Source organism: Grampus griseus (assembly GCF_964374135.1).
Source record: "Grampus griseus genome assembly, chromosome: 4".
NCBI lineage: Eukaryota > Metazoa > Chordata > Mammalia > Artiodactyla > Delphinidae > Grampus > Grampus griseus.
In genome coordinates, this window is record NC_138997.1 from 99,566,884 (window position 1) to 99,855,241 (window position 288,358).

Here is a 288,358-nt window from a genome sequence, read left to right on the forward strand (position 1 = left end):
TCCATCTTTTTCCACCTATTAGTAACACTCTTGTTCGTTCCCTCCTTTTTACATATATTCCATTCTGTCTTTATCCTGTCTTACAGTATACTCTGTACTTAACACATTTTAAGAATTCTATCCAACATAAGTTTCATATATCCTTTTTGGTTTTCCTGTCCTTTAGAACAGAATTGAATATTCTCATAATACAGCAAACATTATAAACATATATGAAGCATTTTGCTTAAAATATAAAAAAAAAAGAATTGTTCAATAATGGGTGGGGTAAATATGTTGTATATAATGGAATACTGGCTGTTTAAAATGGGAATGTAGATTGTTACTGGCAAAAGGAAAATAAGATTGAGTGAATAGGGTTCAAAAACATTATTACAGTATCTCATTTATTTTAAAATACATATATGTACTTAACATTTTCTAGGTGTTTTCAGAGAGATGTCTAGAAGAATCTTCAAAATATTAACAGCAATTTTCTTTGAGTGTGGGACTTGGGGTGATTTTTGCTTTCTTCTTATACCCATTTTTTGTATTATTACAGGTGAGATTGAGGAGAGGGGTAACTAAAAGAAGCTTATATGTTTATAATCTAAAGAAAAAACAAATTGATTGTAGTTTTAAAAAGTTTCGGATTGCCAGCACTGTGCTCTGGGAAGAACAGCCTTTGAAGTTGGATAGACTCAGATCCATTTACTAGCTGTGTAAAATTGGGTGTTTAGCCTCCCTTAGCTTCAATTTTCTAGTCTGTAGAATGAGAATAATAAGTGCCTTAGTGGGGGTGAGAACATGTGCAAAGAGCATGGCATAATTCCAAGCCCACATTAGTGGGCTAATAAATGCCCTGTATTAGACAAAGCACATAGTCCTCTTCTGCTCTCTATTTCACTCCTGATAGTGTGAAAAGACCTACTAGTCACGGTGCTAGAAAACCCCAGCAAACTGCAAAGGACTCTTTGCAAGACAGGCCAGCTTGTGGTACCTTGATTATAGTAACTGCAGTCCAGCAAAGCCTGATAAGGGAATCTGCTTTCCACACTGTCTGCCACTATAAAGTTGCAAGTATAATATATCCAACTGGAAAATGTTTTGGCCCCCAGACTTAAAAAGATCATAATTAAATAACTAAAACTTGGAGTTAGAAAGCAGTATCACTAAACTTTAGTGTGTATAAGATCATCAAGAGCAGTGGTTCTCAATCCTGTTCACGCCCAATATCACCTTTTCTATAATGTTCATGGTATTATCTTGAAATTCATAGATAATTTTTTAAATTAGTGAACACATTTTAAAACTCAGTATAATTTCTTGACAGTAATAGAAAGGAGAGATAAAAGGAAAGCAATTATAATTAAATCATTTCAGTATGGAAATGCTCTGGCTTGATTAACTTTATGACATAATGTAGTACTCAGACACTTGCACATATTGGCAGACTCACCATGAACGTGGCAGTTACAATACAAGTGTGTTGTATCAGCAACCAAATATGAGCCACAAAGCCACTGATGATGTGATTTTCCACAGAGGAGAACAACTTTTGATAAAGTTCTGAATCAAAAAGGCTAATTTTCTTCTAGTTTACAAAGTGGTTGAATTCCTGTAAAACGTATTATATATTAAGACCCTGCAGAAAATACTCTAAATTTGGAATTAAGTAGGACGCTCGTTTAAAATGTGGATTCTGGATCCTCACCTCCAGAGATTTTGACTCATGGAATCTAAGATAGGAACAAGAGTCTACATCAACATCCTGGCAGTGATTCTGATTCAGGCATTCTGTTTTCTAATTGAATTGGGGGAGGGGGTAGTTGTCCTGGAGAGGGAACCTAAGAGGATAAACTAGGAACCAAAACCCAGGTTGGCTATGTCTATGAAGTATAATGTATTGGGGTGAAAGTAAGGAATTTAGAATAAGAATATCTCCGTTTCAGACACAACTCTGCTACTTGTAATTGCCTTGCTTGGTACAAGTTTTCTGTATTTCCTCATCTATAAAAATGGGTAGTGTGGAGGGATGGGATCGTGGTTTCTGAGACCCCTTGAGGTTTGCTTGTTTTTTTTTCAAGATTATTAAAACTTCTGATATAAAGCAGTTTGTAAAATGAAATATATTAACCATGCAAATTGCTTATTATTTTGATGCTGTTTTCACACTTTAGGAAATTCTGATCAGGATGTTGTCACTTTCCCCAAAGCCCACTGTTTGAAACCAGAAAAAGCAAGTCACAAAGAAATTTGGCCCGCTAACCCCTCCACTCACCAAACAAACGAAAACCACACAAGCTCGTAATCCAAAGACTTGACAGGATTCTGGCTCCGGGTGGCCGGTGGCCAGGTGTGTGGTTGAGTCGCTTCACTTTCCCTGGGATCGGTTTGCTCAGACTTTCAGCTCCATTTGTTACTCACCCACTCCTTCATTCCTCTTTGCTTCCTCCTTTCCCACACCTGTCACCATCCTTTCTACCCCTGTCTTTGACTTTTTTCTCTGCTTTCTTACACTACACATTCCCTCACTACGTACTCTGCGCTTTCTCGTCCCAGATTTCGGTCACCAGCTCCTCGGCAGGCCTTTTGGCTTCTTCCCTTTGGTAATCTCCTGCAATTCTCCCGCAACGTCCGGGGTCCTTCTTCAAATGGGGGAAGGGGGGCTCCCACCCTCAGCCCAGGCAGGGGCCCAAAACGTATGCCCGGGTCCCCGCACCTCCTTGCGTCCCCGCGACTCGCTTTCCCCTCCCCGCCCCTCTCTCGGCACCCCGCCCCTCCCCCTCAGCCCTCAGCGCCCAGCTCCGAGGCTCCGGAGTCGCTGGCTGAGTGCACCCGTCAAGGTGCCCGGTCTCTCGCCATCCATTCGCCAGCAGCACGTCGCCAGGGTCCCTTCCCCACACCAAACGCCCCAGCTGCCCGAGGCTGAGGCCGGCTCTTCTTTCTCCTTGGCCTGGGATGCCCACCACGGGCGGGGTCCGTCGCCACTGAGTCCGGAGCCCGGCGCCACCCACGTGTCCCAGAGCGCCGCGCCTGGCCGGCGCAAACCTCTCCAAGGCCACTGGCTTCTCGTCGCTGAAGCTGATTGCAGGCGAAACCCGCACGGGCCCGGGAGCTGCGCGCGGGTCACGAGCGGCACGTGCGGTTTCTCGGCGTTTCGCCGCAGGGTGCGGGTGCCCGCAGAGCCAGCAAGCGAGCGAGGGCCGGAGGAGGAAGGGTGGGCGCGCGGGAGCCACGCGGTGGCGCGGGCGGCGGGACTGCAGTGCCACCTCTCCCGAGAAAGCCCACACACTCACACGCCCGCGCGCGCAAGCACCTACACACCGTGGGCATCGAGAAGCCGAGCCATCGAGAGGCTTTGAGTGCCTGACGCGTTTCAGCGATGGCTTCTGCCCTCAACAGCAAAATTCACGCTCCCGGGACTTGCCCGGGCTCCAAAGCCGATGCCGGAGGTGGCGCCGACTGGAGAATGGACTGTGATCCCGAGATGCACGTGAAAATGTGCAAGAAGATCGCCCAGCTCACCAAGGTAACGTGAGGCGCTGCAGGCCGGCCAGCTGCGCGTCCGGGGCGCCCCGGGCCGGGGAGGGAGTGCGGACGCGCCCGAGGGAGGCCCAGGCAGAATCCGAGCTGAAACTTTGCCTCGGAGGCCAACCCGGAAGGGAAGCGGTCCTAAATCTTGGTGACCTTATGGAGACACCATCCTAAAGCAGCTGAGAGAAAGGATCCTTGCCAAGGAAACTCCTACAACCTCCACGCTGAGCAGGTGGCCTGTGCTCCCAGGGTGGGAATGTGAATCGAGTTGAATCAGTGCTGTGGGGTGTGTGTGTGTGTGTGTGTGTGTGTGTGTGTGTGTGTGTGTGTTTCCTTGCGGGCTCTGCTCAAGTGATAGTGCCTGGAATGTTGTGATTTCATTCATCGCCGTACTTTACAGGCGGGGAGGAGGTCATGTGGGCTATTTAAACATTTGATTCATTTGTTGAGCGCCAGCAGCTTGCGTGTCACCGTAGTAAACCTGGAAGGCAGCCCAGGGGACTTACTATCAAACTGGGTACAGAGCATAAATGGGGAAGTGAACGATTCACCATTTAATTACTGGATTACAAAGGACCTCGGGAGGTCAGCCCCTCCATCTCCCTACCTCATCCCAGAGCCCTGATTGAACCTCCAGGAACTGTGATGTCTTCCTTATGAAGACCAGCAAGAAGATGGACACCCTGTCCTTTGTTAGCCCCCTGCAGCTTCCCAATTAGGAGCTCCTTGTGGTAGGTTCCCCTCCTGTGCCTGTTGTGTAGACGGAAAACAACATCCCTCTCTGTCTTTTATACAAGGTCCCGAGTGCTTGAATTTAGCTAGTTGCCTTGGGGTTTCCTTTCGATCTCATAATAATTACTCCTGATAACATGCCTGCTAGTGGAACGTCCGGTCCAGGTTCTGAGTATGGGACATACTCTCTTCCCCAACTATCTTCCTCCCACTTCCCACACCCACTTTTTTGTGGGATCACAGGCATTTTCCTCCCTGACTATTTTGCCAGAAGGAAGAGAGCACAGAGACCTGGAATTGGACACCAGCTGCCTTCTCCTATCCCTCCCATTAACTTCTCCACATTTTTTGCAAATGAGCCTGTATCCAAACAGTGATCTCTCTCTCTCTTTTTTTTTTTTTTTGCGGTACGCAGGCCTCTCACTGCTGTGGCCTCTCCCGTTGTGGAGCACAGGCCCCGGACGCGCAGGCTCCGCGGCCATGGCTCACAGGCCCAGCCGCTCTGCAGCATGTGGGATCTTCCCGGACCGGGGCACGAACCCGCGTCCCCGGCATCGGCAAGCGGACTCTCAACCACTGTGCCACCAGGGAAGCCCAAACAGTGATCTCTTTAGTCAAGGATGGAAACGGGGGAATGGAGATACTCCTTGGAGGCCTTGGCATGTGCTGCTTGGCACCACTGATCTAATCTGGAGTCATTCAAATAGTGACATCGACCCAAAAAGGTATTGATTTGAGGCGCTGGGCACAGTATAAGGCATCTTCATCTTCAAAGAACCTAAAATATTTTTGGAGAAATAAGGTTGGAGAGAAACCTAAAAGACACTGCTCTGTAATCAGTTGCTAAATTGGATGTTTCAAGTTGTGAGTGCTATAGAAGTAGAAACAAAGGATAAGTCATTATGGATAAGAACATTTAGGAGAGACTTTATGGAAGAGATGAACCCTGAACTCGGTTTGAATTTATGAAGTGCCTACTGTGTGCCAGGTGCTGTGCTCAATATTGATGGCATAAAACTGAGTAAGATAGGAACCCTGCCCTTGTGATGAGACAAATGCATAAACAGATCATTTCAATATAATGTGGTAATGGTAGTCATTCTGCCCATTAATATTGATATTTTGGCACAATTATTATGTGCCAAGCACTGAAGGATACGGCAGTGAAGAAAGCAGCCATGATCCCTAGTGCATAGTAGGCAGTGTTTCTCAAAGTATATTCTGCATTAGAAATCACAGTTGATTCTTATTATGTAGGGCCCCTCTTTACCATTTTTCATGCTAATTGTTTAAATTAGGCATTTTTAATATTGATATTGATATGCCACCTTTCTTTTGGCTACCTTTTATATGTGATATTTTCCATCTCTTTATATTTAATCTTTCTGTAAGTTTTATTTTAGTTGTATCTCTGATAGGTGAATTTAATCCATGTGCGTTTACTGTGATAACTAACATATTGGGACTTATTCTTCCATCATATTTTGTGTTTTTCATTTACCATCCTGGATTAGTTAAATGATCTATATTCCCTCATTTTCCACTGCTGGTTTGAGCGCTTCTGGCATTATTCCTATTCTTCTCAGCCTTGTCTTTTATTTTTCCACATACTTTTTTTTTCTTTTTTTTTTTTTTTTTGCGGTATGCGGGCCTCTCACTGTTGTGGCCTCTCCTGTTGCGCAGCACAGGCTCCGGACGCGCAGGCTCAGTGGCCATGGCTCACGGGCCCAGCCGCTCCACAGCATGTGGGATCTTCCCGGACTGGGGCACGAATCCGTGTCCCCTGCATCAGCAGGCGGACTCTCAACCACTACGTCACCAGGGAAGCCCCTCCACATACGTATTTAACTATAGTTTTTCTAACAAAGTTATCACATAATTCTCCCTACAAAAGAGCTTTGCATACTTTACCCATTTAACAGCCCTCCCCTTTCCCATCTTGTCATTGTTGTCTAAAGTTTTTTACCTTTTAAAATTTACAATCGTTTTTATACTTGAGTTCATTAAATTTACTGACATTTCACCAATTCTTCTACTCCCTATTTTTTTCTTGAATCCACAGCCTTCTCTTTCGGTTCACTTTTCTTCTAGCTGAAGTTCATCATTTAATAGTTCTTTCCGTAGGGGTCTTGGTGGGGTAAGAAATTCTTTGTATATTTGAAAATGTCTGTATTTTGCCCTCACTGTTGGATGGTTGTTTACTTGGGTATAAAATTCTAGTGATGGGACTTCCCTGGTGGTGCAGTGGTTAAGAATCCGCCTGCCAATGCAGGGGACATGGGGTCAATCCCTGGTCCGAGAAGATCCCCCCACATGCTGTGGAGCAACTAAACCCGTGCCCCTCAACTACTGAGCCTGTGCTCTAGAGACTGCGCATGCCACAACTACTGAAGCCCGCACACCTAGAGCCCGTGCTCTGCAAGAGAAGCCACCACAATGAGAAGCACATGCACCCCAATGAAGAGTAGCCCCCGCTTGCTGCAACTAGAGAAAGCCCACGCACAGCAACGAAGGCCCAACACACCCCAAAATAAATAAATAAAATAAATAAATTTAAAAAAATTTCTAGTGAACAGCTGTTTTCTCATAGCACAGTGTTGATAGTGTTCTATTGTCTTCAGATACTAATTGCTGCTGGTAAAAATCCTACTGCCAATCAAATTTTCATTCCTTTGTAGATAATCTGCCTTTTCTATTGGTAGCATTTGTGTATGTGTATTTTGACGTTTAGCAGTTTCATTAGAACTCTCTAGTTGGTAGTGAATGTACTTTCTATTGAAGACTCAGGTGCTCTCTTTAATTCTGGAAAATTATCAATGATTTTGTGTTCAGATATTGTTTCTCTGTCATTGCCTCCATTCAGTTTTCTGCAACTGCCATTAGGTGAGTTAAGGTCGCCTCTCCATCCATATCCTAAAATGTTATTAAAGATCTTTTTGTCTCTATTGTATCCTGGTGAATTCCTTAATCCTGTCTTCCTATTTCCCAATCCTCTAAATAATATGTCCAATCCAGAGTTTTTCCCATCTTTTAAGTTTTATTTATTTATTTATTTATTTATTTATTTATTTTTATTTTTTTAGTTTTATTTATTTTTAACATTTATTTATTTATTTATTTTTGTCTGTGTTGGGTCTTCGTTGCTGCACGCGGGCTTTCTCTAGTTCTGGAGAACTGGGGCTACTCTCTGTTGCGGTGTGCGAGCTTCTCATTGTGGTGGCTTCTCTTGTTGCAGAGCACGGGCTCTAGGGGAATGGGCTTCAGTAGTTGTGGCATGCAGACTCAGTAGTTGTGGCTCGTGGGCTCTAGAGCACAGGCTCAGTAGTTGTGGCGCACGGGCTTAGTTGCTCTGAGGCATGTGGGATCTTCCCGGACCAGGGATCGAACATTTGTCCCCTGCATTGGCAGGCAGATTCTTAACCACTGCGCCACCAGGGAAGCCCCATCTATTAAGTTTTAGAATTACATTTTTCATTTCTAAGATTTCTGTTCTTGCTTCCTTTCCGTCTGATTTTGATAACGTCTTAATTTTTATAGCTTTATTGAAGTATAATTTACATACCATAAAATTCATCTAAACATACAATTCACCATCTTTTAGTAAATTTACAGAGTTGCTGCTCCATAACCATAATCCAGTTTTAGGACATTTCTATCACCATCCTTTGTATCCATTTGTAGTCAGTCCCTGTTCCTACCCCAATGCCAGGCAACCACTGATCTACTTTCTGTCTTCATAAATTTATCCTTTCCATTTATATCAGTGAAACGATACAACATGTATTTCCATCTGGCTTTTTTCACTTAGTTGCTAAATCTCAGCATCATGTTTTTGAGGTTCATCAATTGTTGTAGCATATGTCATTCATTCATTCCCTTTTATTACTCAGTAGTATCCCATTGTATGGATACACCATTTTCTGATGATCACATTCCCCAGTTAATAGGCACTTGGATTGTTTCCACCCTGGGGCTATTATGAATCGCGCTGCTACAGACATTACATTCCTGCGCACACATTTTTGTTACTCTTGGGTAACAAAATTACTCTTGGGAATGGGATTGTTGGGTTGTATAGTAAATTTATGTTTGACTTTCTAAGAAACTGCCAGATGACTTTCCGAAGTGACTGTACCATCTTACATTTTCCAGCCTACTTTTCCAGGAGGATCAAGTACCACCCCAGGCACCCAGTTCTCAAATACAGTGAAGTGTACGTCTCCCTTTCCTCCTCTGTGCACTCACTTCCCTCTGATATTTCCTCTCCTGAAATGACTTCATCTCTATACGTTGAATTCTACTTATCTTTTAAGTCTCACTTCCCCCAAGAAAAATCTTTGAAAAAAATCTCACTTTTGTAATTAATCATGTATTCATTAATCACTAATTGTATACTCGTTATTTCTTTCTTATTAATCTGTTTTTCCAGAAGTTTGTACAATGTCTGCCACATAGTAGACCCTCAGTAAGCTTGTTAAATTTAAAGTTTCTGCCTACGGATTTGGTTAATATTTCTTTCATCATGCTTATCCATCTGATATTATAGTTGATTTGTATATAGTATGTCCCTTAAGATAATAAGCTCCTTAATTTATTCACAATCCTTTGCACCTGGTAAACACTCATTATGTGGGGTTTTGGGGGGGGGTTGTTTTTTATATTTATTTTTGGCTGCGTTGGGTCTTCGTTGCTGCACACAGGCTTTCTCTAGTTGCGGTGAGTGGGGACTACTCTTCGTTGTGGTGCGCGGGCTTCTCATTGCTGTGGCTTTTCTTGTTGCAGAGCATGGGCTCTAGGCACGTGGGCTCAGTAGTTGTGGCTCGTGGCCTCTAGAGCGCAGGCTCAGTAGCTGTGGCGCACAGGTTTAGTTGCTCTGCGCCATGTGGGATCTTCCCAGACCAGGGCTCGAGCCCATGTCCCCTGCATTGGCAGGCAGATTCTCAACCACTGCGCCACCAGGGGCGCCCTCATTATGTGTTAGTGTAGCAAATAAATATTCATTTACACGGTGGTCCAAAGTCCAGGATGCACATTAAAATCACCTGGAGAGATTTTAAAAACACACCAGTGAGACGATAACTAAATGCAATGTCTGATCCTAGACTGGGTTGTATCCTGGAGGTAAAAATGCTACAAGGAGATGATTGGGTCAGTTGACAAATTGAATATGATGATAGAGAAAATTAAAGTATTCGTATCAATGTTAAAGCTCCTGGCGTTGACAAGTATACCATGGCTGTGCAAGAAAAATATCCTATTCTAAGAAAATGCACCTTGAACTTATTTTTAAGGAGGTGAGTGTGATGTCTTACTCTCAAAGAATTTTATTTTATAAATAAAATAGAGGAAATAAAAATAGAGAGCAAATGATAAAACAAATGGGACAGAATGTTAAGAATAGGTAAATGGTATGTGATGTTCTTTGTACTATTCTTTTTCTGGCAGTTTTTTTCCTAAGTTTGAAATTATTTCTAAATAAAAGTTAGAAACAAACAAAAGGAATACAATACCCGGGCTCCATCTCAGAAGGAGAGAGAGAGGTGACAGGCACTGCTATTTTCTGAAGCCCCTTAAGATCTCTAATGTTCACACATTGTTGAGAACCACCAGTTTAGAACAACTAAAGGTTTAAACAGTAGAGTGGGCACAGAGGAGTTAATTGGGAGAACAGGAGGTTCCAAATCCATTTCCCCTTAAAGTCTGTGAGATGCTTTGGTCTTGAAAGCATCAGGCATGTTTGCCCAGCCCTGTCCCTGGGCCCGTTCAGCCAGTCCCTGCTTTTGCACCTGCCCAGAAATCTCCAGCTGATTTTTCCTTTTGTAGGTCTCTCCACATCCTCATATCCAGAAGCGTTAGCATCCCTCATACCCAGAGATTCCCCAATTCCCATTTTCAAGGTGGGGTGGCATGTCTTGCTCCCCAAATACAAGTTTAGCCAAGACCCTTTTATATTAGAACATGAAAATGAGGGGGAAAGCACGTGTTCCCTCTCCATAAAGCCTCCCTTGAACTGAAGGCTGACTCTTGGGAGCCCAGCCCACAAGCATGACTCCATATACCCGTGGGACAACCCCTCATCTGGAGCAGTTTGAGGAAAAGTACCCAGGAGGCAATGAGAGTCCTCTTAGTGCCAGAAGCTGCCAAGCTGAAAGTATAAGAAGTAAGATAACCCCGACAGACCCTCTCCGTCACCCTTCCTAAATGACGTCTGCCAGGATCTCGGAAGACCCTATAAGGGCTACGGTGGAATCAAGTGCCTGCAACTTCTGCACATTAGTAATGTCTTATGATTCCCTAGTATTTGTGTCCTTTGCACAGCCTTTGACATACTTACTCATACTCTGTGTGCACAGCAGTTCTGCATGGCAAGGAGACGAGCACCATCTCTAATTGAGAGAATTAATATCTGAGACCCAAGAAAGTGCCAGTATTCTTGCCTGACGTCACATTAGGATGTAGTGACAGAACCAGGGCATCCAGAACCCAGTGTTAGGTGTGTGTGTGAGGGTGATGCTTCTTCCCTGGTCATCCTTGTGTTTCCGTAACCTCTCTCAATCATCTTTAGTGCTCTTTCCCAGGTGAGGGGAAATGTAGATCTAAGCAGTGAGGCTGAGGGCCGGAGCTGGGTCTGCAGAGCTCTTTCCTCTTTCTCCCTTGTTTCTTATGGAGTGATCTGCCCATAGAAGCACACATTCTTCTCTGTCAGCCGTGCCGTCGATTTTACAGGGGTAGGTGCGGTTCTGGGAGGAAGAAATGCCCTGGCCCAGTATTGTGACTAGGTGGGTAAATATCAGGAATGCAGCCTGCCCGTGGGTATGTCACATTCTTTAATATTATATCGGTAATGTGTTATTTTTGGTCTCAAAACAGCCTCACGCCTTGGTCTTGTATTTCAATTAGTTCGTTGGAGAAGAAGGATTTTGTTTATTGGGCTTTCCTAAAGACCCACCACACAGATCTTAGGATGAATTCCGTTTTGAGGAATTTGGTAAAGCGTTATAGTAAAAACGAATTCTGTCACTGGGAGAGCATCCTCACCTGAGAGCAGGGGACCTCTGAGTTGCACTGTAGCACTTATTTGTAGATCCTTCCTTCCTTCCTTCCGTGGGAGGTTCTGGAGTTCAGAGTCACCACTCCCAGCACAGTAGCACAACCAGACCAAGCGAACTGTGTCTCCCCACGTTCCAGAACCTTACTGAGGTCTATGGAGACACATTAGCGGGGACAGTCATATTGGATGTTGAGGGGAGAGAGTGGATTGTTTAGGGATGGGGTAGGGGGACTGCTGGTATGGAGAATAGACCCTGAGTATAAAATCAGAAATATTAAGGAAAAGAATTATAATTTCTACTCCAGGTTATCTTTTAAATGAATTTAAACTTGATTTATCTCTAGAGGGGTGCTTCTTACTCTTATTTATATTAATAAATATAAAAGAAAATTAAATGTGAATAAAAATGAGGTCACCTGGAGACCTAACAATTTGGGGGTTACTCTTGGAACGCTCTTACTCGTGATCCCTGGATGGCTGATATCAGCTAAAATGCTACCTCTTCAGAGAGACTTTTCTGACTTTCCAATCCAAAGGGGCCAACCTGCTTTATCTGTAATTGAGAAAAATAGTCCTTTCTTCCTTGGTGATTTGTTGTGAGGGTTCACTAACTTAAGGAATGTAAGTGGAGCATCTCACCCGGCGGAGGGACTATAGTAAGCCTGATAGATGTTGCTTTCCCTTCTCTTGCTCAGCTAGAAGAATTGCAGAGGGGCAGGACCACTGCCCAGTTGTCAAAAACGGCAACTAGGAACAAAGCCAGGCCTTCTCTGGACTGGGAGGCCAGGGCAGTGTCCCGGGCAGTAGGAGTGACGCTTACTGCCACACGAGTCCCCAGCAGCAGGCTGCCACTTGAGCCCTGTGTTCTTATGGCTTGAAGTTGTGGAAGTTTCATTGCACCCACTGACTCCCTTAGTTTCTCTGAAAATACCCTCCTGCCTGCAGGAGGCTGCGTAGGGACAGATGTTTAAACAGTTCCATACCAGTTTGCTTTAGGATTCTAGATTTGAAAACTGCAGATCTGTTTTAACAGGCCCTCTCTGTTGGAATCTTTTAGTTTAACAAAGTGACGCATAGGGTGTACAGACAGCTATCTCACAGAAATCTTTTTGCCATCAAACAGGATGAAGTACACCTTAAATTGGGTGTCTTTGAACCCTACTAAGATGCCTCTACTTTTGCGTAACCATTCTGATCTCTGCACTTCCCCCCGGCCTTGCTCCAATCCTTTCTCCACACAGCAGCCAGAGTGATACTAAAATTGAATCATGCCCTCCTACACTACTGTAGAATGTTGCAGCTGCTTTGGAAAACAGTCTGGTGATTCCTCAAGTAATTAACAGAGAGTTATCATATGAGCCAGAAATTCCATGCCTAGGTATAAACCCAAGAGAAATTAACTTGTACACAGTATTCAGAGCAACATTATTCATAATAGCCAAAAAGCCGGAAATAAATGAAATGTCCATCAACCGAAGACTGGATAAATAAAATATGGTACAAAGTACAATGGGGGTAGTGACTGAGGGGTGCAAGGTTTCTCTCTGAGTCATGAGAATATTCTTCAGTTGACTCTAGTGATAGTGACACAACTCTGTGAATATACTGAAAGCCATTGAATTGTACAGTTTAAATGGGTGAATTATATGGTCTCAAGAATTATATCTCAGTTAAGCTGTTAACATTAAGAGAAACGAAGACAAACTGAATTTTCTCCTGTTTGAATCCAGTTCTGAAGCAAGTCCTGATGACTTTACCCCATAACGCAATGAGTCAGTCCACCTCCCTTCTGCATTTCTGCCTCCGCCCTAGTCCAAGCCTCCTTCCCCTCTGGCCCCCAACCCCTGCTGCGGTCTCCTCGTGGTCTACCCTTGCCCCCGCTCACAGCGGCAAGAATTATCTTATACAGTATAAACCAGAGCATGCCATTCTTCCGTTTAGAACCCACAAATGGCTTCTCATTTCACTTGGAATAAAATGGGTTCACCTAAAGTAAATTCTTTAATATGGTCCCTTGAGGTGGCTGCTGTCTACTTCTCAGCATCATCTCCTTGGCCACACTGGCCTTCTTTCAGGCTTTCAGATGGGCCAGGCTTTTGCCACCTGGAGCCTTTGTCCTCGTGGTTTCTTCAGCCTGCTCCTGGCTTGGTTCAGATGTCTTCAGGGAGGGCCTCCTTGCTCACCTAGACCATGAGATCTCCTCAGCTGCATCTGCTGTTTCCATTTTTCTCCTCTATCTGTTAATCTATTTATGGCCTCCTCTTCCCCACTAAGGAAGTTCCTTGAGGGCAGAAATTTCTGTCTGCTCTGTTCTCTCCTATACCCCCTGGTGCCTAGAACAGTGCCTGGTTAGTGATCAGTGCCCAGCAAGTGTTCGTGGATGGACTAAATGAACAAAACCCTTCCTGGACCTCCCGCGGCTCCTAGGATAAAATAGCACATTTCAAACACAGCCTAGGTACAGTCGTCTTATGGGAGAGTGGGAAGGCTCCTTTCTCAAGGCCAGAACTCAGGAGGTGCTAGCATCTAATTTCTAGTTTTCTGAGCACAGTGGAGAACTGGCATATCTGACAAATAAGTGGACATCCCCCATGCCCTCCCAGGCCAACATCTGACTTAGTCACTCCCAGCACCTGACCACAGACACAGGGTTGGACCAAACTTGGTGCCTCCATGTGGTCAGATCCACATTCCTTCAGAACACTAGAATTACGAGATAGAATAAAAACAACGGTGACCAATCATACACAGAAATCACAACCATTTTAGAAAAATCAAGAATACAGAGAAGCAAAAAGAAAAAGATTTTAAAGTATCCCCAAACCCATAATAACTACAGTGATACAATAACTAATACCATTTTTTGCAGAGCCTACTATCTGATTTCTCATACAAATATAGACATGTGATTTTTAAAAAGAGTTATATCACACATAACTATTGTGTTAGCTGGGTTTTTTCCCCTTCACGGTAAATCTAGAACCCTTCAACACAATTTTTAATGGTTGTGTCAATAGTCCATTGCATAAATGTTGCATAATTTAACTTCTTTCATTTATGACACACTTACTGAGTGCCTTTTATGTGCCAGGTAAAATCCCTTATCTCATGGACCTTACAGAGAGAAGTAGAAAGGAGCTCTCAAATACAATAGAAGCCCTCCTAGTCAATGTCATGTGAGCATTTTGAATAATTGAAAATGAAAACTATAAAAGAAAAAAAACCTAACATACATAACTTTTTAAACTTAAAACAGGTGTCAGCACTGAGTTCCAGTGGGCAGGTGCAAACAGTTGTTAATTAAGAAAGGGAGGGGATGCAAGACAAGGGAGGAACAGTCAAGAGAAACAATAGGACAGCCTTGGGGCAGGGTCCTGGTTCCCATCAAGGGATACACACAACAATATCTTGGAGCTGTTTTGCAGAAACTGAAACCTCCACAAGGTGGGAGAAGTTAACTGTGTGCTGCCCACAAGCAAGTAGACCCAAGACTTTTTGGAGCCAGAAGGTTGATGATATTGACTCCCACTTACCTCACCACCAACCGATCAGAAGAATGTCCACCAGCTGATCATGCCCTCTTTGAACCATTACTATAACACTTCTCCCAACCCTACAGGTTGGGACACACATTTCTGAGGGCATTAGCTTGCTGTGGCCCCTTTTGCCTGGCAAAGCAATGAAACTATTATTTTCTACTTTACCCAAAATTTAAAAAAAAAGGGTCAGCAAACCATGTCCCAGGCCAAATCAGTCCGCTGCCCATTTTTATATGGCTTGTGAGTCAAGGATGGTTTTTACATTTTGAAAAAAAATACAAAATAAGACCAATATTTGGTGACACATGAAAAGTACATGAAATTCAAATTTAGTGTCCAAAATAAAGTTTTATTGGGACACAGCCATGCACGTTCACTTAGAGATTGTCTCAGGTAGCTTTTGTGCTAAAATGGCAGATTTGAAACATTGTGACAGAGACTGACTAAAGCCTAAAATAATTACTGCCTGGCCCTTTACAGAAAAAAAGTGTGAGGATCTCTAATTAAAACATGTGGGTGGGGCTTCCCTGGTGGCACAGTGGTTGAGAGTCCGCCTGCCGATGCAGGGGACACGGGTTCGTGCCCCGGTCCAGGAAGATCCCACATGCCGTGGAGCGGCTGTGCCCGTGCGCCTTGACCGCTGAGCCTGCGCGTCCGGAGCCTGTGCTCTGCAACGGGAGAGGCCACAACAGTGAGAGGCCCGCGGACCGCAAAAAAAAAAACAAAAAACCAAAAACATGTGGGTGAACACTCATTCACTAATCATTTCATGTGAGGCTCAGTTTCAATTCTTTGGGACGGCCTGCTGATTGATATTTACCTTATTTGTCTTGCATAAACTACAGCTATAGTTAGAGTGACCTTTTAATTAATCATCCAAACTGAGACACTTCTGAGAATTAAAGGGGGCACTAAACCTATTTATTTAAAAAAATTAAATAGGTTTCAGGTGTACAGCATTATAATTCAACATCTGTGTACACTACCAAGTGATCACACCACAAGTGTAGTTGCCATCCATCACCATACAGTTGACCCCCTTCACCCTTTCACCCGCCCCCAACCCTCTTCCCCCTGGTAACCACTAATCTCTTCTCTGTGCCTATGAGTTTGCTTTTGTTTGTTTTTGTTTTTTTAGATTCCGCATGTGGGTGAAATCATACAGTATTTGTTTTTCTCCATCTGACTTATTTCACTTAACATAATACCTTCAAGGTCCATCCATGTTGTCCCAAGTGGCAGGATTTCATTCTTTATTATGGCTGAATAGTATTCCACTGTGTGTGTGTGTGTGTGTGTGTGTGTGTGTGTGTGTATCCATCTTCTTTATCCATTCATTCATTTATGGACACTTAGGTTGTTTCTGTATCTTGGCTATTGTAAACAATGCTGCAGTGAACATCGGGGTGCATATATCTTTTCAGATTAATGTTTTCATGTTCTTCAGGTAAATACCCAGAAGTGGAATAGCTGGGTCATGTGGTAGTTCTGTTCTTAATTTTTTGAGGAATCTCATACTGTTTTCCACAGTGGCTGCACCAGTTTACAGTCCCACCAACAGTGGGTTCCCTTTTCTCCACATCCTCACCAATATTTATTTCTTGTCTAGTCAATAATAGCCATTCTAACAGGTGTGAGATGATATCTCATTGTGATTTTGATTTCCCTAGTAATTAGCGATGGCGAACATCTTTCCATGTGCCTGTTGGCTACCTGTATGTCTTCCTTGGAAAAATGTCTATTCAGAGCCTCTGCTCATTTTTAAAATCAGGTTTTTTTTGGTTGTTGAGTTATATGAGTTCTTTATGTATTTTGGATATTAATCCCGTATCAGATATATGATTTGCAATTATCTTCTCCCATTCAGTAGGTTGCCTTTTCATTTTGATGTTGGTTTCCTTTGCTGTGCAGAAGCTCTTTAGTGTGATGTAGTTCCATTTGCTTATTTTTGGCTTTTGTTTCCCTTGCCTTTAGAGTCACATCCACAAAAACATCACTAAGGTCCATGTTAATGAGGTTATCGCCTATGTTTTCTTCTAGGAATTTTATGGTTGCAGGTCTTACATTCAAGGCTTTAATCTATTTTGACTTAATTTTTGTGTATGGTGTAAGATAATATCTAGTCTCATTCTTTTGCATGTGGCTGTCCAGTTTCCCCAACACCATTTATTGAAGAGACTGTCCTTTTTCAACTATGTATTCTTTGCTCCTTTGTTGTAAATTAATTGTCTATATATGTATGGATTTATTTATGGGCTCTCAATTCTGTTCCATTGATCTGTATGTCTGTTTTTGTGACAGTACCATATGTTTTGATTACTATAGCTTTGTAGTATAGTTTGAAATCAGGGAGTGTGTTACCTCCAGCTTTGTTCTTCTTTCTCAAGTTTGTTTTGCTATTTGGGATCTTCTGTGCTTCCGTACAAATTTTAGAATTATTTGTTGTAGCTCTGTGCAATATGCCATTGGAATTTTGACAGGGATTGCATTGAATCTGTAGTTTGCTTTGGATAGATTGGACATTTTAACGATGTTAATTCTTTCAATCCATGAACATGGAATATCTTTCCATTTATTTGTCTTCAATTTCTTTTCTCAATGTCTTATAGTTTTCAGTGTACAAGTCTTTCACCTCTGTGGTTAAATTTATCCCTAGGTATTTTATTCTCTTTGATGCAACTGTGAATGGGATCATTTTCTTAATTTCTGTTTCTGTTAGTTCATTATTAGTGTACAGAAAAGCTATAGATTTCTGTATATTGACTTTGTATCCTGAGACTGTACTGAATTCATTTATTCTAACAGTTCTAACAGTTCTATACTGAATTCATTTATTCTAAAACTGTTCTAACAGTTTTTTGATGGAGTCTTTAGGGTTTTCTATAGGTAACATCGTGTCATCTGCAAATAATGACAGTTTTTTTCCTCCCTTTCTTATTTGGATGCCTTTTATTCCTTTTTCTTTCCTAGTTGCTAATGGCTACGTTGAATAAAAGTGGCAAGAGTGGGCATCCTTGTCTTGTTCCTGATCGTAGAGGAAAAACTGAAAGCTTTCCACCATTGATAAAGTTCTGTTGGTTTAAACCACAAGTTTGTAGTGACTTGTTATAGTAGCCATGGGAATTGGGTCCATTGGCTAACTTTCACAATATCCTCTTCATCATTACCAAAGACTTCTTCCTTCTCAGACCTTTGTGAGGTTCTTGCCTCTGATAATTGTCAGAATCAACTAGTGAGCATTTTTAACAAAAATTGAGACCAGTGCATTAAAACCTTTGCGTGGGGCTCAGGCAATTATGCGTTTTAAAAGCTCCACTGGTGACTGTGACTTTAGCCTGACTCTAAAATCACTGCAACGGGTCCTTGGCCTTTGGTCTATATAATATGTCCAGGTCTGTTGCCTGGCCCTGGACTTGCTCTGTCTGGTAGCAGAGAGACTGTGTGTTTGTCTTATTTCTTCTGCTTCTCTAGGAGCTCTTTAGGCCAGTGCTGTTCAAATGTTAGTATTAAACACAAATGGCTAGGCCCACCTGCAACATTTCTTATTCATTTGATCATGGGTGAGGCCTGAGAATTTGCATTTTAAACAAGCTCAGGTGATGTTGTGGACTACAGTTTGAGAAAGCCTTTAGGATCATCAGGGCTCTCTCTTTTGCCTTCCTCATATTTGAACTTCCAGAAGCTTCTAGCATAGTGTCCTGCTCTCAATAATAATAATAGGGGCTGAATTACTTAGAACTGTGAAAGCCTTGATGACAAGGACCTTGCATTATACCTTTTAAATATATCTTTAGCACCTCCATTAATGCCAGGACACAGGGGGTGACAGTAGGAGACATATTAAACGGTGGGTGCACCAGCAAATCTCCCATCTATAAGGGATGTTAATGCATCTCTGGGTGCCATCACATCACAAGAAATGCAGAAGGATGCCAAAATGGCAAAAAAAAAGACCCTGAAGAGAGGTATTGTGCACACCTCAGTGGCTGTTTCCAGTTTAGGTGTGACTTGGAAGAGGTTGTGAAATAATGAGGAGTACAATAAAATGCTTTGTGAAGGAGGACACCACTGGTTAACCTCAAGGCTTCAGTTTTGCTGAGTAAATATGCAGGTTTGGGGCTAGAGCTGAATTGCTCCAGACAGTAAAAGAAAGATTAATCTCCCCTCAGCAGTTCTGCTCCATCCTTTTCCTCATGTTGCATTCAGTCTCTTAAATAGGCATTGACCAATTGCAGGTTTGAAGGAATGATAGATGTTAACCTGCTAGTTTACCCACGTGTCTTGGTCTAGCTTTGCAGTCTGCTGATGATTTTGTTATGATTAGGATTACAGAAGCATTTGTGGGTAGAGTAAGGATCATGCAGATAGGATGTGGTGGGTGGGTTGCGTGAGGAGTGATAGCTTCATATTTTGAAGACAAAGTTTATTTAGATCATAGTTTTGGTTAAGCCAAACTAATTTCAAGGAAGTGAAAAAGAAGCTGTCACTGGTTTTCATCTATTTTCTTCCCAGGGTGCTCTGCCCAGGGTGCTCTGCCCTTGAGAAGCATACCCCTCAAACATCTGCTTTTCCTTGCACTTGCAAGCTCATTAATGGCCGTTTCCCAGAGAGAGACCCAGAAATAGCCAATTCCATTAAAAGGCTTATCATTAAGTACAATACAGCTCTTTATGTGGGAGGATGGCCTCTGAATAAGAGTCCATTAGGGCTGTGGGCTAGAAAAATGGGTCAGCTTTTTTTTAAGGGAGAAATTAATTCAGCAAGCAAGAGCCAGAAATACTGTGACATTCATCCTGTACAGCTTTTCCTCTTAACGCTGCCAAAGTGCGTCTGTCCAGACCTGCTATTCCTGTCCTCAGGCCCCTGGAGCAGGGCCCATTTGTCCTGAGGAAGCCAGTGAATTGTATGGTGACAGCCTAAATAAACATGAGCAAGGAGATCAGAACTGAGTATAGGGGGTGTGTGTGTGTGCATGTGTGTGTGCGCGCGTGCGCATGTGAGCACACACACCCTGAATATAATCTAAACCAAGAAAACAAAAGTTAATCAGTAACTTATTCGCTGACCTCTTTCCCCTTTGCTAGGTCCTAATGTCAGTTTCATGAGAGATGGCTCATAGCCAAGTCCATGTGGTGCTGTCCCCAGAGAAGAGCTGAAAAAAAGAAGCTTGTTTCCAGTATAGGAGGCAAATGCTTGAAAGGACAGTCCAGTGTCCAGTCTCCTCCTGCTAACTTAGGCAAGCTGATTCACAGGGCGTGGTGGGCCCTTGGTAGCTGCGGTCAACAGGCGGAGGAAGAACTAGAGCTGAACAAGTGGGAGCTGGGGAATAAGCATCCTGTTGAGAGTAGCCAGGGACACAGTGTCCAAGAAGTACAGAAAACACAGGAGTGAATCAGGCACATATCTGCAGTGGGAGAGCTGGTCAGCTGTGTGGGCCAGGACAGTGAAGGATTCCAGAAGGTGGATGATTCAGAATTCAGAAGAGCTGCGAGTCAGAAGTGGATGTTCTGCCCAAATTCAGCAGGATGCCCTGCTAGTAGGTTATGGACATGAAGACTCAACTCTACAGAAGGAGGGAATTGGCAGAGTGGCAGGTTCTTGGCAAACAACATAGAAAATTTAACAAACTTGTAAGACATTCAAGGAGGAGATGTCTTGTAGGACATTTGTCGTCTAGTTGTGCTAGATTGGATTTTGCATTATTGTTCAGTAAATATTCACTCACTCTTATTGCCCTCCCCTACCCAAAGAGCAGAGAGTCTGTCCTCATCCCATCCATGATGGGCTTCTTGAGATTTGCTTTGGTCTGTGGAATGTTAGAGAGTGTGAACACAGGCAGAGGCCTTAAATATGCTCGTGCAATTTGGTGATCACCATGAGAAAAGCATGTGCTGATTGGCCTCTGCCCCTACAGCCTAGTGCTAGTAAGCAGACCCGAATCCAGCTCACAGCCTCAAGCCAAGCCCAGACAATACAAGACCTGAAATGCAGGGCAGATCCACTCAGCCAAGCCCAACCACGGTTACCCTACATGAGAATAAATGCTTCTTGTTGTAAGTCATTGAGTTTTGGGGGTAGTTTGTTATGCAGCATTATTGTGGGCAGTCCCTGACTAAGACAGAAGGGCTAGAACTCAGAAAAGATATCTCAACTAGAGATGCAGTTTTAGGAATTATCAACTCCTAGGGGTTAGTCCATTTATTTGTTTATTTACTCATTCACTCAGCAAATATTTGGTATGAGCTGATTCTAGGCTGGGTACTTATTCATTGATATGGAGGAGATTGTCCAAGATCCTCATGGAAATAGGTCTCTTGGCATCTTTCCCAGGGAGAATTTGCCACGTAAGAAAATGCTGTCAAAAACAGAACATTGGGGATTGCTAGCCCATGAAAGAGAGTCTGAGAAAGAGCCTTCTGAGAGGTACCAGGAGACACAGGTGAGGGTGGTGTTTCATCTGGGAGAAGAAGCCTTCAAGAGGGAGCATTGACTGGTGGTTGGTGCAAAGAGGGAAGATGGGTTGAGGCCTAAAAAAATGTCATTATGAATAGTCATTGGTGGCCTGGGTGTCTTTAGAGTGATGGGCCAGGGTTGGGAGAGCCTGGTGCTGAGAGCCATGTGTCGGCTTCTGTATTAGTCAGCTTGGGCTGACATAGCAAAATGCCAAAGATCCCATGACTTAAACATCAGAAATTTATCTTCTCACAGCTCTGGAGGCTTGAAGTTCAAGATCAAGGTGCCGATAGTGTTGGTTTTTGGTGAGGGGTCTCTTCCTGGCTTGTAGACAGCATCCTCTCACTCTGTCCCCACATGGCCTTTCCTCTGCACACATGTGGAAGGAAAGAGATCTATGGTGTCTCTTCCTCTTTTTATAAAACACCAGTCCTATCAGATTAGGATACCACCCTTATGACCTAATTTAACCTTAATTACCTCCTTAATTGCCCTCTCTCCAAATACAGTCATATTGAGGGTTAGGGCTTCAACACAGGAATTTGGGAGGGAACACAATTTAGTCCATAACAGCATCAGGAGACTTGGTTCTGTTTCCAGCCTTACCACTGCCTAGGCCACCCCTTGAACTTTCCCCAGGACTCCCTATCATGATCTAAAAGGCATAGCAGCCACCATACCTACCTGCCTCAAGGTTGCTGCAAGGAGAAAGTGAAATAAATTCCTTGTATCTCTGGGGCAAGTCAGGGGTACAGTCAAGGTTTACTTAGTTGCAAAAGGGATCCTGGATAACCACCCCTACCAAATTCTATCCTCCCTTTCCCTGTGGGTCCTGGATGGGCATCTGTTTTCGTGTTGGCTTTTCATGCCTCTTCGCTGCTGCTGCTGGTTGCCTTCTCCATCTGTCCTCCTTGGGAAGAGAGGCTCCTCAGAATTTGTATATGAATTCTTTATGAACTGAGCATGTCATGAAATTCTGAGATGTTTACAGGGCACAATGTGATGCAGGGAAAGAGCCCTAGCTATACAGTCAGCCAGGCCTGGATTCACATCACCGGCCTGCCACAGACTGTCTGGAGCCTTAGAAAGTTATCTAACAGGTTCCTTAGATTCCTCACCTGACGAATATTGGAAGGAGTGCCCACCTTGGTGTGTAGAGATGGCAACTAAATGACATAGTAAATGGATGAAAAACACACCAGCGAATGGATGAAAATTTTCATGGCTTAACTTTAAGAACCTAGATGCCTGGTATCCAACTTTGAGCTGCTTTCTGAGCTATGATGCTGTGCAGTGTGACACCCCTCCCAACGATGCAGGCTAGTCCTACCCCTGTAGAGATGGTCCTTGGGAAAGTAAAGGTGTCCAGGCAGTGTCCACCACTTGGCAATGTCTGCAGAGGCAGGACAGCACATCAGGGCAGTGAGCTGATCCCTAAAGAGAATGAGTCCAGTGGAAGCAAGGATGTGGAGCTAGAGGAGACTGGGAGAAACAAAAGCCAGTCCCATGAAAACCCAAAAGGTTGATGGTGCTGAATGTTTACTGGAGGTTCAAGTCACATTTCCTTTGAATCTCAAGGACAGGAAAGGATGCAAGCAACCTGTGTCCATCAACAGATGAGTCGATAAAGAAGATGTGGTATATATGTGTGGTATATATATATGTGGTACACACACACACACACACACACACACACACACACGGAATATTACTCGGCCATAAAAAAGGATGAAATTCTGCCATTTGCAACAGTATGGATGGACCTAGAGGGTATTATGCTTAGTGAAATAAGTCAGACAGAGATAGTCAAATACTTTATGTTATCACTTATTTGTGGAATCTAAAAAATAAAACAAACAAATGAATAAAACAAAACAGAAGCAGACTCACAGATATAGAGAACAAACTAGTATTATCAGTGGGGAGAGGGAAGAGAGGAAGGGCAAGATAGCAGTAGGGGATTAAAAGACACAAACTACTATATATAAAATAAATAAACTACAAGGATAGATTGTACAGCACAGGGAATATAGCCAATATCTTATAATAAATTTAAATGGAGTATAATCTATTAAAATACACTATTTGTATACCCAGAACTAATATAATATTGTAAATCAACTATACTTCAATAAAAAAAGGATAGGATAGGGCTTCCCTGGTGGCGCAGTGGTTGAGAGTCCGCCTGCCGATGCAGGGGACACGGGTTCGTGCCCCAGTCCGGGAAGATCCCACATGCCGTGGAGTGGCTGGGCCCATGAGCCATGGCCGCTGAGCCTGTGCATCGGGAGCCTGTGCTCCACAACGGGAGAGGCCACAACAGTGAGAGGCCTGCGTACCGCAAAAAAAAAAAAAAAAAAAAAAAAAAAAAAAAGGATAGGATAGGATGCCCAAGCTGATGTGAGGCTTATATTGCCTCTGAGGAAAGATAGACTGAGTTTAGTCACAGCTTCAGAAGTTTGCTCTGTCAATCACCTCCAATGCCTTGGTGGTTGTGGTACTTAACAGTTCATAGTGCTGCAGAAGATCTGTGTCATCTGCACATTTCAAGTATATTTACCCCAGAAGGTGTTAGAACTCAGTTGAATTCATTCATTCCTTCCCATATTTCCAATGTGTCTAAAACTATCTCCTCTCTATAACACAGAACAGCATTGACCAATTTCATGGCAACGTTTTTGAAGGTAGAGCTTGGTGTGGAACCTTGGCAGTTTTATGAAATATTTCACACATATAAAAATGCATAATACCTATATGGAAGGTACAAAGAATAATGATAAAATAAGCACATGTATTTACTATTCAGCTAAAGCAACAAGACATTATCAATTACTGTGTCCCTCCCTAACTGTATTTCTTCTCCTCCCCAGAGGTAACCACTGACCAAACTTTTGTATTTGTCAATTCTCTTGCTTCTCTTTAGGGTTTGCTACATTTCTCTAAACACTAGTAAACAATATTTGGGTTTTCTCTTTTATAAGATTTTTATATAAATGGTATATTCTTCTGGAACTTGTATTATTACTTAATATTGAGAGTTTCATTTTTAAAAAGGATAAACTGAGTTTAAATGCATTGTTGTTACACCTGGGGGAGTTCTGAATAGGCCAAAAGAGGCTGAGCCACTTTTTCTCCACCTTTTTCCAACTACCTTTTATTCCCCTTTGTATTAGGCTTACTTGACTTTTTTACTCCGTTAAATCAGGTAAACCATCTGAGCGGAGAGAAAATGAAGTCCAGCAGCGCCACCAGCATGCAGCGTAGGGAGCCACAGAAAGGAGGAGGGTGTCCTTGTGATCCCTGAGCTGTGCACCGCTGTCGCTCAGGCACCTCCTCCCACTAAATGCCATTTAACGGCCCCCGAGAATCTTATTTATCACCCCTTTCGCTTCCCTGTGGGAGTACCCTCACTTATGCAATAAAAATGACAAGTCACCCTCTGCAGATGCTTTCAACAGGCACTAGAGGTCAAAGCCGTCTCTTCCTCTTGCCTTGGAAAACATGGTACCTGTCACATTTCTGAAACAGATACAAAAACAAAAAAACCCAGCCTTCGAAATTATCTTCACAACAGACAGCTCCTTGGCCACAGAGAGGCAGCTTTCTGGCTTGTTGGTTCTAGGATGCACGCGCCCATACTGAAACCAATTATGGGCTATATGAAATTTCAGTCAAATATACTGCAGTCGCCGATACTGAATAAATGATCACTAATGGCTAAACTGACGCTAAGATCATCATGAGATAGTGCTGCTTCAAAAAGTATATAGCCTAAGTCCCTTTTTTTTTATATCATGGCCTTCCTCTTTTATTTTTTTTAATTTTTGCTTTATTTATTTACTTATTTATTTTTGGCTGCATTGGGTCTTCATTGCTGCCCACGGGCTTTCTCTAGTTGTGGACAACACGGGCTACTCTTCATTGCGGTCCCCGGGCTTCTCATTGCGGTGGCTTCTTGTTGCGGAGCGCAGGCTCTAGGCACGCACAGGCTTCAGCAGTTGTGGCTCACGGGTTCCAGGCTCAGTAGTTGTGGCTCAAGGGCTCAGTTGCTCTGCGGCATGTGGGATCTTCCCGGACCAGGGCTCGAACCCGTGTCCCCTGCATTGAGAGGCGGATTCTTAACCACTGGAGCTAGCGATGACCTGGAGATGATTTAGTCATTCTCCCAGTTCACACACTAGAGACTAGGGAAGCTAAGGGGCTTCTCCGAGGTCACACAGCTGGTTAGTAGCAGGGGAGGGTTAGTTGGAGGGAGATCATTAGTTTTGGTTTTGGTGTGTTGAGTTTGGAGGTCCTGTGAGACATCCCAGTCAGGTGTCAAGGAAATAGTTGGATATTTTTGATGGTCCTTTAGGAGAGAGGTCAGGGTTTGAGTTATAGATTTGAGGGTGGACAATGTTGAACATTTCACTCACACATATTTCAACCCTGATTCTGATGTGTGCTGCAGAGGCTGGAAAGCTTAGAATTATATTTCTCAGAATTCCTTACTGCTGGATTTCTTGATGTGATTCTGGCGATACCAATCATGTGCTCCCCAACAAGACATTTATTGTCATTTTATATAAATTTTGCCATGAAAATTTCAAGTATTGATATATACAACATTTCAGTGTACTGTTTCCCTGTTGCCCAGTTTCAAAAATGACTAACATATGTTAACTTTGCCTCCTTTGGACCCATATCTACTCCCTACTTCTGTATTATTTTAAAGCAATCTCAGAAGTATTTCATCCATAAATATTTAAGTGTCTATCTTTGGAAGATAAGTATTCTTTTTTTATAGCATATCCTTAATACCATTATCACACTGAAAAAATTAACAGTAAATCCTCAGTATCACAAAATATCTGTTCTGTTCACATTTCACCCATGTTTTCTTCTAGTAGTTGTATTGTTTCATAGTGTTGTCTGATAAAATTTTTACAATTTTCTTTTCAAATCGGGATTCAAATAAGGATTTATATATTGCAGCTCAACTGGTTGATATGTCTTTTAGGTTTCTCTTTTTTTTTTTTTTTTTTTGCGGTATGCGGGCCTCTCACTGTTGTGGCCTCTCCCGTTGCGGAGCACAGGCTCCGGACGCGCAGGCTCAGCGGCCATGGCTCACGGGCCCAGCCGCTCTGCGGCACGTGGGATCTTCCCGGACCGGGGCACGAACCTGTGTCCCCTGCATCGGCAGGCGGACTCTCAACCACTGCGCCACCAGGGAAGCCCATCTCATTGTAGTTTTGATTTGCATTTCTCTAATGATGAGTGATGTTGAGCATCCTTTCATGTGTTTGTTGGCAATCTGTATGTCTTCTTTGAAGAAATGTATATTAGGTCTTCTGCCCATATTTGGATTGGGTTGTTTTGGTTTTTTCATATTGAGCTGCATGAGCTGCTTGTCAGTTTTTAAAGGCCTCCAGGGAGTGACAGCCAAAACGCTCTCTGGGCAGCCAATCCCAGCATTTAATAACCTCCTCTGAATTACATGATTGTATAAATTATTGACAGCAAGAGAGCGGGCTTTAGTAAGTGGGAAAATTGCCTTATTTTTAAAATAATGCTGCGTTCCATTTAAATACATTTATGAACTTTTTACGTGAGTAAAATATACATAGAGAGCAGTTTTAAAATCCTGTTTTAATAAAACTTGGTCCTAAAATTTCAAGCTGACTTATTTATTCCTAAAACATTTTTGAATTCCATTTTGTGCTAGGACCTGGGTTAGGAATAACCTGATGGGACCCCTGGTAGATTAGGAGACAGATTCTGATGGGTGTGACATAACGGAGGGGTGAAGAGGAACCCACAGGAGGGACCCCAGTGGAGTGGGTGGGGAAGGATGAAACGTCAGGGTAGGGATCAAACAGGTGTGAGAGGAAACAGCACCAAAAGCCCAGCTACCAAAGTTGAAAGGACATTTTGGTTTTGCTGACTGAAGGACGAGCAAGCAAATTAAAACCCTGTGAGCAAATTAGGCATAGCTGCTCCCTTCAAGGGCAAATCGCTGAGGTTAAGAGAGGAACTCAGGAGTCGGTCACACTACCTGCCAGTGGAAAAAACGTGCATTGCTTTCATTTTCACTGTCCTTTTAATTTTAACAAGTGCAGCTATCTCGGATTCGGTATAGGCCAAAGCTTTTTTGCAGTGATACTAGATTTATGAGTGCGGTCCTATATCAGTTTGGGAATTCATCTGCAATTCTCATTTACATGCCTGACTTGTAGAAAGTGTCTTTCTTTCTTTTTATTTTTATAACATTTACACGTTTTATGTCGTAGACAGTTGGGATACCCTGGGCATCCTCTTGAGGTCTAATTTTGGGGATGTCTGTGAAATGGAGCCACACTTAAAATGTGAATGTGGCCTGCTGAGATCTCCAGAGGTTCCTTTCCACTTTAAGAATGTGGCTCTCTGTGAGCAAAACAAAACCCAAAAACAGTTGTCGTTATTCATTTGTTCATCTATCTAGTTACCCACTGCCCCTCCATTCCCCTGTCCCATTCACTCACTCACCCACCCTCCCATCCATATTCTTCATCACTTTCTCACCCATGCAGCTTCTGCCTAGCCCCTCCTCCATCTGTCTGCCCTTCTCCCCACTTTCCTATCCATTTACTCACCCATCCATCCATGTCAGACATGGGTTCGAAATCTCTCTTGAAACTCCACTTCCCAAACCCTTGTTCTTTCTCTTGTACTGCGATGCTCTCCTTCCAGCAAGGTACGGTGGCACTAGTTCCATCAGCCTCTAGCTCCCCCAGTTACTGGTATTGGACACCTCCAGGCTCAGTTCTGCCCACTCTGAGCTAGGGAACACAGAGCCAGTCATTGTGTGTCAAGAGTTTCTGTTACTTTCCATGGTGGCCTTGGAAGTCATCAACTTCCCTGAGCTCCTGGCCTCTGAGGAACAGCTTCCATCCCACTATTCTTCTACCTTTCTGGACCTGCTTACCTGGTTCTGTAGGGTCAGAATCAGCTCTCCAGACTCCCTGATTTCACCACATCTCTTAGGTACTGTATTTGGGGCTCCCAGATAGCCAGTTAGGATGCAATTGTGGAAGACACAACAGTCTTAAAAGTTTAGAGGTATGTTATCTCACATAACAAGAAGTCAGGAGGTAGAGCCTCTCCGTGGCTGGTAATTCAGTGTCTCAAGGATGTCACCACAGGCCACGTGCTTGCCATCTTCTCCGTCCTCTGCATATCAACGCTTTCCTCCTTCAGAGTTTCTCAGTGGCTGTCGCAGTTCCAGGCAACACACAAAGACAAGACAACATCTCCTGAAGAGGAAGGGCATTTTCTCCTTTGTGCTTCTTTTTATTTATAAGGAAATCTTTCCCAGAGGTCCTTCAGATGTCTCCTTGGGTCCCCTTGGCCAGGACTGAGTTCCACACGCAAATCAAAGTGAGTCATTGATAAAGGAGACAATACTGTAAGGCCTGGTTTAGACCAGGCATAATTCACCCTCTGAGCCCATGGGAGGGGTCAGCTGAACAAAATTGGGGTTTTCTTGCCAAGGAAGAAAGCAGGAAAGGGTGTTGGGTAGGCACTATCGGGTCTGAGATACTGAAGATCAAAAGTTTAACACTGGAACGGAAACGTGGACTAACAGAGCTCTGTGTTTCTCATTAGTCAGGGGCTATTTTCTTCCCAGGGGACATTGGGTTCTCAGTTAGGGGCTATTCCTCACCCCCTGGAGGACATTAGGCAACATCTGAAGCCAATTTTGGTTGTCACAGTGGAGTAGAGGAGAGCTGCTGGCATCTAGTGGGTCAAGGCCAGGGGTGCTGCGATGTCAAAAGTGCCGAGGTTGAGAAACCTTCCATTAAAAATATGAGAAGATGAAGCATGATGAAAGAATAAAGCTGCATTTATTTTTGTTTGTTTGTTTTTGTTTAATTAATTAATTTATTTTTGGCTGCATTGGGTCTCATTGCTGCGCATGGGCTTTCACTAGTTGGGGCGAGCAGGGGCTACTCTTCATTGCGGTGCGTGGACTTCTCATTGCGGTGGCTTCTCTTGTTGCGGAGCACGAGCTCTAGGCGCACGGGCTTCAGTAATTGTGGCTCGCAGGCTCAGTAGTTGTGCCACAGGGGCTTAGTTGCTCCACAGCATGTGAGATCTTCCCGGACCAGGGATCGAACCTGTGTCCCCTGCATTGGCAGGCAGATTCTTAACCACTGCACCACCAGGGAAGTCCCTAAAGCTGCATTTATGAACGTTAATTAAAATGATTTAGCCCACTTTTTACACATCTGTGATACTTATTTGTAATGTCTTAGTGGCATCTCTGGGAATTGAGGTTCAAGGGATTAAAACAGGACCATGGGAAGTAAGTCAACAATTTTTGCCAACAAACTTGTAAAGGTTAAAGAAGAGGAAACACACGATAGTGAGGGTATGGTGATGCAGACATTTGTTTAGCCTGGTGGCAGTATGAAATGGTCCCACTGTTCTCAAAAGCAGCTTGACAATGTGTTGATAACTCTTAAAAATGTTCTTATTCTTTCATCCTCAAATTCTGCTTCTGAGAATTCATTCTAAGGGGAAAATCCAAAGTATGAAAAAAAGCTTTAATGCAAATCTTTATTCTAAGCACCATTATTCATAAGAAACATTGAAAATGACTTAAATTTCCAGCAATAGGTGTATATAGCAATAAAATATAGAGGTACGTGATGGAATTTTATGTCCACATTAAGCATGATGTTTAGGAAGAAAAAAATCGCTCATAATGGTAAATGCAAAAATGAAGAAATGAAATTGATTACATACCAGGATCATAGTTATGAAAATAAATAACTTAAAGCATATACATATAAAAGCAACCTGGCAGGAAACACATGAGAATGTTAGCGAGACTATTTCTTTGTACCAGTGGGGATACAGGTGATTTTTATTCTTCTTTTGACTTCTTTAAGGTAATGCAACCATGTTTATTTTAGCTTATTATGTTCAAGGCAACAAATGCTGAATCTATAGGTTGTACTAACAATTCAATATTTAGATCTGTTTCTGTTGTGGGTTCTTTTTTTTCCGATCCCTTCTGTCTTCCTTTTTCCTTTCCTCTCAAGGACTCCTGAACTGGGGTACCTTGACAATAAGAGACTTAAAGATGCACTTCAGAGCACCCTTAAACCTCTGAAATTGTAGGATATATGTACTCCTTTTTTCTTTTTTTAAAAAAGGTTATTTTAATTGGGAGTAATTTTTTTTAAGATGTTGGGGGTGGGAGTTTATTAATTTATTTATTTTTGCTGGGTTGGGTCTTCGTTTCTGTGCAAGGGCTTTCTCTAGTTGTGGCAAGCGGAGGCCACTCTTCATCGCGGTGCGCGGGCCTCTCCCTATCGCATCCTCTGTTGTTGCGGAGCACAGGCTCAGTAGTTGTGGCTCACAGGCCTAGTTGCTCTGCGGCATGTGGGATCCTCCCAGACCAGGGCTCGAACCCGTGTCCCCTGCATTAGCAGGCAGATTCTCAACCACTGCACCACCAGGGAAGCCCCAGGAGTAATTTTTAAATAATTTTTCTTTTGATTTATTTTTACCTAGATCATGTACTATTTTGATAACAAAAAATAAAATGATTTTTAAAAAATTATACAGGGGATTGAAGTGTAAGGGACAAAACCATATGTCAAACCCAAGGACAACTATGGATCAGCTCTAGGGACTATAAGGGGACCAAAGGATCCTCACTTCTGAACAGGGATCAGGGGGCTCAGATGCCCTCACTGATAGTTGAGTCCTTTGCATCAGGTGAACCTTGAGAGACAGTGGGGGGTTTCCAAATTAGATGCTCGCTCCTGGGGCTGTGAGACGCCCCAGAATACAGCACACACCTCAGGGAGCCAGAGCAGAGGTCCCGCAGCTTCACAGAGAGCCTCTGATCAAGTGCCATTCTAAGTTCTGGCACGTGTTACACCATGGAAGAAAAAACAAATAGCATTTACTACTTCTGACTCTTTCTTAACTTTCTGTTGACATTGTGTTTTATCTAGGTAAGAGGGCTGTTCCCTAAACTTCTGAAGTGATGTTCTCTGTCAATATCACAGATGTTGAAAATAAAGTCCAAGGTGGTAACTGAGTTAAAGCAGAAGGTCCATATTCCCTCCCGTAGTCTTCTCTTCCACTGCTGACCAAATCCAGGACTCCTCGGCTCCCCTGCCTAATGTGACCTAAACATACTGGGAGTGCCTTCACCATGTTATTGGCTGGGGGACAAATTCCTTCTTATTTTTTATGACCTGCTGCAAGAGATCATCACCTATGAGAAATCATCTTGGACCACCCTGCCCCCCACCATGCAGAGTTAATGACTCTGTATAGCTTCACACAGCATACTATAGGTTCTCAGTAAATAATTATTGTAAAACTTAAGAAAAATACAAATTTACTTTATCGTAGGTTCTCATTTCTCAGAGTTACTCCATGACCTACCAGCATCAGTAACTAAGGAGTTTGATGAAAAGGCAGATTCCCAGGGGCTACCACCCTCCTCTTGAGTGAAGCTGTTTTGGGGTTGGGTCCAGGAATCTGCCTTTTATAAGGTACCCCCAGGGGCCTCTTCTGCACACTGAAGTATAAGAACGATTGGTTAAGACAAAACGATGCTTCAAGCCATGTGTAGAGTTTTCAACCAGTTCCTGAAATGTTTATAGCCATTTGAAACTTTGCCCAGAATTATTTTCCTTGTTTGTTAAGATATTACCAAAAGACTGGGATAAAAATCAAAAAGAGCAATGATCATAGGCCCCAAATAGTTGTAGATTAGAGATCTAGATGGTCAGCCCTCTTTCTCTTCTTTCATCAAACAGGTGTAACCTTGTAGAATCTCCCAAATAGGTGGAATTTTAGAGCTAGAAGGGACCCCAGAAATCCAGTCTAAGTTACAGATGAGAAATAGAGTTTTGACATGTGTGTCCGTTTGGATCTTCCAAAAAATGAACAGCAAGACAAATTTAGATGTGCAAGAGATTTATGGGGAGAAGAGTCTGAAGAGTAATGGGAGAAGGAACAGGAGTAGACAGGCAGCACCTACTGACCATGCTTCAGGTCTGACACCTGTGAGAGGCAAGAGGGAAGAACTGGGTAGAAAAACCTACAGACTACAGTCCCGCTAAGAAAGAGTCTTGGGCAGGCCGATGAAGAGCTCCTGAGCAGAGAGGGAACATTAGAGGAGTCTTGTGTTGGATAGAAATAGCCCAGCCTTGTTCCTCCCCCTGGGCTTGGTTGTTGGCTAGAGGCAGCTTGGGGGGATCATTGCCTTGGCAGGACTGTGATTGTGAATCTCAGGGTATCAACTGGCTATACTCCTCACCTCAGGTTCTCTGGAAAAGAGACCTGAACAGCCGACCCCACCACATGCTCCATATCACAGTTAGTACAGAACAAGGACTAAACTTTCATCCAGAATTCTTTCTGGATTTTTCTACAGAGCATCATTCCTTTAACTTCTTGATGCATCCCACACCCCCAGCTGTTGTAGGTTTGAACTTAATCTTGTGGATTCTAGAACTAGACCTCATGAGGGGTGGAGAAGGCAAGACTAACTGTCAAGTAAGAAAAGGAAAGGGAGAGATGCAGAGGGGATTTAAGGTCTTTGTGGGTAAGACTGAGACAGCTGAGTATGGTCATAGTTGGTCTATTTGTCTATCCAGCAAGCTTTCCATTTCCCTCCTTTGGAGAACTCTTCCCCCTTTCCACATGGTTCTCAGAGGGCTCTCAATCTTGGTGCTCTACTTCCCATCCCATCCAGGAGTACTTGACCTAGGCTGGGGGAATCCTTTGGATTGATATTCAGTCATTAGGGGAGAGAAATTCTCTTTTTGCTGGAATAACAAAACTGTGATTGCAGGAGCTAGGGCAGCTGATGGTGGTGGTCTTTCTTGTTCTGTGGGGGGAGGAGCTCTGCCGAATTGAGACAATCAGAAGTCAGCAGAGATGAGAGGTGAGTAGAGAGAGTGTGAGTCATGCGTGCTCTGAGGCCTTGCCTGGCTCCTATACCTCTTCCTTCCATTCTCGGAGGTCCTTCCCAGACACATGGGAAGTGTGTTCCCTTTTGCCTGGTACTTACCTAGTGTACCTGGTACACTAGGCAGATTCTAACATAGCCCCAAATTCCCAGCCCCTGGTGTATATACACCTTCTTTTAGTTATTCAATCAAACACCAATCTAGATTTCTCTGGAAGGGATTTTGTAGTTGTAATTAAGGTTCCAAGTAATCTGATCACATGAGCCCCGAAAGCCCAATCAGAGATTGCAGATGGAGAAATCAGAGAGACTTGAAGTGTGAGAAAAACTCAGTGAGGGAGATGGGGGAGCCATGTACTAAGGAACGCAGGTGACCTCTAGGAGCTGAGAGCAGTCCCAGATGACAGTCTTAAGATCACAAGGAACTGAATTATGCCAACAGCCTGAATTAGATGGGAGACACATTTCTCCCCAAATCCGCCAGATGAGAACTCAGCAGGCAACGCCTCAATTTCATTCAGCCCTTGAGCAAGAACCTAGCCACGCCATACTGGTCAGTTTGTGGTAATTTCTTTATCAACAGTAGAAAATAAGCGTACTTGGATTTGCTTTGCTTACACCTGAAGAAGTCCCGACTGAACGCTGGGGAGAACGTGGACCCCCTTCAGCCAGTGGAGACTCTACAGACTGTTGTTCTTCACTCTGCTTTCCTTGGGTATAAATCTGCTCGCAGTGGCAGCTGTTGTTGACTAGTGTGATGGAAGAATCCAAAAATACATTTTGGTGGGGACAGAGGGAGCACGAAATGGCTCTTGGGTCTGAAGTGGGCTTGGGAGGAAGATCACCGAAGGAGTGAAGTGGGGGGGGGGCTTCCCTGGTGGCGCAGTGGTTGAGAGTCCGCCTGTCGATGCAGGGGACACGGGTTCGTGCCCTGGTCCGGGAAGATCCCACATGCCGCGGAGCGGCTGGGCCCGTGAGCCATGTCCGCTGAGCCTGCGCATCCGGAGCCTGTGCTCCACAACGGGAGAGGCCACAACAGTGAGAGACCCGCGTACGTCAGAAGAAAAAAAAAAAAAAGAAAAGAGGGGGGAAAAGGCTGGTGGGACCCAGAAGAGACACGTGTCCTGATGAATCTCCCTGCTTCCACCATTCTCAACAGCAGCCAGAGTGATCTTTATAAAATGTGGATCAGATCACACTCTGAGCTCTCCAGGGCTTCCCCTTTCACACAGGGTAAAAACCAAAATTCTTCAAGGAGACACGGGTCCTCCACGACCTGGTCCTGTCACCTCTCCTGCCTGCTCCTTGCCCACACCGCTCACTCTGCCCCAGCCACGCTGGCCTCCTTGCTGCTCCATAGCCCAACGCACATTCTTGTGCCTCTAGGACTCTGCTCTTAAACCTCTGCTGGGAGGGCTCTTCCCTGATACCCTTCATTCTTCACTCTTTCATGTCCATCTGCTCTTCACTCAAATGTTACTTTCTCAGTGAAGCCTTCCTTCACTGCCTTGTGTAAAATTTTAACTCCATCCCCCCCCCAAATATTCCTTCCTTGCTTTATTCTTTTCTTTTTTTTAGCATTTATCACGTCCTAAAAGATTGTTAATTTCACATGTTTGTTGTCTGACTCTCTCACTAAAAAGTCAGCTTCATGCACACAAGGATTTGAGTCTGTTTTGAGCATGCTGGACCCCCTGTACTGAGTACCGTGCCTGGTATATTTGCTAAATGATTGACCGAAAAGGGGATGTGTGCATAAGGAGAGATATATTTTACTTCGTAAGGGTGATTTCTTTCCCCTTAAAAGAAATTGGTGGTGAGTAATGTGATCCAGCAATCCCACTCCTGGACATATATCCAGAAAAGATGAAAACTTTAATTCTAAAAGATACAGGCACCCCAATATTCATAGCAGCACTATTTACAATAGCCAAGACATGGAAGCAACCTAAGTGTCCATCAACAGATGAATGGATAAAGAAGATACGGTGTATATAAACCATGGAATATTACTCAGTCATGAAAAAAGAATGAAATAATGCCATTTGCAGCAACATGAATGGACCTAGAGATTGTCATACTAAGTGAAGTAAGTCAGACAGAAAAAGACAAAAACCATATGATATCACTTATATGTGGAATCTAAAATATAACACATATGAACTTATTTACAAAACAAAAACTGACTCACAGATGTAGGAAACAAACTTACAGTTACTGAAGGGGAAGGTGTGGGAGGGATAACTTGGGAGTATGGGATTAACAGATACATACTGCTATATATCAAATAAATAATCAACAAGGATTTACAGTATAGCAGGGAACTATATTCAATGTCTTATAATAAACTATAATGGAATAGAATTTTAAAAGAATATAGATATATACATATGTATAACCAAGTCACTTTGCTGTACACCTGAAACTAACATAGTATTGTAAATCAACTATACTTCAATTTAAAAAAAACAAAGAAATTGGTGGTGGGTATATTTTTAAGAAAACTAGTGAGTTGGCCATTTATTCCCTTTAGCTACAAAAGTCCAGGACAGCGGACCATATGGTTTTGCAGTTTGCTTTGCATATGGAGCTGACAGTAAAGACTGCTGTGATAAAAAAGAAATATTGCCAGCCTGACCTCAGGACTCTTCCAAAAGCAAGATTATGTGTGTTATTTCAAGAAGTGAGGGGTATAAACAACAGCTCAACTGGATCTTAAAAGCTACAGTGAAAAATCCCTAGCAACTCCCAAAATAATCCCTGAACTATAAATAGCTACATATATTTTATGTATATATGCATAATATTCATTTTTATTGTGTTGGTGGTGTGGGCCATTTAATACAAACCCATTTGTTTATGATTCATCAGACACTTCTCATGAGCACAGATTTTGTGCCAGATACAATGCAAGGTACAGGAGATATAAAAGTGAGCAAAATAAATGGGCTTTTAATTACTTGGGATTAGGTTCAGCTACATATAACAGAAAAACCCAAACAAATGAGAAGTGTATTACTCCCTTACATAAAAGAGGACCGGAAGTATACAATCACAGGTTGGGATGGAAGATTCATGCTGTAGGGAGCCAGGCTTTTGTATCTTTCTGCTCTGCCTTGCCGGCTGCAAAGCTTCATTCTTGATGTCTCCTCATGGTCCAAGATGACTGCTAGAGCTCCAGCCATGACAACTCCATGACAACCCCATCAGAAGGATGGGGTTCTATCATTAGCCAGCCAAGGATACCTACTCGTCCCTTTGGCCAGGGGTGAGAGTCTCTCACAGGTGGTGGGTGGGATATTACATTTTCTGGGAAAATAAAGTAGTCACCACCCTGTATCCTGCCATCATGTCATCTTCCATCACTTCATGGTTGTTTTATATATTTGTTACTAAATTGTAAGTTTCCTGGGGCAGGGACCATGGCTTCTATATCTTCACATCCCTCCACCCCAGCACGGTGATGGATGAAGGGAAGGGCTTCTATAAATGGAAGTTGTTGAATTGAAGGTGAATATGAGTCAGATAAGAGAGTAACAAATTCTGTAGATAACACCTGAGGAGAGAAAGTGGGACTTCCTGGGAGTCTCATGGGTTCCAACTTTAGGCTCTTCTGAGACCCATTTTCTCTCTCATGAAGGACTTTGAGATTCAGTGAAAGGAACACTGAAAATCAAGAGATAAAGGCCCCATTGTGGCTCTTCCACACAAGCTGTGCGATGGTGTAGAAATCAGTAGACTCCTGGGGCCAAAGTTGCCTTATTTATGAAATGAAAAAATGGTCTTTGTGGTATCTTGCTTATAATCTTAAAATTCTAAGAATATAGTCGTCTTTCTTTCTGACATTTTACTGGCTCATTTTGCATCTCTGTTCAACATTTGAGCAATGTCACAATCTGGTCTCATTTTTAAAGGTCATTGTATTTATCTGGCACAGCTTAGAAATTCTATGGTAACCTTTTCAATTTAAACCAAAGACTCAATTTAGAGAAAAAGAACATTGGACTGAAAATCAGGGGATAAGCTGTAGTTTCCATTCTGCCCTAATGGGATGAAGGATATTGGCAAAATTTCTTAAAGTCTCTGAGCCTTGGCATCCTCATTTGTATATAACATAGCTGGTATAGATTTGGTAAAAGGCAAGATTGTAACTTTCTAAGGTACTGGCACAGGGGAAGCAACCTGTCTCTCTTTTTTCCTGTTAGTAATAGAACCATCTATATTCTAGCTAAGCACAAGGCAGCCCAGCCAGAGACTGCATCTCCCTGACTCCTTTTTGGCTCTGAGATTAAGTGTAGGCCTATGGGTGCTGACAGAAGTGATATATACATCTTCCAGTTCATCCCCAACCTAAGCACAAGCTGCGCACCCTGGACCTCTTCTATGATGGTAATAGTAACAACCATAGCAATGACCTTGGGCCCAGTAAATGGAACACTCTAGTGAGGCAAGGGATGAAGGGGCCTTAAAGTAGAGTAATCACAAGGAAGGTGGTTTGGAAGAAATGATTCCAGACATTTTTAGGAAGTACAGAGAGCAGGCGTGCCCTCAACTCTATGAAAGCCAAATGCTCTTTCTATTGTCGCACGTTCATTCCCAGGAGAAGTTTATTCGAGGTTGAGTTGAAGAGCTTATTTCTGAAAGCAGAGAGTGGCTGCAACCAACATGGCCTGTGGCTTGCAGCTCCCTGTCACCCGTATCGAAGCTTCAGGCAGCACCTTGCACACCTCGTTACACCCACAGCAGCAACAAGACTACCTTAAACTCCTCCACTTTTTCTGCTATTAAGTTCACATGATTTTGTTTGTATCTGTAGTTATAGATTTTGATGCTCCTACCTGGAGTACTTCTCTGTTAAAGTATTTCCTGTGAGAGGTATTAAGATTTCTTTGTATTGAGTTTTTAAAGGATTTTTTGTATTGATTTTGTTCACAAAGGAAGTATTGCAACACATATGCATAAATATTGACCAGGTTGGCTAACCAAGGGAGCTAGCCCTAGTCTTTGTGTTCCAAGAAGCTGTAAGCAAGTCATTGGAGCTTCAAAATATGGTCCCTCATCTTTTTTTGTTTGTTTTTGTTTTTTGGTTTGGGGTTTGTTTTTTTGTTTTTTTTTTTTGTGGTACGCAGGCCTGTCACTGTTGTGGCCTCTCACTGTTGTAACCTCTACCGTTGCGGAGCACAGGCTCCGGACACGCAGGCTCAGCAGCCATGGCTCACGGGCCCAGCCGCTCCGCGGCATGTGGGATCTTCCCAGACCGGGGCACGAACCCGTGTCCCCTGCATCGTCAGGCAGACTCTCAACCACTGCGCCACCAGGGAAGCCCCGGTTTGGGTTTTTTTTTAAAGCTTTTAAAAAAAAATTTTTATTGGAGTATAGTTGATTTACAATGTTGTGCTAGTTTAAGGTGTACAGCAAAGTGAATCAGTTATACATATACATATATCCACTCATCTTATGCAGAGGGTGATACTCCCTGGAAGGCAGGCGGGCCTGTATCTGTGAGTGTCGGCCTCCGCTAGTGAGAGGAGGGGCTCTCAGTAAGAGCCTTCTGAAGAGACTGCCCTTACCTTTCAGCTAAGTCTCAGTCTAAACAAGTTTGGGAGACAGTTGAGCTTCAATTACTCAGAAGCTTATGCCTCACAGCTCAGTGCCATGTGCAGCTAGGTGTCTAGCAATGGCTGTCTGATGGGTAATGATGAGATTTTCTTTAAAAAAATGAGTATCTTGGCCTCCATTCCAAGCCCATTTGCTTGCAGGAGCCCAGCCTTGTTTGGGACCTGTTTTAACCCATTTCCATAAAGAAAGGAACAGCAATCACAAGACCTCTGCTCTTCCCAGGAGTTTCAGCACCCAAATTCAGGACTTCCTTCTTAAGGTTTAGCTAGTCCTCTGTTCTGACTTGGTGCCAGGAGAGTTGGAGCTGCCTCATGTGCAGGGACACGAGTCAAGCAGTGACCTTGACCTATCCATGTTCTGGCATCCCAGGATGCTATGCTTCTGAGGTGGGGTAGCATGGACACCCCCCGCCCCGCTTCAGTCATGCCAGCTGGAGAATCCACTGGACTCTTCCGTCTCCCCTACCCCACACCTAGTGAGTCTCTGCCCTGCCACTCTTGCTAATTGGCCACTCTTGAACCCACACCCCTTCCCATTTCCCCTGCTCTGACTCCAGCTCACCCCGAGCTCATCCCCCTGCCTCCCACAGTTTTCTCCCTGCCCCATCGCATCTGGACTCCACACTGAAGTCAGGGCAGTGGTCCCCAAACTTATGAAATGGAGAATGTCTTAATCAAGATTCTCCAGAGGGACAGGGCCAATAGGATATATATGTAGAAAGAGATTCCTTATGAGAAAGTGTCTCATGTGACTATGGAGCAGAAAGGTCCCACAGTGTACCATCTGCAAGTTGGAGACCCATGGGAGCTGGTGGTCTGAGTCTAAAGGCCTGAGAACCAGGAGAACCAATGGTGTAAATCCTAATCTGAGGGCAAGAGAAGACTGACATCCCATCTCAAGCTGTCAGAGAGTGAATTCTCCCTGACCCAGGCTTTTGTTCTATCCAGACCCCCACTGGATATCGGATGAGGCCCACCCACACTGGGGAGGGCAATCTGCCTTACTCAGTTGACAGATTCAAATGTTAATCTCATCCAGAAACACAGACACACCCAGAATAATATTAACCAGATATCTGGGCCCCATGTGGCCCGTCAAGTTGCCATGTAAAATTAAACATTATGGAGAGTTTTATTCCCTGTAATTTCAGAGAGGTAGAGTCTTGTAAGAAAAGCTTCCTGCGTGGCATAGAAGCCACAGTTCCTCAAAGTATGCATCATATGCTTTTAGAGCCTGAAGCCCTAGGCAGCCGAGTGTTAAAAAAATGTAGGTCCTGGCCTCTCCCCAGCCGTACCACATCAGGATCTCAGGGCAAGGTATGGGAGTCTGCATGATCACCATGTGCTATGTAAACAGGATAAACTCTAAACTCCTTAACATGGATGCTGGACCCTTGAGTGTCTGACCCCTGCCCACCTGTCCAGTGCTGGGTCATGCTGTCCTCCCCGTCTTGCCAATGCCCCTCACCAGGCTCTGGCCAGGAGGACTCCCCTTGCATGTCCCCTCCCAGTCCCCCCTATTTCATGCCTTTGTGCTACTTCTTGCTCCTGGCACTCCCCCTACCTGTATTTTCTTCTCCTTTCTCTTCACCTGGATGACATTTGCTCATCTTTTCATACCCAACTCAAGTATCCTCTGCACTCTGATGCCTCTCTGCTTGGATAAAGAGATTTTTCATTCATTCAACAAATAGTTACAGAGTCCTTTCCACACGTCAGGCACTGTTCTGGGATCTAGTAGTGGACGCAACAGACAAAAGAACCTACCCGCGTATAACTCATACTCTAGAGAGGAAGACCAATAAGCAAATCGAAAAAAAAACAACATGTAAAATATATGATATGTCAGATAAAGGTGACATGAAGAAAAATAAAGCAGGAAAAAGTATGAGGAGAGCAATGATTTGGGGGGTAATCAGCGCGGGTCTCACTGATAAGGTGGCAAATGAGGAGAAACCCAAAGGAGAATGGTCCTCCCAGAAGAGGCAACAATATACACGGAGATGCAGTGAGAGAGTGAGTGTGCTTGGCATGATTGAGGCACGGCAAGGATGTCCATGTGGTTGGAGTGGAGGGAGTGAGAAAGAGAAGAAGATGAGGTGAGCTCAGAAAGGGCCTGGGGAGCCAGAATATGTAACCCCCTTCTGGTTGCCGTAGGCTCTGACATTTTCTGCGTGGTTAGTCATCAGAAGGTTTTGAGCAGTGGGGAGACATGATTTGACTGACTTTTTTTTTTTTTTGACTGACTTTTAACAGACTTTAGATGGCAAGGTAGAAACAAGGGTTGAGGCCATTGTAATGGTCCAAGTGAGAGGTGCTCATGACTCAGATTAAGGGCAGGATGGGATGGTGAGAAGGGGCGAGATTCAGGATTGGCTGATGGAGTGGATTTAGGATGTCAGAGACAGATTTGAGGCAGAGACGGCTCTAAACTTTTTTTAACTGTCTTTTTTTAATGTGATAAAATATAAATGACATAAAATTTACCATTTTTAAGTGTACAGTTCAATGACATTAAGTACATTCACACTGTTGTGCAACTGTCACCACCATCTGTCTCTAGAACTTTTTCATCTTCCCAAACTAAAACTCTCTACTCGTGAAACATTGACTCCCCAGAACCCCCTCCCCCCAGCCCCTGGCAACCACCATTCTACTTTCTATCTCTGTGAATTTTGCTACTCTAGGTACCTCATACAAGTGGAATCATACACCACATTTGTCCATTTGTGACCGGTTTATTTCACTTAGCTTAAGATCTTCAAGGTTCATCCATGTTGTTGCATGTGTCCAAATTTTTTTCTTTTTAAGGCTGAGTAATACATCATTGTAAGTATATACCACATTTTGTTTATCCATTTATCTATCAATGGACACTTGGGTTGTTTCTACCTTTTGGCTAGTGTAAATAATGCTGTGAACATGGGTGTACAAATATCTATTCAAGTTCCCACTTTCAATTATTGGAATTGAAATTCCAGAAGTGGAATTGCTGGATCACATGGTAATTCTATGTTTAATTTTTTGAGGAGCCACCATACCATTTTCCATAGCAGCTGAACCATTTTACATTCCCACTAGCAGTGCACAAGGGTTGCAATTTCTCTATATCCTCATCAACACTTATTTTTTGTTTTTTGATGATCATCATCCTAATGGGCATGAAGTGGTACCTCATTGCAGTTTTTTTTTTAATTTTTAAAAATTTTATATTTTATATTGGAGTATAGTTGATTAGCAATGTTGTGTTAGTTTCAGGTGTACAACAAAGTGATTCTCATTGCAGTTTTGATTTGCATTTCCCAAATAATTAGTGATGTTCAGCATCTTTTCATGTATTTATTGATAGCCTCTAAAATTTGACGTAAGCAGCTGGAAGAAGGGGGTTGCTATGGAGCGAGATGGGGAATAATGTGGGAAGAGCAGGTTTTGAAGGAAAAATCCCCAGAATTAAATTTGAGGTGCATGTTAGATAGAGGAGATATTGGTAAGCAACAGGACATGAATCTGACATTCAGGTGACAGGTCCAGCCTGGACACATAAGTTGGACAGTCATTAGCAAAAAAAAAGCATACATAAAATCATGAAATTGAATGAGATCCCAAGAAAGTGTTTGTAGAGATGCAAAAGTCCAAGGCCCAAGTTCTGAGGCCCTTCTATTTGAAGGATGAGAGGTGAGGAAGAACTAGCCAATCAGATGAGAAGGAGTGGTCAGTGGTCAGTAGGAGGGAAGCCAAGTGAAGGCAAAGTTTCAAGGAGAAGGAAGTGATTTCTTATGTCAAATGCTGCTGAAAAGTTAAACAGATAGATTGAGAATTTTCTGTTGCTTTAGCAACTTGGAGGTCATTAGTGAAACAGTGACTGTTGATTTGGTGGATTAGTGAGGTTGAAAGCCTGACTGGAGAGGGTTCAGGAGAGAAGTGGAGGTGAGGAATTAGTGACAATGGGTATAAACAAAGTATTTGAGGAGTTTGCTATAAAGACATGCAGAAAAGTGGGAGATGTGGGATCAAAAGAAAGATTTTTGTTAATGATAAAAATTATAATACACTTATATGTTGATGGGAGTGATCCATTAATGATGATGCAGGAAGGAAGGGAGAGAATTACTGGAGCAATGTGATCCTTCCCTGTGACCCTTGTGCCTTTCTCTAGAAGATTTCTAGCAAAGCACCTCAAATACCACTAAATGTACTAATTGGCTTACTTGTCTCTCTCTCTTTTCATGTGTTAGTCAGGTTTTCTTGTGATAATGCTGTGTAACAAACAACCCTAAAAATCTCAGCAGCCTACAAGAGCAGTGCTTTATCTCCTGCTTAGGTTGGCTGCTGTACAGCTGCTCTCTACTGGGCTTGGCTGAGCCAAGCTCACTCCAGCCTTTGGGTTGGGGTCCAGCCTGTTCCACATGTCTCTCATTTTGGAACCCATGGCTACCCTAAATGTACTCTTCTAGAAGCAGAGCAAGCCAAAACACATAAACACACTTAAAGCCTCTGTTTGCAACAAGTTCACTCTCATTCCATTGGCCAAAGCAAGTCACAGGCAAGCCCAAAAGGAAAGAAAAGTAAATGCTGTCCACAGACTGGAAGGGCTATAGCAAGGAAGGAAAAAATGGAAAAACAGGACAATCTACCACGTTCTGCTAACCTATAAACCCCTCAACAGAATGATCTTATTTGTTCTGTTTTTCTAGTGCCTAGCACCATGCCGAGCGTGTAGTAGATGCTATAAAAATATTGAATGAAAGAATATCACCAGGTTTTTTCTAAACAAGCTAATTGTTCTATTTCTTTTAATTTTTAGATCCAAAAGGATTTGGGTTTCAATCCTAGCATCTGCACTTTTTAACATTATTTTATTTATTTTATTATTTATTTTTAACATTGTCGTTTGGCAATAATAGTAAAAATAATAGCAGTCAGAATTTCTCGAGTGTTTACTCGGTGCTAGGAATGCTGCTAACGGTTTTAGGTTCTGTATGTCATTTTAATCTCCAAACAAATCTATGAGGTAGGCATTGATCTCCCCATGTTACAGAATCAGAGAGGTTCAATAACTCCCTCAAGCTAGAGAGAGGTGGAGCTACAATGTGAACCCAGGTCCAGCGGATCCAAATCCTCCTTTTAAGCACCATGCTCTATCCCTCCTAGATGTTAAATTAACCCCACCCAATGTCAAACAGGAAGAAGCATGAGAATGTCCACTTTGTAAAATTGTTAGATTTATTGACAAATAATATGTATATCACCTGGCCCAGAGAAGTTATACTCTGGGCACTCAATAAATATTATTTCCTGTTTTCCTTTTCCATTTCACTTCTGACTCCTGCTGCCAGACTGGATGGAAACTTTCGTTACGATCTGATGCTCAGAAACCATTCATTATAGCTCTGTTAAACCTACAATACTCGACCTCTAAGACCTTAACAGGCCCGCTGCAGAAATTTTCTCTGAACTCACACCATTAGCAGTGAATTTCTAAAACCCTTGGGAAGACATTGCAACTTGCTCAGTATTTCTCTTGGCTCCTGAATTATTCATGTCCCTTGATGGATTCTGAAGTTGGCCTCCTCCTGAGGGAGAAGATTCACAAATAAGGCTTGGGTCAGTCACTTTGAAGTTTCAGTTGAGTAGGTGGTGACTGAAAGAAATCAAGCAGGTGGCAGCGGAAAGGTTGCCAAGTGACCTGTGAGTCATCAGGCCCAGAAGAAGGGTGGGTATGCTCAAGATCTGCTCAACAATTTCAGACTCTGAGGGTGGGGTAGGGTGGGGAGGTAGAGCAGATTGTGTCTCCAAAAAACAAGCAACGTTCCTTTTTGAGGGCATAGTGTGAGAAAAGAGAAGACAAAAACATTTAATAAGTACCTACTATGTGCCAACAACTAAAAGATGTAATCCTATTTGAGCCTCAAAAAAAACAGGTCTGGGTTATCTCTCTTTTACAGGCAAGAAACTGAGGCTTCAAGAAGTGAAATAACTTAAGCAATTTTTAAAAGATCAGAGTTGAGAAGTATATGTATCAAACAGAGCTAGTTTGTCTGTGAATGACAGAAAACCCAGTGCAATCCTGTTGGAATCACTGCAGGGCTGGCATGGTCTTCCACTGTGTCAGAGACCCCGGTTCCTCTTATCTTATTGTCCTGCCAACCTTAGCCTGTGGCATCCCCTTCATGGTTCAAGATGAACGCTTGAAAATAGAAGATTCATCTCGGAAGAAATAATGACACATCTGCTTATATCCAACTAGGCAAAACTTGGTCACTTAGCTGCTCCAAGTTAGAAGGGAGGCTGAGGAATGTGGCAGTGTGCCCACGGACAAGTTAAGGTTCTATTTCTAAGGACAAAGGAGAGAAACAGAACTTGGGTCCACCAGCAATCTCTCTTACCAGGAAGTTAAATCTAGGTCTCTCTCACTCCAGAGGACCCCTACTCCACCAGTTCTACTATACTGCCTTCTCTAAGAGGAGTGCCATTGCCACAGAAGTCTCCATCAGGCTTAAAGTGCCCTGTGGACAACCATAATAGGAACAGCCAGGTCCCATAGGTGCTTACGGTGGGTGAGCCAGGCATTATGTGATGTGCCGTATAGCACTGTCTCATTTAATCCTTCAGTAACCTCATGAAGCAGGAACTTTATTCTCCCCATTGTACAGATGAGGAGACTGAGGCCCAGTGAGATTATATGGCATGCCCAAGGTCACACAGAGCAGATAGCATCTGCTATATGTTGTATGGCATCCATGCAATGGCAAAGAGGATCTGCACTCAGGCAGTGTAGACTCCAAAGCCTAGTCTTTTACTTGTTATGCTTGTCTCTTTCATGTGTGTTCCCACTTCAGGGCCTCTACGCCTGCAGGTCTCTCTTCTGGAATCCTATTCGTTCAGTCTCTTGCCACCCCTTACAAAGTTCTCGTTCAGTCTAACAGGAAACACACTAGAGTCTGGATCAGGCCAGCCATTGTGCTAAGTGCTTGGGGAACTAAAGAATATATCAGCTGAGGTCCCTATGCTTATGAAGCTCACATTTTACTTTGACATCCAGCATCTAAATGTCCATACTATGATATGAAAGGACCGTAACAACCAAGTGGTTCACAGTGCACTGGAGGACAGATAAATGGGATAAGTTTCTAGTATCTGGAGGGAGCTAAAGGACACTTTACATAGGAGGTGAAATTCTTTATGCTTTCCCCCAATTGTTCCAAGTAAAACTCATTTATCTTGAGTTATACCATTTCTTCTGTTTCTTTTCCTTTCTACTAAATCTTCTTATCTGCCTTTCTCTAGTGCCCTCCATGTTACTTTGATCCTGTTTGCCCATCTAGTCATCTGCCTACTCTATCCCTATTCCCTTCACCAGTGGTTTTGGGGAAGAATGGCACATGTTCTTAATCTCCCCTTCCCCACCCTCCATTCTTCTTTAACCACACCAGTCTGCTTCTGCCCCCAATACTATACCAAGAATGATCAAATGCTCTGGCTTTTTCCCAGCCTGCAGTTAAAAGTCCAAGTCCTTTTCTCTGGACAGAAGGTAATATTCATTATGCAGTTATTGGGTATCTGGTGTCTCTATGCAATATCTCATGTAGCCCTCAATGTAGCCTTAGGAGGTTGGTGCTATTGTTAATCCGATTTTACTGTTAGGAAACTGAGCTCCAGACAGGTTGAATCACCTGACCCAGGTCACCAGCTAAGAGACAGTGAAGCTAGGACCTCAGCTGAGTTTGGCTGGTTCTGGAGTCCAAGCCCTTAATCATTACTCCTTCAAAAAAAACAGGAGAGGGGCTTCCCTGGTGGCACAGTGGTTGAGAGTCCACCTGCTGATGCAGGAGACATGGGTTCTTGCCCCGGTCCAGGAAGATCCCACATGCCGCGGAGCGGCTGGGCCCGTGAGCCATGGCCGCTGAGCCTGCGCGTCCGGAGCCTGTGCTCCACAACGGGAGAGGCCACAGCAGAGAGAGGCCCGCATACCGCAAAAAAAAAAAAAAACAGGAGATAACTATGCTAGGAGAGTAGCAGTGGGCCAGGATTTAGGGTCATAGCCCTGAGAAACATGGTAGAAAATTGAAATAGCCCTTGTGGAAAAAAAGAATAGGGAATTACTACAATAACTCAATTAAATGGTATCCGCATGGAGAGCACAGATGAGGTTGGAAATCTTAAGTACCAGTTAGTAGTATTTGACAAGAGCTGAGGTGGATGGGTTGATCTGGAGGCTAAAGATGAGGTGCGCAGGTGATTTGAAGATGTCAATAAGAAGGTAGTTGACATGATTGGTTGTGGCTTTAAAGGAGAGAAATTAAGGTAAAAAGAGACTATTGGGCTAGGGGAAGAAGGAGGGCAAGCTCAGAGATCAAGGTTGTGGGAATGAGGAAGTGGAGAGAGTGGAAAAAGATGAGACTGACTTGAGAATAGGCAAGATGACCCAACAGAGTAGTGCCAGGAGTGCCCTTGCCATGGGCACAGCTGTGAACATTCACAAATGACTCCATGTTGTTCAGGGAAATGAGTTTGATGCTTTTGAACTGAAGAATTCTAATACAAATTCTTCATATCAGTTTTATGATGGAAAATGGCATCTCTCCCCACCTACGGTTGGGAGAGGAGACACCTCTTTCATCTCTTTCCTAAGATTCTATACTAACTGTGAAGATTAGTTTTTTAAGACCAAGCTCTGGAATTTCATTTGTTGCATTCATAAGCAAAAATTGGACCTCAAGATTACCAGGAGGAATGGAAAAAAAGAGTAAGGAAAATTTTATTTAATAACACCGAAGCAAACATATTGATGATCTTCCACAGAGAAACAACTTAATGTCTATCAGCAGGTAATGGAGAAATAATTCATAGCACATCCATATGATATGGCATAGGAAGTAGCCAAAAATAAAAATGAGGGATCTCTTTATATATAGAAATGGCATAATCTCCAAGATATCTATGAAATAAAAAAAATGGTGCATATGAATGTATATGTGTATAAAAAAGGATGGTGACTAAAATATGATATGAATAATAACGTATCATACTTTCCAGGTTATGTCTACATACCCTTGGAGTAACCTTCTATGGAAGGTCAGGAGACGGTGGGTCTGGCACCTCTAGAAAGCCAAAAGTTCTGAAACCAGATCTCAGCCTAAGAGAACAGTTTGGGCAGGTCTTTGGTGGGGATTGTTTGGGGACTTTAATTGCAAGACACCACGAATAAAAGTGTACATGCCAAAGTGCCTTGAGGCTCGAGCCTAGTGTGAGACCCTCTCTGCTACCTCCAGCCTGAAATCTGGTCTTGTGTTAATTCAAGGGTGTGCCCATGGGGAGCATTTTCACAGACAGGGCAGACTCACATGAGTGAATGCTGGAAAAAGCTGAAGTCCTTTAGACCCTGATCCAGGTGACATGGTTCTCACTCAAATGGGTACAATGTTTGGGTTCTTTCTTCATTAAGTGCTTTAGTGGCATCAGAATATACTGGATCTCCATCGAAGTTTTCTGTTGTACAGGTATAGTGAATATAGGAACCGCAGTTCCCAAGATCACCACCACCACCACTCACTTATTTTATCCTCAATGGAATAACCAATGCCAAATTTCACGGAATAAACTTTACAAGGATGTTTTGTTCTTCACCGTGAGAAAACCCCATTTACGTTAAGATTTGATCTGCCACAGCTTGACTCCACTGAAAATAAAAGTCAATCTTTTTTTATCAGTTGGGGTGTCAGGTTGCAGAAAAGTTAACATAGCACACCTGAGACTGCTTATCCTTAGAATGGTCTGTTTGCAAAATTGACCCTTGGCTGGCATCTGGGAACGTGGATTTCCAGAGGGTTCCCATCACCCACACTAATAAGAACATCTCAGCAGGCCTTAACTGTTCATGCAAACAATGTGATTTATGTGAGCAGTTTCCTTCTGGGAGTCTGGAATTCTGGTAATGCCGAGAAGAAGTTGTCTACCCGACTGGCCCCCAATAAAAACCTTGCTACCTCTTCAATGAGCTCCTTTGGTAGGCAGTATTTCACATGTGTTGTCACACCCCCTTGCTGGGGAAATTAAGCAAGTCCTGTGTGACTCCACTGGCGGAGGATTCTTGCAAGCTTTCACCTCATTTCCTCCAGACTCCCCGCTGACCTCCACCACTGCCAAGCTCGTTTTTCCGCTTGCTGATTTTGCTTTGTATCCTTTCTCTATAATTAATCATAGCCGTGAGTATGACTATATGCTGAGTCCTGTGAGTTCTCTCAGGGTGATCATGGCTGCGGTAACAAATAAATGTCAAGACTTCAGAGGCTCAACACGATAGTTTATTTCTTGTTCGTGTAGAGATCAAGGCCAGTGCTTCTGGTGGGCAGGTGGCCTTCTACTCAGTCACTGAGGACCCAGGCACCTTCCATCTTGCACTCCACAGTAAGTTTGCAGTTGGAAAAAGAGACGGGAAAGGACATGCCTCCTTCTTAACCCTCCCCTTAACCCTAACCCCAGCGTTGGCCCTGAGATGACGCACATCCACCTCTGGCCACATTCCATTGGCAATCACTAGTCATATGGTCCCATCTAGATGCAAGGGGACTAGGAAACGTGGTCTCTGCTTGGTGGCTGTTCCTCTGCAGCAACTCTGTGGAAAGAAAGCATGAATCTTTGATGACCAGCAATAGTACCGTAATAGATACTTATTATGAACCTGTCGTGTGCTCAACTTCATACCAAGTGCTATGATACAACACAAAGAAGTCATATTGTTCTTACCCACATGAAGGTTGACATGTAAAAGGGAACGGGTCACCCCCCAAGGATGAGGAGACAAGGCTCCCTTTTTCTGGGAAGTTGTCTTTTCTACTAGACCCTCCCTCTGTATTTTTCTAGTAAGTGGTGCTGATCCCTCACATAGCACTTAGTGCGTTGAAACTGACCATATTCTTGTCAGATTCTCCTGACCAATTATAATATTTTTGAGGTCACAATGTCAGTTGCCTTATTTATTTATTTTTTTATTTTTTTTTTTTGCGGTATGCGGGCCTCACTGCTGCGGCCTCTCCCGCTGCGGAGCACAGGCTCCGGACGCGCAGGCTCCGTGGCCATGGCTCACGGGCCCAGCCGCTCCGCGGCACGTGGGATCCTCCCGGACCGGGGCACGAACCCGTGTCCCCTGCATCGGCAGGCGGACTCTCAACCACTGCGCCACCAGGGAAGCCCTCAGTTGCCTTATTGATCAGCACATATTCCTAGTGCTCAGCACAGAACATGGTACATCTGAGATATTCAGTAAATGCGTAAATGAATGAATGTTCAAGAGGGACGGTGAGATACAGTGCAGTACCATGCTGTGAGCACAGGTTATTCAAATCTTCTTATCCCTTGTGACCTTGAAAAAGTTGCTTAATTTCTCTGAACCTCAATGTTTCATTCTTAGAATGGGGAGAAAAATACCAACTTTGCAGGGCTGCCATGAGGATTTTCTGAGATTCTGAATGTGTATTCAGCACCTAGCCCTGAAGTTATGGAGAACAGTTTTTCACCATGGAGTACGATGTTAGCTGTGGGTTTTTCATAGATGCCCTTTATTGGGTTGAGGGAGTTCCCTTCTCTTTCTAGTTTGGTCAGTGTTTTTGTTATGAAGAGGTATTGGATTTTGTCAAATGGTTTTCCTGTGTCTGTTGAAACAATCTTGTGGGTTTTGTCCTTTATGTTATTCACATGGTGTGTCACATTGATTTTTTTTCTTTACTATTTTCGGTTTTCTGTTTATTCTCTCTTTTTTTTAATTGAGGCATAGTTGCTTTACAATGTTCTGTTAGCTTCTGCTGTACAGTGAAGTGAATCAGCTATATGTATCCCTATATCCCCTCCCTCTTGGACTCCCTCCTTCTCTGCCCGCCCCCCGCCCCCATCCCACCCATCTAGGTCGTCACAGAGCACAGAGCTGAGCTCCCTGTGCTATACGGCAGGTTCCCACTAGCTCTCCATTTTGCACATAGTAGTGTCTATATGTCAATCCCATTCTAAGATGTTAAATCAACTTTGCACTCTTGGGATAAAAACCACTTGGCCATGGTGTGGAATCCTTTTTTTACATTGCTGGATTCTATTTTCTAGTGTTTTGTTGTATTTTGTTTTGGTTTGGTTTTGAGGGGCTCTTTTTGCGGCCCAGATTGTTTCAGACCCTTCACTGGATTCCCATGGTGCTTCCCAGAGGTCCCAATGGAACTCCTTACCGGTTTCTCCTGAGGACAGTTTCTAATCACTTCCACTCAAATCCTCTTCTCAGGTGCAGCTCGTGGGGATCAGCCTACGTCACGGCAGGGTCACGGCCCTCTCCGGTCACGTGGCCCCTCAATCACACCCACGCCCCTCCCACTAACCCGGCTCCGCGAATTCTCCCGCAGGTGATCTATACCCTCAACACCCGCCAGGACGAGGCCGAGGCGGGCATGGAGGCGCTGCGTGAGGCCCACCAGGAGGAGCTGCGGAAGGCGGTGGCCGAGACGGAGGCCAGGCTCCTGCAGGCGCAGGGCCGCGCGGGCGAGGAGGCCCTGAGGCAGCGCGTCCAGGCCCTGGAGAGCGCCCTGGAGCTGCAGAAGCGGCTGACGCAGGAGGCGCTGGCCCGGTCGGCCGCGTGCAGGCTGGAGACCCAGGAGAGGGAGCTGAGGGTGGAGGCCGAGCACGCCGAGCGGGTGCTCACCCTCTCCAAGGAGATGCTGGAGCTCAAGGCCGACTACGAGAAGAGGCTCCGGCACATGAGCGGCCACGAGGCGCCCGGGTGGGGCGGGCTCGCCCAGGAGGGTCCCAAGCCCCAGGCCGAGCCGGGCTGCGGCCCCGAAATGCGGGAGGTCCTGCTGGAAGTGGAGCGGCTGCGAGCGGAGAACCAGCAGCTGAGCAAGGACTATGCTCGGAAGGCTGAGGAGCTGCAGGCCACGTACGAGCGGGAGAACGAGGCCGTCCAGCAGGCCATGCAGCAGTCGGTGAGCGAGGCCCTGTGGCAGTGGCAGGAGAAGGAGACCGACCTCCGGAAGAACTTCCAGGCCCAGGAGGCGGCCCTGCAGGCCCAGGTCCGGAAGCTAGAAGGGGATCTGGAGCACAGGGGCCGCAAGATAAGTGACCTGAAGAAGTACGCCCAGAAGCTGAAGGACCGCATTCAGGTAAAGCAGGGACTCTTCCTACCTTCCAAATGGGAGACTAAGCATGGCCCCTAGTGTCGAACACCTACCGTGTGTCACGCACTGTGCGAAGCCCTTGACTTCTGCCAGAGCAAGCATTATTACCTCCATGGAGTTCAACCACATTCATTCAGCAAGTGTGTGTGCAACACCTACCATGTGCCAGGCCGGGGCTGTGGGCAGGAGACACACGGTGAGCCAGCCTTGATCCCTGTCCTCTGAGAGCTGAGAGACTTACAATTTAGAGATGAGAAGATAAAACCGAAATTGAGAAGCTTAAGGATGGCCCTAGCTGGGCACACAGCTACAAAGTGTTTGAACTCAATTCAGCCTAATTCTAAACCCCCCACTCACTCCGTAACAACTTGCTGTCCTAACATCCTTGGGGCTTTGTATTTGTGGAAAGCCAGACCATTGACAAGTCAGTTACATGAGGCCCACAGACTCACAGAGCCCCATCTCTAAAAGTAACAGCAGCTAGTATCCTTCATACTCCCTGAGCATTTTTTTTTCCGTCCCAGACACTTTATCTCATTTGATCCTCACTACAGAAAGGTTAAATAACTTGCCAGAAGTCACACAGCCAATCAGAGGATGAGTAGGGATTTGATGAACCCTGAGCCACTGAATTCCAGAGATTAAAGGCATATGCTGTGCACTTACCCACTTTTCAGATCTGATGTACATAGGATGTCTTGACCCAGCACTGTAACAAGAGAAATGAGACCCTGTCTGTCTGTTTAGGACCTGGATGTGCAGCTCAAGGAGGCTCGACAGGAGAATTCAGAGTTAAAAAGCACTGCAGAAAAACTTGGGGAGAAGCTGGCTGTTGCCAAAGACAGACTAATGTTGCAGGAGTGTCATGTGACACAGAAAAGCGGTGAGATGCCCGGAACGATTTCCTTACACAGCAAAGGTTGGCCTGACGCTGCTTGCAGCCTTGAGACGTTGAGGGAGCAGAGTGGAGGGCAGGGCTATTTGATCCGACCTGCCTGGTGGGCAAGTCCCATCCATGCAGGACACAAGTGAGCCGACATCCAGAGCTGCCGCAGGTCAGGTATTTAAAAGGCATGATGCAAAAGGATGTCTGGCCCCCCAGAAAGTTCTCCACCAGATCCACCTTAGTGCCTGAACTTCTCAGCTCTGGCTTTTCCCTAGACTTAGACAACGCTTTATACTCTAACATCATTCACACAGTGATGTTATTGGGTGTTCCCAATAATGTTGTGAGTTAGGTATCGTCAGTATCCCATGTCACAGATGAAGACATGAGGCTGAGAAAGTTAACGTGGCTAGCTCAAGGCCAGCCAGCTGCCTGGTGATAGAGGTGGTGTTTGAGTCTCAGATTATCTGACTCCAAAGTGCTTTCCACTGAGCTCCCTCATCAGAAAGTGTTTGAGTATGTACAGTGTCATCAGCTTGACACTGGGAGATATAACAAAGGCACAAAACATAGGCTCTGCCTCTAGGGAGTTTATGGGACTGCTACTTTACAGCCCACAGCATGCCTTGCTATCATGGGTGCGGCCCAGGCAGCAGTGAGGTGTCTGGGAAAGAAGAAATCACCTCGGGCTGGAAAGTACGAGTTGGAACCAGAGGGTATAGAGGGTTTACAGCAGTGGTCTCAGAAGTAGGGCATATGGGAAGAAACTGAGCAATTGTAACTATATTTATTTTTTGTCTTATACTTGAAATCTCTTTATTTAAATCCTTTGAATGTACATATATCCAGGAACGTCCTCAATTTCTTTTTAAACTATGGAAAGCACAATCAAAAAAATTTGAAGATGACTAGTTTAAGAAGGGAGAGCCGGACAACTGTTTGAACTCAAGATGCTACTTGGGCAAAGGTGACAATCACCACTTGGACCCTGCTTGAGGCCAGAAGGCCATGGAGCAGGGATTACATAGGGGAGTCAAGGGCAAAATAGTTGAATAGCAGAATGGCAACCCAACTGCAGAGGCCTCAGGCATGAGGCCAAGGCCAAGGGCATTCCCAGTGATGTTGACACTGTACTTGCAGATGACATGAAGACTGAGAGGGTTTCAGAGAATAAAGTCCTAGGGAAAGAGAATGATTTGGAAGCCTGCAGTCTCCATCCTCAGCAGGATCAGAACTTTCCCAAGGAGTGTCCATGCACGAAAGGAGGCACAGATACACAGGTACTCTCTGACCCAGTCCTGGGGATGGAGCAGTCACAGGGGGACTCTGCTGGAATGAGCTTCAGATGGAGGCCAGCCCCAAACCATGACAGGTCCACTTGGAAGCAACAGGTCCCATAGTTTCAGGGGTGCATGCATGGGTGTGAAGTTCCAGCCAACGTCCTGCCAACTGCATGTCATTGCATGTCAAGCCAGGAGACTGAGAATGTAGCAGAATTCCCCCAACTCCTTATCATTAGCTCCTGGGAAACTGGAAGCTTGCTTAAGATTCCTGCTATATGTTCCCAGTCAAAACAAACAAAACATTTTTTAGAAACCGCCATAGTATGGGCTGGAATATCTGATCCTATGACAATAGATACACTACTACAAAAAGCCCTTTTCCGATGGTGGATAAAGTGAAGTCTCTTACAGATATCAAATGTGATTTTATAAACTTTATTGTACCTTGTGATACATGCTTTGAAATCAGTAATCAACATTGTAGAAGTTACACAAAAGAGAAATGGTGATCTCCTCCTCTCCCCACCCTGGCAGTTTTACAAGCCCTTTTTCTTTTTATAGACCAAGAAAGAGGCATGTATTGAGACAGAATGTATGAAGCAAAAATATGAAGAAGACCTCCGTAAAATCAAAGATCAGACAGAAGAGGAGAAGAAACATCTCAAAGACCAGCTGGTGAAGCGCCTAGAAGACTTGGTGAAGAAGCACATGGTGGAAATCCAATTAGTTCGCTCATCAGTGGAAGCTGAGAGGCAGAGGCTACAGAAGGTGAGATCCCCTTTCAGAGATACCATTCCGTTTGTTTTTCCTTGCCTCTACCTCCCTCCTTTCCTCTTCTGTTTCTTCTTTCCTTCCTCAAACATTTACTGAGCTCCTGTTGTATATAGATCTCAGCTAGTTCTCTGATCAGAGGGAGTTCAGAGTCTTCAGGAGGAGACAGGGCACCCCAGGGCTGTGAGACAATAGGGCCTAGAGTTGTTGACATGGGGTGGAATTGTGTCATATGAGTGTTTAACTTAGGGAAATTCAAATCCTCTAATCTGCAAAAACAGAGAGAAATAACATGAAGTGAACACGCAGGCCTGGCAGACTGCCTGGATTCAAATCCCAGCTCTGCCACCCTCTAGCTCTGTGACCACAGAAAGTTATTTAACCTGAACTCCTCACAGGGAAACTCTGCGGGGGCCCCAAGTTACTCATTTATAAAACAGATGGTGATAATAGCACCTCACAGAGTAGCTGCGAGGATTGCATGAGGTAATCCATGTGTGAAAAATCGAAGCACATCATAGTGCCTGAGGCGTAAGAGGCACTAGGTAGATGAAGGTAATTAATTAACCAGTGGGAGAGAAGTTTCTCAGCCTCTGAGTACTGTTCCAACTTCCCACCAAAGGGGGCGTTTTCTGCTGAGAGGGAATGCAAAGCATCATCCCTCGTGTTTGCTGAGGAAAGCAAATAACATGTATATGAATGCTTTAGGAAAAGAGTGAAGTGTATCAGTATTATTGTGAGCATAGGTGGTGCTTTAATTATTATAAGAAGGCTTCTTTCTAATCTAAGAACTTGCATTATCACTATGAGTTTTCACTGAAAAATAATCATATATCACTGAGGAATACAATGTGTGGTGGTGAAGAGTAGTAGATACTCAATAAATATGGGTTGGATAAGTAAATGAACTTAAGAAAGTCTAGTCCTGGGTCCAAGTCCTGACTCTTTCACTGGCTTTACTACCACGGACAGGTCACTTAATCTTTCTGAAACCTGATTTTGAAAATAAGGATAAATACTTTGGGGGCTTGTTATGTGAATTAAATATGGTAGTTTTTAAAATTATTTATTTATTTACTTTGGGCTTCGTTGCGTCTTCATTGCTGCACGCGGGCTTTCTCTAGTTGCAGTGAGCAGGGGCTACTCTTCATTGTGGTGCACGGGCCTCTCATTGCGGTGGCTCCTCTTGTTGCGGAGCACGGGCTCTAGGCGCACGGGCTTCAGTAGTCGTGGCCCTCAGGCTCTAGAGTGCAGGCTCAGAAATTGTGGCGCACAGGCTTAGTTGCTCCGTGGCACGTGGGATCTTCCTGGACCAAGGCTCGAACCCGTGTCCCCTGCATTGGCTGGCGGATTCTTAACCACTGGGCCACCAGGGAAGCCCCTAAATATGGTTTTATATATAAACTCTTATCTCAGTGTACAACATGTAGCAAAAGTTTGATAAACGGTGGCTGTGATTAGTTACCATGTGCATTAGATGACATCATGTGTGATAATATTATTTAGTGTCCACTATACTTTATAAAGCACTTTATTCTTATGGACACATTTAATCCTCCCAACAGGATTACAAAATGAGTGTTCATATCCCCATTTCAGAGATGAGAAAACTGAGGCTCAAAGATGTTATATATCCACTCACACAGACAGTGAGTGGTACAGCTACATTAAAACCTGACAGCCTGACTCCAGAGGCCATGGTTTCCCATCCCTGCACAGAGAGGGAAGCAACTGTATTGAAAGCACTTTCCTCCCCATGAGCAGTGACAGGTTGCACAAATCCAATCCTCATTGGAGGAAAGCTGAAGTCACTTTCCATCGTGAGCCACAATCAATGGGAGGGACAGTAGCTCTCCCAGAGCTACAGGTTGCCCCGGTAACCTGTCAGCCAAGCCTGACTCTGAGTGTAGAAATCCCACTTCAGCTTTAATCAGAGGCATGGTTCCATTTGGGAAATGAATCATGTAGAAATAAATTGCATTTCCTCCTGGTTTTTTATTTTCTTTTTAAAAATTATGGTCATTTCTACAAACTGAGGATATAAGTTATATAAATTAGGCCATGCAGACTACAGGAAGGTAAAAACTTGAAGAGGTCCCAGATCTGGTGTTCATGGACTAAAAATAGATGCCAGTTTCCCCTCTAGAGTTAAGAGCACACTGTTCCTTTGGGCCCTTGAGTATAAGTATGTTGTGTATCGTGAATGCTACCTTAACCTGAAAAAGACACCACAGGAGATGGGCTGGAGTTCACCCAGACAGTTTATCTGCCTTTCCTGTCTGTAAGATTAGATGATATTACGACTTAATCTTCACAGACAGAGCAGAGTACGTGTCCTATAATTAGCACTTGCCCACGTTGATTCCTAGGAGAGTGTGGAAAGATTTATTGAGTCCTCACTGAGCTGTTCTAGACACTGCTGCGTTCTACACCTCATTTGTATCACTTAGGATTCTGGGTGGCAAGCATCACAAACCCACCCTGGGCGGTTTAGGTAAGAAAGGAATTTAGTAAAGGGTAATGAAAAGCTTTCTGGAAAACCGGGGAACTGGGCTTGGCAAACTACTCAGTGATGAAGACACCCTTGCTGCCATGTCTGAGCCCAGACCTTCTGTTTACACAGCTGACACCACCAACACTGGGCCCTGGATGTTGCCTGCAGAACTGCAGTGTCCAATATGGTAGCCTCTTGACACATGTGGTTATTTACATTTAAATCAATTACAATTAAATAATATTTTAAATTCAGTTCCTCAGTGGAACTTGCCACATTTCAAGAGCTCAATTGCCATATATGGCTAGTGGCTCCCAGATTGGATAGCACAGTGTTGAGGGATTTCTACACATTAGCTACATTATATTTTAGAACATTTCTATCGTCACGGAAAGTTCCGTCAGTCAGATCTGCTGTAGAATGGCTGCCCCTGCTGCCCCTGGGAAGTTCAGTTGCCAGATCCTTTATGACTCCAGCTTGTACGTATCGATGGCTTCCAATTCAAAATCCAGGGTGGGTGTGTCTGATTGGTCACATGACTTGATCACATGCCTCAATCACATGCCCATGCCCTCATCACAAGGGAGTCTGGGAAGGTAGGTCTGACATTTTCTGGTTCTGTGGTGGAAAGATGGCTCTGATGTATCAGATGGAGAATTTCCCAAACATTCAGAGAAGGATCAGAGGCTGGGCAGCCAAAAGGAACAACAGCTCTCCACTCCATGATTTAATTCTTACCTCAGCCCCGTAGGCAGGGCTTGTTTTCCCATTTCACAGATGAGGAACCTGGGAAATGAAGTCACTTGAGTATCACATGACTTGGGTGTGAGTCAGGGCTGCCTTGACTCCAAAACCACTAACTTTTGCCCTCTGTCTATGTAGCAGAACAGAATAAACATTGCCCTGGGCCTTGGAGAGCAGCCTTCAGGTCTTCACCCTGCCAATATCCATTTATGGTTTATTTATCATTCATTGAATGCATGCTTGGTGTTTTGAGCAATGCAGGGATACACGAATCAGCCATGCCTACAGGGAGCTCACAGTCTGGAAGGAGGAACAAGACATGCACTGAAACCATCTGTCAAGTCTGGGTGTAAGAAGTGCTGTGCTGGGGAAGCAGCCACGTTGTCACCTTAAATAAGTCACCCCAAACCATTCTAGGCCTCTGCTTTCTAATTTCAGTAATAATGTGAATGTGAATGATTTTGTCTAATTCTTTTCAACTTTTTATTTCTATCAACTCCAAAAATACTCTTCATTATTTAGAAATAGGTTGCTTAATTTCCAAAGATTTGGAACCTTTCCAGATGTCTCTTTGTTATTGATTTCTAATTTAGTTCTCTTGTGATCAAAGAACAGATTCTGTTCTTTCCTTTTCAATTAGCTCATATTATTGTATGGCCCAGGGATGGTCTATCTTGACGAATGGTCCAGGTGCCCTTGAAAAGAATATGGATCTGCTGCTCTTGAGTGGAGTGTTTCATAAATGATAATTAGGTTAAGTTGGTTGATAGTGTTGTTCAAGTATCTTATTTCCTTACTAATTTCTTCTGTATTTGTTCTGTTGATTATTGAGAGAGGAGTATTGAAATATCAAATTTAAGTCAGTTTTTATATTTTCCCTTTTAGTCCTGTCAGTTTTTGCTTTAGATAAATTCAAACTTATTTATGAGGTACATACACATTTAGGCCTATTATGTCTTCTCAATGAATTGGCCCCTTACTCATTATGGAATATTCCTTGTCCTGAAGTCTACTTTGATAAAAACACAGACATTCTATCATTTTTGTGGTTAGTGTTACAGTCTATTTTAATCCATTCCTTTACTTTTAACCTACCTGTGTCTTTCTAGTCAAAGTGCGTTTGTATTGGGTTGGCCAAAAAGTTCGTTCGGGATCCATAAGCTGTTACAAAACCTGAACGAACTTTTTGGCCAACCCAAATAGGCTAGCTGGATTTTCTGTTTTATTCAGCTTGGCAGTCTGATTTTTGAGGGTCATTTAGACCATTTACATTCAATGTAATTATCATTAAGTCTACCATATTGCTGAGTTTTTTTTTTTTCTTTTTGTCACATCTTTTTTTCTTTTTGCCTGTTTTCCTGTTTATTTTTGATTGCTTGAATATATAGCTTTTGGTATTCCCTTTTTTTTTTTTTTTTTGTGGTACGCCGGCCTCTCACTGTTGTGGCCTCTCCCGCTGCGGAGCACAGGCTCTGGACGCGCAGGCTCAGCGGCCATGGCTCACGAGCCCAGCCGCTCCGCGGCATGTGGGATCCTCCCGGACTGGGGCACGAACCCGCGTCCCCTGCATCGGCAGGCAGACCCTCAACCACTGCGCCACCAGGGAAGCCCTGGTATTCCGTTTTTTATCTCCACTAGTGACTTGTTAGATATTCTTCTTTTGGGGAGAGGATGGTGTGCCATGGTTGCTGTAGGATTTATAACATGCGACTTTATCATTGTCTGCCATCGAATAATATGATGTTACTTCATACATATTGTGTTGCTGTAAGGTTTGTATGGAGAAGCAATACATATATACTTCACTGTACAAACCTTACAGCAACACACTATTTTTATTTAGCCTTTCCTAACCTTTGTGAAGTTGTTGTCATATGTTTTACTTTACATATGTTATAAACTCTACATCGCTTTTCTATTTCCTTAAATAGTCAATTATCTCTTAGAGAGAATTTTTAAATGAGAAAACTAAAGTCTTTTATATTTTCTAATTTACCGTTGCTACCTTCTTCGTTCCTTTGGCATATTCAAGTGCCCCATCTGGTATCATTTTCTTTTGGCCTGAAGAACTTCCTTTAATGTTTCTTGTAGTGTCAGTCTGCTCACAGCAAATTCTCTCAGTGTTTATATGTCTGAAAATGTCTTTATTTTGCCTTCATTTTTGAAGGTTATTTTGCTGGATATAGAATTCTAGGTTAACAGTTTGTTTTCTTTCAGCACTTTAAAGATGCTGTTCAACTTTTTAAAATTTTTGGTTTGTATTTTCCTCAGATGAAAAGTTGGTAGCCACTCTCATCTGTTCTCCCCTGTGCATAGTGTATCTTTTTGTTTTCTGATTGCTTTTAAGACTTTTTTCTTTATCATATCACAATTTGATTATGATATGTCATGGTGTGATATTCTTTGTGTTTTTCTGTTTGGGGTTCTGTTTGGACGTCTTGGGTCTGTAGGTTATAGTTTTTTTCTGTATTCAAATTTTTAAATTGAAGTGTAGTTTATTTGCAATGTTTTGCTGTGGGTTATAGTTTTTATACAGTATGGAAATTTTAAGATCATTATCTCTTCTGCCTTCCCCTTCTGAGTGACATTTCAGGCTTTGTACTGGTTTACTCTTTCAGCTACACCAGGAACTTTACTATAAATACATACCGAAGAGTGATTTTTCTTCTTGAAAAAAGTTAACGTGTTTTCCTTTAAAATGCCAACTGAAATCTCTGCTTGGTGATTTCCTGTGGCTGCTTATTTGTTGTTCCCGTCACAGTGGCTCCCTTATGTGTCTTTTCTTAAACTGCCAGTAATTGTGGACAATCTAGACAAGAAAGCAGAAAAAGGGTGGGAGTCCTGCTTTTGCCTCTTACCAGCCATTGGATTTGCTTCATGTGAAATGGATGCAATAAAGCCTTTTTCCATAAGTATTATGAGAGTTAAATGAGAACAGAGCTTATGAAAGTACTCTGTGAATCCTGTAAATTCATAGCCCATGGAGCCTTCTTCCAGGGGTGGGATGCAGCAATTTATATATCTGAAAGCACTCATCTCCTTCTTTTTCCTCACGTTCTTGTCTTTGTAGTTGTTTTTTCTCTTTCCACGAGTTAGGAGGAGAATGTTATCGCTTCCTGTTGAAATCCTCAAGGTCACTTGAGGAAATTTTGGGGGAAATTTTTTCCCTCTAGGTCCATTTGTCAAGGCAACAGCTGAAGCTGTGATTGATTACATATACCCTAGGACGTTAGGCAGTGCAAGGTTAGAAATAGCCACTGCTTTATGCTAAGCACCTTTCTTGCAGGGGGTTTCCACTGTTACAGTGAACATGCCTTGGCAGAGTTAGCGAGTGTCTGCACCAATAAGCAGGTTAAACAAAACTTCTGTTCAATAAAAGATTCTGTGAATGAGGGACTAAATAATGAAGTAAAAAGAAATCAGAATCTTTGCTGAGGGGACGGCCTTATTTCTGATGGTTGCTTAAGTTATCTCAACTTGTTTTAAACAAAAAGTTTATCTATCATCTTCAGAAAATGAACTCTCCAAAGCAACAAGTCCTGCAAAAGGAGATGGTGGATTTACTGAAGACACTATACGTTGACCTAAGTGTCCACATCATGCAACCCTTACAATCCAATCACAGCCCTCTTTTCTTCTCTTTTAAATGACTGACCCCAGGGACAATGCGAAGCGCCACCCCAGGGCCACTGGCCTGGCCTGGGGCTGGCCCCATAGAAAGTGTAAAGATGTCATCCAGATGATCAGTAGCAGCATCTTTTTAGATGATCAGGTTAGAAATCCAGGAGTCAGAAATCCAGAAATCCATAATTTCTCTGTCATCCCTCACATTCGATCAGCCATGAAGTCCATTCATTCTGCAGTTGACCCTTGAACAACGTGGGAGTTAATCCAAGTATAACTTATAGTAGGCCCTTCGTATCTGCAGTTCCTCCACATCCACAGGTTCAACCAACCACAGACTGTGTAGTCCTGTAGTACTTACTGCTGAAAAATGTCCACGTATAACTGGACCCATGCAGGCAGGGAAGAAGCACAGCCAAGGGGTCATCCTTTGCAGAGTCTGGATCTTGACTCTTCTGCTTACGGGCTGCATGACCTTGGGCAAGTTATTTAACCTCTTCAAGCTTCATTTCTTCATCTGTATAATGAGCTTTAACAATACTACCTAGCTCATAGGGTTTTCATAAGGATCAACGAGATGATCTGTGAAAAGCGCCCAGAAAATGGCACACACTCAGTAAACGTCAACTGCTAGTTAGACCATAAAGGTCTGTAATCAGTTATCACCATCCAGCATGGTATCTACTGCGTTATAGCTGTTGACTTTGCTGCCTGTCTCTTTCACGCAAATGTGAGCTCCTGGTGAGTAAGCATATTGTCTGTTTTTATACCCAGCTTCAAGAACAGTGCCAAGCACATGGTAGGTCTCAATAAATATTTGTTGAACAAATAAATGACTTAATATCTACCTAAAATTCAGCTACGAGGAACAGAATATTTCATCCACTGCTCTAGACACTTGAAAAATTTCCGCAGATATTAAGCTAGATCAGAAAGCGTAAGCATCTGTAAGAATAGTACTACTTAGCATTTATCGATCCCTTACTATGTACCTAGAACTGTGCTAAGCATGTAAGTAATGCATTGAATCACAGAGAGGTTAGGAAATGTGCCCAAGATCACACAGTTAAAATGCAGCTGCACCACTCACATGGGCTCCAGAATGTTCTTTTATCTGGATCTGCTTTGTGTGAGACTGTGAGACTGTGGGGAGGGACCATGGAGGAAGCAGCCGTGTGAATCCCATCATTTTGACTAAAGTAAGGATGCTGTTGAGAAGGCCAAAGAAGACATTTCATTCTGCTTTTGATATTTCCCTGCAACTGAGGGTGTAGTTGGCTTTTTGATTTATAGAACCATGAGAATTTTGTCAGTAATGAGCATTCTGTTTTCTTATTTGACACTACAAAACTTGAAGCCAGGGGTTTACTCTGCCCCCACCTCCCCACCCCCAGTATATATTCGACTTTGTGGTGTGAATTTAGCACCTGTTTTCTTTGGACTTTCTCATGTATTTCTAATTTATGTTTTCTTTTTTTTTTTTTTTTTTTGCGGTACGCGGGCCTCTCACTGTTGTGGCCTCTCCCGTTGTGGAGCACAGGCTCTGGACACGCAGGCTCAGCAGCCATGGCTCACGGGCCCAGCCGCTCCGCGGCATGTGGGATCTTCCCGGACTGGGGCATGAACCCATGTCCCCTGCATCAGCAGGCGGACTCTCAACCACTGCGCCACCAGGGAAGCCCTAATTTATGTTTTCTTATAGTAGTTTATGACTCTTGTGAGTTTCTTTGAACCCCTTTGGGAATAAGGCAGGGTGTGTCCTGTCCATGTTTTCGTGGCTTGTGTGGTTAACTCTTCCATTCATCATTTAGGAAGTAGAAGCACAGTTGGAGGAAGTGAAGAAGAAATCAGAAAATGAAATAAAGCATCTGCAAGAAGAGAAAGAGGCCCTAAGTGTGAAGCTCCAGAATTCACTGCTTGAGGTAAGTCCCGAATAAAAGCTGTTCTTGGAATGATAGTTCTGGGCTCCAGGAATTTTTGATGAACTGAGATGCTAGGAATCTTGGGAAGCTTCCCTGACCTCCTTACATTTAGCATCCTTGGAAGGAAGAACAAGACTTCATCCTGACAGGAAGGCTGTCTCAGGGGCATGAATTCAGCTGCAGATAACAGAGAGCCTGATTTATAGAGGCTTAACAAAGAGGCACTTAATGTCACACATAAAAGAGGGAGGCAGGAGGCTGCTGGTGTTGATTCTGTGGCTAAATGATATCAGGCCTGGAAAATCTGCAAACATCTTGGTCCTGCCCTCTCCCCACCCCCGGCTGTGTTATCAGTGTCCTGGGCATTAGATACTTCTGCCTTCCTGGGCTCTTTTCTTTATCAAAAAGAATTTAAAATTATAATTTGTAACTGCACTGTCATAAAGGTGAATATGGCCAGGCTGCAGTTTTTTCTTCTGATTCTGAAAGAAATGAAAATATGTTCATGGCCCCTAAATGCATCATAGGTTCCTAGCACTGCACGTAGGAGAAGTTGGCTCAGATTCCCCTTGGCTGTGAGAACGACTGTCACTGTACCAGTTGTCATGCCCCAAGTTAAAGCAGGAAAGAAGGAGGGGCAGGGATGACCAGGCCTGCACATTTCATCAGGAAAACAAAAGCATACGCAGAAACCCCCAGCTGACTCCTACTCCCATTGGTAATATCTGTGCCACGTGGCCAGCCTGGGAAAGCAAGGATTTAGCCGTCAGGCCTCCCTGGTGGAGGCAGGCAAGGAGAGCAGGGTAAGGAATGGATGTAAACCAACTGAACAGTGGAGTTTTCTTCTTGGGCCCACTCGTCCAAACCACCCAGGGACCAAGTTCAAAGTTTAAAGGCGCTGTGGACAGTGTTACTATGGAGAAGAACTTGCCGCTGACGGACCCCTATTCATCCTTCAGTGCCCTTAACACTGTGCTGGAATTCCCTGGGCAGAGTTTATTGCTGTAAGTTCTCTGCGGTAGTACCTACCTCATACTAATTGTTAGGAGAATTAAAAGAGTTAATACTGTAAAATGCTTAGGTCTGTGCCTGGCACAGAGCAAACACACCATTAATGATGCTCTTATATATTGTACATGTGTCTACTGAATGTTGTTGTGATTGTAAACATGCATCTGTCTGCTCCATAAGGTGACAGCTCCTTGAAGGCAGGGACGATATTTTATGATCTTACCATCTTGCTCTCAGTCTGTCCCATCTCCCCACTTTACACCTGAGGAGCTGCCTGAGGAGCATTAGTTTTAGCCACATCTGAGGTTCCTTTATGGTTATTGACCTTGTTCTTCTCAAAGTCTAGAGCAGGGAAACCAGACCGTTTAATTGACACTCTACAATTAGTTGGTTAATAATAATCATAATTAAGGCTTTATAATTTAATAGCAGCTTTTAGCCACTCTTCTCTCATATTATCTGTATAATTCTTAAATATTGTTCCTTTTCTTTACCAACTAACTTTGTAAAAACGAAATAGGGTGGCCTTCCAGGAATGGTATGAAAACTAATGGAAACCATGCTACAGCCCTGGTATAGTTATGTGGATGTGAATAATTTAAAGAGAAGTGTGGAATATTGTAAACCTGCCAGGCTCATCTTCTTCTGGAGAGACGAAGCAACTAGCTAATTAGAAATGGCCTCTCTAGAAGCGTGTCTGGGATTTGTCTAGTGGGGCACAGTCCCCAGAACTGATTGACCCAAGGGAATGGGTCCCAGATTAATGACCACAGCCGGGTGATAGGACTTTGTTTCATTGCTGAATGTTTCTATTCTTCTGTTTTAGGTTTTAAGGCTGGAAGAATTTATCCAGCAGAATAATGTACGTCCCCCGAGAGGCAATGAACGGCCCCAAGAATTGGACTGCCAGCAAGGCAACATTTTAGAGACCCAGGTAACCTCTAGCTTTTTCTGCTTTAATTAAGGATATTTTTCTTCTTCTTTTCAGCACTTTGGTGTCCCCAGTGACACATGCTGGCATTAATGGGCTCTTTTATTTCCCCCCTTAGAGCTGCCAAAATGCCTGAAATAAAAAATCATTATAAAATCAATTTGCAAAAACCACGACGAAAATAGAGTTCTGAGTAATTATCCACGTGGTTTGAAAAAGAACAGGGCTTGTCAGATGACTCTTCTCTCCCTCTCTGGTTGCAGCCTGGCTGGCAGATCAAGGGGCACTGGACTAGAGTGGGGTCTTTGGTTCTGCCCAGCAAGAAGCATAACAGTAATCATAACTCCTCCTCGAGTGCATGTTGAGAAGCTTGGGTTGTTTCACCATGAAACTCGGCTCTCATCCGACCCTCCTGGGTCTAGACCGTGATCCCTCCATGAGCTTAGTTCTAGAGAGAAGTACAGACCCCTCCTACATAGAGTTGCAGGAGGAACCTTGATGAGTATCAATTTCACTTGATTCAACTCAACATGCACGTTATTCTTTCATTCTGCAGTCATCTGTGAAATACATAACAAGTGCCAGCCTCTGAGCTACATGCTACACGGGAGAAAAATATATAAACAAATAGCTTTAACGCAATGTGGACATTTAGTAATAGAATTAAACATCGGGTGCTGTGTTTTCTATTAGGCAACTGTTATGTACTTTACAGGTATAGTTTAAGTTAATTTATTTATTTATTTTATACAGCAGGTTCTTATTAGTTTTTTATTTTATACATATTGGTGTATATATGTTGTCAATCCCAATCTCCTGATTCATCCTACCACCATCACCCCCGCCCCACCACTTTCCCTCATTGGTGTCCATACATTTGTTCTCTACATCTGTGTCTCTATTTCTGCCCTGCAAACCAGTTCACCTATACCATTTTTCTAGGTTCCACATATATGCGTTAATATACAATATTTGTTTTTCTCCTTCTGACTTACTTCACTCTGTATGACAGTCTCTAGGTCCATCCACGTCTCTACAAATGACCCAGTTTTGTTCCTTTTTATGGCTAATGTTTCCACTGTATATATGTACTAACAACTTCTTTATCCATTCCTCTGTTGATGGGCATTTAGGTTGCTTCCATGACCTGGCTATCATAAATAGAGCTGCAATGAACATTGGGGTGCATGTGTCTTTTTGAATTACGGTTTTCTCTGGGTATATGCCCAGTAGTGGGATTGCTGTGTCATATGGTAATTCTATTTTTAGTTTTTTAAGGAACCTCCATACTGTTCTCCATAGTGTCTGTATCAATTTACATTCCCACCAACAGTGCAAGAGGGTTCCCTTTTCTCCACACCCTCTCCAGCATCTGTTGTTTGCAGATTTTCTGATGATGCCCATTCTAACTGGTGTGAGGTGATACCTCATGGTAGTTTTGATTTACATTTCTCTAATAATTAGTGATGATGAGCAGCTTTTCGTGTGCCTCTTGGCCATCTGTATGTCTTCTTTGGAGAAATGTCTATTTAGGTCTTCTGCCCATTTTTGGATTGGGTTGTTTGTTTTTTTAATATTGAGCTGCATGAGCTGTTTATATATTTTGGAGATTAATCCTTTGTCCATTGATTTGTTTGCAAATATTTTCTCCCATTCTGAGGGTTATCTTTTCGTCTTGTTTATAATTTCCTTTGCTGTGCAAAAGCTTTGAAGTTTCATTAGGTCCCATTTGTTTATTTTTGTTTTTATTTCCATTACTGTGGGAGGTGGGTCAAAAAAGATCTTGCTGTGATTTATGTCACAGAGTGTTCTTCCTATGTTTTTCTGTAAGCGTTTTATAGCGTCTGGTCTTACATTTAGGCCTTTGATCTATTTTGAGTTTATTTTTGTGTATGGTGTTAGGGAGTGTTCTAATTTCATTCTTCTACATGTAGCTGTCCAGTTTTCCCAGCACCATTTATTGAAGAGACTTTCTTTTCTCCATTGAATATCCTTGCTTCCTTTGTCATAGATTAGTTGACCATAGGTGCGTGGGTTTATCTCTGGACTTTCTATCTTGTTTCATTGATCTATATTTCTGTTTTCATGCCAGTACCATATTGTCTGGTTTACTGTAGCTTTGTAGTATACTCTGAAGTCAGGGAGTCTGATTCCTCCAGCTCCGTTTTTTTCCCCTCAAGATTGCATTGGCTATTCAGGGTCTTTTGTGTCTCCATACAAATTTTAAGATTTTTTGTTCTGCTTCTGTAAAAACTGCCATTGGTAATTTGATAGTGATTGCATTGAATCTTTAGATTGCTTTGGGTAGTATAGTCATTTTCACAATATTGATTCTTCCAGTCCAAGAACATGGTATATCTCTCCATCTGTTTGTGTCATCTTTGGTTTCTTTCATCAGTGTCTTATACTTTTCTGAGTACAGGTTTTTTACCTCCTTAGGTAGGTTTATTCCTAAGTATTTTATTCTTTTTATTGCAGTGGTGAATGGGATTGTTTCCTTAATTTCTCTTTCTGATCTTTCATTGTTAGTGTATAGGAATGCAAGAGATTTCTGTACATTAATTTTGTATCCTGAAACTTTACCAAATTCATTGATAAGCTCTCGTAGTTTTCTGGTGGCATCTTTAGGATTATCTTTATATAATATCATGTCATCTGCAAACAGTGACAGTTTTACTTCTTCTTTTCCAATTTGGATTCCTTTTATTTCTTTTTCTTCTGTGATTGCTGTGGCTAGGACTTCCAAAACTATGTTGAATAATAGTGGCGAGAGTGGACATCCTTGTTTTGTTCCTGATCTTAGAGGAAATGCTTTCAGTTTTTCACCATTGAGAATGATGTTTGCTATGGGTTTGCTGTATATGGCCTTTATTATGTTGAGGTAGGTTCCCTCTGTGTCCACTTTCTGGAGAGTTTTTATGATAAATGGGTGTTGAATTTAGTCAAAGGCTTTTTCTGCAGCTATTGAGATGATCATATGGTTTTTATTCTTCTATTTGTTAATATGGTGTATCACATTGATTGATTTGCGTATATTGAAGAATCCTTGCATCCCTGGGATAAATCGCACTTGATCATGGTGTATGATCCTTTTAATGTGTTGTTGGATTCTGTGTGCTAGTATTTTCTTGAGGATTTTTGCATCTATATTAATCAGTAATATTGGTCTGTAATTTTCTTTTTTTGTAGTATCTTTTTCCGGTTTTGATATCAGGGTGATGGTGGCCTCATAGAATGAGTTTGGAAGTGTTCCTTCCTTTGCAGTTTTTTGGAAGAGTTTGAGAAGGATGGCTGTTAGCTCTTCTCTAAATGTCTGAGAGAATTCACCTGTGAAGCCATCTGGTCCTGGACTTTTGTTTGTTGGAAGATTTTTAATCACAGTTTCAATTTCATTACTTGTGGTTGGTCTGTTCATATTTTCTGTTTCTTCCTGGTTCAATCTTGGAAGGTTATACCTTTCCAAGAATTTGTCTATTTCTTCCAGGTTGTCCATTTTATTGGCATAGAGTTGCTTGTAGTAGTCTCTTATGATGCTTTGTATTTCTGTGCTGTCCATTGTAACTTCTCCTTTTTCATTTCTAATTTTATTGATTTGAGTCCTCTCCCTCTTTTTCTTGATGAGTCTGGCTAAAGGTTTATCAATTTTGTTTATCTTCTCAAAGAACCAGCTTTTCGTTTTATTGATCTTTGCTATTATTTTCTTTGTTTCTATTTCATTTATTTCTGCTCTGATCTTTATGATTTCTTTCCTTCTGCTAACTTTGGGTTTTGTTTTTTCTTCTTTCTCTAGTTCCTTTAGGTGTAAGTTTAGATTGTTTATTTGAGATTTTTCTTGTTTCTTGAGGTAGGATTGTATTGCTATAAATTTCCCTCTTAAACTGCTTTTGCTGCATCCCATAGGTTTTGGATCGTCGTGTTTTTGTTGTCATTTGTCTCTAGGTATTTTTTGATTTCCTCTTTGATTTCTTTGGTGATCTCTTGGTTATTTAGTAATGTATTGTTTAGCCTCTGTGTGTGTGTGTTTTTTTTATGTTTCTTTCCCCCTGTAATTGATTTCTAATCTCATAGCATTGTGCTCGGAAAAGATGCTTGATATGATTTCAGTTTTCTTAAATTTACCAAGGCTTGATTTGTTGACCCAAGATGTGATCTATCGTGGAGAATGTTCTGTGTGCACTTGAGAAGAAAGTGTAATCTGCTGGTTTTGGATGGAATGTCCCATATATATCAGTTAAATATATCTGGTCTATTGTGTCATTTAAAGTTTGTGTTTTCTTATTAATTTTCTGTCTGGATGATCTGTCCATTGGTGTAAGTGAGGTGTTAAAGTCCCCCACTATTATTGTGTTACTGTCTATTTCCTCTTTTATAGCTGTTGGCATTTGCCTTATGTATTGAGATGCTCCTATGTTGGGTGTATATATATTTAGAATTGTTACATCTTCTTCTTGGATTGATCCCTTGGTCATTATGTGGTGTCCTTGCTTGTCTCTTGTAACATTCTTTATTTTAAAGTCATTTTATCTGATATGAGTATTGCTACTCCAGCTTTCTTTAGAGTTCCATTTGCATGGAATATCTTTTTCCATCCCCTCACTTTCAGTCTGTATGTGTCCCTAGGTCTGAAGTGGGTCTCTTGTAGATAGCATATATTTGGGTCTTGTTTTTATATCCATTCAGCAAGCCTGTGTCTTTTGGTTGGAGCATTTAATCCATTCACATTTAAGGTAATTATCGATATGTATGTTCCTATTACCATTCTTAATTGTTTTCAGTTTGTTTTTGTAGGTCCTTTGCTTCTCTTGTGTTTCCCGCCTAGAGAAGGTCCTTTAGCATTTGTTGTAGAGCTGGTTTGGTGGTGCTGAATTCTCTTAGCTTTTGCTTGTCTCTAAAGCTTTTGATTTCTCCATCAAATCTGAATGAGATCCTTGCCAGGTAGAGTAATCTTGGTTGTAGTTTCTTCCCTTTCATCACTTTAAATATATTGTGCCACTCCCTTCTGGCTTGTAGAGTTTTTGCTAAGAAATCAGCTGTTAACCTTATGGGAGTTCCCTTGTATGTTATTTGTCATCTTTCCATTGTTGCTTTTAATAATTTTTCTTTGTCTTTAATTCTTGTCAGTTAGATTACTATGTGTCTCTCCTTGGGTTTATCCTGCCTGGGACTCTCTGTGCTTCCTGGACTTAGGTGGCTATTTCCTTTCCCATGTTAGGGAAGTTTTTGACTATAATCTCTTCAAATATTTTGTCAGGTCCCTTCTCTCTCTCTTCTCCTTCTGGGATCCCTATAATGTGAATGTTGGTGCGTTTAATGTTCTCCCAGAGGTCTCTTAGGCTGTCTTCATTTCTTTTCATCCTTTTTTCTTTATTCTGTTCTGTGGCAGTGAATTCCACCATTCTGTCTTCCAGATCACCTATCCGTTCTTCTGCCTCAGTTATTCTGCTATTGATTCCTTCTAGTGTATTTTTCATTGCATTTATTGTATTGTTCATCTCTGTTTATTTAATTCTTCTAGGTATTTGTTCTTTAATTCTTCTAGGTCTTTGTTAAACATTTCTTGTATCTTCTCGATCTTTGCCTCCATTCTTTTTCCAAGGTCCTGGACCATCTTCACTATCATTATTCTGAATTCTTTTTCTGGAAGGTTGCCTATCTCCACTTCATTTAATTGTTTTTCTGGGGTTTTATCTTGTTCCTTCATCTGGTACATAGTCCTCTGCCTTTTCATTTTATCTGTCTTTCTGTGAACATGGTTTTCGTTCCACAGGCTGCTGGATTGTAGTTCTTCTTGCTTCTGCTGTCTGCCCTCTGGTGGATGAGGTTATCTAAGAGGCTTGTGCAAGTTTCCTGCTGGGAGGGACTGGTGGTGGGTAGAACTGGGTGTTGCTCTGGTGGGTAGAGCTCAGTAAAACTTTAATCCGCTTGTCTGTTGACAAGTGGAGCTGAGTTCCCTCCCTGTTGGTTGTTTGGCCTGAGGGGACCCAGCACTGGAGCCTACCCGGGCTCTTTGGTGGGGCCAATGGTGGACTCTGGGAGGGCTCATGCCAATCAGTACTTCCCAGAACTTCTGCTGCCAGTGTCCTTGTCCCTGCGGTGAGCCACAGCCACCTCCCGCCTCTGCAGGAGACTCTCCAACACTAGCAGGTAGGTTTGGTTCAGTCTCCTATGGGGTCACTGCTCCTTCCCCCTGGGTCCTGATGCACACACTACTTTGTGTGTACCCTCCAAGAGTGGAGTCTCTCTTTCCCCCAGTCCTGTCCAAGTCCTGAAATCAAATCCTATTAGCCTTCAAAGTCTGATTCTCGGGGAATTCCTCCTCCCATTGCCAGACCCCCAGGTTGGGGAGCCTGACGTGGGGCTCAGAACCTTCACTCCAGTGGGTGGACTTCTGTGGTATAATTGTTCTCCAGTTTGTGAGTCACCCACCCAGCGGTTATGGGATTTGATTTTATTGTGATGGCGCCCTTCCTACTGTCTCACTGCAGCTTCTCCTTTGTCTTTGGATGTGGAGTATCTTTTTTGGTGAGTTCCAGTATCTTACTGTTGATGATTGTTCAGCAGTTAGTTGTGATTCCGGTGCTCTTGCAAGAGGGAGAGAGCACACGTCCTTCTGCTCCGCCATCTTGAACCAATCTCCTAGTCTGTTCTTTTAAACTGAGTTTTCTTTTCAAAAAGATAACCTACCTACAAAGCGCAGAATTCATAAGGTGCATAAAGGTATACAGTGAAAAGCGTGCCCCCTCCCCCAGTTCCCTGTCTTATCTTGTTTTACCCCTTCTTGTATCTCCTTTCATATGGTGCATATGCAGGCATCATTATGAATATATTATTTTCTTCTGAAAATGTTAGAATTCTCTCCTTCACTCTGCTTTTTTCTAAACTTAAATTTTTATAGCTTGGTGATTGTAACACAGCAGTACACTTCCATATCAACTTCATTTTTTTTTTAAAAAGAGCAACTGTCTAGTGTTCCCTTGAACAGAAAAACTGTAATACATGTACCTTTTCCCTTATGATGAATTTTTTGGTTTGTTTCTAATTTTTCACTATAGATAATACTTAAATGGATAACACTGTAGAGGGATACAGTGTAGCATAGTGGTTAAGCGAGCTGTCCCCTGAACCTGACGCCTGGTTTCTTACTGGCTAAAGAATCTTGGACAATTGATTTAAAGTCTCTTTGCTTGAGCTTCTTCGCCTGTAAAATGGGTCTGATGATAGTACCTACCTCCCAGGGTTTTTGTGAGGACTAAAGGAATTAATATATAAGCAGTGATGAAAACAGCACCCAGCACGTGTAAATGCTCAGTAGGTGCTAACTCTTACCATCGTAGCATTTGCTGGGTCCAGCGGTATGAGTGGCTTTAACTTTGATAGATTTGCTGCATTGCCTTCCATCAAGGTTGTCAGTGTACCCCCACGGCAGCACGTGCAAGTGCCTGTTTCCCCACAACCTTGCCAACACAGCAGGTTACACAACTTTCTGAACTTGATCAATCAGAGAACATTTGTAATTTAATTCAGATATTTTTGGCAAGCCAACTCTATATCAGCCAAGCGAGTCAAACCTTTGCTGAGGCCCTGGAGGTGCAAAGTCCAGGCTCACGCAGAAGGTGTGTGAGCAGCACACTGCAGTGTGGTGAACCCTGTACCCACGTGGGACGCGACAAAAGTTGTTCTTTGCTGTTTTGCCAAAGCATTTCAGTGAGCCAAGAGAGATATAAATAATAAGGCCAACTGAGGGCAGACTTTTCACTCCACCCACAGGATATGAAGAGGGAGGATTGCCAACCCTGGGTATGGCTCTGTCCCCATCATAGACAGCTGAGACTCCACTGAGCCGTTTGTCCTGGTCTCTGATGTCTAGTCTCCTTGATTCTCTTAGGTTCACAATGTTCTTCATTGGTTTTCAGAAAGCCATGTCAGTCTTGGTAATTCTAAAGGAAACTTTTTTTCTGGAAGTTTCTGATGCCTGGGTCACAGTGAACCGGGGGCAGAGAAGGGGCAAAGTTTTCATAGATCCCTGCCTGCACCATCTCCAGAAGAAAAAGGAGAGTCATTTGTGGTCATTATCAGTCAAGTCATTTCGCCTCAACAAGTATTTATGAGTGCTATCACTGTGCAAGGCACAGGGCTGGATGCCGGGGTGAGTGAGGCCCAGTCCTGGTCCTTGGAGAGCTCCATTTCAAATGCAGGAAGTAAATATTATGTAATTATCTCTCTGAGATCAGTTTCCTCACTACTCCTAGTGGCAAACATAGATCAAGTACCAATAATGTAGTGCAGTACACAGTCCCACAACAACCCTATGAGGCAAGTGTTATTTATTTATTTATTTTTTAATTTGGCCCGTGCCGGGTCTTAGTTGTGGCACGTGGGATCTTTGCATGCGGGATCTTCGTTGCGGCATGCGAACTCTTAGTTGCGGCATGTGGGATCTAGTTCCCTGATCAGGGATCAAACCCGGGCCCCCTGCACTGGGAGTGCAGAGTCTTAGCCACTGGTCCACCAGGGAAGTCCCAAGGCAAGTGTTATTATTATCCTTGCTTTACAGATAGGGAGACTGAGGCCCAAAGAGCAGCACCAGGGCCCAAACCACGATTCCATACCGCTTCTCATTAGTAACGTGGCAGTGATAGTCCCTGCCCTCCACCCCTCCAGAGACTTGTAATGAACAGAAGCAAGCACATGAAGGCACTTTTCAAAACTGTTATAGAGTCTATAAATGTAAGGTGACTTTGTAGTATCTATTACAGTCCCCTGTAATCATTTCAGCAAAACCCCATTGCATTAGGTGTTCTATTTTAAGATGTACGTAATGCTACCTTTGAAAGATTGTCAAATGAACTTGAGAATGACTTTCAATATTTCCTTCCAGGAGATTTCCTGGGCATGGGTATTCCTTTAAAATAGAAACAATCTAGGTGAGGTTCATTGCCTAGAAGATGAAAGATGAAGACCTAATGTGAACGTGGGTTTAAAATAACCAGCCATTTGCTTGGGGGGAGTTGGGAGGAGGCTTTTGCCGTGGATGGTTGGAGGAGAAGCAGAGTTATTTATTTTTCTGTGCACACTTTAACAATGGAGAGAGCCCTGGGCAGAACCTGAGAAATGCCTGATGGGGAACCCAAGAGTGTGAATTAGGGGCAATTAACTCAGGATACACCGAGAGTGGCTCAGGGTTGGTCCTGGGAGGAACTCACTGGGACCGCAAGCAGACAAACAGAAAAGGGAGGTTGGAGAGTCCGCTCCATTTGGAATTCAGAGAAATGAGTATTGGCGGGCTTGAAAGTGCTCTTTCAGCCAACTGTTCATTTCCATGGTCAAGTCCGTTTGAGGAATATTCAGATGGCATCCCAGCTCCTTTTGAATGATGCACTTTGACCCAAGACACCAAGTACAGAAGGAGGGTGGGTGAAGGAAGGGGATGTTTTTGCCATTTATATGGTCTGTTGGTCCCCTCTGCTGAACCATTAGTTTGTTGAAATCAAGAACTGTATCTCATTAATCTTTATCCTTCCAGCACTTAACATACCTGAATGAGGCAGCTGTTTACACTTCCTTGTACATTAACTGATCCATGACATGACAACTGAATGAATGGGACTGAGGGTGCCATTCTGAGTTAGATTAGGAACACCTTCAAAAATTAACCTTGGCCAGAGGATGATTTAGAAGAACACTGGGGTCCTTCAGTTACTTGCGGGGAGGGGGAGGATTCATCTCCCTTTTGGGAGGAAGGATGCTCTTGTCTCTGGTGTCATGGGGGCTGGAAACAACTGAACAGAAACAGAAAAGATTACCGAGTTTACCTCCCTGTTGATTTGGGAAACAGCCTTCATCTCTCAGGTTGATTTTGAGTGTCTCTTTTTAGATACTTCTCAGCAGCACTTTTGTACCACCCAGTTTGAACTCACCCAGTTAGGCCCTGACACTGGCAGCTGGCGATCATGCTAACGGCATAGCCAAGTGCCAGTGCAGTCACGTGGAATGACACGAATGGTAGTGGGACGACCCAGGAGTCCAGTCCTGTGCTGTTCTCCAGTGGCTGTGTGACCTGAGACAAGTCGCTAGACTTCTCTGATTTTAGATCCTGCTCTCTAACACAAGGATGGGGGTGTCTTTCCTGCCCACCTCACTGAGTTGCAGGCATCCATGAGTTAATGTATGGAAATGGATGAATGCTATGTAGTGGGGGGCTGGTGTAGCCATCCGAGTGCATCATCAGCCTTTTTAAGCATTTTCCATCCTCTCCTGTTTCTGGACTTCTGCCCAGGATATATCAGTGGTCGATAAGGTAGCCCAGAAATTATATCCTGCACATTCTCTTTCATGGTCTTCACAGTGGCTCAGAGTACATTTGAACTTCTTTTTCATCTCCATAATAACTGTCGTGAGATATTTGCCAATTATTCATGTTGCTTTAAGTTCCTTCTCCCTCTTTCCTTGATCAGTCTTACTACACGTTTGATGTGTCTTTTCAAAAAGCCAGCTTTCAGATATGTTGGTCAGATCTGTCTTTTTCTACGTCATTAATTTTGTCTTTCACACCTCTTTCCTTCTACTTACTTCAGGTTTATGTTATCCTTTATCTAACTTCTTAAATGTTCTCTAATAAATACATTTAAGGCTATGAATTTCCCTCTAAGTACATATCTTTAGCTGTATCCCAGAGTTTTGAAGTTTGTCTCATTTTTAAACCTACTTTCTTATTGTTTTCTAATTTTATTGCATTGTCATTAGATAATATGGTCTGTAGAATGTCAACACTCTGAACTATGTTGAGATTTGCTTTGTAGCCTGCTGTGGGGTCAGTTTTTTTTAATGTTTCCTATGTGAGAGCAAAGAAGTAGTCTCAGTTTGGTTGTTAAAGTTTATATATTTAAATTCTAGTTCTGTGATATATTCACTGTATGACCTAGGGCAAGGTACATGTCCTCTCCGGCTTCAGTTTCATCACCTTTAAAATGGAATGATTCACACCTCAGAGAGTTGAGGGCCTGGTGCACACTAAGCATCATATACACATCAGCAGTGATTACTATTCTTTTTTAGCTATTAGGCTTAGCTTCTTAATCTTGTTCAAATCTTGCATATCCTAGCTCATTTTGTGTACCTGATGTATGAGTCTCTGAGAGGCATGCATTAAAATCTCCCACTATAAATTTGCTTATTTCTCCCTGCATTTCTGTACATTTTGCCTTATGTTTTCAGTCTCTGTTGTTAGGTGTCTACAATTTCATTATTAGAGCTTTTTAGTGAATGATTCCTTTTACCAGGGTAGAGATGTTCATGTTGAATTGAGCCAATTCTTTTTTTTTTTTTGCTGTACATGGGCCTCTCACTGTTGTGGCCTTTCCCGTTGTGGAGCACAGGCTCCGGACGCACAGGCTCAGCGGCCATGGCTCACGGGCCCAGCTGCTCCGCGGCATGTGGGGTCTTCCCGGACCGGGGCACGAACCTGCGTCCCCTGCATCGGCAGGCGGACCCTCAACCATTGCGCCACCAGGGAAGCCCAAGCCAATTCCTATTTATTGTGATTACTGGTACCATTTAGATTGTTTTGGCCACATATTTTGTGCTTTCTTTTTACTAAAATTTCCTTGTAACCTTCCATTTTCCTTTTGAAACCTGGACCTAATTAACTTTGGTCATCATGTATGTATTTATAGTGTAGTATTATGCTATTCTGATTTTTTGTTGTTCCATATTTACTGTGCAATTTTCCCCACATTATACAGAACATGTGTTTATAACAGTTGTCTCACAAAGCTCTTTTGCTTAGATTATGATCTTTGCTTCTGGGCTTTATAAGAATTGGAGAGCTCCAAGATAATTCAATGCCCAAAATACCTGAAAGTACAAGGCAAAGGTGGTCCTTTTAGCCTCAGGTCCACGTGGAGGTTGTAAGCTGGTCAGTGACATCATTTTTGAAAGTGCACAACAATGAACCAGACTCACTGGGTCCTGCACCTAGAGCATGTCAACCAGTTAGACTTCAGTGTCCAGTTACAAACACTGAAGAGAGAGGATTCAGGCAATGGAAAATGGCCATGCTGAATGTTCTTAGTTACTGGCTGTAGGACTTATAACAATTTGAAAACTATATCTGGGATTACTTTTACCCTCATTTATCTTCCAGGATGGGAGAGAGAGAACACTTCTATAACTAATACAAAGCAGAAAAACGTTTGTCTGTTTCATTTATTGCTGTGTCCTGGAACAGTGCCTGGAACGTAGTAAATGACCACTAAATATTGTGAACAAATTATGGTACCAAAATAATTGTTATGGGAACTTTGAGAAGAAAGAGGGTAATTGCAGCAAAAGAGATTGTGAAGGCTTCATGGAGGAAGTGACAGTTGAGTAGAGCTTTGAAGGATAAATGGGGTCTGGAGATTAAAGAGTGTGCATCAGTTAGGGTTTGACCAGAGGAACAAATTACTAGAAATGATATAGAATATGGAATTCCTTTTGGGAAATAACCTGACATAATTGTGGGAGCCAGCTAAATACTTTATGTTCAACTGTTGCTCCGGAATCTGGTGTGGGGCTTAAAGTGGACCTGAAGCAGGGCAGGCAGCCAGAAGGAAAGAAGGACAGATGTAGAATGGGGAAGACCAAGGGCGAATGCAACCCTGGAACTGAGCTGGAACAGTGTCAGTTTCTGAGGCTGACGAAGCTCCAGCTTTGGTGATACGTGTGACCTGTGGGAGAGTCTGGCATCCTTCATCGTAGAGTCAAACATGCCCTTGGCCCAGGACACGGAGAAGCCTAGGGATGGTCCAGCAGGAGGCAGAAGAGCTGAGAGCTCCCAAACTGCCCGGTCCACCAAGCTGAGCCAGCAGATTGGTGACGGTGCGCGTGAGCTCCAGCCACCCCTGGCGCTCTGCATCAGGCATCCAGAGGCTTAGAAAGATAAAGCCTGCTGCTTTGTGCTCATCTTCCAGACCTTGCACAAAGTCAGCTGGCCCAGAGTATGCAGGGAAGGGAATCCTGGGAAATGTAGCTCTGACTTAACTACGTTGGCTCAGAACACATCACCCGCAAAGGGAAGACAAGGGCTTAGGTAGAATGGCTGTGGAGGCAGAATGGCCCCTTAGCCTCTAACAAGCTGTGCTGCTGGGCACTCTGGACAGGTCCTCCGAGCAGGGGTGGACAGTCACTTCCCAAATGCCCCGCCACCCTGATTCTTCGGAGGGGTCCAACATGGGATCAAGATTTTGTCCTACTTAGAGACACCACAAAGTTCTCAGAACTTAAGAATTATGAAGGCACTAAGGGCTCCTGAGCAGAGCTGGAAGACACCCAAAGTTTGGGCCACAGCCATCCCTACACCCACACCTTCCAGCCGCGTGCCTTGCAGATTTCTCACGAGAAGTGCAGTTAGTCCCAGCTGTTGCCCCCAGGGGACGTGATGGGAGCGTGGGGTGAGTGTGGGAGAAAATGGTCCTCCTGCTGTCCTAGAGTGGCCCATGAGTTATTTGGGTTTATTTATGTCATGTTTACCGAGCGTAACCACGTGCCACACACTGTCCTCAGAACCAGGAAAACAATGGTGAAACAGAGCAGAGTCCCTGCCCTCATGGGGCTTACCTTCCAGTGAGGGAACCAGAATAAAAAAGTAGACAATTAACGTCACCGGAAAACAAACAGTGAGGTCGTACAGCAAGGTGGGAAAAAGAAAGTGAGAGGGGGTGTTATTTTAGAGAAAGGTAGTCAGAGAATAATCCTGGGGAATGTTATTTTGAGTACTTACTGTGTAGCTAATACTGTTCCAAGGATGTTACATTCGTTTACATTTACATGCATTTAATCCTCACGACAACCTAAGTAATTTTCCGAAAGTTACATCATCAATAAGAAGAACTGGGATTTAAACATAGGCAGTCTGCTGCCAGAGCCCAAGCTTTAAACAAGGGAAAGATTCTTGGTGGTGGTGACTGAAGTGAGGAAGCACATAAATATCACAGGGTAGAGCATTGCAGGCAGCGGAAACAACCAGTGCAAAGGCCCTGTAGCAGGTGCGTGCTTGTCGTTTGGAGGAAGTGAGACCAAGTGTTCAGTTCTGGACGTGTGACAGTTTTGAGAAGCTTATTAAGCATCCAAGAGATATCTGGAGGGCAGTTGGATATACAAGTCCAGACTTTAGGGGGAAACTTGGAAATAGAGATAAATTTGTTTGTCATCAGTATCCATGGAATTAGATGAGACACTAGGGAGTGAGAGAGAAAAGAGAAGTCCAAGGACTGAGGTCTAGGGCAGGGGAGGAGGAGGTTTTAGCAGAGGAGACCGAAAAGGAGCAGCTGCAAGAGAGGCGGAAACCCAGGAGAGGGGGCTGCATGGAGGAGGGAGTGATCAGATATTTCCAATTCTGCAGAGAGGTCCCGTTAGCTGAGGCCCGAGGAGTGACCATTGGATTTGGCAACATGGAGGTCATCATTGGCCTTGACACTGGTGGCCTTTCATAGACATTAGAGTACACGGAAGGCAACCAAAGCAGTTTCATTCTGTGTCAAGTGGGGAGGGGAGCCCAAGGCCCCATCTTCCAGCCTCAGCTTTGTCCCTCTCACCCCCGAGGGCATCTCCCAGGGTTGGAGCACAGTTTGAAAACCACAGATGTCACCAACCCCTTTGTTTTACAGCTGATGAAGCTCAGGTCCAGAAAAAACAGACAAGACAGGCTCAAGGCCAGGCACATAGTTAGCAGGAAGCCCAGGTTGCAATTTATTATTATTTAATGAGATTTCTCAACAAAGAAATCTGTCCTAGCCTGTCTTACCCTGTTTTCCATGGACAGCGGTTACTGTAACAAGTAGAAGAATCAAAATAAGAAAGTCTTCACCTTTCTATCTCTGCAGAAAGGGGAAATGATAACAGACAAATTCAACCTCATAGAAAATTCCGAAGCCTCATTATTACCTCATGGTTTCCATATTGTCCTCCCACCATACCCCATTTCTCGAAGCTTCTGGGCAAGTTCCATGTTTTCTGATCCTGTGTGATAGGATGTAGCAGACTGCCACCTGTAAAATGCGTATAATAATAATACCAGTTGCTCCCACTTACAGACCAGTGGCTGTTGCTGGCACTGTTCTCAGGTCCCCACAGCAGGGTCAGATTCCCCAATGGCATTTCATTTCCACTCCTCACTGGTGGGAACCGTGGACAAGCTACTTCCTCGCTCCGCGGTTTAATTTCGTCAGCTGCTTGACATGCTTGGTAGACTGGAAACAGGACACAGGGATAAGGGCTGACACTGCTCCTAAGCAAGGCAGGGGGCTCAGCACTGAATCATCACAGGCCTGCGAGCTGGGCACTGCCACTGGATTGCAGGGGGCTCTTTCTCCTCCACCCTCTGGTTTGATAAACCACAAGTTGACTCAGAGAACTGTACTTCGTCTCATCTTGCAACTGTTTTTGCCTTAGGATCCATGCTTGAGGCCGAATGAACCCTCTCAGACTCTGCGCAGAGGAGAAGAGTTTCAAGATAAGTTAGCAGCTGAAGAAGGAACCAACAGCGATGAAGAGGAAAGGTACAGGCGGACAGGCAGGCTTCTGAGGGCTCCAGTGAATGAGGACTCAGACTTGGAAGGATTCATTCGTTCATTCATTCTGTCCTCACGTGTTTATCACCGCCCCCTGCATGATGCTTAGGGAGGGAACAGACATGTCTTGTATGCCTCCAGCACAGCTATGGACTTTACCTGAATTACCTTATTTAATTGTCACAACAACCCAGAGGGACCCTTTTGTATATTAAGAACCTGAAACTCAAAAGGGTTAATAAACTGCCCCAAATTCAGACAGACCTGGACTGGCCCCAAACCTCTGCTCCCTATTCTTCCAAGTGTTCTTAACTAAGGAAGGGAGATGAGGGAGCTTAGTCACTGAGTGGAAATCTCCCACCTTTATCAGCTATATTAGTCAGCTTTTGCTGTTGTAACCAACATTCCCCAAATATCGGTGGTTTTAGCTCATAGGTCAGCTATCTTTATTCTTGGCTCTGCCAAGCTCTGCTATTTTTATGAGCTTGGCTCCTGACTGAGAGTCAGCTGTTATTGCTCTGCCCCAAACCATGGGTAGAGTTTAAGTCTGCTCAGATGCCTTCCCATGCTGGGACCGAGACTGACGGATTAGCCCCTCCAGGGCATGTTGTTGTCATGGTAAAGGGAGGAAACTCAAAAAAGCTGATGGAAACGGAAACATGCAGTGCCTCTTAAAGCCTACACTCAGAACTGCATTCTCTCATTTTTACCCACATTCTGTCGGCCAAAGAAAGTCACATGACCAAAACTAATATCCCTAGGCAGAGGAGAATATGCTTGCCACATGTCTTAGTTAGCTTGGGCTGCTATAACAAAATACCATACAATAGAAGAAGTTTATTTCTCACAGTTCTGGAGGCTGGGGAGCCCAAGATCAAGGTGCTGGTCCATTCAGTTCCTGGTGAGAACTCTCTTCCTGGTTTGCACATGACCATCTTCTTCTTGTGTCCTCACATGGTGAAGAGAAAGGCGGCAGACAGTGTGGGAGGAGGTCTCTCTTGTGTCTCTTCTTATAAGGACACTAATCTCACCATGAGGGCTCCGCTGGCCTGACCTAGTTACCTCCCATGGCCTTATTTCCAAATACCACCAATGGTGATTGGAGCTTCAACATGTAAATTTGGGGAGACACAATTCAATCCATAGCATCACACAAGGCAGAGGAAGGGGAGTGAATATTTGCTGAACAATAATGATCTGTCACACCACCTCACAAGATTCTGATACAGTGGGTCTGGGTACATCCCAGCCCTATGTCTTTTGAGAAAGCTTCCCAGGTGATTCTGAGGCCACCACAGTTATAATCCACTGCCCCACACTAATCAACGGCTGTGTGGGGTCCTGACAGATGACATGGAAGCCATGCTACCATCTGGCAGCTCTTCAAGTAGTTGGTTGCCATAGTCCATTTGGACTGCTTAACAGTGGCTTATGAGCAACAGAAATTTATTTCTATGGTTCTGGAGGCTGGAAAGTCGAAGGTCAAGGTGATGGCAGGTTCTGTGTCTGGTGAGGGCTCACTTTCTAGCTTATAGAAGGCATCTTTTCACTGTGTCTTCACAAGGTGGAAGGGCAAGGGAGTTTTCTAGGGTCTGTTTTATAAAGGCACTAATCCCATTCATGGAGGTTTCACCCTCATGACCTAATCACTTTCCAAAGCCCTCATTTCTTTTTTTTTCTTTTTTCTTTTTTTTAAATGGGTATTCACATTTATTTATTTATTTATTGAATTTTATTTCTTTTTTATACAGCAGGTTCTTATTAGTTATCCATTTTATACATATTAGTGTATACATGTCAATCCCAATCTCCCAATTCATCCCACCACCACCCCCCACCACCACTTTCCTGCTTTGGTGTCCATAAATTGTACCATTTTTCTAGGTTCCACATATATGCATTAATATACCATATTTGTTTTTCTCTTTCTGACTTCATTCTGTATGACAGTCTCTACAAATGACTCAATATCGTTCCTTTTTGTGGCTGAGTAATATTCCATTGTATATATGTACCACATCTTCTTTATCCACTCATCTGTCTGGACACTTAGGTTGCTTCCATGTCCTGGCTATTGTAAATAGTGCTGCAATGAACATTGGGGTGCATGTGTCTTTTTGAATTATGTTTTTTTCTGGGTGTGTGCCCAGTAGTGGGATTGCTGGGTCATATGGTAGTTCTGTTTTTCGTTTTTTAAGGAACCTCCATACTGTTCTCCATAGTGGCTGTATCACTTTACATTCCCACCAACAGTGTAGGAGGGTTCCCTTTTCTCCACACCCTCTCCAGCATTTATTGTTTGTAGATTTTCTGATGATGCCCATTCTGACTGGTGTGAGGTGATACCTCATGGTAGTTTTGATTTGCATTTCTCTAATAATTAGTGATGTTGAGCAGCTTTTCATGTGCTTTCTGCCCATCTGTATGTCTTCTTTGGAGAAATGTCTCTTTAGGTCTTCTGCCCATTTTTGGATTGAGTTGTTTGTTGTTTGTTTTTTTAATATTGAGCTGCATGAGCTGTTTATATATTTTGGAGATTAATCCTTTGTCCGTTGATTCATTTGCAAATATTTTCTCCCATTCTGAGGATTGTCTTTTCGTCTTGTTTGTAGTTTCCTTTGTTTTGCAAAAGCTTTTAAGTTTCATTAGGTCCCATTTGTTTATTTTTGTTTTTATTTCCATTATTCCTTTGTCATAGATTAGTTGACCATAGGTGCGTGGGTTTATCTCTGGGCTTTCTATCCTGTTCCATTGATCTATATTTCTGTTTTTGTGCCAGTACCATATTGTCTTGATTACTGTAGCTTTGTAGTATAGTCTGAAGTCAGGGAATCTGATTCCTCCAGCTCTGTTCTTTTCCCTCAAGACCGTTTTGGCTATTCGGGATCTTTTGTGTATCCATACAAATTTTAAGATTTTTTTTGTTCTAGGTCTGTAAAGAATCCAAAGGCCTCATTTCTTAATACCATTATATTGGGCAATAGGCTTCAAAATATGAATTTTGAGGGGACAGAAACACATAGCACTGAGGAAGCAGAGCCTACACTCCTAAATCATATCAATGGCAGTGTCGGGTACCCTGTAGTCCAGTGAACTCTTCAGCTAATAATACTTCCACAGGTCCCTCCAGATTCTGTCTCAGGATCTATGAGGTGTAGAACCATAGAAGTTAAAGAGCACAGGCTCTGGAGTCAGGCCTCCAGACTAAATCCTGGTACTGTCACTTACCACTGGCATCCACAAATCTTGTCCTGTTTAAAACTCACAATTCCAAAGGGAAAGAAATAAACTTTACTGTGAAAATACTGGCAGGAATTTGAAAGAGTTTTCTAAGGGGCCCAGCTTGGGGCACATGTGCATCTCTGAGCCAGTCTTTCTGGCCAAGGAGATGCCTGGCTCTGATTGGCCAGGTATGTGTCACATGCCCTTCCCTGGGGCCAGCTAATGATGAGGGCAGAGTTAGCTGCACCCAAACCCTGTGGACTAAACAGGACCACCATGGAAAGAGGAAAGGCTTCCCCAAGGAGAAGATGCTGGGCAGAGCAACAGCAGTGGTGGTCACAACAGACTTGTCTTTTTCTCCCGCATAGCTATATTGATAAAGGGGTTCCTCAACTATAGAACAAAATGAGGAGGTGTGGGGTCTGTAAGCTTCTTCCACAGTGGTTTTAGTGGGAGTGTAAGGACTAAGCAGTGATGAGAAAGGAATAGAAAGATCCAAGGTTAGAGGCTGCAGGACAGAACAAACGCATTGGCTCCTTTAAGGGGTGAGGCTGCGTATTCAGTAGTTAACCCCTTGAAGGATGCTTGTCAGGAAACTTTTGGCATGGTGGCTGTAAGAGGGAGGTGGCTTTTCCAGTGGCTGTTGATTTAAGGTGGGGGGTAGCAGGTCACAATCAACTTCAAAGGGAGCATGGGGAGTCAGGAGAGTTAGCTATGGCTTGCTTTATGAGAGATGGTAGGATAAGATCAGGTTTTTAGGATATGAGGGAATTTGGGGCAATAAAATGGAGTAAGAGAGGGGAATTCCCATTAGTGGTGTTCCAGGGAATAATGATGATGATGAAAATAACAAATATTTACTGAATGTTGGATTAACCCATTTCATCTTCATTAGGTAGACACCATTATTGAAGTACTTCATTTTATTTTATTTTTTAAAATATTTATTTATTTATTTATGCCTGCATTGGGTCTTTGCTGCTGCGCGTGGGCTTTCTCTAGCTGTGGCAAGCTGGGGCTACTCTTCATTGTGATGCGCGGGCTTCTCATTGCAGTGGCTTCTCTTGTTGCAGAGCACGGGCTCTAGGCTCATGGGCTTCAGTAGTTGTGGCACGTGGGCTCAGTAGTTGTGGCTTACGGGCTCTAGAGCGCAGGCTCAGTAGTTGTGGCACACGGGCTTAGTTGCTCCATGGCATGTGGGATCTTCCCAGACCAAGGCTCGAACCCATGTCCCCTGCATTGGCAGGCAGATTCTTAGCCACTGCACCACCCGCAAAGTCCCTGAAGTACTTCATTTTACAGATGAGGGAAACTGAAGAACAGAGAGGTTAAGTAACTTGCCCATCTACTTACACTGCCAGTAGATGGTAGGATCCAGATGATAGTTTCTCTGGCTCCAGAACTCACGCTTTTAACTACATCTCAACTTAGGGCAGCTGTTCTTATGTGCCACATGAAGTTCCACAGTTTTTCTACTTTTCCAAGGTCACTCTCTCCTTTAATACTCAATAATAAGGACTGAAACTTCCACTTCCAGGCATGACAGGGTAACTGGTATTAGACTTTCCCTCTTTCTGTAAACAACTATAAACTGAGCAAAATATATGAGACAGCTCTTTTGAGTAATAGGACAATATGCAGAGAAGGACCATGTCCTTCAGAAGGGAAACATGAGTTGAATCCCATAATCACCCCACATTTGCTCCTGTCTCTCTCCCTGGGGACAGTGCCAACCACAGTGCAGAGAACTGGAGGCAAGCTGAGCTGAGCAGGCAGATGTCAGGGCTCAGGGCTGCCAAAGCAGCTAGACTTTGTAAGGTAGGATACCAGAAGAGAGGATCCTATGTGGGGGGGATAGAGGGCAGAAATCTATGAGAGTTTTCTATAGGTCCTTGCCAGGGGCTTGAGTGAGCATGTACAAGATGAGACTCCATGAGGCCTAGGAGTGTGCTGCTGCCATGGTGCTGAGGAAAATGAAGATACCAGAGATTCAATGCTAGCAGACATTGGAGTCTCAGCTCAGCCAGAATAAAAAAGCCTTTCTGAGCTCTCTGAGCATTTAGTTGAGACCTCAGAAAAGTAACACTTTAGGAGTAAGAAACATACCCTATAGGGTAAGGGCCACACCCTAGAACAAAGGACAATGTTGAAATATACCTGCTCTAACAAAAGACAAATCCAAGCATAAAAGGATCAGAAAGAGCCTTCAGTAATTTAACTGGCTGTCATAACAAAACTAAACACTTTTGAAAGGAATTCATAATACAGACTCCCTACATTGTATTATCCACAATATTGAGCATTTGATGAAAACATTATGAGACGTGGAAGGAAGCAGAACAGTGCGACCTGTAATCAAGAAAAAGACCAGCCAATAAAGCCGAAAATGACCTAGATATTGGAATTAGCAGACAAGGACTTGAAAGCAGTTGTATGAGCTATGTTCAGGGACATAAAGGAAAAGATTGTTATAATGAGTGAACAAATAGGGAATTTCAGCAGAGAAATGAAAACCTTGAAACTAACGGAAATTCTAAAACTGTAAAGTACAATATCCATAATGGAAACCTCATTGGATAGGCTTAACAGCAAATTAAAACCGTGAAAGAAAAGTTAGTGGCTTGAAGACAGATCAGTAGAAACTGTCTTGTTCAGAGAATTAGGGGAAAAAAAGATTTTTCAAAAATGAAGAGATTCTTCCTGACTCGTGGGACAATATGAAATGGTCTAATATGCATGTATTTGGAGCCCAAGAGAAAAAAGGGAAAGAAAATGGAGGAGGAAAAAATATTTGGAAAAATAATGACTGAAAATTCCCCTAAACTGGTGTGGGACATCAATTCACATACTCAAGAAGCTCAGTGAACTCCCCACAGAATAAATCCAAAGATAACAATGCCTGAGTACACCACAGAAAATCTGCTGAAAAAAAATATATCCCCCCCCAAATCTTAAAGCAATCAGCTTTTTAAAAAGACAAATTACAGGGCTTCCCTGGTGGCGCAGTGGTTGAAAGTCCGCCTGCCAATACAGGGGACACGGGTTCGTGCCCCGGTCCAGGAAGATCCCACATGCTGCAGAGCGGCTAGGCCTGTGAGCCATGGCCGTTGAGCCTGCGCGTCCGGAGCCTGTGCTCCGCAATGGGAGAGGCCACAATAGTGAGAGGCCCGCGTAACGACAAAAAAAAAAGAAAAAAAAGACAAATTACATACAGGGGACAGGTGACTTTTCATAAATACTAATGACAATTGACTTCTCGTCAGCTTTCCAGTCTTATTTTCTTCTGAAAGCCAGAAAACTATGGAACAATATCATTAAAGTACTAAAAGGAAAAAAAAAACCTGTCAAGTCCAAATTTTAAATCCAGTGAAAACATCCTTCAAAAATGAGACTGAAATAGAACATTTTCAGGTATATAAAAGCTAAGAGAATTTTTCACCAGCTAAGCTGCAGTATGATAAACGGCAATGGAATTTATTAAAGCTGAAAGGAAATTACACCAACTTTAAACATGGATCTACAGGAGAAAACGAAGAGCATCAGAAATGGTAAATGTATAGGTAAATATAAAAAACTACTGTTTTTCCTTAATTTCTTTAAAAGACATCTAACAGCTTAATAATAATATAAAAAAACATTGTATTACGGAATTCATAATGCATGTAGTTGAGTAATATATGACCACACTAGCACAAAGAACAGGGATTAATGGAATTATTGTTATAAGGGACTTATATAAAGAGGTGAAATATTAACTCTAAGTAGTCTGTGATAAGTTAAGGATAGAATTTGTAATCCATAGAGCAACATTAAACATGAATACAAAGAAGAGCTAAAATAAATCCAATAAAAGAACTAAAATGGAATCCTAAAAAATATTTGTCAGGTAAGAAGATAGAAAAAGAAGAATGGAGAAACAATAAGAAAAAGGATTGGACAAATAGAAAACAAATAGGAAGATATAGATTTAAACCCAACCATTTCAATAATTACTATGTAAATGAAACAAAGACATCAGTAAAAAGAAAGAGATTGCCAGAGAGGATAAAAAGATAAGACATTACTATATGCTGTCTGCAAGAGAGATATTTAAGCATAAAGACACTGTTATTGGCTGAATTGTGCCCCGCCCCCCAAATTCATATGTTGAGGCCCTAACCCCCAATATGTTAGAATGTGAATGTATTTAGAGATAGGGCTTTAAATAGATGATTGAGTTAAATGGGGTCATTAGATTGGCCCTCACCCAATATGTCCTTATAAGAAGAGGAGATTAGCACACTGGTAATGCCAACAGAGGGACAATCACATGGGGACACAAGGTGAAGGAAGATAGCTGTCTGCAAGCTTCAGAAGAATAGAAGCCTTAGAAGAAGGCTTAGTGAAACCAAACCTGCTGACACCTTGATCGTGGACTTCAAGCCTTCAGAAGTATGAGGAAATGAGTTTCTGCTTTTTAAGCAACCCAGTCTGTGGTATTTTGCATGGCAGCCCTAATACAGGCACAGATAGGTTTGAAAGTAAAAGGGTAGGAATAGACATACCATGCAAATATGAAACATAAGGAAGCTAATGTGGCTATATTCATATCACAGTAGACTTCAGAACAGGGAGTATTACCAGGGATTAAAATGGGATATTTCATAAGGGTAAAGGGGTCAATTCACCTGGAGGACATAACAATCCTGAATCTGTATTACCTAATAACAAAGCTTTAAAAATAATGAAGCAAATACTGAGAGAACTAAAGGGAGAAATTCTCAATCACATTTGGAGATTTTGACACCCTTTTCTGAGTATTTGATTGAATGATTAAACTAATATCAGCAAGGACATAGAAGATTTGAACTACACTTTTAACTAACTTAATCTAATTGATACCTATAGACAATATGCTGAACAACTACAGAATAAACTTTTGTCAAGGCACCTAAAACATTCACCAATATAGACAAACTAATATTCTTCATGAATGCAAAATCCTCAACAAAATGTTTGAAAATAAAATCAAGCAATATATAAAAAGAATAATACATCATGACCAAGTAGAATTTATCCCAGGAATGCGTGGTTGGTTTAACATTTGAATGGTAATCATGTAATTCATCACATTAAAAAATAAAGGGAAAAAAGAATCACATCGGGACTTCCCTGGTGGCGCAGTGGTTAAGAATCCACCTCCCAGTGCAGGGGACACAGGTTCGAGTTCTGGTCCAGGAAGATCCCACATGCTACGGAGCAACTAAGTCCTTGCGCCACAACTACTGAGCCTGTGCTCTAGAGCCCGTGAGCCACAACTGCTGAGCCCGAGTGCCACAACTACTGAAGCCCGCATGCCTAGAGCCCGTGCTCTGCAACAAGAGAAGCCACCCAATGAGAAGCCCATGAACCGCAACGAAGAGTAGGCCCTGCTCGCCGCAACTAGAGAAAAGCCCACGCACAGCAGCAAAGACCCAAGGCAGCCAAAAATAAAAATAAGTAGTTTTTTAAAAATTATTAAAAAAAAAGAATCATATCAATAGACGTACAAAAGCATTCGACAAAATTTAACATCCTTTCGTGATAAAAACTCTTCAGTCCATGAATAGAAGAGAATTTCTTCAACCTGAAAAAGATCATCTACGATAAACTATGTAAACATGCATAATGGTGAAATGTTGAACACGTTCCTCCTAAAATTTGAAACAAGGCAAAAATTCTGCTTTCACTACTTAACATTGTCATGAAGGTCCTAGCCAGTCCTATAAAGCAAGAAAAAGCTACAAATTAGAAAGGAAGAATAAAAGTATATTTATTTATAGACAGAATGATCATGATTGAAATATTCAATGTTGTTAAGATCTTAATTTACTCTGAATTGAGCTATAGACTCAGTTCAATCCCATATAAAATCCCAATAGCCCTATTTGTAGGAATAAATAAGCTGTTCTGAATATTGATATGGAAAAGCAAAGGACCTAGATAAAAGAAGAATCTTGAAGAACATAGCTGGAGGACTCAGGCTTTCCTGATTTTAAGACATTATGAAGACATTATGAAGAGTAATAAAGACTATATGGTAGCAGTATATAGATAGACAAATAGATCAATGAAAAACAATGAAGGTTCTGGAAATAGACCTACACAAATATGTTAGATTAATTTTTCTTAAAGGTGCTGAGGCAATTTAATAGGGAGAGGAAAAGTTTTTCAACGAATGGTGTTGGAACTGGATAAACATATGAGAAGAAATAAATTTCAACCTCTACCTCACCCCATGCATAAAAATTAATTTGAGATGTTCCTTAGATCTAAACATAAAGTTAAAACTATAATACATAGGAAAATATCTTTGAAAATTTGGGGTAGGAAATGATTTCTTAGGACATGAAAATACTAATCATCAAAAACAATTGATAAATTGGTCTTCATCAAAATTAAAATGTATGCTCATTAAAAAAATGCCAGTGAGAAAATGAATAGACAAGCCACAGACCTATAAATCAACAATAAAAAGACAAGCATATTTTTTAAATGGACAAAATGTTTGAATAGACACTTCCATAAAAAAGATATATGAATGGCCCATAAGCACATGAATATGTGCTCAACATCATTAGTCATTAGTGAAGTGCAACTTAAAACCAAAAGGAAATACCATTTCCCACCTACCAGAATGGCTAAAATTAAAAGACTGACAGCACAAAATGTTGGCAATGATGTAGTGATTGGAACTCTCATGCATTGCTCCTGGGAGTGTGAAATGGTACAACCACTTTGGAAAACCATTTGATAGTTTCCTAAAAAATTAAGCATATACCTACGAGCAATTCCAATTCTAGGTATTTAAGCAAAAGAAATGGGAACATATATCCACAAAAATATTTGTACAAGGATGTTTCTAACAGCTTTATTCATAATAATCCAGAAGTGAAAACAGCTGAAATGTTGTTTATCAGTAGGAAAATGGATACACAAATCATGGTGTATTCATGTAATGAAATACTACTCAGCAGCCAAAAGTATGAACTACTGACGTTTGCAACAATGTGGTTGAATTCCAGAGACATTATGTAGTACCAGGTGATTCTGTTTGTATGATGCTTAAGATCAGGCAAAACTAATCTATGGTGATGGAAATCAAAGCGTTGGCTGCCTGTGGATGGTGGATTGACTGGAAGAGGGTGCAGGGAAGTTTTTGGGTAATGAAAATGTTCTATATTTTGATTGGGGTGTTGCTTTTATGGTTGTGTGTATTTGTCAAAACTCATTGAACTGTACATATAATTTCAATAATGTAAACTTTACCTCAATAAAACGTTTTTTAAAATAATAACTGAGCCCTGGGAGAAAGTCTGGTCCCCTCCCCAGGGAAAGTTTACCTGTTCCACACATCCAGCCTGGTAGTGTCACTTATCATTCTTGCTCTAGACTGCTTCACTGTCTATCACCTCTGGCTTCTCCTAACCAGGGCTCAGACCAAGGCATCGCCCCTTTATTGTTCCTTAAATATGGTTATGTTTAGCATAGCTTCCAAAAGTTTGAGGATAACCTAAGAGAATTAGGATGCAGAGAAAGAAAACTTCTCAATTTATTAAATGTTTGATTAATTTTTTATGTGATTATTAACTATGTGCCAGACATAATGTTAAGCATTTTTTAAGATATTTACTCTATTAAGCTTTATAACAATCTGTGTGAAAGGTACTATTATTAACCCCATGTTATGGAAGAGGAAACCCAGACAATTTGAAGAGCTCAGCCAAGGTCACATAACCAGTGTAGTAGAGCTGGAATTTGAACCTGGGCAATCTGGCTCTAGTGTCCATGCTCTTAACCACTTCGCTATGCTGCCCTTAGCATCCTGCCCTTCCTTTCAAGGGTCCCCTCTGTCCATGTTGCTGGGCCTTTTCACCTCTGCCAAGCCAGAGTCCTTATCATGGCCTTTCTTCGCAGTCCAGGGCCCTAACTCCCTAACCTCTGGTCCTCTGGCCTGATGTCTTTGCCAGAGGAAGCAAAACGTCATTGAGTCCCAGCAATCTTGGCAGAGATGCCCACCATGTGGCATCCTTTTGCACTGTTAAACAGGATAAATACTTAACTTTACAATCTCAACCAATCACATTTGAATTTCTCAGCTGGTTTAAAAGCCCAGAACTGAGTACAGGAAAGTCTCCTCCAAAAATATTTGTCAGCATCTCTTCTAGAATACAGAAACTACTGGAGCTTTAAACCAGCGTTTGCTTGTTCTTGCTACACACACAAAAAGGCCTATTTATAATCCTCCTATCTATAGCTGGGAACAGTCAGTAAAAGTTTTGAGTGTGCTTTGAAAAGTGTAAAGTACTGTATTCAAGTAAAGCATCATTGTTTTGTTATTTTTTTCCATATGCAGGAAAAGTTGTGAAATTAGACCACAGAGACCTCTTCTTTTGAAGCCCCCAGGGACCCCATATAAGTAACTCTAAGCTCTCAGTCATTCTGACAATTAATCATCATTTATTAAGCACCCACTAAAACAGATGCCGGGTGATTCCAGCTGAATCTTGACAGTATCCCAAGTGCAATAGCACTGAGAATTTGTAGTCAAGTGGCTTTTTAAAGTCCAAGTGAGATGTCTCTCATTCAACTAGCCGCCATCGGAGCTCCCTCCCCCCAGCCCGAGTGGCTGAGATGTTATCAGGGTGACCATGTCATTTCCAGCCTGAGATCTTTTGTGATTTTGGCCTCCATATCTTCAAAGGATCAAAGTGCCCCTCAAGGAGGGAGGTGACCTGCAGCCTCTGCTGGGCTCTTTGCCGAAGGAGAAGGCACCGGAAATCCAGCGTCTGCAGGAGGAGTGGCAGAGCCAGAAGGCCAAATTGCAAGCCCAGGTAGAAGGACAGCCGTGGTGGGGATGCACCCTCATCCTGAGTGAGACCCTACCTCTTCCTTAGTCTTGCAGACAACCTTGGAAATGCATGCAGGGTCTGATTCTTGTTCAAGCTGGGGAGGGTATTCCAGGTCCAGGGCGAGGTGGGATTCTTGGTTCTGTTTATTTATTCATTCAACACCTGCTATGGCTCATGAGCGCCTGCTAGGAGCCAGGAACTCTTCTAGGTGCTTGGATATCGTCAGTGAACAAACCAGACAAAAGTCCTGCATTACAGAGCTTGTATTTTAGCAGAGGAGGTGGATACAGACAAAAAATACTAGACCTAGGAAATAAGCAAAGCACATAGTATATTAGAACATGTTAAGGGCTTCAGGAAAAAGAAAAAACAGGATGAAGGAGATTTGGAGGCTGTCTGGTGATGAGAGGGTGCGTATAATGCCAAATAGGGTTGTCAGGGAAAGCTTCTGTAAGAAAGTGAGGTTTGGGCACGGGGGGCCACGCAAGGGAGGCTGCTGTGTAGACCTTTGGAGGGTTTTCTGGTCTCTTGATTTCTCTTGGGTGGCATACGTTCCAGCCCTTCTTCCCTGTTCCCTGGCATCCATGGCTCTAGCTGAGGAGCCCCCAGGAGAGCTGGCTGTCCCCGGATTCTTTACGCTTGCAGCTTCTACCCCCCTCAGAGTTCCCTTGGATAGAGGAGGCTCAGCTGGGCTGCGGAGACGTTCAGAAAGCTTTTATATTTAAAGAAAATCCCAGGCGGGGTGAGGGGCACAGCCTGAGGTCAGATGCTCTGGCGGGCAGGTCTCGCAGATGCAGCAGGCTCTGGAGCAGTGCACCAGCAGCTACAGGGAGGACCTGCGGGCACTCAAGCAGCTCTCCGACCGCGAGCTCCAGGAGAGCGTCCAGCAGAATCAGGTGGCGAAAGCTCAGCTCGAGGCCGCCCACCAGCGAGCGCTCCGCATGCTCGAGAAGGCCAAAAACCAGGAAGTCAAGGTAAGGGTGCTGACGATGACGTCCACTAACTACTACCTAGCACTTGCTATGCAAGCATCTGCTCGGCAATTTATGAGGTGCCTTATGTACATTATCTCCAGTCCCCACAATCATCTTACGAGGTCATTATTATCATATTCTCTTTCTGGATGAGGAAAGAGGCTCAGAGAGGTTCAGTAACTTGCTCAGGGTCACACAGCTAGTAAGTGGCAAGACAAGGATTCAGACTCAGGTCCCTTGAGCTTCCGGTACTGCTTTTCCCCATCTGCCCATGATCTTGATATTGTAAGAAAAACTTTCTTTCATGACTTGGGCAATGTTATGCATGATGTGTGCTAAGGAGTCAGGCTTAGCCTGGCAGCTGAAAAGAGGAGGGCAGCCCAGAGTTGAGAAAGACCAGCTCAGCAGAAATAGACCTTCCGAAGGGCTTGGAAAACAATGATGACCTCGGCGATGTGTAATCAGCAGGGAGGATCAGGCATCTTTCACCTGTCACCTCTACCTTCTGCTTTCTCAGAAGGCCTTCCCTCCCTGCTGTCTCAGGAGATGGGCTCCTACTCTTACTGTTACAGATAGCACACTGTCACCACGGGCTTCACACAGCGGGCTGGCTTCACACGCTAATTCCCTCTTTATATGATCAAATTCACCAAACTGGAAGCCCCTTGAAGCCAGGAACCATCTCCACCTGTCCATTACCGAATCCTCTCCTAGCTCATAGTAGCTAGGTACTCAAGGGTCTCACTGAATTAAAGCCTCAAGTTTAATTTCCCCTTCTATAAATTGGGGATATTGAGACCCACTTCTTTGAGATGTCAAGATGATTAAATGAAAAAACGTGGGAGTTGTGGTTTTAAGGTGGCAAAATAAAGACTTCTGAATTCTTTCCTATTGGAAATGCTCTAAAAAACCAATGAAGACACACAGCAGAAGCATATTCTGTTCAGATGAAGCTGGGAGACATCTGTACCCTTGAACCACAATATATGAGGACAGGAAACAAATGGAGACATAGTATATGACCGTGCAGAGCAGAGAGACTCAAACCAAACCAAAGTGCCTGAAGACAGAGAAGGACGAGAATCAAGCTGACAGTGGAACTCAGAGAAGCCAGGAATTGGAGGCACCAGTTGAAACAGAAGGCAAGAGTGAGGTGGAGGGTATGACTCACCTAGAAGCCCAGATTCCCAGCTTACCCAGCACAGTCAGCCAATTACCTCTGTCTTATTTAAGGACAAGAGATTGGGGTGGGGGGCAGCGATCCCTGGGTAAACTAAGCCAGAGAGACTCTGAATTAGGAAGTGCCAGTCACAGAGGCTGGGATGAGGCTTGCATGTGTGACTAAGTTTAGGTGAAAATCTGTGTACTGAACCATTCGGTGGACTACAGTCACCTCTGTCACACCCCCAGCAATGCTTTCTCTGCTCAGCTCCAGAAAACAAGCAGCTAGAACCGAGGTCCCCAGAGGAACTCACCATCCAACAGATGCCCCCCTGCTGCACCACCCCAGGTACAGATGGAGTTTCTGATTATCCTTCAGTGCCCACTCTTAAATATGAAGAGACAGCAGAAGATTACTAAACTTTCGAGGAAGTCTCTAATGGGAGAGTGGGAATCCAAGATTATCAAGAGGAAAAGAATGAACTCAGAGGAAATGGCTAATGCGGGGAACAGAAAAAAAAATTCAATGAGGATTGATATCCTCAGAATTAAGAGATTAGATTTGCATCCATGAAACAAGGACAACATGTTATTTGCAAAGGAGGGGGCAATTAGAGCAAGAAAGAGTTCTTTTAAAATATAAAACAGGATAGCAGAAAACTTAAAAATCAGTAAATGAGTTGAAATATAGAAAATGAAGAAACCTTCCAGACAGCAAAGTAGAAAGACAAAGAAATGGATGATGGGAGAGAAGGAACCAGAAGTGTAGAAACACAATCCAGGAGGCTGATATCTAGCAAATAGGAGTTCCAGAAAGAGATCATGGAGGGGAGGAGATTTTCAAAGAAATAACAGAATGAAATTCCTACAAGGAAATGAAAAAAACCCGACCCAGGCTTGTCTTGAAACTTCAGAACACCAAGGAAACAGAAGAAATTCTAAAAGCTCCCAACGAGGAAAACTGGTACCAGCCTCAAAGTACTTGAATCCACATGTCATCAGACATCTCAACAGCAACAGGGAAGCAAGAAGATCATGAAGCAATTTTGAGAAATTCAATTAAAACCATTAGCAAGAGTGAAAATTGAATAAAAATATATCAGACAAATGAAATATTAGGACATTTACCTTCTGTTATCAGTTTATGCCTCTCAGCTCTTGATGCCTGCTTACGATAATGATCTGGATTCTTTAAGCATTTCTCCTCCTTTACAGAGAGCACAGTGTTAAGCTTTGTCAGTAGAAGGCGCTGGAGGCACCTTGCAGGAAGAAGGAGGCTTCTCTTCCTGGTTCCGGCAGTTGCATTTGTGTCCTGTTTCTGGCTTCTGTTGCATAGTTGAACAGAGTTCTGGGTGTGTGAGGACATCGGGTGATACTCCCCCAGTGACTTCACAGTGATCTCGTAGCCCTGGTCCAGGCCCAGTGACTCCTGTGGCCTCCCGATGTGGACACCACAGACTCCATCCTCACACCTGCACACCCTGACTCTTTCTGGGCTCCTGCCTGTTGGCTGCTGTTGCCTGCACCCCAGAAGTTTGTTTCTTGCAACGCTCCCAAGGCAAACACTGTTCCCTCTGGCCCTCATGCCTGCATTGGTGCCCCTGTTCCCTCTGGGCACCTGCCCATCTGTGGCTCACCAGCACTGTGGAGGGTTACTCCTGCTTGACTCTGGCCTGGGCAACCTGGTGATCTCCATCAGTGAGCTGCCACCACACCTTCTCCAACAAGATCTGGATCCCAGGCTGGGGAAGGGCTCCTCCTTCCAAGCTTTCCCTTTCTTGAATGCTCTCCCTCAGCCTCAGGATACCCTTCAGAGTTCTCTTTGCATCTCTACAGTTACTCTCCTATCAGAGCTTAATAGTTCTTTAGATTCAGTTTCCCTTGTTTAAATTACTGTGTGGTTTCTATCTCCTGTTGGACCCATACATCTTCCATACACTTTTCCTTAGAAAGTTCCTTGAAGAATATCCCACCAAAACAAGGGAGCAAATCAAGAAAGAGGAAAGAAAAGGGATCTAGGCTACAGAGAATCCAACACAGGAGAAGGAAGGTTTTAGGAGCCCAGCTATGCCACTGGCTGAGGGAACAACTCAGTGTAGACTGGAGCATGATGACTGAGAGCTCTTGAGGAGATGCCTCCGAGGAAAAATAGACCTGGTGGTTTCTCTGACCGATTTGGCCACGTGAAAGATTGTAGTGAAAGTATTTTACAAAGCTTTTAGAGGTTGTAGGAAGACTTAGCCAAATATCCAAAAAAAACTAAGCAAATTAAAAATGCAGTAGTTATTAGTGCAAGGAAAAACAAAACTATGTATAAGGTAGATTTTAATAATTATAGTTCATTTAGCTCAGCAGTAAATGGTACTCACAAGAAGGATAAATACTGAATATATTTCACTGTATTTAAAAAAAACAAGATAACTCTATATAAGGAATGGAAGGGGAAGAATGTATGAGACCAAAATCCTCATCCACCATAATGGGAAGACAATTCATCATTTCTAAAATAATGAAGACACAGCGGGGCTTCCCTGGTGGCGCAGTGGTTGAGAGTCCGCCTGCCGATGCAGGGGACGCGGGTTCGTGCTCCGGTCCGGGAGGATCCCACATGCCGCGGAGCAGCTGGGCCCATAAGCCATGGCCGCTGAGCCTGCGCATCCGGAGCCTGTGCTCCGCAACGGGAGAGGCCACAACAGTGAGAGGCCTGCATACCGCAAAAAAAAAAAAAAAAGCAGAAGGAAGGTACTATCTTGTTAATGGCGGTAAATATCAGAAGAAAGAACTAAAAGAGTTGCCAGTGGCTGCCTCCAGTGGGCAGGATGCAGAAGGAGGAAGAAAGAGGGCTAAGAGGTGCTGGTTTTCCTTTTTTGAAAATATTATTTGACTCTTTATACTATGTGCATGTATTGCCCCAATAAAAATATAAAATAGGCTTTTTAAAAAAAGAAAAGAAAAAAGAAATGAGATCATGCAATGTGGACTGCTTGGCACTTAGTAGGTGTTCAAAATTTGTGAGTTCTGGGACTTCCCAGGTAGCACAGGGGTTAAGAATCCGCCTGCCAATGCAGGGGACACGGTTCAAGCCCTGGTCCATGCGCCACAACTACTGAGCCTGTGCTCTAGAGCCCGTGAGCCACAACTACTGAGCCCGTGAGCCACAACTACTGAAGCCCGCGTGCCTAGAGCCCGTGCTCTGCAACAAGAGAAGCCACTGCAATGAGAAGTCCGCACACGGCAATGAAGAGTAGCCCCCACTCGCCACAACTAGAGAAAGCCCACACGCAGCAATGGAGACCCAATGCAGCCATAAATAAATAAATAAATAAATTTATAAAATTTGTGAGTTCTTTTTCTTCCTTCATTCTCTTAAATCTTTTTCCAGGTTGGCTTGCAATCTATAAGGGCTCAGGCTGCCGAGATTCCCAGGTTATTTGCTGCTGGGTCACGCCAGCCTTTGGGTTGGCCTGAGCTTTACCCCTCCAGGCTTTAGGCCTCAATCCCCTGCAGGAGGCAGAGGAAGCACAGAGGGCTGGCCCACCTGCAAGGGAGGTGTCCCAGGGCCTCCGACTGATTGGAGGAAGGAGGATCTGGTGGTGAGAGAGGGGGAGGGTGCTCTGCCCATTGGGGGGACCCTGTGGTTCTAAGCCCCAGTCCCTGGTCACCCTGGAACCAGATTCACGGGGTCTTTATTGCTGGCTCCAGTCTGCATGGGATGGTTCCAGAATGAGACAAAAGAGACAGGTTGCAGTTCTCGTTGGAGATGGCAGACATCTGGTCATTCCTAACACAGGATAGTGATTAAGAGTGGGATGCCTGGGTTCAAATCCTGGCTCTGCCACTTAAGAGGAAAGAGAGCTTAGGCTTCCTTGTGCCTCAGGTTCCTCATTCATAAAATGATGGCTAATAGTATGTACCACATAGGACCACTGAGAGCGTCAAAAGAGATAATCCACGTAAAGTGCTTAGAACAGTATATGACTGAATAAGAGCTTGTCTTAGTCTGTTCAGGCTGCTCTAACAGAATAACACAGGCTGAGTGGCTTATAAACAACAGAAATTTACTTCCCACAGTTCTGGAGGCTGGAAGTCCAAGTCTCAGACTCGGACAGATATGGGGTGTGTTGAGAGCCTGCTTCCTGGCTCATAGATGGCCATCTTGTCACTATAACCTTACATGGCAGAAGAGGAAGGGAGCTCTCTCTGAGGTCTCTTGTATAAGGGCACTAATCCCATTCACGAGGGCTCCACCATCACGACCTAAGCACCTCCCAGAGGCCCCACCTCCTAATTCCATCACATTGGGGAATAGGTTTCAACATATGAATTTTGGGGGTGGGGGGACACAAACATTCAGTCCATAGAAGAGCTCAATTTTAAGAAGATCCACTCTTCTTACTCATGCTCATTTATTGAGCATTTACCTTGAGCTACCATCGTGCTGAACTCGGGACATACGAAGATGATTAACACAGTCTGCCCATAAAGAGCTCACCTCTAAGGGGAAAGGCAGCCACTCAAACAGGTTGCTGTAATTCAGTAAATTGGAGCCATGAGATGGCCGCACATGGTATTTTGGGAGCACAGGGGAAGGAGACTTTATATAGGATGGAACATGGAGAGTTGGGGGTGAAGTCAGGCTGCTTAGGAGGCCCCAAACCAGCCACAACAAGAGCAAGGCAAACAAGAGGCTAGAGCAATTTGCCAGGGATGAGTGTCTGACTTGATATAAAATCTGGCGGCTAAACCCTGCATGGTCTTCACTGCCAAGGGCTTCTGAGCCGGAAGCAGGCAGGGCTGACCTGAAGACGCCGGGTCAGAGTGAGAGAGTTTGGCTCCATCTTTTACAAACCTTTGCTTCAATCTCTCCATTCACATTCCCCGAGGGATAAAAAAGGTCACCAGTTGGAGTTCTCTGAGGCTTGCAGCAAGTGCAAGAGGAGGAGAGTATCGGAGAGTTTGAAAAGTGCAAGACTTTTCTGTCTTATTAAACTCACCAGGGGATGACTGAGTTTCCCACGAGAGGAGTAAGACCGTTTTTCCCCATTTGCTGGGGAGTAGCAAAGCAAAGACGCTGCGGTCTTCAGGTAGCTGCCTTGCCTGCTCACCCCTAATGGGAGCCTCATGCATTTGCTGCAGTCCTATTTCTCATTGTTCCCAGGGGCTGCATGAGGGAGCGGGTAGGGCTTGGGCCCTGGACGCCGCCGCCCATGGGTCACACTCCTGCCCCCGCCACTACCTGTCTTCAGTCATGGCGCTTCACCTTTCTGAGCTTCTTTCCTCCTAATCCTGCATCTTTTCTGTGTGACCTTGGGAAAGCGAATTCATCCCTCCCAGCCTCAGTTTCCTCACCTGAAAAGTGGTATGTGATACTGGAACTCTAAGAAACTATTAGTTTCTTACTGCTGCTGTAGCAAAATTACCACAAACTTGGTGGCCGAACACAGCACAAATTTATTATCTGACAGTTCTAGAAGCCGGAAGTGAGAAATCCTAAAATCAAGGTGTTGGCAGGGCTGTGTCCCTTCTAAGGGCCCTATAGGGGAGAACGTGTTTTCTTGCTTTTCCTATAGCCAGTGTCTGTCTGTCTCTTTCCTGCTCTCTTCCTCCTAACACCAAATTCCCAACGATTGACCCAGCTTGGATCAGGTGTCCACTCTGGTCCAGTCAGCTGTGAACAGGGGTTAGGTTCACACAGCACAAAATGGCTGCTATGGCCAGACCATCACTGTCATTCCAGATGGGCAGGGGAGCATTCGCTGTAGCCTGATAAGCTCTCCATCAGGGAGTGGTGAGTGCTCAGGGCGGGGGCCCCAGCACAGAGGAGGAGCTAGGCAAAAGGGACAGGTCTCCCCTCTGTGCCCACTTCCATGCCTCCTTCCTCCCACTTTTGCCCACAGGCCACAGAGGAGCGCTTGAAGAAGGAATCCAGCCGCAGCCTCCAGATCCAGCACCAGGCGCACCGGCTAGAGCTACAGGCCTTGGAGGAGAAGGCCCAGCAAGAGCTCCAGGGAGAGCTGGAGAGGATGCAGGCTCAGCAGGCGCTGTTGCTAGGTACGCGGCCGGCTGTGCACCCAGCAGGGTTCACACGCGGAAACCAGGGGCAGCAGGGGGCCCAGGGGTAGGGGCCGGGGTGACTCTCCCGGCTCTGACACCAACAAGATGTGAGATGTGGGACAGGTTGCCCTCAGCCTCATTTTCCTTTTCTATAAAGTGGAGTTACACTTGTCCTTCCATCATAGAAGCATTGTATGGATTTGATGAGATATTAAATATAAAATGCTTAGCATATAGCATGAGCCCAGTGAGTGCAGATAATATCATCGTCATTGATGAACATAAGCCAGATCTCTGAGCCTTCGTGAGAGTTTCCTGAGATAACCTCAAACGCTCATTTCTGAAGATTTCTGCAAATTTGGGGACTTAGGCCCCCAGGCTCCTTGCTGTTCCCTGTCCCCGCATTATCCCCAGCATGAAACTCACCTCCTCTTCAGTTTCTACAGCAAAAACCTGTCACACAAAGCATTCTAGAAGTTTCCAGAGGCAGTAAAGAGCTCCAGAGCTAAATTGTCTGAGCTTGAAGTCTGACTCCAGTGCTCACTAGCTGTGTGACCTCAGGCGAGTTACTTAACTGCTCTGTGATGCAGTTGCTCATCTGTAAAATGGGAATAATAATAGTATCCACCTCATTGGGCTGTTATTAGAATTATGTGAGTATATACATGGGAAGAATAGAGCCTGGTACATGGTAAATGCTATGTAAATGTTCACTGTCATTATTGTTGAATATTCCAACTTTGCACGGCTGACTCCAAGGGCCTCTCTCCATTTTTGTAGATCATCTCTCTCCCTCATTTTCTCTTTTACTCTCATCTTCTTTTTCACTCTTAAGAGCAAGACCAATGCCCTCCTTATTTCATGCCTAGCATTCAAGACCATATTGACCTTTTTTTTTTTTTTTTTTTTTTTTTGCGGTACGCGGGCCTCTCACTGCTGTGGCCTCTCCCATTGCGGAGCTCCGGACGCGCAGGCTCAGCGGCCATGGCTCACGGGCCCAGCCGCTCCGCGGCATGTGAGATCCTCCCGGACTGGGACACGAACCCACGTCCCCTGCATCAGCAGGCGGACTCTCAACCACTGCGCCACCAGGGAAGCCCCATATTGACCTTTTAAAATATTTCTTCAATCCCAGACAGGGCTCTCCTTAAGAGAATTCTGGGAAGAGCATTTTCTTTACCTCCATAAGTGAATAAGTTCTACCTGCTGCTTGGTTGAGTTTTCATTATACAGTATGTCCTGTTCACTTGCATGTCAGCACGTCAGCTCTGCACGTTTCTGGATGAAGGAGAGAGAGAGAGAGAGAGTCCCACAGATTTCCTAGTTAGCAGCTACCCTGGAATGAGGCGGCCGCGTGGGAAATGCTAAAGTTAGCAGCATCTAAAGGAAACGCGGGCTTCACTGGTATGAAGCATCAGAATACATTAAACTTTTCTATGTGTTTAAATACTGTCCTTTTCAGAGAACCTTAGTAAACTTATGGGAAATCTTTTACAACTGATACGCTTTCACAATATCATTAATTTTCACTCTAAACATCATTTAATTGTTTTACAAATATATGTTGAGCACTTGCTTTGTACTACAGCCTGTACTGGGTATCTTATGGCCTCTAGGATTATTGGAACAATGTTTCAAAAGTAATTTGCAATAACTAAAATACGGTCTCAGAAGTCCATAATAGAAAATAAAGTATCAAGTTTACTAGCACTTGAAAATCATCTTCTCTTTAAAATTTAATAGCTCGGACTTCCATGGTGGCGCAGTGGTTAAGAAACCGCCTGCCAATGCAGGTGACACAGGTTTGAGCCCTGGTCCGGGAAGATCCTACATGCCGCGGAGCACCTAAGCCCGCGCGCCACAGCTACTGAGCCTGCGCTCTAGGGCCCGTGAGCCACAACTACTGCAGCCCGCGCGCCTAGAGCCCATGCTCCGCAACAAGAGAAGCCACCGCAATGAAAACCCCGCACGTGGCAACAAAGGGTAGCCCCCACTCGCCGCAACCAGAGAAAGCCCGCGCACAGCAACAAAGACCCAACGCAGCCAAAAAATAAATTAATTAATTAATTAATAGCTCACTGAATAGTGTCTACTCCATCAGAGAATATTCTTTTTGAAATGATTGTTTTCTTTGCCTTTTGATCATGCTGGTAAGCGTTACACTATCAGAAATCACCTACTAACCTCAGAGGAGAAATTCGAGTTTCTGGCTGTACTGGTCCCTGAGTTAAGGAGGGCATGTACATTTCTCCTGAATGATTCTGGTTTTAATCATGATCCTGTTGGGATGACATGCCATCTCCCACCTTCACAATCCAGCTGGGACCTTACATCCGTGAGAAGTAGAACCTGTGAATGTTTTGTCTCCTTAAGTATTGGCACAAATATCAACATTTCCGATTTGAGACCCGCACCCCCAGAAGAGGCCACTGGGTCATTTGCTAATTCCCTGTTCTTCTTAGTTTTCTGACTTGGTGCTGAGGCCAGGTGTTGCCTCGGGGTTCAGCTCTGGACCCAGGCTGTCCCACCCTGACCCACCACCCGTCCTAACTAACCAGCAATGGCGAAGCACGTGGTCCCAAGGGAAGAAGAACCATGGAAAGTGTTGAATCCTGACTCTACCGCTTATTAGCAGGGTGGCTCTGGGCTACTTACTCAGCTTCTCTGAGGCTCTGTCCCCTCGTCATAAAATGGGAGGGATGAGACTGGCTAGGATGGTAGTAGGGCCTAACTGGGCACAGTTTTCAAGGGTTTAGCACATTTAGTGCTCTGTACATGGTATTGTTGTTACTGTTCTCTCGAAATACGTAAGCAAGTTTGGGGAACTCGAACCAGCGCCTGCAGCAGCTCCCCACTGCAGCCCACCCCAGAGACTGTGGTCCCTGCAGAAGAGACTTTGGCCTCACCGTGCTCCTGACTTTCCGATGCTCTTCCTTTTGCAGAGGCCCTGAGGCAGGAGCTGGCGGAGCAGCGGGCTGCCTGCTCTGAGCATCAGAAGGACTTGGAAGCGCTGCAGGCTGAGCTGAGGGCCCCGGGCAGTGTGGGCAAGCGACAGGCCGTCAGCCAGTGTCCAGGGGATATCGAGGACTGTGCCAGCACTGCAGAGGTCAGCACCCCTGCCCTGCCCATGCCACACCCTTCTTGGAGCAGTGTCAGGGAGAGGCTCTGGGTGCTCGGTCACCCCCTGTCTGAAGGGGGAAAGACCCTCTCTTTCCACAGGCCTGGAGGGGACACGATGAGCCTGCAGGCTCCCATCTTTGGAAAGCAAAAACAAGTTTTAAGTGCAGCGTGTTATTTTAAATGCAGATGCAGTGGGATCTCAGGGTGTTGGTGCCAGACAGGGTCCGTCCTGTAGACCTACAGAGAGTTTCTCAGAACACCTCCCCAGACAGACTCCCTGTCTAGACCCCCCTGTTCCTGTGAGGGCAGGTGAGCTTGTCACCAAAGGTCAGTGCTGACTCTCCTTGAACTTTCTGGTCAGACTCGGCCCATCATCCCCCTCCTTGCCCTCCATAATTCCTACCTTGCTGGGTAGCACAGGGACCTCCTAACAACCCAGGCATCTCTCCCTAGCCCGCCACATACGGCTTCAGGTATTCATCTAAAGTGCATCTGTGTAAAGCCTTCAGTGGCTCCCTACTGCTATGAGAATAAGCTCCCAATGGTCAGTCTGACATTGAAAAGCCTTTACCCACTGGCTGCATATCCCCCTCTGCTCTAAATGCAGGCTCTGCATCCTGCCTCACTGCCTTTGCATATGCCCTGCCCCCTGCCTGGGACCCCTTCCTCCCTCTCCAGTGCCCAGCTGATCCTTCAGTGCCCAGTCGATCCCTCCATGCTACAGGCCTCCCCTCCACACCCGTGACCTCTCTACCCTATTCGCTCCTGGAGCACTTCCTGTTGCAATAGCTCAGCTGGCACCCGCCTCTCCTGCCTGTCCTGTTGGAGACCCGTCGCTTCATGGATGCCCTTGTTTCCTCGCCTGGACTAGGCATCCTTTGAGAACAAGCCATGTCTGCTTCATCTCATCCCCCAGCCCCACCCCCAGTGCTCGGCACACAGCTCCACACACAGTAGAGTCTCCACCAGGGTGTGCAGACAGCCACGATTAGTTGGTGTCCCAGACCTGCTGAAGATCGCAGGAACATGGGGATGGTTCATTCCAGATTTTGCTGGTACTGAGAACCTGAAGACGATTTCTATGTTTAATGAGAATTATTAACAAGTGATGTATCACGATGAATTCAGCTCGGTTGGTAAAGTCTAGCAGAGGGAAAACAGAATATGATTGATCCATTAAATGTTCTAAGTTGGTGGAGGACACCTGGACCTGTGGAAGGAGATAGGGGGAGTGTGGAATGGTGACAGCTGGTGGCTGGAGGGCCCACTATTGGGCCCTCTGCAATGAATGACAGACTTGCCTGAGGGCTATGGATAGAGAACCCGGGCTGGGCAGATGAGACAGTACCTGGTCATCCACATCCAGTCCTCACCTACACCTCACTGGAGGGAAGCTCTGAACCCTCCGGGAGGAACAGCAAGGCCCTGGGTGATATCCCACACAGAGAAGAATTATATCCACAAGAAGTAACAGCCCCAGGCAGCAGGAGTGAAAGGGGGGTGCAATGTCAGGATGCATTCCCAGCGTGGCCACCACTGCAGGTAAGTGGTGTTGCATCCACTGGGATCTTCTGAGGAGCCCCATGAAATAATTCTCAAAGCTGTCGCAGCCAAGTACAGAGGGGGATGCACTTATCCAGCAGCTTCTCTCTCCCACTAGTCAAGGGTGGTCCCACGGGACTTTAACCAGGCTCTTCAGGTCGTGCAGGTGTGAGTGCCAGGTGGTGCCCATGGGCATCCCACACTATGCAAACCCCAGGGCTGGAAGCAAGAGGTACAGGGCCTAGGCCACACATGCTCCCTGTGCAATGCTGTCCAGTCTTTGGAAGGAACAGATGCACAAACCTTCAGGCATGTTTGCATGGACTTGAAAACTGCTACATTCACTAATCGGGGATTAACCCTGACCCCATTTAATGGTGGATATCAGTCTTTGTATTTCTGTCGGAACCACTGACATTCAAGCATCATTTCGCAGCAAGCATTCATTTGGCACCTGCTGAATCCCAGCCACTGTGCTAGGTGCTATAGGATTGGGAAGATGAAGAGGAGATGGCTCCTTCCCGGAACAGCTGCTGGTCTGGTGGAGGAAACCAGCATTTCAACAAATCAGTGCACTTCATTATAACCTCCACACGGAGAGGATCTAGCTCTCAGAGAAGAGAAAGCTTGTCGCCTCTCCCCTGAGGGGTTAAGAAGACATCACCAAGGCAGGAATGGTTGGGTGTGGAAGGCACCCTAGGTAGAGACGGGCAAGGGCAAGTGCGGGGCAGTGGATTACAACTGTGGTGGCCTTAGAGTCACCTGGGAAGCTTTTTCAAAAGACACAGGGCTGGGATGTACCCAGACCCGCTGTATCAGAATCCTGTGAGGTGATGTGACAGATTGTTATTGTTCAGCAAACATTCACTCTCCCCTTCCTCTGCCCTGTGTGGTTTTGCCCCAAATTCACATGTTGAGGCCCTAACCACCAATATGATGGAATTTGGGAATGAGACCTTTGGGGGGTAATTAGTGAATTAGTGTCCTAACAAGAAGCAGCTCAGAGACATCCTACCCCCTCCCCCCCCACTCCACACAGGTGCAATGTTGGGCTTGTTTTAATTTAAGCCACATTCTTGGCTCACCGGCATTATTAGACTCTTTGAGGCCCACACTTGGCCAACTCTCAAAGCAGAAAACTTTAAGAGACTAGACGTGAGCTCCTGAATCAGGAGCCCGACTTGGGTTCCAGGCTGTGTCTTTGCCGCGGCACATCTCTGGCCCTTGTCTGCCATTGCGCCTCCTGCAAACGGCTCTTCTGGCTGCTTTCTCCCTAGGAGGGGGGCGGTCGGGGCCAGGCGGGCTCCCCGACGAGCAAGGGCGCCGCCAAGCAGGAGCCCAGCGAGGGATGCGGCCTCTGGGAGGAGAACTCGCAGCTCCAGGAAACAGTGCGGCGGCTGCGGGCCGAGGTGGAACAGCAGCGGCAGGAGGCGCTGCAGCTCCGCGACCAGCGCAGGTAGTTCTGCGGGTCGGGGCTTCTCTCCTTTGCCCCTTGGCGAGCCTCTGGGATCTAAGATTGGGTTGCACCCTTGGCATCTTCCCAAAGAAAGGTCTCCCAAGTACGCCAGCACTTCACTGATGTTACTCCTTTGACCCATGGAAAGTATCAGTGGTCTAGGAATTCTAGATCTCGAAACGCCTAGGGTTAGCCCTGAAATGGGGGGAGGGGTACCCTGTTTCCCTACAGATCAGAGAATCTATGGAATCAAACTTAACGATGCCAAAAGTATCCTCAAAACTAGCCTTAGGGAGTCAGTGCAGTGGAATAGTTAAGACAGTTCTGTTTGCTCTTAACTAGCTGTGTGACCTTGGGCGAGTCTGCGAATCTCTCCAAGACCCTGCCCTTACCTGTAAAAAGTAGAAAACACCACCCCTTCTCAGGGCTCTTGTAGAATGCAGTGAAATGTATAGGAAGATGCTTAGCACTGACCCTGGTACTCGGTAAGTTGTGGTGGCAACTCTGATTTCCTTGTCCAGGCTGGATAGCCCTTTATCAAGTCCTGAATTGATGGCCTTTTTTTCCCTGGCTGAAAAGTTTATAACTACAACTTTAATTTCATTAATAGATATAGGACTTTTCAAGTTATCTGTTTCTTCCTGAGTGAGCTTTGGTAGTTTGTATCTTTGAAGGCATTTGTCCATTTCATCCCAGAGTTTGAATGTTCCAGTCCCTGGCGTAAAGTTCACGTGAAAGTAGGCCTGAGGCTCATCTGAGAAACAGCCATGAATCCACCTGGCCAAGGTGGAGCACCTTAAATTCAGTTAGAGACTCACCATGTGACACTGGAATAAGGAGACTGGACCAGAGTAGGGGCTCCTAACCATTTCCGATTATAGCCCCCTCCAGGTGAGGAAAACGATGTCCCTCTCCTGGAGAAGGATATCATCACACAAAAATATGCATGTACTTTCAGAAGGTGTCAGGCCCCCTGAGGCTGGTCTGAGGATCCCTTAGTGCCCCACCCCAAGGTTAAGAAAAGTGATAGCTGATGGTCGAACATACACTTTGTGCCACGGGCTGTTCTGGACATGAATTAACATAGTTCATCCTTTCAATAACCCTGTAAGGTAGCCACTGTTGTCAGATGGAGAAACTGAGCAGACCGTAGCTCGCCCAAAGTCACGCAGCTAGGAAGTGATGGGGGAGGCCGCGGAGGGACGCAGGCAGCCTGGCTCTAAACAGTGTTCTCCTAATCCCTCTCCCATCCTGCCTCCCCACCCTGGACCGCTGGTCTCCCAGCTCAGAGTCCACAACGTTTGGTAATTCCGATACAGAATCTCAGCCTCCAGGCCTACCCACCTCCTCCAAGTGAAAGGAGTGCTTTCTGGGACTCCTCTCCTGAGCTCTCCTCCACCCCTTCCCCCAGAAGGCTGCCCTTTGTGCTCAGGTTTCTCCTTCATGGAATGCTGGGGTGGAAGGTACTGAGAAGAGGTTCCACAAGCTGGACCCCACAACGCAGAGACCCCGGATCTCCTTCCCACTGTGTCCTGACCTTAGATTCTGCAGGCCACCCAGCAGAGTGGGGAGAAACTCCAGTGCCCTAGAGGTTCAGTCCCTAGAGCCTGGACAAGCCCAGCTGTGCTTCCACCCCGCCCCACAGGCTGCTGGAAGAGGATCAGCAAGCCCAGCGGGCCCGGGAGGTGGAGATGCTACGCCAGGAACACCGGAAGGAGATGCAGGCCATGGTGGCCGATTTCAGCAGCGCTCAAGCGCAGCTCCAGGCCCGGCTGGCTGCCCTGGAAACCGAGTAAGTGAAGACTTGGCCCCAGGTTGGAAGGGACTAGTAGATGTACCGTTTTATTAGGGGGACCTCATCCTAGTGTCCCCAGGACTCTCCTAGTTTTTTTTTTTTTTGTTTGCGGTATGCGGGCCTCTCACTGTCGTGGCCTCTCCCGCTGCGGAGCACAGGCGGGCGCGCAGGCTCAGCGGCCATGGCTCACGGGCCCAGCCGCTCCGCAGCATGTGGGATCCTCCCAGACTGGGGCACAAACCCGCATCCCCTGCATCGGCAGGCGGACTCTCAACCACCATGCCACCAAGGAAGCCCTCTCCTAGTTTTAGAACTAGAAGTCCCGAGTTCCAGAAGCGCCTCAGTTCCAGGCAAACTGGGATGGTTGGCCACCCGTCTTTTTATGAGACTGCATTCCTGTCTTGTGCAGGGTACTGGGAATCTGTGAGGAATGAGCATGGTTTGACCCTCACACACAGAAGAAGATCAGGGCTACTTTTTTATGAGCATTTCCACCTTCTAATGTGCACCATCTCATTTAATCTTCACATCAGTTCTTCAGGGTGGAAACCATTATTCCCAAGGATTGATTAAGAAAGCAAGGGCCCCTCGTGCAAGCATTCATTTATTCATTCAGCAAATATTTGTTAAGGGCCTACTGTGTGCCTTGCACTGTTTTAGGCTCTGGAGTTACAATGGGAATAAAACAAAGACTGTGCTCTCATAGCGCTCACAAATTCTAGATGGGGATTCTGACAAAGAAATAAGCAAACAAATATTTAACTTCATATCAGGTAATGAAAGTACCTGAAGGTACTAGAAGGAAAACAGGATCAGTGTCTAGAATGCCAAGGGTGGGCAAGGAGGTGACATTTAAGCAGAAAGAGGAGAGGAAATGAGAGAGCCATCTGGACAAAGAGCATTCCAAGCAGCCCGAACAGCAAGTGCAAGGGCCCTGGGGCCCGCCTCCCAAGACCAAACAGCCAGAAAGCTTAAGTGGAATGAGTGAGAGAGTGATGATAGGAACTGAGGTTGGCAAGGTAGCTGGGAGGGGTGGAGGAGATGCTGCACTGAGCAGGAAGGGGTTTGGGTGTATTCGGATGGAGTGCACTGGGAAGCCCTTGTAAGGCTTTGAGCATGACTGACATGGTCTGAGATACCTTTTAACAGGGTCACTTCTGACTGCTGAGAGGAGAAGAGACTGGGAGGTCGGGGTTAGTTACAGGGAGATCAGGGCAAGCAGCACTAAGTAAATTTAAACGTCGCCTGTCTGACCCTTAACTTGTGCTCTTAAAAACTGTCCTCCACTGGCTCCAATACGAAGCAAATCATCCAGAATCTGGAGTGGAATGTTTTACCAGCTACTGTCTAATGGGTTCTTAGCACGTGCTGGGCATGCATGATCTCACTGAATCCTCACAACCACCCAGTTTCACACCCATATTAAAGAAGGAACTGAGTCTCACGGGCAAAATGCCCAAGATTACATAGCTAGAAAAGAGCAGAGCTGGGATAAAAGCCCAAGTCATCTCACCCCAAAGCCCTGGCCTCTTATCAACTACAGTCAGTAGATCACCGGCAGCCCTCACCCTCTCTCGCCCACCATCTGGAGGTTATTTCTCTCCAGCTTCACACTGAAAGGGCGGTGGTACCAGCTGCCCTGCTGCTTTGTAGAACTAGCTCATGCCATGCTCTCTGGCTGCCTGCAGGTGGGGCGGGAGCCACATCTGTACTGGCATAACCTGCTGGCCTTGGTGTGGGTGGGGACCGTTTCCGGCTGAGGCCTCTTCTCCCAAACTTCGCTGGTTCTTGAAGCCCCACTGAATGTGGCATCAGTGTGCACACACAGGCCTTTGGGTCCTGGGCCCTACAGAACCTGGGGGAACTGACAAGTGTCAGAATGGGAGTTGCAGTCCTGGGCTCCACCTTGAGCTCTGCAGCCAACTCACTGGGTGGCCCTGGGCAGGCTCTCTGGGCCTCAGTTTCCCGTTTGGTGAACAGAGAGTGGCCAGCCAGGCCAAGCAACATAGCAGCGTCCCCATCATGTCCACCTCTTCTCCCTCCTTGCGGTTGAGTCATTGCAGCATGGTGGCTAACTGCATGCCTGCTCCAAACAGACTGAAAGATTCCGGAGAGAAGCCAGGGAAGGGGGAGTCGAGGCCGGAGGACGTTCAGCTCATAGGCCGTCTGCAGACCCGCCTGAAGGAGAGGGAGGAGATCATCAAGCAGCTCACGGTGAGGCTGTCCAGGGTATTCGCTTTAGCCTAGCACTTTCATGGGTGCCTAAAACTGTAATCCTGATAACCCCAAAACCACCTTACAAAAGGCCCTTGGTTATTTTCCCCTATTATATAAAAAAATACATGCTCACTAAAAAAAATTAACACAGGAAAGTAGAAGGCAAAAAAAAAAAAGTCACTCTCAAGTCCCACACCATCTGCCTGATGTTGGTATTGGTTTGGTTTTTTCAACCTACAGCATTTGGGAAAATCTAGAATGGTTTCCACCTCACACTCATGTCTCCTCACACTTTAACCATTGCTTTAGGCTTTTGCCCAGCCTTCCTGTGCTCCATGCTTTGGTTGAAAGTTCTCTGTAAGCCAGTTCCCAGTGGCTTACATTCAGCTCTGGGGACTTTGGGTGATACACTTGCTCCTGTCAGCGTGGTCCACGCGGGTCAGCTAATTAGCCACATCAGAAGACCAGCCTCTTCCTGCCATCTCTACCTTCACCACCTTGGTCCAGGCTCTGCTGCCTCTCATGCATGACGGAGAGTCCACTGGTCTCCCCACTCACTCCAGCCTCACCCCACTCTGTTGACCTCACAGCGACCAGAGTACTTCTATAAAAATGTAATTCGGACCACAACATGGCTCTGTTCAGTACCTCCTGTGGTTCCCTGTCCTGAGAGTAAAATCCATGGTCTTATGGTGGTTCACACAGCCACACATCCTCCCACAATACACATGCACACTTGTATCTCACGCCCATCCTTGTACCCTCCTGCTCCCCAGTCACGTTGCTTCATGTCAAGATAAAGACGAAAACTTAACCACCAACTGAAAATTAGATGATACTGATAAGGAATTGCTTGTTTGCTAAGTGTGACAAAGGTACTGTGGTTATCTTTTTAAAAAGAGTCCTTATCTCTTAGAAACACTTATCAATGTTTTTTTGTTTTTTGGGTTTTTTTGGCTGCGTTGGGTCTCCGTTGCTGCGCGCGGGCTTTCTCTAGTTGCGGCGAGAGGGGGCTACTCTTCGTTGCGGTGTGCAGACTTCTCACTGCAGTGGTTTCTCTTGTTGCAGAGCACGGGCTCTAGGCCCGCAGGCTTCAGTAGTTGTCGCGCATGGGCTTAGTTGCTCCACGGCATGTGGGATCTTCCTGGACCAGGGCTCGCACCCATGTCCCCTGCATTGGCAGGCAGATTCTTAACCAGTGTGCCACCAGGGAAGCCCTCAATGTTTTTACAGATGAAATTATACAACAACTGAAACTTGCTTTAGAAACAATACAGCAGGAAAGAAAAAAGTGGAGAATGACACAGGTAAAGAAGATTGGCCATATAGTGATTGTACCTGGGTGTTTCCTTTTCTTTGTCTTAACTAATAACTTTCTGCAGTAGATTCTGCTCAGATCCTGAGAGTACCTGGATCTCTGACTTCCCTAAGGCATTCCAAAAAAGCTCGCCCTTTCCTTCACAAGGGGTGCTGGGGACACAAAGGCCCCAGAAATAAAGGTGCTTCCTCAAAGCTTCAGTGGGTGGCAGCTCGATTCCCACTGACTTCCCCTCCCTTCCCTGGTCTTTCCTCCTCTCTGTAGTCTGCTCTCACACAGCCATCTTCCTTCAAATTAAACTCAGTGTGCTGGGTAGTTAGGCTCATTTAGACTCAGTTGTATTGTTTTTCCAGGAGGAGAGAAGATTTCACTACGCAGCATTCCCCAGCGCCGTGTCTCATCGGAATCGGTCCTTCTCTTTCAATCCTCGCCCAGGGTATTTGACCCCTTCCATGAAGGTAAATTGGTCCTGCTGGTTTCAATGCATTACATAATTCTGCTGGCTTTGTTTTTCCCAAAGGTAATGGCAGCTTATTTATCAATTGCCCAGCATTCATTTAGACAAATATTCATTGAAAATAAGACCCCCAGGAAATAGTCCAAATTATTAATAAACAGTATTTATATCTGGCTAGGCAGATTATGTGTTTTTTATGAGATTTTTTAATTTTCCAAACTTTTTATATATAAATGTGTCACTATTAATAATGGCTATATCTGGGTGATAGGAAAGAGAGAGAAAAGAGCAGGAATCCTTCACTGTAACTTTTTTTCCTTTTACAAAAATTTTTGGAATTTATTACAGTGAGAATATTCACGTCCAAATCTCTCATCTGCTATCACAAAATCCTAAAGTGCTTAAAAATTTGTGTTTTTTTTGTAACTCATAGGACAGTAAACCTAACCCAAGCTGAATTCATGTAAGCTCATTTATAACTTTTATATATAGCTCTTGGTGTGACAAAATGTAAGTTTCACTCCAGAAATATTAATGTGTTTGAGGACAACGTGGGCCCAGCTTCTGCTGGGGGTGTTATATAGCCTTTTAAAATCTAAAACAAGATTTTAAATTAAAAATCACATTTGTCACCAGAAGTTTTGGATAAGAGATTGTGAGCCTGTGTTTTTTTAAAGCACAAAGTGGATTGGAAGAAAAAATGCTTTAAAAACAAACATGTAAGTTATTGCCTCCTTGCTCATGTAATTTTGGTTGGGCAGGCCTTATCTACTTTTACAACAATGCCTCTTTGGGTGGTACTAACGGGCCTTTCCTTTAATACCAACAGAAAAAGAAGATGGAGGAAGTGCCCAGCCGAGTGGTCAGTGTGCCAAACCTCGCTTCCTATGCTAAGAACTTTCTGAGTGGCGACCTGAGCTCCAGGATCAACACTCCTCCGATAACTAAGTCACCCAGCTTGGACCCAGGCCCCAGCTGTGGCCAGCCTTACAAACCCACCCCATCTCTAGATGTAAAAACTGCCACAAGGTAGGGGGCCAAAGCTATGATTCCATTTTCCCATGGTCAGGAGGGAAATTAGTATTCCTTTCTGGTACCTGTTAAATACCCAGCATTTGGGCCAATACAAAGGGTAACGAAACAAGCCCTGCCTTGGACAAATTACAACCCAGCCGAAAAGGAAGATATGTAAGAGAAGGGAAATAGGTCATTCTTTAGAAGAGGCACTATTCCTGATACCAAATTCCAGAAAACTTTTTTTTTTTTCCCCATGGATGATTAGACAGGGGACATTGAATCACTTAGCTGACCACTTCAGAGCGGGTCACACAGAAGATGGACTCATCATCTGGCCTTGAGTCTGGATTCCAATTCTCATCCTTGTTGTTAGCTTGCTTGGCTTTGGGCAGCTCACCTGACTTCTCTGAGTCTGTTTCCTCACCTCTAAAATGAAGATAATACAGCACCTACCTCATTAGACTCATGTGAGACTGAAGGAATTAATCCATAGGACATGCTTAGCACAAGACCTGGCACAGAAGCATTCAGTAATTTTCCACTATTATTATTAAGGTTATTTCTCAAGATTCATTGTATAATCTTGTAATTTTAAGGCCTCTTAATCTGTGGGTTTGGTTGATCATGCATGATGATCTCTGATACTGCCTTATTTTTCCAGAAGCCCTTACAGCTTCTGGAAATGTGCGATTTCCCCTTTGTTTATTGATTCCTTCCTGTCCAGCCTTCCGTTCGTTCAGAGCAGTATCTTTAATTCTGGGCTTTGAAGTTTGCATTTCTGAAAGGGCCCCTTCTGAAATGTTCCTTTTCCAAAGGCCCTGCCTCCCCAAGGCTATTTGGACAAATGTGAGTGTGGAGCTGGAAGGACTTGCTGTCAGTCATTGAACGAGTCCAGCCCTTTGTGTCACAGCTGAGGACACTGAGGCCTGGAGCCCCAAGCACACGGTCTGTTAACTGCCAGAGCCAGCCTGACTGGCTACAGTTCATCTCATTATCACACACCTCTGTTTAAAGCTGTGTTCCCACTGTTTGTTTTAAAGATTTATTTTATTTATTTTTGGCTGCATTAGGTCTTAAGTTGCGGCACGCGGGACCCTTGTTGAGGCGTGCGGGATCTTCTGTTGCAGCGTGCAGCCTTCTCTGTAGTTGTGGCATGCGGGTTTTCTCTATTTTGGCGTGCAGGCTCCAGGGCCCGTGGGCTCTGTAGTTTGCGGCATGTGGGCTCTTGTTGAGGCGCCGAGCTCAGTAGTTGTGGCACGCAGGATTAGTTGCCCTGCAGCGTATGGGATCTTAGTTCCTTGACCAGGGATCAAACCTGCGTCCCCTGCATTGTAAGGCAGGTTCTTTATCACTGGACCACGGGGAAAGTCCCCCCACTGTTTTATAAGAAGCTTCACAAACGCAGTTAGAGACCGTATACACTGTACTTTCTTACCTACCGTCTCCCCTTTTCAATTTATTAGGCTAATTTCACAACCTCATTGAAATGCCAGAGCACATCAGATAACTTTTGAAGAAGCCATAAAGTGTAATACTGTATTGATTAACCATTTCTTCTTTTACCTGTTTTTGGAGGGGGTTGTTTAATTTGTGCCTGAAATAAACAGTACATGTTGCAAAATATGTGGCATGTGGGATCTTCCCAGACCGGGGCACGAACCCGTGTCCCCTGCATCGGCAGGCAGACTCTCAACCACTGTGCCACCAGGGAAGCCCTAGTATCTTTTTAAGAGTAAAGAAGCAGTTATCTTTCCCTAAAAAGATAGTAGAGTATTAAGTTGTTTACTGAATAATTTTCAAAACCATCTAAGAAAACGTTTTGTTTGTTTTTAGGACACAAGATGATGAACCAGCCCAGCCCAAAGAAGTCCAGCAGAAGCAGGGCTCAGCCCACCAGGAATGGTTTACCAAATATTTTTCTTTCTAAACTGATCCTTAAGCTGATCATAAAGTGGACATTTGAAACACATTTCTTTTGAAGCATCTGATTGAAGGAATGAACTAAAAAGCCAACCAACCAAATAACTTGCTTGTAATATGATCTACATACATAGCTAAAACAAATTCTTGCATTAACATTTCATACTGTTTCATTGTGACATTAAGATAAAACAAGCCAATGTTATCAGAAAGTGCCCATAGGGAAATATTATTGTTACTGATGACCTACCTATGGTATTTCTAGTGTCCATAAGACTGCAATCCGCATTGTGGAATATCAGACTTTGTGATTTCCATGGTCTACTTTTAAAGTGGTTTCATTTTCCTAGGACACTGGTCACCTTCACTTGAAAAGTGTTTCTATGTAAATGATGTAATTCCAAAATACACATGTAACCTCAATAGGTAGAGGAATAAAACAAAGCTCAAAATAACCAGGAAAGCCAATTTTAAAAAACCAAAGAAAACAAAACTACTAGGAATGGACTATAGCAGACCTTGGCACACTTGGATCAAATATTTTGACTTCCTAGGTCCAGGACATGAAGATGATTACAGAGGGCATAACAGCTACCTCAAAGGGGCTTTTTGAAGTTTAAGCAAAATATGGGTAATGATACTAATCGTGAATTGGAATTAAGCCTTGCCAGGATTTTTCTGTGAATAACTGAGCCTCACCCCATCATACATCTCAACTTCAATGACTGTAGCATCAACTTGGTCATTTGTGATAGTTTCTAGATTATTCTTTGAAGTGAAAGATCTACTGAACCTCTAGTCTTGCCTCATGGTGCATTGCTTCCCCACTGCATGGATGCTCAGCAGATTAAAGGGAACTGGGAATGGCCATTCACAATGCTGACCTCGCTGTCAGTCCACGCTGAGCTGTCTGACCCTCTGATGGAGCGGTGCAATTTGACAAGAGCCAGTACAACTTTTAGTGGTCAAAATATGTTCTCAATCCTTTGGTGCTGGCCCAGCAAGTGGCCCATAAACAGTTGTCTCTTCTATGCACCATCAAATCTTTGCTCTTTGAATAAAACTTTATAAACAACTGGGCAATAAAAATGGTTGTGATTTGTATTAATTTTCCAAAGAAAGGTGAAATTAGATGAAGGCTGAACTTGGAAATAGGAAGCGCACGTTAACCTCAGTCAGATCATCAATAAAACGTAGCTGCGGTGCTTTGTGACCGCCTAGAGGAGTGGGATAGGAAGGGTGGAAGACGCAAGAGGGAAGAGATATGGGGATATATGTATATGTATAGCTGATTCACTTTGTTATAAAGCAGAAACTAACACACCACTGTAAAGCAATTATACTCCAATACAGATGTTAAAAATAATTAATTAGAATAAAATAAAAAAATAAAACGTAGCTGCTCACGCACTTATGTCATTTTGAGAGAAATGCAATTACAACTCAGACTCACAATTTAAAAGTAAATTTACTACCTAATCAAAACATATGGCCCAATAACATAAATTTTTAAATATCACTGCTCCTACCCTCCCCCAAAAGTAAATGAACACTACACAAAATATAAACTCACCCCAAATAAAAGTCAACATTAAGGGGGCTTCCCTGGTGGTGCAGTGGTTGACAGTCTGCCTGCCGATGCAGGGGACATGGGTTCGTGCCCCAGTCCGGGAAGATTCCACATGCTGCGGAGCGGCTGGGCCCGTGGGCCATGGCCGCTGAGCCTGCGCGTCCGGAGCCTGTGCTCCGCAACGGGAGAGGCCACAGCAGTGAGAGGTCCGCATACCACAAAAAAAAAAAAAAAAAGTCAACATTAAGGATACTGCTGGATTCCTATAGCACTAGTTACTGCAGTACAGTAACAGTTATTACACTAACCTATGATATTATAATCCTCTTCCAACCTATTTACAAAATATCCTCATTCTGAGGTTCTGGAAGTGTTACATCGTTGCATTAGACTCCTCTTCTTTAGGTAGTTCAGTCTTGAAAAACAGCAAATTTACATATTTTTATATACTGCCACTGATAGGTAAATTATCATAAAAGGCCTACAACCAAAATCCTCATCCTTTGATATGCAGATCAGATCATACAAGCTTTTCCCCTCAGATCATACAAAATAATCTAAAACTGGAAACAGAGAGATAAACACTCATACAAAAATGAAAACAAGCAGCAAAAAACAAAAACATAAAAAGGAATCTGTAAACGGCATCATATTAACAGTCTTAAATTTTGCTAAAGACGATACACTTGGTTTACCAAAGCAATAAGCATTTTATAAAGTACTCCAGAAATAACGCTTATAAAAATAGGGGGAAATTTTTAGATGAGAGCGCAAAACTAAATCATCTCACTCTCTGGCAAAGAGTTCTCCCAAAATGTCATGTCTACAAGAAGTGAGGTTTGGCAAAACTGTGTCTGGGCTGACTCAGCCACCAGCTCATGTTCAGGTGGCTTTTCCTCAGGTTTGCTTCATCGGTGCAGGGATATTTGCAGATGCCTGCTCGAGGTAGGCCAGGGAACCCTGAGGGATGTCGGCTGGCTTTTTGTGCTGCATGTTGATGTCCTCCAGCACCTGCTGCCAATGTCTCAGTTTTGTTAAGTGCTTCTGGACCAGAGCATCCTTTCGCTGTAATTCGTTCCTCAGTTCCGAGACATCCTACAAACGAAAGCAATGAAGTCAGAGTAAACTCACAAAACATGAACATAGTTTCTGATTAGTTAAGAGCACTAAGAAGTAAATTCAAAACAGAGAACCAACTAAACCATAGTGGGCTGATTACTCTGCTTGGCTGCATACTTTGAATAACCCAAAACAATTCTTCTCATGAAAGATGCCTGCTTAACAGTTTTTATTTTTAATTCATGTTCTTTTAGTAAGTAATACACACATTACAAAATTCCAAAGTACCAAAGGACAGCCAAAAAGAAGTCAGTCTCTTTCCCATCCTGGTCTCCAGGCACTCAGTATATCTCTCTATCCAAAGGCTACTGTGAGAAGAATCTAAAACACTGAGAATCTGAAACATATGTTAACTGTTTTAAAAGAATCCACAGCCACTGTTCTATCATTTCAGATTATTAAGTGTTAAAATCTCATTTTCAAGAGCTTTTTAATGAGTAACAGTATTAAAATCCTATATTAAGACCTGGCCTTGAACACACCTAGACTGTCACTCAGGTATTCAAATCAGGAAATGATCTGATAATGGTGAATTGTAAGAATATCATCTTCTTACCATTCACCTTCCCAACAGCTGGTAGCAAAGAATAAAATGAACATTTTGACTAATTGCTCAGCTTGTGGGAGGAGTTATTTTAAAAACTGCTAAAAAAAATAATCATCCCAATTTTAGTATTTCCCACTGGGGGCATCACTGTGTTTTGGGCAGGAAGATTCTTCCCTCTTCCACACTGCAGGGGGCAGGCCCTGGCCCTACCCACTAAATGCCATTAATGACAACCTCAACAGACTTCCAGATACTCTGGTTTCAAACAACTGAGATAAATGAAATCCTGAGTTTCAAGAAGCCTGGGACAGAACATTTACTTTTTGGTTCCTTGAACAAAATTGCCTAGAGCCCTTCCTGTGTGTAAGGCACCAGGGACACACATATCAGTTCCTGTTCAAAATGAGCTTATCATCTACATTAATGGCTTTTCAACCTTTCAAGCAGAACCTTTTCTTTTTTTTTCTTAAAAGAAAATTCTTCCATGAAAGCCAGTGTATGAAATGAGTAAAAGCCGACAGCTGCTGTGTTTGAAGCACTGCTTTCCACCTCTGACCCCCAGGTCCAGGTTGTCATGAACACTGACAACCAACATTTTACATTCAAGCTATGAAGCCCCACTATAACTAATGGGCAAATGGAGCATCTCATTTAAAGCATGAATGGAATTTTGACAACATTTGCTCTTCCTTAAACTTAGGGAGAGAACTCAGCTTGTACCTCTTTGATAACTTGCTCTGGTTTCTGGACAGATAACTGCAATCTTTTTTGTAGGAAAAAACATTCTGTCTGTCTCGCAATATCTAGAAATTTCTGGATACACTGATCAACACCTTAAAAAAAAAAGACCAAAGTATTAAATTAAGGAAAACACTAGACACATATATCTCTCTCATAAATCAACAGTTGGAATATCAAAACAGCACCTTCTTGTAGATGTAATCGGGGATTTTAATCCTGTCCACAGCAATATTACTGACCTCAACCCCCTATGTGTTAAGCAACATTAACTAGCAGATAATCTGTGCTTTTACCAGGTGAATAAGAAACCGAACTACAACGCAAAAGTTCTTCTGAAGAAAGACAATCCAGAGAGTCAACAATTAACATCATGATTTCCAGTTAAAATGAAACATTTAAAACACAGTACAAAGAAATCAGAAGTACCTCTCTCGGGACAGAACTTGGGTGAGGAAGGGGAAGCAAAAAATTTAGTTCTTTATTTTTTTAAAAAGACACAGAGGATTTCTTTTTAAATTTACTTATTTATCTTTGGCTGTGTCGGGTCTTCGTTGCACGCAGGCTTTTTCTAGTTGCAGCGAGCAGGGGCTACTGTTCGTTGCGGTGTGCAGGCTTCTCATTGTGGTGGCTTCTCTTGCTGCGGAGCACGGGCTCTAGGCGCACGGGCTCAGTAGTTGTGGCTTGTGGGCTCTAGAGCACAGGCTCAGTAGTTGTGGTGCACAGGCTTAGGTGCTCTGCTGCATGTGGGATCTTCCCGGAACAGGGCTCGAACCCGTGTCCCCTGCATTGGCAGGCAGATTCTTAACCACTGCACCACCAGGGAAGCCCAACTTAGTTCTTTAAAAAGCAGTACACACTATTGGTCTTCTTTGTCTTGGTACCAATATGAAAAGCTCATTCATTACAAGTGGCTTATTATGAGTGACATAAGATGTCAATAAACTGAACAAAGAACCAGCAGTATATAGAGATTACAAAAATCTTATTCCCTGGAAAAGTTCTCTTAGGATACAAGCGGGACTGAAACACATCAAGTGTAAAATCAGCAATGAGGGAATTCTTACCAGTTCGAATTTCTTCCTGATCTGTACCATTGACATAATCCTGACTCACCAGAGAAGCAAAACAAGCCTGTGTGATCAAAACATATTACAAAAGAAAAAAATGTCATTCACACATCAAGAATCTTACTTTAGAGTAAGAAATAACTTCTCTTGATGGAAAACAAAGGCTGAGCCGAGTCTCGCGAGAAGACTAGGTGGGTGATCCAGGTAGCACCTCTCCCCATCCTTTTCACTTGGCTAATTCCCAATGCCCGCCTGGGTTTCATGTTTTCTGGGAAGCCTTCCTTGACAGCCATGCCCAGATGTGCTCTCAGAGTATCCCGGGTTTCTTCTATCAGAGCACTGATCCCACAGCACAGCAGCTGCCTGCTATCTATCTGTATTTTCCACTGCACAGTCATGAGCTCCTTGAAGGCAGGAACTGTTTTCTGTGTATTCTTAGCACCCAGGACAGGTCCTGACACATAACAGGCTCCTTCACTGTTTCACAAATATTCATCAAGCACTTGCTATCTGCTACCACTGGATTAGCACTACAGATACAATGAGAGGAGAGGAGGGCAAAACAGGTGTTCTCTGACTTCACGGAGCCTGATGTAGTGTGCTACAAAGAGCAGCAAGGCAAGGTCGATGCGGAAGTGATGTGTGAGCTGGGGGAGGGACCTGGAAGCCCAAAGAGAAAACGAACAACACAAGCAGAAGGTCTCTTGTGGCCAGAGTACGAAGAGATGGGTCTGGAGCAGAGACGTGAACATGCAGAGCTAGGAAGACCACAGCACCTCTTGGGCTATCCCCACAGCCACAGCTATCCACTAAAGGGTTTTAAGCATTAGAGTGCTGGTGGTCAGCTGCGGACTTTTTTCTACAGGGCCAGTGTTTCAGCAAGAGCTCATGATGAGAGCCACCTCCCCTCTCCGTGCTAGATGCTGCTCTAAAAGTTTCCTTTATGGTTTAGCCCCACCCCAAAGGCGTCTCATCCTCCTCCCAGACGGAAGAGATTTCTGTTCTTTAAATCTGTTGTCTCCAAACTTTTGAATGTACACCCCACCAGCAAAAGCATTTTGTCCATGCAGCCCCAATAACACGTTCATTTACAAACTATGTTTATCAACTACTCTGCTATTATATACAGTATAAAAGTCACACGACTAGGATTTAAAATGTAGAAAAGGTAATTCCAGTTACAAGTTATTTTATTTCCACACGTTAATGGCTCATCTTCCACTTTAGAGACCACAGGAAGCCATCTTATTTCTAAGCACTTATTTTGTACCTTTCCTTTGTCTGCTATCACTCCCCATCTTCTTTGGTACAGGGTTAATGCTTGAGCAGAACTCAGAGTTTGGGTCACCTCTGCCTCTCTCCTCACCCCCCAGCTTTCCTCCTCCTTCCTCGGCCCTGAGTACCAACTTCCCCATAGTAACTTTTTTTTTTTTTTTTGGTACGCGGACCTCTCACCGCTGTGGCCTCTCCCGCCGCGGAGCACAAGCTCCGGACGTGCAGGCTCAGCGGCCACGGCCCACGGGCCCAGCCGCTCCGCGGCATGCGGGACCCTCCCGGACCGGGGCACGAACCCGTGTCCCCCGCACCGGCAGGCGGACTCCCAACCACTGCGCCACCAGGGAAACCCCTCCCACAGTAACTTTAAATAACTCCCAGCTCCAAAGTCCCACTACTTTAGGACCGTTTAAGGGTGGAGCCCAACGGAAAGGATACAGGACATAGGAGTGGACGCTACAGTCCGGAGAGAATGAGTACGTACTAAACACGCAGGGACGCGGGAAAGGATACTCAGGGATGGAACCAAGGATGGGGTGGGACGGGAACAACCCACTGAAAACCTACAAGAGTCCCACGGTTGGGGGCAGACAAACTTCAAGTCCACGTGGCTCCAAAAATGTCAAGTTTAGGCATCTCTACCAGCCAACTAGAGGAGAATTCCGGCCACCATTCAATTTGAAGACTGATGCAAGAAACTAACGTGCAGGTATCGCCGAAAGAGAGAAGCTGCGCGCGCGCAGCATACGCTTCAGAAAAGAAGGGAGGCTGGGAACAGAGACGCCCACGTCTTATCTTACCTCGAACGAGGACTCCAACTCGTCCACCAAGGTACTGTTAGAAGTCCTCGGAACGCCTGGTGTGGCCTGAAGAAGCGAAGCCTGGGCCAAGAGGCCCGGCGGGGGTGGCGGAGGTCCCGGTGGCTGCCCGGAGAACATGCCTCCTAGTGGAGCCGCCATTTCTAAAATGGCGGCTAAGAGGCTCACTGCGCCTGCGCGGGAGCTGGGGCCGCGGGTCACGTGATGTGGATGGTCACGTGATGTTGTTGAGTGCACGTTGGCGTCTGTTGGACGCCCAGGAAAGCTATTGTTTGGTGCTTCGTGCCCTCTTCTTTCCGCTACGCAGGCAAGGTGGCTTTTGCTTTTGCTTTTTTAACTTGAGAATTGAAGGCTTTGATAGGGTTTAACACAGTTGTGTGAAGAGGAGAATCAGTAACCACGGTGGGGCGAGCCCTCTGGCGGAGTCAGGATATTCCTGTACCAGCCCCGCCTTTGCTCTCAACTCTTGAAATGACTTTGGCCCAGTTGCTTTCTCTGGGTTCGGTTTACCCGTTGGTAGAAGGGAGGTGCTCATCCATCCCACAGACATTTATTGAGAGCGCACTGTGTGCCAATTACTAATCCAGTCACTGTAGCGGGAATAAAGAGGAAACATGTCCCCTAAATTTTACTTTGGGAGATACAGGTAACAAAACCGGCTTAACATTATTGAGGCTCCCTGTCTTATGTGCTGGGAGCTATTTGCTTTAGATATTTATGGTTACATCAAAGAAAGTCACTATGCTAATCTTTTTTTAAAAACATTTGCTTATTCAACTTTTCAGAAGCTAAATATATTTTTTCATTATAATTAACTTTACAGTTATCATCGAGCATATCTGTTGAGCCTTCCATGTCCCAGGCTCTATTTACTGATCTGAGGGTTATAGCAATCACCCCAAGTTTCTGCCCTTGGAGAGTTTACCATTGTTTTGTGGGAGAGAGATCAATAAACATGTACATATATAGAGTGAAATCATGTAGAGATAAGTGCCAAGAAGGAAAATAAAGCCCAGTAAGGGGATGACTAATGTTGGATTTTATTAAGTTTTTTTTTTGGCTTCATTGGGTTTTCATTGCTGCATGTGGGTGTTCTCTAGTTGTGGTCAGCGGAGGCCGCTCTTCATTGTGGTGCAGAGGCTTCTCATTGCAGTGGCTTCTCGTTTTGGAGCGTGGGGTCTAGGGTGCGCAAGCTCAGTAGCTGTGGTGCACGGATGGGCTTAGTTGCTCCGTGGCATGTGGGATCTTCCTGGACCCGGGATCAAACCCGTATCCCCTGCGTTGGCAGGCGGATTCTTAACCACTGCGCCACCAGGGAAGTCCCAAGTGATGGATTTTAGATGGGTGGTTGGAGAAGGCCTCTCTCAGGAGATCTGCACTGGAGTGACTAAAGTTTAATTAGGAAAGTTTTCTAGACCGGGGGGGGCCTTGAAGAAGGAAACTGCCTGGCATATTTAAGGAGCTACAGAGAGGCCAGCAGGGCCAGAGTGAGTGAGGCAGGCAGAAGTAAGGAAAAAACAGAGGCTTCCCATTGCCAGTCAGGTCTCAGATCAAAAGTCACCTTCCCAGCGTCAGTCTGATTGGACCCACACTCCCAGCCATTTCACCCTGTTTAATTTTCTTTACAGCACTCGAACACTTACCTGAAATTATCTTTTTCATTTTTCTTCTTCACTAAGTTGCCTTGCAGACATGCACACAACACGCGAACTGGAAAACAAGATCTATGTGATCAGGGCCTGCCTGTCTTGTTCACCTGTATTCCCAACACCCAGAACTGTGCGTGGCATAAAATAGACATAATAAATATTTAATTGAACACAAATAGAATGCCATGAGGGAACTTAGTGTACTCCAGCAGTTCTCAAACGTTTTTGGACTCCTTTACACTCCTAAAAAATTATTGAGGACTCCAAATGTTTTTGTTTATGGGAGTTATGTTGGGCAATATTTACCTATTAATTAAAAATAATAGGTAAATATTAAAACAGAATTTTAAAAATATATTCATGTAAAAATAAGCCGATTATGTTAACATAAATAATATTTTAATTAAAAATGTAACTATTGTATACAATGAAAAATAGAGGAGTGGAACCATTTTACATTTTACTCCTGGGTTTCCAATGGCCATAGGGCTGCTTGAATTCTGGATTTCTTACTTCAGCTATCTTTTAACACTACTGTATTCTAAACCGCTGCTTTGGATTTGCTGCTCTCTGAAGCCACGGCTCTCTCAAGCCCTGCCTTGTCCTTAGTGATTTAGATGCGGATTATACCACCAGTCTCTGGAACATCATTCTAAGGATCCACCAAGGTTTTGTGAGTACCTGGTAGCCAGATGCACCAGCAGTGGCAACTAAATTTCATCTCAACCAGATTAGATAAGCACAAGAATCTAGGACTACAACCATGCCTTTTGTATCTCACACTCTAGTAAACACAAGAGTTCTATTGTTCTTTTACTTATAAAAAGCCTTTGATAGAAAGGTCAAATCCCTATTTGGTCTTCTGAGAATCACACAGAAGAAATCTAAATGTTTTTAGTTTCCTTTCACAAGCCGGTAATTCCACCTCTCCGTTTCCATCTTTCCTGCTGAAGTAGCTTCTGGATATAGATACCCAGAGGAACTTGTGTTCACACACTATTCCTGCCTGATTTTAATTAATTTACATTCATGTTATTTATTAACATGGATATGCATGTCCATTGTCATTCCCTCTCTAAAAGCCAGTTTAGACACATAATATGCATTTACATGTCAAGTTTTTAAAATATTAAATGTTAAAAATAACTCCAATTAAAAAAAACTGTCAAACGTTGTCAAAGTCTTAAAAAAAAAATAGATCCTATTTGTGGGTAATTTGATTCACCCAATACAAATGTAGCAGAAATTTAACCCCAGGGCTTCCCTGGTGGCGCAGTGGTTAAGAATCCGCCTGCCAGTGCAGCGGACACGGGTTCGAGCCCTGGTCCGGAAAGATCCTACATGCTGTGGAGCAACTAAGCCTGCACCACAACTATTAAGCCTGAGCTCGAGCCCGCGCGCCACAACTACTGAAGTTTGCACACGCAGAGCCCGTGCTCAAGAGAAGACCTAGCTCGCTGCAACTAGAGAAAGCCTGCGCACAGCAACAAAGACCCAATGCAGCCCCAAAAATAAATAAAATAAATTTATAAAATATAATAAAAATAAAAATACTTAAAAAAAAAATTTAAACCCAGGCAGTCTGCCTCCAGAGCTGGCATTCTTAATTGTTCCACTGCAATGCTTTCAGTTCAGGGACTTGAATGGATGTGGAATTTATTTGGAAATACTGAAAGAAGACCATAAAAGGGACTGTCAATGGGTAAACTATTTACTTACCACCTGGAACTAAAACCAATCAAAATTCCACTTGTGCAGATTTAGAAGGAAGCTCTAGGACTTCCCTGGTGGCGCAGTGGTTAAGAATCCGCCTGCCAAGGCAGGGGACACGGGTTTGAGCCCTGGTCCGGGAAGACCCCACATGCCACGGAGCAACAAAGCCTGTGCACCATAACTACTGAGCCTGTGATCTAGGGCCCACGTGCCACAGCTACTGAGCCCAAGTGTCATAATTACTGAAGCTTGCGTGCCTAGAGCCAGCTCTCTGCAACAAGAGAAGCCTCCGCAATGAGAAGCCCCTGCTCGCCGCAACTAAAGAAAGCCCGCGGGCAGCAACAAAGACCCAACACAGCCAAAACTAAAATAAATAAATAAATTTATTAAAAAAAAAAAAAGAAAGCTCTACTGCTTTCTGCTCTCCCACTTATTGGCTTGGTGACATTGCTGGCATGTTACTAACCCCCATCTTGTGCCTCATTTTCCTCATCTGTAATGTGGGGATAATAGTACCGCCTCACAAACTCGTAAGCTCATCACTGAGTGCCCCAAAGTGATCATTAACATTGAAATCCAACTTAGTTCATATAACACAGCCAGAAGAGACAAGTTATAGCATCACTGGGTTTATAATAATATATAAGTAAACCAGAGCCACACCGGGGAGCACAAGAAGTTGGATTTATTGTTTCTGACAACTGCATAGCAACTTTTAGTTTGCTCATATTCCCAGCATCACAAATCTGAAATACAATTTTGCTCCTCAATTACAAACATATACTCTGAAAAGTGATTAGGTAGCTTTTAAAAAATCATCATTATTCATTTAAGAGAGAGTATCTTAAAAATCTTTGCCAAGCAAGGTATCAGCTTTACCTTTATAAATCTCTGCATAAAATGAAAAACAAATCAAGGCATACAAATTTCATTTTGTTCTATGTTTTTAAATACCATCCTTTGTTTCCCTTAAAAGATTTTGATCTATTCATTCAAAAGTATTCTGAAGCTCTACTGCCTGTTGAAGACAGAATGAAGGCATTTTAGAGCATCTGAACTAAGCACTGTCTTGACTGAACCGAAGCAGGAACTCAATCAGGGTCCTCGTGGGCCTCCCAGCCATGCCTTTGCGCAGATAAGGAACCTCATCTTTGTTGGTCATCACACCTGCTATGTCTAAATGCGCCCACTTAGGATGAGTCACGAATTCTTTCAGAAACGCTGCAGCCGTACATGCTCCCGCAGATCTGAAGGGGAAGACAATAATCAACATTTAACCCCATGTAAATGTGCACTGAACGTTCTATTAAGATCCTCCATTCCTGCTAAGTGGCTTCTATGGCCAGAGAGCAAAGTCAAGCTAATGAGACCTCTTAAGATGTTAACCCAGAAACCACTTTCAAGATTTTCAAACATAGCTTTAAGCATAAAGGATAAATTCTTTTTCCTACGGTAACGACCATATTTGCATCTCATTCCCTTACCATTTGCTTAAAATGACCTTTAGATTTGAAAACATGCAAGATTTTGAGAACCAGTTGGGAAATACCTTGAAAATAAAAGACAGAAATTAGTGCTTACAAGCACTACATCAAAAGAAAATTGGATAGCTAAACCTTTTGTGAAAGAGGATTAAACTGAAAATGGTCATTCTGGCAACCAATGATGACTGTAAAAATGTACTTTTATAGCTTATTTTACATACCTATATTTTCCAATGTTATTAACATCAGCAAGCTGGCAATCTACAACCTGTCTTGTGTAATGTTCAAAGAGAGGCATCCTCCAGACACGGTCCCCCGTTTCAATGCTGGCCTAAAGAGCAAATAGGTATGCTAGTTGGCGGAGGAGATGAAGCAGGTTCTGACCTGTTACTCTAAAACATGATGCAATACAACAGATTCCAGAATTATTTCAGTTAGTTAAAAGGTTTACTTAAGAATTATAAAAGAAGCCAGGAATGTTGTCAAACAGTCCCGCAAATCTGTAGGGCATCTGCTAAAATTGTCAAACTAATATTATGGGTCTCAGTTTAAATGAATAAGCTGGTAACCTGTAGCACAGACAGGCTTTGCTGGTTTGATTTGGCCAGATCTCCTAAGATAACGTGACCTCATTAATTCATGTAATCATTTACACATTCATTCATCCATCCATCCATCACCTACTGAACTGCTGAGCACCAAGGTGTTGGGGATATAAAGACACTTAATAACTGAGCCATCAAAGGGCCCACAGGCTAGTAGGAGAAACAGATAAAGGTTGTTTTAATACACTGTGGTCAAAGGTGAGAGCCAAAAGTGAAAAGTCAGGAAGCAGCAATATAAGCTGCTGTCTTGAGACTTGAGTAGTTATCAGAGGAACCCACCAAGGGTTGAAAGCAACTGCCTCCAGGAAAAGACGCTGTAGGCTGTATAGACGCTGACTGTCATTTCAGTGTTTATGTACATATAACTTGAATTTTTTAAAGAAAATTAAATTAAAAAAAAAAAATCAAAACCAACAACAACGTTGTGGACGGTAGCGAGGGACACTGGACACTGGGTGCCTGGCACAGAAGAGAGGCCCCACAGCCTACCTGAAAGGAGACAAGGGGGCTGAGCTTCTCCCTGAGGCTGGGGACGGTAGAGGGGGGCTTCACAAATGGTGAGATGACAGAGGTGAAAGGGAAGCAGTTTAGGGTGGAAGGACAGTTTAGGACCTTAAACCACATCAAGAATGTATTCAGGGACATTTTGTATTTGTTTCTGCTGGCACATAGTAAGCTTGCATTAATTACTTGTTGAAAGAATGAGGTGCCAGATGGAGCTGTTTCATAGCCAAGCGGGATGCACAGGGGCTGGGCTGCAGGAGAGATGGGAGCTCAGCAGAGACGTGCCAGCTGAAGCCAGGGGAGTAGACGGGCTTTCCGGTGAGGACCATGCAGAGTCAGAACATGTGGCCCGGGACTGAAGGCAACCAAAGGGGCAGACAAAGGAAAAAGCTGGCCAAGGAGGCTGAAACAGAAGTCAGCGAGGAAGGAAACCAGAAAAGATTATTGTGGAAGCCAAGAGCAGGGTGTCACCAAGACGCCAGAGGTACACGCTGCCTCTGGACAAGCTAAAGGAGGCTAACAGAGTGGCGTCGCTGGGCAAAGCTGATGGCAGCGAGAGCGGGGGGGCGGGTGGTGGTGACGGGAAACTGTTTGGAAGAGGCTGCTGTGAAAGGGCTGGGAGGAGGCACAAAGCACAGCTGCAGAAATCGTCCTCACCACCCGCGAAGGGACAAGGGACGCGGGTGAGCCCTATCTACATGCTCCCCTACTTGACTCATGACCCGTATTCCTTAAAAGGCCATTCCTTCTTCTACAAAGCTGTCCTTGTAACCTTTTCTACATCAGGGATATTTTAAAGTTATTTTCACTTCATTCTGAAGCTGCTGGAGGAGAGGAGGAATATAGCATCATACCCATAATTTTGGAGCATTTATAGAAAACCACACTGAATCGAGTTTATTGAATTTTCATTTCAAAGGCAAATCTACAACATAAAAATCACTTTAATGAAGAAATATAGCATTCTAAGGCTAGAGTAATTAAATCATCTCCATAATCTAGGTCTGTATGTGTTATTCTTACCTCAAATAGTTTGTTCCACAGCCAGGAAGAATTGGTAAAGACCCCAGTGGCACCAGACCCCAAAGCTATGTCCATGGCACCTGCAAGACACAGCCCTTCAGGTCAGCGTTCAGTCTCTTCCGGCGAGACAGGTTTCTCTGCTGCTATGCAGACCAAAACTTTAGCCATTACCCTATTTTAATGTCTCCCTCATTTTAGAAAATAGATGATGTTGGGAAATCCTTGCTGTATATATTTAATATCTTTCTAGTTTCTCAAGCTAGAATTCACCTTCAATTATTAAGGAAAATGAAAAAAAAGCAAACATCAAATATCACCAATAATCTCAGCCCAGGGATAACCACCACATATTTTTAATATTTCTTTCCAGATTTCTTCTAAACTTAAAAAAGAAACATAATTAAGACCACACTGTACATGTCCAATAGGTGCTCTTCCTCTTATGCTTTAAACGTTTATTCTTTTATAAACAAATTCGTTGAAAGTATTCTTAATGACTTTAAAAGCCCACTGGGTAGAGGCACGGGCATACCTCGTCTTATTACACTTTGCTTTACTGCATTTTGCAGATACTGCATTTTTCACAAACTGAAGGTTTGTGGCAACCCTGTGTCAAGTAAGCCTATCAGAGCCATTTTTCCAACAGCATTTGCTTACTTCGTGTCTCTGTGTCACATTTTGGTAATTCATGCAATGTTTGATACTTTTTCATTATTTGTTATGGTGATCTGTGATCAGTCTTCTTTGATGTTACTACTGTGACTCGCAGAAGGCTTAAATGATGGTTAATTAGCATTTTTCAGCAATAAAGTATTTTTAAATTAAGGTATGTACATTGTGTTTTTAAACATAATGCTACTACACGCATAACAGACTACAGTGTAGTGTAAACATAACGGTGACCCATATGTAAAAACCTGTGATTCCACATGACATGTGGGCAACTCTGTTTGGGTCCTTGTCCCTTGGGGTTTTGTTACTCTACCTCCCAATTCACTTCCCTTCACCATGACCGCTACCACCATCATCTACCACTGGACTATGGTAATACTTTAAAAAAACAAACAAAAAAAAAAACCTTATCGTCAAAAACTTCAAATATACACAAAGCAAAGAGAATAATGTAATGGACATACAAGTAAGACCCATTAACCACCACAAACAATTATCAAGTCACAGGCAAACTTGTTTCACCTACACTCTCAGAACTGACAGATTATTCTGAAGCTAAACGCAGACACTCATCCTTAACAGACACACTTACACATCCACCGGAGTCAACAACCAAACACCGTTCACCAGCCCACCTGGCCTGCCAGCGTCTCCTCGGCCCTTCTCCCTTGCACTCAGCATGCTGCCGGCCAGGGACCCTTTCACAGGGCAAATGTGATCCCACAGTCTCCACTCTTAGCTTCCTGCTGCACTTGGCTCCAGACTAAATCCTGCAACACGCCAAGGCCAGTGGGGGACTGGTGCCTATCAGCACACAGGTCCCGAAAGTCCCCACCCAGCCATGCTCTGCTCCTCTCGGCCCCATTCACCGCTGCCCACCCCCCCCACACACACACCTCAAGAGGTGCCTTCGCTCTCCCCCCTCCACCCGCTAACGCCGCCTCCTTCAGATCCCAGCTCAAGCAGCACTTCTCAGACAAGATGCCTGACATCTCAGACCTGTCAAATCCCCAGATGCACCGGCTCTCACAGACTCCTTTTCTCACCGCTCCTCTGTGCTGGTCAGTGTGAGGATCTGCTGAATGCCCCGCCCCATGGGACGCAGGCCTCACCTCTGTCCTGACCCACCTCTGTATCCCCAGCCATCTGAAGGGATTAAACACAGGCCGACTGTGTCAACAATCATTCATGGCATCCCCTATATCCCAGATACTACGATGGTTGCTGGTTACTCACTGCCTATGGTCTGTCTATATGATTGCGGGGATACACACTCATTAATGCTTTACTTTTCAAGTTAGTGGCTTTTTCCATACTTATTCACTTGTCCTCAAAACATTCCTATCAGCCCTGTAAGAGTCTTGCATCAGTGTGTGAATTTCTCAAAGAGAAGATGAGCACTGACTGCAAACAAGAATGTGATGTGATATCTGCTCTTAAAGGAAGAGAAAATGGGAGACAAATATTTAATGTGATCCAACAGGGATCATGGCTCTAGAGATGATTTCATTACATACTTCAGAAAATAATCTATTTTCTACATAATTACAGAACTAGTACCACCACCAACTTCGGAATTACCATTATCGGGGGAATACCTTCCATTTTCTTTTACAAGGTACTTTTGAAGCTGTATACTGAGGTGCTAACTCATCAGTGTTACCAGAATTTCTCAGAGTATGGAAGGAACATCAAAGCTCCAAGGAAGGTGCTGATGTCACCACTCTCGTTCCATCCTAAATCACAGGCATTAAGAAAATGAGAGGTACCACGACTGAACGGCACGCCCTGAGCAGTCGCTGCTCCTACACTCTGCTACAGGCCTACCCTTCAAAGGTCAGTAACATCAGTCCAGTCTCTACCAACCAGGCACAACAACCCGTATCACCTTATTTAATTTTCACAGGCACCCCTCCTGCCAATGACGTGCTATTATACCCCTTTTACAGACGAGACAACTGAGACATTGTCAAAGTCACATGCTATTAAGAGGCAGGACAAATTATTTTCTCTTTCTAAAGACTACGTTCCTCCTCCTGCTATGAACTTGGGGTTGGAAACTGTTTCTCATCCTCCCCCTTTGAATCCCAGCTCCTGGAACTCAAGAAGGGGCTCAGTAAGTTATTTAGGGAACTAAAATGAGCCATCAACAGCCTTCAGCAAGGACAACGGCTGGGGTGATTTGAAGGCTCCCCCATCAGGTTGCCCTTAGTTACTTGGAACCAACTTTCCCACCTTCTCACACCCTCAGGCTTGGAAAAAAAAAGAGGGTGGAGGGCTGTGATTCCTCATTTACAGAAAGGGTGTACTATCACCCACCTCAGCACTGCCCCTCAAACACCAGCCCCAGAACCTCTGTTGTTCAGCTTAAAATGTTTGCTGAACTGAAAAGGGAGACAAAAGACCATAAAAATACTATAATGCCAGCTTGAAAAGAGGATTCTTAGCATATAAATCGGTGGACTATTGTTAGAAACACATAAAAGAGAAACATGAACTGACTTCTCTTAAAGTAAAGGCTCACGTGACCAGGGGAAGAATTAAAACCAAAGGATAAAAAATGATCTGAATTTTAATCTTAAAAAAGATGGAGACAGAATGAATTCCTAAAAAGAGAACTGTTGGATAAAAGATTATGAACACTGGGTTTCTGCAATAAGGCAATGCCCACTGTCGTCCCTTTAGGCATTTACTCCTACTCTACAGAGCAGGTGGTGTTGCCTGCCGCGTGCAGGCGCTGCATTAAAGAGGCTTTCCAGAAACTCCCTCCAGTCTTCACAACTCTGCGAGACGAACAGACTTGTCCCCAGGTACTGATGCTCGGGGGTGTCAGGGAATCAGCCCAAGGCTGGTGGACTAGGAAGCAGCACAGCTGGGAGCCACCCCTGGGCTGGCCTTAAAGCCAGCAAGCTTCACACAACACATTACATGGCCCCGCCTCTGCTACATGAGGACCTTGCCACCTCCATCCCCAGTGTTTTTATTTCTGTATAACCTCAAGTACAAAAGTTCAGAAAACACTTAGGGGGCATTAGATGCGTATGATTAATAAAAATAACTACTGATTTTGGAATTTATCACTAATCTTTTCAGACCTGTATCAAACAGCAATCGTAACAGAAAACATCGCTAGTATCATTCATAGACGTCGTCGCTGTGGATGGGCTGACCTGACCCACTTGTTCTTTCTTTACTTAAAGGTACAGCCTGGGATGTTTCAAAACAACAAGGCTAATATTCAAAGCAGTTTACAACTGCAGAACAATTCCTCTGGTGAAAGATATTTGAATGCAAATGGAGCGAGCCAGGTTTCAGCAAAATAATGCCCTGAGTACAATGTGTGCACTCGATGCCAACAAATGAGACCTTCTTCAAACAAAAGCAGGAAAAGCACGTTGTCTGACCTGTCAAGGTGGCGGCATTGATGATGACCTTTGGGTTAAAAGTGTGTGCGTAGCAGAGCGCATCAGCCAGGATGAGTCTCCCCTCGGCATCAGTGTTATCCACCTGCAAACAGGAAGGTCAAAAGAAAAAAGAAGGGTAAGATGATACAAATAATGAACATAAAATCTACACACAGGTATGTTCAATTTAAAAGAAAACGCTGGTGTGATGTTTGTCATCGAGTATCAAAAACATACTACCATGAGAACGGGAATAGTATATTTACTCTGAAGAGCAAATGTAATTTAATAATCCCTGTATCAGAGCTGATAACCAAATGCTGATGACTTTGGAGGCTGAAATGAAGAGAAGTGTCTGGTTCACTTTACTATTAAGTTTATAACAGGAAGGGGAAAAAATATCAAGATTTCTGAAAACAAAAAGGCTAAGAGCTTAGGAAAGATACATCGAAGCAGCAGCCTGGATCTCCAGACCGGAGAACTCTTGCAACTTCAGCAACTTCATATATATTATATCCTTTTCTTTTAAATAGAGGCTCAGTCGTTATGGGCAGTGTGTGTGTACATGCATACACGTGCCCAGCGGACGACCTGCTGCCACATCCCCCAGATGCAGCACCCATGAAGCAGAATGCGTTTTCCACTCGAATGAGTTGCTAAATGGAAAAAGTTATCACGTCGAAGGTGAATCTAGAAAACAGCCTGCACTTTTACTGCTTTTCCCTGTTCTGCAGGGTTGGCTGCAAGTTCGTGGTAATTTGTGTGTACAGCATTCAGGAAGTAGGAGGAAGAGTAAGGTAGGAAAAACAATCTTAAAGTTCCCATGAAGAAGTACTTTTGACTGTATGAAAAGCTCCTCATAATAAAGGCACTGGCCTTCCCTACAGAGCCAGTGCTCTGCACCCGTTCAAGATGTGTTGATGTGGCTGTGCTGGGAGTCCTTCAGAAAGAGCAGAACTCAGAGGCTGTGTCTTCCACCTACAAACCTGTATGGTCTTCCCGTTTTTGGCTCTAACAACATCCCCAGGCTTGTTGGCCTTCCCGCTGGGCATATTTTCACAAAGAGGGGCCAAACCTGTCCAGAAAAGAATATATGAAGGAACATGGAGTGTGCTAGGTCCAAATACACCACCCATGGGACCTAGGTCATCAGCGGGCCCTCAATAGATGCCAGTCACAGACACCACTTCGACCAAGTGATCGAGTTTAGCAACACCAGTGACCCAGGTGACATTACGCACACCAGCAACAGGAAATACACGTCATTCTCTCCAAAGAAGTCTAACCTGATTCTATTGTGAAGAAATAACCAAATAAATCCGAACTGTAGGACATGGCAAGATGACCTTGAACCTTTAAAAACTGCCAGTGTCATGAAAGAAAAAAAAGGGGGGGCAGGAATAGGCTCTAGATTAAAGAAAACTAAAGAGCCATGGTGACCACACGCAAGGGGTGATCCTTGAGTGGCTCCAAGATTTCAAATACAAATAGAAATAAATAAATGCGTGTGTGTATAGACACACATATAAAACAAACATTTTTTTGACAACTGGGCAGTTTGAATTTGGTTACTGTATCAATCCCTGGAAATGATAATGGTATTGTCATTACACAGAATGCCCTTGTTCTTAGGAGACACAAGCAGAAGTATTCAGGGGTGACGTGTCGTGATGTCTGAGACTCACTTTCAAACAGTTCAGCAAAAATGGAGGAGGAGAGGGAGGGGGCATGTCAGACAGACCCGGGCTGCAGTCCTCCCTTCCCATGCAGTGGAAGTGATACTGCTCAAGTCATTCGACCTCAGTCCCCGCTCCCAGCTCCCCCTGACACATGGCAAACCCCCAGCATTGTGTCTGGCATCCTGCACTACAAAAATCGCCTGCATACTGAGCACTTTTTCTGTCCCAGGCATTTTCTGCATGTCGAGGCACTTAATCAGCCACAACCCTATGAGGTAATCGCTACCCTGACTACTGACTGAGCATTTTCCATTGGAGTTAACCGCAAACTTGACATTATGTGCCCCTGACTGCTAACCACTTTTTGCAGAAGTAAAACAAATCAATTCTAGTTACAGCCCACAACGCAGAATACATTTAACTCTGCCAGTTCAGACAAGACAACACCTATCTCAGCTAACCAAACATCTTCCACTTGATGAAAACCTATTTAAAAACCATTTCTTGATTCTTTTCAGATTAGAGGAAACCATGTTTGTTGTCTCCGTTCTACCATTTGACAGGATCCCAGAAGCTCTCCAAGACACCCTCCCTCTCCCGCGCACCTACGACGTTGATGGGCAGGTCGAGCTTGGCAGCAGACACGATGGCTGAACAGATAGTGGCGGCTCCTCCCATGTCAGCCCTCATGAGGTCCATGTTTGCCGCCGCCTTGATGGAGATGCCACCACTGGGGAGAAAAGGACAAGGTACCACGTTAATAGCAAAGAAGGGGGCCAGGACCATTTCCCTAAAAAGAACGTGTAAGCTGAGGGTAAACTACCACATACAAACGCCAAGAAATTTCCAAACTGGGAATCAATGATTTCAGCATTGAAGAAGATAATATTGTGGTTTTTATAAAAGACACAAAATAATTCCAGAAATACAGGTGGGTATGTGAGCTCATTTTATTTCTGTATGAATGAAATTTAAGCAGTGCCACTGGAAACATGACTACATCATGCAGTCAACACGGCTCAAATCCCATCTGAACTCCTGACACCTAGGTAGATTTGTCTTTTCAGCAAATTTTATGAATGGATCAACTTACTGAACCTGAACGTCACAAGCTGTTGGGGAAAGCTGACAAGCTCACAGAAGACCGGGAGGACCCCTTTCAACTCCTAGGAAGACACGAGAGAACTCATTCTGACACCCCCAAGGTGTGCTGGATCCTGCAGACAGCAAAATACAACCCAGGCACGAGGAAGATGCTAGCCCAAAGCCTCGAGACGGTGCCCAAACACAAGAGCTGAGAAAGGTTTCAATTACCAAGAAACCCAAGCCACTGCCCCAAACAGACTTCCTGAACTAACTAGTGACTTTTCTGCTTCCGGTTTATGAGAATCCAGAGCCACTGGCTCTGCAGGCTGGGCAATGAGCCAGGGGTTTCTACTCTGAGTTCTAATTGGATTCTGCTGCTGACTTGCCTTGGTGAGAGAGTCAACTCCTTGCTCTGACATCTGCTCACCTTAGAAATCAGGTCCTAATTCTCATTCACCTCCAAAGCACTTGATATTTAAATCTATTTATTTATTTATTTATTTATTTATTTTTGGCTGCATTGGGTCTTTGTTGCTATGCGTGGGCTTTCTCTAGTTGCGGTGAGCAGGGGCTACTCTTCGTTGGTGCGCGGGCTTCTCATTGCGGTGGCTTCTCTTGTTGTGGAGCACGGGCTCTAGCAGTGTGGGTTTCAGTAGTTGTGGCTCGCGGGCTCTAGAGTGCAGGCTCAGTAGCTGTGACGCACGGGCTTAGTTGCTCCACGTCATGTGGGATCTTCCTGGACCAGGGCACGAACCCGCGTCCCCTGCATTGGCAGGCGGACTCTCAAGCACTGCGCCACCAGGGAAGCCCGGCAGGTGGATTCTTAACCACTGTGACACCAGGGAAGCCCTGCACTTGATATTTAGATGGCTGTCATTTACACCTAGAATTAAAGATTATCCACTGGCTCAGAATAAGAAAAGAAGTACACTCCTGGTCCAAGAAGTCCAGACATAACCCCATGGGGGCAAGGAGAGCAAGCTGGTGCATGAGGTTGTCCTTCTATCTACTTCTAGGCCACTTCTGCTCAGGGGGTTCCACTCTGTGTATAGGACTATCATTCTAAATAACCACTAGTCAAAGGTCAGCAGTTATCTCTGCTCACCTTTTAGATTCCCCTCCAATCCATCCATTTCTTTTCTCCTGCATCCATCCAAGTTGAGGCTACCACCATCAGTCATTCAGATGTTTCCCTGGCTCCTATATATATTCAGATGTCCCTATAGCAGTCTTACCCCTTCACTTCATTACCCATACAACTACCAAACTTTTACAAATAGATGAAAAAAACAAAACAAACAAAAGAACCTCAATGCTTTTTATAAGCATACACAAAAATTCAAAATGGATCACAGCCTTAAAAGCTAAAACCATAGACTTGTCAAAGAAAACACAGACTTGGCATAGGCAATAATTTCTTAAACAGGGCAAAAAAAGTATGAACTATAAAATTAAAAACTGATAATTATACCTCATTAAAATTAAAAACTGCTCTTCGAAAGGCACCACTTCAAAAAATGAAAAGGCAAGCCTCACAGTGGAAAAAAAAATATTTTCAACGCATCTGTCTGAAAAAATGACTTGTATCTAGAATATATTTTTTAAAAACTTATAACTCAGTAAGACAAACACTCCTATAATGAAGGGCAAAAGATCTGGACACTTCATGAAAGAAGATGTACCAATGGCTAATAAGCACATAAAAAATGCTAAACATCATTAGTCAGAGAAATGCAAAGTAAACCTCAAAGAAATACCACTACACACTCCCTGAGTGGCTAGAACTAGAAAGACGGACACCATAAAACGCTGGGGAGGATGGAGAACAACTAGAACCTTGTACACTGGTGGTGGGAATGCAAAATGGTATAAGAACCTTGGAAAACTTTGGTAGTTTCTTATAAAGTTAAACATGCAGTTATTACACAACTCAACTCTCCTTTCCTAGGTGTTTAACTAAGAGAAAGATAAACATATACGCACATAAAGGCTTCTAGATGATACTGGCTTTATTACTAATAACTCAAAACTGGAACAACCCAAATTTCCCTCAGCAATGACTGGATAAACAAATTTTGGTATTTCCATACAACAGAATATGACTCAGTGATATAAAGGAACAGATTACTGATATGACCACAACATGGTTAAATCTCAAAGATAATATGCGGAGAAAGAGGCCAGGCATAAAAGATTCCACATAAATGAATTTCTGGAAGAGGCAAAACCAATCTACAATAACAGAAAGATGACTGGTTGTCTGAGGTGGGGTAGGGGAGAGGACGACTGCAAAAGAGCATCCCCCCAAAATTCCCCAAGGGAGTTTTTGGGGTGTCAGGGAAATGTTCTGTTTTCATGACAGAGGTGGTTTGCTGCATGGGTGCACACGGTTGTTAAGCTCATTGAACTGAACACGTAATGGGTGGACTTTACTGTATGTGTAACTCTCACGTCATTCTTTCCCTCTGCTAGACACCCCTCAGTTACTTCCAACTGTTCAAAGTCCAAAATCTAACCAGGCCCAGAACAACCCAGCTTCTGCCTATCTCTCCAGCTGTGCCTCGTCCCTTCCCCCAGTCACGTTGTGTCACGGCCACTCTGGCATGCTTTCAGTACCAGGAATTTCCCCTCTTCCTTCCCACCCGCAGCCTCCATCGGGCTGTTTCCCTGCCCTACTCCCCGCAGAACTAACTCCCTTATCCTTCACATCTTAAGCTAAAACTGTCATTCCTTCTAGGAAGCCTTCTCTAAACCCAGAAGACTAGGTCAGGCCTCCTTGCTTCATATTACCATAGCAAAAAATTCAAATACAGATTTAAATGAACAATAAACTTCACCCTAAGCATAAATGTTTCAATTAAGATATTAGCCCATGATAGTATAAAACCATCACAATTAGCAAGATGTTTAAAAACAACTTTCATTCTCTTATTTTTATCTGCTGTAGTGTTCTATTTATTTTTATTTTATTTTTTTGGTTGCATCACGCGGCTTATGGAATCTTGGTTCCCCAACCGGGGGTCGAACCCAGGCCCCAGCAGTGCAAGCGCCAAGTACTAACCGCTGGACCGCCAGGGAATTCCCTGCTGTAGTGTTTTATAATACACACTTTAATACAACAGTATATGCATGTGACATAAATTAATATGCGTATTTTGAGTGGTATGAGCTCGAATCTTTTACTGATGGGCTACATAACGAAGATCGTTTGGAGACCAATGCTTTAAAGGAAAGAATGTGAACCAGTGGATGGAAAGCACAGGAGGCATTACAATCTGCTAGTACAAGGAAGACCAGCCTGGAGGCCAGATCTGCCCAGGACAGAGGCATCACAGTGCCTAGAAACACTCCTGTAAGGGTGGGATTCACTCACGTTTCAGATGGAGTTCCTGAATGGGTGCAAAAACATACTAGGGGACATCAAGATTTTATGATCTCTAGCAGCATTTTCCAAAGCAGTTTCTATGAACCTTGATTTCCTGAGATAAACGTTCCCTTCAAAAGGAAATTAAGATGTCAACTATATTTATATTTCAATTAAAAAAAAAGGAAATTTAGAAAATGCTGTATTTTATACCCCCAAGAAGTCCTGTAGTTGAAACAAAACAAAATAAAAAACAATTTGTTTTATCTAACCTAGTTTTTTGATCAAGTAATCCTTTTCAAGTCTCACATTTAATTAGCAACCCAGAAGCTAGTATTCAGTAGCAAATGCTTTCCATGGGAAATACTGACTCAGATCATCTTTTCGAACTCAGCTTCTCCCTGGTTGAAATAACCAGAGACAGCTTCCAATTCTAAGGAACACTTATGGTTTAAGGAGATTAATGAAAGCTAGACTGGTCAGCAAAAAAAGTAATCTCAAGTAAGCAAAGGGAAGACAGCATGATCTACTTGGAAAGCTGCCTCACCACTATCTACTTGGAAATCCTTAATATCCACACAGGAGAATCGAAGTGCATGATGGAAATATTTTAAGACATTTTAAACACACAGCTGAGTTTGACTTCCGTTCTATTAGTTATGGGGCTTTGAACAAATTATTTAACCTGAGTCATGGTTTCCTTACCTGAAGAATGTCTGCAATGCCTAGCTCCTAGGCGTAAGATCAGGGCTAATATATGTAAAATGCCTAGTAGAGCCTCTGACACACAGTAGGTGTTTTGTAAGTGGCAGCCTAATGTATTTAAAGTTACATATAAGATCTGACCAAACACCATGCTTCTGAACCAAATTACACACCAAATAATACAACGGCATACAAAGCATTCACCAAAATACAAAGCATGGATGCAGTAAAGAAGTACCTGTCAAAGGTAATCCCCTTCCCAACAAACACCAAGGGAGGTTCACTTGCATTGGGGCTGCCTTTGTAGTGAATTTCCAGGAAGACTGGAGGCTCTTCAGACCCTTTGGCCACACTGAGGAATGATCCCATTTCCTGTTCCTCAATCCAAGGCTTGGGTCTATAGAGCAGAAAAGGGAACAAGTAAATACATGTTGCTATCTCCATTTCAATAACTTAGAATAACTCATCCGTGTGTAAAAAAGTATAACAGACAAGCTCTTAATACAGACACGTTAATGCTTCAATTATCACCTCCTATCTGCTTTCTGTATATTCTTGGGAGAGTCACTTGATTCTGAGTCTGTTTCCTCATCTATAAAATGAGATCAATGACACCTCCATCAAAAGATTAGCTATAGAATTACTAAGAGAATTCATGTATGGTATTCAATACAACGTCAGGTAATAGTGCATAGTCAATAAACAATTATTACTTGATTTCTTTCCCCAAGCCACTCATGTATTTCTAAAGTTTTAATTTAAAGATGAAATTAGCAAGGCTCTGAGACCATAAAGGGTACTCAAAGATAGCTGAGGAGTCCACTGATTTATTTTTGGTACTTCTGAAAAAGACAAAGCAATAGCCAACCAGCCAATCAACAAACAAAGAACCAACAAAACTACACTCCATTGATTAGACTGAACTACCTATTTCTTTGCTTTTACAGAATTGCTGGAATTCCATCTTTTTAATGTTGTCACACTATTTCTCACAGTTTGAGATGTCTGATTGAAGTGGGAAAACTAGTTATTACTTAATAAACACAGGATCAATGGGGATAATTTAATGGGAATAGTCCTTAGTGCCAACCAGAAGACAGATGCCACATCGCTATTCCTCCTAGGCTGGAGGCCCAAAAGGGCTTTGTATTGCTTTCTGGCCACAGGAACTAGGCCAGGGGAGAAATCCTACCCTGCTACAGATAGACCAGAAACAACCTCATTCAAGGAACGCTCCTCCCGCACCTGCCTAGACACTTGTTGAAACTATTAATCTAGGACGTCATTGTAGAGAGAGGGCCACCCAACTTCAGAGGGAAAAGAATATAAAAATGGAAGGTATAACAATTTAAAAAAAAAACGCTTCAAAAGAAGCGAGGCCATATAATGTGGGCACTTTTATTCACAAACCCAGTACCTGATGTTTTATTAAAGTCCTGCCCTTCTGGAAGTACAGTCTGTATTTCTTTGATTTACACCCACCTACGCTAGAGCGTGTTTGACACAGCTGCCTCCGTTTAAGGGCTACATTCCGCCCGCCTGACCTGCCTCATCTCTGGCCGACTTCCCTTTGCTCCACCGCAAGCCATGCAGTTTCCCAAGGCCACTGCATAGGTACTCCTGCCCCGCCCTCCTGTCTGTTCACTTCTAAGCCACCTCCCTGACTCTGCTTAGGCACCACTTTTGTTGGCAAGCCGTTTCGGCTCTTCCACAATCCTCCCTGGCTCTCTGCCCCTGTAGCATCCCCTGCACAGCCATTTCCCTGCCTATTCCTTCCTGCAAGGTCCTCAGTTGTCTGAGGACAAGAACCATCGCCACGCACCTTTGTATGCTAAGTTCCCAGGCACACAGGAGGTGCCCTTACCGATAATGTGAGGCCACACAGCCACAGTCTGCTGACACAACATAGCTCTGGTGTCTCCCTAAATAAACCAAGGAAGAGTCTTTACCAAGACACCTTTGTAGAGACTAAACATTGCTACAGAATATATAGCAACCATTCCAGAAATTTTATCAAGCTCCAATACTACGTTTTCTATAGATTATACATTTCCTTCGCTCTATCTAGACCACAGGGGTTTTCCTGAAAACTGCGAACTCTACTCACAACTAAATAGTGAAGAATCCTTTTAAATGGAAGTGCCCTTGAGAAGCAACTTTGATAGTAAAGGATTCTTTAGGTAAAGCAAATATCTGTGGATTTACTTTAATCATAAATCCCCAAATACTCAGACTTGGTTTGCTTAAAGGGTTACGGGGAGCCTGGAGGGGCAGCCTTTTACATCCAACAGCCTGGCTGCTGACAACGAACCTGAGGACGGTCTGGGAACACCAGTTCTGGTTATTTGATCTAGCTAACGGAATCTACCAGGTAGAGATTCTCATTCTATGCCAAGGAGGGCGTGCTCTGTTCTTCACTTACGTCAAAAAGAGAAAAGACAGAAAGGATTCACCAAAACAAAATACAATCTGCACACTCCTCAGAAAGGTTAAGAGTTAACCATTCAATGCAATAATTCAACTCCTAGGCATATGCCCAAGAGATAGGAAAACATACGTCCACATAAAACCTTATATACAAATGCTCACAACAGCATTATTCAGAGTCCAAAAGGTATAAACAACCCATATGTCCATGAACTGATGGCCAAGGGGGAGAGGGAAATGAGGAGTGACTGTTAATGGGTACAAGGTTCCTTCTACGGGGTAATGAAAATGATCTAAAATTAGCTGTGGTGGTGGTAGCACAACTCTGTGAATACACTAGAAATTACTGAATTGCGTACTTTACATGAGTGAATTGTACATTCCATGAATTATATTTCAATAGAGCTGCTACAAAACACACACACATGTGCAGTGTGCAGTCACAACACTCTCAAAAGCAAAGCAAGGTATGATGGGAGAGACCTCAAACTGAGCCCTTACCCCCACTTGTATGTGGCTGCTGGTGGGTGACCTCACCTCTCCAGTCTCAAGTTAATTCTCCGAAGAGCGAGAGAGCTGGATTTTAGGATCTCTGAGGCTCCGTCTGCCTCTAGCCATAAGAGTCTATGACAGAACCCTGAATTACCTGATGTGGACCTCTGTTTTACTACTAGCACTTCTGAGATTCTTCTCGATAATTTCTGCAAATTTGGTTGGCGTCATCTCATTGGCAGGCGTCTCCATCAGGTGGCGCGCCAGGTTCTGCCCAGAAGCGAAGAGGACTCCCCTTTGCCAGGCCTCCTGATCCCCACTGGCAAAAGCAAGCACAAGGTCATCGTCAGACAGCCTCTGCGGAACACTCCCCACAGCCCAGCTAGGAGGGCTCCTGCCGCAGACGACCAGTGAAACGTGATGCACACGGGGACCCCGATTTATTCTTTGGGATCTGATCCAGGGGGGCAGCTGTTATGGTTTATGAAGTGTTGGAAAACATGACCCCCCCCCCAGAGCTGAGCTAGAGGAAACCTAGAATCCTCACCTCACCTGTTGGCCTGAGGGACCTCTGGAGCCCTCAATCTACCCCCCAAATCTGACGGCAGAGGCTTCCACAGAAAGGCCTCTTTTACACTCCTCCAGGGTGTGACTACAGAGCAAGCTCCCCTTGCTCAGTCCTGCCAGGGAATGGAAGGCCTCCCGCCTTCTCCCTGCCTGGGTCAGGACCCTGAACTCCAACCCACCAGAGAGCAGGGCCGGCTTCAGGAGACAAAGGACGTGGGTGAGCTCTCCACGACCCTGGCTCTTCTCCTGCACGACAGGAATTGCCACGGCGCATGGACAGGCAGGACAACACTCATCACTTACGGAGTTCACCATGGGACACACCCTTGATGGGTTTTGTCTTGCGATCGATCGTAAAAGCCCCATGAAATCCGAGCCACAACTCTACTCAACCAATGAGGAAAATGAAGCAGAGAGAGACTTCAGTCACTTCACTGAGGTCACCCAGCCAGGAAGTGGGAGGCAGAATCAAAGCCAGGCTGACTGGTCGCAGGGCCCTCATTCTTACCCACTACATCACAGCTGCCAACCACCGGGAGGGATCCCCGCTGTCCTCCCAGCACCGTCTCCTGAGGGTCCCACACTGTCTGCTCCTGAACACAGAATAGGGCTGGAGTGTAGCTGGTGCTCAATAAATCTGCTCAAAGATGAGTCTCCCCACTAGCCTAGGAGGGCAAGGGCCGGATCCCTGTGTCTGCGTATCTCTGGCGTTTAGTACAGGGCCCGCAGGCACTGGGTAGATGGAAACGATCTGCATCAAAACCTGCTGGGACCCGTCTGTCATCTTGTTCCCTCCCTCCTCAGGGAGCCAACCAGGTATGGTTTCCTAGGAACCAGCAAGCACGGAGGGGTCTAGAGAGTCAGGGGGGAAACACACACAGGACGAAAGCCAGGAGCAGAATGGAGGCACAGTCACCAAACTCCTAAAATGGCTAAGGCCATGGGAGACCCACAGACAAGCTGCACAGCAGTGCCCAATGCTAAAAGTCAGGTAGCTCATGTCCAAAAGGCCCTGCCATCAGCACGCAGGGAATGGGCCTGGTCCTGGTTTTGTTCCATCACCTTCCATGGAGCTTCACTGACACGGCCACCTTCTTTTTCTGCTTCAGGTCGTCATACTCATAGAGCCCAAGCATCGCTCCTTCCGCAGCCGCCTGGGCGTCTCCGCAGGGGTCCACCTCCACGGACGAGATCTCCAGGTCCTGAACCTGTCTGCACCCCGCTTCACAGGGACAGAGGAACCAGAAAACCGGAGTCAGTCAGGGACACCTCTGAGGGCAGAAGGCAGAGGCCTGGGGTGGGGTCCTGAGAAAACATCAGAACTGGAGTTCAAATCCTGGCCCTGACACTTGACTTTTCTGAGCCTCCACTTCCCCTTCTGTAGAGTGAGGACGAGCACACACCTCACAGAGGGTGGGAGGACAGACTGATGGATAAAATGACTAGTCTAGCACCTCACAAAGCGGGCCCTCAAGAAGTGGCTGGTATCACTAGTATCACTTCTGAAACACTAGGGTTTCCTGATGAAGCGTCCCAATCGCCGGGAGCTTGCCACATTAAAAATGACATAGAAGGGCTTCCCTAGGGGCACAGTGGTTGAGAGTCCGCCTGCCAATGCAGGGGATGTGGGTTCGTGCCCCGGTCTGGGAAGATCCCACATGCCGCAGAGCAGCTGGGCCCGTGAGCCATGGCTGCTGAGCCTGCGCGTCCGGAGCCTGTGCTCCGCAACGGGAGAGGCCACAACAGTGAGAGGCCCGCGTACTGCAAAAAAAAAAAGAAAAAAAAAAATGACATAGAAGTGATAACACTGAAATTACACCCAAGGAACTGAGCAAAGACCATTATTAATACAGCATTTATTAAGATCAGGTCAGCAAAATCTCCCTAATAAAAGTTATGAAATAATCTCCGAACATGAACTTTGAAAGTACATTTAACAAGCAAATATGATATACACGGGGTCAAAGATCAATCAAGCTAATTATCACCACCTCAGCAATGATTTCAAAGCATCTTTAACCAGTCTCCGTGGTGACGGCCTTGTCCTGCCCGTCAGCTCTGAAGAGACCCAATGGCACCTACCTCAACTTTTGAACTGTCCACGTGACGAAACTGGGACAGGCTTGCACCTTTGGTAACTAGTGATACAAGCATCCTGCCCTTGGCATCCATTTTCTCTGATTTGTAAATATGATGACTCCACGTGATTTAAAATTTGAGCAACGGACTTCCCTGGTGGCACAGTGGTTAAGAATCTGCCTGCCAAGGCAGGGGACATGGGTTCCAGCCCTGGTCCAGGAAGATCCCACATGCCGCGGAGCAACTAAGCCCGTGCGGCACAACTGAGCCTGCGCTCTAGAGCCTGCGAGCTACAACTACTGAAGCCCACATGCCCTAGAGCCCGTGCTCCACAAGAGAAGCCAGCGCAGTGAGAAGCTGCGCACCACAACGAAGAGTAGCCCCCACTCGCCACAACTAGAGAAAGCCTGTGCACAGCAACGAAGACCCAACACAGCCAAAAATAAATTAAAAATAAATAAATAAATAAAAATAATAAAATAAAATAAAATTTGGGCAACATGAGGGCTGCATTCCAAAAAAGGAAAAAAATCACCCACCAGGACTTTCTGGCAAAACAGAGCTCTAAGGCCGATACTGCAAGAGGGAACAAGTGGTCCTGAAACCCCCAGACACAAGCTAAAGAAATATAAAAATAAAATTCCACAAGCTAACCTTCTGTATCTAAAGTAAAGCCAAGCATGTTAGGTAAGGGAAACTGAATATCTGTTCAGAGTTATTTGTGTGAACGTGAGGGGATGGTGATGGAAAGAGGGGAGACATAATCTGACCGAGTGATCCTTAGGAATCTTTACCAACATTAAAATTCAAAAGTTAAAGAACCTGCTGCAGCGGCCCTGATGTTCTCCTTGCCTCCGTGCCAGTTTTCCTGTTCGTCGACTCCGGCTGTCCTTTTGCCGAGGCCAACCACCACCACGCTGGGGAAGTCCTGTTCCAAAAGATACATGAAATCAGCTGCTTTACGTCTTTAAAGCATCCACTTCCAGCACGAAATGGCACAGGAGCTTGCACACAACCCCCTAAAGCGCTGCACGGGACAAAACCCTCCACGAAGTTTGCTTGTTTTATTTTTGTAAGCCCTGTTATCTTGGTTAAATTTTATAACTGTGTTGCAAAGGGAGAGCGAGGATAATCTACTGTGTAAGACAGGGCCACTGAACCAAGAAAGCCTGCAGACTGAGGAATACAAGAGATGCAGTACTTTTTGACAACAACTCGCCTCTTTACAATGTTAACCAATACTTGCGGCTTAATCCTGGGACAAAACGAACACATAATCCAATACAAAATTTTCTGCCTGACTGGTCAGCCACAGTACTTGGCACATACAGGTGCTAACTCAGGGTTTGCCACATAAACCTTATTTTCACCTCATACCTCATGCAGACCATAAAAGGTTCGGGTTTTGCCTGCCTTCAGGGGTGGTCCAGATCTGCAACAAGAAGAAACAGTTGTTTTAAAAATTATAGTTTGCTCTGCTCCATTAAAAAGTGACATAAACAAACCTTTAGCATTATTACCCTATGCTCTGATGCTTCTGCAAATTTGCTACACTTATGTTTTTATCAAATACAGAATTCTCTCAGGCCAGATTTCTCAGATGCAGCACTTCTAATTCTATCTCAAAAACTTCCAGATTAGATTTAATGCCAACTACAGAAAGCGATGCCGTGGATGGGTAATGGAGGGGAGAGCTGAGCACTGGATGGAGGCTGACCTCAATCTTAAACCTCATAAAAGACGCAAGACACCAACCTAAGTGGCTGACTTGACGGCAGTGTGTTCAACCTGCAGGTTTTTTGTGATTTATCTACAGATGGGATACCGGGCAATTTAAAAACAAAGCAGGTGGCAACGCACAATTACAGCCGGAGGACCGGATGCCCTGGTACCTCGCAGTCAGGAAGGCCAGGCTGTTCTGTACTCGTACAGGTTAGCTTTGGGGTTAATGAACTAATCAAGGCAGCTGAAAGAGCTGCCTACTGGTGAAGGACTGGTATAAATTGACAGGTGATGCAAATTCTGTCATTCAATAATTAGACAATTACTCTAATTATTAGACTACACCAATCAGATGCTAATAGGCTATCTGTAATCCAAATAATATACTGTTGCAGTGGCCTATGCTGTCACCTCTGTGTCTGTTAAATGTGGCCAGCAGCTCAGAAGGACTTGGAAACCCCAATGCTTCCCTACCTTCCCCAGACCCTGGCTAATCCAAGAGTGGTTAGAATCTCAGGCCCCACCCAGATTTACTGAACTGGAATGTGCATTCTAACTACACCCCCAGGCGATTCACATGTCATTTAAGATCTGAGAAGCCCTTGAAACTCAACGCTTGCAGCCTCCTCAGCCTATTCTGAACCAGCCCAGGCTGTTCCCCACAAGTGAAGGGGAGTTAAAGAGGTAGAGAGATGGAAGGTGGGAAGGGGGTGGGGAGAAACAAACCGGAGCCAGGAGGGCGGGCTGAGGAAATATGGTACTTTCCAGATCCTTCTGGGTCAGCCTCTCACAGAAGTCTGTGGTTTGGTTGAAGCGGCCTGACTTCCCAGAACTGTGGACCCACCCAATACTGAACCTGAAGTACCAATGTGCATTACACAGACACATACTTCCACTGAGAAGATCCCAGACAGTGTATTTCCATGCATTTTCATCCACTAATAATAAAGCACAGAAAAGATATTCTCTTTCACTTTCAGGGCATTTTAAAAACTGGAACCCACAGATGAATACTTACATGTTCAAGATTTCTCTCAGCTTTCCAGACACCAATTTATTAAAATTCTCTCCTGCGCTTGTAAACTGGGGCACATCATCTTCTTTTTCTTTGCTATAGACTCCTAAAACAAGGCCCTGAAAACAAGAGAAAAGGTGAATACAATTAGAGTAGATCCCTGAGAGGGACTCAAGGGTTCCCAAATTCCAGAAAGGGCTAATCATTTCAACAAAACCATGTCCCCCTCAAGGACAGAAGAACAAGTCCAAAACAGCAGCAGGTGCTGGGCAGTCAGCTACAATCACATACTGCCTAAATGTTTCAAACTCCTGCCGATGCAAGAGCGCAATTACTACCTGTCCTGGTCTTGATGGTCCCTCCCAAGAGCTTTCACAACATTGAGGGCTTCCTTCACTTTCAAATAAAGAAGAGCAGAAAGGTGCTTTAAGAAAACAATTCCATTGTAATGAAGTCAGATCTGGAAGGGGTTCAGAATATGCCACCCCAAAATATGCCACTCTGGCATATTGATTACTTTGAGGTGCAGGCAGCTGAGAAAAAGCAGATGCAGGAAGGGCTCTCTGACCACCCACCCCCCCCTTCCTATCTAAAAGCTGGTCATAAAATTTTCCATGAGAACGCTTCTCTCCCTGTACCAGGAAGAGAACATTCTTATCACCATAGACTGGGAGTCAACACCAAACAAACCTACTAAAATAACCCTTATCCTCCCTTTGTTTCCCCCATATATTTCCCTGTCTCTCAACTTAATGCCCCCAGGCTCCTTTGCCTTATCACATCCCCACAATTTCCCCATCTCTGTTTAAAAAGGTATATAAACTTTCGGGCCTATAGGCTTCTTCGGGTCTTCATTTCCCTTTTGAAGATTCCCATGTACACATAAAAATATGAAATAAAACTTGTATGCCTTTCTCCTGTTAATCTGTTTTATGTCCATTTCATTCTTAGGTGCAGCCCTAGAACCTTGGAGAGTAGAAGTAAGTTCTTCCTCCCCTACAAGCTTCAAATGCAAATCTGCAATACTCATTCCAATAAAGTCAATGGCTGTACTTGCCAATACTAACACGTACTCTGGCCAACTCATAGGCTGGAAGAAAGGAAAAGGATGCACCTTCACCGGGAGGGTCGGGCCAGAGCATTCTGTCCAGCACTTAGCGGCTTACCCTTTCATCTCCTTAAGCTCCAGGCCCCAAACATGTGAAATAAGGAAGTAAACCTAGGAATCACTATTTGCCTTTGCACAGCAATTTATGACTTTAAAAATGTGTTCTGACTTAGGGCACCTCTGTGAGGTGGAAAGAAAAGTAGTCTTCTTCGCATCTGATGGATAAGGAAACTGAAACCTGGTTTGACATACTAGCCCGTGTGCAACAGAACTGGTCAAGAACCCGGATGCCTTCCCTCAGGTCCTCTGTCCTTTCTACAGAATCACACTGGTCCTTAGACCAAATCATGTCCTGTCCTTTCCATCAAAGAAAACTAGGCTTCCTCGGGGTTGGTAACCTTCCCAGGTTCTAACTTACCCAGACTGCCCACTGTCTGGGATTCCAGGGAACCAAGTAGGGAACTGATCAGACAGAACACGGATGTTACCTGAGTAGGATCCATTTCCATAGTGTTGAACAGACTAGGGGACAAGCTTCTGGTCCCTCGGCCATCTGTGATTCAGGGAGAGGCCTGAGCTCAAGCCCCATCTAGAACACTCCTAGCCAGGCACAGTCTTTCTGGTCCTCAAGCGTGACTCCCACACATGTGCTCCTTCCGCCAAGCCGTTCCCCTTTTCCAGATTCCCCGCGACCGAACAGTGACCCTCTTCACAATGTTTTGGAGCTCAGTTAGATGGAGGAGGCGCCTCTTCTGCAGGACACTTCTAATCTCACGAACAGATGGGTCTCCCTGCAAAGCCCTTTTCCCTAGAGAGACATTTTTCTCTAGAAACCCTTCTAGTCAGTTTACTCCGAGAGCCTGTGTCTTCCTGGCCTTTAACTTCAGCGGGGGAGGGAGGTCTTGGTGTGGAAGCCGGGGCCAGTGATTGGCCGACTCTGGGACCCTAGAGGGCATTTCACCTCACCAAACTTGGGCATCCTCCTAGCTAAGGTGGGAACAATCCTGGCGCCGTCCTTCCCTGGGTTACTGCGAGGACTAAACAAAATAATGAAATAAGGGCACGGCACAGAGTGGGAGCTCAGGAAACGGGAGCTACGGCTATCATTCCCTCGCGCGCAGAGTTCGGGTCCTAGCACTTTCAAGCAAGAGAAGGAAGAGCGCATCCTCGGCACTAGCCGGCTGGAGAATACTGGGGGGGTCTGCAGCCCCGCGCAGCCCGCTGCCAACGCCGAGCTCCGCAAAGACACGAAACGTTTCTTTCTAGCCAATGTCTGTAACTCGGCTCAGAAGCCAGGAACAACGCGGCCCTGACCTGACCCGAAGTCCCCGTGGCCCGCGGGCAAGACTCGCGGCGGCCCCGGAGCGAGCCGCGGCCTCTCACCTTCGTCATGTCTGCGGCGGCTGGACCGGGTCCCCAGAAATGCTTCACGCTCAGATGTCGGACGGCGAGTCTCGCGGCAGCCGGAAGAGGCAGCAAGAACATCTTTTCGGCTCGGCCCCCCCGCACCGCCCTCCACCGAGCACGTGGCGTAAGGAGGGCGAGTGCGCGCCTGGGAGCCCAGCTTTCCGGGTTGGGGGGGTGGGTAAGGGGGGGTAGGTGGGCGGAGGGCGCGCGCCTAGGGGACGGGGAAGGTGCCAGGGGGCGTGCCGGACGTGCGCCAGGGGCGTGGCGGGAGGGCGTCGGGGGCCGGGGTTGTCGGGTGAGGGCCAGCGCGGGCGCGGTAGGGCTTGGGCGCGGACGAGCATGCGTGCGCCCAAGGGGCGGGGCGGGCCGACTGGGCGGTACTGGGATAGACGCGAGACTGTGGCGGGCGCTCAGGGCGTGCAAGTGCGGACTGACACGAAGAGGCGGGGCTCTTGGAGAAACGCTCTAGAGAGGGGCGGAGTCGCTGTTATGCTGTACCGCGAGGGGCGGGGTTGGAGGCGGGGCACCGGGGAGAAAGGGGAGAAGCAGCCTTACAGCAGAGCTCTAGTTGGGAAGAGAAGACCCTCTTGCTGAGTAATTTTTATTACTTTCCTTTTCTTGAACTTGCATCTGGTCCAAGGGTTCAGCATGGTAAGGTAGTTAGCCCAAATACTGTTTTTTGAAAAGAGAAGCTTTGCGAATAGCGCTCAGTGTTTTAATATATATTTTTTAAAGGGGTCTTACATTTTTTATTGTAAAAAGATACATGGTTGAATGGAACTTGGAGAACACGATGAAGTACAAAGAGGGATACGAAAGCCGTCCTTAATGTTACACCAGTGTCTGAACCCAATTTTAGCTGGATCTTTGATTTTAGCTAGGGGCGCGGGGTAGGCGGGGTCCCCCAACTGAAGTGAGTCAAGTCCTGGTCTCAGTCGCGGGAAGGAGAGAATGTCTGTTTCACTGAGCAAAGGCTGGACGCAGCAGAGATTTGACTGTCCATTCTTGAAGGTTGGGCTAGTTGGGGGTGGTAGGTCCTCTTTGACTTCCTTTAGATAGTTGAAGAGGAATTGCATCATAAACTCAACAAAATTCACCTATGTTCATTTAAGAGAAATTTTGTATTCACGTTATAGCTGTTTTCTCGTTCCAACGAACTCATGCTACAGTTTCCATAACCAGAAACTTGCTAAAACGTGTCCCCCAACCTTCTGTGGGAGTGGTGAGGAGGAGGGCTGTGTGAGCTTCAGAGGTGACAGTGCTGCAGAGCCATCGGTTACATTTGTGACTATCTCCTTTTAGCAAATTCTGTTCCCTTCATTTTATTTACTTGCTGCTCCTGCCAGGGAGAATGTGCTTTCTGCCATAGCCTCATTTACTTTTCGCTTTGCTTCAAGGACCACACCATTTACATTTTCACATGCCTAAATAGAATAAAGGAGAAATAAATGTCAAAGCCCGCAAATAACTTTTGTCCTTACTGAACAATATTTTTGACCACTTTGGGATGCAAGATTTAGCCATCCATCAAACCCTGAGTTTACAAAGTGTTTAGTATGTTTTTCTGTTAGAAACCATGGAGTGCAACAGAATTTAAAAGGGTCCCTGGCCTCAAAGACTTTATTATCTAGTAGAGGTAGGATATATCATGACTGTAAAGAGATAAAAAATAGACAGTTTCATACAGTTATAAGTGCATATGCTTCAGTTCTTTCTGTCCCCTGCTTTGCTTGACTGAGACTTTGGTGCCATGTCCTCCAGGAAACCTTCACTGACATTTCACATCTGGGTTATGTGCCCTCCCTTTGCTCCCAAAGCAGCCTGTCTCAAAGTGCTGATCCCCTGTATTCTCCCTGGTTCCCCTAGGCATCTTGGGAGCCACGGCTCTCATCTCTGAGCTCCCAGTGCCTAGATCTAGAGTTTAGACTGTGACTGCCACATATACGAGGTGTTCATAAAATATTTGAATGAATGCATGATCAGGGTCTACTGGATGCGGCAGGGTTAATTAAAGAACAGAATAGTTCCCGATTGTGGCCTTCAAATAATAAAAACAAAAACAGAAAAAGCTTGGGCTTCCCTGGTGGCGCAGTGGTTGAGAGTCTGCCTGCCGATGCAGGGGACATGGGTTCGTGCCCCGGTCCGGGAAGATCTCACATGCCATGGAGCGGCTGGGCCCGTGAGCCATGGCTGCTGAGGCTGCGCGTCCGGAGCCTGTGCTCCTCAACGGGAGAGGCCACAACAGTGAGAGGCCCACATACCGAAAAAAAAAACAAAACAAAAAACAGAAAAAGCTTGAAAGGAGCCAGTAGAGTGTAAAGGATATAGATGGTTGAGGAGGACATCAGGATATAGAGGAGTGTGTGGGAGGCCGTTGGTTTGGCTTACGGTGTAGGGATCAGTCTTGCCTGGATGAAAAGGTTATAAAAGACAGTGATGCTGGATTAAAGAGGATTTTGAAAGGCTAGAAGAGTTTATTATTGATATGGGAGTCAACGTGGAATCAACAATGTTTTTTGTAGAAGCTGGGAGAGGTAAAATCTATGTTTTAGTACAGTTAATACAGGTTGGAGTTAAGGATGAAGACCAAGCAGTATAGGGAGAGATGTGGTTTGGTGGAAAACTATGTACTGTCCAGAGAGATTTGAGATGACTCCTGTGGGTAAACTGATTCAGATTCTACGAAATTCTTTCACAACTCTGTAAATTGTTGTACATTGCAACACAAGTCTTGTCTGTAGATATGTAGATTATATCCTGTCTAGTAGAAGTGTGTGTGGGGGGGGGAGCAGGGAGGGGGGACCAGTCTTGTCTCCATTTGTACAATCATTTCAATATTTCTGATCTATTAATGTATCAGTTCTCAGAATTCTCTTTTGAACCAGTGATAACAATTGTTTTCTCCATGAGCTAAAGAAAATCTTTAACATGTGTTCATTTTTATATCTGTATGAGTCTTGATTTTAACTTTTTTGGAAAATTATCTTTTAATAGCAGGTAAGCTGGCTGGAGACATGAGTTCTTGCTTGTTTGTTTGTTTTTCCTTATTTATTTTTTATACAACAGGTTCTTATTAGTTATCTATTTTATACATATTAGTGTATACATGTCAATCCCAATCTCCCAATTCATCCCGCCACCCTGCTTTCCCCCTTTGGTGTCCATATGTTTGTTCTCTGCATCTGTGTCTCTATTTCTGCCTAGCAAACCAGTTCATCTGTACCATATTTCTAGATTCCACATATATGCGTTAATATACGATATTTGTTTTTCTCTTTCTGACTTACTTCACTCTGTATGACAGTCTCTAGGTCCATCCACGTCTCTACAAATGACCCAATTTCGTTCCTTTCTATGGCTGAGTAATATTCCATTGTATATATGTACCACATCTTCTTTATCCATTTGTCTGTCGATGGGCATTTAGGCTGCTTCCATGTCCTGGCTATTGTAAATAGAGCTGCAATGAACATTGGGGTGCATGTGTCTTTTTGAATTACGGTTTTCTCTGGGTATATGCCCAGTAGTGGGATTGCTGTGTCATATGGTAATTCTATTTTTAGTTTTTTAAGGAACCTCCATACTGTTCTCCATAGTGGCTGTATCAATTACATTCCCACCAACAGGGCAAGAGAGTTCCTTTTTCTCCACACCCTCTCCAGCATTTGTTGTTTGTAGATTTTCTGAGGATGCCCATTCTAACTGGTGTGAGGTAATACCTCATTGTAGTTTTGATTTGCATTTCTCTAATAATTAGTGATGTTGAGCAGCTTTTCATGTGCCTCTTGGCCATCTGTATGTCTTCTTTGGAGAAATGTCTCTTTAGGTCTTCTGCCCATTTTTGGATTGGGTTGTTTTTTTAATATTGAGCTGCATGAGCTGTTTATATATTTTGGAGATGAATCCTTTGTCCTTTGATTTGTTTGCAAATATTTTCTCCCATTCTGAGGGTTGTCTTTTCATCTTGTTTATAGTTTCCTTTGCTATGCAAAAGTTTTTAAGTTTCATTAGGTCCCATTTATTTATTTTTGTTTTTATTTCCATTGCTCTAGGAGGTGGGTCAAAAAAGATCTTGCTGTGATTTATGTCAAAGAGTGTTCTGGGGCTTCCCTGGTGGCGCAGTAGTTGAGAGGCCGCCTGCCGGTGCAGGGGACACGAGTTTGTGCCCCAGTCCGGGAAGATCCCACATGCTGCAGAGCGGCTGGGCCCGTGAGCCATGGCCCCTGAGCCTGTGCGTCCGGAGCCTGTGCTCCGCAACGGGAGAGGCCATGGCATTGGGAGGCCCGTGTACCGCAAAAAAAAAAAAAAAAAAAGAGTGTTCTGCCTGTTTTCCTCTAAGAGTTTTATAGTGTCTTGTCTTACATTTAGGTCTTTAATCCATTTTGAGTTTATTTTTGTGTATGGTGTTAGAGAGCGTTCTAATTTCATTCTTTTATATGTAGCTGTCCAGTTTTCCCAGCGGCACTTATTGAAGAGATGGAGGCATGAGTTTTTGATGGAACTCGCCAGATGACTCCATTTGGGAACTGGACCACAGAATCAGCTAGATACAGCTTATGAAACTGGCAAAACATACACCCCTAGCCTGTTTAGGGCCCTAACACTTCCCACTTGCTTAGGAAGAAAGAAGCTGTGAAGGTGATGGGGAGTTTAATTATAAATGCTGACTCTCAAGTAACAGTGGGACACCGGAGGGGAAAACAGATGGAAAAAAGTCCAGTGGGAGCTTCAGATGATGATGCGGATGCTCCCGGGGTGAGCTGAACAGCAGGAGTCTGGCGATTTCCCTAAAGGAGCCATCACAGAACTGAACAAGCAAAGCGAAAGGACAGAGCCTGTGGAAGACGCCCTCTGTCAGGAGATGCAAGAACCCTAGAAAGAGGAAAAGTAGGGAGTGGTTGGGGAGAGGCAAGAAGAGATTCATCTTATCAACATTCATGAGTAACAGTTATTCAGCACTTCCAGGGTGCTGGGCAGACTAATAATTCAACACTGCTTCTAGCTGATTTGTTTAAAATATCAACATTTGAGAGGGAAGGAAGGAACAGTCTCTAGTGATAAAAATTATTTATCTCTTGCTATGTTCAAATTAAGGGAGTTGCCACATGTATTAACCATAAAATAACATCTTAACTTGCTTGAAATCATTTTATACTTTTTTTCCCCAAATCATAACCGAAGAATATTCATCGCTCGCAGTCACTGAAGATAGAGGTAACCTCCACACCATGGTAGAGTCTGTGAGTTGTCCCCCAGTATTGTTCTCCCCCTTTTTCTCTAGTATTGACAGCTTTAGTCAGGCACATCACCGTCAAAATAAAACTATATTTTCCAGTCTCTTTTGCTGGTAGGGTGGTTGTGTGACTAGCTTCCAGCTAATGGGAGGGAGTGGAAGTGAAATGTGAATGTGTAACTTCCAAAGCATGGCCCTTCCTCATGCCTACATTCATTTAAAAATAATTGTAGAGCATCTCCTAAGTATCAGCAAATGTTCTAGGCATTTGGGAATCCATCAGTGTATAAAAGAGATAACGATCCTTGCTTCTGTGGAGCTTATATTCTAGTGGGAGGCGTCAAACAATAAATGGAATGAATAGCTAAATTATATAGCATGTTAGAAGATAAGTGGTATAGAAAAAAGCAAAGGTGGGGCAGGGTAAGGGGCTTGAGAGCAGTGAGGGAGCGGATGTGTTGTACTGTTCCATAGGGTGGTCAAGTAGGTCTCATTGAGAAAATTACCTGAGCGCAGCCTTGAAGGAACTGAGTGAGGGGATGAGCTCTGTGGATATCAGGGGGAAAAGATTTCCTGGCCTAGAGAACAGCCATTGCAAAGGCCCTGAGGCTGGAGCATACGAGGAAGCCAGTGTGGCAGGAGTGGAGTGAGTGAGAGGGAGAGCAGAAGATGAGCTCATGGATGGATGGGGACAGTGAAAGTTGACCATGTGGGACCCACGGGCCACATTAAGGACTTTTATTCTGAGTGCAGTGGTAGCCCTGGGAGGATTACTCTGGTCTCTGGGTTAAGAACAGCCTGCAGGGAGCAAGGTGGAAACAATGAGACCAGTTAGGCTATTGCAATAATGTAGGGAAGAGTTGACAGTGGCTCAGACTAGGGCGCTAAGTGGAGGTGTTGAGACGTTGTCAGACTCTGGGTGTATTTTTAGAGGGCCATTAGAACTTTTCCATGGACTGGAGGTTGGGTGGTTGCATGTGAGAGAAAGAAGAGTCAAAGATGACTCTAAGTTTTGGCCTGAGCAGCTGTAAGGAAGGTGCCATCAGCTAGAAAGACTGTGGGTGGAGCAGAGTTGCAGAGACTGGTCAGGGGTGTGAGACATCCATTAGACCTCCAGGTGGAGAGGTGGAGGCAGTAGCGTGATCGATGAGTCTGGAGTTCAGGAGAAAGTTCTGGGCTGGAGGTATAAATTTGTCAGTCATTGGTATGAAGATGGTACCTAAAGCCATGGGTCCATGAAAAGAAAGAATGCAGCTAAGAAAAAAAAAAAAAAAGGTAAAGGGCCAAAGACTAAGCTGCAGCTTCCTCCAACACAAAGAGGTTGGAACAAAGAAAAAGAACCAGCACAGAGAATGAAATGTATCAACCAGTGGGGCAGGAGGAAAACCAAAAGAGTAGTTCTTTGAGAAAAAAAAGCCTTAAGATTTCTATAAAATGGAATGGTGAACCTACTTCTCCCCCTTCTTCCCTTCTCTCTCACTGGAATGCAGCCACAATGGTAGGAGACAGAGCAGCATTATTTTAAACCATAAGACATGGGGGAGCTGGGTCACCAACAGCACGTGGCCAGTGAATCATTTCTGGATTATTAACATCCTGACTGTGACTTTCTTTAGGCCACCGTTATTTTGACCTTTGTTAGAGCAGCTGACCTTGAATTCTAACTAATACACGTAGATAACATCACAAAGTTTTGCTCAAGACATGTATTTAATTCCCTGACCCTGGTTTCAAGCTAGCTAGTACAATAAATAGAGGATATTCCATTGTATTTGTCAAGAAAGAGACTTTCATTCACACCTCTATGACAACACTTACCACTCCTTGTTTGCAATTTTGCTCTGTTTAAATTAGGAATGCTTTCAGCTGCAAGCAGCAGAATATTTGACTAACAGTGGCATAAACAAATAGTTTGTTTTTCTCATCTAACAACAAGACCAGAGAGAGATTTTTCCAGGTGTTAGTTTAGCTGCTTACTGATGCCTCTGCTGTTCTTGCTCTTTGCTTGGCTTATGTTCATGGTTGCATGTGGGTTCAGGCATTGTATCCACACTCAGGGCAACAGGAAGCCAGAAGAGTGGCACCAGCCACATCTGTCTTTTGTCTGAAGAGCAAAAACTTTCCCAGGAGCCCCCAAAGTAGACTTCCACTTACTTGTCATTGGCCGGTACTGTGTCATATGGCTACTCCAAGGTGCAAGAGATGGGAAGTATTTCTTTTTCCCAGCTTCTTTATTTTTTCTTTCAGTTTTATTGAGATATAAATGGCATACAGCACCATATAAGTTTAAGGTATACCAACTAATGAATTGACTTACATGTATTGTGAAATAATTACCACAATAAGTTCAGTTAACATCCATCATCTTGTAGAGATACAAAAAAAGAAAAAGAAAGAAAAAGGTTTTATCCTTCTGATACGAACTTTTAGGATTTATTCTCTTAGCGACTTTCAAATATACCATACAGTTAACATACAGTGTTAACTATAGTCACTTTGTGCATTACATCCCCACGTCTTATAAATGGAAGTTTGTATTGTACCTTTTGATGATCTTCATCCAATTCCCCCACCCTTCATCCCCTACTCTGGTAACCACAAATCTGATCTCTTTTTCTATGAGTTTAGTGGGGTTTTTTTTTTTAAAGACATATGAGATCATACATTACATGTTGTTCTCTGACTTATTTCACTTAGCATAAGCCTTCAAAGTCCATCCATGTTGTTGCAAATGTCAGGATTCCTTTTTTATGACTGAATATATATATATACACATTTATATATACATATTTATATATACATAAAATTCACATCTTCTTTATCCGTTTATCTGTTGATGGACACTTAGGTTGTTTCCGTGCCTTGGCTATTATAAATAATGCTGCAATGAATATGGAGGTATCTCTTCAACACAATGATTTCATTCCCTCCTGATATATACCCAGAAGTGGAATTGCTGGATCTTTCCCATTTTCTATAGCAGAAGCAGAGAAGAAGGGTGGGGGATGGGAATGGATGTTGTGATAACCAACCACTGGTGTTTAATACCCCCTTCCTGACAAGACTTTGCACTCCTTGACGGTGTGAACTCTATCATCTATCTATCTATCTATCTGTCTGTTTACATCTGTTTATCTATTTATCTATCCATCCACTATTTATTTGTCATCTATCTATCTATCTAATTTTATTTTTTGTATTCCTAGTGCCAAGAACATGTTGGTTTATGGAACATAAAATATCGGGAGTGAGATCTATCAGAAAGGAGTTACAGGAGAAAAATAGCACTGGTGGTGGTTCCACGTAGGCAACAGAAGCAACCCTGGCTGATTCAGCAGAGGAGTTTATTGAAAGGAGGCTTGAGGGCTGAAGAAAAGACCCGAGGGGCAGAGCTTCTAGAAACAATGCCCTAGACCTGCCACAGGCCTGATCGGACGAGACAACTGCCCCATCTTCCCCACTCAGTCCCCACCGCCACGGTTGATACTCCTGGCACCCCTGCACCATGAATTCCATCTTGCAGCTCCCCTGCACCATGAATCCCATCTTGCAGCCACTGCTACCTCCGAACATCAGGTGCCTCTGCTTCCAAACCACCAGCAACTCTGATGCCACGGGAGCCTCCCTCCTCAGGTTTCTCGCCTCTGAATGGGAATCTGCTGAGGGTGCCACTGACTGACTGGCAGAGCTAGGTATGTGCCAGCCCCCATGCTGGGAGAGCCAGGCATCGGGCTGCTCCTGAGGGAGAGGGGTTCCCGAGGTGGGTCATTCCCTAAACAGAAGAGGAGCGGGTAAGAGGTGCTGGGAAACCAGCAAACGCGAGAGATGTCCACCACCAGTACTTCTAGATGAGACGTTTAACAGCCACCAAAGGAGACAAACAGGAAGGTAGCTGAAAGAGGCCAGAGGCACAAATAGTTGGTTTTTTTTTTTTATGGTTAGAAATTATTTTAAATGAATCATTTCATACATCAGAAGAATAATTATAATGTATATGCCACCTATAAAGCATAGCAATAAATCAGACACCTGTGAACCCAATACTTAACCTCAGACTAGAAATTTCCAATTCCATTGAAGTTATTGTGGCACTTCTTCCTCATCTTGTTTCTGAGCTTTATAAAAGGGTATTTATACTAGATATAGCTTTCTGTGATGTTATTGCCTTAATATTGTATTTCTAAGATTCATCCATATTGCTCTGTGTATGTACAGTTGGATCACTTTCCTTAATATGTAATTAGCATGTGACTACCAGAATGTATTTTTCATCCTCCCATCAGTCGACATTTGGCTTGCTTCTAGCATCTATTACAAACAATGATGCTGTGCAAAAAAATTTAAACATGTCTCCTGAATGACGAATTCAAAAATTCCTTTAGAAAGAAAAGTAGGGGTAGAATTGCTGGGAGGTAGGGTATAAATGCTTAAATTTGTGAGACAATATCAAATTGTTTTCCTTTTGCCAGCAGTGTATAAGAGTCCTAATTTTACCACATTCTTCTCATCCCTTGATTTTGCTAGATTTTTTTGCCAATCTAATTGGATGCATGTGAAGTAGTATCTCATTGTGATTTTAATTTCAAATGAGGTGAGCATCTTTACATAGATTTATTCACAATTTCCATTTCCTCTTCTGTGAAATGCTAGTGCCTTTTACCCATTTATCATTTGGTAGTTTGTCTCTTAAAATTGGTTTATAGTTCTTTATATATATTGGACACTATTCTTTGCCAGTTAAATTTGTTGTAAATATGCCCCCTCCAGTTTGTGGCTTGTTTTCTCCCTTTCATCTTTTTGATGAACAGATGTGGGAGTAGAATCAGAATTCCAGACTCAGAATTTCAGTAGAGTCTGAAATTCTGAAAGCTAGTGACATGCCTGAGGGCCGTTGACACACATGCTCCAGTAAAACAAAGGAATACACACGGAGCCTGAGACAAAAATATTCCCACATAAGGTGATAAGTCCACCACAGGCCCATGTGGGTTCTTTATCTCTAGGTTAGGAAGTGTTCCAAGCCCAAGGCCCATTCTTACATGGTCAAGCTTGGGTTGAAACAATGCATGTACAAGATTGCCTTTCCCAATGTTTAGTGCAGAGTTTTCATCCTTGAGGTCATCTGGCTACTGAAATGTCAGCCATCACCTCTACCTTCCAGATAAGAGGAAGGGTAAAGACAAAGGTCAAATCACCCTCCCTTCCAGCTGAGTCATCCCCTTTGGAGTGATGCACGGAGATTGGAAGCTCCACTCAACGTTTTGCGTAATTCCATTGTCCATCCCTATCTGTAAGGAGGGCTGATACCCAGGATAAGATTTGAGTTCTAAAACTAACAAAGAAAGGGAGCCTGGATGTTGTGGGCAACAAGCAATGTCTGCCCACATAGTAATTACTACCCCTCAGGTCCCAGCTCAAAGTTCATTTCCCAAAGACATTCTTTTTTTGCTTTTTGTTTTTTGGCAGCGTGGCATTTGGGATCTTAGTTTCCTGACTGAGGATCGAACCCACGCCCCCCTGCAGTGGAAGTGCGGAGACTTAACCAGTGGACCACCAGGGAAGTCCCAAAAGGCATTCTTTCTTGATGCCCCTCCTTAGATCAAGTTCCCTTTGGCTATACTTCGTCGTAGTGTGCGGGCTTCTCATTGTGGTGGCTTCTCTTGTTAAGGCGCACGGGCTCTAGGCGTGTGGGCTTCAGTAGTTGTGGCTCGCAGTCTGTAGAGCACAGACTCAGTAGTTGTGGCACACGGGCTTAGTTGCTCCACGACGTGTGGGATTTTCCCGGACCAGGGATCGAACCCATGTCCCCTGCATCGGCAGGCAGATTCTTAACCACTGCACCACCAGGGAAGCACTGGCGGTACTCTTTAACACTGTAGAGTAGATAAAATTTCCCCTCTACCTTTTTAGGGTCTCTGGCTAGACCTAAAAATTAAGCTGACATGACAGACTAACAGGAGGAAAGTATACAAATTTTATTTAGTCATTTTTACACGTGCATAGGAGGCTTCACGAGAAAAATGAAGACCCAAAGAAGCAGTTAGGGCTGAGAGCTTATATACTGGGTTGTTAATGTTGAAATCAATGCAGCTGCACTGTGTATTATGTATGTTGGGTAAATTCATTGTCATGTACAAATCTAAGCTTAGTGTTCTAAAATCATATATGTGAATTTTGTGTTTTAATAAAGTAGTCCTACAAGACACATTCCAATTGGAAGGAATCTCATGTGCAAAGATCACTGACAAATTTATTTTCTGAATGAGATAATAGCTACTATATATTAAGAGTCTACTATGAGCAGAACGTATGCTTAACATAGATTTTTTAACATTGATCTTTTTTCCTATCTCCTGTCTTTTCGTTCTATGAATTTCTTATTTCTGCTATCAAATATTTTAATATTTGATTTTAAATATCCAAGAGCTCTTTCTTTTCTCATTGATGCAATATTTACTATTATTTTCTATACATATTAATTACACGTTCTCTGATGTTTCTTCTGCTCTCTGAATTGTCTCTGTTTCCTCTGAGTCCCTATTTCTTCTTTGTTTGTTTTGGTCTTTGACTTTAATGTTGGTGGATTTCCTCAAATGCCTGCTGATCTTTGGCTGTCTAATAATATTTAAAAGTGGAACACTGAAAGTCTAAGTGGAACTTCATGAGAAGACTGTGGCAATTCGTAGCCATCACCTTAGGGTGATTAGGTAGCACCCTGTCATTTCATTGTGACATCCCCAAATGTCAAAATTTGTAAGCTTTTCCTCTTGGAACCTTTTTCCTCAAAAAGGATCCTTTGGAACTTCCTAGTGGCACAGTGAAGAATCCGCCTGCCAATGCAGGGGACATGGGTTCAAGCCCTGGTCTGGGAAGATCCCACATGCCGCGGAGCAACCAAGTCCATGCGCCACAACTACTGAGCCTGCACTCTAGAGCCCGTGAGCCACAACTACTGAAGCCCGTGTGCCTAGAGCCCGTGCTCCAAAACAAGAGAATCCACCTCATGAGAAGCCTGCACACCACAATGAAGAGTAGCCCCCGTGCCCCGCAGCTAGAGGAAGACTGCGCTCAGCAACAAAGACCCAATGCAGCCAAAAATAAATAAAATTAAAAAAAGAAAAAAAGGATCCTTCCGTTGCTTCTCTGTCCTTCAAGAGCCTGACTGCTAGTATTTTGGAAGCAAGTCAGAAGGAATGTCTTGACTCATATAATTCAGTCCATAGATTTTTGACTTAGTTTATCTATTTTTATTTAGGTGTCTCCTTCCCCCAGTTGGACTTGGGACCCCAACATCTGGAGCATCTCTGACTCAACCCCTTTCAAGAGAAAATCCAGTCTTCTGCTGAGTTGGAGATGTGTTTATGTGGGGGAGAATGAATATAATATGTAAAGATCTATTGAAATATTATTTCAGGTCTCAGATTATATTTTCTTCATTTCTATGTAATTTGGTCTCATGATTGCTCTGTCAATTAAGAATTAAGAGGATGGCTCTCAATGTAACTGGATCACAGACTGAATAGTTTATTACTCCTCAGACCACTGGAATGGAATTTCACTATGTGTAATGATTCACTTGTTCAGCAAATGTTTATTGAATGTCTACTTTGTGTCAGGCCCTAATGTAGGTGCTGGGGATATAACAATGAACAAGACAGGCAAGAGTGATCTGAGTTATATGAGCCCCAGATTCTACCTATTCACTTCTTCCATTCACTTCATAAATATTTTGAGGGCTCACGATATGACAGGTAATGAGCTGAGCTCTGGGGATACAAGATAAATAAGAGACACAATCTCTGCCTTCACTCAGCACATCATGCAGTGAGGAAAACAACTCAGCAAGGCAATGCCAAGGTTGTGTGCTGAGTGAGGGCTGTGACTGGGGAAATAAAGGAGAATTACGAGCAGAGAGTAGGGCACTCTTCCCTGATTCATGAATCAGGAGAGTTCTCCCAGAGAAATGAACACTGCAGCTGAGACCTGTACAATGAGCAGGACTGATATAGGTGATGAGAATGAGTGTGAGGGGCTTGCGGAAAGACAAGAGTATGTGGATGGTCTTTCAAGGAACAGAAAGAAGGTCAATGTGGCTGCAGTGTACACAGTGAGGGAATGATGGGAGCTGGACAGGTAAGCAGGGTCCAGTGGTAAAAGACTTTTGTTGTACCCTGGGGAAAGTTGATGGTGGCTTGTACCATGTGGTGGCTAAAGCAAAATAAAGAAGTGGAGAATTACCTTCATGTAGAATCAAGATGACTTAGCAATGGACTGGATTTGCAGAGCGAGAGAAGTGAAGTTTCAGAGATGACTCCTGGATTTCTAGCTTAAGCAACAAGGTGGATATGCTTCTTTTAACTGAGACTGAGGACCCAGGAGGAGAAGCAGTCCTGGTGGGGGTTAAGGAAAGAGGCAGTAGAGAAAACAATTCCATTTTACACAAGATGAGTTTGAAGGACTTTGAGACATCCAAGTGGAAATACGCAGTAGGCAGCTAGATGTGTGGGTCTGGAGCTCAGTTGAGACATCCTGGCTAAAGATACTGGTTTTGCAAACATTAGCATATAGCTGGAATGAAACCAGGGGAAAGGGTGAAATTGTCCAAGGAGAGTACATGTTCTTAGGGGATATGAGGGCCACATACACAGTCTTAAGCAAGTCAGATGCTTATGGGACAGGTAAAGGAAAAGAGACTGAGAAAAAGCAGCCCAAGAGGAAGGAGGTAAACATACTGATTAGATGACAAGAGTGGTCCATGTGGTCAGGTGCTGCTGAAAGGTCACTCAGCAAGAATAAGGACTGGGAAGAATCCAGTGGATCATGCAAAGTAGAGGCGATTATTTACCCTGGCCAGAGCAGTTTCAAAGGTCTCTTCCATCCTCAGCAGATCCTGTAAAAGTGTAGGTTAGATCACGTTGATCTGTTCAAAACTCACCAAGGTCTTCATATTCTCTCACCTTTCAGACTGCAGTGTTGGACAAGTGATCTGGTCTCTCCACTTCCAACCAGTTATCTCCTGGACCTCATCTCCTTTGACTCTCCCTGCCCCATCAGACTTGCCTCCTTGCTCTTTTTGCAATAGCCAGGATGGCTCCCACCACAAGGCCTTTGCATTGGCTGTTTGCTCTACCAGGAATAACGCTCCCAGACTTCTTTCAAACTCAATCCCTTGTTTCCTTCAGGTCTTTGCTCAAATGTTACCTTCCAGTGCGGCATTACCTGACACTCTATTTAAATCACATTTATTTCCACTCAAGTGCTATCCCTCTTTCCAACTTTGTCTTCAAAGCATTTATCACTATTGAACATACTTTCTGTTTTACTTACTTACTTTATTTATTGTCTGTCTCCCCACCTTCCCCCAAATGTAAGCTACATGAAGGAAGAGATTTTGTTCACTCATATGTCCCAAGAACCTAGAACAGTGCCTACAGCATAATAGGCACTTAACAAATATTTGATGAATAACTTAGTGAATCGAGCAATGGTGTAGAAAAAGGTAGACATGGAGAATATAAGTTAAAGAAAATATTTTCAGGACTTCCCTGGTTGTCCAGTGGTTAAAACTTCATGCTTCCACTGCAGGGAACACAGATTCAATATCTGGTCTGGGAAGTTCCACATGCCACGTGGTACGGCAAAAAAAAAAAAAAAAAAAAAAAAGTAAACATTTTCAATAAATTTAGCTGCAAAGAAGTGGAGAAGGATGTTGTTGTACTTGGAGGGGAACATGGGGTCTAGGGAAATTTATATGTTTTTATCTGTTTAGTGTACACTGATATCTTTTCTTTCGAAAAAATTACTGGTTCATGGAAAGTTGGAAAGAAAGTACAGAGAGTTTCCATTTACCCTTCACCCAGTTTTGCCAATGGTTACTTCTACAGCTATGTAACTACAGTACAATATCAAAACCAGGGAGATGACATTGGTACAACATGTGCATATAAGTCTACGCTACTTTATCACATGTGCAGATTTGTGTAACCACTACTGAAATCAAGATACAAAACTATTCCAGCACCAAAAATATCTCCCTCATGCCATCCCTCCTCCATCCTTAACCCTTGACAACCATGACTTTGTTCTCCATCTGTGTAATTTTGTCATTTCTAGAACGTTATATAAATGGAATCATATAGTACGTAACTTTTTGAGATTTTATTTTATTTATTTATTTATTTTTGCGGTATGCAGGCCCTCACTGTTGTGGCCTCTCCCGTTGCGAAGCACAGGCTCCGGACGCGCAGGCTCAGCGGCCATGGCTCACGGGCCCAGCCACTCTGCGACATGTGGGATCTTCCTGGACCGGGGCACGAACCCATGTCCCCTTCATTGGCAGGCGGACTCTCAACCACTGTGCCACCAGGGAAGCCCTTTGAGATTGTTTTTTCTCACTCATCCTATGCTCTTGAGATCCGTCCATGCTGTTGTGTGTACCAATAGTTCGTTCCTTTTTATTGCTGAATAGTACTCCATGGTATGGATGTACCACAGGAGTTTTTAGCCATTCACCCATTGAAAGATATTTTCATTGTTTCCAGTTTTTGTCTGTTCCAAGTAAAGCTGTTATGAACATTTGTGTATGGGTTTTTGTGTGAACATAAGTTTCATTTCTCTGGAATAAATGCCCAGGAGTATGATCACTGGGTTTTATGATACATGTATATTTCACTTTTTAAGAAATGTCAAACTGTTTTCCAGAGAAGCTGTACTATTTTATTTATTTACTTTTAATTAATTATAGTTATTTTTGGCTGCTTTGGGCCTTCGTTGCTGAGTGTGGGCTTTCTCTAGTTGCTGCGAATGGGGGCTACTCTTCGTTGCGGTGCGTGGGCTTCTCATTTCGGTGGCTTCTCTTGTGGAGCACGGGATCTAGGCATGCGAGCTTCAGTAGTTGTGGCTCACCAGCTCTATAGCTCAGGCTCAGTAGTTGTGGTGCACGGGCTTAGTTGCTCCGCGACATGTGGGATCTTCCCGAACCATGGCTTGAACCCGTGTCCCCTGCATTGGCAGGCGGATTCTTAACCACTGCGCCACTAGGGAAGTCCAGCTGTACTATTTTAAATTCCTCATGGTCTTTTTTTTTAAAAGGTGGGGCGATGTAAAGCCTGTTTGGGTGTTCTGGGGAGGAGCCAGCCCCCAGGAAGTGGAAGGATGCAGAGGAGAGAGCTGAGTCCAGAGGAAGCAAGTGAACATGGAGTGAGGTAAAGAGATGCTCCTTCCTCTGGAGGGTGTGCACTAGTTACCTGCTGAAGAAGGAGCGAGGTCGGATGCTGGTGGCTTTATGGGTTTGATGGCAGGAACTTAATGGCTTCTCTTCTGATTAAACAGTGAATGAAGGCCATGCTGAGAGTGAAGTGTTTTGACATCAAAGGTCTTTGTGGTCACGCTAGGTTGGGAAATGTTTCTTAATGTCACAGCCTACTTATTAGCACATTAAAAGTTTAGAAAAATCCTAGGGTAGAAAAGAGACCAGTCATACTCTGTGGCTTGAACAAATGAATTTATGTGGTGAAGAATTAATTTTGTTTTGCTCTCCACATGTATTTCTAAACCCTCCTCTCAATTCCCCCACACCAACCCCCAAAGAACAATTTTTCTCTTCACACCAATTTGGAAAGCTCTGGAATAGAATATAGCTACAATGGAACATTGCATGTATTCCATGCAATACATGGAATTTCACCCTCTCCACGAGAGGCATACGTCCAAATTTAAATATGTGTGGGATCAGAAATTAATGATCAGATTTTTAGTAAAATCTTCTAATATGTAAAAAGTATTCCAGTATAATTTAGTTGTTGCACTAATTATGCCAAGCTGATATTTAAAAATGAATTAACATTCTTAGATGAACGCTTGATTTATTATAAAAGTAGAACAGTGGAGAAATGGAGAAAGAGCAATCTTTTAAATAAACAAAGTCCTTCGATTTCAATAAATGAAGCTGGATATCCATATGGGAAAAAGGGAGTATTGACCCTTACCTCCTTTCAAACACAAAAATCATTTACAAGTAAACGTGAAAACTAAAACAATAGAACTCCTAGGAGATAACATCGGAGACTATTTTGATGAATTTGAAGGTAGGCAAAGATTTCTTAAGTAGAGTACAAAGAGCACTAACAATAAAGGAAATGGTTGATGAATTCAATTACATTAAAATTAAGAACTCCTGTTCAACAGAAAGAGAGTGAAAAGACAAACCATATTACCGGAAAAGACATTTGCTATCCATGTAATCAGCAAAGGATTTGTATCTAGAATAAATAAATACTGTAAACCAGTTATAGACAGTGCAGAATGAAAACTGGACTATAGAGCTAGACTGTTACTGACTTCGCTCTGCTTGCTGCATGACAGGCCAATAAATCGGGAGAGGAGGTTTTGAGGCAAGGCATAGAGACTTTATTTGGAAAGCAAGCGGACAGAGAAGATGGCAGACTAGTGTCTCAAAAGAACCATCTTATTGGGGTTTGGAGGCCAGTTTCTTTTATAGAACAGGGAAGGGGAGGAGGTGGAGAAGTAAAGTAAAAGGCCACAAGTCTTGCAAATATCTCCTGGAATGGCCAGCCTCAGGGATGGGATGTGTTAATTTCTTTTTTTCTTGCAGCCATTCACAGGTGGACAGGGTCAGGATGCTTCCCTGAACAAAGGCACTTTGGTTTACCGTTCAGGCAGAGGGGCAGTGTTCCCTGAGGCAGGCCATTATGTATAGACAGTATCCTTTTAGTGAACAAAAGCAATGGGAAGCAAAGGTTAAAGTAAGAGAAACAGATCCAACATGTAATGAGATTTGGTTCTTCCCTGTAACAAAACTGCCTATAGCTACTTCCTGGTGCGACTTTGGACACATTATTCAATGCTTTCTTGCCTCCATTTCATCACTGTAAATGGGAATAAGAGTATACCCACCTCCTACAGTTGTTGTGAGAATTAAATTAATCAATACAGATAAAACACTTTGAGTACAGTTTTGCACATTAAAAGGGCGCAACTGAAGTTAGCAATTATCATGTGTCCTCTGTGTTTTCAAAGAAAGGTGAAGCCTGATGCAGCGAATTTAGCATTTAGTGTGCTTTCATTATCAGAGTGAGTATCACTGATGTCCCTGACATGTTGCGTCATCACATTTCTTGTTACACAGCAGCCATGTGTGCATGCATGTGCCCACGAGTGAGGTGTAATGCCATTAAATGTCACCCACCCCTTCCATAGTAACTGAGAGGCATTCTGTTTTAACCACCATGCACCTGCAATGAGCTTGGCTGTGTTCTCCGTCACCCAATAACTGTGACTTCTTCTACCAGTATTATATTTGGACAGTTTTCTTACAGATACATACATAATTACTGGAGAATATAAAATCTCTTACATTTCAGGTCTAACGTTACCTTGTTATGAGTTTGCATTTGTACAGATGTTTCTCTGTCTTAAATAAAATGCTTTCCTCAATTTTATCATTTCCAAATGGGTTGTCCTGTGAGTCACTGTTCTCCCCTCTGGGTGGCAGAGAGTCAAGTTCAAGGTACCTCCTGCCAGGGCAGTTTCCTCTAAGTTGTGGCCTAGCTCAACTGGATTTCATTGGTACCAGAAGCACTTGTAAAGCCAGCACATCTCTGGGGCTGTTCTAATTAACCCATCATAACTCCTTGGGAGGTGGTCTGTGTATGAGTATGAAATGATCATTAACAACCAGACCCATGATTCTCAAAGTGTGCTTGTGGTTCAAGTTCATAAAATTCACCTGGGATACTTGTTAAAAATGCAGATTTCCAGGTCTCATCCCAGACCCTCGGAATCAGAGTCTCTGGGACTGTCAATTGAAAGTTTACATTAAAAAAAAAAAAAAAAAACTTTCTAAGTGAGTTCTAAAATTTGAGAATTATCAAAATGTATATTACTGAGTCTCACAGAATCTGGTTCTAGAATTAGAGTATGAATGCCCAACAATTCCAATAGGATACAGCAAGATACAAGCTGTGAAAATGGACACTGGTTGAATATGTAAGGATTAAATTCGAGGAAGAAGGGCTGTGTGAAGAGGGTGGAAGAGTGCCCAGAACACTGAGCACTGCACATGTTGTAGTCATGATTTTCTTAGAGCTAAGGGAGTATTTTAATTTGCCTCTGAGAAGTGAATTACTCAAAAATAGATTTATTTCATCTTTATCAATTCCAAAAATGAAGAAAAATATGACTGTTTCTGTATCTCAAGCACTTTGTTTAAGATCTGGTACTCTTCTTATCTGTTGGGAGTATGTGATAAGTGTATAGATTCGGGTAATTCTGCTCTTGCATCTGAGCCCCCAGGCTGAAGGTCCTTCTAACCTTATGAACTAACAAGTCTGTCTTGGTCATTCTTGTTGCCATTCACTCGCCGTTCACTCACCGTTCACCCATCTAACTAGCGGTTAGGTGGTCTAGGAGACCTAACTACAAGTACATTCACTGCCTGGGGGTGTCTTGTAACATGCAGTATAAGATTCAACAGGTCTTGGGTGACACCTGAAATTCTGCATTTCTAACGATTTCTTTGGTGATGCTGATGGTGCTGGTCCATGGACAACATTGATAGCAGTATTGCTTGTTTAAGAAGCACTGTCTTCTTTCTGGCCTCCAGAAAGGCTTTTCTGAGACTCTCTGGTCCCTGGATATCTCTGAGCTGGACTGCTGGTGGAGGAGGTGAAGACTCCATACGGGCAATGCAACACTGGACTTTGCTCTCAGCAGCTCCTGACATGAATGCTGTGTTGGCTGCCGATGAATGATAAAGATCCTCTCCCTTTCGTACCTGATCCAGGTCTCAACTGTGAACCTTTTAAACCAGCTAGTTCTTTCTCTGGGAGCATAAGTTTGGAATTCTGGCCTGGCTGCCCCCACACATCTCCTGAACTGTTGATAATGACCATGACTGCCCTTAAACATCTCGTAAGCCTTCAATGGCTCAGTGGTGTCTGAATCCTACAGTAGTTGTTTCTCTTTATTTTCCATTTTTTAAAAAAGATTAAAGTATAATTGACTTACAATATTATGTTAGTTTCAGTATACATCATAGTGATTCGATACCTTTATACATCACAAAATGATTAACATGATAAGTCTAGTTACCATCTGTCACCATACAAAGATATTATCTAATTATTGACTATATTTCATATGCTGTATACTACATTTCCATGATTCATTTATTTTAGAACTGGAAGTTTGTACCTCTTAATCTCCCTCACTTATTTCACTCATCCCCCCACCTCTTGTCTCTGGCAACCACCAGTTTGTTCTCTGTATCTATGAGTCTGTTTGTGTTTTATGTCTATTCATGCATTTTGTTTGTTAGATTCCACATATAAGTGAAATCATACAGTATTTTTCTTTCTATGTCTGACTTATTTCACTTAGCATAAGACCCTCTGGTTCCATCCATGTTATCTCAAATGGCAAGATTTCATTCTTTGTTATGACTGAGTACTATTGCATTGTATGTATATATGTATGTGTGTATCTATCTTTATATATACATTTTCTTTATTCATTAATTTATCAGTGGGCAAGATATGGGTCAATTCTATATCTTGGCTAATGTGAATAATGCTGCAATGAATGTAGGGATGCATATATATTTTTGAATTGGTGTCTTTTTTTTTTCAGAAAAATACTCTGAAGTGGAATTTCTAGATCTTATGGTAGTTTTATTTTTAATTGTTTGAGGAACCTCCATAGTGGCTGTACCAATTTACAATCCCACCAACAGTACACGAGGGTTCCCTTTTCTCCACATCTTCACCAACACTTGTTATTTGTTGTCTTTTTGATAATAGCCATTCTGAGAGGTGTGAGGTGGTATCTTTTTGTTTTGATTTGTATTTGCTTGATGATTTGTGATGTTGAGCATCTTTTCATGTGTCTGCTGACCATCAGTATGTCTTCTTTGGAAAATGTCTATTCAGGTCCTCTGCCCAGTTTTTAATTGGGTTATTTTTTCTTTTGATGTTGAGTTGTATGAGTTCTTTGTATGTTTTAGATATTAACCTCTTATAGGAAATATCTTTTGCAAATATCTTCTCCCATTAAGTAGGCAGCCTTTTCATTTTGTTGTTAGTTTCCTTTGCTGTGCAAAAGCTTTTTAGTTTGATAGAATCCCATTTCTTTATTTTTGCTTTTGTTTCCCTTGCCTGAAGAGACATATCCAAAAAAATATTGTTAGGACTTATTTAAAAGAGAAAACTGCCTCTGTTTCCTTCTGGGAGTTTTATGGTTTTAAGCCTTATATTTAAGTCTTTAATCCATTTTGAGTTTATTTTTGTATATGGTGTGAGAAAGTAGTACAGTTTTATTCTTTTGCATGTAGTTGTCCAGTTTTCTCAGCATCATTTATGAAGAGGCTGTCTTTTTCTCATGGATATCTTGAATCTTTTTTTGCAGATTAATCGACCATCATATGACTATAGGCTTGTTTCCAGGCTCTCTCTTCTGTTCCAATGATCTATGTGCCTTTTCTTGTGCCAATAGCATACTGTTTTGATGACTGTAGCTTCGTAGTATAGTTTGAAATCAAGGTGCACGATACCTCCAGCTTTGTTCTTCTCTCCCAAGATTGCTTTGGCTATTTGGGGTCTTTTGTGTTTCCATATAAATTTTAGAATTATTTGTTCTTGTTTTGTGAAAAATGCCATTGGTATTTTGATAGGGATTGCATTGAATCTGTAGCTTGTCTTGGGGAGTACAGTCATTTTAACAATATTAGTTCTCCCAATCCATGAGCATGGTATATCTTTCCATTTGTTTGTATCATCTTCAATTTCTTTTATCAGTCTCTTATAGTTTTGCAAGTACAGGTCTTTTACTCCTTTGGTTAGATTTATTTCTAGGCATTTTATTCTTCTTGATGCAATTGTAAATGACATTTTAAAAAAAATTTCCTGGTAATATGTTGTTAGTGCATAAAAACGCAACAAATTTCTGTATATTAATTTTGTATCTTGTAACTTTACTGAATTTATTTATCAGTGTTAATAGCTTTTTGGTGATATCTTTAAGACTTTCTATATATATGTAGTATCATGTCATCTGCAAACAGTGACAGTTTTACTTCTTCCTACCAATTTGGATGACATTTCTTTTTCTTGTCTGATTGCTGTGTCTAGGACTTCAAATATAAATAGAAGTGGCAAAAGAGGGTATCCTTGTCTTGCTTCTGATCTTAGAAGAGACACTTTCAGCTTTTCACCCTCGAGTATGAGGTTAGTTGTAGGTTTGTCATATATAATTTTATTATGTTATGTTTCCTCTAATCTCACTTTGTTGAGAGTTTTTATCATAAATGGATGTTGAATTTTGTCAAAAGCCTTTTCTACATTATGAGATGATCATATGAATTTTATTCTTCAGTTTGTTAACATGGAGTATTACATTGATTGATTTGCAGATATTGAGCCATCCTTGCATCTCTGGGATAAATCCCACTTGATCATGATATATGATCCTTTTAATGTATTGTTGAATTTGGTTTGCTACTATTTTGTTGAGGATTTTTGCATCTATGTTTATCAGAGATATTGGCTGGTAATTTCCTTTTTTTATGGTGTCTTTGGTTTTGGTATCAGAGTGATGCTGGCCTCATGGAATGTGTTCAGAGCATTGTTTCCTCTTCATTATTTGGAATAGTTTGAGAAGAATAGATGTTAACTCTTCTTTTAATGTTTGGCGACATTCACCTCTGAAGGCATCTGGTCCTGGACTTTTGTTTGCAGGAAGTTTTTTTGTTACTGATTCAATTTCATTACTGGTAATTTGTCTGCTCATATGTTTTCTTTCCTCAGTCTTGGGAGATTGTACCTTTCTAGGAATTTATCTATTTCTTCTAAGTTGTCCATTTTATTAATGTATAATTGCTTGTAGTAATCTCTTATGGTCCTTTGTATTTCTGTAGTGTTGGGTGTAACTCTCCTCTTTCATTTCTAATTTTATTTATTTGAGCACTCTCTCTTTCCTCAATGAGTCTGGCTAAAAGTTTATCAATTTTGTTTATCTTTTCAAAGAACCAATTCTTAGATTCCTTGCTCTTTTTATTGTTTTTAAAGTTCAATTACATTTCTGTTCTAATCTTGATTATTTCTTTTCTTCTACTAAGTTTGGGTTTTATCTGTTCTTATTTTCTAGTTCCTTTAGGTGTACATTTAGATTGTTTATTTGAGATTTTTCTTGTTTCCTCGGGTAGGCTTGTATCACTACAAACTTCCCTCTTAGATCTGCTTTTGCTGTGTCCCATAGATTTTGGATCATTCTGTTTCCATTTTCATTTGTCTCCAGGTATTTTAAAATTTTCTCTTTGATTTCTTCAGTGAACCATTGGTTATTTAGTAGCTTGTTGTTTAGCCTCCATGTGTTTGTGTTTTTTGTCGTTTTTTTCTTGTGGTTGATTTCTAGTCTCATAGCACTGTGATTGGAAAAGCTGCTTGATATGATTTCAATCTTCTTAAATTTACTGAGACTCATTTTGTGGCCTAGCATGTGGTCTATCCTGGAGACTGTTCCATGTGCACTTGAAAATAATGTGTATTTCTCTGCTTTTGGATGGAATATACTATATATATTAAGTTCCCTACATATGAACGAGTTCCATTTTGAGAGCGTGTTCATAAGTCCAATTTGTTTGTAAGTCCAGCAAAGTTAGCCTAGGTAGCCAACTAACACAATACGCTATATAGTACTGTACTATAATAGGTTTATAATACTTTTATTATACACAAAAAATGCATAAAAAACAAACACAAAAAATAAACATTTTTAATCTTACAGTACAGTACCTTGAAAAGTACAGTAGTACAGTATAACAGCTAGCATACAGGGGCTGGCATTAAGTGAACAGGCAAGAAGAGTTACTGACTGGAGGAGGGAGAGGAGGTGGGAGATGGTAGAGCTGAAGGATCATCAGCAGTAGGAGACGGAGGGCAAGCTGCAATTTCACTCACTCCTTATGTGATTGGACATGAGAACACACATTTGCACCTTTGAAAGTTTGCAACTTGAACGTTCATATGTAGGGGACTTATTGTACATCTACTAAGTCTGTCTAGTCTAATGTGTCATTTAAAGCCAGTGTTTCCTTATTGATTTTCTGTTCAGATTATCCATCCTTTGATGTAAGTGGGGTGTTAAAGCACTTACTTTGTTGTGTTACTGTCAAGTTTTTCCTTTATATCTGTTAATATTTGTTTTATGTATTTAGGTGCTCCTATGTTGGGTGCATTTATATTTACAATTGTTACATTGTCCTGTTGGATTTTTATCATATAATGTCCTCTTTGTCTCTTGTTACAGTCTTTGTTTTAAAGTCTATTTTGTCTGATGTAAGTATTGCTAACCCTGCTTTCTTTTCATTTCTATTTACATGAAATAGCTTTCTCCATCCCTCTCCTTCAGTCTGAGTGTCTTTAGATTTGAAGTGAGTCTCTTGTAGGCAACACATATTTGGGTCTTCTTCTTCTTCCTCTTTTTTTAAAAATCCATTTAGCCACTGTATGTCTTTTGATTGGAGCATTTGGTCCAGTTACATTTAAAGTAATTATCAATAGATATGTACTTATTGCCATTTTGTTAGTTGTTTTCTGGTTGTTATTTTCCAATTCTTCCCTCAGCTTTCAGTCCTAATGAGCTTTCTGTGCCTCAGACAACTCTGGTTTTAATTATCTATTTTGCCAGGACTCTCACCTGGGCAACTGGCCTCCCTTCCATGGCTGCTGTCATTCAGCCTTAGCAGGGAATCCAGTCCTATGGTTTGTTTATAAGAACCAAATTCCAAGTTCTCTATACTTGAACGTGTGTCCACATGCCTTTTAAAGAACTTCCTTGGGACTTCCCTGGTGGCACAATGGTTAAGAATCCGCCTGTCAATGCAAGGGACACGGGTTCAAGCCCTGGTCTGGGAAGATCCCACATGTCGCGGAGCAACTAAGCCCGTGCGCCACAACTACTGAGTCTTGCTCTAGAGCCCACGAGCCACAACTACTGAGGCCCATGCACCTAGAGCCCATGTTCTGAAACAAGAGAAGCCACCACAATGAGAAGCCCGTGCACCTCAACAAAGAGTAGCCCCCGCTCACTGAAACTAGAGAAAGCCCGCGTGCAGCAACAAAGACCCAACATAGCCAAAAATAAATAAATAAAATAAATAAATAAATAAAAAGAACTTCCTTGCATTCTTCTGCCTCCATGAGCTAAGAGTAAAGAAGATTAATCCTTTTCTCTTATTCTCATATCTATCAGGTCTGAGATCTTCCTTCAGTAACCCCAGAACTTTACCTTCTTGGAGAATAATCTTCCTTTGTAATATAAGTGACAGTCCTGTGAGATGCTGTAAGGTGCATTTTTTTGTTTGTTTGTTTTTACTGTGAGGGTCTTTAGTGAATAAGAACTCTCATTTCTTTGTTCAACAGTTTGTTCATCTTTATACACTTCCAGAGAAAAACTGTTCTGAGTAGTTGAGTAGTTTCAAATAAACTGTTTTTCTTTAAAATATAGATTTAAATGTATTATTAGAGTTGTCAATGTGTCAACAGTATGCCTTTCACAATTTTTCTTATTGCAAAATGATTTTTTTGAAAAGTAGTTTAATTTCAATTTGGTTTCCACAAGTTGGGTCAATTAAATTTAAGTTCTTAACCATTCAGTTGCTCTATATTTTCCATGGCATCACCCACATGTCGACTCTAAAGTATCAACTGGGGGACTCAGAACAAACATGCACACACACACACACACACACACACACACACTCAGGGATCCACTGTCCTATTCTTTTCCCTTTCCCTCAATAAATTCTGATTTAGTTTTTAAAAGCTCACTAGGTAATTTTGACTATCAGCTAGCTTTGGAAACTATTGAGATGGTTTCTTGTGTATCTAACTCTCTATCTCTCTATCTATCCATCCATTATCCTCCTTTCCTTATTCTAAAAAAGATTTAAGGTACTGTCTTAATTAATATAGTCATGTAGGAAAGTAACCATTTAAAAAAATAGACAAAAAGATCAATAATAGTTTAATCTTTATCTACTTTCTCATAGTTTTATGTTTTCCAAATTTTCTTACCATGTATTATTATAGCGATAATAACTTTTAAAAAGACTGAGTTTTTTATGGATTAAAAAATTGATCCAGTTACTTATCAGGGTTGCCCTGCTTGTGTACTATTTTATGGTTAGTGAGTTGTCAATTAACCAAGTATTTTAATTTTTAGGACTGTCTGTTCCCCAGAGGACTAGAAAGGAAAACGTTCACACCTGTTACTTTACAGATTCCTGGTAAGGCAGGAGACCTCTGAAGTTCTAACATTTTCTGTTCTTTAGGGTTCTGCAACACCCCTGGAAGGATGCGTATTATCCTCAGCCAGCAATGTTATATAAAACATTGGAATTTGAAATTGTAATCTAGCATATTGGAATCTGTGTTGGAAGAACCATTTAAGGCTCCCTGCCCAACCAGTAGTAACACCCCAAGGGCACAATTTATTTATTTCAGTGGATTGCTTCCCTCTAGTGGTGAAAGGTGGTCATACCACTTCAATTTTAGTGTAAAGTTTTTAGTCTCACATAGTTTATAAATTATTTTACACCATGGATTTCTTTGATGACAATGATTGCAATCTATGCTTTTGTGATAATATCACATAATATCTATGCTAAAACCATTAGCTCATGATTTTAACAACCAAAGCAACAACATCTAAGAAGTCGTAGCCTGTTCTCTAATTTCTTTCTGACTCACTAATTGTTTCAAATGAAACAACTTCTCTCTGATTTATAATACTCCTACTATTAAGAAATCTTACATAAATGCATGTAATTGTTCTCAGTCAGCCCTTATCACTAGACAGCATTATAAGTCAGTATGATTAAGTTTCTAGAAACACAAATTTCCATCATGTGGTTCTAGCCTTTGGTGACAAACAGAACAAAACCAAAGAAGGATTGTGACAGTTTACTACCAGATCCAGGATTTGATCAACAATTCATGCCTAGAAAACACTTTGTCATTTTGAGACAAATTGCTTTTAAGAAACTCAATGAACTCAGTAAGTTTTCTAGATCATCCTTTGATGTCCTTTTCTTTTTTTTTTTTAACATCTTTATTGGAGTACAATTGCTTTACAGTGGTGTGTGTTAGTTTCTGCTTTATAACAAAGTGAATCAGTTATACATATACATATGTCCCCATATCTCTTCCCTCTTCTTTCTCCCTCCCTCCCACCTTCCCTATCCCACCCCTCTAGGTGGTCACAAAGCACCGAGCTGATCTCCCTGTGCTATGCGGCTGCTTCCCACTAGCTATCTGTTTTACACTTGGTAGTGTATATATGTCCATGCCACTCTCTCACTTCGTCCCAGCTTACCCTTCCCCCTCCCCATGTCCTCAAGTCCATGCTCTACATCTGCGTCTTTATTCCTGTCCTGCCCCTAGGTTCTTCAGAACCATTTTTTTTTTTTTTTTAGATTCCATATATATGTGTTAGCATATGGTGATGTCCTTTTCATCTGATCTCTCGACAACTCTCCAAGGTAGAAGGGAAGGTATTATTATCCTACCTTATTTTTTTTAATGGTTGAGGAAACTGAGGCTCAGAGAGCACACAACAAAACAGTCTCAGAAATGGGACAAGAATAAGAACCATGGTTGTCCCGCTCTTTGTGAGATGCTTCAGACTCAACATTCAGTGTTCAGCTGTGCATTTTTATTTGGACGTCCACTCACATGCTCTCAGATGTAACTCAGCCTGAGCAGCTCCTTCTCCAGGATCTCTGTCACACTGAGTGGCCTTGCCTCCACTAATCTCATCAAGCGAGAAGTCTGGCAGGCCTCCTGGCCTTCTTCCTCTTCCGTCCCCACTTGTAATCAACAAGTCTTGCTGAGTTTCGTGACCCTCGTCCACATCCTGTTTCAACTTCATGTTACTGTCCTAGAGCTGCCATAGCGAAGCTCCACAGACTGGGTGGCTTAGACACCAGAAATCTATTTCTCGCAGTTCTAGAGGCTGGAAGTCTGAGACTGAGGTGTCAGCAGGGCTGGTTTCTTCTCCTTGGCTTGTGGACGGCCATCTTCTCACTGTTTCTCCACATGGTCTTCCCTCCATAGGTGTTTGTGTCCTAATCTCCTCTTCTTCTTTTTTTTTTTTTTTTTGCTGTACGCGGGCCTCTCACTGTTGTGGCCTCTCCCGTTGCGGAGCACAGGCTCCGGACGCACAGGCTCAGCGGCCATGGCTCATGGGCCCAGCCGCTCTGCGGCATGTGGGATGTTCCCAGACCGGGGCACGAACCCGTGTCCCCTGCATCGGCAGGCGGACTCTCAACCACTGCGCCACCGGGGAAGCCCTAATCTCCTCTTCTTAAGAGGACATCAGGCATATTGGATTAGGGGCCACCCTAATGACCTCATTTTAACTTAATTACCTCCTTAAAGACCCATCTCTACGTATGGTCACATCCTGAGGGTCAGGACTTCACCATAAGAAATTGGGGGAGGGGTGCAACTCAGCCCCTAACGACCCTGTTACAGCTCTGGACTGGCTGAGGGATGCCTCCCTTCATCCCTGCACAATGCAACCTATTCCCACCTGGATCCTCTGCCCCAATTCACTGTCCACAGGTCTGATCCAATATACAGGTCTGATCGTGCAAGTTCCCCTGCTTCTAATCCTTCAACCGAGCCCCATTCTTTCACAGGACAAGAGAAGACCTCTTGGACCTGGCCCTGCCTTTCTCACCTGCCTCTTTTCTCTCCGCACCTCTTGTCTCACACTTAACCTCCACTGATGCTAAAATGCTTCGTGACCAGGCCATGCTGCTTCACGCCTCAACGCCTTGGCTTATATTTATGCCCTCACCCTAAGACCTTCTGCCTGCCTCTTCCTCATTCTTCACAATGGACAGAAAATGGAAGCCCCTTCTGGTTCCTTCAGGCGGATTAAAGCTCTGGCCCCCAGAGCAACCTGTGGGCATGAGTACCCCTTGGTACATTATGAGGGACTGAATAGGGGAAGATCAATATCACTGATCGTTGGAACAGTTTGTTAAGGAAATGATGATCCAGGTCTGACACTGGGAACTCACCGTCCCAAAGAGCTGTCCCCCTCACTTCTGGAGGTGACAGCTGCCCTGGATCAGGTGGCTTGTATGAGCCTCTGGGCAAGGGAGGCTTCTTCATGGTTTCACATAGACGCCTCAGTTTCTTCCCATTTATGGCTGGCTACATATGTATTTCTATTTTATATACATTTTAACTTAGACTCATACCTGTGAGGTTGGTACTCATTTGTGGAGATATTAATTTATATTTCCTTTTCCCCAACCCTTTCTCTTTGTCCTTTCCAGCCGATCGCAGGCCCCAGATCTCCTGGCTTCAGGGGTGGATCGTGACAACATGGAACACAGGAGGGTTATCAGGGTGGATTTCCAGTCCGGGGGTTTTCCAGGCTGTGAATCATGCCCAAGCATTCAGTCAGAGAAATGGCTCTGCCTTCACATTTTAACCAACTCCTACCTCATTGCAGTAGCTCCTTTAACCCCATATAACCTTTAAAATAATATCATGTAAGCACTTCCACACCAGCAACTTTATCGGAAACGTTACCCCCTCTCCGGCATGTGATTACTATTAATGATTTTATTTACAAACCCCACTACCACCCGCGTGAAGCTGTGTCAGGAACCAACTTTGTCCATCCCCCAGCCTCGTGCTGTAATTAAATGGAATGTTTGTGTTTCGTGTTCCTGGTGTGTAAACTGCCCAGACAATGTCCTATTCATCTTTGTGTCCTCAGGACCCAGCGCTGGACACAGAGTAATGTTCCCCAAATATCTACTGCAAATAAAGTTAACATAACCAGAACTATGGGAGAACAGGGGTGTCCAAGTAAATATTTCCAAGGAGTTTTAGTGAGAAGGTTTTGGTAAAGGAGGTGGGGAGTGGAGGTGAAGGTACACATCGAACAAGGTTAGCTAGGAATTGATCGTCATTGACGCTGGGTAATGGGACTGCATTATAGTAGTCTCTCTGCTTTTGAATATATTTGAAATTTTCCCTAAAAAAAAAAAAAACCAGAAAAAAAAAACACCCAAGAAAGACCTGTTTGTTCATAAATAAGCATGAGAAAGAAAGCTTTTTTCTTTTTCTTTTTGGGATTTGTCATAATGGTCCTTAGTTGAGGAACAGGGCAGTGACTTCCATCTCTTCCGGGGAGAAGCCAGATCAGGATGTCGCTTGTGTGGCTAGTCAGCCCTTGAGGTGGTGTTGCTAATTCCTGAGAATAAAACCTTCATTTAGCTGTAGAAGGGAACAGTTGAGTAATACAGTGATCGCTGTCATTGGCTCAGATTTTGTAAGCAGCTTCATTTTTTTTTTTTTTACGGTACGCGGGCCTCTCACTGTTGTGGCCTCTCCCGTTGCGGAGCACAGGCTCCGGACGCGCAGGCTCAGCGGCCATGGCTCACGGGCCCAGCCGCTCCGCGGCATGTGGCATCTTCCCGGACCGGGGCACGAACCCGTGTCCCCTCCATCGGCAGGCGGACTCTCAACCACTGCGCCACCAGGGAAGCCCAGCAGCTTCATTTTTAATGATGGCATGAGTGGAAGATTACAGGAACTGGTGGGATTGTCTGAAATGTCAGGACTGGAATCTTTCATTGCAGGGGGATGCCGTGAGACTTGACACTGATATATTCATTAGAAGTCACAAAGAAGAAAGTGGCATAGAAATAAAAGAAGAGATTTGACATTTCTGTGTGAAGAAAGGGGGATGAAAATAAGTACATGATGACATACAAAAATTACAAGGTTGGGACATTATGTTACAACATGGATGAACCTTGAAAACATTAGGATGAGTGAAAGAAACCAGTCACGAAACCCACATATAGTATAGTTCCATTTATATAAAATGCCCAGAATAGGTAAATCCATAAGACAGAAAGTAGATTAGTGGTTGCCTAGGGTTAGGCTGGGAAGACAATGGGCGACTGACTGCTAACGGGTATGAGGTTTCTTTTGGGGGTAATGAAAATGTTTTAAAATTGTAGTGATGTTCGTACAATTCTGTAAATTCACTAAAAACCATTGAGTCATACATTTTATTATTTTAAAGAAAGATTTTATTTTTAATTAATTAATTTTTGGCTGCGTTGGGTCTTTGTTGCTGCACGCGGGCTTTCTCTAGTTGCGGCCAGCGGGGCTGCTCTTTGTTGCGGTGTGCGGGCTTCTCGTTGTGGTGGCTTCTCTTGTTGCAGAGCACAGGCTCTAGGCACGTGGGCTCAGTAGTTGTGGCTCGCGGGCTTTAGAGCGCAGGCTCAGTAGTTGTGGCGCACTGGCTTAGTTGCTCCGCGGCACGTGGGATCTTCCCGGACCAGGGCTCGAACCTGTGTCCCCCGCGTTGGCAGGCGGATTCTTAACCGATGCGCCACCACGGAAGCCCCCCAATGCCACACTCTAGTAACCAGGGGAGCTGTGATTCAAACTGAGGTCTCTGTCTTAATCTCCAAAGTCTGTATTCTTTACACGTTGAGGGTTCCATAGCCAGCAGGGGACAGTACTCTAAGAATTTTCTTCTGACTTTTTTTTGAAGCACTAAACTGGGCCAGCTGCACTTTTTGGAGTAATTAAGAAATGTACACCAGAATCACAGGGGTCACTTATTCAAAATAAATAGGACCAGGACCTAGGCACGTGTACTTTGCAAAAGCTCCTCCGTGGTTCAGATGCACACTCCCGGTTCAGTCCCCCTGGTCTCAAGCCTCTGTTTGGAGGCTTCTGAGGATTGTGATGAGTGAGTACAGAGCCTGGCACTTGATATATGAGAACTATCGTTAAGGAGTCCGCTGTTTGGTTTGCAGGGCAGAAATAGAGACACAGATGTAGAGAACGAAGGCATGGACCCCAAGGGGGGAAAGCGGGGGAGGGGTGGTGGGCGGGTGGTGGTGTGATGAAATGGGAGACCGGGACCAACACACACACGCCAGTATGTATAAAATAGACAACCAACAAGGACCTGCTGTATAAAAAAACATAAACAAAACAAAATCCAGTAAAACAACAAAAGGAGTCCACGGTTTAATTCCCAGTCTTGCTATTAATTTGCTTTGGACAAGGCATTTCCCCGCCCAAGTCTCAGTTTCTTCATTTGTAAAACAAGGGGTTTAGATGAGAGAAACAGCTAAGGACTCTACCAGTTAGACATCCACTGATTATGGGACCAACAGTCTCTTATTTGCATGAAGCAAATTACCTCTCCTCTCTTTTTTCTTGAATTAAAAAACCTAAATTTACCCTGAACTTTGTCTTGAAAAAAAAGGGGCTATGGGAAGAGGGCCAGGGATGGTGACACACAGACTTCTGATCGTGCTTACTACTTAGTGCACTCTTTCCTTGCAGAGACAAGGCCAGTATGCCCCTCCCCCCGGAGCCAGCAACATTTGGGGACTTGAGGCATCCGGACACGTGGCAGCGCTGGGGCCTGGCTGCCAGGGACACTGTAGATCGGGGACCCAGCCACGTTTCTGCCGCCTAGTGGCGGCCAAGCTCAGTATGTCCCTGTCCCTGAAGGGCTCCCCATGCCCATCGCGGCAGGACTGACCATGCCCCAGGCTGCCACCACCCCAGAGGCCTGGCTCACCACCTTCCAGCTGTTACATCTCTTGGGTGAGGGCCACCCGACCCCACCCTATGCTCACTCCATACAGCATGGTTCAATTTCTTCATGACTCAGCCACCTGAAAACCCAGCAGTCCTGCAGGGCAGCTTTGATCTGGCCACTGAACGACACCCAACCCCAGCACCTCAGCCTACTGTACCACCAGTAGTATCAGGTCCTCATACTATGTAGCAATACTGAGGCTGAAAATCACGGTTAGCAGATAGAAAACCTGGAAAGCGCTGGATAGAAGACCTGTGAGCGTCGTCACGCCGTAAGCCCAGCAGTAGTCCCAGCTTCTCAGTCATGCTAAGCTTCTCTCTGGGAGCCCTAGCGCAGCAGAAAGAGCCATTCAATCAACTCTTTAATTCCTCCCCAATCCCACTGAGGCCAGCCAAGAGCTTACATGAGGGTCCCTGGCTTTGAGGAGCTCAGCCTAACTGACAAGACAACCATAGTGTTTGGAAGGGCGGCCCTGTCTCTAACTACAACAGAAGCTTAAGATGGGAAAAGTTGGTGTGGGCAAAGGTGGTCAGAGAAGGCTTTCTGGAATAGAAGGACTTGAAGGGTGGTAGAGCTGTGATGGACAGGTGGCATACCAAGGTGGCCTAAGAGGGTCAGAGATCGGCTGCTTCACTCAGAAGTGAAGGATATCAATTATAGTTTGTGAAAGATGAGACTGGGACTAGATTGTGGTAGCCTTGAGTGGCAGGCTATGTGGACTGGACACAAAAGCCAATCAAGAACCAGTTGACATTTTGAGGAGGAAGGGACATGTTGAAATCTCCATTTCAGGAGGAGCCTGGTGTCTGGGTGTGGTGTCTGGATGTGTGAGACCAGCTGGAGGCCAGTTTCAGACTGAAGAGGGGCTGGCTTCAGGTGGCGACAGCGGGAATGGTGGTTCTTCTTACTCATTCAGATATAGGTCAGAGATACGTTTTGGTATTATTTCATAGGTAAGACAGAGATTATGGACGTGGCTGCTAATAACTCTGTTTCCAAAAGTTGTTTCCTACTTTGACCAGAGGCAATAAGACAAAAAGTCAATATGTTCTCTTAAAACAGCAAGAGATTTGACATTTGGTGGTCCCAGGGCCAGGTGATCATGGTAGAACAAGCCTATGTGGAGAATGTGTAGCAGTTGCAAAGTAAAGAAAATGGTTCCTGTACTTTCTGTCACAGGAATTGTTCAGCCTGGAGACCCTGTGATAACCCATGCAGGAGCAAGTGATGTGGGCACAGCTGCCACCCAACTTACCTGGATGGCTGGAGCTATTCCTCTGGTCACAGCTGGCTCCCAGCACCAGCTTCAAATGGCAGAAAAGCTTGGAGCAGCCGGGTGCAGACCCATCTCTCACAGCTCTCGTGTTTGGTTTTCTAGCAGATGCTGTACGGTCTGCTGAAGCCACCTTCTCTTTCCTCTGTAGCTTTGTCAAGGAAGAGGTTGGCAAGTAGAGTTCTCATGCTAGGCGGTCCTCCAGGGTGGATGATCCGTCCCTCATCCCAAATGGGAGTTAAGTCTGTTTCTCCAAATCACCACGGCAGCCCAGTCACTATTGTAATAGCTGTTCCCTTGAGGTTTCGTCTGGTGGCAAAATGTTGCCGAATTGCCTTCGTTCTCCTGATACCTGTAACTGCCTATCCAGCTCTTGAGCTTCTGTGTCTCAACTATAAAATAGGTACAATGGTAGTAGCTCCCTCAAAACAGAGCCATGCTGATTCCAGGGTTGGGGTGGGGAAAGTACTACAAGATGAGATCTTCCTGTGCCATAAAGAAGGGCTCAGAGAACAGTGTGGACATGTTAAAGGAGGAGGAGCTAGTCAGGAGGCCCTCTCACTGGCCACGTTTGGGACAATTGAGCATCAAAATAAATAATGAAATAGTAATGATTAATAAACCCTGGAGTAAAATAGGAATCCATGACTCTATACTGATATAAATATACGAATAAACACAAATAAATTCTTCCTTAACATTGGAATGTGAACTAATAAGCGTAGAGGGAATAATGGAATTAGAAAAAAAAAAAAACATTTTGTAACCACCATGGCAACAATTGTTTCAGGCAAGAACCATCAATGGATGTTAAAACTAGTGGGTGAGAATTTGATGGGAGATAAGATATTTACATAGTCTCAAGGTATCTCTCATCCAGATACAGACTAATTAGAACATGCAAAGTAGTAACTACAGTGGAGAAACCTGTCAATACCACTCTCTAAGTGGTCAAAGTTAATACCACCAGTAATAGGACATAAAGATAGCAAGTGACTCCCACAGGATTCTCTAGGATGGTCCCAACAGCACTTTGGAGGCATTCCTGCGAGGAATGCACAGCTGCATCGAATCTTGAGGAGACATCAGGCAAACTTAAATGGGGGGACATTCTGTAAAGGAAATGTCCTGTGTTCAAAAAAAATCAAGGTCAGGAAAGCCAAAGAGGACTGTTCCAGTTTAAAGGACACTAGAGAAACATGATGACTAAATGCAACCTGGACGCTATATCAAGGTTGAAACAGAAAAGAACTATAAAGGACATAAGGGGAATGATTGACAAAATTGGAATAAGATCTGTAGAGTAGATAACAGAACAGTGTCGATTTCTTGATTTGATCTTTGCATTGTAGTTATGTAAGAGAATGCCTTAACATTTTTTTTTAAAGGAAATACACATTAAAGAGGTAAAGCGCTAAGTTGTCTGCAACTTACTCTCAAATGGTTCAGCAAAAATTTATGAACACAGACAATGCACACACATGTCCCCACGGGGGACAGCACCCCTCCCCAGCTGTTCCCCTCTGGGGCACCCGGCCACCCCCCATGGGGGACAGCCCATTTACCATGTTACAGGGTTGTTGTGAGGATTAAAGGAAACCAAGAGGGCAGTGGCTCCCACCAGGCCTGGTACTTCGTGGGAGGGACAGGCAGCGTCTGCTGTGGCTTTTTAGTGTTACATTCATTCCTTCCTAGCTGCCCACACGTGGGAAGAGTTGTTATGTCCCAGGTACCCTGAATCCCCGGTCACCTCCTCTCTGAATCGAGCATGGTTTACTGAGTGCAGGTCTGCTCTAGCCCCTTTGGAGACTCAAAGAAGAAAGCAGCCCCTGCCGTTCTCCAGAGCATTAAGGATGCTGGGTGGCTACCTAGGCCATTGGATGTCCCAGGCCCATTCTCTGCTCTGCTGAGCCCTCAGCACGAGTGGCCCTCGCTTCCTGCATGTCTAGCTCCTGGTTGAGCTGCAGGCCCAGCTCGGATGCCTGCTGCTATGAGTCCCCTTCCCCCGCTTCAGCTGGGCTGGGCTGGGGCTGCTTTGTTCTTGGAGACTCCAAAGGGGCTAGAGCAGACCTGCACTCAGTAAACCATGCTCGATTCAGAGAGGAGGTGGCCAGGGATTCAGAGTACCTGGGACATAATAACTCTTCCCACGTGTGGGCAGCTAGGAAGGAATGAATGTAACGCTAAAAAGCCACAGCAGACGCTGCCTGTCCCGCCTACGAAGTGCAGGCCTGGTGGGAGCCACTGCCCTCTTGGTTTCCTTTAATCCTCACAACAACCCTATGACCTGGTGAATTCGTTTCCTGGGGCAGACGTAAGAAGGTACCAGAACCTGGGAGCTTCCAACAATAGAAATGTGCTCTTCACAGGTGTGGAGGCCAGAAGTCCAAGATCAATCCTGGACAGGGCCATGGCACCTTCTGAGGGCGTTACATCTGTTAAGACCTTATTTCCACATAGCGTCATACGAGGTACTAAGAATAGGAATTAAATATATATTTTGGGGGACACCATTCAACCCATAACAGATAAGTAGTGCTATAAATATCTCATTTTACACATGGGGAAAAGAAGGCCACAAACCTAGGGATTCTGTGCACGACCACTCACTCAGGTAATAAACTTCTGGACAACAGTGGCAGGATGGCCAGCCGGAGTTATCCAAGAGGATCTGGGCTCTAGGTAGACAAGAAAAGTAGCTTTTTGATGAGCCCCTTCTGAGTACCGCACTGAACATTGCTCACACTTCCTATGGCAGCTTGTTTCTCCTGCAGATAATTCTGTGAGCTGGGTGTGGCTTCTGGAGATTCATGTGCAGAGACCAAATCACAGAGGGGTAGATGAACTGTGTATGGAGCATGAGCTAGTGCCCATAGACACAGGGTTTTATCCCTGCTTTGTAACCCTGAGCACTTTTTAACCATCAGAACTTGAAAAACGGACTGTACCCTTAGTGTGAGGTGATGAGCTCCCTGTGTCTGGGGGCATTCAAGCAGAGTTTGAGAGAGAATGGCTGGCAGGTCCTGGCAGACCGAGTCCTGCCTTGAGGAGGGGTGGGATGAGAGTGCAGGCAGGTGCCTTCTGGAAGGCAAGTGCCTCAACCCCCTGTGGCTTGGGAGGTCAGGAGGAATCTTGAGGAGGATCCCACAGGAGGAGATCTTATCCAGGAACCAGTGAGAGAGAGCAGAGTGCGGGCAGCCACGACACTCAGGTGGGGACTAGGGAGGGGAGCCAGGGCAGCTGTGTTGCCTCTGGGCCCTCACTCTGTTCCCTCCAGGTTTGCAGGCGCTGCAGTTCGTGTGGCAATGGTCCAGGTCCCAGCTGGCACAGCAGGAAATCTTTACACACGTCCTGGACCGGTACAGCTATTGCTCGTGAGCACTTGCCTTGGGCCAGGCCCTGTTCCAAGCACTCTCTTTGTATTACCTCAGCCACAGCGCTCAAGGCCACCCCTGAGGTTGACTCACTGAGCACCGATCTTACAGAAAGAGCAGCTGAGGCCTAGAAACCCAGCCAAGTTCCCGTGGTACCTGGGGCAGCAAAGCTGGGCTCAGGCGGCAGCTCCAAGGCCTTCGAGTCTCGGGAACAGCCCTCCTGCGGGCTGTCTGGTTGGACGACCCGGGGTTCCATCCCCTTCTGCCCCTTTGTACCTGTGAGGCCGCAGGCAGGGGGTGAGCCCCTCTTTGAACAAGGCAGGTTGACAGGCAGGATGAAGGGGCAGCTGGGAGAAGAGGCCAGGTGGGGACTTATTACCAGGCTCTGGACGCCTGGCAGGGTGATGTGCCCGAGGTCCCAGAGGGCTGAAACGTGGCGCCTTCTGTCCACAAAGCTCTCATCTGCCCACCACTGACCTGTCCGTCCAACTGATGGGAGGCGGAGTTCCCGAGCAGGGTCTGCAGTCTCAGATACACTGTGGCCTCGCAGGGCCTTGCCTGCTCTCCCGGCAGGGTGGCCCCCTAACACTCCTTTCTCTCTCAGTGAAAGGTTTTACTAGGATGGAGAACCTGTCTTCACAGATCCACCCAGGGTTGGGATGTACCCCAAAATGGAGGTATCCATCACTCAGGGTAACATCGAATGCTATGCTGACATCCTGGTTTACAATGTGAAGTGATGGGCCACCTGATTCCAGGCATCGTACGTCTTCTGGCCTTGGGTAAGTCGGGGGTCCCAAGCCCTGGTTCCTCAACTCTGCCCAGGGACTGCTGAGATGGGTCCGGCCCCTGTACCTAGGACCACCCTGGACTTGTGTCCACCTCTAAGCAGGCCAGTCTCCATCCAGGCAGTGGGCCAGGCAGCCATCCCAGACGTGGCTCAGTCCTTCCCTGCACCCCCCAAGTCTCCTCACCCACTCTACCAACTCCTTCCCCAACCCTGGATCATCCCCAGACTCTCCCACCTGAAATGCAGTTCCTCACCCAAGCGGGCCGCCAGGTTCTACCAAGCTCTCTCCTCGTTTTCCCTTTGCAATGCTGGGAACAGAAACCTCAGCCTGAATCCTGGCTCCCTACTCATCTGCTCTGAGACTTAGGACCCTCTGAGTCTCAGTGTCCTCATCTGTAAAATGGGTTGATGACAGGACCTGCTTCACAGGCTCAATTTGACGTCAAGTGGGAAAGGCATTCCCAGGGGACGCTGCCCAACACCAAGCAGTCATTGTTGTCATAGCTAAACTGTATGGTGCACCTATTGTGCACCAGGCACTGTTCTATGGGATATATTTGTCTCACCCACTTAATGTGCCCCACTTGGCCCAGGGCAGGCACTATGGTATCACATTTGCACATGAGGGAACCGAGATCCAGAGAGGTTAAGGAATCTTCCTGAGGCCACACAGCTACTTAGGAGTGCAGCTAAGAAAGTGGAATTTGTGTTCAGACCCCATCAGATAAGCTTCCCAGACTAATTTTCTTTGCTCTTGACTGCCATTTTTTTTATACTGTTTTAGTTTTTTTGCTGTTTTTGTTATTACATTTTTATATAGATGCGTATATTAGTAAAACATTTTTAACCAATAAAATTCTATACATTAGGTCAATAGGCCAATTGGTATGACACATTAAGTCAAAATATATAAATTTATATAACTTTATCTGTGGTTGAGGCATAACTGAAAATATCTGTAGGCAGTAAAGACACAAAACAATGAAATATTTACTTTCTCAACAGTTCAAAATAGAATGTGATATTGGCAAAAGGAAAATAGAAACATCTCCCTAAAATAACTTGGGTCCAGATTACAAAATTTTATAAATACCATTGTGTGAGCTTCTACTTTTGATACATTATGAAGACTGTCAAAGTGGGGTCCTATAGGATTTATAAATCTAGGCTTGCCTGATCAATATATTATTCCAGTGCTTCTTTGTGGAGATGGCTCTGAGCACCCCTGCAGGCCTCCCTGAGATCCAGCCATGACCTTCTCTACCCTCTGACCAAAGCCCTTGACTTGGAGTCGGGCAGTTTCTCTGGGGCTGCTTCAGCTCTGTCTCAGGGGTCTGTCCACCTGTGATAGGGAAGGTAAGCTGTTTATCATGCTGTCCATCCTCATCAGTTTTTGTGATTAGCTCATAACAAAATTCAGAAGAAAGGTGATATAGACCTTATGAATTTATCTCTTTAGCCAGCCTGTGAGCCGATAAATTCTGAAGGTCTCATCACTCTGGCCACTCATAGGACTAATTTTGCCTGGGCTCACCTGTCAAAACCTAAAGAGAACTTTCTTTGCTCTTATCTTGTTGTACTCATGAGAGTCAGATAGAGATCTCCTCTGCAAAACATCTGTGAACCAAGAGTTGCAGATTGTAATATATCCAATCAGAGGTGGCTGGGCATCAGATTGGGTCCAAGATTTGAGGTACACATGCAATGCATATGAACAACTTTATCCATTGCATGGTTTCCTCTCAGTCAAAATTAAGACTTTGCCTCCCGTGAGCCCTGCCTCTTACATACATTCTCACCATAATTCTATTTTATGTATTCTTCTAAATGGCAAAATTTAAACAAAGATAATTTAGAATACTGTGACTATTTGGGGGAACCATTTTTATACTGTAGCTCTTTTTTATTGAGATATAATTAACATATCATCTTAGTTACAAGTGTACATGATAATGATTTCAGACATGTATATGGAATACACGTATACGTGTATTCCATGTATGGCCACCCACCATGGGGGACATCACACCCGTTGATTCAATCGGCTTTCTTAAATATGGTGACTCTAATCTAATCAATCATCCTATTTAATGGGTGTCAGGAGACTTAAGAAACCAGATTGTATTAATGGGGTCAGGAAACCTAAGGGTGTTGGTTGTTTTAATGAAAGTCAGGAGATTTAAGAAGGCCAATTGATTTAAATGGGTTAACAATGTTTAAGGGAGCTGATATAATCAGTGGGAGTCATGTGATTTAGGAGGCTGATTGAATCATTTACAGCCCATAATTTGAGGGGACTGACTGAATCAAAGGCAAACACATGAGTTAAGGGGGCCCTTTGTTTTAAGGGTGGTCAGGAGATTAAGAAGGGTGATTAATTTAATGGGGTTCAGGAGAATTAAGAAGACAGAATGACAATGCAGGTCTGGAGAGTTAAGAAGGCAGATTGATTGCTGGTGTGGGTTAGGAAACTTAAGAGGTTTAATTAGTAAAATGGGTGTCAGGAGATTTAAGAAGAAATCTTTAATGGGGGTAGGGATATTTAACGGGGCTGATTGAGTCAATGGGAGTCACCTGATTTATGGGGACTGATTTAACAATAGGAGTCATGTTCTCCAAGGGGCTGATTGAATCAGCCCAAGCACCCATCACCCCCAGCGGGACAGCACCTACCTATGTTTGCAACTGTGTATAGAATATGTGTACACAAAGGAACTTTGCCGTATACACGACAGTTTACATACTAGTGTCCACAAACTGTGGGTACACGCTGCATATACACAACCGTGTACATACAATGTGTCCACAAAAAAACTTTGGGTACACATTGCATATACACAACAGTGTACATACTATGTTTCTTCAAAGGAATTTTTGGTACACAGTGCATATACACAACTGTGGAGATTCTATGTTTCTCCAAAAGAACTTTGAGTACACAAGGCATATACACAGCTGTGGACATACTATGTGTCCACAAAGGAACTTTGTTTACACAATGCATATACACAACTGAGTATAACAGGTGGGAGCCTGCGTCCCACTTCAGGGGCGCCTGGCCAGGGCGGTACCTGGGCCCCATCACCGGGGTGCCCAGCCAACCTCCATACTCACATAGAAAGAGGAAGAGAGATGGGGAGAGGAGGGAGAGAATATGATAAAGCAAATGTAGTGAAATGTTAATGTTTGGGGTATCTAGATAAAAGATATATAGGGATACTTTGCATGACTTTTGCAAATTTCTAGAATTCTGTCAAAATAAAAAGTTTAAAAATTTCCATGAGAATTAAATGTGACAGTACAAGTAAAGCAGTTAAAATATTGTACTTAGCATAGTACCTGGCACATAGGAAATACTTGCTGCACAATAGCTAGTATTATAAATGTATCTTCCTATATACAACCTTCCAAACTTTCCAGTCCATCTGCCCACTGTCTGCAGAATACACCCTGTCATCTTTCCTGCCCTGCTTTCTTGGGTTTCTGACTTTGCCTGGCATGTACCCTGTAGTCTTCCTGGTTAGCATGAAACAACTTTAGCTGAGCCCTAAGAAATTCTTTCTGAAGAAACTATGGCTACTTTCTGTACCCTTCTCTCCCTTTCCTGAATTCCTATAGACAAATTATAGATCAAAAAAGCACCAGCTCACTTCCTGTCATATGTGATTTCCTCTTTGTAAAAAGAAAAAGTTATATTGTCCAACCTATTCTTTTCCGGAGAGGAGGTGCTTGACTAGAAATATATAAAATGCAAATTACAGAACAATATGTATACAGATAATCCATTGTGTAAGAAAAATAAAGTAGATGTATATTTAGAAGAGAATACAGGAAAATGTGCAAAGAAACTTTAGAAATGGTTACCTTTTGGGAGTAGGATTGAGGGGGGAAAGGAGAAACTTTCAAAAACGTTTTTGTGTATTTTAAACTTTTTGTGGTAATTGAAAAATAATTTTGTAAATAATTTAGAAACAGTTCTTGGTGCCTGAGATACATCCTGAACAAAAAACTTAGAAGGATCCTTGTCCTCATTAAGACGACATTCTCGGGCTTCCCTGGTGGCACAGTGGTTGAGAGTCTGCCTGCCGATGCAGGGGACACGGGTTCGTGCCCCGGTCTGGGAAGATCCCACATGCTGCGGAGCGGCTGGATCCGTGAGCCATGGATGCTGAGCCTGCGCGTCCGGAGCCTGTGCTCCGCAACGGGAGAGGCCACAACAGTGAGAGGCCCGCGTACCGCAAAAAAAAAAAAAGATGACATTCTCATGGGAGAAGACAGGCAATAAGCAATAAACATAATACATATATAAACTATGCAGCATGTTAAATGAAAGTAAAAAGAAAATGTAGAGCTGAGTAGGGAGAATCAGAAATGCTGGGAAGATGCAAGACAGGTTTCAGTACTACACTGGGTGGTCATTTAGGAGATGATATTGGAGGTGAGACTTAAGGTCATAATGTGTCCTCAAGTCTTCCGAGAAGTCAATTCCCAAAGTTTACAGGAAGGCAATCCCTAAAATTGTGACAGGTGGTAAATTATTTACTTGGTGAGTAAGCATCTTTTGCTCTGACAAGATTTAGACTTAAGCACAGAAATATTCCAAAGAAGCAAAATCGAGATATTGATATTTTGGGGTTTAAAATCTGTGCATATTTATTATTTTAGGTATTGGTGATAATTAAGAGAGTTGGTCTGCTAGAGAAACAGGTCAGTCTCGCAATTTCTATTGATTTGGAATCATACTGTGTTTATAGACAGTGTTGGAAATTTGTCTAAAACAGGCACAGGGACCTCTCTTTGTGGCTGTGTCCCTCTCCAGCATTGTATCCCCAAATTGCTTTTCACTTTTGTGATTCCCTGTGTCTTGCCTAGCCTCCTTCTACCCACTTATGATTTCCAAATATATACCTGGCATAATATATAACTTTTTGAAATTCATGTAGGTAATATAGGTAAACACTCCACTCCCAGCAAGAATTTTCTAAATTGTGGTGCCTATATATTAGTAATGATTAATAATACAATATTTTGTTCTTTTATTTGATATCAAACATTATATTTTCAGGAATACTGTTAGAACAAGAAACACTGAATTTGAGAAACACTGTTCTGGTAGGTAGAAAAATGCCCCCCAAAAGATGTCCTGGATTATCTGGGTGGGCCCAATGGAATCACAAGGATCCTTTAGAGAGGGAGACAGGAGGGTCCCAGTTATCAGAATCATCACTGTATGACCGAAGCAGAGGGTGGAGAGATGAGATTGCTGGGAAAGGGCCAGGAGCCAAGGAATGCAGGCAGCCTCTAGAAGCTGGAAAAGCAAGGAAACAAATTCTCCCTTAGAGCCTCCAGAAGGAACAAAGACTTGCCCACAGATGTATTTACCCCAGTGGCACATTTTGGACTTCTGACCTCCAAAACTCTTAAGATAATAAATTCTTGTTGTTTTTAACTATCAAGTTTGTGTAATTTGCTACAGTCAGAAGAGGAAACGTATCCAATTGTCATTAGGATTATGTCGTAGACTTTTGTTAAAGCAACGATTAGCCCTGTTCATTTATCACCTACTGCAAAGTGCCCTTATGATTTAGAAAATGAATTTTGTTTAGAATGGAAGAGCTAGTATTTTTTATTACATGCTTTTGTAAGTACGAAAAATTGTTTAATTAAATTTTCATAGTGTTTCATATTTTTCTCAAAAGAGAAAGAAGCATATTGTAATATGTCTACTCTGATTTGATATGGAAGGGTTCTTGCCATCCCAAGAATTAATATCCCAATATTAATTGTATATTTTATTGGTATATTTTTATTAATGAAAATGTGATGTGAATTGGGAGATTGGGATTGACATATATGCACTCATATGTACAAAATAGATACCTAATAAGAACCTGCTGTATAGCACAGGGAACTCCACTTCTCTGTACAGTAGAAACTAACACAATACTGTAAAACAACTATATCCCAATGTGATGTGGACTGTTTGTATCCCCCCAAAACTTAACCCCTAATGTGATGGTATTAAGGGGTGAGGCCTATAAGAGGTTAGGTCATGAGGGTGACATCCTCATGAATGGGATTAGTGCCCTTACAAAAGAGACATGAGAGCTTGCTCTAGCTCTCTGCTCTCTGCCTTGTGAGGATACCATGAGAAGGTGGCTGTCTACAAGCCAGGAAGAGGGTCCTCACCAGACATGGGATCTGCTGGCACATTGATTACAGATTTCTAGCATCCAGAACTGTGAGAAATAAACTCCTGTTGTTTAAGCCACTCAGTCTATGGTGATTTGTTAGAGCTGCCTGAATGGGCTGAGACATCACATATTACCCAGATTTCACAGAGTGAACAGAGAGTAGGACTTCATCTCATGGATAACGAATTACTTCTCTGAATTACAGTTTAAGTTTCCTTGGCTTTGGTCCCTACAGTTAGTGTTAGTAATCATCTGACAATGTATGCATATGATAGTTACCTTTAAGGGACATATGGAAATTAATCATCATTATCACAAGCTGATAAACAATGTCATAAAATAATATTATGGTTAAGAGTTTGATTTTACATGGACTGAGATGAGGCACTGTGATCCCACCTGACACCTTGGTGAGCATGAGGAAAAGGCACCCTCTCTGGGTGGAAGCCTCTGGAGGGTTCAGGCCATGAGAAGCCAGGGGAGGATGTGCTAGATTTGAGCTGTTATCCATCCCTTGGATGAGGTGCAACCTGCACAGCCATCTGCCGGAGCCCTGGGAAGGCGCCTTAGAAGTCCCGCAAGAAGCACAATTCTGTAGTGGGAAAATGGTGACCTTGACATTACATAGATGGGAGCTGACTCCTTTCTCCATTGCTTATTAGTAATGTGGCCTGAGCAAGTTACTTATGTTCTCTGAACCTAAAACGGCCCATCTGTAAGATACAGACAGTAATATGTATCTTGAATAATTGTGCTCGAAATTAGGGACAAAGTATGTCAAATTCCTGACTCACACTAGATGGTGGTCATTATCATGCAGTATAAGTTTCTCATTTAAAAAATGAGGAAATAGAAGCCTCGAAAGGGCCAGGCTCACCTAAGGCATATTAAGAGGTTTTCCGTGTTTGACCTACAGCCACTGTTGAGCCTCCTTGAAGCATTAAGTGAGTTTGGTGAGGCAGGAAGTGAGTTTGGTGCATTTTTTTTCTAAGTGTGGGAAAAATATAACCATCTCAATGGGCTGTGAGTCTGAGGTTTTACTTTATACCAATTATATACTTACAGCTCTTTCTGGTGATTTTAAAAAACAAAGACTTAATTTTTGTGTGTGTGTTTATTCTTTTTTATTTCTTTATTTTACTTCTTATTAAAATTTTCAAACATGAAGAAAAATAGAATAATATAATGAATATCCGTCATCTGAGTTTAACAACTGTTAATATTTTGCAGAGACTTAATTTTTTGAGTAAAGTTTATTTCATATTTAGACTAGGCCATATCAGCAGCAGGGAACCTGTCAAGTCTGCAATTTGGGGGGAAATAAGAGCCTATAAATCACATTAGTTACTTCGTGGGAGGGAAGGGAGAGGTGTCTCCAGGACCCCCGGGGCAGGATGTTATGTTGACACCAGGTGAGACCCCTAGGCTGCCAAAGCAGGTGGGCAGCTCTTCAGTGAAGCCTGGGTGTGGGCCAGAGGACAGGTGAGCCGGAGGGAGGACCTGGTGGTCACTCGGGGGTCTGCAGCTGGTAGGATCCAAGATGAGGACAAGCATTCCAGGCAGTGATCGGGCTCTGACCAGTTGAAAGAAAATTTCATACATTATTCCACCCTCAGGCTGCCCTGGGAAGGCTGGCAGGGCAAGCAGTACCCAGGGGGACAGAAGCCCAATGAGCCCAGCCAGTGCACCCTCCTGCCAAGAACCATCAGGATACCAGGGGATGCTTCCCAGAGATCGGGAGTATATATGTGCCTACCTTCCTCTCCCATAACCCCAGGACCTTCAGGAGAGAGGCAGGAGTGGAAAGCTTATCTGAGGAGCCAGCCATTTTATCCCAGAGAGGCTCAGCATTACCCCTAAGTGTAAACAATCAGATCGGGTTAAATGTAAACTGAGTCAGGCATTTATTATTAGCTTTTCTTTATTCGTAAAATGACCAGATTAACTATAGTCAAAATAAATGAGCTACAATTTCTCCATATCTTTGAGTATCACGCGAGTGCATTGTGACCCAGATATGTATTCTCCCTCCCTCCTTCATCCCTTCACGCCTAACAGAACTCGCTAAATTCCATGTAGGAATCTCTTCTATAGTATCCCTGAGAGATTCAGACCGAACCTGATTATCTCCAGCAACGTGAAGGTTACTACCTGATGGATCAGGGTTTGAAATTTTTAAGGTGTTACAGACGCTTCTGAAACATTTTGTGAAGCTATAGACTCTGTCACTGGAAAAATGCACACTCATACAAAAGCTTGCACTTTGACACCATGGAACGTATGCAGCTTGATCAAGGTTACCACCTTGATAAGATAATTCCATTATTAGAAGCAAAACCAGTTCACTCTGCCGTCACGCCACCTGATGGCCTGCACAGATCTGAGGCAGTGATCAGGGTGCAGGCTACGGCTGGGCTCGGATAACATTTTTAGTAGCTCACATGCCGTCTCAGTATGAATCCCCCCTTCCCCCCAGCTGCTTGGAGAATGAAATCTCTGCAGCGCAGGAATTTTTGTCTGTTCATTCACTGCTCTACTTCCAGAAGTTTCAATACTTGTTGAATGAATGAATAAATGGACTAAGACCCTCAGATGTTTATCATATAAACTGTTGCCAGAGTCTTGTGTTTATGTTATTGATTTTAAAGGAAAACTGTCAGCAGGACCTTAGCTTAAACTTGATAGAACATTGACCTTTCCACTTGTTTTCAAGACAGCACTGCAGTGTGTCGTTACCTTTCGGACCCATCTCCTATCATGTTAACTCTCCCTTCCAGCCATGTGCCATCTGCATATTTGATGAGTGACATCAGTCTGCTAAGTAAGAGTGCAGCTGTGTCTGGGGTGGGGATAGAGGGCCGGAAGGGGCAGAAGAACACAGCAGCGAAGCAGAAGCAGTTAGAACAGAAGAGATTCCATGGAAACTTTCTGAAGCTCAGTGTTAAGCAAAGTAGAGTGAGTCCGAATCAAGTGTCATTTTAGATGAAGCTAATCTGGGGTGATTAGATAACTTTTTTTTTTTTTTTTTTTTGCGATACGCAGGCCTCCCACTGCTGTGGCCTCTCCCCTTGCGGAGCACAGGCTCCTGACACGCAGGCTCAGCAGCCATGGCTCACGGGCCCAGCCGCTCCGCGGCATGTGGGATCTTCCCGGACCGGGGCACGAACCCGTGTCCCCTGCATCAGCAGGCGGATTCTCAACCAGTGCGCCACCAGGGAAGCCCTAGATAACTTTTACTCGGCATGAAGACAGGAGAGCTGGGAAAGGATTCACCCCAGCTGACATGGTGGGAAAATGAATTGAGTTGTGGACCTGCATGAGCGAGGGTTCTCCAAAGAAATAGAACCAATAGGAATGTGTTTGCGTCTGTGTGTGTGTGTCTGTGTGTATGAGAGAGAGAGAGAGATTTATTATAAGAAACTGGCTCACATGATTGTGGAGACTGGCAAGTCCAAAATCTGCAGGGTAGGCGGGCAGTCTGGAGATCCAGGGAAGAGTTGAAGTTTGAGTCCAGTGGAAGTTTGCTGGCAGAATTCCCTCTCCTTTGGGGGAGGTCAGTCTTTATCTTAAGGCCTTCAACTGATTGGATGAGACCCTCCCATACTATGGACGGCAATCTGCTTTACTGAAAATCAACTGATAAACCCCGTCCAAAAAAAATACCTTCACAAAAACATCTAGAATAGTGTTTGACCAATATCTGGGTACCATGGCCTAACCAAGTTGACACGTAAAATTAACTGTCACAGTACCACTCAGGAAAACCTAACACAAAACATCTGGGTTTATCCAACAGCTGCATTAGAGCAATATTCTAACCCCACCGGGTATTCACATACTTCCAAGCCCCCTTTGTAAATTCATACCTTGTGTTTCCTCCTCATTACTGACTTATCCTGGAATGCCCTTCTCCAGCCTTGCTTCCTTTACCACTGGAAAAAGTCTCCTCATCTTTCAAAGTTCAGATCAACTGTCAACTCTGAGATACTTTAATACCACATCCTATCCGGAAGCATTAATTCCTTCTCAGGTCCTTTCTCCATGTGCTGTTATAACACGGATCACATTGCCTTGCAATTGCTCGTACACCAAACGTCAGATCAGCAAAGGGGTTAAAAATGTACACTCTGGCTCCAGACTTCCGTCCATTTAATTCCTGACCTCAGCAAGTTATCCAACTGCTTTATGCCTTAGTTTCTTCATCTATGAAATGGGACTAAAGTAGTACTATACCAACAGAGTTGTAGTGAGGACCTGATGACTTACTATATGTAAAACTTTTAGAACTGCATGTAGTAACCACTCCAAAGAATGGTAGTTATTTTCATTCTTACTGTTATTGTTGCTCTCTGATTCCTGTGTCGTGTGGAAAGACTAGGTGTTTCTGGAGGCCAGGGACATTATCATATTCCTTTTTGCATTCCTCCTAATATTGTGCGGGATATACCAAGGGTCTATAGACATTTCTTGGAGTGTCCAGTACCTTATACGTGTAGGGTGCTCTACAATATACAAAGGCTGGCAACGTTATCGCCCATTTAAACCTCATTACAACCTTGCGAGGTCGTTAATACCCCCATTTTACAGATGAAGAAACTGAGAAGTCGATATTAAATGAATTGTCCAGTGTCACACACGGCTGGCAAGTGGCAGAGTGTCTAACTCCAAGGTCAGTGAGAAAGAAGTGCAGGGATGCCAGAAATTCGGAAAGTTTTCTTTTCTGGCCCAGGTAACTACCCTTCCCCCTTCCACTTCCTTCTTCTTACTGCCAAAACGTAGACATTCAAGACTGTGCAAGCTGGAAAAAAGAAAAAGGAGGTTTCCATTCTCCTAAGAACTGATTTCAGGAGAAGGTTATTAATACAAGATATCCTCGGCCGTGACCGTGGCCTCTTCTATCTTGGTCTTAATCTCCGGGAGGGGAATCTGACTGATGGCCACCACAACCAGGTTAGTGGCGTGGGCTGAGGCGCTGGCCACGCAGATCCAGAACGACTCTTCATACTCTTCTTCCACCACCACAAAGCGGAAGAGTTTCTCCTGGAAGTTGGCGATTCGTTCTGTCAGGTCGTGAAATTTTACCGCGGCCATGAAGCTGGCGATGGCCAAGGCCACGACTCCTCCTGAAACCCAGAAAGGACACCCTCATGCTCAGCTCTTTTCCTTGCAATTCAACCACTAGATGTGAGGTGGCTTTTCTGTGGCACAGGCAACAAACTTGCGGTGTAAAACACGCTTAGGGCAACACAAATTTTAAAATGCTTTTAAAAGCAGCAGATAATCCACTCTGTGAGGGGCGAGAGGTGTGAGAATAAGCTTCCTATCAGATCTACTTTGAGCCTCGACTCTGCCACTTTTTCCCTTACCCACGGCGGGGCAGGGTGTGTGTGTGCACATGTGGATAAGCTCAGTCTCTAAGTATTTCAGCCTGTGTATGTAGACCTTGAGGCATCTGAGGGAAGAGACAAGAGCATCGTACTGGGCAGATTGGGGGATCAGAACGGAGGGCTAGACTGTTCTCTCCTCCTCAGTTATCCTCTTTCCAAGCTTAATGATAAGAGGAGATAAGAGAAGGAGGAAAGGAAAGGAGAAAGGAGAAAACTGGAAGATTTCAAACTTCATGTCCTTCCCTACCTATTGCTTCAGACTTTGGCCTTCCGGGTTCCCTCTGTTTCTCTTTCTCTCTCCATCTTTCTCTCTCTCTTTCTCTCTACTTCTCTCCTGCCCTGATTTTAATTAATATTTAAAAAACACATTTATTATGCCCTTTGTTTAGACTATTACTTCTTATTGAAGAAAATTTGGATGCCAGAGAAAATCACAAAGATGAAAAGACAAATATGCTCTTTTCCTAAAAGCCAAATATAAACACTTTGAACATTTTAGTATATTTCTTTACATTTCCATCTCTTTAATAAAATTAGTATTATGGTACTCTTACTGCTTTACACTTGATTTACTTCCCTTACTTGAATATTTTTCCATGTTGTTAAATATTCTGTTAAAGCACCACTTTAAACTGTGTATGATGTTTTATACTAGCGACACACCTAATTATTTTAAGTTTAATTAAGTGTGACCTAATTTCTGGATATCTAGATTGCTTCCAATTTTTTGATAGTATAAAGTGCTGCAGGAAACTCCTTTTAATATACATTTTTTGTGCTCTTTTCCTGTTATTTCCTTAGCATAAATTAATGTTTGGAATTGTTTAATCAAAGGATACTCGTATTTTTATGCCTTTTGAGAGTAAAGTTTTTCAAATTGCGTTTTTTAAAATACTCTTGTCAATAGAGCTTGAGAGTACTGTCTCTCTGAGGAAGGGAATTGACAGAGATAAGCATTTATTTCAAAAGCGGCATTGAGCACTTTCTACATGCCAACCACTGTGAGCATTCAGGCAGAGATAAACAAGTCTACATGGGAGTGAGCCACGTTTATAAGAAATTCTACAGGATGGCCACAGTCTGCAAACATAGGCCAATACGTAATAATTGATTTACTGACATTACATTCCAATGCATGATAAAACAACATTACTTGTTTCTATACTTTATGGTCATCCTGTATAAAGTAAAAGGTAGTGAGGGGTTACTGCCATCGGGATATCTTGACCATTTGACCTGGGTTTTCTGAAATCATTCTTGGGATTTTGTTACTTTCATTACAGGTGATTTTTTCAGTGCTGAACTAAATGTGAATTAATTTCTGTATATCAGATACTCTCCCAAATCAACACACACACACACACACACACACATACATTCACACACAACTTTTGTCTTGGAAAATAGGTCACGGTGGTCATAGACGATTAAAGAAAGGACAAAAGGCTTGGACTCAGTTATACCTGGGTTGGAATCCTGCCTCTGTTACTCATCGTTGTGTGACTTTGGGTGTATCTTTTTTTTTTTTTTTTTTTTTTTGGCGGTACGCAGGCCTCTCACTGTTGTGGCCTCTCCCGTTGCGGAGCACAGGCTCTGGATGCGCGGGCCCAGCAGCCATGGCTCACGGGCCCAGCCGCTCCGCGGCATGTGGGATCTTCCCAGACCAGGGCACGAACCTGTGTCCCCGGCATCGGCAGGCGGACTCTGAACCACTGCGCCACCAGGGAAGCCCTGGGTGCATCTTTTAACTTCTCTGAGCTTCAGGTTCTTCACCTGTAAATATGGGTCTAATAATACCGCCTCATAGAGAGGTTGTGAGGTTTACACAAAATAAGGCATGTAAGCCCCCCAGGTCCCTTCTCTTCTGTCCTTTGTGAGGTTCCTTCAGAATCACAGCAGCAGTCCCACATCCTCACTCATCCCACGGTCCCCTCTTCTTCACCCACAGCTCTCTGTCTTCTCTCTTCTCTCATCCCGACCTCTCTTCGCTGCTCTAAGTCCTCAGCCACTCATGCACGCTAATACTTCAGTTCTTTATGATGACAGAGATTCTTCAACTTCTAGTAAAAAGGATATTCATGCCCATCAAGGAAGTAACAGACCCAGGGAAGTGAAGGCTGAGGTGGGGCATTTTAATTCCTTCATGCCTTCTGCCCACCTACTTGGAACTCAGCCTCCTGATGGCATGGACAGGAATCTGTCTCCCCAGGGGCCTTCCTTACCTGCGAGAACGTTCCATAGACAGATGCCCCCGGGGCCGTTGACTGCCCGGTACGGAACCTGGATCATGTTGAGAATGGCAAAGCCCATGCTGACCAGAGCCAGCGCCAAGGCCAGGAAGAGGAGAAACAGAATTGTCACGTGGAGGCCTGCATTGAGCTCCTTCACCAGGTGTGGGAAGACTGGGGAGAGAAGACACAGCCAAGATGTCAGCCTCAGAGCTTGGCTCCAGTTCGTATGTCCCAGGCTTGCTTACCATGAAGGCTTTAGCAGAGGGGAGTGAGGGCAAGGCAGCAAGTGCTGGGTTTTCAAAAAGCAGGAGACTTCCTGAGATGAATTCATGGCCCCCAGATTTACCACTTATCAGTTGGCCAACAATCTTCGCTTCCTTGGGGTGGCTGCAAAATCAGAATGTGCCCCAGCTGGGCGTTTAAGTTGCATCGGCCTCGCAGCTCTGGGATCTGGTGTGAGCTAATCCGTACAAGCTCCAGATGGTGTTGCTTTAGCAAAGGAGGCTGGCAAGAGAGTCAGTCAAAGAAGGCTGATCGATCACAAAGTTTTCATCTGGGTCAGAGAGTAGCCTTCATTAAATCAGAAAGGTAGAAGCGGTCTCAGGTATATCATGAAGAGTATAGAGGGGTGTAGCAAAGTGAAGCCTAGATCTGGCATCCAAAGTTCCAGGTTCAAATCCCAGCTTTGCTGATTTGCCACAATTATAAAATATTTAGGATCATCTAAACCCTACTTCTCCTACCCATCTTACAATATTGAGGGGGTCAAGTGAAGGGCATAGGAATAATCATAGTGCCCACTTTGTGGGCACTAATGCAAAGCTAGGAGCATCATTTTGGATTCCCCATAATGATTCAGTAAGATAGACATTAATTCCCTGTGTATGATGGACATGTAATTCTCATGTTGCACTTTATTAGAATATTAATTTGCCATATTAATGTGGCAGGATAATTTAATGAAATATTAATTTGGATTTGTCTTCTCTATATTTCTCTCTATGTGAAGATTACATGATATATCATAGTAGAGTGTTTAAATATTGTCTAGGAAAGAGTCCGTTCTCAAAAATGGCAACTGTGGTTGTTATTTTACCCTCTGACTTGGGAAAAGTCATGTGAGTTCTCAAGCCTCAGTTTCCTCATCAGTATAATGTGGATAGTAATAGTTGCATAGGAGTTGAGTGTAATCAACATTTACCGAGTACAGTCAGGGGCCAAGCCCTTTCCGTCTGTTATCTCATCCAATCCTTGTGACAAGGATATGAAGTAGATTTTATTAAACGCCCTTACCTTACCCACAGGCTTGGAGACACCAAGTTCCTTGTCTTTGGGCAAGGTGATCCTGAACTCTATCCAGGACCAAAGTCTTATATATCACATGGTATATAGAGTTTAGAGTCACTGATTTCAGTTATTGTAAATGAATGATTTAAAATGATGAAAGCTAAAAAACTCCTGGGGAAAACCCCTTCCTCTGCAACTACTCCAAAGTTTCTACTGAATACCTCCTGGTCAAATCTGGGTCCATCTTGTGAATTCCAACCTCCCTGCTTAATTACTTGATACAACTGACCAGCCCGTCTTTGGCCCCAGTTGGGAGCCAGGACTCAAAGCTTTCCGGGTTCCACTCACTCCCTGACCCCGTCCCGCTCTGGCTCCTTTGCTCGCTCACCTGCCCATTTTTATTCATAGAAGGCTGGTGTCTCCCAAGCCTGAGAACAAGAATTTTTGTCCTTCTTCCTTTGAGGTGTCCTTTCCACTCAGAAGTGTCCAGACACTCCACAGTTATGTCTTCAGTTCTGATCTAGCTTTCTTTCCAGTTCTGTATTTCCATGTATATTTATCTCTATGTGGTTATCTCATCAGCATCAGAAACTTTACCCCAGAAAATGAACTCCTTCCCGTGGGATTTTTTTCTGTAGGACTTCTCTCTTCCGTTTCTTGTCCTTACATTTCAGTTGTCCTTTAGATTTTTTTTTTTTCATTGCAAACTCACAGCACTTTTTCATTCCAAACATGGTAGCTTATGCCTGATTACCTAATTGTTTCATAATCCTGTTTCTTGCCATGCAGCCCTTAGGACACATAACCAGCATAATCCTCACCAAACACTTAAAATAGAAAATCATCACCTGTGTGATTGACAAAGATCAAAAGGTTTGCTAATACACCATGTTAATGAGGGGGTAGGGAAGGAGGCAGTTGTCAACACTTGTAGGGATATTAATTCATACAATGTCCTTAGAGAGCAATTTGGCAACATCTATCACAGCAATTTCATTTCTAGGAAAAGCACTCCCACGTGTGCTCAGAGCTGTATATATCGGATATTCATTACAGTAGCAAAAGATTGGAGAAAAAACCAAATCACGAGTCAATAGGAGATTGAATAAATTAAAGCACGGTCACACAAAGCAACTTATAAAAAGAATTAATCATATCCATATAATGACATGAACCCATCTCCAGGTGTGATTTAATAAAAAAAATTGAGAAATAACCATATTATGATGATGGGGCGAGGGGATTTGGGGCATATGGAGTGATACGGAGAGGGATGGTGAAAGAATACCCAATCCTTAGCTTCCGCAGTAGGAAATGTATTGACTATATTAAAAAAAAAACAAATCTTTACTGATAAAGGGCTGAATCTCATTCAGCCTCCACAATCATGGGCCACACTCCAAGGCTCTAGATCTCCCAGTTAATTGAGATCTTATTATTTTTTACATATGTCATTATTTAGAAATTCAAATCTTCCCTCACGAGTTTTCATGCATCAGTTCCTTCTATTAATAATTTCTTTAAGGGGTGACTCTACTGTTGCTCTTGTCACACAAGTGCCATCCCAGGAGACCTGTTGCCTGCTTGCCTTTCATATTTGTACCCAGTTTCCAAAAGCTTGAGACACGTCTGACTTAAGGATTACATTTAAGTTTCCAGCTTGAAATCCATGACCATAAGAGGATACGATCCATGGTGACAAGTGACAATAGCTACACATATTGAGCGCAGACTGTGTGCCAGCACATACACACTTTCTCTCTTTCACTGCTCAGGCAACCTTCCCTCACGCCTACAGATGCGTAAGTTAGAGTCTTAGAAATGAGAAGTTAAATAGCTTAGTCAGGTCACCCAGCCAGGAAGTGCTGGCTTCAGGATTTTGCTGCAGATAACTTGGATAAGCAAAGATTTAAAAGTTTAATCCTAGTACAGCTGGAGGTCTAGAGGTCTTATTTTGAATTTGGATATATAGTCTTATGGTGTACATATTAAAGCTAACCCACTTGAATCCCAGAAGTGATCAATCATCCTGTCAGCAACTCAAATTAGATAACTATCTAATTATTAAGTAATTTGTTTGCTCCCTACTCCAGAGACGTCCAGCAGTCCCTTTTGCCCCAGCAAGGCAAAAATTAATTTTAAAAAAGAAATAATTGATAAATTGGATTTCACTAAAATGAAAAAATTCTGCCCTGTGAAAGACAATGTCAAAAAAATGACAACACAGCCACCGCAATGGGAGAAAAGAGTTGCAAAAGACACATCTGAGAAAGGACTGTTATCTAAAATGGACAATGGTAAGAAAAGCCTGAGATCTGAAGTCAGATCCAGGTCTGGCTGTTGACGGAATGCTTGGGGGTGGGAGATGAGGGGGGAACCAGTGAATTAAAAATTATCAAGCACATACTTTGTATCAAGCACCACATCAGGTGCTTTTACAGAAATTATTTCATTTATTGATTTCTCTGACCCCCAATTTCCTCATCAGTAAAATGGGCATAAATAAAATCTCTCCTCTAGCGCAGAGTGGGTTGGAGGAAATGAACAAAGAGGTGACAGCTTGAGACATTAATGTGTTACTGCCCAGTGCTCATTTACTGCCTTTCTCTTTCCCAGATGGAAAGCTTCTGGAGGGCAGACACTCCTCTGTTTAGTTTATCCCTGTTTTCCTAAAAGCGCCAGGCCCATAAATACAGTACGGCTGAATAGGTGAACACTGCTAAATTAGCGTTTGTCCCTTTCTTTCCCCAGCCGCTCAAACTGCTAGATTGATTTGTTTTTATTTCAGAAAGTCTGGCTATAAAAAAGGATCTTAATTAGGATTATGCTGTATAGTTCTCTGCTCTTCTCCATGATTGGTTTGGAAATTGACTCTCTTGGGTGATTCTAGGGGAGACCCCTATGAAGGTGCGAATTGAGGCTGTTTGTCCACGAGACCCAATCGAACTTTCCTACTCCAGTTTACAAAGCACTTTCACAACACCCTTCTCCGCTGATGTGCACATGGGCCCTGGGAGCAGGGATTTTTTTTTTTCTTTCTTCGGAACAACAGTGACAGTAGCAGGAAAATCCTGATTCCAACTTGGGGTTTGGGGGCTCTGATACACCCCATAGCTGCCTCACACAAGTAGGTGGTACTGGCTCTAGGAGCTGTACATCTAAAGGTAGAGAGACTCACCTCTGAGGCTAGAGAATGTGGTAACAGACGCGGTATCCCTGGGTGGCATTGGTGTAAAACCAGCCAAAGCCAGGAGGAACCTGGCCCCAGCTCCCGGTGCAAATTTTCAAAAAGAATCACATCATGGTTATACACCCTCCTCTGGGACCCCACCCAGGGCAGCCAGAAATAAAACTTACCTGAGTATTATCCTGCTCAGAACTAATATTAAAAAGTCCTTTATGATTCTTACACAGTTCTGATGTTTCAGAGAGCAGACCACGTTAGATGAACCCAGGGTTTTTTTTCCCATAGTCACCCCTCTGAGAAGGAAGAGGGCGGAGGGAAAGGAACATGTACTGAGTGCCTCCAGTGGGCAAACAGTAAGTGCTCATTTGCTTAGCTTATGGCTTCCAGGGCTAGAGGTAGTTTGCATTTCTGTGAGCTGGGATGGCAGGGGTTTAATTAGCATCACAGTGGAAGGGCCCAGTCTTGTCTTGCCCTCCTTTGAACTCCTCCTTCTGCAAAGCCTGTCTCTGCTTCAGCTGCTTCTCCAGAAACAGTGCTTGTGCTTGGTGACCTCCTTAATTATCCTAGGCCCACCATCTGCCACTCCACACCCTCTGTCATGGGTTGCATTCTGTACCCAGCCTCAAAAAATGTGTTGAAGTCCTAACCGCCATCATCTCAGGATACGACCTTATTGGGAAATAGGGTCTTTACAGAAGTAATCAAGTGGAAATGAGGTCATTAGGGTGAGCCCTATTCCAGTAAGACTAGTGTCCTTATAAAAAAGGGGAAATTTGGACACAGAGACAGTCATGCACAGAGGGAAGACCATGTGAAGAGACTTAGGGAGAATGCCATGTGTAGAGTGGAGTAATGTTGCCACAAGCTGAGGAATGTCTGGGGCTACCAGAAACTGGAAGAGGCAAGGAAGACTCCTCCTAGAGGTTTCAGAGGGAGAACGGCTCTGTCAACAACCTGATTTTGGATTTCTACCCTCTAGAACTGTGAGAGAATAAATTTCTGTTATTTAAGCCACCCCGTTTGTGGTACTTTGTTATGGCAGCCCTAGGGGACTAACACACCCTCCCAAATGACCCCTCAGTCGTTTCTGACAGGAGCCATCCACCTGCATCCTCCCATCCTGGAGAATTCACATCCATCCACCACCTCCCCAACATCCAGAATTTGCTGAATTCTGGGAGAACAGTAAAGACTAAACACGCCGCCTTGGGAAAGTTGCCAGTCACAGATTCCCGAGGGAACAACACACACAATGGAGGGTGGGACCTTTAGGGTAAGACCGACCAGGGTTGGAGACTGACTCTGGCACTCAAGGCTCTGTGACCTTGATCAAGTTGCTTAACCTCTCTGAGCCTCATTCTTCTATCTGACAGGTTTGTGGAAGATTAGTATAGCATAGGTCACATGTCTGGCATCTTGTACGTGAACATTCAGTATAAATGAGTTTAAAAGTACTTTATCGATATTCATTCAACCAATGTTTTTGAATGTGTGCCAGGCACTGTTCTAGGGGCTTGGGATCATCAATGGACAAGATCCTTGCCCTAATGGTGCTATATACCAAAGGGGTGGAGACATAATAAATAATAAACATAACAGATAAATAAATGATCTAGTGTGTAAGAAGGTGGTTATGATGGTAACGTGGTATATCATGCTATATAATTACATAATTATATGGGCTATTTTTATTATGTTCCCTGAGCACTGGCTTGCTTATTAAAGTCTCTGGAGTATTGCTGCTATTGAATCTATTGCTCCCTTGTTCAAGCTTTGGAACTTCCTTCGTGAGGTTTGTTAATTTCAATTCCCTAAAACTTACACAGTACTATATATAAAGTAATCAACAAGGACCTACTGTATAGCACAGGGAACTTTACTCAATACTCTGTAATAACCTATATGGGAAAAGGATCTGAAAAAGAATGGATATTTGTATTCAGTGATACTGAATCACTTTGCTGTATACCTGAAGCTAACACAACATTGGAAATCAACTATACTCCAATATAAAATAAAAATTTAAAAAAACCCTATTATCTGCAATTATTCTAAAAATTGTGCTATTTCCCCCTTTTTTGTGTGTGTATTTGCGGGTTTTTTAAAAAATTTATTTGTATTTGGCTGTGTTGGGTCTTCGTTTCTGTGCACGGGCTTTCTCTAGTTGCGGCGAGTGGGGGCCACTCCTCATTGCGGTGCGCGGGCCTCTCACCGTCGCGGCCTCTCTTGTTGCGGAGCACAGGCTCCAGATGCGCAGGCTCAGTAGTTGTGGCTCATGGGCCTAGTTGCTCTGCGGCATGTGGGATCCTCCCAGACCAGGGCTTGAACCTGTGTCCCCTGCACTGGCAGGCAGATTCTCAACCACTGCACCACCAGGGAAGCCCAATGTATTTGTGGTTTTGAAACAACCTCAAACTTCAGAAAAATTGCAAGAATGGTACAAAGAAATTTTTTTTTTCCTTCTGAACTATTTGAGGGTAAATTGCCCCTCCAACCCTGGCACTTCAGGGTCAATTTCCTCAGAAAGGACCTTGTCTTTCACAACCATGATACAACTATCAAAATCAGTAGGTTAACACTGGCATATGACTGCTGTTTAATCCTGACACCCTGTTCAAGTTCCACCAATTGTCCCAGTGACATCCTTTATAGTAAACTGACCCAGCTCAGAACCAAGTACTGCATACAGCTGTCATCATCCCCTTTTAGCATGTCCTATTTCTTTGTTTTATTTATTTCTTTATGTTAAGTGTGTTTTCAGCTTTTTATGTTATGTTTTTAACAGAGCTTTTCAATATCCCTGGTCCAATTTAATTTCTGGGTAAATATAAATATTCCCAGCGATATTTTTTCTTGCTATACATAACAAATATATATATCCTTCATGTGTATAAATAATGCCAATTTGTATCATTATATTTGTCAATGGTTCCAGCTCTCTGTCTTTATACGTTTAATAAGATACCCTGGTCAGGATTCTAAAAACTACAGTTATGAAATATAGAAATCATATAATGAATAAACCCCTTATCCCCTTGCATTTGCATTATGTTGATTAATTATGATTTTGTAGGATACTGTTCTCACCAGCAATCTAATTGTATGAGTCTAAAGATGTGCAGAATATTGCCTTTTTTGTTTCAATTTTTCCTTCCCAGAAGATCCTTCATAAGCTGGTCTTGGATTCCTGCTCTATCTACCTGCTGAGCAGCTCTGCCGTGACGCTGGATGGCCGCCCGCCTACGTCAGTACCTGCTCACGTTCATGGACAGCAGCCTCGCCCGAGGTCTCCTTGCCAGGAAATATCCGGGTTGAGCTTTGAACCCAGATAGTCTGATTCCAGAGCCCAGGCGCACAGCCCTTTTGCTTTTTCGCAGACTCTGAAGCATTTATGTAAATAGAAGAGGAAGGTTCATTTCAGCAGGTCGTCTACACCCTCAGGCCACACTGGCTGAGCATACCCAAGTTGTGTGACCTGGGTCTAAAGTTTTCCGCTGGGTGACCTCAGGAAAGCTTTTAACCTCTCCAAGCCTCAGTGGAGTCCTCTGCAAACTGGGAATGTTAATAATTCCTTCTTTATAAATTTGTTATAAGGCTTAAAAGAGACAAACCATGTAAAGCACTTAGTAGAATGTCTGAACACGTAAGCACTCAATATTTTTAGTGATTATTCACAGAGGTAAACTACAAAGATATACAAATCCCTATTTCTAATGTTTCCATAAGCCTCCACAGAAATAAAAGGTCTCTTCTGGGTGCTGAACAAGAGTAAGTCCATGGCTTACTGTGGATTAAGCCATTATGCCTTAGACTGTAGTGGCACTTGAATTTCGCATTCAGACACAAGCATCCTTACGAATATTTAAAAATAAGTGTTCTAAAGCAGGTTTCGTGCCCCCCAGTATACTCACTCGTGAATTGGGACTGGCGGCCCCCAAGCCCGCATTGCCGCACCTTACAACCGCGGAAGAGTCCGTAGTAAATGTCCCCAATGAATTGGACCAGCTCTGGATCTGTGGCATTGACAAGATCAACTCCAGTCTGACAAAGGATTTTCCCACTCAGCCAGTGGGGCAACGCCAGGGCAACGATGATCAGGATAAAGGAGGAGAGGCTGAGTAAAGATGCCAGCCCATACCACGTCTTTTTGAACCATCCAGGCATCCTGGTGGGTGCAGGTCATGCCCCAGGTGTCTGAGCAACAGCGGGGGTCCTTGACATCTTCCAGACACTCGGCAATCCCCTGCTCTAGGGTCAGCTCTTCCAAACACACTGTTTCAGGATTTCAGGTCCATCTCCTGGCCCTCCCTCAGCGCCTGCCTCCACAGCCCATGTTTACTACAACTGCACTGGAAGTCTCTACAGAGACGTCTTCACCTGACTGGAGTGTAGAGGAGTGTGTTACCGAAGGAAGTAACCCTATATCCCCCACTAGACTAAGGTTTCAGCAGAGGGCTTAATTGTTCCTCGTTTCAAGTATTTGAATAACACTGGTGTGGACTTCTTAATGGCAAGGAAGTTATTAGCAGGCGTAACCAGGTAGATTTGACTATAAAGAGATGCTAACCAGTCTCAAAAAATGCATACGGTAGAAGGAAAACAAAAATGGAATGATTAGCACTTGAACATTGACAACAATGCACCGTATCAAATGTTGATCTCTTTGATGCATGCCCTGGCATTTCTTTCTCTAAAATGTCACTGCTGTCAGAATCCCTAGAGGTGTTATTAATACCACAAAATGACCTCTGTTCTCAAGCCTTTTAATTGAAATGTGTAAACAAGGCTTTATGATTCTTAAATTTATCACTGGGTGAATCTGCTGCAGGTAAAATTGCAGCCTGAGTCAGAGTTAATTTGTGACTGTTGGGGAAACCTGGACCCCAACACGTACACCCCCCCTTTATCTCCACCCTTCCCCCCTGCCCCCACCTGTTGTGTCACCTGAAACGGGAAAGGAAAGTGTTTTTCTAATGTGTTAGCAAATAATAATCTCCCATCACCCTGCTGGGGTCTTTGTCTCTCCTAAGAGTGAAGATCTGTCCTTTTCTTTTGATTTACTGGCACAAGGAATGAAATATTCCACGATTTCTATCTTATACTGTGGCTTTAAAAATTTAACTTTTAGTCTATTGCTGAATGTCAACTTCACATCATGTGAGACTGGTAACAGTCATTGTCAGTAGCTTTGGGGGCAAAGTGGGGCAGAAGTGGCAGTGAAATTCCTTATTTGGTCACAGAGCTCTGGAGGGAGTTCAGGAGGTTGCCCTGTTAACCAACAGGACTTCTGGGAATCTCACTTGGAGAGCACAGAGGGGCAGAGAGACATGGTGATGGAAATAGTTTTCTTCCCTCTAATGGGGGTTCACTTCTGTGGTCTCTCCGCAATGAAAATAAAGAGTGTCTCCACAGCTTGTGCGGTGTACAAAGGCTCTTACCGTATGCTTGCTCACCCCTGATGGTGCGGCAACCCTTTGTGGTAGGCAGGGGATGTGCTATTCCAGACATTTCTCTCCTGAGAAAACTGGATGTCAGGGTTGGGGCTGGAGATCAGGTCTTTGAAATGCAACAGCTGTCTTCATCACAATAACCTTGACATTACAAATGTTTTTCTAGTAACGAACAACAAAATACTTATAAAAGGCTTACGAGAGTGCTTGGCACATTAGTAAGTGACCAATAACATTCGTTATCCTTATTGTAACATGAAGCACGCTTTGAGAAGGCAGGCCATGTGTAATACCTTTGCATCCTATCTCTGCCCCAAATGATGGACCTATGTCAATTTTTGGTGTTTTAGGGGTTAAGCAGTTATCTTTCGAAAAATTCTGGGGGAATCGACGGATCTTCAACAAGCCCATGCTCCTCCAGGCTGAATGGAGGTGTGGTTAGGCAGAACCCTGTTAAAGACTTGGGTTCGAATTCCTACTCTTCTGGGCAAGCGGCTGAGACTCTCCTGTTTCAGTTTCCTAACTTGTCATAGGCTTGTTGTGCACACTAAAATGAAACGGCACTTCGAGATCACTTCTCGCCGTGCGTGGGTGTTTATTTGGGGCTGGGGCGGGGCAGCGGGCGGGGGATGAGGGGGCGCGGCCCTGCTCGCCGAGTGTGGCTGCGCGCTAGGCGGCGGCACCGGGCTCGGCTGCGGGCGCGGCAGACGCGCGGTCCCTCTTGGCGGGGTAGGCGGCCGGGGCGGAGCGCCACGTTCGTGCTCAGGGCCTTTCAGAGCAGCGGAAGCCGAGCCGGAGGAGCGGGATGGCGGCGGTAGCAGGGGAGACGCGCCGGGTGCTGGTGTACGGCGGCCGGGGCGCGCTGGGTTCCCGATGCGTGCAGGCGTTCCGCGCCCGCAACTGGGTAATTCGGCGGGCTGCGGGCGGGCACCGTGGTGACTGGGGCCCAGAGGGGCGTGCCGGTGCAGCGCCGGAGCGCGGTCTGGAAGGAAGCTGGGGGCCCCCGAGCACCCCCAGACATGGGTGATTGCACATGTATGCACACGTCCACACGTCTGTTCTGTCTCCGAGTGCGTGCGTACCCCGGGGCCCGAGGTGCAGGGCCTTTGCTCTCCAAGGAGAAGGGTTCGGGGGCATGCGGCGGCTGCTCCGTCGGCCTCCTCCAGGCCCGGAAAGTCTGGCATGACTCGAGAGAACAGAGACGGAGGAAGAGGTAATGAGAAGGAAGGATCTGGAATCACACTGCTTGCCTGGGGTTACTAGCCCTATGACCATGAACGGATTGCTTAACGTCAGCGAACTTGAGTTTCCCCATCCGTAAAATGGGGATAATAATAGTATTTATCCCTTAGGGGAGTTACAAAGATTAAATGAGATGAATGGCGTCGTTGTGCATAAATTGTAAATTGCTTGACTCGTGGTAAAAGCTATTTAAATGTTAGCTATTATTGATATACATACATATATATTATTGATATATACCTCTGTTCCATTTGCTTCCGTTATATGTGATACTTTGAAGCCCTGCAAATGCCTTTTGTTTTGCAAAGATTACTTCTACTACTTTGCATAATCAGTAGGCACTCCCCAGAAAGCAGCAAGGAAGAGACGACTGAGCTTGTGGCGGGGTCAGGGACCCTGACCCCAGCAGCCACAGGGCTCCGCGCGCAAGCCCACAGTTTCTTCTTGCTGCAGCTGTTTCTTACTCAGGGACCCCACTCTGGGGAGCTTTCGTGGGTGTTTACTTAGCAGCAGCCTGAGCAAGGGTGCGCTGGGACCAGAGAGAAAGGGTGCCAGGGTTTTCTTCTTACTCACAGTCTGGTATAGGAATATGCTTTGAAGGATTCTAAATACATCACCTTCCCACCACTTACCTGTCTTAGGGTATCTTCCCAGGTCTGCAGCCGTGGATGGTGGTGACAATGGGAACACTTAAGGACTGCCAGCCAAAGGCCAAGCACTGTGCTCCTACATACTCTTAGTTTCCTTTCCTGTAACTTTAATACAGGGCTCCTGTATCCACCTACATTATAGATACAAGGGCTGTGCTTCCTCCCGGTGCGGGCACTTTGGCCCTTTGACTTGGTGAATCTGCGGAGCTGATTTACCTGTGACTCTCCTGTCTTTCTCTGCCTTTCTTCCTGGGGGCTCTGGGAAGGCGGGGATAGAACCTTTTCTTTGTCTCAGTATCCCCCATGGCTGTGACACAGAAGTAGTGAGTGTTTTGAAAGGATGCTGTGTTCTTCAAAGCTTGTGGTGGACATGCTTATCTCTGGGACCTTCAGTCCTTACCTTCAGTCCTTACCTTCAGTAAGAACCATGTGTCACCTGTGCCAGCAGCTGTAGAATCTTACATTTCATTTACCTCTCACACTAACACCGTTCATTGTTGACAACCCCCCATTTTACAGGTGAGGAACCTCTGCAGAGTGGGTGAACGAGAAAGCCGCTATAGGGCAGAACCAGGATTCAAAGCCTGATCTAATTTCTGAACCCACAGTCATCCCTTTATGCTCTGGGGCAGTGGTCAGAAAACTCCAGTTCTCCGTGGGTTGAATCCTGCCTGATACCTTTTTTCATAGAGCCCAAGAGCTAGAAATAGTTCCCCATTTTTAAATGGTTGAAAAGAAATCAAAAGAAGAGTAATATTTTGTGACATGTGAACATTATATGAAATTCATAATTCAGTGTCTGAAGTTTAATTGGCACAGAAGCCACGCTCATTCATTGATTCATTTACTGTTGTCTGTGGCTGCCCTCCAGCTATAATAGCAGAGTTGAGTAGTTGCAACAGAGGTTGTATGGCCAGCAAAGCCTAAAATATTTACTCTCTGGCTCTTTACAGAAAAGGTTTGCAGACCCCTGGTCTAGGGGGTCTCTGCATAATCAGGGTTTGGCTTTCAGAGGTGAGAGTGGAGGAGGAAGAGGTGTTTGGGGGGAGAATGGGCTAGCCTGGGGCTCAGTAAGGGGTACACTGGCTGAAGCCAGATGCCCTGCAAAGAGTGCAAGAGGTCGGTTGCTAGATCCTTTCTCTAGGGGGTTTTCATGTAAAGCCTCTTATGTGCCTCCACTCCCCGAGTTCCTGGGCATGGATCTTTAACAACTGACTGTCTCTTGACCGAAGCTTGTTTTCTCCTTGATCCAGTGGGTCGCCAGCATCGACGTCGTGGAGAATGAAGAGGCCAGTGCCAGCGTCCTGGTTAAAATGACAGACTCGTTTACGGAGCAGGCTGACCAGGTAAGTCTAGGGAAGGCCCTACCGCGCATGTGGTAGGGGAACGCTGGGGATAGGGTTCCACCGGCTGTGTGCTCTTCCTTTTTTTCAGGTATTATTTCTCTAATCATGAAAGCCATTTGTGCTCATGGAGGGAAATTTGGAAAAAATGAAAAAAACCACAAAGATAAATAGCCCATAATTCATGTCTAGTTAGCTCACTAGTTAGTTCACATTTTGGCCCATTTTCTTGTCTTACAAACTATGCGTACTATATGTTACTAGTTTTACAAGTTGAAATAAATTCGTATTTTGTATGTCATGGTCAGCTTTTTTTTAAAAACTTAACCTTTAACTTAGATACTTATTCAGATCACTTAATAAAACCTGTTGACATGTAATTTTTCTTTGTGTGGATTGGCCACAGTTTGTTTAGTTTGCACTTAATTATACATTTAAGTTTTTTGCAAATTTTTTTTTTACCATTATCAAGAATACTGTGGTGAACTTCTTCGTCTCTATCTCTGATTATTTATTTAGCATACATTCTAAAAAGTGGGCTCCCCCCGTTCAAAGCAAGAATACTAACAAAGCAGGTTGTTTCTAATTATAAAATCATAGGCTTTTGGGCTTCCCTGGTGGCGCAGTGGTGGGGAGTCCGCCTGCCGATGCAGGGGACTCGGGTTCGTGCCCCGGACCGGGAGGATCCCACATGCCGCGGAGCGGCTGGGCCCGTGATCCATGGCCGCTGGGCCTGTGCGTCTGGAGACTGTGCTCCGCAATGGGAGAGGCCACGGCAGTGAGAGGCCCGCGTACCACAAAAAAAAAAAAAATAAATAAAATAAAATTATAGGCTTACTGTAAAATAAGAAGTTAAACAAAACTATACAAATATATAGGTAAATTGTGAAATACCCCTCTTTCTCTCTGTGATAGTGTCACCTCTCCCTGCCCAGAAGGAAGCACTGTTAACAATTTGATGGATATCTTGGTATAAATATCTGAGATGCTCTTAAGCGGTTCTGCCTTTCTGAAAGAGCTGTTCCCACCAGCTGCATGAGGATGTGCTTTATATGGTTCTCATGCCAACCCTCAGCTATTTCTTAAAACAAATTTAAAAAATTTTAAAAGTAGTGCATGTATGATATAGAAAATACAGTAAAGCAAAAAGGAGAAGGAAATCATTTCTGTTCTCACGATGCAGTTAATATTTTGTTATATTTTCTGACAGTCCATTTCTCCAAACATATACATGTATAAATCTAAAAATGTTTTAAAAACCCTGGGACTTCCCTGGCAGTCCAGTGGTTAAGACTCTGCGCTTCCACTGCAGGGGGCCTGGGTTCGATCCCTGGTTGGGGAACTAAGATCCTATATGCTGTACAGTGTGGCAACCCCCCCCAAAAAATCCCAAATAAATTATGACTATACTGTAACTGCTCATTTGCTCTTCCTAAAGCATCAGTTTGACATAGTTTAGAATATAGGAACCCAGCTGACTTATTCCAAAATGTAGATTTTTGTTGTCCTTACTTTTTATAATATGCTCTCAATGTTTCCTATATTTAATATTATTGTCTTTAATGGACCTAATAGTAAAACTTGACGTGGCTTCGTTGTGTGTTAGATACCATACTAAGTGCCGTATTTGCATTTGCATTAACTCAATCTCTGTAAAACAGTTTCTCATTTTATCTTCCTTTTAGAAATGAGGAGTCTGAGGCATAGAAGTCCCTGGTGTTTGCTCAAGGTCAAAGCTAGTAGGTGGCAGAGCTAGGATTTGAACCTGGGCAGTGGGGGTTTGATGTCTGTGCTCTTAACTGTACCTTAAGTTGATTCTCAGCAAAATAGCTTCATGTGAATAAAGTAATGAACACTAAAACCAAATGCTAGGAAGGCATCTGGGCTTGGATAGCAGCAGCTCCTCCAGACGTGGTTCTCTGTAATCAACGTCTCTCCTGCTCCTTTAATATAAGGTTTCTGATGTCTGTATCCCTTTTTGAATGTGAAGTTGTCCGCATCTGAGTCTTGACCATACAGTGCATCTTTACGATGAAGATTGGGAAATGCCTTCATTATTATAAGCTTAGCTTTTAAAATCTTTAACCATTCCTGTAGGATACTCTCTCATCCCCCAGTCACTCAATTAAGAATTTCTGGACAAAAACATGACATCCAGTTTTTGTTTCTAAAGCTCCAGAAGAGGAAGTTCAATCCTAATACACATAAAATTGGCCCCCTGGATTGGAAATTCACGATGACAGTGATAAGATGAAGAAGTGAGAGAAGTACCAAATCTTTAGAAGACTATTGGGCAGAAAGCAGAATTTAAGGGGAAGGAGTTTTAAAATGCCTCGTTTTAATTTTATTATAAAAATAAAAGACAGAGGTTGTAAAAAAACAAATCAAGCAGGTGCATTGTTGGTACGGGCTCCATGCTTCCCTAAAAAGTAGAGAGCACAGGTTGTGTGCCTGTACAGAGGTCAGGGGAAATGATCCAATTTCCTGCAGCTGGGATCTGGGCTCTTGGCAGCAGGGTGTGGCTTAGAAATCAAGGGAGGGGCAGCCGGGGAACCAGGGTAACAGGCAAAAGGTCAACAAAAGCTAAATCAGGATTAGGTGAGATACTTGCCAAGGGATATTCAGAAATCTTCTTAAAATGAAAGCTTTAGGTATAGAATGTACGGAGAGGAAAGATTGATTTCCATTGCTAATGCAGTCTCTTTGGAAGAGTAATTTTTGTTTTTGGCTGGGCCTCATGGTTTGCAGGATCTTAGTTCCAGGGATTGAACCTGTGCCCTGCGTAGTGAAAGTGCGGAGTCCTAACCACTGGACCGCCAGGGAAGTCCCTTGAAAAAGTAATTTAAGGCTCGGAAATAGTTAGGGAAAGCAGTCAGAGACTGAAATGTTACTGCTGGGAGAATTACACCATTTACACTTAACACCATTGTGTTAAGTCTTAAGAAGATTGATCTTAACAAAGCTATTGAGAGGCTGTGGTCCTTTCAGCCATTCCAGAAAAAATACGGTATAGTGGTGAGCATAGATGCCTTCCAGAAAAACATGGAAAAGGGTCATGGGTAATGACCAGGATTGTCTGTCTTGTCAGACTTTTGTTTTAATAAATTGTAATAAAAGGACATGTATATGTTTTCAACACTTTAAACATTTTAATCAGACAGAAATAGAGAATTAAAATGAACCTCCATGTACTCATTATTTACCAACATTTTGCTGTCGACTATTTTTTATTGTTTTTTAAAAAAAAATAATTTCTCTTTGGCTTTTTTTTTTCTTGGAGTTGCAGTTAATGGGATACTTGTATTCCAAGGAGAGTGGAATTGATTATTTCAGATTATGATTCTGTGATTTGCAAAGCAAGTCGGCAAAGAAGTATACCAGAAGGCTAGCTGTAGGCAGTGAAGCCCTAGGTGATTTTTTTTTAAAACTTTTCCTACTTTATTTATTGTTTTATTCCAGGGATGCATATGTCTCCACCCTTTAGATGTTCAGAAGAAGACTGAGTTGTTTTATAAAAATCACACTGAAATGTAGTCGAGCTTCACTATCCAAATGTCCATTATAAATTGGTCCTGCATCTTATTTTCAAAGTATTAATTGCCAGGTACTGTGAACTGACTTAAAAAGAAGTGAAAAATAAATAGAGGTGACTGTAAAGATGTCAGCCTGCTGAGGTTTCCCTGACTGTTTGTGCATCTTCCCAACCCTTTTATTTCAGGTGACGGCTGAGGTTGGAAAGCTCTTGGGTGCAGAGAAGGTGGACGCGATCCTTTGTGTGGCTGGAGGATGGGCTGGGGGCAATGCCAAGTCCAAGTGTGAGTCCTTTTCTGAGTTAGTCATTTTGCTCTTCTCTTTGTCCAGGTGCGTGGGGTTGGGTCTATACTACGTGTCAGGTCAGATGTTTTCCTGTATGTCTCCCAGAAGCTTTACTGTAGCTGTGAGGTAGGGATCAACACCCTGTTTTACAGATAAAGAAAAAACTTCCCATAGAAGGGGGTTAGGGCAGAGGGACCTTGAGATTGACATTTAAAAAGGAGACGAAATGAAATCAGCATTGTTTCTACCCCAGTCTTTCAGGGCTTATTACTGGGAGTTGGGGGATGTGAATGGAATGGAGAGATCATTCTGAAGGTCAAAAGGACTCAAAACTGAGCTTTTGTTAAAGCTGAGTATATTTTCCATTTTTTATTATGAACATTTTCAGATATACAGAAAAGTTGAAAGAACAGTTCAACGCACACCCTGATGTCCTCTGTCTAGATTCAATCCTTGTTAACATTTGCTATACTTGCATTTTCTTGCTTTCTTACATGTGTGTCCTCTGTGTGTGTATTTTGTTGTTGTTGTTGATCATTTGAGGGTAATTTGACACTGCACTATATTTCAACATGCGCCTCCGAAGATGAAGCTGTTCTCCCACATTATCGTAATACCATTCTCATACCTAAGAAAATTAACAGTGATTCTATAAGATTAATAGTATCAGCTCATGTTCTGATTACCTCAGTTTATTCCATATCTTTCATAGTTGTTTTCTCTAAATTTGTTCCAGTCAGGGTTTATGTACTGCATTTTATTGTTGTTTTTAGTCTCTTAATCTAGAATGGTTTTTTTTTCCTGTGACAGACTTGGCAGGTCCAGGGCAGTTTTCATATAGACTGTCACCCACACTGAATTTGTCAAACTGTTTCTTTAAGGTATCATTTACCTTGTTCCTCTGTCCCTGGTATTTCCTGTGAACTGGAAGGTAGGTCTAGAGGCTTGCTTAGATTCAGGTTAAATATTTTGAGGTGAGAATGCTTCCTGAGTGATGTGGACTTCACACTGCATCACATAGGGAGCTTACCATGTCACATGGCCTTCTCCATCCAGAGGGATGCCAAATTTCATGCTTGGTTAAGGTGGCAAGCTGATAGATTTCCATCATAAAGGTTCATTTTTCTGTTTGCAATTATAAGTGACCTATGGGATAGTACTTGGGCATCGTGTATGAATATCCTGTTCCCAAACACCTTGAGAACCCCAGATTCCCAAAACCTAATGGTTATAAGCATCCATTGGTAATCTCTACCTGAGTCAGTCATCCCATTGGGGATTGGAAAATGGTAGTTTTCTAATTCTATCATTCCTTCTACATTTATCAGCCAAAGCCATTTAAAAAGGAATTGATTTTCTGTGAACTACACTTAAATGTGAAATTGGTATTTTGTGTGGTGATCAGGTTGGCAAAACACCCTGATGGCCTTTTGTGTATTTTGGTAACAAGAAGTGATACATGTGGGTCCATCCTTTTTTTTCTTTTTTTTGTAGTTCTTTTTAGCAGGGAAATGCAGTACCTTGGTTGTCACCTACTGAAGACCCCTCCTCCTGTATCAGGAGGTCTCTCTTTCTGGGTCATGGGCGCAGCATCACTGGGTTCTGTGTGTCCTGTGAGGGAGGAAGGGGACAACTGTTCAGCTGGTGATGTGACACTCCTTACCACTTATTCCTCCTCACGTCTCTGGAAGGCCAGAGGGTTAAAACAACTGCAAAATGGTTGTTATTTCAGCTTTCTTTGAAAGCGTCTTTAAAGCTGACATTAAACTTTCAGCCATAAAAAAATGTAGCTCCCTAAAAGCCCTCTTTATGTCCAGATGGTAATAGTCCCTGAGATTTTCATCACAGATAAAACCTGACTTAGATATATAGGTTCTAATTATAGATCTAATGCCCTTTATGAAGTAGGACAATGTTTGAATTAAAGCCAGTCCTGCATATTTTGTCAACAGTCCTCATTTATCGGCTGACGTTTACCAGTTTACAGGTGAGGAAGTTGAGACTCAGGTGATCACGTGGCCTGGATTCGAACCCGTGTCTCTGACCGCAAGCCCTGGGCTGTTTGTATTAGATCTCCTTGTAGACACAGAGTGGCTGTGAGGGCTTCCTGGAGTGTCGGGCGCCATGAGCCGAGCTCACCTGTCATTTTCTTCCCTGTGAACGCTCACCTCGTGTGTTTCTTTGCTCAGCTCTCTTTAAAAACTGTGACCTGATGTGGAAGCAGAGCATTTGGACGTCGACCATCTCCAGCCACCTGGCCACCAAGCACCTCAAAGAAGGAGGCCTCCTGACCTTGGCAGGGGCCAAGGCCGCCCTGGATGGGACTCCAGGTGAGCCTCCATTTCCCTGTCTGTGAAATGGGGATGCTAATACTTGCTTGCTGGGGTTGCTGGACACTTCCGTGAGATGAGGACAATTAAAGCCCTTTACCCTCTCAGGTGCTTTACAGTTTGATAGATTTTGCTTCCTTTTAGGCCCAAATTTTTTTAGGGGAAAAACTCCTGATCTTTTCATTTGCATTGTCCTCATGTTTGCGGTGGTGAAGGACCGCTGTAATCTGGCAGCCCCTCATCTTGTTTATTTATCTGTGATGCACCCAGGGAATGAATGGTGTTGCAGTAGCTATCAGCTAGGTAATAGTCACATTGTGTTCACGTGTCCCAAGGATAGTGTGAGCTGTAGAGCGAGAGGCACTGAGGTAGATTCTTCACCCTAGCTGTGTGGCCTAGAACAATCATTTGTTCTCTTTGACGATATTTCTGCTGTAGTTTCCTTAATTGTAATGTAGTGACAGTAATATCTACTTTGAAGGTAGTTATAGGGTGTTAGAGGTATTAATATGTACAAAGTGCCCGGCACATGGTAAGTCTTATTATATATAGTCATTTAATCCTGGGGTAGAGGTCATTATTATCTTTTTCATTTTACAGATAAGGAAACTAAAACTTAGAGAGGGTAAGTAATTTGTCTGGGTTATGCAAAAAATAAGTTGCAAACGTACATTGAATTGAAACCCTGATCATTTTTAAATTCTGTGCTTTTTCATTACATCACGCAGATCCAAGTTCCCTTTGCATTTTGTACTCCCTGTGTTAGCTTGCTAGGGTTGCCATAACAAAGTACCACAGACTGGGTGGCATAAGTATTTTCTCACAGTTCTGGAGGCTAGAAGTTCAAGATCAAGGTGTCAGCAGGGTTGCTTTCTTCTGAGGCCTCTCTCCTTGGCTTGTGGATGGCTGTCTTCTCCCTGTGTCTTTGCATTGTCCTCCCTCTGTGTTTGTCTGTGTCCAAATTGCCTCTTCTTAGAAGTATACCAGTCATATTGGATTAGGACCCACCCTAATGACCTCATTTTAACTTAATTACCTCCCATCTCCAAATACAGTCACATTCTGAGGTATGGGGGTTAGGACTTCAATATCTGAGTTTGGCTGGGGGGCACAGTTCAACCCGTCACTCTCCCTTTGAGATCGGGCTAAGAGAATTTAAGCAGGGGGTCAGGGAGTTAGCACAGGGAGGCAGAAACTGTCTTATCTCGACTACCTACATTGAACTCTTCTTAAAAAAAGGGGGGGGGGACTTTTTGGGGATCTCTTTAGTAAGTGGTGGAAACCTTGAGCACCTTTTTCGATTTTAATGTAACTAACTTAACTGTGAGGCTGTTACAAATTAATAATTTCTTGCCACTCATTTTCTTATCATGTTTCTCAGAGCATGTGATCTTACAAGTCCGTGGCTATTGCAATGATTAAAGCTGTGCATATGTTAGATGCTAGTTGGGTTAAGATCTGATTTTTATTAAAGGTGACATAGAGCAGAGGTACTAGAAAGTAAATAGAGAAATGAGTAATAGCTTGACATTGAAAAAAAACCCTAGGACTGAAAGACTAATTTTTCTGAAGGACAAAAGAGTCTTCTACTTGCCTTTGGTTTGTAAATATCATTCTTTGCTTATAGTTTCAGATGCTGATTAAGACTATGGGATCTGGAACTACGTGGGTTGATTTTGTATTGTGGTTTTGCCATTTAGTTGCTGTGCGATATTTGGCAAGTTACTTAACCTCTCTGAACCTCAGTTTTGTCATCTGTAAAATGAAGGTAAATAGTAATACCTCCTTTATATGGTTAGTTGTGACTTGTAAACATCTTAATGGATGTAAATGGTTTAGAAAAGGTATTAGGTCAGTAGTAAATGTGAACTATTATTATTATTTACTCCAGGCTTACTTTTGCTCAGTTACTCTTGCTTCAGATGTTAATAAATTTGTTCATCTTTCAGCTCGTTAGTTAGATGTTGTTAAACTTATTTGAGTCATGAAATCTTTTAATTGATTCGGACCCCAGAAAAATATGGGGGAAATCTGTGAAAGCAGGTGATGAGCAGGCTTAAGAGTCCTTCAAACCCAAGAAGAGTTGTTCAAAAATAGAAAGTTTTTCACTTGGAAAGATACTGAGAAAACCCTCACCCTCCTATGTCAAAGGTTGTATTTGTAGACTGTCCACTGGAGCATAAACTGTATGGAAGTGATGGTGATCACTTTTGTTTACCATTTAAGGATGTGTTTTATGTTTGGAAATCAGTCCTTAGGGACTACACGGATCATTTTGTAATTGGAAAGACAGTTTTTATCTTCTTAATGATATGCATTTTTTTCCATATCTTGCCAATGATGCCCTTACCCGCATTGTGTAGAATTCTGTGGAATTAAACCATTAGGGCTGCTGGCTGCTTGTTTCTTTCTTCATCCGATTCCCTGCTTTCATGCTGTTTGAGTGGAATGAAGAGAGAGTCCTAGGAGTTTGCTGGGGACAGGGGCTGAACGAATGAGATTCATGCACTGGTTTATTTTAATTCCTATTAGATCTTCCTGCCATTGTTGGCCTCCTGCCCCTAATTAAACAGAGAAGCCAGGTTTGGTGAAATATTCTTCTTGTACTTCTAAATAACTTTTTGAAACCTTGACCCTCTTTTGCAATTTGAGGTTACTGTGGAAGCGGTTCAGTGATTGGTTTCTTGGCTGGGCTGTGAGCCCCACCTCCCCCTGGACCTCTGATGCCTCCTCAGTTGTTATTCTTTAAACAGCATGCCTGCTGGGGTTTTTAAGGGCACTGCTGACCTTTGGAAGTAGTGGTTTTCCGAAGGTGGAGGGGTGTTGACAGCAATTAACCATTCTTTGTTACTGTGATAACTGCATTTAGTGCACCTACAGCTGGGTGCTGTGGGGAACTTTGGAGAGGAGAGAGACCTCGCTTGCCATGTGTCTGGGGGTTCAGACGGAAACCTGTCCTAATAAGCTATTGTATTCAATATATAGACTGGATAAACAGCAAGGTCCTACTGTGAAGCACAGAGAACCATATTCAACCTCCTGTAATAAACCATAATGGAAGAGAATATTAAAAAAAGAATGTATATAGATGTATAACTGAATTACTTTGCTGCACAGCAGAAATTAACACAACGTTGTAAATCAACTGTACTTCAATAAAAGAAGGCATGCCTTACTTCTGTTAGCAAGCATTTGCTGACTCATGGGAGGAAAGGAAGGCTAATAGGTAGCTTGTATGCCCATATGTCACAATTGCTCAAATGGTATACTTTATTTTTTTATTTTTTGGCTGTGCTGCGTGGCTTGTGGGATCTTAGTTCCTGGACCAGGGATCGAACTTGTGCCCCATGCAGTGGTAGCATGGAGTCCTAACCCTGGACCACTAAGGAATTTCCCCAGATGGTATACTTTAAGTCCAAGGAGTTGGACTCCAGGCCATAGCACTTCTATTAATCTGATGGGAAACACTTATGGAAGTCCTGCCCTGTCCTGAGCCTAGAATTAAGTACTTTATCCCCATTTTACAGATGGGATAACTGAGGATTAGAAAGGTTTTGAGAACCCGCCTGGATTTCTTTAGTGGTAAGTGGAAGAGGTGGGCTTTGAACCTGCTCAGCCTGACTCTAAAGCCTGCGCTTCAAATGACTGCTCGGTTTTGCTGACCCATTGGGCACCCAGGGTGGATGTGTGCAGGCTACTCACAAGCAGTTGTCGATACAAGGGTTCAGAACTCTTGCTTGGCTTTTAACCTCTCCATTGGCCTCGGTGCGAGTCTGTGTGTGAGCCTGGGCATATTACTCACCCTGTCCGAGCCTCTGTTTCCTTAGCAATAAAAATAGGATTAACCTCATGGCTTCTGTGATAAATATTAAGTACCAGGCAAATAGAAGGTTATGTCCCTTCCACTTTCTCTCCATGGACGTCCCTGGTTCTCTTTTCCCGTCCTCTTCTGGACCCTGGCGTGGTGTTCTTTGGACATAACAGTGGCGGCCAGTGGTCACTGAAATGCTTTCTCCTTATTTCCCAGGGATGATTGGCTACGGCATGGCCAAGGGTGCGGTTCACCAGCTTTGCCAGAGCCTGGCCGGGAAGGACAGCGGCATGCCGTCCGGGTCTGCTGCCATCGCCGTGCTCCCGTAAGTGCTGGGGAGTCTCCCCCCACCTCTGCCCCACGGCTGAGAGTTCACATGTGTCCTAGAGTCACTCTACACCAGGGGTGTGTGTGTGCCGTCACCTTGGCTTCTGAAATTCACCAGAGGCGCTGAAGGTACCTGTTTAGGTTTTGGATTGTCCTGGGCTTTCCAGAATGGTTGCTTGGCTGATGGGATAGGTCTCTCTTGCCTCTTTCTTGTTTTTTTCCTTCCCTCTATCTGTCCCTCCCTCCCTCCTTGTTAAAAAATAGTTTACACATTTAATTTTATTATTTGTAGTTCTGTCTTTCAAGTCATTATAAGGTCGGTGTAGAAGAGAGACTGTATTAGGTTTGTGGGATGGGCGAGGGGGAGCCTGGGGAAGAATATGGGAAACTACGGGGAGACGTTTCTGGAGGGATTCCAGGACCAAATGGCTTGTCTCTTAGCTGTGCTCCTATAAAGAGGATGTCTGTCTGCTAGGGGACTGGGCTGTCCACGTATTCATTTGTGGGCTTCTGTGATTCTGTGACTTGGTCTCGCGGCTATTTTGAATGATTTCCGAGGCCTGAAGGTTCTTGGGAAAGTCATACATATCTGAATTCTGTATTCCCTTGCTGAAAATTGGAAGATTTCATGGAAAACAGCCACAAAATGAAGGATGAGGCTGTCTTTTCCCCATATTTAAAGGAATATTATGATTACGCATACAAAAACCTGAGAAATGAGTCTGCCACATTTCAGGGAGTGAATGGAGACATAAACAGCAGAACAGTTTACTTTAGTAAAGACGGTGTTTTAGAAAAAAGGCAAAACATGGCCCTTTCATTTTGTTCCTGTCTGCCCGAAGGGTGAGTTCTGAAGCGCTTGGTTGAGTCAGGCTGGGATGTGATCTCTGTAACTGTGGACGGCTTCCTGGCCTCTCCCTGATTATCTTCGTGTGATCTCTCCACATACTTTCCTGGCCAAGGAGGGCCGGGCAGCTGTTGTTCTGAGGGGGAGGCACATGTGACACGCTTATCTCTGTGCTCGCAGGGTTACCCTGGACACACCGATGAACAGGAAATCAATGCCTGAGGCCGACTTCAGCTCCTGGACACCCTTGGAATTCCTGGTCGAGTGAGTATCACAGTCATTTCAGTGACTCAGCAGCTTCCATTCTCTGCCTCTTGTGGGAGAAAGGACAGGCCCGTGTTATCTTGGCTTATCAGCTTGGGTGGTTCCTGAGGACCTGACCTCCCAGGGCACCTTGCACCTCATTGTCAGTATCACGGGGTGGAGGGGTTGATGGTGCCGACCTGAATCCTGGCTCCTCTACCCACCAGCTGGCCAATCTGAGCATGTTGTTTAACTGCTCTAGGCCTCAGTTTCTCCGTCTGTATAATGGGGGTCGGTGATAATTGTTAGGAGGGTAAGACGTGGAAGTGTGTGCCAAGGTCTCAGCACTGTGTGTGACCCATAGCAGGGCCGGGTAAGCCTGGAGCCTGTAAACCGTGTTCTGTCTGTTAAAGAGGAGTAGCTGCATGGAATCTGCCGCTGATCTAGATGGAACATCTGGGCCCACATGCCTGAATTAGTGCCACGCCACAAACCCACAGGAAGCATCCTTTGTCCCCGAAATCATATTCAGCCCTTTGTGAGTATGGGTGGCACTACAAGGTCACAGAGAGAGTGAGCTCTTTTGTGTTTGCCTAGATCTCAGTTTCCCGCTCTCCTCTATTTAAGGGGGTGTTAAGCATGTGTTCACTGAGCACCCATTCGGGCCAGGGACTCTGCTGGGCCCGGGGACGATGAGGAATAAGATGCAGGCCCTGCCTTCGTGGAGTGGGGACGGACTCGCCCAGCAGAGCCGGTGTCTGAGACGGCTGTTTGCACAGGATATTTCTAAAGCTTGGGCTGAGAAGAAGCTTGCTTCTGGCCTGAGGTTACATCTTATTTAAATGGGATTGGGAGCTATTTGGGACTTCTATGTTTGGAATAAGCACTTACATAGCACTTACATGCCAGGCACTGTTTAAGCACTTCATAACCATGATCTTATTAAATGCTCATAGCAGGTCTGTGAGGGAGGTGCCGTCGTCTTTTATTTAAGGTTTGGGGGCTCGGAGGCATGGGGAGTGTGGGCCTAAGGAACTTGCCCAAGGTCGCACAGCAGAGCCAGGATCTGACCCGGGCAGTGTGGCTGCAGAGCCCTTGGTCTTAACCACTGTCCCGACAGTTACTCCTGTCTTTACCGGGTATCATGCTTAATGCTGGATCTGCAAAAGAAAAAACAATTTGAAGTTGTGGAAGGAACAACTCTTGAATGGTGTTTGCATTTGAGTTTCCTTTTAAAGGCCACTACTGCCAGCAATGTCTCTTGACAGAGACATTGACCCAGGACCCTGGATGGAACATCTGGGGCCATGTGTGTAATCCAGTGCTGGGCCACAACGGACAGAGGGTGGGCTGGGACAGCCATGCCTTGCCCCAGAAATCATGCTCACCCATTTGTGGTATTTGAAAACTCACGTGACAAGTTGACATAAAGCTGGCTTTGCAACGTCTGTGAGCATGTTACCTTCTTGGCTGTCCATGGTTAGAATGGCGTTCTCTCCCACCCACTCCAGACGGCTGACAAGGAGGAGGGAGAAGTAAGACCATCTATTAACCTGCCTAAGTAACACATACGCCTCTGCACATCCAGCTGTGACTGGTCTCCTTCAGAACTGTCCCCTGAGCCCTGCCCCCAGAGACGACTCAGGACACATGACAGTACTTTAGGGAGTTGGAGCAGCGCTTGGGATTTTGAGCCTGCGTGACTTCCCTTCACGTGTTCAACCCCCGGAGTGGGAGCTCGAATGACTGGACAGCTGAACATCAGCTGTGGTCCAACAGGTTGCTTATCAGCATTAAAGATCCCGGGAGCTCCTGCGAGTTCTCTGGCGAAGGAAGGGCCAAGGTCCCACCTGGGGTTTGTTGGAGGGGATGGTATACTCAGCACCGAGAGTAAATATTCTAAAAGTGATCAGCTACTTGTTAAACCTTGTGAATTCCTTGTGCCCTTCTTCATTCCTCTCTTCTTAGACGAGGTCTCCCGTCTTCCCCAGGCACGGTTGGTTGGCCCTCCCCACACAGAGTTGGTTATTAAATGCCCCATTCCAACACCGAACGCGTTTTATTGTAATAGTCTGTTCTTTCATCTTTTCCCATTGCTTGGCACAGCTGTGGGCGCTCCATAAATCTTTGTTAAAAAAATAATAAATTTTTTCTCTTTCTTCTTAAATTCTGGGAAGTGATATAAGCTAAGTGTCAAGTATTGTGCCCATGTCTGTCTCTTAGAATGAACTAATTAAAATCTATTTTTAATCACATGAAATCGTACCACCGTGTTATAAAGGATTCCAACAATGCAGAAAAATAGCAAAAGGAAAACCTTGCCAAATCTAGCCACTCAGGAATTAGGAGTAAAGTTCTGAAATCATCAGGGACCTGGGTTTGTGTCCATGAGACCTTACAGGCGTTTTTACAGCTGCTGCTGTGCCCTCACCCCCCACCCGCCCAACCAGTAATGTGACTCTAAGCATGTGTCCAGATTTTTCCTTTTAAAATGTAAAGCTTCTCTTCTTTGTTCTAGAACCTTCCATGACTGGATCACAGAGAAAAACCGACCAAGCTCAGGAAGCCTAATCCAGGTGGTAACCACAAAGGGAAGGACGGAGCTTACCCCAGCGTATTTTTAAGCTACGTTTCATTGCCTGTGAGGTGCCTGTCAGAAAAGTCATTAATCTATTAGCATGGCCACATCCGGCCTTGCATTTTCTGTAATCCTGTTCGTGGTACGAGACAGTGAGTCCTATCTTTCTCTCATCTAATGTGCATTTGTTCTCCTAGGACAGGGTAACAGGTTTATGTGAAATAAAGACATGTGGAGCCCACAGATCGATAGCACTGTCAGTCTGTGTTAACCACGGAATTTAGGAGGTCTCAGGACGGCTCCCTCCGCTTCAGCGTCATGTTGAATTGATTTTGAGGCTCTGTTTCTGTGTCCCTGCCAGTGGCTGTGTCGACCTGACTAGTTCAGAGATTTGTTGGGTCAGGGACATTTGGACCCTGAGTTATTTTTGAACGTTACGTTTATGTCACAGCCGTAGTTTTTGTAGCCTCGAATTAAACTGCCATAGAACTCCTTCTGTAGTGTAAGCAAAATCCCGTGGACTCTGTTAAGGTACCTTTGTCCTGTACATTTGCCAAGTACGCAAGAGAACTACTTGTGATTGTTTGGAGTTTATCTTCTTAATAAATGGACTTCATTTACTGTGTTGTCTTCTTTAATCAAAACGCACCATATAAACAGTCATAGATGAAGGTACTAGAATCATAGGCTGCTAGTGGTCTTTAGCCTGATGTTCTCGGAAAGGGGGGTGGATTCAAATCCTGAAGTAAGTGTTCTCAGCACAGTGACAGAGGCACATTTCCTTCTTGTGCGTATCAGAATCTGAAAGCTGGGGGGATGGCCCTGTGTATTTAGAAGCAGTGCCCCACGTGAATGATACCGGCCGTTCTGATTGAGAATTAGTGGTCTAGTGCACCCCATCATTCTACAGATGAGGAAACTGAGACCCAGAGCAATGACTTTCCATCCTTATGGCCAGTAAGTGGCAGAACTAAGCCCAGAACCCAGTCACTAGATGGCTGCTATTCATAAAGGCTTTTACCATGTGTTTTCTTTTTCAATTCTTAAAAAAAAAAAATTTTTATTGAGGTAAAATTCACATAACATAAAATTAACCATTTTAAAATGAAAAAATTGGTGGCGTTTAGTCTACTCACAGTGTTCTGTAAACATGTTCATCACCCCAAAATCCAGCCCCATACCCACTAAGTAGTCACTCCTCATTCCCCCTGTCTCCAGCCCCTGGCAGCCACCAATCTGCTCTCTGTCTGTGAATTTACCTGTTCTGGATATTTCATGTAAATACTGTCATGCACTCTCTGGCCTTTTGCGTCTGGCTTCTTTCACTTAGCATGTTTTCAAGGTTCATCTACTTTGGAGCAGCTATTAGCACTTCATTCCTTTTTGTGGCTGAATAATATTCCATTGTTTGTATATACTACACTCCATTCATCCATTCATCTGTTGATAGACGTTTGGGTTGTTTCTGCCTTTTGGCTGCCGTGAATAGTATTGCCATGCATATTCCTGTACAGGTATTTGAGTACCTCTTTTCAGTTCTTTTGGATATATACCCAGGTGTGGGGTTGCTCAGTCATCTGGTAATTCTGTGTGTAACTATTTGAGGAGTCTTTTTTGATTCTTGACACTGCATTTCAAGGAGATATTATCCAACTTTTATAGGAAAGAAGATGAGAGCTCTGATTGATAGGACTCATTTCTTCAAAGTCACCCAGTGCTGTGGTCTGAATGTTTTGTGTCCCCTCCAAAATTCGTACATTCATATCTTGAAATCCTAATGCCCAATGTGATGGTGTTAGGAGGTGGGGCCATTGGGAGGTGAGCCCTTATGTATAGGATTAGTGCCCTTTTAAAAGCAGGTCCAGCAAGATCCCTAGCCCTGTAGCCAAGTGAGGACAAAATAAGAAGTCTGTGACCTGGAAGAGGGCTCTCACCCAACCCTGCTGGCACCTTGATCTCAGACTTACACGTTCCAGAACTGTGAGAAATCAACTTCTTTTTTTATCAGCCATCCAGTCTTTGGTATTTCGTTATAGCATCCCAAGTGGCCCAAGACACCCAGCCAGAGAGCAGTACAGCTGGAAGTCACAGCACCTCACATGCCCACTCTTCCATCTCATCCTCCCCAGAATACCTGAGATAGATGGTTGCCGTTTTCAGATGAAGAAACAGTCCCATAAGTTAAGTGACTTGCTGAGGATACAATTAATTTCAGGAGATGTTTTCATTCCATTTAGAAACCAGACCTTATCATTGATTATTTAGATGTGTTTCTTTTCCTTTCCTTAGGCCTTACAATCTGGTGACATGCCAAGGGAATGCAATGGGATCAGGTATGAGGAAGGTGGGATTTTTTTCTCTTATGCTTTAGCCAGTCATTCAACAAGTAAGTTTTGAGTGCCAGCTATGTAATAGGCGCTAATGTATGACATCTAGTGAATGGAGTAGGCAAAGCCCTCTGTCTGCCCTCAATAGAGTTTCACTGAGGGCAGACACGATAAACAATGAAATATAGCCTGCATATAAGTTAGAGTAGGTGAAAAAGGTGTGAACTGTGAGGAAAGAAGAGCAAGGTAAGGGGGTTAAGGAATGTTGAGGAGGTGAGGTTGCAATTTCAGACAGTGTAGAGTTATGGACTGAATGTTTGTGTCCCCCCTGCAGATCCCTATGTTGAAACCCTAAGCCCCAATGTGGCTGAAGATGGAGCCTCTAAAGAAGTAAGTAAGGTTGATTGAGGTGACAAGGGTGGGGCCCAGATCTCATACAATTAGTGTCCTTATAAGAAGAGACACCAGAGAGTGCTTTCTCTCTGTCTGTCTCAGTGCACACACCAAGGAAAGGCCACGTGAAGATACACGTGAGGAGCTGGCCATCTGCAAGCCAGGAGAGTCCTTATAAGAACAAATCACCTGGCACCTTGGTCTTGGACTTCTGACCTCTAGAAAATTAAGTTCAGTCCTTTGGGCTGCCCAGTCTGTGGTATTTTGTTATGGCAGCCAGAGCTGACTAAGACAGTGATGGAGGACCTCATTTGAAGAGATGACATTTGAGCAAATCTTAAAGGAGGTGCAAAAGTTAGCCCCTTGGATATCTGAAGTATGAGTGTTTTAGACAAAAGCCCCACCGCATGAGTGTGCCAGGTATGGCTGAGGAGCTTAAGGAGAACTTGGGGACTGGAGTGGAGTAAGGAGGGTCAGTAAAGGAGCCGTTGTAGATGAGACCAGAGACGTGACCGTGTGGCGCAGAGGTTCCCAAACTTCTAGGGTCCGTGGTGCCATTAGTGTCTTAGCAATTTTTCATGGTGCCCCTACATCAAAGGAAATACCTAACAGTGGCTTTATAAATAGTTAGATCCTAACAATCTAATAGTCACAGTGGGACAGATATCGCTGTGTTAACCTAGGAGATGGAAACTATCCTGTGGTGACCCTGTGAATTCCCTGGGGTGCCTGGTGCACAGTTTGAAAATGGAAAATGTGAGGTGCTGTGCATTTTAAGGACTTTGGCTTGGACTTTTGGCAGCCGTTGTGGGGATTTTGAGCAAAGGCATGACATGATATATTTTAAAAATTGCTCCAGCTGTTATGTTGAAGATAATCCTGAGACCGTTGTGATGATCCAGGCAAGAAATGATGGTGGCTAGGGTGGTAGCGGTGGAGGTGGTGAGAGGAAAGTGTATTCTGAAGGTAGAGTCAACAGGATTTCCTGGTGGACTGAATGTGAGGGTGAGAGAGAAGAGTCAGAGATGACTCCCAAGGTTTTTGACATGAGCAGAAGGAAAGATTGAGTTTTTTGCCAAATGTGATGGAGAAGGCTGTGGATAGAGCAAGTTTTGCTGGGAATATCAGGAATGTAGTTTTGGACTTACAGGTTTGCTCTTTCCTATCCCGGTGGTGATGTCGAATTGTATTTTGAGTCTGGAGTTCAAGAGAGAGAACTGGGATGGAGATGAAAACTTGGGGTCATGAGCATACAGTTGACATTTATTTATTTATTATTATTATTATATTTTTTATTGGAGTATAATTGCTTTACAATGGTGTGCTAGTTTCTGCTTTATAACAAAGTGAATCAGTTATACATATACATATGTTCCCATATCTCTTCCCTCTTGCATCTCCCTCCCTCCCACCCTCCCTATCCCACCCCTCTAGGTGGTCACAAAGCACTGAGCTGATCTCTCTGTGCTATGCGGCTGCTTCCCACTAGCTATCTACCTTACGTTTAGTAGTGTATATTTGTCCATTCCTCTCTCTCGCTTTGTCACAGCTTTAAAGCTAGGAGACTAGCTGAGATCGCTAAGGGAGTGTGTCAATGGCATCTAGGAGGTGGAAACCACACAGTGATGTAAGCAGGGCAAGTTTAACATGAAGAATTATTGAATAACAAGAGATTAACTATAAAGGACTAAAGAGAACCCGAAAGAATACCTTTTGGCTGGGGGAGAGTACTCAAGGAAAGACACATTTGGAAGACAGACCCCTCCCCAAGGCTGGGATCTGAACCTCATTGGAGCCAGGATGGTTGTGGCTCCGTGGATGGCACATGCCACATGCCACATGGTTGTGGCTTCGCTGGGTTTCCTGGGCCAGTGCTGCTCTACAGTCACTGGGGAAGCAGGAAACACCCTGTCAAGGTGCAGGGAGACCGAGGCTAGAAGCACTCCCACTGGGGTGCCTTTGAGACTCCCTGGGGATCCTGCCCATGGGGTGCTGCCGAAACTCAAGGCAAAGCTGTCCCTGGGAGTGCTGCTTCATGTCTCCCACACGCACGTGGTATCCATGTGGCAGGAGCAGAAAGGAAACACGCCAGAACCAGGAGGAGGAACCCCTTCTTCTTACAGGGTTTCCAGCACTCTCTGTTGGCAAAACTTTGCGTGATGTCAACTGCGCAGGAAGGCTCACAGGGTCTACCTGTGAGCAGCCCATGAAGGTGACGTTGGAGCAGTGCGGCAAAACACTGGCTGTTATGGACTGAATGTTTGTGTCCTTCCAAAACTCGTATGTTGAAAGTCTACCCTCCCAATGTGATGATGTTAGGAGGTGGGGCCTTTGGGAGATAATTAGGATGAGATGAGATCATTGGGTGAAACCCTCATGAATGGGATCAGTGCCCTTGTGAGAGTCACGGGACAGCTGGCTTCCCTCTACTCTGCTCTCTTCCACGGGAGGACACAGTGAGAAGTCAGCATGCTGCAGCTGAGAAGTGGGTCCTAACCAGGACCCCTGATCCAGACATGCTGACCCCCTGATCTCAGGCTTCCGGCTTCCAGAACTGTGAGACATACATTTATGTTTTTTTATAAGCTACCCAATCCATGGTAGTTTGTTATAGCAGCCTGAACTAAGCCACTAGCAAAACATTAAATGTGTGCAGAGAAGATGACCATGGACTGAGCTCTCTAAGATGGGGAAGAAGAGGAAAAATCAACAAAGGACGCTGGAAGGAGCAACCAATAAGGCAGAATGTGCAGTCCTGGGAGTAAAGTGAAGAAAGTGTATCGAGAAAGAAGGAATGAACAGCAATGCCACATGCTGCTGGGAAGTGAAGGAAGATAAAGGCTAGAAACTGACCATTGGACTTAGCTGTGGGCAGTTCACGGGTGGTGCTGACAAGCACTTTCAGTAGATCAGTGGGGGTCAAAGATTAGAGTGAGCTTAAGAGAGCAGGGGAGAAGAGGAATGGGTGTACAGACGCCTTTAACTCAGTTAAAGGAGTGAACTTTGTTAGAGTCTTCTAAACTTTATCCTGGAACAGAATCTAAAAAAGTCTACCAGGCTTTTGGGTCTGCTTTGTTCTCATAGATTTACTTTATTGCTGAAGCCCTTTCTCGGGGAGCTGATCTGAGGCATGTAATTTGCAGCCTGGTTTATGGCATCTTCTGATTGCCTTCACCTGAGCTCACCTGAAGTGCCCTTGTCCCAGGTGCCCATTTCCTGCCACACTCCAGAGGTCGGCCTCTGCTCCCTCCGCAGATGGGCTCTCACCAGCTCGGAGGTCAGCCTGTGCATTCCTGGTTCGTCTTCCTCATGGATTCTTAAGGGGTTCACATCCAGGGGCAGTTTTTGCAGGGACACATCTTTTCCTCTCTTGAGGTCCTTGCCACAGGAGGCTGAGGGATTTATCCGACTGGAGAGACTGGGCATAAAGAGTGACTGGCTGGCCATGTGGACCAGGGGCCAGGCCACCACATGGACTGTGGGCAATGTAGGTCTCCCACTCCCCTGCCCTCTCTCTCGCCTTTTTGTCTCCTTTTGCCTGTTCCCAAAGGTTAGGAACTTAGAGGAGAGGAGGGATGAAGGTTAGATTCCCCTGAACTCCTAAAGCATTATTTTCCATTTTGCATCGCCCCATCCTCACTGTTGAGTAAATGTTGAAGGAGTGGATGAAAGGCAGGCTTGGAGAAGTTAACTAATCAGTGTGCTCCTAGTACGTGATGCAAGTAAGTGATGGAGCCAGGTGTCCATAGGTCCCCACCCCTTGTTGCTTGTATGATACCCTGGCTAGAGACATAAGACTGTCATTTCCCTTCCCACAGCCAGTTTTTAAACCATCTTATTTCTTCCATCTGCTATTTTGTCCACCTCTCATCTCCCCTGTTGCCTCTCCCAGGCTGGTGGACTCAAGTGCACCTTGTTTGCATAGCTGGCTCTGCCACATGGTAGTGGCAGGACCATGAGCCATGGGCCAGAACTGGTCTCTTTTCTCAGCCCCGTTGCTTGCCCTTCTCTGTCCTGCTCTGTATTGCAGGGACCTGCCTTTCCCAGGCTCCCTTGCCAACTGTCTTCCTATAGGTTTTGGCAGTGGGGTCCCTTGTGGAAGACTGAAGGGGGGCAGAGGGGAGAAACCACAGTGTCTCCATGTCCCCTCCTGCCTCTGGTGGCATCTCTGGGGGCAGTGGCATCTTTGGCCATGGCAGGATCACTTCCACAGCCCCAGCTCCCACTGGCCAGCCCCTCCCCTATGGGTCACCTCACCATCCCAGGTTTGGATTCTGGATTTCTCCACCTCCCATATGGCTTATTTCCTTTATTTAATCCCCCCCTGTTTGAGTAGCTTCTGTTTGCTGGCTGGTTCTCGTCTGTGAAATGGGAATGATCATACCTGCCTTATGGAGATTCAGTGAAATAGTACATGATTATTTATTCTTATTATCATACTTCAGGGGGAAATACTGGGCCTATTTTAGGAAAGAGTATGTTTTGAGTTCTGCATTTTTAATTTGCCTCAAAGTCATTGGTCCTCAGGTTCACTTCTCACTCAAGGGAGGTGGTGGCAGTATCACCACTCACCCTTCCGGACACTCCTGAGGAGCTGGATCAGTGTAGCCGAATAACCTGGGACTGGAGAGAGACCCTCCCAGTGTGCCCATGTTCCTTCTGTGGCAGGTCAGCTCAGCCGGGGACCTGGGGAGAGCAGTGCTGCTACTCTAAGCCTGTTCAAGTCACAGCTGCTTACAACCCTAGAAAATGGAAAGGCTGAAGTACTGTGTCTAAGGAAAATGCGAAGGCAGACACTTCATCCAAAGTGCAGCTGAGAGCCTCTCTGGGGGCTTGGAAAGAGGGCTGGGAAGGTTCTGCTTCTGGGTCTCTGTTGGTGGAAAAAAATCGGAGTTGAGTCCAATTTTTTCCCCATAGATGAATTCTATTGTGACACTCTATCACTTAGATTATAAAATACATACCATTTGGGACATTATAGGGGGAAGAAGCTCCACGGAGGCTAAGGGAAGCACATTAGCTAGAGAATCCTACTCAGCCAGAGGCTTCTGTTGTCTTGGGGTCCAGACCAGCCTGTGTGCAGGGGACTATGGGTAGAAACCTGCTGTGTTTCTAGAATGTTCTTAGCATTGAGAGACTGTGTCCTGAGGAATACTCCCAAGTTCAGCAAGTCCCTTTCTGGCCTCTGCCTCAGTTTCCTAGAGATACATTTGCTCCATTTTCAGGGAGAATTTCTTACTAAAATTTTTGCCAATTACGTTATCTCTGGATAAAATAATTTGGAGTAGAAGTCTGACTGAGAGAAAAATTAAATGTCCCACTTGACTGGTTATTTAAGAAATGCAAACTGAAACAATGAGATGGCAGTCGTACTAGGTACATGCAGGGGAGCAGATTTGCCAGGGAAACGTGTATACCTTTGGCATGAGGATTGTTTTAGGCTCATTACCTTTAAGAAGAAGAAGATTCAGGAATTCCTTCTTTTGACCTCTCCCTTAGCTGCCTAAAGAATTTAGATAAAGGGACTGTTCCCAGAATAGAGCTACCACCAGAGATATCTGCAAAGAATAAGGGCGGGGTGTGGTGGCAGAGAGATCAGAGTCCACTCTGTGTCCCTTGTCTCTGCAGGGCCTAGCAAACATTTGTTTATCACACATTTTCTTTTTCATCTTCATGTGAATTGTCTTTCTCCCTTTTGAAGTCCCCAACCACTACCCTCAATGTCCTCTTTTGTCTTTAGCTAAAGATGGTATTTAAGGTGAGGGCTTCGGCCATTTCGGTGAGTTACTACTATTTTCCTGGGTCTCTCCCATGCGTACATGTTATTAAACTTTTATTTGATTTTCTCCTTTTAATGTGTCTCATGTCAATTTAATTCTTAGCCCAGCCAGAAGAACCTAGAAGGGTAGAGGAAAATTTCTTCCCCCCCACGCCCCGACACAAGCTAGCAACTAGTTTTAAAGCATGTGCTGACATATGTTTTTGAACCCTGTTGGTGGGAGGGCCACATAGAACTGTTTAGGAGAGTACCCTGATACTCTATCAATACTCTTAAAACTTTTCACCATTTGATCTAGTAATCCCATATCTTAGATTCTATGAAATGATCAGAAACAAGACAGAATGGATAAACAGCAAGGTGCTACTGTATAACACAGGGAACTATATCCAATATCCTGTAACCATTATGGAAAAGAATATGAAAAAGAATGTATATATTGATATATATGAATCGCTTTACTGTACAGCAGAAATGAACACAACATCGTAAATCAGCTATACTTCAGTAAAATAAAAAAAGAAACAAGGACAAGTAATATAACAAATATGTTAATTCCTGCATCATTAATTACTGCAATCTTTGAAACAACTCAAAGGACCAACAATAAAGTATTGTTAAGTAATCACTGTAGCTAACATTTATTGAGCACTTTCTATGCTGTAGGTACGGCTTTACAAGGATTAACAAATCCTCACAATTCTATTGAAGAAACTCCTATTTTTAAGTCCATTTTACAGTTGAGAAGAATGAGGCATAGAGAGAAGTTACTCACCCAAGTTTACACAGGAGGTAATGAGAGCCAGGATTTGAACAGGCATTTCGACTCAGCGTTTGTGTTCTCAGCCACTACACTACAGCAGCCTGCAAATAAACCATATGATTAGCACAATTTAGTTATGCCAATAACAAATATAATACCATTATCAAAGACCACATTTTCAAACAATTCTTATTGATATGAGACAATCCTCAAGGAATGTGAAAATTATCTGTTGTGGAGAAATAGATTTTCGGTTAATAAAGACTTCATGCAGAATGCTTTTTTTTTTTTAAGCATATTTATTTCCGTGGGCAGAAGCAGACCCAATATTTTGAAGATACTTTTGTAACATCACTTTTTTGTAGTGTTTGTTCCGAATTCACAGTTTTCCTGTCTGATCTTCTGAAGCAGACTTCTCAGGAGGCAGATGCAGGGGCTTGCAGTTTAGGAGGCCAATAGCTGGTTAGCAGCAGAGAGGCAAACAAGTTCTGAATCAGCATTTCAGCCCCTGGTGACGCTGGGCTTTTAGCTGCTTGTGACTTCGAGTGTAGAAAAGGGAAACACTCAGCTGAGAGGAGTTTTTGAAATGTCCACTTGGTGGAGCTGTCAGCTTAGGTGGAAGTGTGATTGGCTTGCTTACCTGCAAGTAATTTTCAGTGCTATTTCAATGACTCTTGGAAATGGATGCCCCAGACAACTCCTAGCTCCTTCAAACCCAGATTCTACAATGAGAACTAAACAACTTGCAACGAGAAGATGCGTAAGTTCTGGGGATCTGATGCACACACAGCATAAGGATTATAGTCGATATTGCTATATTGTATACTTCAGAGTTCTAAATGAGTAGATCTTAAATGCTTTTACCACGGAAGAGAAATGATAATTCTGTGATGTGATAGAGATATTATTGAAAGCTATAGTGGTTATCATATTACAGTATATAAGTGTATCAATCAACATGGTGTACACCTTTAACTTACACAATGTTATATGTCAGTTATATTTCGATAAAAACAAAATCCCAAACCCTAATCCAGTATTTGGTGTGATTATTGCCTGTTGCACCCACAGGACTGTAAGCTTCATGGGGGCACTGAATGTCAGGGCTCCCAGATACTGCCTCAGTCCGCTTCTTCCTCTAACTTTAGTTAGTTGTCAAAAGGACCATCTAGGGAGCTTATTACAAATGGATTCCTGGGACCCTCCCCAGATCTGAGTCATAGTTGTAGGGTAGAGTCATGTATTGGTTGTCTGCTACTGCATAACCAATAGTGGCTTAAAAGAACAGTACTTACTATCTCCCACAGTTTCTGTGGGTCTGGAATTTGGAAGGGGCTAATTTGGGGATTCTAGCTCAGGGTCTCCCATGAAGTTGCTGTCAGATGTCATCTGGGGCTACATTCATCTGGAGGCTTGATTGGGACTGGAGTGTCCACTTCCGAAGTTGCTGGGAAGTTGATTCCAGGAACGGTACAGGACAGGAAGGATGTGCTGGACTAGTTCAGATATATTCAGCTACACGTGCTGAATGGCAGAGTTTTAAATGCTGGTTCTTTTGTTGGGTGCATCCCTGCTGGAGTCCTCTGACCAGCAACCCTGAATATAGTTTGTTCCTTGAGCAGGTGTAACCCTCGGCTGCTAACCTGCCATGGTTCCCTTCTGCGCTGGGCCACTTTGTCTTTCCAGGCCATTCTGCTGGGCGGTGTCCTTTACAAGATGCCTCGAGCTTGGCTCCTTCTCACATGGCCCACATCTGGCCTGTGGGAAAGCATGAGCCTTTGCCTCCTGTCACTTACAGAGAAGGGAAGGGAAGCGCCATAGCTCTCCAGTAGTTCTCACCCAGGACATTGTCTCCGCCTCTGCAATCTCTCCTCTGTCACAGACTGGAGGTGGGTGTCCAGGATTCTGGTAATGACTTCCCAGGCTCTCGATGGGCCCTGCATAAATGATCTAATGCTGTGTCTGGGCATGTGGGGACCTAGTACCTATCACGTTCTCACCTGTGGGCATCAACAGAAAAACTGACACACCAGGTCCCTTTCAACATCCGGTTCCATCTCTCCATACTCCAGCGCTAAAGCTTCCTAGGAGCTGCTTCACCCTTCCCACTTGGGTGTCCCAGAGGTAACTTGAACATGATATGTCCAAGCTTAGTATCCATCCCTGTCTTAGTCCATTCTGGCTGTCTTGGTTGGCAGGGGCTGGATCATGAAGGATCTCTGTTCAGTGAATTTTGTCTTGCAGGCATTGGGGAACCTCTGAAAGCTTAAAACATTTTTTTCCACTGTGAGGCTTTCTGCTTCCTTGCATTTTAGAAACTCCAAGCAGTGTGAAGAACGTCCACAAGGGGGCAGGCGTTGGCAATAGATGGGAACATTGGTGTGGAAAAGCAGCGTGTGAAACTGGTTCAATTTTTATTTCCTTGTGGGGCCTCTGCTCAGCTCTCTGAGTAGGTCTAAGATGGACACGTAACCTCAAGCACTGGAGACTAGCTGCTGTGCATCCTGACTTTTTTCTCTCTCCCTGCCTTCCTCCTTTCCTCTCACCCTTTCTCCCCTGCATCCTCTTGTGTACTTTCTTCACTGAAGTGGAAAGTCAGGTTTAAAAAAGTAGTAGATACTTCCTAAACATGGCCAAGCTTGCAACGTCTTAAAAGCCCAATCTCCATGCAAACAGATGACGACACACACACGAGAAACAACAACAGTTCAGACTGCTGGAATGTACACAAGCCACTGGGACAAGGACCTGTTCCCTGTCAGTATGTCAGGAGTCCCTGTAAAGTTCCCATCACCTGTACACGCTAGGAGATGGTTATTGATTCCAATTCAGGTCTCACTGACGTTTACTGAATGCCTACTGTGTGTCAGGTTAGGTGCTGGGAGATCGAGACTATGTTATTTCACCGAATCTTCACACCAGTACTTTGAGCTCAGTAGGCCTTTCCCTAGTTACACATAAGGCAATTGAATCTCAGAGAGATCATGCCGCTGGCAGGTCACAGAAACATAATGTAAGGCAGAGTGTGGACTTCTTACTCTAGTGTTCCTGCCATTAAACCACACTGGATTGCTTGATTTAGCCCCATCTCCCAATGTGAGAATGATTCAGGGTGACCAGTGTGGGGAAGAGAGAGGCAGCTTTTTCTTCTGATGTCAACTAAGCTCAGTGCATAGATGCTCCAGAGGGAAAGAAGAGGCATGAGGGGACAGGGGCTGTCATTGTTCTTTTTCACTCCAAGTCAGTCAGAGGCTGGAGGGCTCAGTCAGGGGAGCAGACTTAAGGGAGCAGAGAGTGAAAACTTTGGAGAACTTGGTGGTCTGTGACCCTTTGCTCAGCCAGGGACTGTCCTGGATAGTCCTGGTGGCCAGCATAGGGCTGGGGTCCAATAAATATTTGTTCTACCGAGCCCATTGTACAGATGGGAAAACAAAGGATCAGGGGTCTGGCTATTTAAGGTCAATGAATGGTCGAGCGAAGTGTGGAACTCTGGGGGCTTTGAGTGTTTCCTTACACCAGTTTTTCAAAGTATGAGCCATTCCATCGGGGCATGTGTACAGGGAGATGTGGGGTGGGACACAGGAGAATGCTTTCTATTTAATAATCATCTATTTTATATAAAAAATATATAGCAAGCTTTCAATTCCATGGATATTATGGCCAGGATGCAACTAAATTAGATAGCAAGTAAAAAGTGGATCGATTTAAATGTTACATAAAGAATACACCAGAATAGCCAATACAGTATTGAAGGAGAAGAACACAGTTGGAAGACTGATGCTACTTGACCTCAAGGCTTACTGTAAAGCTACAGTAATCAAGACAGTGATGTACTGGTGAAAGAATAGACAAACAGATCAATGGGACAGAATAAGGAGCCCAGAAATAGACCCCGATAAATACAGTCAACTGATCTTTGATAAAGGAGCACAGGAAACACAACAGGGCAAAGATAGTCTCTTCAACAATGGTGCTGGACCAAAAAAATTAATCTAGACACAGTCCTTACATCCTTCAGGAAATTCACTCAAAATATAGGATCATTTCCCCATTTCACAGGCTTAAATGTAAAATGCAAAACTATAAACTCCTGGAAGATACCATAGGAGAAAACCTAAATGACCTTGGTTATGGTGATGCTTTTTTAGATACACCAGCAAACACATGATCCATGAAAGAAATAATTGATAAGCTGGAGTTTATTAAAATTAAGAAGTTCTGCTCTGTGAAAGGAAATGTAATAGAGGCGGAGCTGGCATGCAGCTGTTATCGCGAGACTCTGAGTCTCGCGGGCGGAGGTACGGCTGTGCCGGCAGTCAGTGTGGGTCTCGCGGCAGAGAATGCGGGAAGAGGCGGATTGCAGCCTTCTCCCCGGGACCCTCCGGGCCCTCTGGCCTTGAGGCCGGCGGGTGAGCTGGGGGTCCCGGGGAGAGCCTGAGGGCTGTGTCCTATAGAGCTCCAGAGCCGTCACCACGGCCGCCGCCTGGCCGGGCCTAGGCCTTGAAGCAGCGGTGACCCTTCTCCCCCCCTCCCCACCTCGTCGACCTAATGGTGGTGGCAGTCAGCATGGGTCACAATCCACGGAGGCCTCAGCAGCTGGAGTATATGGACACGGCCATTAAGGTAACATTTTCAACCAGCTTCCGTCTCTCCGTTCAATTTTCAAAACTTGGTACAGCTGAGATGAGTTGTCTGCTCCCAGGAGGTGGCCGGAGGTCAGGGTTAAGGTGTAAGGACACTGCACAGCATTCCTTGAGGTCCACCCCTGTGGTTAGGGCTTTTCTCAGAGAAGGGCCTCTGGGAGCTGGGAATTCACCTGCTGGGTATTTGCTCCATTTGAGCCTATACAGGTGATTCTCTCCAGCTTAAATGAAAAGCCTAAGGACTGGTAGATCCTGGGTGCCTGGCTCCCTCAGTGATGACGGCTGGGCAGGGTCTGGGGACCTGGCCCTGAGGGCGCCGACAGCTGAGATCTGCCTCTTCAGTCAGACCTGGGCCCGTGCAGGAGGATCCAGACTGGGTGCTGGACGAATGCTCCTGGGCAGGGTACCCGGCCCGTGCAGCGACCCTCTCCTCTTAGCCAGGGCCTGGACCTCAGAGGGGGAAAGTTGAGCCTTGGGACCTTGCCCCTTGTCAGAACAGAGATAACCTTTGTTTTGGAGGAGGTTTATGGGAACTCTGTGACCTGACCTCAAAGAAAGGCTCTGACACCAAGAGGTTTGCAGGGACTAACCATGCCCCTCCCTCACCTTTCCTATAAAGGAGAGAAATGATAGTGGCTAGGGTGTTAGCGGTGGAGGTGGTGAGAGGAAAGTTTATTCTGAAGGTAGAGTCAACAGGATTTCCTGGTGGACTGAATGTGAGGGTGAGAGAGAAGAGTCAGAGATGACTCCCAAGGTTTTTGACATGAGCAGAAGGAAAGATTGAGTTTTTTGCCAAATGTGATGGAGAAGGCTGTGGATAGAGCAGGTTTTGCTGGGAATATCAGGAGTGTAGTTTTGGACTTACAGGTTTGCTCTTTCCTATCCCGGTGGTGATGTCGAATTGTATTTTGAGTCTGGAGTTCAAGAGAGAGAACTGGGATGGAGATGAAAACTTGGGGTCATGAGCATACAGTTGACATTTATTTATTTATTATTATTATTATATTTTTTATTGGAGTATAATTGCTTTACAATGGTGTGTTAGTTTCTGCTTTATAACAAAGTGAATGAGTTATATATATACATATGTTCCCATATCTCTTCCCTCTGGCGTCTCCCTCCCTCCCACCCTCCCTATCACACCCCTCCAGGCGGTCACAAAGCACTGAGCTGATCTCTCTGTGCTATGCGGCTGCTTCCCACTAGCTATCTACCTTACATTTAGTAGTGTATATTTGTCCATTCCTCTCTCTCGCTTTGTCACAGCTTTAAAGCTAGGAGACTAGCTGAGATCACTAAGGGAGTGTGTCAATGGCATCTAGGAGGTGGAAACCACACAGTGATGTAAGCAGGGCAAGTTTAACATGAAGAATTATTGAATAACAAGAGATTAACTATAAAGGACTAAAGAGAACCCGAAAGAATACCTTTTGGCTGGGGGAGAGTACTCAAGGAAAGACACATTTGGAAGACAGACCCCTCCCCAAGGCTGGGATCTGAACCTCATTGGAGCCAGGATGGTTGTGGCTCCGTGGATGGCACATGCCACATGCCACATGGTTGTGGCTTCGCTGGGTTTCCTGGGCCAGTGCTGCTCTACAGTCACTGGGGAAGCCGGAAACACCGTGTCAAGGTGCAGGGAGACCGAGGCTAGAAGCACTCCCACTGGGGTGCCTTTGAGACTCCCTGGGGATCTTGCCCATGGGGTGCTGCCGAAACTCAAGGCAAAGCTGTCCCTGGGAGTGCTGCCTCACGTCTCCCACACGCACGTGGTATCCATGTGGCAGGAGCAGAAAGGAAACACGCCAGAACCAGGAGGAGAAGCCCCTTCTTCTTACAGGGTTTCCAACACTCTGTTGGCAAAACTTTGCGTGACGTCAACTGCGCAGGAAGGCTCACAGGGTCTACCTGTGAGCAGCCCATGAAGGTGACGTTGGAGCAGTGCGGCAAAACACTGGCTGTTATGGACTGAATGTTTGTGTCCTTCCAAAACTCGTATGTTGAAAGTCTATCCTCCCAATGTGATGATGTTAGGAGGTGGGGCCTTTGGGAGATAATTAGGATGAGATGAGATCATTGGGTGAAACCCTCATGAATGGGATCAGTGCCCTTGTGAGAGTCACGGGACAGCTGGCTTCCCTCTACTCTGCTCTCTGCCACGGGAGGACACAGTGAGAAGTCAGCATGCTGCAGCTGAGAAGTGGGTCCTAACCAGGACCCCTGATTCAGACATGCTGACCCCCTGATCTCAGGCTTCCAGCTTCCAGAACTGTGAGACATACATTTATGTTTTTTTATAAGCTACCCAATCCATGGTAGTTTGTTATAGCAGCCTGAACTAAGCCACTAGCAAAACATTAAATGTGTGCAGAGAAGATGACCATGGACTGAGCTTTCTAAGATGGGGAAGAAGAGGAAAAATCAACAAAGGACACTGGAAGAAGCAACCAATAAGGCAGAATGTGCAGTCCTGGGAGTAAAATGAAGAAAGTGTATCGAGAAAGAAGGAATGAACAGCAATGCCACATGCTGCTGGGAAGTGAAGGAAGATAAAGGCTAGAAACTGACCATTGGACTTAGCTGTGGGCAGTTCACGGATGGTGCTGACAAGCACTTTCAGTAGATCAGTGGGGGTCAAAGATTAGATGAGCTTAAGAGAGCAGGGGAGAAGAGGAATGGGTGTACAGACGCCTTTAACTCAGTTAAAGGAGTGAACTTTGTTAGAGTCTTCTAAACTTTATCCTGGAACAGAATCTAAAAAAGTCTACCAGGCTTTTGGGTCTGCTTTGTTCTCATAGATTTACTTTATTGCTGAAGCCCTTTCTCGGGGAGCTGATCTGAGGCATGTAATTTGCCGCCTGGTTTATGGCATCCTCTGATTGCCTTCACCTGAGCTCACCTGAAGTGCCCTTGTCCCAGGTGCCCATTTCCTGCCACACTCCAGTGGTCGGCCTCTGCTCCCTCCGCAGATGGGCTCTCACCAGCTCGGAGGTCAGCCTGTGCATTCCTGGTGCCTCTTCCTCATGGATTCTTAAGGGGTCCACATCCAGGGGCAGTTTTTACAGGGACACATCTTTTCCTCTCTTGAGGTCCTTGCCACAGGAGGCTGAGGGATTTATCCGACTGGAGAGACTGGGCATAAAGAGTGACTGGCTGGCCATGTGGACCAGGGGCCAGGCCACCACATGGACTGTGGGCAATGTAGGTCTCCCACTCCCCTGCCCTCTCTCTCGCCTTTTTGTCTCCTTTTGCCTGTTCCCAAAGGTTAGGAACTAGGAGGAGAGGAGGGATGAAGGTTAGATTCCCCTGAACTCCTAAAGGATTATTTTCCATTTTGCATCGCCCCATCCTCAGTGTTGAGTAAATGTTGAAGGAGTGGATGAAAGGCAGGCTTGGAGAGGTTAACTAATCAGTGTGCTCCTAGTACGTGATGCAAGTAAGTGATGGAGCCAGGTGTCTACAGGTCCCCACCCCTTGTTGCTTGTATGATACCCTGGCTAGAGACATAAGACTGTCATTTCCCTTCCCACAGCCAGTTTTTAAACCATCTTATTTCTTCCATCTGCTATTTTGTCCACCTCTCATCTCCCCTGTTGCCCCTCCCAGGCTGGTGGACTCAAGTGCACCTTGTTTGTATACCTGGCTCTGCCACATGGTAGTGGCAGGACCATGAACCATGGGCCAGAACTGGTCTCTTTTCTCAGCCCCGTTGCTTGCCCTTCTCTGTCCTGCTCTGTATTGCAGGGACCTGCCTTTCCCAGGCTCCCTTGCCAACTGTCTTCCTATAGGTTTTGGCAGTGGGGTCCCTTGTGGAAGACTGAAGGGGGGCAGAGGGGAGAAACCACAGTGTCTCCATGTCCCCTCCTGCCTCTGGTGGCATCTCTGGGGGCAGTGGCATCTTTGGCCATGGCAGGATCACTTCCACAGCCCCAGCTCCCACTGGCCAGCCCCTCCCCTATGGGTCACCTCACCATCCCAGGTTTGGATTCTGGATTTCTCCACCTCCCATATGGCTTATTTCCTTTATTTAATCCCCCCCTGTTTGAGTAGCTTCTGTTTGCTGGCTGGTTCTCGTCTGTGAAATGGGAATGATCATACCTGCCTTATGGAGATTCAGTGAAATAGTACATGATTATTTATTCTTATTATCATACTTCAGGGGGAAATACTGGGCCTATTTTAGGAAAGAGTATGTTTTGAGTTCTGCATTTTTAATTTGCCTCAAAGTCATTGGTCCTCAGGTTCACTTCTCACTCAAGGGAGGTGGTGGCAGTATCACCACTCACCCTTCCGGACACTCCTGAGGAGCTGGATCAGTGTAGCCGAATAACCTGGGACTGGAGAGAGACCCTCCCAGTGTGCCCATGTTCCTTCTGTGGCAGGTCAGCTCAGCCGGGGACCTGGGGAGAGCAGTGCTGCTACTCTAAGCCTGTTCAAGTCACAGCTGCTTACAACCCTAGAAAATGGAAAGGCTGAAGTACTGTGTCTAAGGAAAATGCGAAGGCAGACACTTCATCCAAAGTGCAGCCGAGAGCCTCTCTGGGGGCTTGGAAAGAGGGCTGGGAAGGTTCTGCTTCTGGGTCTCTGTTGGTGGAAAAAAATCGGGGTTGAGTCCAATTTTTTCCCCATAGATCAATTCTATTGTGACACTCTATCACTTAGATTATAAAATACATACCATTTGGGACATTATAGGGGGAAGAAGCTCCACGGAGGCTAAGGGAAGCACATTAGCTAGAGAATCCTACTCAGCCAGAGGCTTCTGTTTTCTTGGGGTCCAGACCAGCCTGTGTGCAGGGGATTATGGGTAGAAACCTGCTGTGTTTCTAGAATGTTCTTAGCATTGAGAGACTGTGCCCTGAGGAATACTCCCAAGTTCAGCAAGTCCCTTTCTGGCCTCTGCCTCAGTTTCCTAGAGATACATTTGCTCCATTTTCAGGGAGAATTTCTTACTAAAATTTTTGCCAATTACATTATCTCTGGATAAAGTAATTTGGAGTAGAAGTCTGACTGAGAGAAAAATTAAATGTCCCACTTGACTGGTTATTTAAGAAATGCAAACTGAAACAATGAGATGGCAGTCGTACTAGGTAAATGCAGGGGAGCAAATTTGCCAGGGAAACATGTATATCTTTGACATGAGGATTGTTTTAGGCTCATTATCTTTAAGAAGAAAAAGATTCAGGAATTCCTTCTTTTGACCTCTCCCTTAGCTGCCTAAAGAATTTAGATAAAGGGACTGTTCCCAGAATAGAGCTACCACCAGAGATATCTGCAAAGAATAAGGGCGGGGTGTGGTGGCAGAGAGATCAGAGTCCACTCTGTGTCCCTTGTCTCTGCAGGGCCTAGCAAACATTTGTTTATCACACATTTTCTTTTTCATCTTCATGTGAATTGTCTTTCTCCCCTTTGAAGTCCCCAACCACTACCCTCAATGTCCTCTTTTGTCTTTAGCTAAAGATGGTATTTAAGGTGAGGGCTTCGGCCATTTCGGTGAGTTACTACTATTTTCCTGGGTCTCTCCCATGCGTACATGTTATGAAACTTTTATTTGATTTTCTCCTTTTAATGTGTCTCATGTCAATTTAATTCTTAGCCCAGCCAGAAGAACCCAGAAGGGTAGAGGAAAATTTCTTCCCCCCCACGCCCCAACACAAGCTAGCAACTAGTTTTCAAGCACGTGCTGACATGTGTTTTTGAACCCTGTTGGTGGGAGGGCCACATAGAACTGTTTAGGAGAGTACCTTGATACTCTATCAATACTCTTAAAACTTTTCACCATTTGATCTAGTAATCCCATATCTTAGATTCTACGAAATGATCAGAAACAAGACAGAATGGATAAACAGCAAGGCACTACTGTATAACACAGGGAACTATATTCAATATCCTGTAATAAACCATTATGGAAAAGAATATGAAAAAGAATGTATATATTGATATATATGCATCGCTTTGCTGTACAGCAGAAATGAACACAACATCGTAAATCACCTATACTTCAGTAAAATAAAAAAAGAAACAAGGACAAGAAATATAACAAATATGTTAATTCCTGCATCATTAATTACTGCAATCTTTGAAACAACTCAAAGGACCAACAATAAAGTATTGTTAAGTAATCACTGTAGCTAACATTTATTGAGCACTTTCTATGCTGTTGGTACGGCTTTGCAAGGATTAACAAATCCTCACAATTCTATTGAAGAAACTCCTATTTTTAAGTCCATTTTACAGTTGAGAAGAATGAGGCATAGAGAGAAGTTACTCACCCAAGTTTACACAGGAGGTAATGAGAGCCAGGATTTGAACAGGCATTTCGACTCAGCGTTTGTGTTCTCAGCCACTACACTACAGCAGCCTGCAAATAAACCATATGATTAGCACAATTTAGTTATGCCAATAACAAATATAATACCATTATCAAAGACCACATTTTCAAACAATTCTTATTGATATGAGACAATCCTCAAGGAATGTGAAAATTATCTGTTGTGGAGAAATAGATTTTCGGTTAATAAAGACTTCATGCAGAATGCTTTTTTTTTTTTAAGCATATGTATTTCCGTGGGCAGAAGCAGACCCAATATTTTGAAGATACTTTTGCAACATCACTTTTTTGTAGTGTTTGTTCCGAATTCACAGTTTTCCTGTCTGATCTTCTGAAGCAGACTTCTCAGGAGGCAGATGCAGGGGCTTGCAGTTTAGGAGGCCAATAGCTGGTTAGCAGCAGAGAGGCAAACAAGTTCTGAATCAGCATTTCAGCCCCTGGTGACGCTGGGCTTTTAGCTGCTTGTGACTTCGAGTGTAGAAAAGGGAAACACTCAGCTGAGAGGAGTTTTTGAAATGTCCACTTGGTGGAGCTGTCAGCTTAGGTGGAAGTGTGATTGGCTTGCTTACCTGCAAGTAATTTTCAGTGCTATTTCAATGACTCTTGGAAATGGATGCCCCAGACAACTCCTAGCTCCTTCAAACCCAGATTCTACAATGAGAACTAAACAACTTGCAACGAGAAGATGCATAAGTTCTGGGGATCTGATGCACACACAGCATAAGGATTATAGTCGATATTGCTATATTGTATACTTCAGAGTTCTAAATGAGTAGATCTTAAATGCTTTTACCACGGAAGAGAAATGATAATTCTGTGATGTGATAGAGATATTATTGAAAGCTATGGTGGTTATCATATTACAGTATATAAGTGTATCAATCAACATGGTGTACACCTTTAACTTACACAATGTTATATGTCAGTTATATTTCGATAAAAACAAAATCCCAAACCCTAATCCAGTATTTGGTGTGATTATTGCCTGTTGCACCCACAGGACTGTAAGCTTCATGGGGGCACTGAATGTCAGGGCTCCCAGATACTGCCTCAGTCCGCTTCTTCCTCTAACTTTAGTTAGTTGTCAAAAGGACCATCTAGGGAGCTTATTACAAATGGATTCCTGGGACCCTCCCCAGATCTGAATCATAGTTGTAGGGTAGAGTCATGTATTGGTTGTCTGCTACTGCATAACCAATAGTGGCTTAAAAGAACAGTACTTATTATCTCCCACAGTTTCTGTGGGTCTGGAATTTGGAAGGGGCTAATTTGGGGATTCTAGCTCAGGGTCTCCCATGAAGTTGCTGTCAGATGTCATCTGGGGCTACATTCATCTGGAGGCTTGATTGGGACTGGAGTGTCCACTTCCGAAGTTGCTGGGAAGTTGGTTCCAGGAACGGTACAGGACAGGAAGGATGTGCTGGACTAGTTCAGATATATTCAGCTACACGTGCTGAATGGCAGAGTTTTAAATGCTGGTTCTTTTGTTGGGTGCATCCCTGCTGGAGTCCTCTGACCAGCAACCCTGAATATAGTTTGTTCCTTGAGCAGGTGTAACCCTCGGCTGCTAACCTGCCATGGTTCCCTTCTGCGCTGGGCCACTTTGTCTTTCCAGGCCATTCTGCTGGGCGGTGTCCTTTACAAGATGCCTCGAGCTTGGCTCCTTCTCACATGGCCCACATCTGGCCTGTGGGAAAGCATGAGCCTTTGCCTCCTGTCACTTACAGAGAAGGGAAGGGAAGCGCCATAGCTCTCCAGTAGTTCTCACCCAGGACATTGTCTCTGCCTCTGCAATCTCTCCTCTGTCACAGACTGGAGGTGGGTGTCCAGGATTCTGGTAATGACTTCCCAGGCTCTCGATGGGCCCTGCATAAATGATCTAATGCTGTGTCTGGGCATGTGGGGACCTAGTACCTATCACGTTCTCACCTGTGGGCATCAACAGAAAAACTGACACACCAGGTCCCTTTCAACATCCGGTTCCATCTCTCCATACTCCAGCGCTAAAGCTTCCTAGGAGCTGCTTCACCCTTCCCACTTGGGTGTCCCAGAGGTAACTTGAACATGATATGTCCAAGCTTAGTATCCATCCCTGTCTTAGTCCATTCTGGCTGTCTTGGTTGGCAGGGGCTGGATCATGAAGGATCTCTGTTCAGTGAATTTTGTCTTGCAGGCATTGGGGAACCTCTGAAAGCTTAAAACATTTTTTTCCACTGTGAGGCTTTCTGCTTCCTTGCATTTTAGAAACTCCAAGCAGTGTGAAGAACGTCCACAAGGGGGCAGGCGTTGGCAATAGATGGGAACATTGGTGTGGAAAAGCAGCGTGTGAAACTGGTTCAATTTTCATTTCCTTGTGGGGCCTCTGCTCAGCTCTCTGAGTAGGTCTAAGATGGACACGTAACCTCAAGCACTGGAGACTAGCTGCTGTGCATCCTGACTTTTTTCTCTCTCCCTGCCTTCCTCCTTTCCTCTCACCCTTTCTCCCCTGCATCCTCTTGTGTACTTTCTTCACTGAAGTGGAAAATCAGGTTTAAAAAAGTAGTAGATACTTCCTAAACATGGCCAAGCTTGCAACGTCTTAAAAGCCCAATCTCCATGCAAACAGATGACGACACACACACGAGAAACAACAACAGTTCAGACTGCTGGAATGTACACAAGCCACTGGGACAAGGACCTGTTCCCTGTCAGTATGTCAGGAGTCCCTGTAAAGTTCCCATCACCTGTACACGCTAGGAGATGGTTATTGATTCCAATTCAGGTCTCACTGACGTTTACTGAATGCCTACTGTGTGTCAGGTTAGGTGCTGGGAGATCGAGACTATGTTATTTCACCGAATCTTCACACCAGTACTTTGAGCTCAGTAGGCCTTTCCCTAGTTACACATAAGGCAATTGAATCTCAGAGAGATCATGCCGCTGGCAGGTCACAGAAACATAATGTAAGGCAGAGTGTGGACTTCTTACTCTAGTGTTCCTGCCATTAAACCACACTGGATTGCTTGATTTAGCCCCATCTCCCAATGTGAGAATGATTCAGGGTGACCAGTGTGGGGAAGAGAGAGGCAGCTTTTTCTTCTGATGTCAACTAAGCTCAGTGCATAGATGCTCCAGAGGGAAAGAAGAGGCATGAGGGGACAGGGGCTGTCATTGTTCTTTTTCACTCCAAGTCAGTCAGAGGCTGGAGGGCTCAGTCAGGGGAGCAGACTTAAGGGAGCAGAGAGTGAAAACTTTGGACAACTTGGTGGTCTGTGACCCTTTGCTCAGCCAGGGACTGTCCTGGATAGTCCTGGTGGCCAGCATAGGGCTGGGGTCCAATAAATATTTGTTCCATCGAACCCCTTGCACAGATGAGAAGACAAAAGACCAGGGGTCTGGCTATGACCAGATTAAGATCAATGAATGGTCGAGCAAAGTGTGGAACTCTGGGGGCTTTGAGTGTTTCCTTACACCAGTTTTTCAAAGTATGAGCCATTCCATCGGGGCATGTGTACAGGGAGATGTGGGGTGGGACACAGGAGAATGCTTTCTATTTAATAATCATCTATTTTATATAAAAAATATATAGCAAGCTTTCAATTCCATGGATATTATGGCCAGGATGCAACTAAATTAGATAGCAAGTAAAAAGTGGATCGATTTAAATGTTACATAAAGAATACACCAGGATAGCCAACACAATATTGAAGGAGAAGAACAAAGTTGGAAGACTGATGCTACTTGACCTCAAGTCTTACTGTAAAGCTACAGTAATCAAGACAGTGATGTACTGATGGAAGAATAGACAAACAGATCAATGGGACAGAATAAGGAGCCCAGAAATAGACCCCGATAAATACAGTCAACTGATCTTTGATAAAGGAGCACAGGAAACACAACAGGGCAAAGATAGTCTCTTCAACAATGGTGCTGGACCAAAAAAATTAATCTAGACACAGTCCTTACATCCTTCAGGAAATTCACTCAAAATATAGGATCATTTCCCCATTTCACAGGCTTAAATGTAAAATGCAAAACTATAAACTCCTGGAAGATACCATAGGAGAAAACCTAAATGACCTTGGTTATGGTGATGCTTTTTTAGATACACCAGCAAACACATGATCCATGAAAGAAATAATTAATAAGCTGGAGTTCATTAAAATTAAGAAGTTCTGCTCTGTGAAAGGAAATGTAATAGAGGCGGAGCTGGCATGCAGCTGTTATCGCGAGACTCTGAGTCTCGCGGGCGGAGGTACGGCTGTGCCGGCAGTCAGTGTGGGTCTCGCGGCAGAGAATGCGGGAAGAGGCGGATTGCAGCCTTCTCCCCGGGACCCTCCAGGCCCTCTGGCCTTGAGGCCGGCGGGTGAGCTGGGGGTCCCGGGGAGAGCCTGAGGGCTGTGTCCTATAGAGCTCCAGAGCCGTCACCACGGCCGCCGCCTGGTCGGGCCTAGGCCTTGAAGCAGCGGTGACCCTTCTCCCCCCATCCCCACCTCGTCGACCTAATGGTGGTGGCAGTCAGCATGGGTCACAATCCACGGAGGCCTCAGCAGCTGGAGTATATGGACACGGCCATTAAGGTAACATTTTCAACCAGCTTCCGTCTCTCCGTTCAATTTTCAAAACTTGGTACAGCTGAGATGAGTTGTCTGCTCCCAGGAGGTGGCCGGAGGTCAGGGTTAAGGTGTAAGGACACTGCACAGCATTCCTTGAGGTCCACCCCTGTGGTTAGGGCTTTTCTCAGAGAAGGGCCTCTGGGAGCTGGGAATTCACCTGCTGGGTATTTGCTCCATTTGAGCCTATACAGGTGATTCTCTCCAGCTTAAATGAAAAGCCTAAGGACCGATAGATCCTGGGTGCCTGGCTCCCTCAGTGATGACGGCTGGGCAGGGTCTGGGGACCTGGCCCTGAGGGCGCCGACAGCTGAGATCTGCCTCTTCAGTCAGACCTGGGCCCGTGCAGGAGGATCCAGACTGGGTGCTGGACGAATGCTCCTGGGCAGGGTACCCGGCCCGTGCAGCGACCCTCTCCTCTTAGCCAGGGCCTGGACCTCAGAGGGGGAAAGTTGAGCCTTGGGACCTTGCCCCTTGTCAGAACAGAGAATAACCTTTGTTTTGGAGGAGATTTATGGGAACTCTGTGACCTGACCTCAAAGAAAGGCTCTGACACCAAGAGGTTTGCAGGGACTAACCATGCCCCTCCCTCACGTTTCCTATAAAAGGGCTTTGCTGGAAGCTTTCGAGGAGTGCAGGGTTTTTAAGGCATGAGCACCCGTCTCCTTTCATGGGCCTACAATAACCCTTTCTCTGTTCCCAGCTCTGACATTTTGGTATTGTTTGGTCTCACTGTGCTTCAGGCACATGGACTTGTGTTTGATAACAAAAATATCAAGTGAATTAGAAGAAAAGCCACAGACTGGGAGAAAATATTTACAAAAAACACATTTGTTAAAGGACTGTTAGCCAATATAGCAAGAACCCTTAAAAAACAACAGTAAGATAACAAACAGCCCAATTAAAAAATGGATCAAAGACTTCAACAGATGCCTCATCAAAGAGGATATACAGCTGGCAAATAAGCATATGAAAAGATGTTCCATATCATATGTCATTAGGGAAATGCAAGTTAAAACAATAAGATATCACTACACACCTATTAGAATGGCCAAAATCTGAAACAACGACACCATGTGCTGGTGAGAATGCAGTGTGGTACAGCCACTTTATAAGACAGTTCGGCAGTCTCTCACACAACTAAACATACTCTCAGGTACGATCCAGGGATCACCCTCCTTGGTCTTTACCCAAAGGAGTTGAAAACTTACGTCTACACAAAACCCTGCACATGAAAGTTTAGAGCAATTTTAATCATACTCGCCAAACCGTGGAAGCAACCAAGATGTCCTTCAGTAGGTGAATGAATAAATGAACTGTGGTCCATCCAGACAATGGAATAGTACTCAGTGCTAAAAAGAAGTGCACTGTCAAGCCTGACAAGACATGAAGGAAACTTAAATGCATATTATTAAATGAAAGAAGTCAATCTGAGAGGGCTACAGACTGTATGATTCCAACTATATCACATTTGGGATAAGGCAAAACTATGAAGGTAATAAAAAGATCAGTGTTGGTGGCGGGGGTGGGTAGGAGAAGAGATGAATGGGCAGAGCATAGAGGATTTTGAGGGGAGTGAAAATACTCTGTATGATATCATACTGATGGGTACATGTCATTACACATTTGTCCAAACCCATAGCACCCTTAGATAAACTATGGAGTTTGAGTGATTATGATGTATCAATGTAAGCTCATCCTCTGTAAAAAAAGGTACTACTCTGGGGAGTGATGTTGCTAACGGGGAGGCTATGCATGTGTGTGGGCTGGGAGTTTATGACAAATCTCTGTACCGTCCTTTCAATTTTTAGGTAAACCTAACCCTGCTCTTGAAAAGGTAGTCTTGAAAAAATACATTACCTAAAATAGGTTTCCTATTGCTGCTGTACCAAATTACCACAAACTTAGTGATTGAAAACAACCCAGATTTATTATTTTATAGCTCTGGAGGTCAGAAGTCCTAAAATTAAGGGGTCAGCAGGGCTGCATTCCTTCTAGAGGCTCTTGGGCACACAGCATCCCCTAGAAATTCAGATTATCAGTTATTCCTTTCATGAACTGTATCTTTGATGTTTTATCTAAAAAGGCATCACCATACCTATCATCTAGGTTTTCTCCTATGCTAGGAGTTTTAAAGTTGCATTTTGTATTGAGGTCTGTGATCCATTTCGAGCTAATTTTTGTGAAGGGTGTAATTTGTTTCCTTGCCTTTTCTAGATTCTAATCGTGCCTTTCTTGGCTTGAGATCCCTTCCTTGCATCACTCCAACCTCTGCTTCTGTTGTCACGTCTCCTTTTTCTGACTTTGACCTTCTCGTCTCCCTCTTATAAGGCGCCTTGTAATTACATCGGGCCCACCCAGATAATATAGGATAATTTCTTCATTTCAGGATCCTTAATTTAATTACATCTGCAAAACCCCTTTTTCCATGTAAGGGAACACATTCATAGGTTCTGAGATTAGGACATAAATACCTTTTGGGGACCATTATTCTATCATAGAGTAGAGATGGTATAAATATATGGTGAAATCACGAAGGTCTTCTCTGAATGACTGAAGTTTGGGAAATACTGTCTCCCATCCCAGCTGCTTCCTTGGAGAACATTTACAGCCATGACACCAGCTTCCTTAGGGATTTGTGTATTTGAAGGGTCAGGTAGAGGAAAGCTTTGCTATCTGAGGGCATAATTGCCTGTTTTTTTTTAAAAAAATTATTTTACTGAAGTATAGTTGATTTACAATGTTGTGTTAATTTTTTCTGTATAGCAAAGTGATTCAGTTATACATATATAAATATATTCTTTTTCATATTCTTTCCATTATGGCTTATCACAGGATATTGAATATAGTTCCCTGTGCTATACAGTAGGACCTTGTTGTTTATGTATAATTGCCTGTTAATGAGGGCAGGTCGTGCCATGGGAAAGCCCTTCTGAGAGCAGGTAGACATGGAGTTTAATTTGGAAGTGGGCGCTGGAAAAAACTGACTTGTTCTATGTAAAAGCATGAGAAGAATTACTGGGAAGGGTGATGCACAGCCTTGTACAGGTGGTGTGAGGCTGAGGTACATTTAAAGAACAGGATGTTGATATCTAATCTAGAGTTGTTTTCATTCTTGCCTTGTCACTCCTTCGTCTGGTCTCATGCTTGGGGTGGGATAAACATGCTTTATACATTTGTGAACCTGAGCTTGAAAAACGTTATTGGCTCCCACTGGCCAGCATTTTATCCCCGGCCCCTCCTCTTCCTAAATAAGGGAAAGACTGACTTACACGTCCAGGTCTTGAGGGACAGATTGTGAACAGAACAGGTGTCAGGACAGTGTTATAGGTTGGACCAAGCAGAGGGACCCGAGAGAGTAAAGCCTTTGCAAATATCTCAGGGGAAGTTTTGGTCTTCCTTGTGGATTATCTCACTTAATCCCCACTAGACACTCTGAGACCCAGAGACGTTATGCAGTGGACTTAATGGACCAGCTGGGTCTTTAGTCATGTCTGTGTTGGCTTGAAGGCCAGTTCTCAAATTGGTTGTCATGGGCAAACATGCCTGGTTATAGCATTTTAGAGATAGGGTGGTCTTGAAGCTAGAGCTCAGGCCTCACCTGAAACTCATTGTTGCATCAATTATATTGTCCAGTATCAAATTTAATGAGTATGCTCTGAAAATTTATAATGTATGGATAACTATGCCTGTAGGTGGGGTATGGGGCATTGTAATGGATATGCACCTGCACTCTTTCCCAAAGTGTGTTCCTAAGAACACCATTGTCTCAGGGTGGTAATAGGTCTTCATGACAAAAAGCGTTCCTACTCAGCCATAAAAAAGAATGAAATTTTGCGGTTTGCAGCAACATGGATGGATCTGGAGGGCATTATGCTAAGTGAAATGTCAGTCAGAGAAAGACAAATACTGTATGATTACTTATAGGTAGAATGTAAAAAATACAACAAACTCCTGAATGTAACAAAAAAGAAACAGATTCACGGATAATAGATAACAAACTAGTGGTTACCGGCTAGGAGAGGGAAGGGAGGGAGGGGCAAAAAAGGGGTAGGGGATTAGGAGGTATAAGCTATTATGTATAAAATAAGCCACAGGAACATATTGTATAACATAGGGAATATAGCCAATATTTTACAATAACTATAAATGAAATATAACCTTTAAAAATTGTGAATCAATATATTGTACACCTGTAACTTATATAATACTGTACATCAACTATACTTCAATAAAAAAGAGATGGTAAAGATATTTTTAAAGTTTCCACAAGTAAGGAAAATACTGAGAATCAATTTATCTATCCATCCATCCATCCATTTTTTGCCTATCTCTCATTTATCTGTCTATGTATTTCTTATAGAACTTCTTAGAACCTCTAATATATGCAATGGGAATCTCTAAGAGGGAGATATAGCATACAGCATTTCCTTGGGGATCAATATCTAGAGAGAATGAGTGCCTGACACAGAGCAGGTGCTCTGTGAATGTGTGTGGCATGAATAAACCAATGGGTGAATGTTACAGATGATGTAAGGAGTTCCAGGAGGGGAAAGAGAACTTCTCTGATCTATACTCAAGACTATGGTAATGATTGAATCCCAAAGTATTTATCAGACATTTACTATGCCAACAGCTACCATTTACTAAGCACCTACTGTGTGCCAGGCATGATGCTAGATGCTTTCTTATATTATCTTTTTTAGTTAAAATGGGATCAAGAGATATAATCAGTCATCTGGGAGGACTTCTGTAGGGTCTGCCAATAGAAGTAAGTTTTACAAGGCAATAGTGGTAGCCCCACAAAGACTTAACATAACCTGCAATCATAATAGGAAGGACTAAAGACCAGGTGACCCTTCAAGCCACTTGAAATACTAGCACTTAATAGCAGAATGTTATGCATAATTAGACAGGACTAGTGTGCAGCTCTTTTAAAAATGCAGCATTTACACTGAATGTCAATATTTCCTTTGGTCAGGGAACCACCAGTGTATGTACGTTGTTAAGTGAAAGCAAGCAGCCAAGTTAAATTCTAATTAAATGTTACCATTGTTATTTGAAAAATAACAGGTTAGTGTTGGTGTCAGATTGGCTTTTATCAGCGGATGGAATTAGAGCATTTTGTCATTTTAGGGTTGTCAAATACATGTGAATAGTGTTGCCCAAGAAGGCTTCCTTGACTTTAGTTAAGGTTGAAACAAAGAGAATTAATTTGGTGAGGATGTAAATGAGAGTGTAATTAGCACAAGAAAAGGATTATGTTGTATCTGGTTTTCTTTGAGCCTCTGCAGATGCTTTGTTAGCGGGCTGGATGTTTTCCTGTGCTGTGAATTCCAAATGTAGCTCGTGTTCGTGGTTGGCAGTGCAGTGGACAAGCAGATCTCCTTCCTGGGTACAACTTCCCTAAACCGGCTGTCTGAGCAGGGAAATGAGAAACCTTTCCCCAGGGGCAGAAGGATAAAATATGAAAGAGAATTTGAGTTTTAAGAGAACAGGTACTTATCAAGAGGACAAACTAATCAAGAGTCGTTTTAGGATGGGAAGTGAATACGAGGCAGAGTTTCAAGTCTACAAAGCTGGCAGGGAGTTGGCATGATGCCAGCACTGGGCATCAGAGATCTATTAGTGGTAACTGGTCAGTCCTCCTGTGTGCCAGCACTGCGTGATTTCCTGGTGATTCAAGACAGTTACTGCCTTTGAAGACCTTAAGATTCCAGAACAGTGGGGAAGACCTACAGTGGAATGTGACTCTGAAGTGGATGGCAGAATCCAATTCCCAAGTCTTTCTGCTTTTGTCTATGTGAATTTGGACACATGACTGCACCCCTGTGATTCTCAGATTTCTCATCTGTAAAATGGGAGCACTGACACCTACCTCACAGGTTCTTTGTGGGGATGAAATGATGAACTGTATTGATAGTTTCCTGCACACACATAGCTGGCCTTCAGGAACCTGCTAGTTTCCCTTCTCTGAATGCCTCCCTTCTTAGATTAAAGAATGACATCGATTGGACCTGTAAGAAGAGGGTTGCATCAAGACAAATAGGTCACGCCAGTTCCTAGTTGCTGATAAAGAATGAGAAGGCAACTCGATCAAGGGGTTTTGTCTGTTCTCACCGGGGCTGACATTTAAGCACATCCCATTCCATTTTTGTGAATGATCTCAGAACAACGGTATTGTCCTGTTTTATTGTCAACTTAAGTCACCAGTGAGTGTTGACATCTTTCATTCTTTTATTCCACAGACATCCATAGACTACGTGGGTGGTGTGGGTGAGGGACGGGTGATTGACAGAGAGCTGGGAGGGGCCAGTGCTCTGGAGTCAGGCTACTTATTGGTGACATGCTTAGGAAAGTCGCTTAACAACCATAATACATGAAGAATAATTTCTACCTCATAGGGTTGTTACAGTGCTTAAATGAGACAATACACTGTATGGTTAAACGAGACAATATATGTTGTGTAATTCATCTGTATAGAATATATATGTGCATATGATAGAGAAAGAAGTTGGTACCCAAATTTACATGTAATATTATAATATATCTTCAAGACTGTGAGCTTCTAATGCACAGGCTGTGTCTTATTTGAAAAGCAACTGTACTATTGTGGTTAAGTGCATGTGCTCTGAGTCAATCCTGGAGTTTAAACCTTGGCTCTGATACTTACCAGCTGGTGTTCTTGAGTAAAGTGCGTGTCTCTGAAACTCAGTATCCTAAAATTGAAAATTAGGATAATGATGCCACCTCACAGGGTTTTGCGAGAATTCAGTAGTACATAATGAAATTCTGCTGAAGGATGAGGGCGCAGCTAGCTGATAAGAGACTAACCCTGCCAATAGCAAAAATAGCCACGCTGGAAAAATTACAAAAACAGCTGTTTGAAGGCATCAGAGGACAACCAAGGCAGCAAATAAATTTTGGTAATATCCTGTTTCTTGATCCAGGTAGGGGTTACCTTGTGTAGATTGATAGAGCTGTACACTCATGGGCTTTTCTGTAAGTCAGCTATATTTCAATAAGGACATTTACAAAAATATGGGATGGATTGTTAGAAGCACTGACTATGGCACTAGAATGGAGTGTGTGCATCCAGATGTTATCTGGTCTTTTTTTTTTTTTTTTTTTTTACACCCAGGCCTCGTCCTGTCCTGTGACCTACACGTAGATGTTCAGTAGATTTCTGTAGAGTCTAACTGAATTGAATGCTCTGTTTTTTCTTGGTGCCTTTTGAAAATCTATTTCCTCTCCTTTGTTTTCCCTCTCACTCACTGGCATATCAATGTCCTCTTCTGTTGTTTATAGCAAGTTGATTATTTTGGCAGAAACTTTAATCGCACCCCTTGTTCCTGGGAGGCATCAATAGAATACTGAGGTTTGAATATGAAGAGATGTAATTTCTCCAATACTCTGAAAGTGTCTGTCAAACCCAGGGCTGAGTTTTCAACACACCCTGAATGTGACAGCAAACCCCTGTGTGATGTCCTAATGACCATCATAGCCAGTCACCAGTGGCTTCTCCAAGCAATGTGCTATTCTCACCAAATCACACCAAAATCAAGGGCAGCAGATTTCTATAAAGTAGAGAGAATCTTGAGCAGGTGACCATTTTCCATATTCGTGGTTAAGCGAAGGAAAACAAATGTTGATACAGTAAAGAAAGATGAGCCGTTTCCTTAAAATGAGTGCACTGCTCTACTTTTTAATCCTTGAACTAAAACACTGAATTGGGAAGAAACCTCACGTGAACTTGGAGCTTGGAGGTATTCTGGATAAAACATCTGAAAGCAAGTAGGCTTCATCACCCAATGAGAAGAGGTGTCACAGAGTCTGGGTTTCACTCTAAGACCTTCCACTCACCTTGCCCCCTTTCAGATACTCCCCTTCTGAAAAACAAATTAATTTCTAGTTCTTCTCTACAAGTGAGTTATAGCCCTTTGTAGTACCAGCTTTATATGTAGCTTTATATGCAGCCAACGTTAGAAAGGGGTAAAAATAATAATTGGCCACCTTGAGCAGACTTGGTTTTGCCTCCCACTCCTTCTTTCCAGCCCATCACCCAGGAAAGTTCAGGGTCTGTGGGGTGCAGCAGAAAACTTCAGTGAAAGTTTTAGAGCTCAATTACCTCCTGTTTTTGTCTCATTTGTTTCTATACACTCCTTACATCTGTCGCAGCTTACCTAATGATGCATTTTATTTATTTATTTATTTTAAAATAAATTTTCTTTCTTTATTTATTTTTGGCATCATTGGGTCTTCGTTGCCATGCGCGGGCTTTCTCTAGTTGTGGCGAGTGAGGGCTACTCTTCGTTGCAGTGCGCCGGCTTCTCATTGCGGTGGCTTCTCTTTGTGGAACACGGGCTATAGGCGCGCGGGCTTCAGTAGTTGTGACACACAGGCCCAGTAGTTGTGGCTCACAGGCTCTAGAGTGCAGGTTCAGCAGTTGTGGCGCACGGGCTTAGTTGCTCTGCGGCATGTGGAATCTTCCCGGATCAGGGCTCGAACCCGTGTCCCCTGCATTGGCAGGCGGATTCTTAACCACTGCGCCATGAGGGAAGCCCGACCTAGTGTTGCATTTAAAAGATACTTTTTAAAGATTTCATTTCACATTTTAGTGATTCTTCATTGGAAATGTAGTTCAAAGTACCTTGTCTGCCATCCTGCCAGAAATAAAAGTCCCATCACTGTATCATCCAAAAAACAGGCAGTTCTCTCCCCAAGAAGAGATCAGCTCCACCTTTTGAAATACTTTTCTCTCACTGCCACATCTCTTCTCCTACGTAGATCTGGTCATTTATTTATTCATCAAATATCTGCTGAGAGCCTACTGTGTGCCAGGTACTGCTTTGGATGCTGGGACACAGTACAAAACTACACACTGGCATTATCCGAAGAGTGTGTATAGTGGCTACTGAAAATGGGTATAAAATCAAATGTAAGAAAGTCTAAACATCAGGCTTATCTAGTATAAGGGAGGGTTTGTTCTCGAAAAGTCCAACAATATTATTTACATCTTGTCCTTTAGTTGGAATTTTGCCAATACATTTCCAACATTTCAGGATGTTTCTAAATTTGTTTTTGCTCTTCCATAATTGAACCCACCATTGCTTATGTTAAGCTCATGAGTCTGAAGCTAAAGACTTGCTGCTTTAGACACATGTATAATGATCTCCATCTACATCTCAGTTCTATCAGGTTTATGATATTTATACTTCTACCAGAGTATTAGGATTTTATTATTTTCAGATTTTTACTCATTATATGAGATAAGTATCCAATGTTCTACAACCTTGCCAAATAACATAATAGTTGATCTTTTTTATAAACTGCTTACTTTGTTATGGACACTTTGTTAAGTGAGCATGATTTCATTTAATCCTGGGGTTGGAGTTACATGGCATCTCTGGACCATATAATAGAACTGCATTCTGTTCAGTGAGTTATTTGAGAGAAAGGAAATTTGATGTAGTTGAAAAGATCATCATGGCATAATGAATAGTACACAAACAAGATGATTAACATTCTTTCAAATTTCAAATAGAACTCTAGTTATTCCAGTGAATGAATAATCTCTTGATTATACTTTTCAAGTATATAAAGTCTAAAAATCAGACTGTAAGCCAACAACTTCTAAGTTCTAATTAATTTGAAGTGAATATATGGGATTCCCTTATTATGAGCCAGATAGATGTGGGTTGAGATCCCCCTTTCCCACTATTACCAGCCATCATCTGGGACAAACGACATAATTCTTTGAACCACAGTTTATTTGGCTCTACAATGGGAGCAAACATGACAACCTCAAAGTGTGGTGCAAAGGATATAATAATTTATTATTTGTAAAGGGCATACACTGTGAAACTTGGAACATCATAGTTGTTCAAAAAATGCGTGGTTCTCCTTTTTATGCAGTCAGGTATATTGTAAGTATTTATGAATATTTATTGGAGGTTTTGAGTTATGATATTAATAATCAAAATAGGGTATAACGTTAAAATAAAATTAGTTATTGAAGTTGGAAAGAAAGCTGAAACCTTTCAAATTTAATTCTTACTTCCTTTCCTGGTCATGGAACTCTTCAAGGCCATATGTCCTGGAAGGGGCAATTATTCGACTACTTGCTTTGTTTCTAACTACCCAGCTGGTTAGAACCCCTCTGTTACAGGAACATGACTCCAGGTAAATAAGATCATAGATGAGAAAAGAAGGGGGATACACTTCTTCCTTCCGTTCTGTGCAGTTGCAGTGTCTGATTCAGGAGATGCTGAGGACAACTTTCCTGGCTTCTTAGGTGTGTTTTAGGACAGAAGGCAAAGGTGAGAGAAGCAAGCTGCCTCTTCCCTCTGCCTTCCCTCTGCCAGTTATGTGTAGAGGTTCACAAGGGGAACAGGCTTGATAGGAAGGGCACTTGCACGTTTTTAACATATAAAGTCCTTGTGAAGCCTTGGAAGTAGATTGCACCAGAGCTCACTAATATCTGGTTTCTTCTCCTTCCTGGGTCCACAGAGGACAGCGCTTCCCAGCCTTCATGCCTATTAGTGGGGTTACCTGTCTAGTTTTGGCCGAGGGGCTGTGGCTGAAACAGCATGTGTCACTTCTGAGTCAAAGCAAAGGACGTGCAGACATGAAATATCCATGCTCTCTCTTCTTCGCCTTGTCTCAGAGGCACCGGGTGAGTCACCTGCATCATTGAGTTAATGCATTAGTCACAGCTGCCCTGGAGAATTGCCTGGACCCATAGTGGACTTTGCAAAAGTGAGAAATAAACTATTAAGGTGTTAAGGCCCAGAAATTTATTGATATTTGTTACTGCCTCATAATCCAGTTGATCTTGACCAGCAGAGACTCTTTAGGAGGGTTTTAAATAGGGTGGGGAGCATTCTATGCTATCAACAAAATATCTTATATCCAGACAAATAGTCCTGTTTTATGTTACGGGGGATCAAGGCTTGAGGTGGGAGGTGAGAAGAAGGGAAGCAATGAATCAAGATAAGCTGCAAGAGAATTACAGCATTAAATAGTGCCTGATTATTTCTTCTGGGTTTTGAATTACCATATAAACTTTCTGCTTTCTGGAATTCTCAAATAAATTCTGTACTCTTTGCCCAACTCAGAAGAATCCCCCTGAAGACCACTGTTTTCAAAATGCCTTGAAGGTTGCTCACAGCAGAAAGCAGCTGAGTGCCTGTCTGTGGCCGGGCTCCTTTTCAAGCTGGGAATGATAATCGGGAGACTTCAAGCTCCTGTCCTTCATTCACTCGAAGTGAACAAATTTGGCTCAACATGTATGGGTTGGGGGCTTACCACATCAAGTCAGATGTCTGGCTCTGGGGTGCAAAGATGAATGAGGCATGTACCCTCCCCTGGAGGAACTCACAGTGCAGTGGGAGAGAAAGATGCGGACATAACTAGCTGCAAAACAGGTTAGCCTGGGTAAGTGCTTCAATGGAGGCATAAACAACAGAAAGCCAGGGTCTAGAGGAGAGAGAGATTCATTGATGGGGTGAGGGGGCCGGAGGGCATGGTGGGAAGACTATATGTTTGAGCTAGTGCTTGAAGGATGAGAAATAGACCTTGACAGCTTTCTGTGAGAAATGAAGAACAGCCAGTGTTGTATCTCTAGCTTTTTGGGTTTTTATTTCTATGCTGTGGAAACACTAGTGCAGGAGTTGTGCAAGTTGGCCATTTTCAAAGCCAATGTAACCAGAGATCTGGGCTAATGGGAAAATCATTGTCACTGAATGTAAGAACTTGTTGATATATTTTGCTAAATTGCCCTTATTAATGATTCATCAGATCTTTTTTGCTTTCTGCACTAAAAAAAATCTTGCTGTAGAATTTAACCCGCACGTATACGCACCCAGTTGTTGGCCCTTGGCAGCCTTCCTAAGCAGTGTGCTTTCCAGATGTGGTTGTTGACAAGTGAATTTTGGAATTCCACAATAACGAATACGTACAAGGGGGATACGAGGCTCAGAACAAACCTACAATATACAAAGATCAATTTTTCTTAAACTGTGGTCCCCAGAACATTATTTTTGGAACTATGAATAGATGTAATAAAAAGGGTTTATGTGCTGTGTTTTAAGTCAGCGCTCTCAGTTCCGAATTCACCCTGACTACTACTAGCTCTGTCATGGAGCTTTCAGTAATTCTCCTTTGTAGCGGCTGTGATATTCAGCTTTGTCAGTAGAGAGCGCAGGAGAGTCACTGCAGGAGGAAGGAGATGCTCTTGCATTTGTTTCTTCTTGCTTCTGATGCACCCTTGTCAGCAGCACTCATTCCCCAGCTGCAAGCCCAGAGCATGCGGTTCCCCTGCAAGCTCACAGCCCCTGACGAGCCTGGTGATCGCCTCACACAGTCGTCCTGATGTGGACACTCTGCACTCAGGGTTTGTGCTACCTGCTGCCCGGACAACCTTGCAGCCTGCCCCTCTGCTCTCTGGAGGGGTGTTTCCTGCTCACCTTGAGACTGTGGGCCAGCTCTAGCCCAAGGCCTTCTTGGCCATCCAGTGTGCTTCAGCCACAGCTTTTCCTCTGAATCCCAGCTGTGGGGACAGGCCCTGTCTTGCAAGATTTTGTCCTTCCTTCCTTCGTTACTCTTCCTTGGTCTAGGGCATTATTTAGAGTTCTTGATTCATTTTTATAGTTACTCCATTATTATGTTGAAAAATCCTTTATGGTTAGTAACTTTTATGTTAAGCTTTCCCTGTTCAAGTTTCCCTGTGGCTTCTGTCTCCTTCATGGCTCTTGACCTTGACCACACAGCAATAGTTCTTAAACGTTGATTCTCAGGACCCTTTATACTCCTAAAATTATTGAAGACCCCAAAGAGCTTTTGTTCAAGTACGTTATATCTATTGGTACTTACCGTATAAAAGTAAAACAAAACTTAAACACACGTATTTATTAATTCCTTTAAAACGATAAGCCCATTCATTCATTACATGTTAAATCATGTTGAAAAATATTTATAGAAGAGTAGAATTGATTTATATTTCTGCAAATATCTTTCATAGCTGGCTTAATGAAGACAGCTGGATTCTCATATCTGCTTCTACAGTCTCCTATGATATGTTGTTTAGTTTGAAATTTATGAAGAAAATCTGGCTTCTCACAGATATATAGTTGGAAAGGCGGGAGTATTTAAGATAATTGTGGATATTCTCCTCTGATGCAACATAAAAATTCAACAAGTGGTAGTTTTCAAGAGGTTAGTTGCAGTGTGAAATCTGAAATTAAAATTCATTGATCTCTCTTGTACTTTGAGTGTCTTTTACCCATGCATTTCCAATTTCAAAATTGGCCATTTGGAAAATACTGGCTCACTGAGTTATACCGATCTTCCAAGTGGCGACATATTTCATTATACAATATCAGAAAACCACATTCATTAATATTACCACCGATCTCATCAGAAAAAAATCTTTATTAGACAAGTGTCAAGATCACAGTGACAGATACAAGCTTAAGAAAATTCAAATACTCACTTGAATACTAATATTCTAATATTCTAACATTAATGTTCTAATATTAATTGAATTCTAATATTCACTGAAGTGTATTATTGGCAAGAAAAATCTGACAATTGACTAAGTCTGAATAACCATAGCTTGTCAGTCATCCTTTCAAATAAAAAGAATTTTTTAAATGAAAGAGTGGCTAATTCAGCTTGCAACTCAAAACAATTACAAGTGCCCTTCCTCACAACACAGCCTAGTAGTTTGGTATGCAGCAAAAGAGCTTTATGCGCACTTTCCATTTCATCACAAAGAATATTAAGAAGATGTGTACTCAAGGGTGAGATTTAATAAAATTAGTCCTTTTTTCTGTTCCATTAAGTGATAAAGTGAAACTTGTATTTTTTAAAACTATGTGTGCATGGGGATGAAGGATACCATGAATACTAGTACAGTTTGGTGTTGCTGCTCTGATTTGTGATAAGGACCAGCTGTTTTACCCACCATTACTTTTCCATCATTAATGTAAGTGTCAACATGGTGGAAAAGGCAAACAATGCCTTAGTATTATTATGAAAATAGTTTTGACTTCTTGGATACACTGAAATCGTCTGAGGGCTCACAGGAGTTGAGGACCACACTTCGAGTGTGTTATGCCTTGATTACAAATGATGACAGAACCTCAGGGGCTTACACTGCAAAGGCTCTTTTTTTAAAAAAATAAATTTATTTTATTTATTTATTTATTTTTGGCTGCGTTGGGTCTTTGTTGCTGTGCACGGGCTTTCTCTAGTTGAGGCGAGCAGGGGCTACTCGTCGTAGCGGTGCACAGGCTTCTCATTGCAGTGGCTTCTCTTGTTGTGGAGCACGGGCCCTAGGCACGTGGGCTCAGTAGTTGTGGCGCATGGGCTTAGTTGCTCCATGGCATGTGGGATCTTCCTGGACCAGGGATCAAACCTGTGCTCCCTGCATTGGCAGGTGGATTCTTAACCACTGTGCCACTAGGGAATTCCCAGGCTCATTATTTCTTGCTCATACTACATGTCCATATGGAATGGTTAAAGATTTGCTCTGTGTCATCTTCACCTCAAGACCCGGGAATTGGAGCAGACTGTTTCTGGAATATTGATGACTGTCCTGGTAGAGAGAAGACACAAGAGGAGCTATGAGCTGGCTTTTAAGACTTCTGCACAGACATGGCTACAGGCAGTGATAACATGTCACTTCCATCCACATTGCACTGGCCAAACCAAGCCATATGGTCATACTTGAGCTCATCAGTGTAGAGATGTATATTCTTCCTTCAGGGAGGGAAAATGGAAACATGGCAAATAATTTTGCAATCTATCACATTAGTCATAAGAGATTAGAAAATATTGCATAATATACTTCTTCCCTGGAGATTCACAGTAAACGAAGGCATTTTAAGAAAGACATGGAGAAATCCTGCAGTAAAGAAACTCTGCCTTTGGTTTAATTGAGAGGAGGGGTGCTGAGGGGATAGTTTAGAATTATGCCCTGGATGCTCATTTCCCCTTTACTCTTTTACTCTTTGCTGTTCCTGAGCTGAGAAAATGCCAACCTTGACTAGTTCTCTCCCCCAGGCTCAGCAACAGGTGCAAGAACACTGGGGTCATTACTCAGTGACTGACCAGTAGGGCTAAGTGACTGACCAACCGAGGCTCACTCCAAGACTTCCCTAATTCTTACCCACTGCTGTGCTAGTCAGCAAGAACCCTGGATGGGACTACTTGTATCCCAAATACTGTTATTAAAACAACTAATGAGATTTGCCACCATCATAGTTTGGGGGACTTCACAGGTGGGAGTGAATCTGAGAAGTTGAATAGCAAACCTGTGTCAGAGAGGGGATGAGCCACCAGCTTCTGGAAGGGCTTCATCTGTGACACCCTAGTCCTGTGACCTGCTAGGGGTCACCACCTGTTGGGACCTAGAAGTCGTCATAATTGTCTTTGGTTGTCTGACACCCTCTTACAGGGCCCCAATATTTAGATAACCTAGTTTTTTAGTTCATACTCCTTTGATCATGATAAATCTTGATTATTGCCTATAGCTCAATCAAGTCCTAACTTCTCTCCAAATCTAAATTAAACCCTTCCCCATACTGGTTGCCCTTTCTCATAGCACTTTGCACAGCACTTATAACACTTTGAATGATCTCTCTATTTGTGTGACTGTTTCCAGTACATGTCTCTACCTAAACTACAAGCTCCATGATGACATAAGTCATGTCTCTGGCTCGTCACCGTGCCTAGCTCTGTGCCTGGCGTGTGGCAGGTTATTGATAAATATTCCCTGAATCGATAGATGAGTAAATGAATGGACAGCTACCCCTGAAGTAAGATTTCTCTTTTTGTAGACGTCTATGGCATTTCTTGTTTGCACCATTGACGTGGTACTTATTATTGGAAGTCCAGTATCACCCTAACGAGTGCCAATATTGCCCTAATAACTGAACAGTAAATTGGTAGATAGTAAAACTCTGATACTTGTAGATGGTGGGGAGTATTTGCTAGAATAACCCAGTAAATAACAGTAGTTTGTTTTTCTTTTCCCTCCAAAATAGTGGAAGCCTTTTGAGATCTTGAGAACAGTTTAGAACATATATATATGTGTATATATATACATATATATTAGAATTTATATATATATATATATATATATATATATATATATATATATATATATATATATATATATATATATATATATATAAACGAAAACCCATTATTGGCCCGATATCTGATGTCGCAACGTGGAGAAAGTGGCCACTGCAGCAGGAAATGTTGCAGAGTATGGTTGGACAAATATGAGCCTCCTTTATTTCCACCATTACATGGATCTATGTGGTATCAAATCGGTGGTAATAATAGCTGCAGCTTAGAAATATGGATGCTGAAGCCTGTGAGCAATGGCCGAGAGAGAAACAGAGAATTTCTCTCAACGAGCTGGTGAAATGCTGTGCAATGTAGCCATCCTTCCAGTGTAGCCTGACATATGAGTAAACATGGGAATTAAAGGAAGGTCCTTGAAAAATGTTGAACAAGGAACACAAACAATTGGATCAGGACAGGGACGTTTTTTTCCCTAAGGAAATAGTTCCCTAATAAGGAGAATTGTAGTTAAAGCCAGAATTGCACCATAGTTAAATATTTCTGTTTTGGTCATTTAGTTGTATATAAATAAGCTCAAGAAACTATGTAGGAAACTGTGTGTAATCATCATTTCATTGATGAGTTTACTTTTACCCAGCTACTGTCTTCACTGTTCTTCAGAATGTAAATATTGAAAAAGAGCCATGCCAGGGTGTTTAAAGGAACGGATAGGAATTAGAGTGACTGCCTATCATTTATATTCAAGATTCTGCATGGGCAGAATGGATAAGCTGCACTTCTTTACAGCATTGCACCTATTCATGTTTGGATGTGCGAAGTATTACATGATTCTGAATTAATTTTTTAACATTTATAGATTATATCAATAATTCTTTAAGTTCCTTGAAAACTAAGGATTTGTTCCATTCTTCTTTTCTTTTCTACATGGCACCAGTAGAGTTGCTTGGGCTTAATAGGCGCTAGGTAGATATTTGATACTTGTTGACCATCTCTTTGGCCCTTTCAACTGTTCAAGCCTTTAAAGTGGGCCTTGAGTTATAGCTGCATTATGAAACGCACTGTGTGGATAGCAAGATGGCTTCACAAATGCCATTTTCATTCCTGCCTTGAACTTTGCTCAGGCTATTCTCTGTCCTCTCTTCTTGCTCCTCTCTCTTCAAAGTCTGGTTCAGGTTTTACCTTCTCCGTGCAGCCTTTTCCCACCATTGCAGCCCATGGTGATCTCTGATGCTGCTAAATACCTCGCCTGGGTGGTTATTTTATCATAAAAAGCTAATGACCTTTAGCGCAAAATGATCAACTTAAATTGTGAATGGACTCCTGGTTTGACTTGTTTTCCTAAGAATATAATTAGCTTCATGAAAGCTAGGACTAAGTCTCATCTATTTCTGGGCAGAGCTGGACCCGCTGCTCAACTGACATCATCAGGAATCAGGTGGCTCTGCCTCTCTGTGTTGGCTTTATTCTCAGGCAGGTTATTTCTACTGGTGACAAGATGACAGATCCAGCCCAGCAACCCTAGTGGAGAGGAAGCAGCTCTTTTCTGAGACTTCCAGCAGAACATCTGGAGCTCATTCTCACTGGTTCAACAAGAGTCATGTGTTCAACTTTGAACCAATCACTGTGACCCAGAGGTTGCAGTGTTCTGATAGGCTGGAAGCTGTGCCCACCTCTATGTGTTCTGGTTTGCATGAGATGGCCCCCAGATTTATACCTGTTGGCTTTCCTAAGCAGTTTAGCATTTATCCTTGCTTCTTTATTTTTAATAAAATATTATTAACAGTGACCAAAAAAATGGATTTGGTAGATCTCCACTTTGCACTTCTACTTTTTACCATGGACTCCTCTAGTTGTGTGAGAGAAGCATATATAGTGAACAGACTTTTGACTTTAGCCCATGGCTAAATTTAAAAGGCACCCAGTCATGATGATTCTCTAGTCCTGAGCCTTTTCTAACATAAAATAACTAACACCCCCTCAAGGACTGCAAGCAGGATGCTTGGAGAGGAGCTGCCAGGGCTTGCTAACTTTTTTGGTCTTGGGTGGTAGTGGGGTAAGTATTCCATGCTGCTGTCCCTGCTGGTCAGGTGGTTTATAGGTACCAGACAGAAGTGCTGTGGCTTGTGCCAGGCCTCCAGCTGGCGGGATCAGTGAAATTATAAGTGAGGTTTAAGTGAAGTAATGTGGAGGAAGCCTGTGTATAGCACAGAGAGTAATCTGCATGATCTTGCTACTGTGGTTTTTTCAGTTATTGTGTGGTGGAATCTGCAACTATTTATTTCATTGTCAGGTAATACTTTTCTGTTTTACGATGATATTTACATTCTTTTAACAACAATGAACTTAAAGGGAATGTTTAACGAAAAGTTAGAAAATGAATTTCCATTTCTCAAGAAAGTTGATGATGAAGATTAACTTGTACCAGATATTTGTTGACATTTATCATTCACAATGGGGGCCATAATATTTCCCTGACTACATGATGACCAGAGGTACAAATCTGCTGGAGTATCAGAATCTACTTCAAATGTTGGTAGTTGTTTTAATAATAATGTGGCTAATAATGATGAATTGATGTGTGCTGTGGCCATAGGTGCTTTTGCATATACTCTGTGAAGCATGGCTCTTCATTTAGATCAAGTGACTTCTCTTCTAAACGAAACTTGCTCATCTTTTTTTCCAGGTTTTCCCGTGCAATAGAAAAAGTAATACGATAGCTGTTAATGGGTTGACTCCAATAAAAGAACTTTGCAAAGAGTTAAGTGGTGCTAACTTTATATCCATGTCCTGAGATGCTTCAAATAGAAAATTAGTTAATTTCTGTAATGGTTTGAATTTTTTACCCAAATTATTGGAAACTAAATAAATTTGGAAATTTATTTTAATGAAGGTGAATCATATGATATTATGGTGACTCTTGTTGTAAATTAAGTTCAAAAGTTCAACATTAAAAATAAAATGATTTGTCTTAACATAGTAAGACAAATACAATTTTTGGTGCCACACAATGTCAAGGTAAAACAATATTTTTACTAACTTATGAAACCATGGAGCAAATTTTTTACTCAGAATTGTTTGATTGTATACATGATTCAAAATCGCATCCAAATAAGCTGTGATATTCTACTAATGAAAATAGAGCTTTACTTGTGAAATTTTATACAATTCTTTTGTACATACACTGAGTAACTGAACAACCCAATTTTTTATAATTAAGTTAGTGTTAGATTTAAAAAACCCTCAGAATATCAGGACATACCTTTTTTCTTAGCTGCCCACTAATAATCAGTATCTACAGACAAGTGTCAACTGAAGTGTTCAACAATTTCAAACTGATTAACCATATAATGCAATTTGGAAAAATAGGACAGGCAATTTTATGAAAACATTAAAAATGATAAAACCGTTAATTATTTAGAAAATAACTTTAACATTTTACTAGAGACAGATATGGTTAAGAAACTGAAGTATTCAATGTGTAAAGAATAATTATGCTGTCTGTTACTTTGAATGTTCAGAAAATCAACATAAAGAAAATTTCTCGCATTTTACTCTAATGGTCACAAATTTTTTTTTTAGAAAATATTTCTATATCTGTGACTCTAGGGGGAGGGATAAACTGGGAGATTGGGATTGACATATACACACCACCATATATAAAATAGATAACTAATAAGGGCCTATTGTGTAGCACAGGGAACTCTACTCAATAGTCTGTAATGACCTATATGGGAAAAGAATCTGAAAAAGAGTGGCTATATGTGTGTGTATAAACTGATTCACTCTGTTGTACACCAGAAACTAACACAACATGGTAAATCAACTATACTTCAATAAAAATTTAAAAAATAAAGTATTTACTTTTGAAAACAGTTTTTGAATAGGACAATTTTATAGATCCACCAATTGAAGAAAAGCAATTTGTTGGTCAGTAAATAAATATTTCAAAAATTATGTAATTGTCATCTTAAAAAATTTAGTCTCCAGAATGCCCCAGTTTGTGACACTGCAGAAATACAAAGGATCATGAGAAATTACTACAAGCAACTCTATGCCAATAAAATGGACAACCTGGAAGAAACAGACAAATTCTTAGAAAAGCACAACCTTCCGAGACTGAACCAGGAAGAAATAGAAAATATAAACAGACCAATCACAAGCACTGAAATTGAGACTGTGATTAAAAATCTTCCAACAAACACAAGTCCAGGACCAGATGGCTTCACAGGCAAATTCTGTCAAACATTTAGAGAAGAGCTAATACCTATCCTTCTCAAACTCTTCCAAAATATAGCAGAGGGAGGAACACTCACAAACTCAATTCTACGAGGCCACCATCACCCTGATACCAAAACCAGACAAAGATGTCACAAAGAAAGAAAACTACAGGCCAATAGCACTGATGAACATAGATGCAAAAATCCTCCACAAATTACTAGCAAACGGAATCCAACAACACATTAAAAGGATCATACAACATGATCATGTGGGGTTTACCCCAGGAATGCAAGGATTCTTCAATATACACAAATCAATCATTATGATACACCATATTAACAAATTGAAGGAGAAAAACCATATGATCATCTCAATAGATGCAGAAAAAGCTTTTGATAAAATTCAACACCCGTTTATGATAAAAACCCTCCAGAAAGTAGGCATAGAGGGAATTTACCTCAACCTAATAAAGGCCATATATGACAAACCCACAGCCAATATTGTTCTCAATGGTGAAAAACTGAAACCATTTCCAGTAAGATCAGGAACAAGACAAGTTTGCCCACTCTCACCACTATTATTCAACATAGTTTTGGAAGTTTTAGCTACAGCAATCAAAGAAGAAAAAGAAATAAAAGCAATCCAAGTTGGAAAAGAAGAAGTAAAGCTGTCACTGTTTGCAGATGACATGATACTATATATAGAGAATCCTAAAGATGCTACCAGAAAACTACTACAGCTAATCAATGAATTTGGTAGCAGGATACAAAATTAATGAAACCTAGGGGCAGGACCAGAATAAAGATGCAGACGTAGAGAGTGGACTTGAGGACATGCGGAGGGGGAAGGGTAAGCTGGGACGAAGTGAGAGAGTAGCATGGACATATATACACTACCAAATGTAAAATAGATAGCTAGTGGGAAGCAGCCACGTAGCACAGGGAGATCAGCTTGGTGCTTTGTGACCACCTAGAGGGGTGGGATAGGGGGGGTGGGAGGGAGACACAAGAGGGAGGGGATATGGGGATACATGTATATGTATAGCTGATTCACTTTGTTATAAAGCAGAAACTAACACACCATTGTAAAGCAGTTATACTCCAATAAAGATATTAAAAAAATACCACTATAAAAAACAAACCAAAAATACCCCAGTTTGAAGGATAAATTATGTGGTCATTCTTGGGATGGGCATGATCAGTCCCACTGGAAATCCACAAGCTGAGAACAAGAGATGAGGGACTCTAAGGGAGATTAAAGATGGCTGCTGGGTAGGCAAAACCAACTGTGAATACCCACGTTCCAGATTAGGACTTAGGTTTTCTGACTACACCTTTGATGCTCCAGAAGCAAGTTTCATTTTCCATTCTCCTCTACTCTTTCAGGTTATAACATACATTCCCCTTGGCCCTTTTTTTGCCAGCTCCTTAGGGCAGCTCCAAAGAGCACAGCTTCCTTTAGTGCCCTGACAGCAGCCAAGAGGTTTCCTCTTTAAACATTTCTAAAAACTGCAACAATCATGTCTCAGTTCATTGCAAAACAAATTCATAATGCTTAAATCACTGTTCTTAGCAACGTGAGTAAAAATGGAGCAGCGGCAGCAGCTTTCAAAAAAAGCCTCAGGAAAATGAGAAGACTCTAAAGTACTTACTGTATTGTTTAAGTAGTATATGTCACCTGCTTCTCCCATTCTCACCCTGTAGGGGTTCCCCACTTGCATAGTAAGTTGTAGCTGCCAAAGCAGAGCAGTCACTCCATTAATTATAAAGTAAGGAAAAAAGTGGATATTGATCTTAAGCAGTTCCATTCTACATATTCAGTATTAATTGAAAGTTATTCCTCTGATGCCACTTAAAAGAAATCTGAGGCACTCTAGAAAATAATGTTTAAAATATTCATTCACGGTTAAGTGAACTCAGAGTTGAGCTTCTATAAGCAAGATATTTAAAAATCTAAACTGGATTTTATGTGAGTGACAGTTGATTTCCGAGATCCCTTCAGATCTCACGGTTCAACAACTTACCTGCTTACGTGCATGCCTGGGGGTGGACATAGTATATCTCTGCCAGTGCAAGGGTAACGCATTGCCCCTTACCCAGAAACTCTCCTTGTGAAAGCAACTTCTGTTCATTCACTTACTGATTTATTCAGTCACTCTTTCTGAGCACCAGGATCTTGGTGAGACAGCAATTGAGGTATAACATTATGCCAATCTGGGTATAATACACCAATCTAGGTATAGACATATACCAATCTGGATATAATATTTTGGCTAATGCTTATGTTATGCTGACTACATGTAATGTATTGTTCTGAATGCTTTATACATATTAACTTATTTAACCTTTAATACAGCTTATGAGGGAAATACGATTGTCAATACCTCCGCTTTTCAGAAGAGGAAACTGAGCTATGAAGATAACCTGCCCAGGGTCACATATCTGGTAAGTAGTACAGCCAAGATTTTGACCTAGGAATCCTAGTTTTAGAGTCTCTGCTCTTAATGGCTACTCTGTACCATAGCTATGCAGGTTATATTTTCTATCTGCAATAATATCCAAGATGTTCTTTGATGACTTTAAAACGGTTTGTTGAGAATTTCCATCCCCACGGTCTGGAACAAGAACTGAACACAGCCAGTGTAAGGATAATTTTATATAATGACTATGATGCAGTGGACTTTTGAGAAATGCTTATTTTCAATTCCTTTTTCAAAGAATTGGTGAATACCTTTATGTAGAAATGGCTGTCTGTGTAGGTCAGTCAGTTCTGGATCATGTTTTTTTTTTTACATCTTTATTGGAGTATAATTGCTTTACAGTGGTGTGTTAGTTTCTGCTTTATAACAAAGTGAATCAGTTATACATATGTTCCTATATCTCTTCCCTCTTGTGTCTCCCTCCCTCCCACCCTCCCTATCCCACCCCTCCAGGCGGTCACAAAGCACCGAGCTGATCTCCCTCTGCTATGCGGCTCATGTTATTTTAATTTTTTTAATGGAATCCATGTAGATTTAGGAGTAAGAAAGACCTAGTTTGCTATCCAAGCTCCACCACTGGTTTGCTTACTAGTAAAATGAGTATATCTATGTCAACTTTGCTGGGTTGTTTTGGGAGTTAAAAGAGACTGGCGTTTCTTGACTCCGGGGACATTCTATAATTTATTTTTTGCTGTAATTCAGTGCCTCACTTAGTGTCTGTTATATCACAGGTATAATAAATATTGATATAATAAATATATTATATATATTATATAAATATAATATAATATATATTGTAATATAATATAATAAAAATAATATAATAAATATCAATTGAGTGATGAATGAAAGTGCCTGGAACACACTGTATTTCATTGGCTCTCAGAACACTCCTTCACATTTTAACTTCTCCAAATTTGGGATATATCCCACAGTCAATGGAATATTACAGTAGATCTCAGCCAGATGGCTGCTGTGTTGTTGTTGCCCGTAAAGCTATGAACCTGGTTGTTATTCCAGGAGCATTCAAAGAGTGAATATAAGTCCTGGTTGCCATTTGAAAACCTTCCATCGATACCTTTTGGTAAAAGATGCTTCAGCATCAGAATGACAGAATGGGTATCAGTGGTTTGGAAGAATATCCCCACGCACAACAGTACACCACTCTTTCAAGAAATGCTGTATCATCAATGTATTTGATGGCACAGAGGATGATCCTATATGGGAAGGAAAAATGGACATATCTACTCTGAGTCAAAAAAGGATTAGAAGAGTTGAACACTTAATGTAAGCACATTAAGTAATACTTTAGGCAATTTATCATGTCTATATATTCCATTTTGTGGTTGTATAGGAATGATGCAAGTGAGTCCATGTTGAGATGAGTCTAAAAAGAACTTTCAAATAAAATTATAAGTAATAAGGAAGCGTAGTGCTGTTTAATTGGCAGTGTTTTTTTCTTTTTTAGTGTTGTATATGTTAAGAGGTACATAACATGGTAGGTTTTACAATAATCTCATGTTAGATTCATGAATATTATAGTACAAGCTTAATAAATTTTAGCTATTATTATTTTGATTTAATCATTATGTAATGGATTTGTATTGAAAACAGATCCTCTAGTATGTATAACCTGTACATGCAGCATATTAACATTTTGCCAGTCAGGAATTTTCTGTTTAACAGTTTACTACTTTCCCACGTGTCCTGTTACCAAGGAAGGGTCTGTGTGGAGTTCAATCCAGAAATAATCAGGCCTTCAGATCATGCTGTGATTGTCTACAGTGGGATCCATGTGATGAATTTGTCTCCCACTTTTCTGAGATCTCAAACATGAGGCCAGTGGTTTCTAACCTAGGGTCTAAGAATATTATAATATGGACATCCAAGTGGTTCAGAAAAACTATTGGACAAAGGAAACCATAAACAAAACAAAAAGACAGCTCTCAGAATGGGAGAAAATATTTGCAAATGAAGCAACCGACAAGGGATTAATCTCTAAGATATACAAACAGCTTAAGCAGCTCAATATCAAAAAACAACCCAATCAAAAAATGGACAGAAAATCTAAATAGACATTTCTCCAAAGAAGACATACAGATGGGCAGAAAGCACATGAAAATATACTCAATATCACTAATTATTAGAGAAATGCAAATCAAAAGTACAATGAGGTATCACCTCACACCAGTCAGAATGGCCATCATCAAAAAATCTACAAACAATAAATGCTGGAGAGGGTGTGGAGAAAAGGGGACCCTCTTACACTGTTGGTGGGAATGTAAATTGGTACAGCCACTATGGAGAACAGTATGGAGGTTCCTTAAAAAACTAAAAATAGAATTACCATATGACCTAGCCATTGCACTCCTGGGCATATACTCAGAGAAAACCATAATTGGAAAAGATACATGCACCCCAATGTTCGTTGCAGCACTGTTTACAATAGCCAGGACATGGAAGCAATCTAAATGTCCATCAACAGAGGAATGGATAAAGAAGATGTGGTACATATATACAATGGAATATTACTCAGCCATAAAAAAGAATGAAATAATGCCATTTGCAGCAACATGGATGGACCTAGAGATTGTCATACTGAGTGAAGTAAGTAAGACACAGAAAGACAAATATCATAAGATATCACTTATATGTGGAATCTTAAAAAAATGGGTACAAATGAACTTATTTACAAAACAGAAGTAGAGTCACGGATGTAGGAAACAAACTTATGGTTACCACGGGATAAGGCAGGGAAGGGATAAATTGGGAGATTGGGATTGACATATACACGCTACTATATATAAAATAACTAACTAATAAGGACCTACTGTATAGCACAGGGAACTCTACTCAGTGCTCTGTAATGGCCTATGTGGGAAAAGAATCTAAAAAAAAAAAGAGTGGATATATGTATATGTATAAGCGATTCACTTTGCTGTATACCTGAAACATTGTAAATCACAACATTGTAAATCAACTATACTCCAATAAAAATTTAAATAAAAACAAAACAAAAGCTATTGGACATTTACTAACTTGGAGGCAGTGAGGCCGCACTCGAAAGACTTCATTGCACTTTAAATTTTGAACAATATTTTTGCTAAGTATAGAATTCTAGATCGATACTTTTTTCTTTTGCTACTTTAGAGATGTTGCCCCAATGTCTTCTCACTTGCATTGTTTCCAGTGAGAAGTATGCTCTAGTTATTGTCTTTGTTCTTTTGTATGTAATATGTCTCTTTTCCCCTTTGGCTGCTTTTAAGATTTTAAAGTCCTCATCTATTAAGTCTACCATCTGTGTCATTTCTGGGTCTGTCTCTGTCGATTAATTTTCTTCCTCATTGTGGGTTATACATTTCTGCTTCTTTGCATGCCTAGTAATTTTTTAAAATAAATATTTATTTTTTTAGAGCAGCTTAGGTTTACAATAAAATTGGGAGAAAGGAACAGAGATTTCTCATATAACCTTGCCTCCCACAAGTGCATAGCCTCCCCATAATCAACATCACTCAATAGAATGGTGCATTTTTTCACCAAGGATAAACCTACATTGAAAATTATCATCACCCAAAGTCCATAGTTTACCTAAGGGTTCACTCTTGGTTTTCATTCTACAGCTTTGGACAAATATATAATGGCATGTATCTACCATTATAATATCACACAGAGTATTTTCACTGCTCTGAAAATCCTCCGTGCTCTGCCTGTTCATCTCTCTCCCTTCCCTACCTCCCACTCCCAGCAACCACTGATCTTTTACTGTTTTGCCTTATCCAGAATGTGACATAGTTGGAACCATACAGTGTGTAGCCCTATAAGATTGGCTTTTTTCACTTAATAATATGCATTTAAGATTCCTTAATGGCTTGATAGCTCATTACTTTTTAATGCTTAATAGTATTGCATTGCATTGCCTGGATGTACCACAGTTCATTTATTCATTCACCTATTGAAGGACGTCTTGGTTGCTTCCAAGGCTTGGTGATTATGATTAAAGCTGCCATAAACATCCACGTGCAGGGTTTTGTGTAGACTTAAGTTTTTAACTCCTTTGGGTAAATACCAAGGAGGGTGATTCCTTGATCATACCATGAGAGTATGTTTAGTTGTGTGAAAGACTACCAAACTGTCTTCCAAAGTGGCTGTACCACGCTGCATTCTCACCAGCAGTGAATGAGAGTTCCTGCTGCTCCACATCCTCCCCATCATTTGGTGTTGTCAGTGTTTCAGATTTTGGCCATCCTAATAGGTTTGTAGTGGTATCTCATTGTTGCTTTAATTTACATTTCCTTGATGACATATGATATGGAGCATCGTCTCATATGCTTATTTGACATCTGTGTGTCTTCTTTGATGAGGTGGCTGTTGAAATCTTTGGCCCATTTTATAGTTGTTTTTTTTTTTTATTGTTAAGAGTTCTTTGTATATTTTGGATAACAGTCCTTTATCAGATGTGTCTTTTGCAAATATTTTCTCCCACTCTGTGGCTTTTCTTCTAATTTTCTTGGTAATGTCTTTCACAGAGCAGAAGTTTTTAATTTTAATAAAGTCTAGCTATAAATTATTTCTTTCATGGATTGTGTCTTTGATGTATCTCAAAAGGTATCATCATACCCAAGGTTATCTAGGTTGCATTTAGATCTGTAATCCATTCATGCCTGGTAATTTTTGATTGCATGCCAGACATTGTTAATTTTACCTTTTTAGATGCTAATAGTAATATCTGTAGTCCTGTAAATGTTCTTGAGCTTTGTTACGAGATGCAGTTATGTGGAAACAGTTTGATCTTTTCAAAGATTACATGTAAACCTTGTTAGGTAGGACTAGAGGAGACGTTAGGTCTTACTACTGAGGCAGTATCTTTCTAACCACTCTAGCTGATGCTCCATGACGGGCAAGACTGTGGAAACAAACTATTCTTGGCTCTTTCTGAGTCCTGGTAATGATCCCTGTGCTCCTTTAGAGCATTTATCCTCCCAGCTTCAGGTTTCCTCAAAAGTATCAATAATCAGTTGAAGATTTCATGAAGAGCTTGCATAGATCTTCAGAGCTCTCTTTCTCTGTCTCTATCTCTCTTTGCCTCTGTCTTTCTGTCTCTCTCTCTTCTTCCTCTCTCTCTCCTCCCTCTCTCTCTCTTTGTGTATGTGAAGTTCTCTACTTTCTGGTACTCTGTCCTGCAAGATCTAGCTTTCTTGGCCTCCCTGGACTGCCAGATTTATCAGCTCAAATCAGAGATACTGCCAGGCTTCTCCTATCTTTCCCCTTCCTACACTGCAGCCTGGAAATTCTCTCCAAGGGGTAAGCTGGGGCACTTAAAGGGCTTGTTTATCCTTTTCCATGGATTACTGTTCTGTGCTGCCTGATGTCCAAGAAAACTGTAATTTCATATCTGTTGTCCATTTGTTTTAGTTCAGGGCTTTGGAGTTAGATAAGCCTGGGCTTGATCCCTGGTCATAGTGCTTATTATCAGTATAACAGTGGATTATTTATAATTATCCTCATTGAACATGTTTCCTCACCTGCAAAATGGGAATGATAACACCTCCTTTGGAGAGTTATTGAGGGGATTAATGAGATAATAATGTATGTAAAACACAAAAAATAGCTCATATGAATTAAGCAGTTATGTGTTAGGCTTTTTATAGGTATCAAACAATTTAATCCTATAACAATGTCATGACGTAGATACTATCATTTTACAGAGAAGGAAACAGGGAGTTTGTATAATCAGAGCCAACTTTCAAACCCAGGCCATCTTGCTCCAGAGCCTGTGTTCTCAAACACCACCCTCTACTGCCACTCTAGTCATATAGCAATTACTTAAGAAATGATAACTGTTATTATCATTCAGGGCCTGGAGTATCCAATTTTTATTTGGAATTACAGCATGTTAAGAAACCCTAATTGGTGTAGTGATGAATAAAAATGTATAAAAAGAAATATTACTTACATAAAGCTTGGAAATTGAGATATTTCAAAATAAGAAATCCACTGGGGGATACTTCCTCTCCATTTATGCTGTCCCAATCTTAGTATGGGTCTGGGCTATGATAAGCTCATGTGGTTATTTAAATTAAAATTAATTAAAATTAAATTCAGTTCCTCAATGGAAATAGTTACATCTCAAGAGCTCAGTAGCCCCATGTGTCTACCGGTCATCACATTACAAGGCATTTCCATTATCACAGAAAGTTCTCTCGGACAGCACTAGTCTAGGTTTTTATAGTTTCTCACTCATACTGCCATCTCCTAAGTGATGTCCAGGTTCTTAGTATGCCTTCCTAGTTCATTCAGTAACTATTTATTGGGCATCTCCTATGTGTGAGATATTGGGGGATGCAATGATGAACAGGATCAGACATGGGCCACCTCCCAATTCTTACAGGCTTCCTCCAGCCTCGACAATCTCCTACAGGTCATCTTCTATTGGCTTCCCAAGGCATCTGTTTTAGAATATAAGTCTGAGTGTGTCTCTCTTCTCCTTGGAACATTCTAGAAGAACCTCTTTCCCCACAAAATAACCTCATGGCTCCTTAGCATGGAGCAAGGTCCTCTAAGATCTGGCTTCTGACTTCTCCAGCCCTCAGCCTTCACTAGTCGAGGGGTTCATGGATTACCTGCTGCCAGGGGCCCTCCTGGGTGCTGTGACTCCTGGCACCAGCGTTTCAGACTATGCTAAGCTCTGTGGGTGCAAAGCCAAATAAGACCAGTCTCTGCCTTCTAAAGAGTCCACTGAGCCACAAAATATAATATATAATGTGACACACAAGGTAATGGAAGGAACATAAAGCAGGGAAGTTGAGAGATGTTGTTTAGATAGGGGCAGTGGCTCATGGAAGACTTCTGTCTAAACACAGTGTTTGTCACATAGTAGACTTTCCATAGATAGTTGTGGAAAAAATAAGTGCATGACAATAATAGCCAACAGGTATTGAGCACACATTATGTGTCCAGCCTTGTGGTAAGTGGCTTTTCATGCATTTTATCACCTGTTCTGCATAACCATTTGTGAGTTATGTATACTGATACCATTTTACAGGTGAGGAGACTGAGGCTTAAGTCCTTTGCCCACAGTCACCTTAGCTAGTAAGTGCTGGAGCAGCGTATCAATCTAGGATGGTCTGACTTTAAAGTTTGGCCTTCTCATCACCGTGCCAAACTCTTGCCCATTATGAATGCAGTAGGGTTTCGTAGAATGAGTAGGAGTGTCTCATCTGGACAGCCAGGGTGATGGGCATTGAAGGTGGAGGGAAAAGCAAAGATAGTCTAAAGGTGAGGCTCAGAGAGGTTAACTAATTTGCTCAAGGTCACACAGTGGGGATTGAGAGTTTGAACATATTTCAGAGAACTCATTAAATGTCAAGGCTGGAGATGATGAAATGAAAAATGGAAGAAGTTTTTCTTTTCTTAAACCCCTTTTACTCTCCCACTTGCTATGTAAAAATGAAGGGACTATTGATTGGTCAGGCCGAATGTGCAGTTAGTAATAAGATTCCCTCTGAAAATCCTTTAAAGTCTCCATAATTAATTTTATTTGGGAGGTGAGACAAACCATGCACGTGAAAAGAGTTAAAATTATTAACAGGCTTGCACGGGGTCCATTGCCCGAGGCCCCCTGGCCCGATGCAGGGCACTGGGATTCACATCCACATACTGCATCTCCATCGCCCTTGGAATCATTCTCTGAATCAATTATTGATCACACCCGGGGTTCAAGCAGCCATCTCTTGCTCAGCCACAGCAGCTCAGCTCTGCTGTGGCTTCTGCCCCTGTTCTTGCCCTGCTGGGTAGAGCCAAGAGCAGGGGGTGTGGAGGGGAGGGCAGAAGCCCTTCAAGTCAGGCTCAGAACCCTCTACCCCATTCTCCTATTGTTGCTTCTCTGAGTATATCCAGTGGAAACACATGTGATCGCAGGAAATCTAGCTACCGAGAAGCCTCTTATTGCACGACAGGATAACCTGGTTTAGAAATGATGCATTAAATTCAAGAAAAGGCAAAACTAATCTATGCTGATAATGTATCTGGGTGGGTGGGGTGTTGGCTGGGAAAAGGACATGGGGAATTTTCTGGGGAGATTGAAATGTCTGCTTTGATCCTGATGGCCTCCTAGTACAGCTAAAGTTTGTGCATTTTATTGTATGTGAATTATACCTTTAAAAAGAAAGAAATGAACTGTGTTTTATAACCTGTCTTGTTTTCTTCCAGTATAGAAAGGTAAATAATAATAATAATAAACAATGGCTAGCTCTGAATGCATACTTTATGCTGGGCATTGTTCCAAGAGTTTGTTAATTTAAAAATTATTAAGACTTTATTTTATAAGAGCAGTTTTAGGTTCACAGCAAAATTGAAGTGAAGGTATAGAGATTTCACATATACTCCCTGCTCCCCTCCCCTCCAATGCTCCCCCATTATCAACGTCCCCCACCAAAGTGGTACTTTTGTTACAATTGATAAACCTACAATGACACATCATAATCATCCAAAGTCCATAGTTTACAGTGGGGTTCATTCTTGGTGTTGTACATTCTGTGGGTTTGGGCAAATGTATAATGACATGTACCCATCATTATGGTATCCGCTTTTTGGTTTTTTTTTGTTTTTTTTTTTACTGCACTAAGAACTTCTGTTCTCTGCCTATTCATTCCCCCTCTTCCAATTCCAAGCATTTAAAAATCTGTCTAATCCTCAAAACAGTTCTGTGTGGTGAGTTTATTATTAAACCCATTTTACTGATATCAAGTCACAGAGAGGTTAAATAATAATCTTGCCTAAGGTCATACAGTGACAGAGCCAGGGCAGGGACCCTCCCCTGCTGTTGACCGTTATGCTTCCTGTGACCCTGCTAACCCAGGATTGTGTGCCTCGTTGACTTACTGTCCCAGGGGACAATTAGCAACACCGTGTCCTCCAACACCAGGTAGTAAAGCTGGGGCTGGCTGGGGAGAGGGTGATGTTCAGGGTGGAGACGAGAACTCCACCCCCGGGAGAGTTGATCTGGGTGATGGAGAGGTGAGGATTATGTGCTCTATCCCCCAAACAGCACACAGTTGGCAGGACCTCCAGCAGAGGGACTGCATGGATGCCAGGGTACCGGACATCTGCAAGCAGCCTGGACCCAGTCAGGGCAAAGGTCCCAGACTTGAGTCTAGTGCTGAGAGACTAAGTGTTATGGGCCGTAGAGCTGTCACCTCTCGTCACACCACGCTGGCCTGAATATTGAGCATCTCAGGGGCCTCCACGAGGAGCTGAGGACCTGA

At 43.5% G+C, this 288,358-nt stretch overlaps 5 protein-coding genes across 6 annotated transcripts; 2 read left to right on the forward strand and 3 right to left on the reverse strand.

Moving 5' to 3' along the window:
• Positions 1–3,352: 3,352 nt before the first annotated feature.
• FAM184B (family with sequence similarity 184 member B) lies at positions 3,353–117,663 on the forward strand. 2 transcript variants are annotated; one of them, XM_082652778.1, is made up of 18 exons: positions 3,353–3,511; positions 51,255–52,007; positions 52,770–52,905; positions 54,049–54,188; positions 54,753–54,959; positions 63,636–63,746; positions 65,584–65,691; positions 81,118–81,224; positions 93,181–93,310; positions 94,111–94,302; positions 101,361–101,514; positions 104,460–104,623; positions 107,457–107,635; positions 109,281–109,427; positions 111,527–111,644; positions 113,319–113,423; positions 114,252–114,451; positions 116,273–117,663. In XM_082652778.1, exons 1-18 carry the CDS (start codon positions 3,365–3,367, stop codon positions 116,364–116,366), a joined length of 3,192 nt encoding a protein of 1,063 aa, XP_082508904.1. In that variant the 5' UTR covers positions 3,353–3,364; the 3' UTR covers positions 116,367–117,663. The 2 variants fall into 2 exon arrangements, with proteins under 2 accessions (XP_082508904.1, XP_082508905.1); XM_082652779.1 differs by lacking the exons at positions 81,118–81,224; positions 93,181–93,310; positions 94,111–94,302.
• Positions 117,664–117,808: 145 nt separating this feature from the next.
• Positions 117,809–123,645, reverse strand: MED28 (mediator complex subunit 28). Its single transcript, XM_082652780.1, has 4 exons — positions 123,479–123,645; positions 121,401–121,467; positions 120,316–120,428; positions 117,809–119,024 (listed from the first exon to the last, which is right to left on the reverse strand). Exons 1-4 carry the CDS (start codon positions 123,635–123,637, stop codon positions 118,827–118,829), a joined length of 537 nt encoding a protein of 178 aa, XP_082508906.1. The 5' UTR covers positions 123,638–123,645; the 3' UTR covers positions 117,809–118,826.
• Positions 123,646–127,277: 3,632 nt separating this feature from the next.
• Positions 127,278–152,360, reverse strand: LAP3 (leucine aminopeptidase 3). Its single transcript, XM_082653869.1, has 13 exons — positions 152,178–152,360; positions 149,690–149,805; positions 148,327–148,381; positions 147,772–147,877; positions 145,933–146,092; positions 144,458–144,622; positions 141,623–141,781; positions 136,835–136,959; positions 135,537–135,625; positions 134,551–134,653; positions 130,475–130,554; positions 128,564–128,673; positions 127,278–128,105 (listed from the first exon to the last, which is right to left on the reverse strand). The coding sequence occupies exons 1-13, from the start codon at positions 152,277–152,279 to the stop codon at positions 127,916–127,918; spliced, it is 1,560 nt and encodes a 519-aa protein (XP_082509995.1). The 5' UTR covers positions 152,280–152,360; the 3' UTR covers positions 127,278–127,915.
• Positions 152,361–201,600: 49,240 nt separating this feature from the next.
• On the reverse strand, positions 201,601–212,999 carry CLRN2 (clarin 2; the record flags this gene model as incomplete). The annotated part of the gene is made up of 3 exons (XM_082653598.1): positions 201,601–201,866; positions 204,353–204,532; positions 212,747–212,999. The coding sequence occupies 3 exons, from the start codon at positions 212,997–212,999 to the stop codon at positions 201,601–201,603; spliced, it is 699 nt and encodes a 232-aa protein (XP_082509724.1).
• Positions 213,000–214,958: 1,959 nt separating this feature from the next.
• Positions 214,959–232,086, forward strand: QDPR (quinoid dihydropteridine reductase). The gene is made up of 7 exons (XM_082653469.1): positions 214,959–215,189; positions 217,431–217,523; positions 221,239–221,335; positions 223,526–223,666; positions 227,694–227,802; positions 228,832–228,915; positions 231,413–232,086. Exons 1-7 carry the CDS (start codon positions 215,091–215,093, stop codon positions 231,516–231,518), a joined length of 729 nt encoding a protein of 242 aa, XP_082509595.1. The 5' UTR covers positions 214,959–215,090; the 3' UTR covers positions 231,519–232,086.
• The last annotated feature ends 56,272 nt before the right edge of the window (positions 232,087–288,358 follow it).

Excerpts from the sequence above, each read along its gene's own strand:
- LAP3 (XM_082653869.1), bottom strand. The coding sequence starts at position 152,279 with ATGTTCTTGCTGCCTCTTCCGGCTGCCGCGAGACTCGCCGTCCGACAT. Across the intron at positions 141,782-144,457 it reads AAAACAGAGGTCCACATCAG|ACCCAAGCCTTGGATTGAGG; the intron begins GTAATTCAGGGT and ends TCTGCTCTATAG. Across the intron at positions 134,654-135,536 it reads AAAACGGGAAGACCATACAG|GTGGATAACACTGATGCCGA; the intron begins GTTTGTAGGTGG and ends TCCTGTTTGCAG.
- QDPR (XM_082653469.1), top strand. The coding sequence starts at position 215,091 with ATGGCGGCGGTAGCAGGGGAGACGCGCCGGGTGCTGGTGTACGGCGGC. Across the intron at positions 217,524-221,238 it reads TTACGGAGCAGGCTGACCAG|GTGACGGCTGAGGTTGGAAA; the intron begins GTAAGTCTAGGG and ends CTTTTATTTCAG. Across the intron at positions 221,336-223,525 it reads GGGCAATGCCAAGTCCAAGT|CTCTCTTTAAAAACTGTGAC; the intron begins GTGAGTCCTTTT and ends TTCTTTGCTCAG.
- MED28 (XM_082652780.1), bottom strand. The coding sequence starts at position 123,637 with ATGGCGGCTCCACTAGGAGGCATGTTCTCCGGGCAGCCACCGGGACCT. Across the intron at positions 120,429-121,400 it reads TCAGGAAGAAATTCGAACTG|GTGTTGATCAGTGTATCCAG; the intron begins GTAAGAATTCCC and ends TTTTTTTTTAAG. Across the intron at positions 119,025-120,315 it reads CAGAGCAAGTTATCAAAGAG|GATGTCTCGGAACTGAGGAA; the intron begins GTACAAGCTGAG and ends TTTCGTTTGTAG.
- FAM184B (XM_082652778.1), top strand. The coding sequence starts at position 3,365 with ATGGCTTCTGCCCTCAACAGCAAAATTCACGCTCCCGGGACTTGCCCG. Across the intron at positions 54,189-54,752 it reads AAGGAGGCACAGATACACAG|ACCAAGAAAGAGGCATGTAT; the intron begins GTACTCTCTGAC and ends TTCTTTTTATAG. Across the intron at positions 94,303-101,360 it reads CCAAAAACCAGGAAGTCAAG|GCCACAGAGGAGCGCTTGAA; the intron begins GTAAGGGTGCTG and ends TTTTGCCCACAG.